At 33.5% G+C, this 288,358-nt stretch overlaps 2 protein-coding genes across 2 annotated transcripts; one reads left to right on the top strand and one right to left on the bottom strand.

Moving 5' to 3' along the window:
* Positions 1-79,918: 79,918 nt before the first annotated feature.
* On the bottom strand, positions 79,919-148,053 carry LOC129230444 (phosphatidylinositol transfer protein alpha isoform-like). The gene is made up of 11 exons (XM_054864845.1): positions 148,003-148,053; positions 130,977-131,007; positions 124,306-124,469; positions 123,553-123,644; positions 112,713-112,720; positions 103,605-103,682; positions 98,341-98,421; positions 95,780-95,857; positions 95,452-95,547; positions 86,553-86,675; positions 79,919-80,012 (listed from the first exon to the last, which is right to left on the bottom strand). Exons 1-11 carry the CDS (start codon positions 148,017-148,019, stop codon positions 79,968-79,970), a joined length of 813 nt encoding a protein of 270 aa, XP_054720820.1. The 5' UTR covers positions 148,020-148,053; the 3' UTR covers positions 79,919-79,967.
* A 994-nt stretch (positions 148,054-149,047) lies between these two features.
* LOC129234655 (anaphase-promoting complex subunit 5-like) lies at positions 149,048-221,096 on the top strand. The gene is made up of 19 exons (XM_054868695.1): positions 149,048-149,134; positions 154,503-154,763; positions 160,751-160,833; positions 177,358-177,476; positions 181,919-182,090; positions 186,335-186,398; positions 188,935-189,036; positions 193,661-193,854; positions 196,685-196,766; positions 198,191-198,274; positions 198,512-198,579; positions 198,665-198,778; positions 199,798-199,930; positions 202,815-203,011; positions 206,328-206,438; positions 208,546-208,693; positions 212,429-212,603; positions 213,443-213,537; positions 220,949-221,096. Exons 1-19 carry the CDS (start codon positions 149,093-149,095, stop codon positions 221,033-221,035), a joined length of 2,331 nt encoding a protein of 776 aa, XP_054724670.1. The 5' UTR covers positions 149,048-149,092; the 3' UTR covers positions 221,036-221,096.
* Positions 221,097-288,358: the final 67,262 nt, after the last annotated feature.

Here is a 288,358-nt window from a genome sequence, read left to right on the forward strand (position 1 = left end):
ATCGTTTCCAAGATAGCAAACTTCATGGCAACATGTCACGTTAACATTCCATCACATTGTCAAGGTCACGGTGATCTACAATGGTGTTGGGTGGAGGTATGATAAAAATTTTTCACGGTAGTGAGAAATGAACCACATTTGCCTAATAGTCACAGTTAAGAAGCAGAAATAATAAGATACGAGAGCGGAAGAGCCAATCGTGAAAAATACAGGAAATAAAACCTTATGTTCGACTCCGAATTGCTGAGGTAAAAACATAATGAGATTGTTACGTAAGACCTTGAGGTAACTCGGAATGAGAAATGTTCATTTTTGAAATCTATCATAAAAGTATCAGCTTCTTACATCTAGAGTAGAGTCATGTTGTTTTGAAGTTGCTGTCCCTACTTTTTAGAAAATAAATTTACTCTAACAGTTGTATTTTAATTTGAAAAGTAATTTTATCTTGACGTTACGAAAGCTTTTAACTCGCAATACAATAAAAAGATTAAGTGTGGAGGGGGGTAGCTTTTGTTAAATTTCTCATGCAAACCCAACTCGCTCTATACAAACTTTTGACCAATGAGATATCTCCCTTGTCCGCTCAAAATTAAAATGTTTTACCTCACTGGCTAATTTAATAAATCACCCTAAATTGGGGTACTCAAGCTGCAGAACTGTGTAAGTGGACATGCAGAATCTAGAGTAAACATATAAGAGGTAACAAAATATTGAAAAATCTCCGTTCTTTTACCCGTCTCTTTTCAAAAAATGATTTTATATGTAGTAAGAATGATTTTGTAGTAAGGTTTGACTGTATACGTGTTGCTCGAGATTTTTATTAAATTTAGTACGTAAAAGTAATAGAGATTCGAATCGTGATGAGTCTTCTATTTCTCTTTTGCCTTCAATTGAAAATCAATTTAAAAAAAAAAATCATCCTATTTTCTAAGTTGTGCAGTTCATCAAGTTTTACTGTAATACATGATAACACTTACGCATGTAGCTCTGGCAAAGAAAATGTAATTAATGAAACACTCCAGATTGATTGCTGAAAAAATATTTCGTTTTACTGTACCATGGATTCCCAAATTAGGTGCTACGAGACCCATAGGTGTAAAGAGATTGCGAGAGATGTTGCAAAGTCTGCACAGTATCAATAAATATTCATAAAAGAGATAGACTGGGGCTCCGTGAGAAAATTATGAGTCTTAAAAGGATGCTGCAAATAGAAAAAGTTTGAGAACCCTGTATTATACAAAACTCATTTGATTTCTGCAAACGATTTTTTGAAGGAGGGGGGGGGGGGAACGCTTTTTACGTTTTCTGAGCTCTTCTGCAATTTAAAAAAAAAAACCACCAGTTAAAGTTTATACGCATTTGCTTATATTTCAACTGTTTAAAGTCAGATCTCGTCTATTTTTCTAAACACGCCACAAACAGTGTTCAACACTTTGTTCGATGACCTCTTCTGTTCACTATCACTTGCGGTATTTCAGGGTTTCTCTTCCACTTAACTGCTCTGTCCCAAGGATAAGGCCGAAGCACCAAACCTGATTATTGACCTGAGGTGATGTTTCTTTCCCGGTGTTTATGTTTACTAAAATGATTCGTCTGTTTGCGCTATCTGCGGAAGGGATTGTTTGTATACATGCAGAGAATAATTGCTACAGATAAAAGAAATTAAGTTTCAATACATGTGCAATATTGTGATAAAACCAGATTTATATTTACAAACACACAAAATTACACATGCAACATGCAGTATATGTGTGCATTATTTTAATGCTAATCTGCATCTATCATGTAATTTATTAATGATATAATTGTTTTTTTTTTAAACGAAATTGATTTTGTGAAAATGTGATTTCAAACCTATTTCATGTGAAAAAATAAGATCTACAACACTAGGGCAATCAGAATTTACTTTCTGGGAGGAGGGAGTTGGTTCTAACAGTACTTAAATGTATATCTTAATATATAAAAATCTTTTGTGCGGACATTTGTCACCATAAGGCTTTTAAACGGCTGGACCGATTTTGATCATATTTTTTGTGTGTAATTAAGTTGTGGCAAGAATGGTTTCGAAGCGCGATGGATCGAATCGGAAATGGTTTCGTTAATTAATTAATTAGTTTAAACATTGGATGGTTATATCTCCCAAATGATTAATATTTATGTTAACCTATTGTTGAGCGAGAACTGAAATAAATATTTAACCCGTTGCCAAAGAACAATAAGAAAGCTAGCTCTGCTTTTTGTAATGAAATTTCTTACTGTGATATGTCAATTGAGAATAGATAAAACGTAGAGAGAGAGTGAAACCTCCATTTCTTCATAGCAACGATTTTAGGTCCAGTGATATATTTTCAAATAAAGTACTGGAAGGTTCACGCAAAACGTGTGTTCTGTCGTCGCAGTTGAACCCTAGACCGGATCGGTGCTTTAAGTTTTCCTAACCAAATGATCAGAAAGTACCGCACCTAGCAACATTTGTTTCTCGGCTGAAATCCATCTGAGTTTTGGCACCAATATCAAGAATACTTTAAAGATTATCTAGCTAATCAGTACATTACTAAAGGAAAAGATGTTGGAATTTAAAGGAGAAACAAATTTTATTTTCTTCCAGATAAATTACAACAGGGTAGTTCGGTACACAAAAGATCAGTGCAGTGGAAGATCTTTATCTTTGGTGGAAAGAACAAATTAGACAATATATGAAGTTTTAAAAGTTTTCCTTCAAAAGATCAGACTGCAGATCGGTGGGAGTTGGCTTCGCTTACTGATTGACTGGATTACAGTAACGTGGTGGCTTGGCAACTTTGACTATAAACAATAGAATTGCGTGATCATTTGTTTACATTTTAAAGTTACTGTAATGTAATTTATTGTATTTTTTGTTTATTTGGCGAAATATTTCAAATTGCTAAGAATTGCTTTTCGTTTTTAAAGAGCCTTTATTCATTTTAGTTGAAGAATGTGTTTATTTTACATCGGAAGGAAGGAAGGGGGGATGAGTAATTTTCACCTTATTCGGAGAACTGTTTTTACCTTTATCATTTTTTAAACGATATCCTTTTGATTGTTTTATTCTTTTTCATACGGGGGATGTTGCAGCGGGAATTCCCGTTTGTTGTAGATGGGTAGTTAGTTTTTTACACTTAATATCTGAGGACGCTTTTTATCCTTTAAGTAAGGCTGAAGGAACAAACCATCAAGTACGAGAGGAAAAATAGTTAACAAAACAACTGCTCAGTGGGAATTACAGAATTAGATGAATCAAGTTGTAATAAATGTACGCATTCTGACACCAAGCAGCTTAAAACATTTTCTTTTTACTTATTTTTTTCAACCAAATGGCTCAAACACGTAATAGTTTATTGAAATTTTTAACTTTTCAATTTACAAAAATTGAACAGAACAACGTCTGTCGGGTCCTCTAGTAAAGTATATCGCATTAAGTTTGACAGTACAAGTTAAAACCAAGGGTTCTGGGTGCACTCAAGCCCTCCCCTTCGCTGAGCCAATTGGGGTTCAGAATCAGAAATATTTTTCCACTGCAAAATTAATTATTTAAAAGGGTTATTAGATAATTTAGGTGCTTAAAAGGGATGTTTTACGTCAAAAATTGCTGGTAGGTTTGTGAAAGACCATTTTTTTGTATTCGCAATTTGTCTGATGAGATAGTTTTCGAAACGTATGAGTCCCCTACCCTTAACATGTCGGGGGGGGGGGAGTCTCTCTCTCTCTCCCTCTCTCTCTTTAGGAAAGAGCCCACTTAGCGACATTGGACAAAAAACGAAGCAATGCAATGAGACTTCTGCAAAATTGAAGCTCTTGAAACACAAAAGATCCATTTTTGTAAATTTTGAGCAAAGTTCACATTTTTTTCTAAAACATAATATCATCGTTTGTTGCAAGGACAAGCTAGCCCCCAGTCTAAGTTGCTGCTCCGGTTCAAAGGCATACAAAACATGAGAGGGAAATATAATTCATGAAATTTAAGTATTCAAATTTCGAAACTTCTTCCAGATTCTTCAAAATCATAAAAAAGGAAGTTGACTTAATTTTGCTGCAAACCCTTCAATTCACTTAGGACTATGCACATGCACAGTTAACTATAAGAAGCTTGAGTCTGTAAATTTTTTTAACTATATTGCCGATATTGTAAAGAAAACCGGTTTAATATTTCACACTAAATTATGCTTACACTCTTAGTAAGTAAAGTTTTAAATGTTTGCATAGTGTTTTCAATTCAATTGTTCAAATTTATAAATCGCTTTTCAGAAAGCGAAAATTTTCACCCTTTTATCTGATTTTCTCCAAGTAAGCCCATTTGTTAATCTTTATCATAGCGTAGGCATTGTTGAAAAGATGCTGTTTTGGCAGAGAATAATTAATAAAACGATGATAATCTAGCGCAAAATTTGCAAATGATTGCAAGCATGAATTTTGTCAAAAATCCATTTAAAAGAATGCAAACCAAAAATTGTCAATGAAAATTTGTGGCATTTAGTTTTTTCTCATTTCCTATTTTGTAGGAACCTGCTCAATTGTTTTTAAAAAGTCTATTGAAAGATAAAATCTTTTTGCAAAGCGGATATGACTGTATGTCAACAAAATAGCAAAAATAAAATAAAAGGGAAATAATAATATGTAAATTATTAAAACACTCTTTCCTTTGAAAAGCCGTTAACATAAAAAAATGTAATATATAAACATTTATCAAGATTTTTACAAACTAATCATAATTTATTTATTAATTATTTCTGAACCAAAATTTTTTTCTTAAAACCTTTTTTCTTACGCTACACGAATGCACCGCAACGAATATATTTCAGCCAAAACATAAATCTCTAGAGAAAAGTTTGAGTGGAAATTCATTGATAAATTTGAAATAAATCTAAAGATTTTCATTTTCTGTAAAACTTCAATTGTTCTGTAACGTATATATAGTATGTAGCAGTTATATATTTTGAACAAAGTAGTTTACATAATTAGCTAGTCAATAAATCAGAGTTGTAAATCATCTATTTACTAAATATAGTCAATTAATTAACCAATTTAAGTTTAATAATCCATATATTATTCATTATCAATCAATTTATCTCAAATTAGTAATTACCAAACCAAAGCTAAAATGGAATGTGAGAAAAAGTTTTTTTCTTAATTCCAAACTTCATGTGGGATAAATTTCACACAAAATATAAAACTCACCTCCAATAATGTTGGGATTATGCTCCCAAAAGTGACAAACACGACTGGGTCTGTAGAAAAACTCATCTCTGGTATTCGCTAGGATCAAATAAAAACCATCTGGACCTGGATTTGGATTGATGTACAGAAATAACATGCACATCTTGCTTTCGAACCGGAAACGCTCTCTGGATAAATAAATAAATATAAAAAATCAAACAGTTCGATGGGTCACGAAAAAAAATCTCTCAACTCTCCTCCTCAGTCGGATTCTCCTGCAGCAAACGATCGCTTGTTAATTGCTCGAAGTCTGATATACTTTTGCTTTCACTTCAAATTTTACCAGAAGGTCGACTGGTCGGAAGGGAGGGCGCAACAAAAAAAAAGGGCAGGGAGTACTCAACCGGTTGGAAGATGAACGAGAAGCGGTAACGAATACTAACGAGGGAAATCGGAATGGAGGGATATCAGTGAGTTGAGAGAAAGGAAACCCGGATGACCCAGATATTAAACTTTCTATTAATGAAATGGCAGAAAGCTAAACTGATTTGCCTTCCATCTTTGGTTCATATTTTTATTCTTGAAACTTGTTTTACTTCCGATAAAACATCGCAGGGTGAATTACACAAATAGGAAACTACACTTTAGTTTTTTCCGAGGTGTTCGAGGAGAACTCGACAAACTAATGTTTTTTCACGATTTTAGGGGAATCTGAACACTTGATTTAAATGTTATCGAGCTATCATTTCTAAATTTGAAAAGTATTCGAATAAAAATTTTTCAACAAGGGTGGAACATTCTACTTTTTCCTGTGCTGCATCACCTTCCACGTCTATTAGTACCATATTTTTCCCTAAAAGTTTCTGCTACTATTTGTACCGGTTGTGTCCGCATTTTTAATTTTATCACTTACACCTACTTTTTTCAATGTTTTTTTATGATCCCAGGAGCGGCTCCGCAAGAGCTTTTGAAATAAATTCGGGGACCGGAGATTTTGTTTCCCTTTTTCTTTTCTTTTTACCTTTCTTGTATTTCTTTTTTATTTTTTCAAAAAGATTCGTCTTCCATTTACGGATCATTCAAACATGCGATATTTTTTATTTTTTACTTATTTTATTTATTTATTTTTTTTAATGGAACGGTGAGGTTTTTTGCTCTATTTTTTTTGGTAAAAAAGAAAAGCTTCAACTTGAGGAACGTTAAACAATGGGGTCGTTTTCAAAATTTTAAAAGAAATTTTTTATGCAAGAGCATGTTTATAATCATAGGATTTGACCATTTTTTAAATAATGTGTTTAAATTTAATATTAAAAAAAATACTTTAACCGGTGCGCTTTCATTGTTTACGCTTCTGCCGATGAGATCACAAATGATGAAATGCCATATACTGTTGCCATTCACAGAGCAAAATATTTAATTCGCATCTTTACTCACGTGTATTGGCAACGATATGGTTGAAAGCAAGCGTAGAGCGCAATATTTAATTCGCTTCTTGAATATCATAACGTGGAAGCGTGGTAGAAAGATGAGCCAAAGGGGGCCATATCGTCTAAAGATTTTGCATTGAATAAGAATGAAATATTGCTTTCGAAACTTTACCTTAATCGTACGCTTTTCTCAATGTATCTCAATCGTGTACATTTTTTGTCCGATAGTCTTGGAGTGTCTGTAAAATACTAAATTGCTTTTGTGGCTCATATTTGGTAAATTGATTGTGAAATTCTTCGATTAATTGTGCTCCTCTTTCAGTTGTATCATTCACAACTTTCAGCATTTTAACGATGTTTCTTTCCCTTTAAATAGCTTCCTTCATTTTGCAATGAATCAGGATTAAATAGGAAAACATCTTTTGGTGTTTGTAACTTATCAAACAGTTTTATTGACTTGTAATTGATTCTATAAAGAGGAAGATCTTTACTAAGAAAGTATTCCAAATCATCTACTGTTATTTGAAATTTTTTATACAGTCATCAGACATGCCTTCCTATTCAACAAGCATTTTTTGAAGTAGTAGTTTCCTATCAAGGAAAAGAAGTAGTATTTTCCTTCAAAGTTAATTCTTTCATCCAATACAGACAAAGCTACTAGTTCATCCCCTAAGTATCATAAGTGATTTATGAATTTTTCAATCACTGCTTTTGCTGCATGTTTGTCATCATTTTGCACGCTGCAGGTTTTTTAGACACTACACTTTACATTAATTTAAAAGGCCTAGAATGGGTTGCTGCGAAAAACTATATCTTCATACAACATTTAACTGTAAAACAGCATTTACGGGCAATCTCTTCATGTAAGGTCAATTTAAATTGTTTCCTAAATATATAAATATTCAAACAATAAATTCCTTTTGCCACCCATCTGGCTCACAGATAAGCTCCAGGTTGCCGAAAACATATCCCTGTAGGAGGATGGACTTCACCAAGAAATATTATTACACGTTATGAGAATTCTCTGTAATATTTATTAATTCTGCTTTCTATGAAAAATAATATGTCATCAAATTCTTCTTTTAGAATTTAAGTGGTATGTGTAATTTTTGAATTTTGAAGCGCTTAAATAATGGAATATCGAGTCTAGAACTAAGAAAGGCAAGAACTTCTTTAAAGACACTCTGCAGTACGATTTCAAGTGCATGATGATAGCAATAAAAAAGCAATATATCACCGTTCAGCTTTTGCTCTAAAACATTACATGCACAATTTATACGGCCCGGTATTGTAAGCCGCTGTATAAAACAATACATCTTAAACAGTTAGCAATAAAGAGGAATCATCTAAGATATCATATACAACTGAAAATATCTCAGAAATTCTGAGTAGCTGTTTAACATTGGAACCTGATGCTATCACGATAAGCCTATCGGCGTTTTTTTTTTTCAGTTACATCTGGATGTATAGCTTTGAATCCCAGGGAATAACTAAAAAATCTAAATTCAAATTCATAAAATCTGATTTTACCTCCCGAAGATTTTCTCTTACTCTCTTAAGGGATGTACGATTGATCATAAGGTTATTTGGATTTAAATTTACTGCATCTACATAGGCTGTTAATAAATGAGCAGCATCTTTGTCCCTAATATGGCATTTGTCTAACATTGATGAAATGCGAGCAGATCTCAATAGTTGTCAAGCTTTTTTGCGTTGTGGTAGACCAGATATAAAAAAAGGTTCAACAGGTTAGGATAGATACACATTTCGGTTTCTAAATCTTGTGAATTGCAAGAGGAATTTGATGATCATAAAGGAATATGTACTGAAATAGAAAACAGTTTAAAGTATAGATTTTTACATTATTCCGATCTGGAATTGTTTTAAATTTATGTTTTAGATATGGAAAATAGAGTTTATTTTTATGGTAGGGTAATCGAGGATTTTTCAAAATTTAAATATTAAGAATGCATAAACATTTAAGTATATATCTAAAGAACAGCAAATTAAGATATAATTGTGATTACTTATATTTATAGCATGGAAACCTAGTGACCTTATTTGATACACCTAATACACAGAAAATGTTCTATATCAACACCCCCAAAGCCTGGAGGAGCCAATTTGTTGTTGTCAAAAATCATTCATTAATGGCCTAGGCCATTCATTAATGACCTTTAGAATCCCTGGTGTCCATCTTGGTGGAAAGAAATGTTCCCCTGCCGCTTGGTCTGAAACGAGCGCGAATAGCGGTATGCCTGTCTCAAGGCCATTGGTGTACATGTACCCTATGTAATATGTAAAATTTAACAGAATGAGAGTGAGAGAGTGGTTGGTCTGGAAGTAGCAACATCTATTGAGGTTCAAAATTACTTTAAATATGAAACCTAGGAATATTTTTACATAAAAATGAGAAAATCCTCAATTTTTTCTTCAAAACTCTAAAAAGGGGGCCCTAGGGGCACGTGTTAATATTCATGGATTGACTTAAAATTTAGCATGGATCATTTATTTGTATAATGGAACAAATTGAGGGGGCGTCGTGTAAAATATCTACAACTTCAAAAATAAGGACCACCCTAATATATATATATATATATATATATATATATATATATATATATATATATATATATATATATATATATATATATATATATATATATATATATATATATATATATATATATATATATATATATATATATATAAATGTTCGGATATATATCAAAGTATCGGATATTTCAAAATATATGATGATCTTTTCGATCCCTGATTAGGGGCCTCCACTCCTTTGTTGCCCCGGGGCCTCCACACTTCCAAATCCGGCCCTGCCCGTAATAGAATACTAACATGTCATTTGGTTCGCGTGTATATTTTACTCAAGTGGGCCGAAAAAACTCTTTTTTTTTTAATTTCGAAGTTGTTATAGCGCGGAAACATTACGAATTATCAAGACAAACAAAGGAAAAAAAAAGAATTATGGAAATCGATTGACATCTTCCGTTCGCGCATTGGGCTTAAAGTTTGACAAAATAAGAAAAAACATCATTTTTGAGATTTTTTTAATAATTTTTTTATTAAATGTTTTCTTAATGTAATAGTTTGTAACTTCTTTTAACAGAGCTTCAAAACATTGTGTTTAAATTTGGTTTCGATCAACTAATATCTTTGTGTCACGCATGGGCCCCAAAATTTTCCAAAATAATGAAAAACTTACATTTTTATGGGTTTTCGGTATTTGATGAATAATCAGTATCTAAATGTAGTAGACGAAGTATTTTTTCAGTCGAACAGAAAATGAGATAGAAAAAAAAACCTGTCAGGTTCAGTCAATGTTTTCTGGTAACGCCTTAGAAACTCTCCTGCGCAGACGTCCAGACAACGTTATTTGCCTGGCTGGGAAGCGCTTCCATCCGCGCCATCCTAGAGATCCTAAATACGGAGAGATTGGACAACTTCGGAATGGCGGTCATCTTAAGTCCAAAGATACTCACTCCCTGCAGATCATAATGCATCTTCTGCCCCAAATATCACTGTACATTGTATCGAAAAAACTAGAAGCTACTTATGATATTATGAAATGCAATGTGCAGATCACAAATATCTATTTGTTTTCATCTTTATGAACAAATTTTTGAGGAAAAAAAATCTCTGTACGCGCTATGACGATACGAAACAATTGCCGCTGGATTGCCAGACTTTGAACTCACTCCGTTTTATAAAAATGCGAGGAGAAAAAAAAGTAAGTCTGTACTTAAAAGATTTAATGTCCTTTATACCGTGGGAAAGCTAGAAGTTCACACAGCGCAGCATTTCGAGCTGACGACACTTGGACTAAACATGGCGGATAGCGGCGCGCCGTTGTCCAATCTCTCCGTACATAGGATCTCTATCCCGCCTTCCTAGAACTACGTTAGCTGTCTCCCAACATTGTTTTTTCACTCTGCATCTGTCAGTAGTGATCTCAGTAAAGTATTATTTAGTTCGATCTAGCAGCTGTTTTCATTTGACAACTCTTGTAGTTTTTTGTCATGATATATGCCTGTGCAATGGGCAGTTTGTCATCTCCATTTCAATGAGTTGCCTTTTCGCCACAAGTTTAAGCTCTTTGATGGCAAGACAAACGGAGCCCAGTACCTCTTAAGGGCCAGTTGGTCTTGGTGAAATGTTTGTTGGCTGTCTGGAACATTACTTTCAAGCAATTCCCAATGCACACTCATACTATTGAACGCTGCGTAAAACTCGTCACGGTAGTCTCAGGAAAAGTTTGTGGAACTGAATCTCGTGACGGATTTATAAAAACCACCCTGCCGTCCAGATCATGCTTAACTTCACCAGCAAATAGGTCTTCAAAGTCAGGGATTGAGTCACTGTCGATGCGTGATTCGATGTCGTCGTCGTCGTCACTGATTTGTACCAAAACTGAGGAAGAAGATAATTTAACAGTACATCCAGCTGACCATTTCTGAGTATTCCTGCACATAGAAGTTGACTTTTGCGTGAAAGTTCTAACTGTTTTCCCTCTTGGATCTATCTGCCTTGACTTCAGAATTCTTCGAACCCCGAACATTTATGTATTTATTGTCGTCTTGAGTCATGGCTAAAAGTTTTCTGGGTGAGCGAAAAGACCATTCCGTTCGATCGCAGGGTCGACAACATAAATCAAAGATTTTAGCAAGTACCTGATACATTGTATTTCTTGGTAAACAAGTTTTGGGCCGTCTTAAAGTGATTTGATAGAAAACCGCATTGGCGTGAATGTTTTCAATATAAAGTATACTAATTCTTGAAGTTCAGATGCGAGGCTTTCTTCACTTATATACACAATCTGAGAGTTCTATTTGCCTTTGTCAATCACCTCGAATGTGAGAAACGCCGAGGATTTCATACAGACAAATCTTCTTTACAGGTTCCTGATTCAATTGCCTTTGAAATATCAAATTAATGATGTTGATCTTTGCTGAACGCGTTTTGGTCCATCTCTGGGACCAGACAATCAATACTCTGAAAGTTAACTACCGGAAGATTCTGGCAGTCAACTAACATTTCCCCAATTGATCCTTTAGAGGTATTTATTTATTTATTTGAACCCCACCAATCACCACCGTACCAACCCCGGTGAGGGTTTAATCCGATGTGGTGACTGGGGGGAACAGAACAGATCACGAGCGACACTCGCTGGAACAATTTTGATAATTACAAAAACCAATAACAATAATAAGATAACAAACAATAAAAAGAACTAAATAAAAAGAACTAATATACAAATGAAGAAGCTAAATAAGACTGGGATGGCTGGTAAATACAATGTAAACGGCAGTTTTGAAAGTTTTTAGGCTGGATATTTAAAGTCATCTGCTTGAGATATGAGAAACGACATTATTTTATGGATATTCTTGGGTGTAACTGGATGAGATAGAATGCGTGAAATATTTTTGGAGAAAGAAAAGTTGGAATTGTAAGTGCAATGGAAAGAGCTGGTTAGAGGACAGTTGAATATGTAATGTTCAAGAGTTCCAGGTTGACTGCATACACATAATGGTGAGCTAATTAACTTAAATCTGTGTAGATACGATGGAAATGGTCCATGTGCGCTGAGAAATTGTACTTCTACTGGATGTTTGCAGCGTTGTTTTAGTTTTACTTTTGGCAGGAAATCATGAACTCTCCGACCAGTTTCTGCAGGTCCCAGATTTCCTGCCAATTTTGAAGAAGTTCAGACCAGAGGGGATATTTGAGGAAAGATTTTGGCAGAGGAATTTTATAGACGAATGGATGTGTAAGACTCATTGCTGCGGTTTTAGCTAAAAAGTCGGCATGTTCATTGCCGAAGTGACCCATATGAGCTCTAATCCAGTTTAGTTTTATATTTGGGCTTTCTCTGCAGAGAGTTTGAATGTCTCTGACCAACTTTGAGGTATGCATCGGGTCCATTATCGCTTTGAGAGAAGACATACTATCTGAGAATATTGTAGTGCTCGAGATAATATTTTTTGATGCGATATAGTGTAAAGCGTGAAAAATGGAGAAAAGTTCAGCTTGAAAAACTGAATTATTTACAGTTAGTTTGGCTGACCAATCGTAGACAACCTGATTATTGGAGATGTGGGTGAATGCTGATGCTGTTCCATCACATATTTTCGAACAGTCCGTGAAAATTCCTGTATGAAGTATTGAAATATTAGGTTCTTCTAGACTAATATACGAAATTGCACACTGTAATTTTGGATGTTCTGTCCATTTTTGGCTGGCTTCTTCAAAGTTATTAGAAGAGAAAGTATTATTTGGTGATATTTGCATTGTGGTTTTCCTGATAAATATATTTCCCAAAGCTAATTTTCGATGAACTGTAAGAGCAATTGGTGGAATACACGCAAGAACATGCAGAGTGGTATGAGCTGATGTGTTATATGCTCCTAAGACAACAAGGAGGAAATGACGTTGAATAGTTCCTAATTTCTTCAGATCTTTCTGCTTCAAAAATTGACCCCATACTGCGACTCCATAAAGAATTGAAGGTTCTATTACTGTTTGGTATAGCAATCTGCGTAGTTGGATATTTGCTCCCCAAGATTTTCCAGCGATGCATTGTAGCTTACTCAGAAAAAGAATTGATTTTTTATGGATTTTTTCCAAGTGTGCTGAGCAGCTGAGCTTTTTTATCCAGCCTGACTCCAAGATCCAGCCTGACCCTTTAGAGGTACTAGACCCCATTGTCTTGCCATCCAAGAGCTGAAACATGTGGTGGAATGGCAACTCATTGAAATGGAAGAGACAAACTGCTCATTGTACATTCATATATCATGACAAAAAACTACAAGAGTTACAGAACTAAATCAGCTGGATCGAACTAAATAATAGTTTACTGAGATCACTACTGACAGATGCAGACTGAAAAAACAATGTTGGGAGACAGCTAACGTGGTTCTATGAAGGTGGGGATGGCGTGGAGGAAGCGCCTCCAGGTCATCCGAATAACGTTGTCTGGATTGCTGTCCGACGTCTGCGCAGGAGAGTTTCTAAGGCTTTGCGTTACCGGAAAACATAGACTGAATCTGACAGTTTTTTTTTCTATCTCATTTTCTGTTCGACTGAAAAAAAATACCTCGTCTATTATATTTAAATACTGATTATTCATCAAATACCTAAAACCCATAAAAATGTAAATTTTTCATTGTTTTGTAAAATTTTGGGGCCCATGCGCGACAGAAAGGTATTAGCTCGAAACCAAATTTAAACACAATGTTTTGGTACTCTGTTTAAAGAAGTTACAAACTATTACATTAAAAACACATCTAATTAAAAAATTTAAAAAAAAATGTCAAAAATGATGTTTTTTTCATATTTTGTCAAACTTTAGGCTCCATGCGCGAACGGAAGATGTCAATCGATTTCCATAATTCTTTTTTTCCTTTGTTTGTCTTTATAATTCGCAACTTTTCCGCGGTATTACAACTACAAAACAAAGAATGGGTTTTTTCGACCCACCCTAATATTTACGGTTAACGTCTACTATGTTTTTTTTTAAAGATCTCTCTATATTTTTGGCCGATTTGAAAACTTAGCATGTAGCTTAACAGAAACCAGCAAAAGCTTTAGAAATACTTTTAAAGAGTGAGGAAATTTTCCTTTGTTGCTTAAAACGCAAAGTAAGACATTTTTCCAAAACTAAGCACTATAGAAAAAAAAGTTGTAGATCAATATTCTAATAATTTACTGAATGTAATTCCATAAAAACTAAGAAAATAAAAACAGACAAATTTTTCTTAACAGTTAAAATATTTTAAATTCTTTAATCCCAAAGGAAAAGGATTGATTGCCAAAATAAGCACGTTTTTAAAAATATTAAAAAAAAAAAAAAGTAACGAAACAATCAAAGAGAGCAATAGACGTAACCATGGTAACATACAAATTTAATTTCCGTATCGAAAATAATTTCCATTTATCTATAATTTTTGATTTTATTCTGGAGCTTAATAGGGAAGTTTTCGATTTTTCAATTTTATTTTTATATGATAGAGTAACATGCATGAACATCATAGGTGAAAAAATTTTTGCGATACGATCAGTAGTTTTTTTTTTTAATTAATTTTTAAAGTTCAAGCGCTTGTGACGTCAAATGGCATAAGAAGTGACGTCATGCGCTCTTCCGATACGGGAGAAGCCGAAGGTCACGCATTCGACTTCGAAGACGAAACGTAAAAGGCTTATCTCCTCGCATTTCTGGAACATTAAACCTCTCATCCCTCTCGGAAATATTCGAATATCATCATTGATGTTACTTGAGGAAGATTATTTAGATTGTGCTTTAACGAATCCGGTCTCCATAGTGTGTTTAAAAGGATTATTGAATTTCTAAAAAATAAAAATATCAGCGCGCTCAAAATGTCCGCAGCGAAAACAAGAGATCTTCGGCGGAAGGCTGCCCATTAGCGCCCTGTGACGTAGGCTCGTGACGTTTCAGAAGAGCGCACTTTTGCGCGTGGATTTTTAAAAATTCATTAAAAATCAATCACGGTGTTTTAAAATTCGGCGATGATGAATTTATTAGTTTTGAGGGTCAGTTAACAATATCCAATAGCCAAAATATGAACATTTAATAGGTTGCAACTTCCCTATTATTGCTTGCCTTCGAGGAGTTCAACCGGTAGCGACCGGTCAACTGATCACGTGACAGCTAATGACGTCAGTCAATGCTAAAGCATTTGAACTGACGTCATTATTCGTCATGTGATTAACCAACCTGTAAGCTACCGGTCCCTCATCGAACACAACCATATAGAATCGTTTCGCTTGCTAATTATAAGCCTTGGATGTTGGTTTTCACAAAACGATTCCTACAGCTCTCCTAATGCTCGTAGAAACTTCAAACAAACTTCATCTTAAGCAGAAAGTTCCAAGCTTTCGAATGATCTAAAACTTTCGAAGTGCGTTCGTGCGAGTAAATTTATGGCGCTCTTGAATATGACGAAGGGGGAGGGGGGACAAAAATGTAGAGATCTTTTATGGGCAGCCTTTTACTATCCAAAAAGAGTGAAACAGGAAAAATACAGAATATATGAGAGACCAAATATGGCAGCAGATTGAACTACGTCATTATCCACCGAATGCATCACTCCGTAACGAAACCGAGCGAAATCTTCGACATGTGATCTCAATTTTGAAACGCGATGTTTTCGGATAAGCGAAAATGACTTAAGAAAGACAACTAATTGCAACATTTTTCGCATCTTTACACATGCAACTTCCACCTGACAGCCTGAAAATACCGCTGACATAATTCTAAGGAACTAAAAGCAGGCCCCCAGTTGAGTTAGGTTGTGAATTACGAAGCGTATTTCCGCATCCGAAGTGAAGCGGTGTGGAAAGAACCCCATTAGAGAGTGAAAGTGCTATGTATAGCACAGTAAGTTGTTTTTCCATGGAAAAAAGATTTGTTTCAATCAAACATTCAAGCTCACACTAGTAACCTATAGCCTTTTGAATAATAAAATAACTTTTTTAGGTACATGCAAGTTTTAGCAACTTCAAGTTACTGATGAGTATTATATTGCTCTAAAGTTATTTATTTTTATTTACAAAGATTAGTCTGCCCTGAAAAAAATTTATCTGAATTACATTGCCACTTCGCTGTTCAAATTGTTATTATTATTATTATTATCATTTCACTTTTTAGATGAATAGTATTTTTTTCCTTTTTAGCTTTGGGCCATTCCATGAACGTTAAAACTTTCTCGAAAATATTTCTTTTTTGTTTTAAATTTATTTTATAAAGTATTTCACTCATTCTAATTTATTGAGTAATATAACTTTGTATGATTTAAATATAAAATATGGTCTTTTTTACCGTAACAGACGCAAAAAAATTGTCATTCCGTCACCAACACAGGAAGTTTATCTTTTTTAATTCAATGCGAGGAACTTTTTTAAAACCAAGGGTGCCCATATAGGGGGGCTAAAGCTGCCCCCCTGAAATTAGTTCTTCCCTGCTTTTAGTACTTTTTTCTTTTAAACATTTCTTCTCCAGCAATTAATGAATAACTAATAATTTAATGAATAACTTATTAAAAAACACTTATAATGAATAACTTTATTAAAAATGTCAAATTTCAATAACTATAATCTGTACTGAAATCGGTTTCTATAGGGAAAATATCCTGCTAAACCATGGGGAAAAAATCTGAGCCCCCCCCCCCTCTCCTTAAAATTTTGTATATGGGTGCCCTTGTTTAAAATTAAGTTTCTTATGGGTCATTTTTCAAAAAGTGTAATTTTTCTGTCACAAGCCTTTTACAATAAAAACTTTAAGGAATTTATTCATTTAACAATGCTTTTTAGTTTCATCAAAAATCTATCTGTTTAAACCTGCCAACAATTTTTTATGATTTTTTTTAGTATATTTTTGGTTCATAACATGAATCCTCACTTCCGTGGCATGTCACACACCTTGCGTGACTCTTTATGTTGCTTAATAACTTGTTCAATTAAAAGTATGTACTTCTTTATTTATTATTCCTTTCGCAAGTGTTTCAAACACTAATTGTAGTATATTTAATTTTTTAATATTGTGTTTTAGTTCGTTTGAGTAGGATGAGGAATCATGTCACACAACAAATTCTTACCTCCGTTACCTAAACACAAAATGCCATTCCTCATTAACACGTGGCAGTAATGACATCAAAATTTATTTTCCGTAACACAATGGAGTCCCCTTGTTATTTTACCTTAAAGAAGTTGTGAGATTTTTGTCGAAAAACAAGACCATAGAATTTTTTTTAAAAACTAAGTGAGGTTTTTGCGACTTCTCACTTCCGTGAACTTGAATTTCAGGGATGTAAATTAATGTAAAAAAAGAAGTGAACATGTTTTCATATGGAATACACCGCCAGCTCAGTCATTTCCAGCCGAGGACTGCAGTTTCGTGCTTATTAGCACTCATCAGCCCGGCAGAGCTTTATTATTAGCAAAGATTATTCCTTTCACAAGTGTCTCAAATACTAACTGTAGTATATTTAATTTTATAGTACATTGTGTTTTAGTTCGTTTTAGTAGGATGAGGAATCATGTCACACAACAAATTCTCACCTCCGTTATCTAAACACAAAATACCATTCCTCATTAACACGTGGCAGTAATGACTTCAAAATTTATTTTCCATGATACAAGGGACCCCCTTGTTTATTTTTGGCCTTAAAGAAGTTGTGAGATTTTTGTCGAAAAACAAGACCATAGATTTTGTTTTAAAAACTAAGTGAGGTTATTGCGACTTCTTACTTCCAGGAACTTGAATTTCAGGGATGTAAATTAATGAAAAAAAAGAAGTGAACATGTTTTCATATGCTTAATATGTGCAGATTGTAGTAACGAAGAAAAAAGAAAATATTTCCTTGAAAAAATTTATCCATTAGGAGTATATTAATAAAAAATCTCTCACCTCCGTGGCATGTCACACACCTTGTGTGACTGTTTGTGTTGCTTAATAATTTGTTTAATTAATACCAATGGAAACTTCGATAAGAATTCTGCTAAAGAAAAAAAACCCATTAAAACGATATTTTTCGACCCAGATTTGAATCCAAGCCCTTCCTCTTATTAGCACGCTGCTTTATCCGACCGAGCCAGTGTGTCCCTCTGGCTGTGAAGTAATGTGCAATAAAAACAGGAAAAAAAAACTGCTTCTCTGACAAAAAAAAAAAAAAAAAAGCAATATTTAGCCCGTGGATTCATTTTTCGTCATTACCAGACACGATAAGCTTTAAAATAAGGAGTAAATCATGGAATTTGATAAAAGAATAAATAAGATTTCATGTAGCGACAAAGAAACAGGCCATAGGAATCATATACGGTAGAACCTCTCGATAAGGGACACTAAGGGGACCAGAAAAATTGACCCTTAAATAGAGGTGTCTCTTCTTTGGAGGTATATGAAATGATGCATACAGTATATTAACTCAGTATAATTTCGTAAAAGCCAAATGCTATTAACATTCAATATAAAATGCTAAAAATGATTAATGTATACTGAACACAAATCAAAATTATTAAAATTTCAAAATTCATTCTTTTAATAATTAAACTTTAATCAAAAATTTGACAATGGTAATCTTTTGTAGCATGCATGAATTATTTTCAAGTAATTCCTTACATGGACTTGTTTGATTTCAGGCAATTTAAAATTCAGTACAATTTGAATTCCAATCAGTGTTCACATTTGAAGTTTTATTTACACAAAATATTCATAGGTCGTTGACTATCCTGGCTGTTAGCCTACTTGAATAAGTTGCTGAGAGGAAAAACTCTCATGTAAATTTTAGCAAAAATTTTACAATACGTCATATTAGTACACGTAAATTTCAAAATATCATTAGATGAACTTGAGATACTTAAACTCCTGTATATTCAATACTTTGTATACATTTACACATTAATTTTTGTAAGTTTTTTCTGTAACTGTCCCTTAAATAGAGTGTCCCTTATTCAGAAGCAAATACAAGGAGGTCCCAATTCAAAGGGACTGGGACCAGAAAAAATGTCCTTTTAATAGAGGTATCCCCTATTCGGAAGTGTCCCTTAAAGGAGGTTCTACTGTATAAGATATTCAACGATATTATCCGGGGATGTTTGGGGGCTTTTTCCAGAAATGTTATCAGAATCTAAGCCACAAATGCGAAATTTTAGACAGTCCTTGGTGATATTACACTGTTATAACCAGGGGTTCCAGACGAGTGAAAATATTCCCTCTAAGGTGAAAGCATAGTGCCTGAAGGAGCAATGCAGGCCAGAAAATAGAGCAGAGGAGCCAAAACAGCATGCAATCGCAGAAAGACTCATTGCGCATGCGCTTTTTGCCTTAGACATACATTCAAACCACCTCAATATGGCGGACAAATAATGATTGCGTTTGTGTGTCTCTCACATTGAATGAAGTACACTATTGGATTAAAACACAACTTTTCTAGGATTAATTATCCGAAATTACAAGTAAGTACAGCTTTTGATCACTTTGTAGCTTTTGGGGCTTTCAAACATAGTTAAGTGTTTAAAAGTGCATTTATTGCTTTTCAGTAACCGTTAGTCTTCTAGTTCCCGTTTACCGTTACTATCGTGAAATTTCCATCATTCAAAACGCTACTAAAAATATCTGTCATTACTTTCTTGAATACTCGATAAGCAGCTTTTATTAATCACCAAAAGAACCTTAATAAAAATGTTTCTTGTGCTTCGTAATTATAACAGAAAGCTAGCGAGAGAAAAAAATCTCTCTCAGTCTAGCTCTTTTTTTTTTTTTTTTTGCTTTCTCATTCAAGTGTTAGAATCATTTCCTGTTAGTGGTTGATGCTCGATAGCGTTAGAAATTCCTTTTGGTTTTTTATTTAACTGGTTGAAAAACTTTATGTGCATTTTATTTTGTTCCTCTTGATTAACGTTTATGAAACGATTTTGTTCTTCCGTAATTGTAATATCCCTGAATATTTTTGGCTCATCATGTAAATAATCCATAAGTACAGCTATGCTTCATTTTCGGAATACGTCATGTTTTAGTAAATGTATAATTTCTCACATGTTTTAAATAATTACTCGTTTTTAAGGGGTCTCAGGACTTTTCGTGTGTTGACGAGCATGCGAAAAAGGCTATGTTTTCAAAAATTTTTATCTTATTAAGGAAACATTTTTGAAAGCTGATTTTTTTATCACTGCAAATACTCATATGAATGTATAATTTAGTACCCTTAGATTTAATTTTTATTCAAAATAATTAATACAACGATGCAAATTTTATATGACTTTTTTCGAAATCGAGAAAAGTGAATATTTTGCTCTGCGCATGATTCTGAAATAAAAAATGGGCCTATTTTTATCAAAAGGGTTTCAAACTACAGATGATTGTCACAGTAATATGCTATTCTACTTTTTTTTTAGATAATAAAGCAGTAAATATTTTTTAATGATAGAAATGTAAAAAATACAATAAAAATCAGAATTTTGATATAAAAACTCCCCTTATTATTTTTTTTTACCATTGATTTTACTTAAATTGTAGAATAAGTCTTAGAATAAGTCCCACAACATATGTACACAAAATTTCAGAGCAATAGAACTATAATTTTTTTTACTATGATGCGCGGCGTCAGAAATTTTACGTTTTTAGAAAAACGCGTTTAAAGTTAAAATTCAATTTCAAAATAAAACTATCGTTTAGATAATAAAGTTACACACCCTAAAATTCTCCAGCAGCATAAACTTCGCCTTCTTCTTGCAGAAACCTTTCTTTTTCAATGGCATTTTTAAGTTTTTTGGCTTTACGAGCCTCATGTGATGAACCTAGAGAACGTTTCTTTGACACGACGACTCGAACTTTGTCTGCATCGAGGCAGAATGAATGCAAACTTTTGGCTATTTTTAAATTGAGTTCTTTGTAAACATGCAGAAGACCTTGCTTCCCATCGTTGAATGTAATAATAGCTAAATTTGTTGCAATATTAACTGCTGTGACGCTAGATCCGGTCACTTTGGGGCAGTACTTCCACACAACAGAATTAAAAGACTCATTCGAGTTCTGCGTTCTTCCACCTAAACACCTTTGTAAAAGTTTTACATGTGACAAGTCTTTGAAAATTGGTTTAATGGCCTTCATCACAGCATCTGGTAAGGGGTGTTTATGTTTGTACTGCTTTACTTTATTGTTTGCAACTGCAGCATTGTATTTGCACCAGCTACTCGGTCCTTGAGGGCAAAACCAATGCATGGGTTCTTTGTCGGTGCTCCCAGTGTGACACCAGACAGCCCAAATCGCAGAACGCATGTCGTTCACATTGGTTGCGTTGGCTCTTATGGCATTCCCATAAAATAAAGTTAGACTTTTTATTTTTTCTATTGTTAGGCGCCCTTTTCCGCCAATAGATTTTCCATCGGAAAGCTTTTTCTTACCCAAGGAGGCTTTTAGTTTTAACAGTCGAGTTCCCATTCTTTTCTGAATATGTCCCACACATTCAATTTTTTTTATCTCAAAATCTTGACCATACGGGTAATTTTTACATACAGCGGTGTACGTTTTAGCATCCCCGTCTCCAATATAGTCTTGATACCGCACACCTCGCGTATCCTCGGATCGCCTGAAAATTTTAATCATGCCGCTTACTTCCATCTGCCCTGCAGACCCTGTGTGATTCTTTTTACAGACAGTTTTATGCTTAGAGAGCCACGCATTGTACATTGGTCCAAACTTTTGACCCTTATATGATGAGCACCCTTTGCAGAAAGACGACATAACTTCAGTATCGATTATTTTGCCTGAGCTACCACCGATAAGAGAGCACACTCCTACCTGCGAAGAATGGCCTCGAGTCTTCCATGTGCCATCCCCACTTACTGTGATATCGGGCTCATTGCTGTTCAGTTCGACTTCTTCAGCTGCAGCTTTTTTCATAGACGCTTCTGCGACCTTTTGCGTAGCATGTTGTAGCTGTGCGTTTATGGCATCATAGGTTTTCTGTGTAACTGGGGATGGCAAACACATGATGGCGCAAAATGTTTGAAGAGATGACAGCCCTTGACCGATGCACCTCATAGCCAGAACAGAGCGCCTATTTATTTCAGGAATACTATTTTTTTCCTTAATCAGCTGTGATGTCTTGAAGAAAAGTTCAGTTTTGCAATTGGTGCAAGCCAAACACAATGTGGAAGACAAACCACAAGTAGACACCTCAGAAAATTTTAAATTACCATAGCACTCAGAACATCTCACATTTTTTTCCAAAACTGTGAATAATAGAGATAAATCGACAATTCTATAACCTTCAAATTCACTCGATATGGAATCTTCAAAGGCATCAGCATCAGCGAAGCTTGATGAAATTTTTTTTTCTGATGCACTTGAAGTACTTGGAATACTAGGATTGGAGATTACTTTTTCTAATTTACCCGAAGTTTTATTCTTTTTCACGAATCTGTTCCCATGAAATTTCTTTTTTCTTGGTCTTTGTCCGGAAGATCGTTTTTTATTCTCAGGATTCATATTACAAATGCTAATAGCAAAGCGTAAAGCGTAAAAATTGGGATTGCAAAAAGCTAAACCAATAACAATTTCGCCGCCGATTCGAAGCTTGTTCAAACCATAACAACAAAAGTTTAGATGTTTCTATCCTGTACGATCAAGAAAAATAATAGCAATGGCTTTGTATGTAGCATATGCAAGAGAAACGATGAGAAATAAAACACTTGACATATTCAAGTGGGCGTGACGTCGCCGATTTAAAGGTCCCAAATGTAAACAATACCTTCTATTTTGTTTGATTACTTCCGAAGTATTTGGATGATCATTAAAAGTTTGGTACCAAACTGTTCAGAAAAATAGGGACAACAACATATATTTTTTTCAAAAAATTGAATTTTTTAAGGTTAAAAAGTCCTGAGACCCCTTAAATTATAACGTATTTGTGACAGATCTTTGATACCAAGTGGAGGGGTAGATATTTATTGTTTCATTAATTTTTAACATTACTTTTTGTTAAAAAAAATCATCAGAACCCTGAATTTTTTCACATGTTTTTTAACGGCCCCAGAGTTATTATTCATATTATTTATTTTATGAATTTTTAAGAAAACGATAAAGATTTCACCGGTCCGCAAAGTTTTTCCATTTGCTTTTACCGCTCCCGTGGGTCAAAAGAGGTTGAGAAACACTGAGTTAGAGCACGATCAGATGAATTAAAGCTATGAGCACTTCTTAACTATGTTGAAAGCTCTGAAATATGATCAAATGCTGTAATTACATGTTTTAATCATTCCCAATACCGAGTTCAATGTGAAAATGTCCAAAACGTAGAATATCATAAATCAAAACAAAACTTAAAAAAAGAAAAAAAAAAAAAAACAACTGTATTCAAAAACGCACACAATACGGGGGAGGGGGGAGGAGGATCTATAGTAAGGGTGCCATTTCTCTCTCCGAAGGTTCCTTTTTTTCACTCCGGCTGTCTAGTTTTTAAAAGGTGCCTGTTTTTCACCCTATTTAGAGGTGCGATTTCGGCTCCGTATTGGGTGCCGCTGGTGAACAAGCGTTTCTCCCCTGAAAGGTGCCGAATGCATCCTGTAGTTTTAACAGTGTAGAGGTAGGGAAGGTTCAGGGACCTTCCGAATTTACTATCAAAGTCCTAAAAATGGAATTTTAGACGATGTTTAAGGATGGGGCAGGGCTGTTTTGCGAATGTATGGGCAGGAGCGCACTCCTAGATGCTTCTTGAAATCGAAGTCCTTACCTAATTCTAGACCATCTTTGATGGCGATAAGAGAAGATGTGGGGTTCGGAAACTTTTTTTAAGTCTGAGTTTCAAAATTGCGCTTCTACACTGTCAAAAATGAAACGTTCAATTTTAACGATTCGGCAATCCTCGAGCACTATTTCGTTATTGTCTACGATCCTTTCGTCACCGAATCACGTAATATTTGACGAAACCAGAAATCTCAAATTTTTCACGAAATAATTTCGTCCCGATTTCGTCACATTGCAGTGCATTCTGGGAGTTTTCGTTTCAGTCGTATACTTGCTCGTTAAAATATTTTACGGCAGTTATTCTAAAGGATTCATAAAGGTTAGTATTTATTAAAATTTGTATGTGCAATGTGCCTTCTTTTATGTATTGTTACATTTTTGTTTAGTGTTGTGTTTATTGTTGGATTTAAAACACATTAAAATTGGAAACGACCTGTTCGATTTGGTTTGGAATTCTGTATACACTAACTTTGAGTCACCTCCACGTTAGGCTTAACTAGCGTTATTTTTTATTTGCAAATGAAAATGTGTGTTTGTTGACATTTGTTTCCGAAAACGTACTTCCTTTATTTCCCCCCGTTAGACAATTGACAAAGATGATCAAAGCATTTTTACGAATTTAAACTTACATAAAAAATTCCACCGTCGCTACAGCAAAGCAGATAATAAATACAGCGCCTTGATAAATAGCATAGAACTTTGAAACTTTTCATTTCAACGTTGGATATGTTTCATGGTTATGTGTTTTCATTCTTCTTCATGAATTTTACTAATATAATTCTGGTGAACGAAGTGTTTTTGTTTAATAACTTTTGTTAATGACCTTCAAAATTTTTTTCCTCTGCAATTTTTATTTTCTTAAACAAATATTCCGCCCCCTCCCCACCCCTTCTCTAAGTATTGGTATTTTTTTCTTCTTCTACTCTACATGTAATATTTTATTCAATACAATAATAATTTATACAGTAGCTCTCTCACAAAAGTGTACGTAACACTCATCATTTTCAATGAAATATTGCTCTACCCATTAGGTAAGATTAATATTTTGAAATGGGTAAACAATAGATCTTTTATAGTTAGTTCTTAACAAAACTACATGAAATATTTTAATAGCAAAATGAAATATGATTTTGAAGAAATTAATAATCAGAAAGTATTAAGAACTTTATCTCACAAAAGTGTTCATAAAAATATTTTTTAATAATTGCTTAGCAACCTTTTAAAACAAGCCCACAAAAATCGAGGAAAAAAAGCGCTTAATGCAATTAAAAATAAATGCAAACTTGCTATCAGCTTACGGTTCGGAAATGATACCCCCCCCCCCCTTTTTTTTTGTTAGGCTCGTTGACCGGACTTATTAAAGTCGCACCCCATGTTGTTTATGTAATGTCATCCACTTCTGCAGGTGTCTCTTGTTTATGTTGTATCAATACTTCACTATTTGTTGAGTCTGTTTCTTTTTTTCTTTTGAATGGTTTTACTTGCAAAATAAAACATGAAATAAAGTAAGTATTAATTTAAAACAAAGCATTTTAAGTTACAAAGAAAACATTAATTTCTATAAAGAACTATATCTTTGTGCTTTGCAGCTAAATATTTTCAATATTTTTTCAATTTATCCCAAATTTAAAATAAGTTATTGAAGGTAACCTTGATTTTTAAAAAAAAGTTAAGTTAGCAGCATTTTGGAAATAATAACAATTATAAAGCGTTCTTTGTTGTTTATTTTCGCATTTAGTACGCTAAATTCTATGTTAATTTGTGTTACCTGATTTGTGATAATTATGAATTTTTCCATTATACATAGTTTCTACAGCTGAAATAAATACAGCATTAATTATATTGCCATATTTGCTGCCTCAAGGAATTATCAGCAAAATAAAGGGAATTCTCTTCAGAAGCATTTCATAGATGAACTACTAGTAAGTCCAAATTTAAGTTAGAGTAATGGCTTTTGCTGCAGACAAAGTAAAATGTCTATGTAAAATTTCAATTGAAAAAATGAAAGGAAAATAAAAAGTATATGATAAAAACTAGTAAACTTTTCTCGATACGCTAGTCACTATTTTCATTACATACCTTTGAATCTCTTACTTGCAATTCTGTCTTGGCGTTGGCCATGGTTGCATTAATGCTTATGGAGCTATCTTAGTAAATCAGTAAAGTTCTAATCAATTATGTTATATAAAGGTACCTAATTTCCCTTCAAGTTCCAGACAGGTAAATATGAAGTATGTACCAAAGTACTTCAAAGTATAAAGTATGTACTGCATGCAATAATACACTTCCTGTATTAAACATAAATTTTGCCAAACAAGCATTCTACATAGAAGCGAAATTAATAAGACAAATAATCGATTGAAAAAAGAAAAAGGTAAGCTTTTTTTCAAGATTATCTAATTTCATTTTCTGTAAATACTTTTCGAACAAAGATATACAAACTTAAAGCTGTACATTTTATTGCACTATTTCTTTAAAATTTATGTTATTAGTTTTAAAAAAAATCTTTTTTTTTTTCTTTTTTTTCTGGAATTTTTTTATACGATGCATTGAAGTTGTAAATCCCCAGCAATTTTCTCTTGAGCAAATATTGATGTAACTCTGCATAAAAGTAACCTATGTCTTATTCTTCCAGAACCCAATGTCTGCTGAGGAAGTAGCACTTCTATATTTCCAATAGGACTGGACGATGTAGGAATTTTTACATCGTGATGCATCGCCAAACTTACATCGCGAGTAGTTGAAGCAGTTTGAATTATTCTTCCCGCTATAGGTGGCAAACCCCCGATTAGGGGAGTTTTCCTTGCAAAAATCGAAGCTTTTGTCAGAATTGTCCCAAATTTGGCACGAAAACTACCCTATGGGAATTCACAAATATCAAAGGACAAAATGTACCAAACTTGGAATAGATCCGATAAAAACCCACGCGGGGGATTCCCCATGCATAGCGGGACTAAAATGGGGGAACTCTCGAGCATCAAAGGAATTCTGTGCCAAATTGTTAAAAGATCTTCTAAAAACTGGTTTTTTTTTTAAAAAAATAGACCCCAATAGCTGGACAAAAACTAACCAATGAGAATTTTTGAGCATCAAAGAAGTTCTGTGCCAAATTCAGAAAAGATCCCACAAAAACTTGCTTTTTATAAGGAGAACCCCAATGGGGTTGCCCCCCCCCCCCATAGAGGAAGGAAAACTAATCTGCTTGAATTCCCGAGCATCGAACGACCTCTGTGCCAAATTTAGAAGAAATCCGACAGAAATTCGTTTTTATAAGAACAACCCCAATGAGGGGTTGCCCCCCCCCCCCCTCCCATAGAAGAACGAAAATTATCCTGCTTGAATTCCCGAGCATTAAAAGACCTCTGTGTAAAATTTGGAAAAGATTCGACAAAAACGTGGTTTTTATAAGAAGCACCCCCAATGGGGTTCCCTCCCCCCCCCCACAATAGAGGGACGATAACTACTTTTTGAATTCCCGAGCATCAAACGACCTCTGTGCCAAATTTGGAAAAATTAGACAAAAACTTGGCTTTTGTGTGCATAAGGAGATCCCCCTATGAGGGTTGTTCCCCCCCCCCCCCCATAGCGGGAAGGAAACTGCTCAATGAGTATTCCTGAGCAACAAGAATGAACCTCTGTGCCAAATATGGAAAAGATCCGGCAAAAAATAGATTTTTTGCAGGAAAATCCCCCTTATGGGGTTTTAGTTACACTGTTAAAAAAAACCTGAAAGTTCAGGTAGTTTTCTGACTGATTTTAACAGAATATTTCCGTAATGCTTCAAAACCTATTTTTTCCTTCCAAAAACAGAAATATCACGAAAGGAAGTAACGAAAACAGAATTTTTCCATTTCTAGGGTTGCCGCTGTGCTGTACTTTGTTAGTATCCTGATTAGCCTTCAAGTTATGATAAACATCGCTTTTTGATAGTGCTTATTAAATCGCACTGTTACATTTTTTAATTAAAAGCTTATTTAGAATAACAACTCAGGTGTCGAAGACAAAATTGATAGCTTGCTATTTCATGCCTGGAAAGTAATATACTCGTATGTCGAAATTGTTTTTACGCCTTTGGACTTTGTAAGTTTGGAAAAATGTTTGCGCCATTTTCAGACAGGCAGCTGTGTTTTGATCGCCCTGGTGATTTGATGTGAGTTTTACTGAGTCAGTATTAGAATATTATTGCGGTGTATTATTTTGCTCAATACTTCGAACAATTCTGTTCGTTAGTCATATTGTGTGTTCTAGCGGTGAGAATAGTTTTAGAATCTCGTGTTATCCATTTAAAATAAAGGCTATTGGATTACTTGTGTACAGACGCAATGGAGACACTTAAACTTAGCACCGCTGGTCACATGTAAGTATTATTGAATATCTTTGAACATGTTAATATACAAATGTATTTTTCTTGTTAATATGCATTTGATAGAATTCCGATGGTAGCTGATTTAGAATTTATAGAACTATTATAAAGTTACTGTTTTTGCTCTAACGCGGAAATCACCGGGGGGGGGGGGGGGGGTATACATCATCTGAGCAAAAAATTCTTCACGTGTATGTCAATGATTCTGTTTTTAAACACAGTAAATTGGTATGCGGTACCCTCCATCAGGTATATTACTCCAAGATAAAGTCAACCGGTTTTTAATGGTATTTTATTTGACTCATTCTGCAAAAAAAATATTCTATTTTTCATGTATGCTTTTCCATGCCATGCCAGAATATGTACGAGGAGATGTGGAAGAAAATATCGAGCAGTATCAGCATCAAAAATTGGTGTTATATTCAAATCCACTAATTTCCTTGCTGGTACTTTTCGATTATTTTTATTCATCTGAAGGTGCAAATTAGATGCTTGAAAGGTAAGTTATCAAGCAAAAATTTCACTTAAAATATATTTAAGTAATAAATACAAATTAAAAAAATAAGTTTTTGAATGGTTAACTATTTTTATAATATATATTATTTTAAACATAGGATAGAAAAACGAGAGTGAAATTTCAGTAAAATATGTAAAAATGAGAAACGAAAAAATAGCGCAACGAAAAATCAAGAACCGAAAGTTCTGTAAAGATACAGAAAATTTAAAAACGGAAAAATAGATGAACGAAAAATTTAAAAACGGAAAAATAGATCAACGGAAAGAAGAGAAATGGAATTTTCGTTAAATCACGGAAAATTTATAAATGGAAGAACAGAACTAAACGGAGAAATGAGAAATGGAACTTCTGTTAATTCACGGAAAATAATTTAACGGAAACGTAATATTTACGGCAACTTTGCTGCCGGTACTTTATCCGTTATTTTCAGGAAATTTTTTTAACAGTGTAGATACCATGGGGAGTATATGGGACCGGACTAACATGCGGGTTTCCGTTTTTTTTTTTTTTTTTTTTTTTTTGCTTGGATAAAAAAAAAAAGCTTGGATGTAAGCAAACTTGTGGCGCACACTGATCTATCGGTTTAGAGGTTTTTATTTTAAACCGGTGTAATGATGTAGGGTGTACTGTACATCGGTATTTAACGATGCATCGATGCATTGTAAAGCCCTAATTCCCAGATATCATTTCACATTGTTCTTTAACTTGAATTTGCAATAATTATTTTTATATTTTAAAGAAATTGTCTGCTTGTATTTTTACATTAATAAAAAAAATTTTAACATCTTTTATGTGTCTCTTTTTTCAACAAATACTTGCCTTTTGCTTTAGGCGAGGGCGGGGGGAGTGCAGGCCAGTCATTTCGATTTTTTTTTTCCAATTGTGGAAAAAGGTGTACACTCTTCAAAATTTTTATAGAGAACCAACTAAAAACACGGCCTTTCGGACGTGAAGAATAAAAGTTCAAAAATCAAAGGGGGGGGGGAATGTCAACCCCCATAACTGACCCCCCTCCCCCCCCCCCCCGTAAATGACGGGCCTGTGAGTGTGACTATGCGCATCAAAGTGGGAACTTATTGTGGTAAGATTCTGAAGTAAAGATTTGACTAAATCTTATAAGATACAGTCGAACCTCGTTAAAACGAACTTTAATGGATCATTAAAATTGATTACTCTTAACAGAATTCGTCTTATCCGAAAAACAAAAAACAATGGGACAGAGAATACAAAAAAGTCCGTTTTAGAAGTAATTCTTTTTAAGCGTGTTCGAATTAACGAGGTTCGTCAGTATCGTCAAAAAAAAAAGAAAGAAAGAAAACTAATCAGCTCAAAAAAGAAAAAAGAAAAATAAAAGAAATAAACTCAAAAAATTACGAAATTAACATGCCCAAATATGACGAAATTAATTTGACGAAACTAATTCTCTGAAAACTACGAAAATGATTGTCGATTTGACGAATCTAGAATGAAGAAATATTTCGTTACATTTGACGAAATTCGCATCTTCAAACCAGAGACGAAAACAGTTTCCTCAATTTGACGAAATGTTCGCTCGGAGCATATCCCTGGAAGCGATTTCGTCAAAAACGAAGAAAATTTCGTCGAATATGAAAGTCCATTTCTGAGAGTGTAGGCTAGGTTTGATAACGCAAGTTGAAGAGATAACGTTCGGAACCTCTCTCTAATCTTTTTTATTTGATTAAATTATTGATAAAAATGTTCTGAGAAACTCTACATCAGTTTTTCTTTTCCAAAATTAATTGACTGCTTTGTGTTTCCATAATGAAATTTTCAATTTCCCGCCGAAAATATTTTTATGTTTGAAATACAGCGTGATTCATATTGAATGGGCCAAAAAGAATAGCGCAGTGTGACTGCCGTAATGGATTTATTCAGCCGAAACAAATTTATTCTGCAAGTGCAATTATACAAGTTTTATTTGGCTACAGGGAAAGATCATCGAATGACGAACTCGCCGTTAGAGGTGCTGTTAAGCAAAATGTCGTCCATGCTGGAGGAAGCTGTTCCTGATTTCATTTTGCAGCAAGATGGTGCTCCCCCACATTGGAATAACAACACTGTTAAAACTACAGGTTGCGTTTGGCACCTTTCAGGGGTGAAACGCTTGTTCACCAGCGACACCCAATACGGAGCCAGAATGGCACCCCTTACTAGGGCGAAAAATGGGCATCTTTTAAAAGACAGGCAGCGCGGGGGAAAAGAAGGAACCTTCGGATAGGAAAATGGCACCCTCACTGATTTCTACAGTGGATCCTCTTCCCCCTTCCCCCTATTGTGTGTGTTTTTGAATATTATTGTGTTCTATTTATTGTTTGGGTTTATGATAGACAAAGTCTTGGTACTTTTTTCACATTGAATTCATTTTGGATTAAAACTTGTCATTTAAGGCATTTGATCACATTTCAGACTTTCCAACATAATATAGAAGTGTTCATGACTTCAATTCCTCTATCTGAGTTCTAACTTTCATAAAAACCCTTGGATTGCTCAGTAGTTTTAAATGATATTGACATTTACTATAGCATGATACTAAAAAATAAGTGTGTAGGCATTTATGGATAATTTACAAGCACGGCCAAAAATATTGTTATATTACAATCACGGAAAAATCAAATCGTTTCATAAAATGCAGGCGTTCAAAATATTTTAATCAAGAGTAACATATTGACACTGCATTCGGTTTTTGAAATAACACCAACGAAATATTTTCACGTAATGAGTCATGGCATGAAACACACAGAGAGATTTCTTTTCAAAGCTATTTTTTTTCTTTGCTACGTCTACGCAGATATTTTATTGAGAAGATAAAGACATTTAGTGTATCTGCTGTAGCAGTTAGTTACATCATGGTATTTTCATCCCGGTTACTTATTAATTATTTCGTATTGCTAACAATAAACAATTTTGGGGGAAATCAACAACGAACACTATATATTAGTACACGTGATAAAAAAAGCCATACATCACTATGTTAAAACGGTTAACTGTAAACAATAAGCAGTACTCAGTTTACTTTGTTGAAACACAACTCTGAAAACACTAAAAGCCTGTTGGAAAGCCTTAAATGTTATACCATGATTAAATGCCTGTACTTACGCAAGGTTTTGAAGGTTTGTTCCAGAAATGTGGAATTTTAATCCAGTATAATTGTCTATTCAATGTGAAAATTTAATGTACCAACAACTACGTTGCAGCATCGTAGTCCGCCATTAAAGTGGCTGAATTGAACTTATGCCGGAGTGCACAGCGCATGTGCGAGCGAGGCACCTTTGCGGAGGAAAAGAGTCGCTATTGGCTACTGCGTGAGCTGATGGCCCTTCATTACCTTCTTTCATCCACTGAGGTGCTAAAAGATATCGGAACAATATTTCCTAGCCTCTGTGGCAACCTGTGGCTCCGTCTTTGCACCCTACGGCAGAAAATCGCACCCAGCTGGCACCTCTGGGTATAACAATGAACATACGTGAGTTCTTGAACGAAAGTCTACCCCATCGATGGATTGGCCGTGCTGGGCCACAGGATTTGACATGTCTTCATTGACCGCCGAGATCACCAGATCTAACTCCCTGTGACTTTTTCTCTGGGGTTTCGTTAAAGACAAAGTGTTTGTGCCTCCACTTCCTCAGAACAATCAAACAATTTATTCAATTTAAACTTGAATAAATGTAATTTTGAGCTAAATTTGAATTTTCTAAATATATTGATTACAAAACCTTCACAATCATGTTTTCTTTTTATCTCATTCATCATAAATCACCCTGTACAAGCGTTTGCGGCTCTCGTCAAAAAAATTTCAACATTTAGAACTGATATGGTTCTTTTCAGCGATACCTTTTTACTTTTTTTTTTTGTTTTAAATGTCATGTCTCCTGAACATCGCCGTAAAATTCTTGTTTTATTTCACTTTTTATACTTAAACACTTAGAACTACTGGTGTGGCTCGTCATGACATTTTTAAAATCTCGCTTACTCTGTTTCAACTTTTTCTCCATTTAAAACGTATTTTGGCGGCACATATATTTTTCTCCACTTAACTGCGATTTCCACAATGTTTTTATAAAAAGGCAAAAGAAGAAGAAAAAAAAAAGGTAGAATGTAATTATGTCAGCGGCCCCTATGAAGTTATGTTTATTCACAAATTCATTTTTTATTTGACTGAAGCTTGATTAAAAAAAATGTTCGAAGCATTCGTTTCAGCTGCCCTCAGTGAGGTAAATCGTAATGCAGAACCTTGGATGTTCCTCAATAATATTCAAAGATTGCATTTGCTTTCAAAATTTCACCGAAAAAAAACCCTCTTTTTGGAACTTTTATCCTATTTGTTCACTTATCATTTCTATTCCATTTTCTTAGAGATCGCAAAGGTTTCCTTTTTTATTATTTTTTATTTTTAAATCACGAAATTGGTAGCTCGATTTCTGAAAAACTGGGGGGAGGAGGAGCAACACCTTTCTGGGGGAAAGCCCTAATGCCCCCTCCCCCTTAAAATGTTTGGTCATGCTAAGCCTCTGCTATCAAGTAGACACCCGAGTATCAGGACCAGAAGGGGCACCTCGATGGGTGGCCCCTGAGACTTAACCAAAAATTTTCTTATTTGTAGCATTTTAAAACTGGCGTTTCGGCAAATTTTAAAATACTAGTGCAAACATGGCAAGCATTTTCGGAAAAGCACGAGCTCCAATGTCAGAAAATGTCCAAATTAAAAAATAATAATAATAATAAAGGCGTTATTAACTAGTATGTTGTGGCCATCACGAAACTTTCTTCTATATTTTTCTTTTTTTTTTTTTTTTTGATCCCTCCCCATGCTTGACGAGGAAGCAATATTACCAACAAAAACAAAATTAGTGAATAAAATATGACAACGTATATAAAGTACAAATTCAGAATGAGAAAAGGTTAAAAAACCAGCAAACAGCTGTTTCGGCACTCTAAAATACAAGTGCCATCATCAGTGCAATTAAAAAACGAAGACAGGTTCAACCCGACTAAAACACAGTCGAGGCGAACAATGGAATGAGAGACGAGTTGTAAAAGATATGCGAGCAGTACCGGAAACGATGACGTCAAGGTTACGTCAGAACTACAGAGGACAGTTGCAATCAGGAGAAAACGTCACGGACAAAAAATAAATCAAATAACAGACTTCCAAACATTAGGAAAAGGGGGAGTGCTAGACAAATCATTGACGATTAAATTAGCATTTTTCCATATGTAATATGACTCCCAAAAATCTAAATCATGAATGGACGAAAACTCGTGAATAACTTTGGCGGAAGAAAAAATAAAATTATGACCGCAAGACCAACAATGTTGAGCAATAGAGGAGCGTTTGAGATCCTGTTTTTTGACGTAATTTTCGTGTTCTTTTATCCGGAATTTGAGGGATCGTCGAGTCTGCCCAATGTAGGCCAATTTGCACTAGCAGGAAACACTATAAATGCCCCATTTGTCAAGGTTCTGAACAGGGTGTTTAAGCTGTGAAAATTTTAATTTATTAACAGGAGAAAAAGTGACGGAAAATGAAACTTTTTAAAGATTTTGGCAATTTGTAGACCCTTTTTTCCTAAAATCAGTCTACAAATTGCCAAAATCTTAAAAAAGTTTCATTTTTCCGTCACTTTTTCTCCTGTTAATAAATTAAAATTTTCACAGCTTAACACCCTGTTCAGAACCTTGACAAATGGGGCATTTATAGTGTTTCCTGCCAGTGCAAATTGGCCTACATTGGGCAGACTCGACGATCCCTCAAATTCCGGATAAAAGAACACGAAAATTACGTCAAAAAACAGGATCTCAAACGCTCCTCTATTGCTCAACATTGTTGGTCTTGCGGTCATAATTTTATTTTTTCTTCCGCCAAAGTTATTCACGAGTGTTCGTCCTTTCATGATTTAGATTTTTGGGAGTCATATTACATATGGAAAAATGCTAATTCAATCGTCAATGATTTGTCTAGCACTCCCCCTTTTCCTAATGTTTGGAAATCTGTTATTTGATTTATTTTTTGTCCGTGACGTTTTCTCCTGATTGCAACTGTCCTCTGTAGTTCTGACGTAACCTTGACGTCATCGTTTCCGGTACTGCTCGCATATCTTTTACAACTCGTCTCTCATTCCATTGTTCGCCTCGACTGTGTTTTAGTCGGGTTGAACCTGTCTTCGTTTTTTAATTGCACTGATGATGGCACTTGTATTTTAGAGTGCCGAAACAGCTGTTTGCTGGTTTTTTAACCTTTTCTCATTCTGAATTTGTACTTTATATACGTTGTCATATTTTATTCACTATGCAGTACAAAGTTTTCGACTACTTTTTATGTAAAAACAAAATTACACATGCAAAAACCTGACGACCATCCCAATGTCTGAATTATTGCAAAAACAAAGCAAAGAGCGAAAATTGAAAGTTATTTTAAAAGCCTTGCGTGAATTAATTACAAATATTTTATTTGTTAACAAACATAAGATGGCAACGGTTAAAAATTTTAAATCATTGAGATAATATTTCCAATCATTTCCACCCAATTAAAATCACGAGAAATACGCAGACGACAATCTATTACGATTTATCTTTCTTATTGTTGCATTAATAAAGCTATTTTTATTCGAAAAAAAAATCAACACCTCTTGGAGCGATTGGCGTCAAAATTGAACCAAAGCCTGTTTACATATGATTCACATATATTCCAAATTTCAACCAGAACGTAGCATTACTTCTTGAGATAGGGCACTCACAATGGGAAAAAAGAACGGGTGATTTCGCTACCCCCTTTTTAGCTGTTGACACCAAAATAAAATCAGCTCTTATACCCACTAAGGGCTACTTGCCGATATTTTTTTCTTTTATTCCGTTCATTATTTCTTGAGATACAGCAGTCACAATTGACGACAAAAAAAGTTCTATAGCTCAACCCCCGTTTGAGTTATTGACACCAAAATTGAATCAGCACCTGTTCCTGTTAATGGCAACATATGGACCAAATTTTGTTTGATTCCGCCAGTTACTTCCTCAGGAATAGCAAGCACGCGTAACTCAAAAAACGGCCCATTGCTCCACCCCCCTTGGAGGAATTCGCGCCAAAAACCAATGGGCACAAGTTCACATAGGGGCGCATATGTGTACCAAATTTCGTTCGATTTCACGCGGTAGTTTTTGCTGTAGAGCGGTCACAAAAAACAGGTCACACAGAGACGTGACACACACACACACACAGACAGACAGACATTTTCCAAAAATAGTCGAAATGAACTCAGCACACCTCAAACCGTTTGAATCCGTCAAAATTCGAAATTCGAAAATTTGCACGAATCCAATACTTTTTTCTATATATTATATATTCGAAACTCCAACGAACTATAGGGGGCACTGCAGTCACTGTCTAATGGCCGACTTAAAAACTAAAACAAACGCATGTGGTAACGAAGAAAATGCTAAAAGTGTTGTGATTTTTGTTCGTGTGTATGATATTTTTCGCTTAATTCTTTTTAAATTAATTTTCAAAGTCTTGTGGATATTCTGGCCCACGTAGAAAGAAATGAGAATTCAAGAAGCATTACTAAACGTCAAAGATTAATGCAAACTACGTAGTTCGTAGTTCTAAGCAGCTATTTCCACGATGTTGAATTCGATATTTATCAATTCTTGATAAAACTAAATCATAATTGTATCCTGACAAGAACAACAATTAATGCTAGAAAATTCATTATGACATTACAAATTATTATCGAAAGAAGATGATACTTCTTTGCCTTGCTTGGCTAGCGCTTATTGTTTTGCATTTGTTGCTGAGTTATATCTCTCGAATTCCCGAATCGGTTAATTAAAAATTTTTCTGTTTCGATTTTTCTAATTTCTGAGTTAAGATTTAATTATGTCAAGTTATGCAAATCATCTACAGAATTCTTACGGATATATGGTGGTAATTTTCTTTTCAGTCGATTGACCATTATTTCTTTTAACTTATCGAATTCTGTAATCTTACTACCATTTTATTCCACTCATGATAAAAATTAAAAATGGTTTAACTAAAAACGCGAAATCTCGCCAAGGCTACTTTGCTCGCACAATACTAAAGCTATAACCCTAATCAAATTTGGCAAAACCTTTCAGCTGAGAATAAAAGGAATAAAGTAAATTCTTTCTCGGTTAAACATTTTTCATTTTGTTCTACGATAATATATTCAAGAAAATATTTTGCATACCGTCCATTCCAACTAAATTCTGCTGTAAAAGATGGTTAGTTAAATTAATTTAAGATTAAAAAAAAAAAACTCATATTCTTACAAATTCATACAAAACAATAAATTTTTTTACCTTGTATAACGTTATCCAAGTTTGTTAATCCAGTTTTCGCTTTCACCATTTTCAATCAACTCATATTTTAGAAGGAAATAAGCAAAACTAACATTATTTTGAGACGCTTGAGAATACTACTAAGGGACGAATTAATTTCTGTAGCTGAAAGCAAACTAAGACTCATCGATTGCGTTAATAAATACTCAGAACAAACTGCCTGTGTTTACGTCAACAGACACGTGGAACGCAACGTGGCAATGTTTTAGTTTCATCGGCAGTTTTGTAAATCACCGCAAGGTAGCGTATTCGAGCGCTGGAGTTCCGAATAGAAGAAAGAAAAATTAAAATTTAGTTAAGTTAAAATCTTGAATGGTAAATTTCTTCTGCGTATACTAAAATTGATGCCGGCTCTTAATTAAAAAAAAAAAATCTCAACATAATAGACTTTTTTTGTGTGTGGGGGGCGAAACCGGATAAACTCCGCGGAAATCAACGACAATTTTTTTAAATTAGTTTAACCCCATCTCTCTTAAGTGCATGGTATTCGCAACTCCAGCGCTCGAATACGCTACCTTGCGGTGATTTATAAAACTGCCGGGAAAACTAAAACATTGCCACGTTGCGTTCCACGTATGTCTGCTGACGTAAACACAGGCAGTTTGTTCTGAGTATTTATTAACGCAATCGATGTGTCTTAATTTGCTTTCAGCTACGGAAATTAATTCGTCCCTTAGCAGTATTCTCGAGCTTCTCAAAATAATGTTAGTTTTCATTATTTCCTTCTAAAATATGAGTTGATTGAAAATGGTGAAAGCGAAAATTCTGGATTAACAAACTTGGATAACGTTATACAAGGTAAAAATTTTTATTGTTTTGTGTGAATTTTTAAGAATATGGGTTTTTTTTTTAATCTTAAATTAATTAAACTAACCATATTTTACTGCAGCATTTAGTTGGAATGGACAGTATGCAAAACATTTTCTTGAATATATTATCGTAGAACAAAATGAAAAATGTTTAACCGAGAAAGAATTTACTTTATTCCTTTTATTCTCAGCTGAAAGGTTTCGCCAAATTTGTTTAGGGTTATAGTTTTGGTATTGTGCGAGCAAAGTAGCCTTGGCGAGATTTCGCGTTTTTAATTAAACCATTTTTAATTTTTATCATGAGTGGAATAAAATGGTAGTAAGATTACAGAATTCGATAAGTAAAAAGAAATAATGGTCAATCAACTGAAAAAAAAACTACCACCATATATCCGTAAGAATTTTGTAGATGATTTGCATAACATGACATAATTAAATCGTAACTCAGAAATTAGAAACATCGAAACAGAAAATTTTTAAATTAACCGATTCGGGAATTCGAGAGAAATAACTCAGCTACAAATGCAAAACAATAAGCGCTAGCCAAGCAAAGCAAAGAAGTATCATCTTCTTTTGGTAATAATTTGTAATGTCACATTAAATTTTCTAGCATTAATTGTTATTCGTCAGACCACAATTATTATTTAGTTTTGTCAAGAATTGATAAATATCGAACTCAACATCGTGAAAATGGCTGCTTAGAACTACGAACTACGTAGTTTGCATTAATGTTTGACGTTTAGTAATGCTTCTTGAATTCTAATCTCTTTCTACGTCGGCCAAAATATCCTCAGGACTTAAAATATTGATTTAAAAAGAATAAAACGAAAAAATCATACATACGAACAAAAATCACAACACTTTTAGCATTTTCTTCGTTACCACATGCGTTTGTTTTATTTTTTTCGTCCGCCGTTAGACAGTGACTGCAGTGCCCCCTATAGTTCGTTGGAGTTGCAAATAGAATATGACAGACTTGAACCAAGTCGCACTGTTTATTTCTAGAATATCATGTATCATGTGCCTCACTATTCTCAGAAAGCCAGGCTATTATTGTAGATCACATACGAAACAAGAAATGATAAAATTATGAAGCGAAAGGTATTGGTATAGTAAAAGTTTGAGCAAGTTTTACACAATAATTGGAAACTGAGTGTTGGTTTGAACAAAATACGAGAATTATTTTATGAAGAAATCACACAGGAACAGCAATTCTATGCTGGTATCCTGCAGAGATTTGAACTGCTTAGAAAACAGGGAGGAATGAAGAATCGTGTGAGGAGCATTTAGTTTCCGTTTACCACAAAATGGAAAAACATGATTTTCATCAGCTTTCCTCTTCGTCAGTCGATTTTTTTTTTTTTTTTTTGAAGGCAAGCAAGATTTGGTAATTGACAATTAAAGCATTCAATTACGCTCGATCGAATTAGGTTCTATTTTTTTCCCTTGTTCCGAAATAAGTGTAGGTAAGTAATCTAATATACACAATCGGGAAAGAAGCTTAAGTTTCACAATAACAAAACTTAATTTGTAACCTTTGGGTCGCATGCGACCCGCTGAATCCTCCAAATGTGGTCTGAGATAATTAAAAAAAAAAGAGTCACACTTTTTTTTTTGTCAAATGCACACAAAAGTATATTTTACATCAAAATTTAATCTTCTAAAAGAATAGGAAGAATAAAAAAATTGTTTCCATTTACTTTAGAGTACAGTATTTATAGGATAAAGCAGCCCCCTTCAACGTCAGCCTCGGTCTAAATAACGCTTCCAAAAAAAAAAAAAAAGTTAGGGTGACGGCACCAGTAACAAACAAGGGTCCAGTAACAGACAGTCATAAGTTTGGATTTAAATAATAAGAATTTTAGGCGGGTTAAACTGATGTTGCTGTGGCCAATGAATACGGTGCAGTCATCTAGTGTTATCAGAGTGAATTGCATGAGTCAGTAGGTATTTACACGGCAGTAGTGGAAGGTTATATGAATAGCTACCTCGAGGTTAGCTGGTGTTTCATGCTGCAGCTAGCCGTTTACGCTAAGAAGGTGAGTGATTTCAACCATCATTTTACATTGTAAAATGTCGATATGATTGCATACTGGAGGTGTTTTTTAAAGCTTGAACTATGCTCTATTCAGTTTTCACGTTAAATTACAGTAACCCCTCGTTATATCGCGTTTTTCGGGGGACAAAGAAAAAGAGCGATATATCCGAAAGCGCGATATAAAGGTGGTCATTAAAAATAGTTAAAAGTTCAGTACACAAGTAAATTAGCATTCGTTCTTTCTGACAAGAATTTCTAATAGTTTCGATGTAGAGTTCACGAATGTACTATCACACCTATTAAAATTTAAACAAGATTGAAATTTAAGTAAATTTTCACCGTCAGAAAGTTAAAAACATCAAATGGCGAAGGAAGACGATCTTTCTGAGCTGCCACGAGACAAGAGGGTCGCATTCTAATACCCTCTTATTCCCAATAGACTTTCTAATCCGTTTGACTTGCTGTAGAAAGGATGGAAAAAGTAAAAGTAACCACATTGTTTACAGAAAACTCTTTTGCCCGCCCAGATTGTTCTTCCTTTCTTAATGTTTCTTTATGCTTTAATGTTTCGGGAGACAGAAGAAAAGAGCGATATATCCGAATGAGCGATATAACGAGGCGCGATATAACGAGGGGCTACTGTACTTCTAATGTAAGTTTTATCTATGTCTGTTACTCATCCCCAGAAAACTCGTTTTCTAGTAACAGACACCTATGTCTGTTACTGGTCCTTGAAGCCTTCTTCATTTTTTTCCTATTTTTTGCTCTAGAAGAGGTTATTCATTGATTTGATTGTGCCTACAGGTTCAGTATTGAAAATCGAACAACGTGACTAGTCTCAGACAGGGTGTCTGTTACTGGTCCCAAAAGGGTGTCTGTTACTCATGCCATATTTATCTGGAACCTCAGAATAGTGAATACACCTCTTTTTTCAATTCAGGATGCCCCCCCCCCTCTCTACCATTACAGTTACCATTACCCTCATCTGTTACAGTGAAGAACAGATGCAAACAGCCTTATTGGATGTAAATATTAATGGTATGAGTGTTGTCGCTTCAGCAAGGAAAAATACAGTCCCACGAGTTACACTTTGAACAATGTGAAAGGTTTTTATCTTAGTACTAGCTGCGTCACCCGGCTTTGCCCGGTCTATTTTGAAAACAATTGTGTCAAGTGACGTATATTCAACAATCAGGCATAAATAAAAGGAAAAAAAATCATCATGGAAAATTTCAACTCCAAACAATGACGACCGATATTAAAATACTTTTAAGAAATTAAAATAAAATGAGAAAGATGGATTTAAAAAGCGTAACTATGGGAACACAAAATAAAATAAGTTTCAGAATTGAAAATGAGAAAGATAGAAACAATGGATTCAAAAAGCGTTACCGTGGAAACGCAAAATAAAATGGTTAAAAACTTGAATAGAGAACAGATTTTTGAACTTCATTTAATTCGCTTGTAACTTTTTTTCTAATGAAGATAGAAAATTAAACTTCCGACCATAGGTCGAGTTAGATCTGGAGTAAAAAAGGTAGCTCTTTTCAATGGTGTCAAAACGAAAACTGTAGGACAATTCATTCACTTTTTATTGATAAATTTAATGAAGAAAGTAGTGCCTAAATTTCAGTTAAGCCTAAACAAATTCGAGCTAAAAACGTAAATAACTCCCGCCGCAATTAAGTTAGAGCGTTGGAACAAATTGCGTAGAACGCGGAAAATTCTTCCCTTTCCAACGATATATAATATTACTAATTGCAAGTAATTTTTAACCCCCATATTCGGGAATTTATGGGAAAATTGGGCCTAAATTGGAATAAAAAAAGAACTATTCATCGAATTTTTTTTCGAACTGGTCTGCAAACCTTCTCAGGACTTAAAGGAACAAATTGCGAAAATTTCAGCGAAATCGGTCGGGTAGTTCTCGAGTTTTGCGAGTTCAAACAAACAGACGCTTTTTGGACACTTCATTTTATACTATGTAGAGATAAGTAGGATGGGTCCAGACCCAGTGCTTTCAAAGGACGAGGAGAAAATATTCGTACTCTGAATATAGTAGGGGGGCATACTACATTCCGTGGGAAATTTCGTGAGGAAATTGTGAGACCAACTTTAATATATTCCTTATGGTCTGTGTAACTATGCCTCACCGGGTGGCATTTAAGCATACGGTACTCGAGTTTGGACATGTGAATAACACGCGCTCTTCATTGGTCGAATCGTCTGTCAATCAATTGCCTTTCGCTCCACCGCCGCTGAAACGCGCGCCATGTTGTTCTGAGATGGCCGATACGGATTCGCTCTCGTTCTCCATGAAAATAAAAAGCGAACATCTATCTACCAGCTAAGTTTCACAATATTATTGTAGAAAATGATGAACATTTCTTAATAACAAGCAACGTCACGTCCACGGTGGACATATACTTGAGTCCAATAATTTGGAAAGAAAACAAATACTAAGTGGAACAGGAGAAATTCATGCCCATCTGGTCAAAAATTCGTTTGCTGGTAAGTTTTTTTTTTTTCCCCTTCTTCCTTTTTTAAAAATACTTAATATAACTTTCAATACCTTATTTTTTTTTTCAAAGATTTTTTTAAACATGTTATGAACTTTTAAATCAAATTGTGCAGCTACGTTTTCTATAGATTTGTAGTGTTAATAAATGATTGAAAAACAATTATTTATGACTAATTTATACATATATATATATATATATATATATATATATATATATATATATATATATATATATATATATATATATATATATATATATATATATATTTATATTTATATTTCAAAGTAAATTTTGATTAATTAAACTGTTAAACTACAGAGTGATGTATTCCAGAATGTATTAGTTCAAAACTTGCCATTGGTGTTAAAATATTTTAAATTATTGTTGAATCAATCAATTGCAAAATGTTTTAATTGGCAAAGGGGAAACACAGCTAAACATCAAAATTATGTATAAAATTTCTTATAAAATGCAATTAAAACAGAAAAAGGAGTTATTTTTTATGTTTTAGCCATTGTGGCTATTTTTTGCTTATGCTTGACTGAAAAAAATATGTTCATATGAAAATAATTACCATGATAATAATAATAGCTGTAGCTTTTTGTTTTAAATCCTTCTTAAGAGAGATTAATTTTCGTTAGGATGGTTACAAGTTATGTGTGGTTGCGTGCCTTTTTTTCTTCAAAGCTTAACTAAACCAGAATTTACTTTAAAAAACGTGTTCATTTGTGTCAAATCACATGATTTCAGAAAAGACATACCCAAGGGCGGCTACTAACTACCTTTTTTTTTTTGGGGGGGGGGGGTAGTAGATGATGATGCTGACAAATTTTTAGAGTTTTGACCACAAAATTTTTTTGAAACTGCTTAGGTGTCAGTAAAAAGCACCAAATCAGCTAGCAATAAGGCACCAAATAACTTTACGAATGAATTTTATGAACAATTAAATAAAAAAGTTTCAACCTTTACAACTTAATATAATTCATGAATTGAATCAATTATTGTAATTGTTTACACTTTATTCATAAAATATTTCAACACAAGGGATGGATAGTATTGTGGTCAATTGGTGGGGGGGGGGGCATGTCCTATGGCACTTCCTGCCTCCTGTTGCCGCCTCCTCGGATACAAAACGCGGATACACACAAGCCCCTACTAGCACACAATGATGATACAATTCTAGCTTTAAATCAGCGTTAAAGTATGTGACAGCATGGAACAGAAATTAAGAATACTATAAAGGATATGTCTAGCAAACTATTCCACATAACTTTTCTCAGCTATTTTGCAGGCCTTTAAATCGTCGTCTTTTTAATGTCTCTTTTAAGTTTGCTTCTAGTTATAGCATCACTCGAGTTTCAGTTGGTATAACGATTCGTAGTAACGTTGGAAAACAATTATAATAAGATTATTTTCTAGCAAATTTCACCTTAGCAATGATTAAACAATAAGATAAAAATGAATATTCTTAATTATCCAATCCATGCGTAAAACAAAACGCCACTTATGCATAAAATTCATTAAAGAAAAAGGTAATGAAGAAGCATACTCGAATCGCAAGCAACAGAAATCCACAATGTAAACAACAAAATAGGTGCCACTCAAACATAACCTTCTTTTTAAAATCAGAACAAAATTGCGGCCACTATGCTTTTGAGAAACATAAAAAGATAGCAAAACAATTTATTTCTCAAAAACGAAAAATAAACAACAGAAACACGATGTTTACATTCGGACTTAACGTTCTCGCATCACTTCCAGCGAAAGGCGATTCGTCTAATGAAGAGCGCGTGTTCTTCACATGTCTAAATTCGAGTACCGTATGCTTAAATGCATCCCGCCCAGCTATGCGAGCCTGTACACGTTTTGGCATCAAATCATAGAGGTGCTCAATGTCACGATTGGGAATAGCATCACATATGGTTTCAATCTGAAGCCAAAGTTCATTCGTACCAACTGCCGGACGAGACACATGGACGAGTCTCTTACCAACGTAATCTGAGACATGCTTGACGGGTGTCATATACGGAGAACGTGCAGACCAAGGAAGGAGCGTAACCTGTCGAGCACCGAATAACACTTGTACGTTACTTGCGAGATGTGGACGTGCATTGTCCTCTTAAACACAGCACCAGAAATGCTCTAAAGAAAGGGTAGTTCCTCTGGCGTCACAGTTTCCCTGAAGTAGTGCTCGCTATTGAGGTTACCCGTAATTCGGACTAGATGGGACTGCCCTTGATATTCAATAGTGCTCTAGACCATGACGCCTGGCGTTATGCCGGTATGACGTCAGATTTCTCACTCTAGGAGGGGACGTTCGCATGTGTAACGTCTGACGCGTACACGTTCATCATTAAAGTGCAGATTAAATCTGGGCTCATCCGAGAAGACGACCTGTTGCCAGTTCGCACGCCATTGGATGTGTTGATGGGCCCATTGAAGCCGGAAGTGACAATGGTTGAGGGTAAAGGAAGTCCTTTGACCGGAAATCCTTACATGTAGTGGGGGGCGGGGGCTGGCTCAGCAGAAGTCGACGAATTGTGGATGCAGCAAGTGTGACACCTACAGCCATACTCCAACGTTGTTCTAACGTACGGGAGGACGCTAAACGATCCATCACAGTTAGGTGGGGATGTGTTCATAATCTCGGTTGCGTGAGCTGACGCGAGTCCTTCGGCTAATTTCATCGTCCTCCGTCCATCTTTTACAAATACGCATATCACAGTTGAAGCATTACGCCACGTGCTGGCACTTATTTCTCTATACGTAAGTTCACCCTCACGCGTGCAAATCATGCGGCGCCATTCGAACTCCGTTACTCGTTCGTATGACGCTCTGCGTTTTGGACAGAAAATATTGAGTACTAGAGAAACATCTACCATCGGCAGATAATCATACAATTATTCCAAAAAACCTTTACAGCCCTTTATATGCAGTCTACGCCGCAGTTAAGAGGGCGAAACTCGGTCCAAGCATGCGCGACGGCTCTGTAATTCTAATCATTTGCATATCTTATCCTGCTCCACATTTCCTGTGAATTTCAGTTCATTTGCATAATTTCTTCTTGGTGTTGCAATTTTCACAAACATGAGTGTATATTAAATGCCCTGCTACACACACACACACACAAAGCCCCAATGCGTTCAAATCTAAAGCCCTGAATCGTAAGCTACGATTCAGGGCTTTATTAAAAACCAATTGCAAGAAATTTTACTTCTTGATACTCAATAAATTAACGGCAACAAAAAACCTTATTCAACTTTTCTTTAAGCTAAAATTAATCTCTCGCAAAAAAATGGAGGAAGAAATTTCTTTTTGAAATGAGTTAATTTTTACTTCAAACGCTTTTAACTTTTTTTGTAGTCATCTTTTGATGTCCTCACTCTAGTCCTTGCGGATATTTTTTAAATGATTATTTTTTATGGGCTTTCTAACGATACAAAAACCGAAAAAAATCGGACCATTTCTTGGCGTAGACGTATGTTCAAGTGGACGTAAAATTGAGTTTTTAATTAGTACCTGCGTTAATTAGCATCCTACGTGGATGAGGCTGGAATATTCGTAACCCCCGTAAAATTTAGAATTTTTAATACCTGGTTCGACCTTGAACTCGAGCCCGTTCTTGAGAATTTTGCATATGAGTGCGGAACGTTCCCCATCCCGTTTCACTTAAAATTGAAATTTCTGAAAATCCTTTTCTTAGCACGCGCTTACGTTATAAGATTAACCTATGTTCCAATTTTCAGCTTTCTAGCCTCAGTAGTTTTGGCTGTGCGTTAGGGTGGGTCATCGTCCTATGGTAAAAAAAAAAAAAAAAAAAAAAAAAAAAAAAAAAAAAAAAAAAAAAAAAAAATCCGATTTATATCGGGCAGGGCAAGAAAAAGGTGCCAAATGACGTTTTAAGGTTATTTATAAAATTTCATTCAATTAGGAGTTCATTTTTGCCTCCGGATTGAGTTTGAAAAACCCGTATTAAGGGAAAAAGTCTATTTTCATAAAAAAAAAAAACTGAAAAAGAAAATTACAAATATATATATATATATATATATATATAATAACTTAAGGTTGTACAAGTATTAAACATTTATTTACAAGAACGTTTATGATAATCATTAATTTTCAAAATTAAAAATGTTCATCTTAAAATAGCTTGAAAGTCCTTACTATTTAGTTTTGGCATAAGTTTCTGGGACTCCAGTTGGTTCTTTTTTAAAGCTTCTCTTTTTACACAATGTAATTGAAACTTACGTCAATTTTAACTGCCCTTCCGCAGAGTTGCCTATTCCCATGGGGTGATGGCACCCTCCCCCTCCCCGCCACATGCTGGAAAGTACCCCCCCCCTAGAGCAAGAGCTCCCTCCCCCCCCCCCCAAATAAATCTGTAAAATCAACCCTCTTAAAATTTTTAATGCCGTAGTCTGCGCCATGAACCCCCTGGTGGGCACCACTGCCTTTTTCATGTACGATTTTAATGGATGATTACGCATTTTAGAAAAAGAAAATTATTTTACGTCAGAGAGGGGAGGAAGGATTCCTTTTAATCAATTAATGTTTTTTTTTCCTTTGATCGGATCGCTAATCGATCGTAGTTCGTATCACTCGCTAATCAGCTGGTTTACGATAGCGGTGTCACATACATGGCGAGTTTGGCGATACTCAATAGATTTGCGGAACCATATTTACTTTTAAAAGCTGCTGTGAATGTAATTTCATGCCTCTTTTTGTATTTTGACGAAATATTTTTAAGTGAAAAAAAATTAAAAAATTATATTAATTTGAACTTTTGGCATCTTGAATTCAAATTATGTTTTTCGCAATCACGAGCGTGTGTATGCGCATGTGTGTGGGTGCGTGTGCGTGTGAGTGTATGTATGCATGTGTGTGAGTGAGTGTTGTGTACGCGCGTGTGCGTGTAGGCGATCATGTGGGTGTGTAGGCGTTCGTGTGTGTGTATGTAGGCATGTGTGTTTGTGTCTGTGTGCGGGCATGAGTGTGTGTATGTGTAGGTGTGTGCGTGTGTAGATGTGTGTATGTATGCGTGTGTGTGTAGGATATGGACGCAACCTGGACACTGTTTTCGCAAGAGGAGCCGCATCGTGAGGCGGCCAGTAGACGGTGATGCTGCAGAGGGTGCTGGCGGGAAAATAAAATCAGCGTAACGTCAAAAACAGTCAAGTGAGAACAATAAGCAATCGTGATTGCTCAAAAAACTGCTTCACTCGCAAAAGGATTGGGTTCCGGTAGCGTGGTCGCTTGGCAAGTTAGGCGATACAGTTATTGGATGATTATTTTAAGTTTTAAGGCAACTGTATGCGAAATTTAACGTTTTGGCGAATTGCTTTGAAATCCAAAGAAACGTTTAATTTGATTTTAACCGAATGAAATATGCTACTTTTTAATTTTCTTTTTTCTGACGATGATTTTCGAATGTCCCGCACGGGGATTTTTTTTTTAGTTAGACGGATGGGATAGCTAATAAGTCGGAGTTCGCTTCGCTTGCTAACAGCTGGGTTACAGCAGCGTGGTCGAGACAATAGAGTTGCGGAATTATTTTAAATTTGTAAGAAGCTATTTGAACGTGTCGTACCGCCTGGAGGAAGCAGACGGAGAAAGCCTTGGCCTGCACCAGGCTGTTGTGCTGATGAAGAAGAAGAAGCTATTTGATTTCTTTCTTATGCATTTGGCGAAATATTTTAAATTGCAGAAAGGAAAAAAAAACTGCTTTACTCGCTAAAAGACAGGGTTATAGTAGCGCGGTTGCTTGGCACGTTAAGTGATGAACTATACAGTTGGAGGATTATTTTATGTTTTAAAGCAACAGTAAATCTAATTTAATGTTTTGCCAACTAGTTTTTTATTCCGAAAAAATTTAATAGGGTTTTTTTTTTTTGAAAAAGTGTGTACGCAGTTTAGTTAAAGAAAAATGATCCTTTCTCATCAGTGGGAGGAGGGATGGATTTTTTTTTTATTCAACGGACTTCCTTTAAATTCTTAGCACGGGCATAGCCATGCGGGTACTGCTAGTTTTATATATGGGGCATTCCAAGGTATTTTTGACATTTATGTAGAGTCCGTAACGTGACCTTTTTTGCTATAACTTTTTAATTTACTGTTTGATTATCATATTATTTTATTTTGATCTTTTCCTACCAACACACCAGCTCAAATTAAAATAATTTGCAAATCAAACGGTAAATTAAAAAGTTATGGCAAAAAAAGGTCACGTTACGGACTCTACATAATGTCCAAAATACCGTGGAATGCCCCATATACAGATTATGCTCTCCAATAACTGCAATAAAAATAAATACTGCAGGGATTGTTTAATTCTTTAATAATAATTTCGTTTTTGAAATAAAATTGAAATTAGTAATAATAATTTTGGAGCAAAAAAATTCAATTTAACTTTCTTAATAAGAATCACGTTTAATCAGGCCCGGATCTATAAATTCTCTCCAGAGGCCAGAGACGAATTATTTGTAACTTTAATAAGTCTTAGTGCTAGTTCTTTTCAATATTTTTCTCAATTTCTTGGGCCGTTGGACCTCCCCTTAAGGACGTGCACCCCCCCCCCCCCACATTCAGATGCAACTTTTTTAGATTAAAAAAAAATTATTTCCCAATGACATACGACCATTAAGCATTGTAATAAGGTAAAACTAGTGACAGAGAACCACCTAGTGACCGTAACTCAATTTTCCTAAAAAGTGCAGATACGACTTTTGTGCTTAGCACGGTAGTAATACGAACAAATTCGTGGATTTTCGGCATTTCATATTAATCAAGTTGAACTGCGTAGTGAAAAGCATTTTTACTTTCTTCTATATCTAATATATAGAAGAAAGTATTGGATTCGTGCAAATTTTCGAATTTCGAATTTTGACGGATTCGAACGTTTTGAGGTGTGCTGAGTCCATTTCGACTATTTTTGGAAAATGTCTGTCTGTCTGTGTGTGTGTATGTGTGTGTGTCACGTCCGTGTGTGACCAGTTTTTTGTGGCTGCTCTACAGCAAAAACTACCGCATGAAATCGAACGAAATTTGGTACACATATGTGCCGCTATGTGAACTTGTGCCCATTGGTTTTTGGCGCGAATCTCTCCAAGGGGGGTGGAGCAATGGGACGTTTTTTGAGTTACGCGTGCTTGCTATTCCTCAGGAAGTAACTGGCGGAATCAAACAAAATTTGGTCCAATATGTTGCCATTAACAGGAACAGGTGCTAATTCAATTTTGGTGTCAATAACTCAAACGGGGGTTGAGCTATAGAACGTTTTTTGTCGTGAATTATGACTGCTGTATCTCAAGAAATAATGAACGGAATGAAAGAAAAATTTATCGGCAAGTAGCCCTTAGTGGGTATAAGAGCTGATTTTATTTTGGTGTCAACAGCTAAAAAGGGGGGTAGCGCAATCACCCGTTCTTTTTTTCCATTGTGAGTGCCCTATCTCAAGAAGTAATGCTACGTTCTGGTTGAAATTTGGAATATATGTGAATCCATATGTAAACAGGCTTTATTTCAATTTGGACGCCAATCGCTCCAAGAGGTGTTGATTTTTTTTTTTTTTTTTTGCGAATAAAAATAGCTTTATTAATGCAACAATAAGAAAGATAAATCGTAATAGATTGTCGTCTGCGTATTTCTCGTGATTTTAATTGTATGGAAATGATCGGAAATATTATCTCAATGATTTAAAATTTTTAACTGTTGCCATTTTATGTTTGTTGATAAATAAAATATTTGTAATTAATTTAAGCAAGGCTTTTAAAATAACTTTCATTTTTCGCTCTTTGCTTTGCTTTTGCAATAATTCAGACATTGGGATGGTCGTCAAGTTTTTTCATGTGAAATTTTGTTTTTGTTGGGAATATTTCTTCCTCATCAAGCATGGGGAGGGATCAGAAAAAAAAAGAAAAATATAGAAGAAAGTTTCGTGATGGCCACAAGATACTAGTTTGGAATAGTTTCAAAAAAAATTCAGAGGGGGTTTGAACCCTGAAAAACCACCCCTTGAATACGGCTCTGTTACAAATATAAGAAATGAAAAAACACAAATTGGCAAAACAAATTGCCGACACATGTTTTGGAGTTGCAAGGAATCCCCTTTTCGATGCAGAAAGATGTGAAATTATGGATTTCAAGTCATCTGGCCGAAAAGTTTTTTGTCAAATAAATATGTCTTTACATTCATACATTCATACTCGTTGAAATTTATCACCTCAGAGAGATTACTCCACAGTAATCAAGCAGACATTTTGTAATTGATTTTGAGCTTTCTTAGCTGTAGGCTGGATAGAGCTAAATGCTATTACTTGCAGCAGTAGGCTTTAGTTATTTGCAAACCAATTTGTAGTTAGCATGATAATAACGGTAAAAATAGTCTCAACCTATGTACTTGTGTGAGATGTTGCAATAATAAAAGTTTGATAATCTTGTAGAAAAAGCAGAAAAATAATTTATACGTCAGTCACAATTTGAGAAAGTATTTTCACATAGGGTAATGGCACCTGTAGAAAATGGACTGCAAATAATTTATGTACTAGTGATATTATATTAGTAATCGTGTAAGGCCTTGGCCGTGTTTAACCTTTTATCTCTGCATTTGGAAACAGACGATTTTTCCTTATAAAATTGATGGAACAAAGATTTTAGTTCAGTTTTAGCAAGTTCATTATGTACGTCGTAAATATAGATGGTTTTTACCTGCAAATGTTTTATTAATGTGTATTAAAGTGCGGTATAACTTTGATATACACCCCCAAAAATTACGCGCCAAATCTGGCATTCCCTACGGACTTTTTAGGGTTGCTGTTCCTTATTTTGGTGTTGCCAATTTAGGTTTTTCAGCTTTAAGGTTTTTACTGTTGCCAAATTTAGTATTTTCATGTATTTTGTACCATTTTTTGAGTTTTTTTTAAAAGTTTTGTGGCAACAATTTTTGTGGCAACAAAGTTTTGTGTCAACAAAAACAAAAAAAGTCGCCAAATTTCCGATTTGGGGGGGGTATATCAAAGTAGTTCCTAAAGTGCTGCGTTTAAATTGCACATGAGTTCTTGATTGAGTTTCAGGAATATCGATCCCGAGTAAGAGTTTTTTTGGAACTACTTTGATATACCCCCCCAAAATCAGAAATTTGGCGACTTTTTTTCTCGCCAAGCAAAATACCTGTTTTATGGCTCAAAATTCCCTGAAACTTTTCAACAACACTACATTTAGTAGGCATACTGAAAGCTGAAAAATAAAAATAATTAATAGAAAAAAATATATAATTGGAAAATACAACCAGATTTGCAACAAAATACAGTAAATCAGAAATCTGCTTGATCACTTCACAAAGAAATGGCGTTAAAACACATATGAAATCTAAAAATTGTTGCCACAAAACTTTAAAAAAAAAAAAAAAACTCAAAAAATAGTACAAAATACAAGAAAATACTAAATTTGGCAACAGCAAAAACCTAAAAGCTGAATAAACCTAAATTGGCAACACCAAAATAAGAAACAGCAACCCTAAATGGTCCATAGGGAGTGCCAGATTTGGCGCGTAATTTTTTTTTTTTGGGGGGGGGGGGGGGGGTATATCAAAGTTATACCGTTTTTTTGATCGGTTCCCAACATCTGGCGTCCGCGACAGGACCATCTATATTGCGATACGAGTGAGTTATATAATTATTGAGCTTGTTAATATTTTGTAATGGAGAAAGTAAAAGCTTCTCGAAAACAATATAGGAGACTGTTTATGATTGCCAGCAATGACTTTTACTTTTATAAAACTAAAGCGGAGTTATCTTCCGAAGATAAAATTTCGAAATTAAAAGCTATAGAAGATAAAGCGAAGCTAATGTTGGCGAGTGAATATGAATTTAGGGAACTTTTATTTGCTTCCCAAGAGACAGAGAAAATTATTGAAGAAGAAATCGATGCATCAGAAGGCTGTATTGATAAGTGGAGGATTTTGGAAAATGAGTTAGGTGAGCACATTCTGAGTTGTCTACTGATATCGGAGCTGCAAGTACTGTACATAATAATTTTTTGCACTACCCGAAAATTAATTTACCCACTTCTGATGGAAATATCAAGAACTGGTTGTGCTTCTGTGGACAATTCCAAAAAATTGACAAGGACGCTAACCTTGATAATCATGACAAATATGCATATTTAGCTCAAGCCATGGTGAAAGGTTCAGCCGCTGATGAACTGATTAAAAGTTTCCCTCCTGGCGGCGAAAACTATGAAAAGGCGGTAAAACAGCTACAATTACGTTACGGAAAAAAGGAGCTTCTCATCGAAGTTTATGTGCGGGATCTGCTATCTATTGTGTTATTAAAAAATAAGTCACAAAATATTTCACTCCGACAACTGTACGATCAGTTAGAAACCAAACTGAGAGTTCTAGAGACTTTAGGAGTTACGAAAGATAAATATGCTGCAATGCTTTACCCTCTAGTGGAATCAGCTCTTCCGGATGAGACTTTAAAAGCATGGGAGCGCTTTAGAACTGCACATCGACGAGTGAAAGGGGATTCATCGGAAGAAAATATGACTAAAATAACTTCCACAAATGACCTAGATTGCCTTCTTGAGTTTCTGCAAGATGAAGTGGAAGGAGAAGAAAGAATTTTGATTGCCACCAGAGGTTTTGAGTCGTGTAAAAAGACAAATCATTTTAATAACCGCAAAGAAAGTAATGAAAAGAAATTTCAACCCAGAATGTCATCAGCAACAGAACTTTTGACATCGAATATAAATAAGAAATTATGCATATTTTGTACTGAGGAACATAAATCTTGGAACTGCAAGAAGGCTGCTAATTTGACTTTGCAAGAAAGACAAGGTGCTGTTGAAAATAAACGTTGTTGTTTTCTATGTTTGAGAGATGGACATGGAGTGAAAACGTGCCATTCAAAATTGAAATGCCAACTGTGTGGAAAAAAACACCATTTATTTTTATGCCGAACTTTTTCACAGGAGCATAATTCTTCGACTCTTAAAAATAATGAAATGAAAGAACCAGTGATACAGCACGATGAGGCTCTGGCCAACTTGTCCAAATCTTCCAATGTTTTTTTGCAGACCTTGACCGTGTTGGTAAGAGGAGAAAATATTAGGCGTACAGCTCGTGCAGTTATCGACTCTGGATCTCAAAGAACATATATCCTCAATACAACCGCTGAAGAAATGAAATACAGTTCCAAACGTAGGGAATATCTACAACATGCATTGTTCGGTGGATCTAATACATCAACCTGCGGACATGATATGTTCACGATATACTTGTCCAGCTGGACGGAAGAGTACAGTTGTCATTTTGAAGGGCTTGGACAAGCAGTGATTTGCAACACAATATTAGCTAGCAAGCGAGGGCCACATTTAAAAGAACTTAGAGACCATGGCATTCAGCTGGCAGAAGATAGGGAAGGTCCGATTGAAATTCTCATTGGCGCAGATATTGCGGGAAAGTTGATCACGGGGAACCACCTTCAACTAAAGAGTGGACTTACTGCAATCGAAACAAAATTGGGTTGGATAGTCATTGGTCGTTCAAATAATGAGAGTGCAAGTTTTTTAATTTCTTCAATGCTGACAACTAGTTCTTGCATTTCCGATTTGTGGACTCTTGACTCACTGGGCATCACTGATCCCGCAGAAAAGAAGACAGCGATTGAATTACAGGAGGCAGCTAAGCAACATTTCTTAGACACAGTTAAGATTGAGAATGATAGATTTTTAGTTAGTTTACCTTGGATTGAGGGTCATCTACCACTTCCTGATAATTTTGAGCTCTCTGAGAAAAGACTGCAGAAAATTGTGAGGAGTCTTAAATCCGAGGGACTGTTTGAGTCATACGAAAACGTGCTGAAAGAATGGTTAGCAGAAAATGTTATAGAAGAAGTACCAGAAGATGAAATTCAACGCTCAGCACATTATTTGCCTCATCGACCGGTTTTCAAGGAGAATAGCACACCAAAATACGTCCCGTTTTTGATGCTTCGGCAATACAAAAAGGTGCTCCAAGCCTCAAAGACTGTTTAGAGAGTGGAATTAATCTAATTGAATTGATTCCAAACATTTTGTTTCGCTTTCGCTTGGAGAAAATCGGAGTTATATCGGACATTCGCAAGGCTTTTTTACAAATTTGTCTTTTCGATTCTGATAAAGATTTTTTGCGGTTTTTGTGGATTGGAGAAAACGGCCAACTAAAACGCTTTCGTCATTGTCGCTTAGTATTCGGTGTATCGAGCAGTCCTTTTTTACTTGGAATTGTGATTATGCATCATTTGCAAAGTGTTTTGAACCGTGGAGATGAGAAATATCCAGAGAATATGATTGAATTACTGATGAAAAGTTTTTATGTGGATAACTGCGTGACAAGTGTGTCAAGTGAACAAGAATTAAAGCTTTTCATTGAAGTTGCAACTAAGGCGATGGCTGAAAGAAAATTCGACCTAAGAGGCTGGGAATACACAAATTCTACTAAAGAAATCACTCCCAGTACAAATGTATTGGGAATGCAGTGGGATAAAGATGCAGATACGTTAGGTATCAACATGAATAGTTTGAAAGAACTTTGTGTAGAAAAAGTTACGAAGAAAGTTATACTTTCTGCTGCTCATCGGATTTTCGATCCCATTGGTGCTACCTGCCCTGTAGCATTGTTCCCAAAACTGTTATTGCAGAAAACTTGGGAAATGAAGTTGAATTGGGAAGAGGAAGTTGACCCCGGAACTAAAGCAGAATTTTTGAAGTGGATTAGAAATATTTTTTATTTGGAAAAAGCTCAAATTCCCCGATATTTGAAAATTGGTGATGACAGCGAAAAGTACTCTCTACATTTTTTTTGCGATGCAAACATGTATGCCTATGCAGCAGTAGCGTTTTTTCGTGTCGAAACGAGTGAATGTGTCAAGGTACAGTTGTTAAGCGCTAAATCAAGAGTATCCCCATCTGGAAAGAAAAAAAACACTATCGCTAGACTAGAATTGTTAGCAGCCACAATTGCTTCTCGCCTTGCTTCTACAATTATGTGTGAGATTCCACATGAAGAAGTTTACTTTTGGACGGACTCTACTACTGTACTTTCTTGGATCAAAAGACAAGAGGCGTGGGGAACCTTTGTTCAGAATCGTGTCTCCGAAATTAGAACTCTGACTTCCAAGGAGAATTGGCGACATGTACCCGGAGCTTTAAACCCGGCTGATCTTCCGAGCAGAGGTTGCTCTGCTAAGAAAATGATACAATCAAGATGGTGGGAGGGACCTGATTGGCTGTATTTATGTGCTGAGAAATGGCCTTCCGCAGAGTTTGTTGCGAATGAGGATGAAATCCTTAAGGAAAAGAAGAAAACTGTTGTGTCATCCACAATTACCTGTTTGACAGCTCAGAACAACTATGTAAATGCTGGCTGGTACTATCATTACTTTTCAAAGTACGAAAAAATTATACGTATGATAGGCTGCATATTGAGATTTGTGGGAAATTGCAGAAAAACAAAAGAACTAAGAAAACAAGGAAGTCTTGATGCAGAGGAATTTTCTGAAGCTGAGAAGAGAGTAATAAAGATTATTCAAAGAGAAACATTCTTAGACGAGAAGGATGAAAAGCTGAAAACACTAAAGGTGTATAAAGATGAAGATGATATCATTAGATTAAACACAAAAATCATCTATCGAGAAGACAGTCATACCTTTACAAGACCTATGATTCTCCCTTCGCAGCATCAGGTGGTGAAACTTTTAATATTTTCTTTTCATAAAAGGTATGGACATGTGGGAACGCAAATGTTACTTAATCTTCTGAGAGAACATTTCTGGATATTAAATGGAAGAAAGACTGTGAGATCAATCGTTTCAAAATGTGCTACGTGCAAGAGGCATTCTGAGAAAAGTTTAGATGCAGATGTAGCTCCCATAACCAAAGACCGTATACGAGATTCTGCCGTGTTTGAAGTAGTTGGGATAGACCTGGCCGGCCCATTATATTTGAAAGATGGAAAAAAGGTTTGGGTTTGTCTTTTTACCTGTGCGGTATATAGAGCCGTGCATTTTGAACTTGTGTCCGATATTTCGACTGATACCTTTTTGTTGGCTCTGCGTCGATTTGTGGCTAGAAGAGGGAGATGCACAGTAATCTATTGTGACAACGGCACCAATTTTGTCGGTGCATATAATTTGTTCAAAACCCTGGACTGGAATAGAATCATCGAGGACGGATCTGTTAATCGAATTCAGTGGAAATTCAATCCTCCAACCGCCTCCTGGTGGGGAGGTTGGTGGGAGCGTTTAGTTCGAGTTATGAAAAATGTATTGAAGAGAATGATAGGTCGTGCTTGCTTGACGTATGAAGAAATGAGCACGGTTCTTTGCGACTGTGAGTCCACTATCAATTCAAGACCACTGACATACGTTTCGGAACAGGAGTCAGAGTTTGTTCCTCTGTCTCCATCACTATTCCTTCAAGATATAAAGGAAACTGGAATGCCAGATTGTGATGCTGCAGATCACAAACGCCTTAATAAAAGAATAAAATATCGACTTGCACTTCAGAAAGGTCTTAGGAAAAGATTCAGATCTGAATATTTAGGATCTTTAATTCAAAGACCTAAACAACAGAAACGGTCAGCAATATCTGTTGGAGATGTCGTTCTCATTGGCAGTGACAATCAAAAACGCATCAATTGGCCCCTGGGAAGGGTGATAGGAATTATTCCTGGAAAAGAAGGAATTACGAGACTCGTGAAACTTAAAACAGCCTGTGGAGAAATATTGAGGCCGATTCAACGGTTGTATCCACTTGAGATCACGAATGGAATAGCTGAGGATAATCAAGCTAAAGTGCAAAAAAGGCCAGTATTTTGTTCTGAAGTATCCCAAGGACGAACGGTGAGCCCTGTCGAGTCCATTCCACGCACTGTGAAAACTCGGTACGGAAGAGACATCAAAAAACCAGAAAGACTTGATTTATAACATGAGTGTTGAGTTGAGAAGTCTCCTAACTCAAGGTGGGAGGATGTAGAAAATGGACTGCAAATAATTTATGTACTAGTGATATTATATTAGTAATCGTGTAAGGCCTTGGCCGTGTTTAACCTTTTATCTCTGCATTTGGAAACAGACGATTTTTCCTTATAAAATTGATGGAACAAAGATTTTAGTTCAGTTTTAGCAAGTTCATTATGTATGTCGTAAATATAGATGGTTTTTACCTGCAAATGTTTTATTAATGTGTATTAAAGTACTGCGTTTAAATTGCACATGAGTTCTTGGTTGAGTTTCAGGAATATCGATCCCGAGTAAGAGTTTTTTTGATCGGTTCCCAACAGCACCAGTAACAGACATGCTTAAGACATCGCTCTCAGGTTAACTCAATTTTCTGACCCTTTAAATGTATTTAGACTTTTAAAACTATTTTTCTGCCATGCAACAACATCTCATCTAACGTTTGGCTGCTGCGTTTGGGTTGGACCCTCTGAATTAGTCAATTCTATTTTTATTCGCTGAATTTTGAAGAGAGCTCCGAACCCTAGTAACAGACACCGAAAAATCTGATGATACCCAGTAACAGACAGGCTAAAAGGATGATGAGTAACAGACAGGATGAATAATAGACAAAATTCCATTTTTCTCTTAAAAATTTGCAAACGTTCTTTATTTCTGATACAAAAGTCTTTAAATTCAAATGAACACTAATTAAGTACCTATACGGAACTAGAAAATTTTCTTCATAAAAAAAAAGAATTTTTGGCATTTTAAATTTTAAGTTATGTTTTTCGCAATCACGAGCGTGTGTTTGTGTAGGCGTGTGTGTGTGTGTGTGTGAGTGTCTGTATGTAGGCGTGTGTGTGTGGATGTAGGCATGTGTGTATGTGAATATATATGCGACAGTGTGTAGGCATTTATGTGTGTAGGCATGCTTTTGTGTATGTATGCATGTCTGTGTATGTGTAGGATATGGACGCAACCTGAAGACTGTTCGCTAGAGGAGCAGCATCGGGAGGGGCCGGCGACGGTGTTGCTGCAGAGGAAGGCGGGGGGGGGGGGTAAAATCGTAGGAACGTCATTCAAAGGTCAAATGAAAACAATAAGCAATTCGTTCAATTCAGCTCAACTGAATTCAGCCTTTGCATTTTTAGCCATGGCTGAAATACATTGCCCAAAAATTCAAGCTACGTCTTGCTTGTCATCCACCCTGAATCCGAATTTTCTAATCCCCAACCCTGGGGCATACTGAACTTAATCACTGTCACTTTTCATTGCAAGCACTCGGGATCCCTTTGGGTTGAGAAAAAATGCAGTTTTTTTGCAATTAAAAATTCAATTTGTATTTTCTAAAGTGCCAAGGTGATTGTTATCTTTTAAATAGTCGTAAACGGTATTGCACCAGTTCCCTAGGCTTTCTGTGGTTACTTTTGAACGGGACAATGTGAGGTTTTCACTAATCCTATGAGCGACTGAAGGGTTCCATTAAGGAAAACCATTGTATAAATCATTTCCCAGGTCTTCAATCAGTAAAAGAATTATTTATCCCCAATTCCAATAAGAGCAGCTGCACATAGTCTAAAAATTTTCTATTGATATCTGAAACCCTGCTTTAGATGATGAGGCTATTAGTCCAGTTGCATGCTTAGGGTAAAAGACCCTCCGTGGGAAATTTCGTAAGGAAATTGTGAGACCAAGTCTAATGCATTCCTTATGGCCTATATAACTATGCCTCACCGGGTGTTTTGCTTGAATTTGCGTCAGACGGCCTGTGTGACGTCATTAATCCAAGATGGCGGCTGCACTAGATATTGATGAAAATTTTCGGTTTTGACTCATTTTTAAGGCATATTATGAAATGTTTTCAACTTTTATTATATACTAGCAAAAATACCCGGCGTTGCCTGGGTCTGTAATAGTTATGAGAAACAATCGTTACTTGCCCTTGTTTTCTGTTTTACGCGAAAGAATTTAAAACAAACCTTTTTGACGTGATTAAAAATCGAGCTTCTTCCTTACTCATAAAACTAAAATAGCAGTAAGTATAAAGAACAAAATAGTATTCATTTAGAAACGAAAGCACGACGTTTAAGCGTATACAAATTTGAAGAATTTCCGAAATATGAAATTAAACTTTACATGTTTAAAAAGATTTATCTGTTAGTACTTTTTTTACATCTAAAACCTTCTCTGTATGGCTATTGATGTACGAACTGTTTTAAAAAATGTAGCCGCCCGTGTTCCCCTTACACTTGCTTTAGTTTTTTTGGGAAATTTCATTTATTGTGGGCACTTGGTGCGGTTTAAAATGTTACCAAATTTGCGAGAATCATTTTGGGACACCTTCGATAATACTCCCCCCTCTTACTAATTTTTATTATACAAATATTGTCGCCAGATGCAGAGTACTTTTGGTCAAAATAAAATGGCGCTACACGGTTTCAACCGAAATGTTTCCAAAATAAGTAGGAAAATTTGGCGATTGTTTGAAATTGTGCAAAAATAAAAATTTATGGAAGTTATTTTGCTCTTTATGGATTTGCCTTATTTAGTTGCTGGATTATTTTACACAGTAAAAAAAGTTTTTAAAAAAGATTCTTCGATTGGCGATATTTTGTTTAATGGTGTAAGCTGAGAAACATTATTACCTAGCCTTTGGCTTCAAAAACAGCGACAGTTGGAAAAACTACCAAATGCATCAGCTACTGAAGCTTTCTGCAAAAATTTTCGCGATATTTCTGCTGATTGATCGGATAGTGAATAAGTGTCCAATCGGCATAAATAATAATAAAAAAACCATTAATTACATTTAAGTTCCATTTAAATGGAAAATGATCAGCCAAATCTATTAATTTTTAGCCAATCTTGTGGAAAAACGTTACTTTAAGATTTGACTTGAGAAAAGCCTCAAAAAGTCAGACGAAACAAAAAAATATTCAACAATACAACAATTCTATAGCTATGGACTGGGAGTTGAGATGATACACTAAATAATGAATTGGATTGATGAAAGCCTTCGAACAGGGAACAAAAAAGCTCATTACTCGTTTTTTATACCACTTAGAAACTTCGAACAGATGCTATCTTCAGCAGAAAAATTAGCGCTTTCGATAGACACATAATGTTAATATGTGCCCGTTTTTTTCTACCCCCATATTGGGGCATTTGTGCGAAAATTTGGACAAATTAGAATAAAAAAGGAACTATCAATCGGATTTTTTTCGAACTAGTCTATAAACCTTCCCAATACCAAACTGAACAAACGGTGAAAGTTTCAACCAAATCTGCCGGGTAGTTTCTGAGATCTTAGGGAACAAATTTACCAAACTCCATTTATATATATATAGATTTAATATTTTAATACTATTATATTTCAAATTTAAAAACAAATTGTCTGTATAAAATAAATTATTTATTTTGTCATTATTGATTTTCGATACAGATTTTATGAACTTTTTTAGTAAACAATAGCAGTTAAAAATATTTTAGAAAGCTTTTACGATAAAAATCAAATTTATTATTCCAAAAAACCTGTGAAATTATTTGCATACACGTGTTTTTGGGGTTATAAGAAGCATTTTTTTTTCTTTTATGTAGAAGAACTTTACAACTTCCGTTACGTAATATCGGAAGCAATGACAATTTTATTATTTACATTTTTTGTGCTCTAAGTAATGAATAAATTATTTAAACTCTGATTTTAATTCAAAAATATAGATTTAAAAGTAAACAAACAAGTCTTAAAGTGTCATCAATATCGCTTTATTGGCTGTGCTTTTCACATAAGTCCTCATCACCTCCACACATACTAAGTTCAGTGCATGCAATTTTTAAGATTTGCATTTACATGAAACAATGCATTTGCCCTTTACGCAGCTGCATCAAACTAATTTCAAGATGGATTCAGGTGCACAAGGAAGTACACATAACTGAAGCATAGAAGTAGTCTTTCTTTTCCCATCCGAAGTCTAACGGTGATGGTAAATTCTGGTGCTGCTGGTCAGCAAGACGCCACTCCAATACCTGATAATGCGCTCTTACACTGTAAAAAAATTCTGAAACGTTACTGGTTATTTCCGTGGAACGTTTCGGGATTCCAGAGGTTTCCACCTATTACCCAGTAAAATCAAGTATCTTCGCAATAAAGTTTCCTGACTTGCTAAAAGATGCCCGAATGCAGACTTCTCACTGGCGTGAAAGATATTTTTTGCTGCAAGTTTAAAGATTGACTGAGCGTGTTTATTAATTGTACCGGCTTTAGCTTGATTACGGTTCGTCCAGACTGACTAAGCTCCCAATGGAAGCAAATGTGTCACTGGATAGCTGCAGCTTCACGCCGCGAGAAATGCTGCTAAGGAGTATTCTTGGTTCTTGCTTGCAATTTTCGTGTAGCTTTGGCCATGGTTGCTCTAATGCTTTGGAGCTTTCTTAGAAAATCAGGAAGGTTCTAATCAAACACATTAAATCTATTTAATTTGTCTGGAAGGTTCACGACTGGCTTTAAAAACAGAGGAGTTTTCCCAATATTTAAGAAAAGGTTACTGACTTTTATCGGAAAACTTTCCTGGTTTTTTTGTAAGCTATGTTACTGGTTGAAATTGGGCACATCAGCTGCCTATTATTTTCCAGGAACGATTCTGAATCGTTTTTACAGTGTAAAATATATGGGGACAAAGATGCTCTTGTAGGAGGCAAAATTTCATTTTGAGCCTACTGCTGGGAAAAGATGAACCAACGAAGTTCTCCAATATCTGAAATCTTAGTCACCGGCATATACAAGGAGCAAATAAATCCTTCAATAGCAACTTTATTATTTGCATAAATTCTTCGGTTGACTCAGAATATCAAGAGTATTTTTGTCTGCCGTCTTATAAATTTTTCAAAAAGATGGTTTCCCTTCTTAGTAAGTGAACCTGTTGTATCACATCCTGATAGAGCATGGAGTCCTGATATTCCTTTGAGTTTTTTCTGGTCCTAATGCTGTCATAATGCCTTTAATATCTCTCTTTGTGTTTTCTTATCTTTTAATGCTTCCCCATATGCTGACATTTGAGCTTACTTATCTTTGCAAATTTATAGGACGTTATTTCAGTCAGGGACTGAGGTAATGTCGAAAGGGAACGGGATGTTGAAGGTATGGTAAGAAAATTTGTCTATCCGAGTCTTTTTTCTGTTGATAAAGTACCATTACAATGCCATGCAAAGTACCCTTCCCATAAGATGTGTCTTCAAGAAAATCAATGTTATCTGCAGCATAAAATAAAAATCTTGCCTTTTTCAAATCAGGAAGAATATACATCCCGTCACTATCATCCATGCGCCTTATTAACCCATTTGCTATCTATGTTTCCAAACATAGAACTTGAGCATAATCAATGGAAACACCTAGTTTATGTAAAAAATCAATTATATATTTGCTTTGGGTAACAGAGTACATACTCGGACGTGTGGATGAACAGTTTCTTCCGAAGCTTGGTACGGAGACAGTATTTTATACATGAATATGCGTGACAGTCTTTTAGCTTTATTCAGCACGATATTGTCCTGCACCTCAGAAACAGAATTAAGTTCGAATTTTCCGTTGCAGCACCATTTAAAAAACTGATCAACTTCGATTGGAACGGCATCAACTATCTGATTCTGTTAAAAAGATCCTGTAAATGTCCATTTCTGATCAGATGAAACTGCTTCGCGTAAAATGTTTGCAGCTTCAAAGATAGTTCTCATGTTTTTTCCAATGTCTATATAAAATAATCTTCTGCATTAGATAGGGTAATATCTGCAGTTTCCTTTAAAGATACGCGTTGCGACACATTTACAATTTTTAGATTACTAAATATAGCGTCATCTATTTCTTCTTGAACGAGATTTTAAATGTAAGAAAACCACAAATGGTTTTCTTACACCGCCTTTTCCAAGGCAGAAAACCCACTTATTTTTGTCACCAACGACAATTTTGGATCTCGTTGTGTGTAGCCTACAACATTGTCTTGATAAATGGAAGTAGGACAATATAGTTTATTCTTATCCATTTCGTGAAATCTCTTACTTCTGTCCATGCTTGCTTTATGAGTGCACTTCTCTTAGCATCCTGCATGCCATGATGCGGTTTTCATTTTTCAATTCTTCTACATCGTTAATTGTTAAGTAAGTAATGTATATACTCTTTGTTATTCCATTCTACTCTCTTCTTGATACATTCTAACACTTTATCATAACCAATGGGTTTAACTAATGATCACTTCTTCTTAATCTGACAAAAAATACATAGTTTATATTTAATTTGTAGCTTTGCTTTTTTCGAAGATGGAGGCAAAAAAACTTGTAAATGAGTTTCTGGGAGAGAAGACATCGTGAATAAAATAGCAGTGATAAGTTAAGGAAAAAATAACCGTACTTGAAGATTTGAAGACTATTCACCAACGAACCGAGAAACAATACTTTCTCTATGCAGAAGAAGTTTTCTCTTTTACTCTCCCTACAAATTCCTTAAGAGCACCCCCAATGTACGATATTCATATCCGGTCAAAGAGTTTAGGGGGTCAGGGGGTATGCAGGTTATTAGAATTCTGTCAAACGATTATAACAATTAAACAAACTAATGTTTAGTGATCTTAGCCTGAAAATTAAAAGTATTTTTAACTGTGAAAGTTCACCGAGGTACTTTTAAAATAGCTAATTCTGAGAGCCAAAGTAAAAAAAGAAGATTTATCAGAATTTTTTTTAAATGAGTTAATAAACAAAAAAATTAAATATTTTGTTTTTAATTTATAATAAGAAGATGAATAGAATATTAATCTAGTAAATTCACCAGAAAATTATCACAAAATACCCAAAAATTAACTCATAATTGCAAAAACTCATTAAAGCCGCCATCTTGGATTGATGACGTCATACAGGCCGTCTGACACAAATTCAAGCAAAACACCCGGTGGCATAGCTACATTCGATATTAATTTACGCCAGTTGTTTTGATCGTTTATTTGAAGCACTATGAGTATATGTGCAATAAATTTTATTCCTTTTCAATGAGTCCTTCATGTTGCAATTTTCACAAACATGAGTGTATATTCCCTGTTGAAGGGCTTATACGTAACGGGCTTATTTATAACGGGCTTATACGAAGGGAGTTTTCGTTTTCGCAAGTCGATGTTTTCATGTACGATTTTAATGGATGCGTAGACTTTAAAAAATCTGACTCTTACTGGTTTTGTTAACGTTATTTTAAAAGGTGAATGACATGTTTTGTTTTAATGGTGATATCGAGGAATATTTCTCTTATGACTTTCTATGAAAACTGTTACCTTTATTATTTATATCGGAGACACGTTTTTTTTCGTTATGGGTACTTTAAGGCACATTATTAATCTTAGCGATTGGTTTTGTTTGGCTTATTGTTAGCATGTTTGATTAAACCTACGTGCAAACTACTTATTTTGCGAAACCATTCATTATTTTGTCACTGTACTTTTTTTTTGAACAAAAACCAAACTTGAAACAAAACTAATAAAATGAACAATAATTTTCCAAATAATTAAATCAAGCCATTTAAAGTAAAGATGTCTGCCAAATGAAAAACCCCAGTAATTCACCAAATAGATTTTAAACGATCCATTAACATGTAAAATTTGCTAAATGAATATATCGAGTCATAAATAATAGCGAACGTTCCATTAAAACAGAAATTAGAAAAGACGGAGCAAACATTACGACGATGTAAACATATCTTTAAATTTTATTACATTTTACGGGGTACGGGATGCAGGATTTCCGTTTCGTCCTAGATGTACTATGTTTTTTAATTACGTTGTTTTTCTGTTGGGTAATTTTCGTTTAAACATTTTCGGTAAAAATTTTTGGATCGCTAATCAGTTGAAAGTTTGCTTCGCTCGCTTATTGGGTGGGTTACTTTAACGTGGTAGCTTGGCGAGTTTGCCGATAAACAATTGAGTTGCGGGGTTATTTTACAATTTAAAAGCTACTGTTAATGTAATTTTGATGTATTTTTCGTTTATTTGGCAAAATATTTAAATTGGAAATAATTGTTTTTTGGTATTTAAAGGGTGTTTACGCATTTTAGTAAAAGAAATTGAGAATTTTTTCATCAGAGGGGAGAGGGAGGATTCCTTTTGTTAAAGGAACTTTTTTTTTCTTTGATCGGATTGCTAATCGATCGGAGTTCGCATCACTCGCTGAGCAGCTGGGTAGAGCAGCGGAGTCACTTGGCGAGTTTGGCGATAAACACTAGATTTGCGAAATTTTCCGCTTTTGAAAGCTACTGTTAATGCAATTTTTGTTTATTTGGCACAATATTCATAATTGGAAAAAAAAAATTAACTTGAACTCTGAAATTTTGAATTCAAATTATATTTTTCGCAATCACGAGTTGCGACAGGGCCCTACTCATTGGGGGCTATTGTTTCTAGAAACAGCTCCTGTCCCCCAAGCCTCCTGGGCGGTTACGTGTGTATAGTTGTGTGTGTGTGCAGGCGTGTTTGTATGTGTAGGCGCGCGTGCGTGCATGTGTAGGGTTGTTGTGTGTGTAGACCACTGTGTATGCACGCAGGCGTGTGTGTATGTGTGTAAAGGCTTGTGTGTATGAGCGTGTGTGTGTAGGACACGGACGCCATCGACCAGAAGAAACGGATTCCAGGAGGCAGTGCTCGGAGACGCGCCTGCAGAGGCCGGTGGTGCTGGTGTCCCTGGTCCAAGCTGCAAAAGGAACCACAACATCAAGGACGGTGAAATGAAATCAATAAGCAATCGTGATTGCTCAAAAAAAAAAAAAAAAAAAAACATCCGCTTCACTCGCAAAAAGGCTGTGTTTCGGTAGTATGGTCAGTTGGCAAGCTAGGCGATAACAATAGTTGGAGGATTATTTTAAGTGTTAAAGCAACTGTAAATGTAATTCAATGTTTTGGCCAATTGTTTTTTAATTACAAAGAAACTTTTAATTTGTTTTTAACCGAATAAATTATACGATTTTTTTACGACGATTTTCCCCGGGGATTTTTTTTCTTTTTTCGTTAGACAGATGGGATAGCTAAACAATTGGAGTTCGCTCCGCTCGCTAAGAGCTGGGTTACGGTAGCGTGGTCGCTTGGCGACAAACAATAGAGTTGCGGAATTATTTTACATTTGAAAGATATTATTTGATGTCTTTTTTAGGTTATTTGTTGAAACATTTCAAATTGCAGATAAAAAACCGCTTCATTCGCTTAAGAACAGGGTTAAGGTAGCGTGGTTGCTTGTCGCGTTAAGCGATGAACTACACAGTTGGACGATTATTTTGGGTTTTAAAGCTACGTACTGTAAATATTTTTAAATGTTTTGGCGAATAGTTTTAAATTCCAAAGAGACTTTAAAAGTTTTTTTTTTTTTTTTGAAAAATAATTATTCTACTTCAGGGGGGAGGGTGTGTGGAATTTTTTCATTCAATGGACTTCCTTTAAATTCTTAGCACGGGCGTCACTGTGAGTACTGCTAGTATATATATAATTTGATGTTGGTAAATGCGTAGGTGTGTGTGTTCCCTAAGATCTCAGAAACTACTCGGCAGATTTGGCTGAAACTTTTACCGTTTGTACTTTTTAGTACTGGGAAGGTTTATAGACCAGTTCGAAAAAAATCAGATTGATAGTTCCTTTTTTATTCTAATTAAATCCCAATTTTTGCATAAATGTCCCAATAAGGGGATGAAAAAATACTTAACCGTGTTAACGTTACGTCATCGAAAGCACTAATTTTTCTGCTGAAGATGGCATCTGTTACACAGTTCTAGGTTGTATAAAATAACGAGTTATAAGCATTTTAGTTCCATGTTCGAAGGCTTTCATCAACTCAACTCCCAGTTGATATTTAGAATTGTTGAATATTTTTGCGTTTCGTCTGACTCCCCCCCCCCCCGAGGCATTTTTCAAGTTAAATCTCAAAGAAACGTTTTTCCACAAGATTGGCAAATTGATTTGGCTGATTATATTCCAGTAGAAATCTCGTCAAAATTTTTGCAGAAAGATTTCAGTAGCTGATGTATTTGGCAGTTTTTTTTAACTGTCGCTGTTTTTGAAGCCAAAGACTTCGTAATAATGTATCTCAGCTTTCACCATGTGAACAAAATATCGCCGTTAAAGGAATCGAAAACTTTTTTTAATATGTAAAATAATCCATCAACTAAATTAAGTAAATCCATAAACACACAGCACAAAACTTCCATTAATTTTTCTTTTTGCACAACTTCAAGCAATCGTCAAATTTTACTACTTATTTTGGAAACATTTCGGTTGAAACTGTTTCGTGCCATTTTATGGTGACCAAAAGTGTCTAAGCATCTGGCGACAATATCTCTTCGACGAAAATTAGTAACATACCGTTTTACAAAGTAAGGAGAGAGAGCATTATCCAAGGTATCCCAAACCTTGGATAATGTTCCCCCTCCGATTCCCGCAAATTTGGCAACGTTTTAAATCGTACCAAGAACCCACAATAATTGAAATTTGCCGGGGCGATTGAAACGGGCGACTACATGTTTTTAAAACAGTTCGTACTTCAATAGACATGCAGAGTAGGTTTTAGACTCCATGTTAAAAAAAAAAAAAAAAAAGTATTAATAGATAAATCTTTTTAAACATGTTAAGTTCAATTTCCTATTTCGGAAATTCTTCAAATTTGTATATGCTTAAATGTCGTGCTTTCTTTTCTAAATGAATACTATTTTGCTCTTTATACTTATTGCTATTTTAGTTTTATGAGTAAGGAAGAAGCTCGATTTTTAATCACGTGAAAAAGGTATGTTCTAAATTCCTTCACTTAAAACAAGTTCAAGTATCCATTGTTTCTCATAATTATTACTGAACCAAACAACGCCGGGTATTTTTGCTAGTTTCTTATAAAACAACACAACGCTTTCCTTCAGGTTTTGAATACCTGACGTTAACAATACTATCAAAATTCTTTAAAATAGAAAGTGCGAAATTCGATGCTTAACTTATTTTGTGTCACAAAAACAAGAATTTGAGAAATATTACTTTCAATGCGCTTATATACGAGTATACGCATCTATTCTTTTGAGTTATTAAAAAGACATCCAATATTTAACAGGGGTGAAGCTATGTAACGTACACATCGGATTTTTTTCTCTCTCCATTTTAATAGATAGGGGCTGGTGGGGCAAAGTGGTCATGGTGATAAAATACAGGCTTAGGTAAATAATAAATACAGGAATTTCTTTTTAAACTTCAGATTTTTTTGTCGTTATTTTACATTACATTAATAAAGAACACTATGCACTGAATTTTCGGAAGAAAAAATTATTAAAATAGCCGAATGGCATTTCCTTTTTCATGTGCGATAATGACCTGGGGTGGGGGTAAAGTGGTCAGAGTTCAAAAAAATTGATCTTAAACCACCATAAATAACCGTAATTTTTTTAATGCTCAACACACCTAGTTCTTTCGAAGAAATTAACTTCATTTAAATACATTTTTGATCATCAACTGTGTTCAAAAGTTGGTTCATCAAGAATTTTAATCATATTTCACTCCTGGATTTCATCAATATCATTAGGAAAGGAGTGATAATTTGTAATGTTTTATTTCTTCAGAAATTTTTTAAAGATACCGTCTGAATAATGTCTAAACTACCTAAATTACATAAGAAAATATTACACTCAGAGTTCTGAAAAAATAGTACTTAATGGGGGGAAAATGATCAAGCTTTATCTATTTATTGAATGTATGCGAAATATTTCATTTTCTAAGTTTCTACTTTTTACTGATATTTAACAGATGATTTTTTGAAGAGGGAAAGGGGGGTGGCGGCATAAATTATTCTACTAGAATAAATAGAAAGCTGTAGTTGCAGAAAAACTGCTATGATTTTCTCCCCTAAATATTATAGGATTAATCTTGCTTTAATTCAATTGATATGTTATATCAATTTTAAACTCAGTTGCATATAGCTCAGTTTACCTTAAAAACAGTAAATGGTTAGTAAACTAATTATTTAACTGATATCTGCCTTATAAGTGAAGATTTAATGATTTTAGATGAATGTTAAGCTAAACCTATGACCACTTTACCCCATCTTACTTAAGTTGCTCGAAAATAAAAATTAAAAAAAATCCAGCTTGGCTGTTTATGCTGAGGTGTTCTAGATACATCCAAGAAGCTGCCTGCAAAACCAATCTGCTAAAAATTTTAGTAAACAAAATTCTACTAAGAAGTTAAAAGAGGTGTTCAGGTTTTAAAATGTTTCATGTGCACACAAAACAATTTTTTTTCACGAAATAAAATACTGTCAGTTTCAAAATTTTGGATTCAGAATGTAGTTCCTAATTGTTAAAATCTAAAATTAAAAAAATTACCCCCATTCTTTCATTTATTTCGAATATATAGCTCTTTATTTGATTTATGACCATTTTAACCCATTGACCACTTCCCCCACCAGACCATATGTCATCTTTTACATTTGCTTATGTTAAGGCCCTTAATGCAGCACCCCCTCATTTAGATAATCTATTGTAATACAAACCAATAAAATATACAACTGAAATTAAATTTGACCAATCATCAAGATTTCTGAAACACACCCTGAAACAAAAGCCTGGTTACGGCCCCGATACAAGGGCGCCCATATGGGAAGGGGGTGCACAAGCCCCCCCCCCCTTTGAAATTAGAACTTCCTTGCTTTTAGTATTTTTTCTTTGCAAAAATGTAAAAATACTTCTCTGGTAATTAATGAATAAGTTATTAAAAATGTCGAATTTTAATAACTCTAATATCCTACTAAACCATGGGGAAAATATCTGAGCCCCCCTTAAAATTTTACATATGGGCGCCCTTGCCCTGATATGTAATATGATTTTTCAAAAGAAAACACATGAAACATAAGTTAAATCTGTTATATTTTGCCAATGTTTATCTTAGAACAATTTACTATTAACAAAAAACAATTGTCAACACTTGTAGTTCTTCAAAAAGGTTTAGTTTATAATGACTGACAATGATTGACAGCATGAAGTCAGTTTTATGTAATTAAAGAAACATTGTGGGGGGGGGGGGGCAAACAATAAATTTCAATTTTCAATGTTACTAAATAGGATTTTTTCTGCAAGATAATGATCACTATTTCATTACGTAACAAAAATGCAATAATTATTTCAAAGACTTATTTATTAAAAAGTATGATGTTTGAAAATTAAGGAAGCAAAAGCAAAACACCATTAATATATATTTCATCTATTAAAAATAGTTTCAACAATGATCAATTTACATTTCTTTGGAATATTACGATTTCAGGTTAACTGGATGATTGAACACTGAAATCTTCTACTTGTTGGGTAATACATGAAATAAAGACAAATTAAATTAGAAATTTCAACTGTATAACAGAATCATGAATTATAAGTTAATTTTTCACAAACATTATCAAATAAATTTTATTTTAATCTTTTGTATTGCCTAACTTTCCACAGCATTAACACATAAATTGTGCTAAAAGCTTCAGATGCACACAACGTTTGGAATTCAGTTGGTAAAAATAAACTCCAGATAAAGTGATAAAAGCAGAAACTTAAATATTAATTGCAATCATCATATTACAACTATCTGGAATTAGCGTTACTGTTTCAGTTTTATTTTGTTAAGATAAATGAAATGAAAGGAAAAGTTTATTTGTGCTACATTGTTAGCATTCAAAGTTTTTATTCTTTAAAAATAGAAGTATGAGAACATTATTCATTACACGGTACAGTAGGAAGATTTTAAAGAAACTAGAAGAAAATTCAAATGCTTGTTTAGGGTACGAAAATTGCTTTTTCTGGGGTAAAAAAAAAAGAACAGGTCCTCATTGGAGTCAATACCAATAATTAACTATGGGATCCTCTCCCTTTTTGTCATAGAAAATTAAAATTATACTACCTTTCAATTACATCACTACTTAGTTACTTAACATTTGTTACGCAATAAAAAAAAATGTTGTAAACAACACATTACCTCCATGTATGGGCATCATTCTTATTTAAAAAAAAAAAAAAAAACCACTTAAGTTGAATGCAGAAAACTTGCGATTATAAATGTGGTACGAAACTCTCAATTTAGCCGAGATGGATTAACTGATGCCTTAGAGAAAAAAAATCATAACACAAAAATGACTAGAAATGCAAATTAATTTTTCACCAAAAAAAAAAAACAAAATCATAAATAAATAAAAAAGACGAGTAGAGAACCAATTGCAACCAAAAAGGGAGATTCACAACTAGCTGTTATACAGGTCCTACTCATGAAATTTTAACCAATTATCACTTACCGCTTTTGCCACCAAAATACCTGCATGCACAGATATAGATGTCATGACAATAGATGATATATCGCCCATACCTATTTACATACTATGAATGAACCTCACGAAAAACTTTGTAAAATTGATTCAGGGGTAATTAAAGATGAAGTGTATATTCAAATTTTAAGGGGAATTTTTTTGAGAATACAGTACTTTCTTTAATGATTTTTTTTTAATGTTTTATTTTCAACTAAAAACAGTAAATGCAAAACTATGAGAAATGATTTTTCATAGTTTTACAAACTATCACAACTTTTTTCCCATTAACTTTTATTGTCTAGGCAAAACATGAAAAAACACATTTCTTAGATTTATTACTTTCAATGAAATTAAATTTCTCCTAAAGACCCCGAAAACAAATACAAAACTTAAAAATTGAAAAGTCCAAAATTTATGCTTGTGCTACTTCTGAGGCTTTTAAAGTATTGTGAAAAATATATACCATAACCTTGGATACAAAAACCAAAATGAAGAATACATTAATAAAATTTTATTGCACTCATGATTTAATAATCAGCAACATCAAAGTGGTAAAATAGTTTCATAAAATTCACAAATTAAAGATAAAATCAAATTTGTCTAATACAGAATTCTGCCAAGTTGATATTTAATTTTCTTAAACGAAACCGCAAGTTTTCTGACAAGCCATTACTGGCAAATAGGCAATGTCAAAACAGAACATAAATAAGTTCATATTAATTATGAACACAGGACCTGCAAAACCTTTTTTTTTTGGATTATAGCTTATAAAAAATCACAAGTAAAGTTAATTCATTATGGACTAGATATATTAAGGCTAGTTTAGGACTAGATTTTCTACTAAATTCTCATAAACTTTTATTCTTTAGCCATAACTGATAAACATATTTAAAAAAAACAGACCATACATTTTAAGTTAAAAATGTTTATAACTTTTAAAACATTTTTTAAAATTAAAAACAACTTTTACAAATAAAATTTTGAATGCATATAACCAAAACATCTACACAGAAATTCGTTTCTTACTAATTTTTGTAAAAAATATAGAAAATTGTTGAATGAAATTTTTCTCTTACGATAAAAATAGAACTAATTCCTATTCCTTAATAACTATTTAGTCTAATTACGATGGAAATTACCTCTAATTATTGTGTAGTGAATGTTGTAATTTATAACATTTACCTAAAAGTTGCAATTTCTATATGTTTCGTTTTTGGGCTTAAACCTTATTTACAATAATTATGACCACTAAAAACTTTCTAAACAGAATGACTTTTTAAGCACCGGATCATACACAGAATCATAATAGAAATTAAAACACATTTTACTCATCGATTTTTCAAATGCAAGCGAGCCTCTCATACAACTGAGCAGTTACGAAAAACATAACAAATAGTAGATCATGTCAAAACTTCACCGAGAAAAATATCTAGGTACAATAGCTAAAAAACCAGGCAAGAATAACATTGGCAATGAAACTGCAATTGAAAGATTGTACACCAATAATATTTGTACTCTTAAATAAAATATATCACATTAGTTTTTTTAAAAAAAGGAGAATTCGAAGCAATACGTTTTAATCATTTGAAAAAAATCACATTTAATTGAAAATTGAACTTAATTTTTATATTGATCTTTCAATTCAATTGCAAAAAACCTTTGACTTTCCAAATATAAATATATTGCTTTTCAATGCATTTTTCATGGTTCTACAGAATTTTTGGGCATCGACTGTGAAATCATAAAAAAATACTTTTATTAAATTGAAAAGCCACAGGAGAAGACATACCATCTGAAATATTCAGAAAAAGCTGGCAAGTATGCACAAAAACCCATTTGCCTTTCACTCGTCTATTCTCAAATTAACAATGTATGAAAAAAATAATTTACACAACTATATTTGAGACTTAAATTTAACATTTTGGTTCAAATTCATTTGTAAAAAAAAAATTTAAAATGTAACTGGAAAAGTTTTATGAATAATATTTCTGCACAGATATTATATCACAGGTATTTAAGCAAAAGTCATTGACCATAACACACTCACACATTTGCAATTGATTAGTATTACTAAGAAATAGTGATTTCATGATATATTATGCTTATTTAAATAAAAGTGCTATAGGAGTTATAGTAACCCTTACAATGTTGAACAGTAACATCTGTAATGTAAGTTTCATTAGGCTTTAAAAGTTGAAATGAACTGTGTCACAAAAAATAAGCTTTGCACTCAGTGACTTTTGCTTAGAAGCAGACATTTTTCTTTCTTTTGATCGAAGATGTTTATAACAAAACTATTTTTAATCACAAAAGTTTAATTATGAAAGAAATATTGATGAACAACAACATGGTTTCTAACATTAGCACTAATTAAAATTTTAAAAAATGTATTAAAACCATGCAAAGAATTTAATGACAGTGAGAACATTCTTCTGAGTTTTCTTTTAAACAAATTATACCTTTAACAATCTGCAGTATAATTTTACAGTAATACTTCTGAATGATTGCAGCACAGGTAAGAAATAAATAAATAAATAAATGATTTAAGATTAAACTTGTCAACATAAATTATTGAATAGTATATATATTTGCAACACAATGATAAGTTATTAAAATTTGAATTAAAAATACAAATTGAAAACAAAACTATTTCTTTGTACTGAAACACAGAATTAATAAATAGCTTCAATAGTGAGAGATATAGTAAACTGTCATAATATCACAATCAGATCTGACCTATTATTTGGTGCTCTAGAAATGAGATGCATGCACTAATTCCTCAACTATTCACATTTATTACAGCAATATACAAATGAGTACCACATGTTCAATGAAATAACCAGGCACCATAAATCAATGAAATTGCCTCAAAACACCTGCATTCATAAAGAACACTTGAAACAATATTCATATATCTTTGGTGTATATTTTATCCTTTAAATATTTTAAGAGAGTTCCCATACATCATTTGAATTCTGTAAATATTAATAAGGGTGTAGAATTAAAAAATGACTGTAGATCGACTAATCATGAATCTATTATGTACTTATGCCAAGTTTTAAGGTCATAAAAGATAAATTTTTGTATTATGTTTATTAATTGCGTGATGAAATAATGTGTGAGTGCAAGTTTATTGTAAAAGTATACTTGCAAAATATTGGAGAGGAAAATGCCACAAAACATTTCATTGCAACACTATTAAAATCTTCAAGTTTTAGGGGGCTGTAAATTGTAGATTTATACTATAGACATATTATGAAAAACACAAGTATCTTAGCTCAGTAATAAGTTTGAAAATCAAGAAAACTATGGAACGTTTTATTAAAAAAGCTGTTATGTAGTATTAAACCTCAAGATTTGTCTTTTCAGTTTTTGCTAATAGGAAGTATATATCTTTCTGTGTGTGCTACAACCTGATATAGTTATATCAGGATTCTTCATAGTGAACTGCACTCTTGTAACTAAGAAATATTTTACTTATGAATCTATTATTTTTTTGGTAGAATTGGAAGGGTGAATACTTGCACCTAACATAGCTCTTAATGATAGCAAAAATTCAATGAAATATCAACAAAAACAGAGCTGCTGATCCAATGATGATTGTCTAAACTCTCTAACAAAATATATTTGATTTTTGAAAATGATTCATAAAAGTCATTTTTTAAAATTTAAATTAAAACAAATTGTTAGCACAGCTTATGTCACTGATAAAAAGTTGAAGAAATTGTCAACTTCCTAGGGGTAGTGGTAGATTTGTAGTGACATGAAAGCTGAGATAGGCACAGTAGGCCTTGACCCACATGGGCTGTTGTGTTACTGACTTTCAGCTTTTTAGTGGCGGATTTACCATATCACACATGTCAGTCACGAGGAGCTCCCTACATAGGAGTCACAAAAATGAGGATAAATGTTTTACATAGTTCTGTGACAGATAAAGGGACCTCCAAAGCCAACTGTGATGAGCTCCCAAACTTGTAAATCCACCACTGCCAGGGGGGACTTTTACAGTTAGCTGCCATGTATTTATGTATGAAACAAGCAAAGCCTGAAAATACCCATCCGGCAATCTGATGTAACATTAAAAATCATGACTGTAGTGCACTTTGACTGCCTGTTAACTGCATCTGTTCAAGTGAAGGCCCTAAGTTAATTTGGCAAATTGCAGATGTCGTTACCCCTCAAAAACCCTCTCTTACCTTTTTCAACTGCCTATTCCACCCATTTTGAGATATGCAAAACTTGTGTCAGTGATGCTTCTTTTCTTACCCAAATATTTATAATTTTCTTCTATTTTATGTACGTATTTTTCCTGCATTATGGAAAATCGAATTGTTGTATCCAACTGTGTGGAAATTTTATATTTTTTGCTCCAAGATGAATCCTATTAGGGGTCCATTTTGGTTCTTTTTTGAGTTCCAAAAAGGATCATGCACAAAATTTGGAGTAGCAAAAGTAGACCTTAAATAAAATTCCTAGTCGCAAAATAGAGTGTAGACACTCATTTGTAGAAGAATGCTACTAACAAAATTTTTTTTTAAATAAAAGAGAGGAATTTTTAATTTCCATATTCTACTTTTTGGTTGAATCTATTAAAAAAATCTGGCTCTTTAGTTTTAGCTGTCTAATTAATTATTAATTTTAATCGTTAAATGAAACACAGAAACGGATGAACTGCTTTCAACTGCATAACTTTTAAAAATTTAAGAAAATGCATCAACTGTAAAAATAAGATTCGACTTTGCTGACCTAAAATATCTAAAAAATGGTCGTCAAAAAAATAGTGGTGCAAAAACTAACTTCAAAAGAATTTTATTTGATGATATGCTAAAATGACTTAGCAATGAATCTATAAAAATATATTTAAATTGCGTAAGAAATAGAATCACTAGAAGCACAAAAATCACAGGATTAGTTATAAGGAAGAATTTGGTAATCACACAATGCATTCAACATGAGAGCATGGGAACTCAGTTAACTATATGCAAACACTTATAAAATGACTAGACTAAATTTAAATATTAAATTAGTTTTTCTAGCATATATGAAAGAACAGAGTAGTATATAATTATTTACATAAAATAAATTATCTATTTACATCCATTTTATATATATTTCTATTTCACAGTAATAAGATAACAACAGTGTTAGATCATTTGAGCATAAAGAAGAAATTGCAAAAGGCTACATTCCAAACTATCCTATGCACATTTTTAGAATCGAAAATTTCAAATTTGATTTCATAAATTACATTCATACAAATGAAAGCAAACAGGATGAAAGATATTTTGAACAAATATCACAAGACTCTGAATCACATACTGGTACAAAATGTCTGGAATGTAGCATCTCATATGATATAAAATATAATATAAACATAAAACAATATATACATTTAAATTAAAACAGTAACAAAAAGAAGTGAGAACAAATCATCTGAAAATTAGCTTGAAAAACGTTATATTGCGTCAATAATATAAAAGTCAGCCTCTTTTTCAAATTGATTACTACTCTTGATCTTTGGAGAACTTCAAAGGTACCATATTTACCCAGTTTCATTTATTTTTTCCTTTTAAGATGAGTCAAATTAGGCAGTGTCTGCAGCAGTCATTTTCTTTTTTCTAAGTAAAGTCATGCAAATAAATAGCTACAAAATTAAGCAAAATCAACATAATTTTAGCTAAGTAAATATTAATAAATTAATAAGCAAATAAAATAATTCACAAAAAGGATGAAAAAATTATCATTGCATTATAACTTTTACAGCAAAACTAAAACAAAATAGGAAAACCGCAAAAACAATGTATAACTTTACGAACTGATTTCAAAATATAATAAAAAATCATAATGAAATATAATGCGGAAAGTCTTTTTTTCTTAATGAAGCTAATTTCATTTTGGTGTCTAATGTGTTTCAAGCAGTCTGACTGTTCCCAGTCATAAATTTTCTTCAGTTAATATTTCTCAGCACCTAAAATATTTCATGTTATCTGCATTGGACGTTAAGTAGAAATGCTAGATTTATCTGATTGTCTGTTATGCTTGAAAATTAAAAATCAACATAACAGCAAAACAAATTTGTTCCAAAATTGAAGTCATTAAGCACCAGCATTTAGATCAGATGAAAAACATAAAGTTACAAAAAAAAAAAAAAAAAAAAAAAAAAGCAATATAATCTCTCTTTAACTAAAAAAAAAAAAAAAAGACTAGAAACTCATCTTTTCCAAAACTTGTTCACCACTTTTTGCTGTCAATCATAATTTTCACGACGCTGATATACAGATGCTTTTAGAAACATTTGCAATAAATATTTTACATATTCATACTAACCAAATACTATCGATATATGTACAGAAAATTTTACCCAAATTTTAGGATTATAAAATAATAAAGGGTAAATATGGTAACCACAAAATAACTTACAAATAAACAATTCAGCATGAATCTAACATCTTGGCAGTCAGCGAGCTGAAACAAAATGTCTCTCATCAAAACACAATGCTAACATTCAATTAAAATAAAAAGCATTTTAAGGGTTACGTTGATCAATACTAAAAATTGACATTTATGGTTATTCATTTTACAGAGCCGGCTGCAAAATCTAAATTAATTTACATACAACTTTACATGAATAACAAATAATACAGATATTCTATATTTTGCATCTGAATTGCTAAGTAATTATTCTCTCTTGAAAATGAAATATAGAGCTTAATTTCAAGAGAATATTAAAATGAGTTGGGGGAAAAAGTTTTTTGATTTTAAAAGCAACAAACATAAAAGACTCTAAAAATGGAATATGCATCCTTCTGAAGAGAAATCCAAAATAGCCCATAAATAACAAAGAAAAATTTTGATACCACAATACCCCAGGAGTGAAACTAACCTAGGTTCCAGAATCATTGAACAGTGCTTTTTGCACACAGAGCTAGGGCAGAACAGGTCAATGGTCAAAAGGGATGTCGTTCCCCTCCCAATCCTTCTAAAACTGGAGATTTTGTTCACCCTGGCCCAATCTACCCTAAGAATTCTGGTGCATCCCCGGAAGAGTTTCATCCCAGATCCTTAAATAGAAGGGTCATTTAACAGTAAATTTATCCAGTAAATTTGTTTCAAAAATATGTAAATTTTTTGAAATTAACAATTTCTTATAGATACATTATGTGGTAGAAAAAGCACGAAATTTTGAAACAGCTATTTAAATGGTAAAACTGAAAGAATTAATGTTGAAAAAACATTTTCATTTTGGTTAACTAATTGCAGTCAAAGTTAAAAATCATCAAGTTAATTAGTTTGATAACTAAATTAATTCTTTAATCAAAAATGTCCACTCATTTATTTGAATGAAATTGAAAATAAGTTTGGTTTCCTCTGCAAACTTTTATGTTTTCAGAATGCAAGAAGTTCTTTTTTAATTTTCTGAGTAAAATTTTGTTAAGTCAATTCCTGATGATAAAAAGTCAATTTTCTCTCTAAAATGCATAAAATTAGAGCACACTTGGTTAAAATTTCTATGAAAAGATTCTTTGGTACCACAATCATGCACGAACTAAATTCTCTACCTCAAAAGATTCTCAACCTTTATTATTCAAGCCTTTGAGTCTTAGAACATATACTCAGCAATCAGACATGAGTTAAAAAAAAAAAAAAAAAAAAAAAAAAATCAAAATTTTCTTTGAGTTCTTTTAGTAATTGGCATGTACAGAGGTCAGTTATAATTTCAAGCTAGAAATAACTTCTATTTTAGAAACAGCTAGTAAAATACTTTATCTAAAGTAATAATTCTTGCTTTTTCGAAAATTTTCACTTTAATGCTATTAATTTATGTCTCTCTATGAAGGGAATAACAAAAAGGTCGAGAACCCAATCTTCTACATACAGTTACAACATACAAAGTCAGCCAAGGTGACGAATGGCGAAAGGCCCTGTATATGCTCTAACACATGTATAATTGACTAGACATTTCCACCCTTTTTGCTAAAGATGAATCTTCAGGTGCTGTAATTTTCTGGTATTATAATTCACTAAATATAATCTAATACAATCCAACCAATTAAGGATAAATGAAATGATCTGATTACTTCGGTTTCTTGTATTTTGGACAGTGAAATGGCTGAAACATAATTTACATAGGTGAATTGGAATAGATAGATATGCTTGATTAATGCTATCCATGGAAGTCATTCCTCACCTTGAGTACCTCGGACATTGCCCTTGTTACGTTGCTGAAAAATATTTGAAAATGCGTTAGAAACAAATAAATAAGGGAATAGAAATTAGACATTAGAAATTACATTAGAAACAGGATGAAACTACTAACTAAATCTTAAATAATGAGCCAATATTTTTTGGTTTTGGCAATTACATTAGAATGGTTAGAAATGTCAATAATATCTGAAGATTTTTCCTTGATATCAGATTTAAAAAATTGAGTACTTCTAGAATACAAGTTTTGGATGAAAGAAAGAAAAATAAAAAATTAATTAACATGCTTAAAAACTCTTCTAAGGAGTTTTAAGGCTAGAAAATCAGAACTGGAACATTCAGAGTGGTCCGGAACTGGGCGCCTCCCCCCCCCCATTTTCAACATTACATTGGTTAGGGTTAAGAGTCATAAGAATTGATACAACACCATCTATGTGTTGTATCAATGTGTATGTATCACACAGCCAAATTCTGTGCCCTGTTCTCGCAGATGTTTTGCGGTAAAACATCTCCAAATCCTTGAAGCTTCACAAAATATCTGAGAGAACATTGGTCAGATTTCAGCTGAGTTACAAAATGGATTGCGTTCTATCAATGTTATAAGAATTGACAGAATGCTATCCATGTCATATAATAGCCAATTCTGTGCAATGTTCTCACAGAGGTTTTGGGGCAAAACATCTCCGAATCCTGGAAACTTCGCAAAACATCAGCAAGAACATGGTTCAGAATTCAACTGAGTTACAATATGGATTGCATTCTATCCATGTTTGACTTTAAGGTAACTGAGTATAACAGACAAAAAAAATTCAACAATAACTAACATAATAATGAAAATAAAGCAGGGGTATGCCCACTTCCAGACTAGTCAATACAATATTTCTTGCATATAGTTTTATTTTTTAATGGAAAGCATGGAAAAATATGCAAGTTCACAATAATTATATATTTGATATAAAAATTTTAAGAATGATTTTCTGTTTTATTATAAACAACACAGCATTTCCGCAAAAAAAAAAAAAAAAAAAAAAAAACTTTTGATGTAGTGTGAAGGAAAAAACAGATTTCAATGGAAAATGCAAGGAATGTTGCTTTACACAATTAAAAGTGTTAGTTTTAACTCCATAACTTTTAATTTTAAATCGCAACTTTCTTTTTTTCTGAAGAGATTTCAATCAGGACTTTATGACTCAAGAAAGGGGTGGGTAGATTCTTTTGAACAATCAAATTTCTAGAATTTTAGCATACAATACAGTATGAGCATGTAAAGAAGCATATTTAAGCAGGTCTTAATTAAAAGGTCAATATTGATGCTCCTACATACAAAAAAATTTCTCAATATAAATTGACGTCTTGGCTCCTGTACATTCGTCCAATAATCCACAGATTGGAGTGTTGAGGTCAAACATCATAAATATTGGAAAGAAGCATAGCTAAAATACCAATTTAGACAAACCACATCGACTCTGACTTTGACACATTATAACTCTTTCAATACTATCATCTCCCAAAGTTACTATGAAGAGTTGAAGTAATAATACAAATTTTAACATTGAACTCTTAAGTTTTACATTTAGAGATGTACTTTAACAAAAATCAGTAAATCCATTAAAAATATAAAAATGACAGGTGCAAAGCATTTTGTTCAGTCATCAGAATGATTTGTCATACAGTTGTTCTAAATAATATTAACATAAAAAAGTTTTTGACGCATTTTAGAAATAATACAAAATACAAAAGTGATGACCAGCAACAGGCTCTGGACCCAGCTAGACTGGTCCTAGTCAATTTACAATCCCCAGTGAAGATTAATGGTCCTCTTAAAATTGTCTACTCCTTTGCTCATTACCACCTCTTCCGGTAAGCTGTTCCAAGGTTCCACTACCCTGCTAAAATAATAATTTTTCCTAATATCCATGTTAGTCTGAGATTTAAATAGCTTAAAACAATGACCCCTTGTCCTGTTTTCAGTGCTAAACTTTAGCCCCGTAACATCTTTCATTTTAATAAATTTAAACAGCTGAATCATGTCCCCTTGGTCTCTTCTTTGCTCAAGACTGTACATTTTTAGCATTCTAAGCCTGGAATCAATCTAAGTGGGAAAGTCCACTTATTAGCCTTGTAGCCCGCCTTTGAACCCTTTCCAATACATTAATGTCTTTCTTAAGATAAGGAAACCAAAACTGAACAGCATACTCCAAATGGGGTCTTACCAAACTTCTATATAAGGGCAGAAGAACTTCTTTAGATTTATTTGAAACAGATCTATTGATAAACCCAAGCATCTTATTGGCTTTGTTGCTAGCAATGCTGCACTGTTGGCTAAACTTTAAATCCTGACTTATTAAGACCCCCAGATCAGTAACTTTGTCTGCCTGACTAATGACTGAACCTTGCAAATAATAACTTGTACACTTATTTCCATGCCCTAAATGTAGCACTTGACATTTCCCAACATTTACAGCCATACCCCATTTATCAGCCCACTCGGTAATATGATCTAGATCCTCTTGCAGCTGATTTGCTTGTTTTTCATTTTCTACAGTCCCCATAACTTTGACATCATCAGCAAAACAATTCATGTTCCCAGAAATATTTTTGTGAATATCGTTCATAAAGACAATGAACAAAACAGGCCCTAACACTGATCCTTGAGGAACCCCGCTTAAGACCTCACTCCAATTAGAATAATTTCCCCTTACAACTACTCTTTGTTTCCTTCCTGTCAGCCAGTTTTTTACCCAAATGAAAGTTTTCCCTCCTATTCCTATATCAGCTAATTTGCTAAGTAGAGCAACATGCGGTACCTTATCGAAAGCTTTTTGAAAATCAATGTAAACAACATCTACAGGCTTCTTATTGTCCAAAGCCATGGTAACTTTGTCATAGAAATGTAATAAATTAGTTGCACAAGATTTACCTTTCCTGAAACCATACTGAAAACTAGTCAATAGATTATTAGTCTCTAGAAAATTTACTCTTAATTTTCATCAATGTTTCAAAAATTTTGCAAACCACCGAAGTTAGACTCACAGGTCTATAATTTCCCGCACTCCCTTTAGACTCTTTCTTGAAGAGCGGTGTAATGTTAGCCAGCTTCCAGTCCTCTGGCATTGTCCCCGAATTATAAGAAGCATTGAAAATGTTTGCGATTTCATCTGCTAATTCCTCTGCACATTCAACTAAAATTTTCGGATAAATATTATCTGGCCCCGGAGCCTTAGTCTCTCTAATTTTTTTCAAATGAAGTAAAACGTCATCCCTGGAAAATACAAAGTCCTCAAGCTGTACTATAGCTTGTTGCTTGTTGGTGTCAATTGTTGAGATACAGTTATCGTTAAAAACAAACGAAAAAAAGGTATTAAGAACATTAGCAATATCACTATCGTCCTGAATTAAAATTCCGTGCTCATCAACCAGTGGTCCAATATGACTATTTCGAACTTTCCCCGAATTAGCGTATGCAAAAAACCTCTTGGGATTCCTGTTTATGTTATCTGCCAGTCTTTGCTCCAACTCTCTTTTCTGAATCCGTACCAAATACTTAAATTTACGCCTTGCCTTGCAATATTGGAGCCTATCTGCACTGTGACCTGTTTCTCTAAACCTATGAAAAGCAGCTTGCTTGTAATTTAGAGCGTCTTTAGTTTCCCTGGAGAACCACGTTGGCCAAATTTTAGTGTTGACACCCTTTCTCCTAAAAGGAACATGATCCCTAACCGTATTCGCTAGATTTTCCTTAAACTCTGCCCACTGAAGATTCACATCGCTATTGTCCAACCCAGGAGAAAAAACTGCTTTCAAACTCTGCCGAAGTGCCACAAAGTCAGTATTTCTGAAATTAGGCACAAACCTAAAATTCTCTACTTTGTGCATATCAAATTTAATCCCAAACCTAATACTGTTGTGGTCACTATCTCCAATGTGTTCCCCTACACATAACCCCTGAACAGAGCCTTCCATGTCGCAGAAAACTAGATCCAAAATCGCGTCCTGTCGAGTACCCTGAGTTACAATTTGATCTAAGAAACAGTCACCAATTACTTTCAAAAATTCCTCTTCTCTGCTATTACTATGGTAAAAATTATTCCAATCAATTCCTGGAAAATTAAAATCTGCCATCATGATGACTGACCCCTTGCTAGAAATGTCAGTAATAATACTAAACATCTGTTCGTCTTGACACTGGCTTAAGTGGGGTGGCCTATAAATATTTTCTAAACGTAGTTTTTTGCCCTTATTACTAATCAACTACAGCCAAATCATATCAATCTCATTGGGTTTATCATTAATTACCAATTCATTGCAAATTAAAGTGTCTCTGACATAAAATAAAACCCCACCACCTTTTTTACCTACTCTATCTTGTCTAAACAAATTATACCCAGCAATAGATAATAAATCATCATCACTTTCGGTAGCCCATGTCTCGGTAACTCTAATAATATCCAACCTCTCATCTATTACTATGCTTTTCAATTCTTCCATCTTGTTCCTAATACTACAAGCATTTGTATAAAAAACCTTAAGTAAGCCCATCTTACTTTTATTTAATGCTGCACGATTGTTTGAATCCCAACTGTCAAAATCTTTTCTCTTATTAGACACCCTATTTCCGTTTCTACTAAAATCCCAATAGTTAGTACCCTTTCGAATTCTGCTCCTTAAACCATGCCCCCCATTCCAACTTAGTTTTTTGATTCTGAAGCCTTTAAAACCAAACCACTAACCATTTTGACCCCTGTAGAGCTCAGATGCAGGCCATCCCTAGCAATCCAATCTCGTTTACATTTACTCCACACATCAATAAACCTGATACTACGCTTAACGCAAATTTCCTTGAGTACCAGGTTCATACACCTAGCCCGTTGGTTTAACCAACTCCTATGCACTCCATACCTGGGAAGCAAACCAACCACTTGGACATTTGCCGAACAGTTGGTTGCTTTGTTCAACAGGGAATCCCATTCCTTTGTAAACTCATCGTTGTTACTATGGCCTACATCGTTAGTTCTCACCCACAAAGGAACTACATCCTCTTTATTAAATACCCCCTTCTTTTCAGCAACCCTATTTACATCTCTCACCCGAGCACCTAGCAAACAACATCTAACCACCTTACGTCTAACTCTGCCTATTGAGTTTCCCACCTCATGCACCATTGAATCTCCCAAAATTATACCCTTTGTTTCCCAGTCAGTCGCCTCAGCAATAACTTTCCCCTTTACCTCTGGAATATTCCCACTATCTAACACACAGCTAATGCCCACATCCTTTTTACTAACTACCTCCTTTAATTCTGGAATATTCCCACTATCTAACACACAGCTAATGCCAACCTCCTTTTTGCTAACTTCCCCCCTTTCCCTCTGGAGTGTTTACCCCATCTACATGCCTACAGCCTAATGCTAACTCACCCTCCAAAGTAAGCATCCTAACTCTGATTTCTGAGAGTTCAACACAATTTGTGCAAATGAAATCCTTCTCAGACTCATCCTTCCCCTTAAACAAGCAGAACATCTGACATAGGTCACAAGAAATCCACTTGTCCCCTTTACCACTTTTAACCTCCTTCATTATGCATATAACTCCCATTCTAGCTCAAAATGGTACACTTAAAAAATCAATACAAAAATACAAAATTGGAGAAATAATGCTAATTATTAGAATTAGAAAGCATTGGAAGTAAAAGATACAAATATTACTAAATCCTAAGACAAGCAATAAATTAAAATAAACAAATTACACCCTAAACAGAGCACTGAGGCTTAACAACAAGAAATCAGCACAATTTAGGCTTAGCTACACAGAATAGAAAAAACACCTTAAGAAAGCAAGGAAATCAAAAATAAGACTTAAAAGCACAAGAATACTTAATTATATGATAAAATACAATAAAAATACTGAAACTAAAGTAGTAAAATAAACAATTACAGTAAAAAATCACTTATCTCAGGAGCAGCAAAAACACTCCCCAGCAACTCTAGCGCCCTCTAGCGGCGAATTACCAATAATGTCAAAAAAGAAAAGAAAAATGAACCACTGCAATAAAGCAGGAAAAAAACAAAACAAAACAAATCATACATTTTTGAATTTCTGGAAGCAGTGACAAGCTAATTGAAATTCATTAATTTTATAAGAAGAGGAAGAAAACTTTTTTTAATATTCAATACTTTAAAGAACTCTGTTCAATACCTTTTAAGTGAAAAAACATGACACAAATCAAGCATCAGTTACTTTTTAAAGTTAAAAAAGAAAAAAAAATCATTATTAAACTTTGAACAGATACAGATAAAATTCGCAGCATGATAGTCTAAAGTTCCAAAACGGAAAATAAATAATTGATTTTAGCATAAAAAAAAAGGAAAATTCTTAGAATTCATTCTGTTTCCACTTTTTAGATGGTAAACAGGAAAGCAGGTTGATTTCCTTCAACTTTTCTTCAGGGTGAAAGAACATTTATTCCCATTTCAAAAAAAAAAAAAAAAAAAGCTACAAGTGAATTTTATCCAATTTGTATAAATTATAATCCAAAATCACACATTAAAATATCATCTTACTTCATCCAATTCTCTTTTGGTTTTGTCTTCAATTTCTCTAATATCTTTCATTGTCATACCATGCCATCGATCTAACCAACAGAACACTTGTCGGTGAAAATTAAGGAAGATTCTCCTCTCCGTCTGTAGGAAAAATGAAAATATATTGAAAAATTTCCTCCCAGTATTTTCTATTTAACAAGTTTCATTGCAGGTACAAAGAAAATCTCTTTATGAGAGGGGAAAATATATAATTATATAAGATAATGTGTGAAACAGGAAAGTTTCCCTTTTGTATCAAATAAAAGCACTTTTGAACATGCCCAATACTTAGGACGAGGACTGTCAGGAGGGGATAATTGCCTTCTTGATTTCAATAAATCAAAGTATTTACATACACTGAAGAGCCAAAACTTTATGATCATTTGCTAAATAATGTGTTGCACCTCCTTGGCCTTTCTAGAAAAAATTATTTTTTTGCTGTACATTTATATTTGAAATTATGTATTTGCATAAATTCTTCTTGCAGTCAAAATGATAGGTGTCGCTGTATTCCATGAAATTAAATTCAGAACTATGCAAACTATTGCGTGCAACAAAAGCAATAGTACAGTCAATGAACACATAGTAGCGTGCATGGAATGTGCGATAATTTTTGACTTCAGAATATTGTTAGGGGTAGTTAGTAAGTCAACATAAGTCCCCACCCCTAGGGGGTGAGCTAAAGGTGGGAGGGAGGGGGGAAGACATTTTTTGGTTTCTCGAGAGAATGTCGGAAACAGTTTAAAAATGCATTTAAAATAAAAAATCAAGCTAAATAAACTTCCTACGAAACTGTTTCACAACATGTGTCAAATTTTCAATAATTTTCCGCGGGTATATGTTTTCACAAATTTCAAACTGACTCGAAAGGATCGTGCACTTCCTCTTTGCTCAATGAATTCAACAATCCTGATGGACAATAAAGAAGTATTTGTGGATTACTGCAACACAAATGATGTTAAAGGGGGGGGGGGGGGGATCATGAAATTGTGACAAGGGGGAAGGAAAGAATAAGAAGTTAAGCATCAAGCGTTTTTTAATATAAATATGTTTATAAAAAATAGCTTGTAACCATGGGCGCCAATATGTAAAATTGTAAGGGAGGGGGGCTTAGATATTTTAACCATGGTTTAGCAGAATATTTTCTCCATGGAAGCAGATTTCGGGACAGATTAGAGTCATAAAATTCAACATTTGTAATAACTTATTCATTAATGGCTGGAGAAGAAATGATTTTACATTTTTGCAAAGAAAAAAGTAATAAAAGCAGGGAATCTCTAATTTCTAGGGGGGGGGGCTCAGGTCCCCCTTGCCCCCCTATATGGGCGCCCTTGCTTGTAACACGAATTTTGTGACAAAGGGGGGAGGTGGTAGAAATGCTGAAAAAAGTATGTGTATTATTTGTGGACAGCCCTTTACCAAGGAATCAGATGAAGATTAGAAAAATTACGTATATGCAGTAAGAATTGGTGGACTGAAGACGTACAGAAAGTCAGTACTGTACATACTGTTTAAGAAAATTGATAATGACATTGATTTAATTTAATTTGAATTTTTTGTTACTGAGGATACCTAGTCTACAAAACTTAGGCAAAAAGAGACGACTGTATAAACCATATGGACATCAATGTCAGTTAGAAAATTGAAACGACAGTCAAACAAGAAGGTTTCTGTCCAACTTTTATAATAAGTCAGAAATCCGCTAATGATGAAGCTTATGAAAAACGAGACAAATAAGCTATGAGCTTTAGGTGATGTTGATATTGCGAAGAGAGCTATCATCAGATGGCAAAATTCTACGGTAGCTATCATTTGAGAGGAAGTCCGCCTGGTTGGTCTCTTGATAGCCAAATCCCTAACTGATCAACACATTCTGCTGTCAAAATGTACCAGAAATCTAAAATCATACAACATATATCTGAGGTACACATCAACAGTTCTTCTTCCCCTGAATCCATTGAGGCTGCTAGGGTCATATACACTCTCATGGGATGGTGCTCTAGCCATAGAAAAGTCCCTCAACAAATTCCGTTACAGATCATTTATCAAAGTAGCAGCAAACATCAAGAATGATCTCTAACTCTGCCGTACCTCTAAGTACACTTAAAAGTGGGAAGAGGGAGCGAAATTTTGCGGATTTCGATTATGTCTCGGAAACAGCAGGAAAAATGTGTTCTCGAATAAAAGGGAAAGTTAACGAAATTTATTGTGAAATTGTTTTTATACATATATCTCAAAATTCCAGTAGTTTTTCAGGTATGCATTCTTGAAAACCAATACTTTTCTAGAAAAAAAAAAGAATTATCTTGTTCTTAGTGTCTCAGAGTGTCTGTTTCAAGTTAAACTAATCTGTCACAAGCTTGCATTGCAAGGGCAGTTGCAACAACGGTATCAAAATATTTATCCAGGACGAAGGGGATGACGATGACATCAATACATTACCAATTGGGCAATTCTATGGTGTCGGACGTAAAAAATGAAGAAAAATTTCTCAGTTTTAATTCCATTTACCAAATATAAACTATTCCAAAATGATCAAATTTATTTACAAGATGCTTACTACATCCCACTGAATAAAATATCATGTTAGTTTTTCAAAATAGATCCCTAAAGTATAAATTAAAAATTTTTAAAGAGTTGGTGTCGGACGTAAACACACAAATAGTAAAATTGATGGTTCACTTAAAAGTTATTAAAAGTCTGTGAATTGGCTTACAATTTAATTTTAAAAACAGCATAATTCTAAAGTACACTTATGACTGAAGCATATTTCACAGTTTTCAATTCATATTATAAGGAATAAAATTATTTAAAAAATATTTTTAGCTTGGTGTCGGGCGTAAATTTTCGGTGTCGGACGTAAATTGTTCATATTGGACGTAAACTATTGCTCTTAAATGTAAATACATAACAATGTTAGTTTCGAATTCTGATCTGGTTGTTACCAAAGCTGACAAGGGTGGCCAAATTGTTGTTCTTGACAAATCATCTTATGTTGATAAAACTAATGATTTGATTTCTTCGGGGCCATATGCTGAAATTTCTAAAGATCCTAGTGATAAAGAGTTAAAAACTATTGCATCTGCTGTCAAGTCTGTTAAGTCTATTCCTTCAAATGTTAAACGCTCTGTTGTTCCATCTATTGCTAATTGTGCTAGATTTTATGCTTTACCTAAGGTGCATAAAGCTGGTATTCCTTTCAGGCCGATTGTTTCCAATATTGGTACGGCTTCGTACAAACTTGCAAAATATTTAGTCTCTGTGTTTTCTCCCCTTAGGAGTCACAATTTATTTACTATTAAAAATTCTGTTGAGTTTGTTAAAAAAATTCATAGTTTCGTTCCAAATAATTCTTTTATGGCTTCTTTTGATGTTAACTCTTTATTTACGAACGTTCCCGTCGAGGGTTCATTGTTATGCCTTCGTAGAAGACTTTCTGAATTTCATTTCACCAATACGGAAATTGAGGATTTAATTTTCCTTACCCGTACTTGTCTTAAGCAATGTTCTTTTGTTTTTAATGGGAATTTTTATATTATGTTAGATGGTCTGGCTATGGGTAACCCACTTAGCCCCATTCTTAGTGATATTTACATGCATTATTTTGAGGTTAAGCTGTTCCAAAAACTGCAGTTCCAATTTTATGTTCGGTATGTTGATGATTGTTTTGTTCTAATGAACCAGAATCAGTTTGAGAGTGATGAGGTTTTATCTATTTTAAACTCCATTGATCCTCATATTCAGTTTTCTTGTGAGAAAGAACGGAATAATTGCATTTCATTTCTTGATGTACTTGTTTCTCGTACTGAAATTGGTTTTGAAACTACTGTTTATCGCAAACCTTTTGCTGTCTCTTTACCTCCTCATAGACTATCGTCTCATCCTCCAAATCAAAAATATTCTGCTTTCAATTCTTTTGTTTATCGCGCAATTAATATTTGTTCTTCGTCGGAACTTCTTAAAGTGGAACTTAATTATCTTAAAGCTGTGGCAATTGATAGAGACTCTCCGCCAACTTTGATTGATTCCATTTATAAAAAACTTTCAAATAAATCCCAAACTAATGTTCTTAACTGAACCTTCATCAGAAAGAATTTGGTTGTTTTGCCATTCTTTCCATCTGTAAGCTATCAGGTTGCTAAGATTCTAAAACGTTTCCAATTCCAGGTGGTGTTCTCTCCTATTAATAAACTTTCATTCTCTTCTCTTAAAGATCCTATTCACCCTCTTAATTGTTGTGGAATTTATAGAATTAATTGTAGTTGTAAACTTGCCTATATTGGACAGACTCGGCGTGCTTTAAAAATTCGCTTGAAAGAGCATCAAAATTATGTGAAAAAACAACAATTAAATAAGTCTAGTATTGCTCAACATTGTTGGGATTCGAATCACTCTTTTGATTTTAACTCTTATCAGATTATCCAAAAATGCCCCAATTCATCAGATCTTGACTTTTGGGAATCCTTTCATATTTTGAGGAACAGTTCTGACTTAGTTAACGATCTTAGTTCAGTTCCATATTTTTCTAACATTTGGCTCCCATATCTTTAATACTCCCCTTTTTTCCCACTCATTTTTATCTATCTTCCTTTGTTTATTTTTACCTTTTTGTCTTGATTGACACGGTCTGGTCTTTGGGGGACCGGGCCCGTCCCTATGCCGGTCCCAAGCCCGGGTAAATGGGGAGGGTTTTACGATGGTGTATCATCCATGTATGTAAAACGACCACTCTTTACTTGCGTGTGAGCAGATTTGTATCTGCTCAATGGCTATCGAGTGGAACAGTGAGTAGGCAATGGGCACCACCGGAGTCAGAGGTCCGTACATGGGTCCACGGTGTCTAGAGTCGTAAGTGGTTTAGATCTCGTTCCCTTATGGGTAAGGGGGCCCCGGCCGAAAGGTCCGTTCTCTGGAAGCCCCAGATGGCATAGCAGAGCGGGGTTCCCTGTTCCGTAAACCCCCCCCCCCCCAATTTTCTTCTATTTATCTTTATTTTTCCTTTTTTCGAATATTTTTTGTTTCTGTTTATTTTATTTCTTGTGTTTTCCATTCTGCTTTTCCTTTTTTGCGGTTCACAGTTACTGACAATTTCTTTTCTTTTTGTTTAAGCTTCGGCTTAATCCTTGTCCAATTGAATTCTTTCTTTCTGGGTTCGTACCTAAGAGAAAGCTCCTGGCCTTTGCTTGCATTCCTATTGGTTCCTGATCGGTTTATAACTTTGTCATTGGTGTTTGGCTAATCCGCTGTTTTTATCTTTTAAGCTGCATGCTTATCTGCTCTTGGCTTTTGTCGGATGTCTTTTCATCCATAAGCTCATTATTTTTTGCATTGAAAAAGGCGTTCCCTGTAACGCCGAAACACGTGTCTGCTGTAATTTACAAATTTGTGCTTCTACTTACGTTGTTTGTTCTGACTTTTCTATTCAGCACAAAGGTATTTATTTATCTTAAGTGTTTCCCAGTTAGCATTTATTTTTTTATGATCATTAAACATTCATGTACAGTTTAACTTAAAGTGCATACTGCAATCAGAATTTTAGAGTAAAATATTATTAAAAACTGTTTTGGAGGAGGAGCCCCACTTACCCCGTAAAATTTCGCTATAAGACGTCCCCACACTATGGGGTAAGTGGTTCCCCCCCCTAACAGTGAGGATTTGAAAATCAAAAGCAACTTTGATGAAATATTTGTATTAGTGAAATACAAGACAACTATGATGACTTAGAAGGAATTGATAGTTCAGCTACAAAAGCTGGTGATTAGTTATTTGTGAAACTTACCTGAAAGAAAACCATCAAGATTTATATAGGTTGAATGTTGATAATGGTTCTTCCTTAGCCAACTTTACATAGACGCAGTCATTTAGTGTTTCTAATTTCTTTTTCCACCTATATTTTCAGCAAATTCGCTAAAATTGATCCTAATCAACTATATTAGGTTCATTTAACACACCTTTTCTCAAAAGGGGTCCTAGTTGCCCCTATCAACCCTAAATGTATATACAATAAATTTACTAAGTTGTTTTTTATGCATAAAGTTTTCACTTTAACTTTGAAATTAAAGGCAAAAAATAGAGAAACACAGTTGAAAACATATGTTGTTTAAAGGAATGTAACAGTATCGGACGTAAATGGTGTCGGACGTAAAATTTTTTTACGTCCAACACCTAGATTTTAGTAAAAAATATTCACTTGTTACAAAATGAAAATAGGTTACATCAAAGAGATTGAAATTCTTACTTTGTACCCAAAAATACATGCATGTAGCTTTAAAATTATTGGCTCAGCATAATTAACTGCGCATTTTGGTGTCGGATGTAAAACACTTAATGTACCCCAGAGGAATTCTTTTACAAATCAAAATGAATTTTATTTTGACACATTTTTGCAGCATCGCCAGCAACACATTGTATCTTTAAATGGTTATTCATCTCAATTCATAATATTAGTCTGTATTTTTTGGAAAAAACAGAATTTCTTCGAGAGTCACCAAATATGGTTTGAAAATACTCAAGATGTTGACCTTAGTTTAACCTCCTGTAACTTATTTATACCTGAAGTGATCAAATTTTAGACAGGCATTTCAAATTATACAACTCTTTACCTTTAAAATGACACCTCATTTGTTTAGAAATTTTAATTTTGAAAATTTGATCATCTGGTTGACCTTATCATGGAATTGCCCAATTTCTTAGAACAACTTTTCCACTGCTGGTGACATGATCCCGCCTCAGAATAAAACCAAGATGTCATCTTTAAGATGATATTTTCATTTTTTAATTACTGTCAGTCCATATTCAGTATAAACACTTTCAAAACATGATTAGTAATAATGTAATAAAAACTAAAATTACTAAAAGGTGCTGCCGGTCAGCTACATTTACCTTATTTCTATTATTAAAATTTTCATTATCATGCCATAGTGTCACATATTCATTTCAATAAGAATAACACAATTGAGTTCATTCTAGAACTTCATAGTTTTTGACTGCGTGTCAGCTGGGTGTCGCGGTGATTGGGCATAGGCTTCGTATTTCTCTGGTATCAGGTTTGAATCTGCACTTCAAGTAGTCAGCCAGTGGATTTTCAAGACACGGAAAACTGTCAGGGTCCTTGTCACATGATTACTGCACAAGATCCCTTGAGTGCTTGCTTGGTACAGACACTCTGAGACAATAAGAATGAGATAACTCTTTTTCCTCCCCGAAAAGTTTTGGTTTTCAAGAACACATACCTAAAAAACCACTGGAAATGTGACATACATGTATGAAAACAATTTCACAATAAATTTAGTTAACTTGATCACTTTTGTTTGGAAACATTTTTCCTACTGTTTCCGAGATATAATAGAAAACTACAAAATTTGGCTCATCCTTGACACCTTTAACTCCCCCCCCTAGGGTCGGGAACTTTCAGTATGTTTACTTATTAATTACTTCTAAGAAATTTCTTACTGAGGAAATGATGGCTTTCTGCACTTCCTCAATTCACTTTTGTTAAACAATGCCATGGGTATGGAGCTAATTCAAACTGCATATATGTAGTTCTGCAAATCTCCATCAGATTTCATGGTAAGGGGCTGATCATATATGATGTTACACTTTTTTTCCAACATTTTTGACCCCCTTCCCCTTTGTCACAAAGTTTTTTTGCAAGCTACGTTTCATAAACATATTCGTATTAAAAAATGCTTGATGTCACACTTCTCACTCTTTCCTTCCCTCTTGTCACAAAGTCACACTTTCACCCCCCCCCCCCTTTAACATCATTTGTGTTGAAGTAATCTACAAATACTTCTTTATTGTCCATCAGGATTGTTGAATTCATTGAGCAAAGAGGAAGTGCACGATCCTTTCGATTCAGTTTAAAATTTGCGAATGGCAAGTGTTCCATTTTTTGCCATGAAAGTGAATGTTTGAAATTATGTAGCTTTTGATTGGTTGAATAAAATATAACAAAATAGCACATCAAGTTGAAGGAAATTTAAAGCTCTTCAACACTCATTGACAATTTTCATGAATACTGATCCTGGGAGGCACAAGGAGTAAATGTTCGACAAAAAGAGAGAATTTTCCGAAAATCATCGATTTTTCATAACATATACCCGGAAAATTATTGAGAATTTGACAAATATATGTTGAAACAGTTTCGTAGGAGTTAATTTAGCTTGATGTTTTACTTTAAACGCATTTCTTTCACCGTTTCCGACATTCGCTCGAAAAACCAAAAAATTTCTTACCCCCCCTCCCTCCCACCTTTAGCTCACCCCCTAGGGGTGAGGACTTATTATGTTGACTTACTGACTACCCCTAAGAATATTCTGAAGTCATAAATTATCGCTTCTTTATGCACACTACACCCATGTTTTGAGTATTCATTGAATGGACTATAAGGAAAAAGTGTTGGACGGTGGATGAACTGGCAGGAATGTTAGTTGCAGCTACGAAGGTAATAGCAATGCATTTTGTGTTTTTGTATATAGTATACTCAATAAAAACTTTGTTTTTAAGAAATGATGAACTCAACAGCGTATACTAAGGGTTTAGTGATTGGGGTGTATGTACGCTGTAAATGCAGTTAGAGGAAAAAACTTCTACAGCCTTCAAAATAGCAGCAGCTAGCATTTCTGAAGTGTTTTCTTTCTATTTTAAAATAGACTATTACTTATCATTGTAACTTGAGTTTCATAAACAATCGGCAAGTAGCGTTTATTAGCAATCCAGAAAAGAGGAAATTGAGATATCGAGGATAGAGATAGTCCTGAGAATGCCGGATGATTGGTTTTCCACTGTATAAGAATACGCTAACAGTGCATATTGTATCTAAGTGCTACCAGGGCAGCACTTAGAATTGGTTAACTTGAAATATTAGCAGTCTCACCTTCTGAATAAATGATTCCACTCTGTTCTGTAGCCCAAACCATTTAAATTCTACTGTCACTAACTTATAGGCACACATTATAGGATTACATGTTTTCTGAAAAGAAATACTGATTAAAAATATAAAAATTACAAATGTTCAAAACAAATGATCAATAACCAGTTTAACATTTTAAATTTAAAAACACAAATTTTTTGAACACTTGAATTAAGATAAAAATCCAGTTTTGGATGCAATTGTTCCCTCTCATTTTCGTTATCTTTATTTTTAATTTTTCAGACATGCATTGACAAACTATATCAAAAACAAGAAGTTAAAAGAGTTCTACCTGCCAACTTCCTACTAAAGGACCTCTCCCTGTTTTTTCAGATTTGAACTTAGTTGGATCTTCAGATTCTTTGTAATCCTGGTAAAAGGAAAAAAAAGTCAGGCATACATTAAAAACAATGGCTCACAATTAATACATTATCAAAAAGAGACTAAAGTAGTGTTTAACATATTTATCAACTAAGCTGAACATTTTACACAAATAGACAAATACAACTGTGACTACCAGCAAGACTCTGAGCTCAGCTAGGCTGGCCCTAGTTAGTTTATTTGTCCCCAATGAAGATCAATAGCCTTCTTAAAGCTGTCTACCCCCTTGCTCATTTTGAGATTATGCACATAGAGAAAGATTTATGATACATGATGAAAGAAGGTAATCCAACTTTCTTATAGATGCTCTAAGGCTCTTGAGGCTATGAGATAAAAAAAAAAAAGAAAAAAAAAAGAAGAAGATTAGCAACAAGGTGGCTCCTGGTTCCCGGATAAAATTTTATCAATACCTTTCAAATTAATATCAATGGTAATTTGGATGTACCAACCAAAACACATGAGAGCTACAATGGAAAACCAATACTGATTGCATATATTGACTGACGCACCTGACTTAGGCATCTATCTGGTTCTCCCATGTTTTGCTCACTCTCTTCAGACAAGGTAGCTATGTGGCACATAGTAAAAGAAGTATGCTGGATTCTTCTTACTTGCTATTCGATTTTTTCGCTAAAAAATCAAGGTAATGGACAAAGAACATGGTTTCTGGATCAAATTTCCTCGGCAGAGTTTTGCAGCAATTTTTAATTTTGAAAGACTTTAAAACATCAATTTCCAGACAAAGTTCAAATCTTAACTAATTTTATCCCAAGAAAGTTCTTTATTATTATGTTTCTCTAATATGCTGTCAAATATTCTGAAAGTTAAGTAAAATTTGATGGAAAACTCTGCGTTATATGAGTCAAAAACCTTCAAAAATTTTGCATATTTGAAAGAAATGATTACATCTACGTGGGTATAAGAGATACTTTCACAAAAATACAAAAAAAAAAAAAAAAAAAAAAAAAAAAAAAAAAAAAAAAGATAGGTTTTTAACTTTTTTTTGAAATTTATAGCTTATTCCCAACTATTTACAATGAAAAATGATCAAAACTTTTTTTTATTTCCTCAATTTGTTGCTGGTCCCCAAAATGAATAGTAGATTTAATTTTATTGGAAAATGACAGCTGGAGTATACTTTTTATGTGGAAAAAATTACAGAGTAATTGGTCTTTTATTTCTTGAAAAATCTGTAAAAATGGTAATTTTTGAAAGTGTCCCTATACTTTTGGTCATATAGTGTACTTCTCAAAGTACCAACTAAATACTTGTCCATGTGATAGTATCAATACCATTTTATCCAAACTTTTTCACAATGCTTATTATGCTAAAATAAGTTTGTAAAAAAGTATCAAAAGAATCCATTCCTCAGATTGAAAAAAGTAAATTCAAATGAGCTCAGGTTTCAGTACTTAACAGAAAATCTGCATAGAGGAACAAAATTTCATTTAAAATTTTTTCCAAAATAAGTTTTTTTTAATGACAATCAATGTTATTTTCATTTTCTACAGTTTTTTCAGGATATACAACTGTTACTCATGGACCAATGCAAGTTGCATGTCTAACAAGTGCATAATTCACTGGACATTTTTTTGAATTAAATGTTTTATCATTGTTACGATGTTTTACTGAGCATCCCTGTTGGCATGTGAAATCATCCTTGTCTACCATTACCTTCATTTTAATATTTACTTTTATTAGTAAAAGCAGAAAATCCTAAATATACTTTACTTTTATCGTCATACAAATTATGACGATTAAACTTCAGTACTCTTATTATTAACTTCAGTAACTCACTGAAGTTAAATTTGCATAAAGTCTCTGTTGTCTCAATTCCTCCCTTCTCTGGTTTCAAAATTTTGAAAATACCACAGCTTGCCCCTCAACAGATGGTGTGATGACATTTGTTGCAAGTGCTGTATTACAAAAACAAAATTCTGATTTTTTAAAAATAATGTGAGTAAAAACAAGCATTAAAATAAGAAGTATTTAAATAAGGACTTCAAGCACTTAGAAAGTTTAAATATGGAAGGGAGGGCTTGTAAGTACTTGTAAGGATGCATAAGGACCCTGGATAAACATCAAAGCAATGTAATTAGACTCAATCTGCTTAAAAATGACAGCTGTGTTTTCCAATTTTCAGTATTTATTAAGAAATTATTCTTCTGCTTCTTTTACAGCCATTATTAAAATTTGTTTCATTTTTTATCTTTCATGAACGTTTTGTGTTACAGCTCTTAATAAATGTGGTTTGTATATTTTGATGGTTGCAGCCAGAAAAGCAAAGTTCAATGAATTAAGTACTAAATCTGAGATACTCTTCATTCAAACTTCTGGAAAAAAAGTCCCAAGCTTGCTGATAGTGTTCAGCTTCTGAATGCTTTCAGAAGAGGTAATAGTTACACATTCAAATATTTTTAAATAGAAGAGATAATGATAGTTTTCTGTTAAAGGTAACAATTATCAACTTACTCTACTTTCTACTGAATCGTTGGCAATGTCGATAAAAACTACTTCACGATGTTTAAGTTTTTCAGGAGGCAATTCATGGGCCTATTAAGAGAAAGAAAATTTTATCTATAACAAACAATTGTAAACAAATACCAATAAATAATATTAAAAAAAAAACATCAGCAAATTCTAATTGCTGGAGCATAAAAGGAGTGTGCAACAAAGTTTCCAAAAGTATTCTAGTTTTGAAAATTTAAATAATGTATTATAGCTGTAATGTAATATATAAGATATTTACATTAGTTGAAAACTTTCTGGAAAGCCAATTATACTTCTATTTCAAAACAAGATTACTATCAAAATGTAACTTGTGATTTCCTCAGATGGAAAAAATGTCAGAATGCTTCTTGAGAATAGGGTACTTCAATTAAATTAAAATGATATTTTTACAAAAGAATGTTGTACAGAAAAAGTGTTTGTTTTTTGTTTTTTTTGCATTCAAACTCAAAGTATTTTTCAGTATACATTGTTTTCCTTACTAATAATGATAATAAAAAAACTCTTTAACGTTTAGTTTAGGGGAGACTGGGGCTAGTAGAGACATTTTCAACATTTTTGATATTATCATAAGATTTGAACTGAAATAAAATATTTAGTGTATCATTATCATTAGAATAAAATTTGAGTTATTCATTTTTAAACCAATTACAGGGCTCCCAACACATTTTAGCTTCAGAAAAGCGTAAAAGCGGACCATTTTCAATCAAAAAGGGGACTAAAGAGGACCAGTTAGGATCAAAAAAAGGACCTTGGGAGGATCACTCATAATTAATCCCAGGGAAGCACCAAAAGGCAAATTAGTTGCCAGGTGGGCTAAATTCGTGAAGATAATTCGTTAATTAACTATAATAATGAAATACAATTCTTTTATCGCCTGTGAAACTGATCTTTTTATCCATTGAATAATATTATTTACACAAATATTTGGATGGGGGGAGGGGGGCACTTAGTTCAGCACTTAAGGCAGCCTCTTTAGAACTAAATAGGCATAGTGATACATTTTGACTTGAATCAGGGATGCTGGTAGTCTCACTGAAAGATAGATGAAGCTGAGCTTCATCTTTCTGAGCTTCATCTTTATTTAGTTAAAAATTATTTTTATGTTTTCCTGCCTTGTAATGCTTCTGAATAGCGTTATCATACACCAAACAAAAAATGTTACACTCTTGTTGTTTTCCCCAGTCTCTAATTTTGTTCCCATCTTCATCAGTTTCATCTAACTATTTGCTGAGAAATTTGCACTTCCTTGTGACTCACACTGAAACCTAAAAAATATTGTTTTGATTTTCAACAAAGCTACAACTGAGTTTATAATAAAATTATTTTACATTTGAATTTTAAATTTAATATCTTAACACAGGGTTTCATACCCTTTAGGGAGAAAAAAATTTAAGCACTTTTCAAGAGTAAAAAAATATTTTTCAAGGTACTACCTTAAATTCGCATTATAAATATTACATGCAGATTTCATTTAATGCTAACATATAAATAACAGAAAGTAATATAAAAATCATAGGAAAACAAACTGCTTTTTCTACAAGAGACACTTTGATAAAAGATTTACTGCATTGAAAGTTTTCCTAAAAATGTTTGAAATGCTTAATCACAAAGAGAAGCAGATCACATGAGGCTTAGTTTTGCAATTTTCATATTCAAAGTATATTTTTAAGAATCATAAAACTTAGAAAAAAAAAAAAAAAAAAGAACTCCATGATTGCAAGGTCATGAGTGCTTTGAATTTTTATGGGGAGGGGGACTAATTCCCCTCTTTAGCAGGCATCATGACAATGAAATGATGTACATAAATTCAACTTTATAAAATTTTATAATTCAACTTTGTTCTAAATACAAACATTAAGTTAAAATGTTATGCACTCAATTGTTTACATTTAATACCCCCCCCCCCCCGTAAAAAAACAGTAATAACCGAAAATAAGCTAATAATTAAAATTAAGTTTGCAAAACTAGAAATTCGAATTAAAAAAAATATTATTTTTTTAGTTATTTAAATAAAAATTAAAAGAAGTTAATCTAATGTAGCATGTCAAAACTTTAAATTGCCAAAAATATAAAAATATTTATTAGATACAAAACGATTGAAAGCTCAGATAAGCAAATTTTCACGAACCAAGTTCAATTTTGGCATATTTGCCATAAATAAATAAATTTATTTATTTTCTACTAAATTAAACATAAAACATGCTAATCTAAGGTAGCATTTGGGAAAACTGCATTCAATTGAGAAAAATATTTTAATATTTTCATGATGCAAAAAAGATTCAAATTTCAAACACTAAAACTCATTTTCTGCGAAGTACGAGTAAGTTCAATGTTGCCATGGTTTCCAAAATAATTACTTCGTTAATTATTGAAATTAAATGAAAAATAAGCTAAAGTAGTACATGTCAAAATAACTTCCTATTGTCATAAACATCAAAAATATTTACAAGATGCAAAAGGATTGAAATTTCAAATGCGAGAAGCAGTTTTCCCCGAAGTCCAAAAAAGTTCAATGTTGACATGGTTTCCAAACTAATTCCTTCGTTAATTATTGAAATTAAGCGAAAAATAAGCTAATCTAAAGTAGTATATGTCAAAATAACTTCTTACTGTCAAAAACATCAAAATATTTACAAGATGCAAAAGGATTGAAATTTCAAACGTGAGTAGCAGTTTTCGGCGAAGTCCGAGTAAGTTCAATGCTGTTATGGTTTCCAAACTAATTCTTTCGTTAATTATTGAAATTAAACGAAAAATAAGCTAATCTAAGTTAGCACATGTCAAAATAACTTCCGATTGTAAAAAAACATCAAAATATTTACAAGATGCAAAAGGGTTGAAACCTCAAACACGAAACCAATTTTTTGCGATACTGCATATCGAACCTATGTTCAGAAAATTGCACTGATGAAATATTTTTAAAAGAATTAAAGAAATCTGAAGTATGCTTTAGATTGCCTGCAATGATTTTCGAAAGAATTCAAGTAATAAAGAAACTTTTCATACATTTTCAAGGCTTTCAAGCACTTAGAAAATACTCTTTTTTTCAGGAACTTTTCAAGGTTTTTCAAGAACGTAAAATTTACAAACATATGCGACTGTAAAAGAAATGGCGCATGCGCCACAACATTACTTCAGAATTCATTCGCAAAAGGGGTGGTTCATAGCAGCATTACTATTACAGTCAACGCGCGACAACGCTAAGTCCCAAGGGACCGCCTAAAATGTTTTGAGTTATGGGAAGTTTCCACAACAGTCTCAAGAGCTCGGGATCCAATGAAAACTTTGAGATAAAGGAATATTCGAGTTATCGAGATCCGAGAGTTCATTCTTTATTGCAAAAGCGAGGCTGAAATTCCGAGAAATATCCGCAGCACCCTGCTCGCGATTCAATATCATAACTCCTCCCCCAAACCTCTTTTTTATGGATTTCCATGATGCAGTGGTTGAAGGAGGAGTAATGATGTCAATCTGAAGCGAAATAATACGGGAAAGTCAGGTTAAGGCGCTGCGGTCACGTGTTTGGGTGTACAGTATCTTTTAACGTAATGGAAAACTTTTAAAATCTGATTTTTAAGTAAAAACAATATGAAAGCGCACTAATCGGACAAAAATGTTAAAAAGTGGTAAAAAGCGGACTTAACCCTAAAAAACGAACTTTGGCGGGAAAAGCGGATCATTTGGGAGCCCTGCAATTATTAACGCCATTAACGTTCCTTGTTGCATAAAACAAATTTTTCGCAACTTGAACTATGTCACAACTTGACCCATAGTGGAGCCAGTAGTGACATGTTTAAGGGCCATTGCAACGTATAAATAACACTTGCAAATACGTTGTTACAAATACAAATTATGCAAGAAAGGCAATTAAATGGGGTTTTTTAAATTAAAAATGAGAAATTTATTCATTTATAACATTTTTAACACAATAAAAACAGTAAAGTAAGAATCAACAATGTATAATTGCAAAATTATAGATTACTGCAACAGGGGCGCCCATATTGGGGAGCAAGTGGGGTCGCGAGTCCCCCCCCCTTACAAATTAGAACTTCCTTGCTTTTAGTACTTTTTTCTTAGCAAAAATGTAAAGACATTTCTTCTCCAGCCATTAATGAATAAGTTATTAAAAACGACAAATTTTAGTAACTCTAATCTGTCCTGAAAATGGTTTCCATGGGGAAAATATCCTGCGAAACTATGGGGAAAATATCTGAGCTCCCCCTCCGTCTTATAATTTTGCATATGGGCGCCCATGTACTGCAGACACGCATTTTGGGGGTTGCCATTTTTTATGCAAAATAAGTGAGCGTATGGATGAAAAGAGTGTTTTCAGATCCTATATTTACCTCAAATAAAAACAACCAAACATATTTAAGACTTCAATTTCAAAAAATTTTAGGGCAAGAGCCTCCGAATTTTTTTTTCGAGTCACACAAAGCATAACAAGCTTAGAATTCAGCTCAGAAACTTTTTTTTGAAAGAAACCTTCAACCTCTTCTCCTAAATTATCCAGAAGATAGCTTAAATTTACGGTTTTAATACTTCTTTCAGTTTCTGAATTTTTTCTTCAAAGAGCACCTGCCCCTATCTCAACATTATCAAAGACAATTTTTTTCTGGAAACAACCTTCAAATATTCTCCTCTTCTTTAAGTCATTGAAAAATTGCTTAGAGCTAAAGATAGCTGAAGAGTTCTAATCCAACTTCAGAATATTTTCGAGGATGACCTCCGAATCCCTACCTCTAATGTTCACGAAAGATCATAATTGCGCCTTTAAGACTTTAGTTTGGATGCTTTCTACAATGAGCCCATTCTCCCTTTACCTTGCTACGAAAAGCCTGAAAGTAAAGACCTCAGTTTCTAAAATTTTTCCTGGATAATGCCTTAGAGTCCTTTCTCAATAAATTCTTGCAAAGATAGCCTGAAACAGAGTTTCTAATAGTTCAGCTTTTTTCCATAAAAAGGGGTTCTTTGTGACCTTGAAACTAATGCATGAGTATTTCTTACAATTTTTTTTATATGCTGCTTTCTTTTTTCTCTGTCTCTTCCTTCCCCGAGCTCAGAACTATAATTACGAAAAAAAGCATAGCTAATTTATTTCATTCATTATTTAACCATTGAAAAAGTAGTACTCCAACTTTATTCCACATGAAATAGGCACCTATGCAAGTAGAGAAAATATGAGATTGATACTACATTTTGCTCCCAAGAAAAACCAAACTTACGTTGAACTGATCTCCAGCATCTGGACAGTGCATTGTTTCGATACTAATAAAAAAGTTATTTTTCATGTAGTCTGGATTCTAAAATTAAAAAAAAAGGAAAAAAAATCAATAATAAGTATTGAAAATATAGTAAACAACTAATTCTAAAATTTAAAAATGAATCATAGAAAATACAGCATTGATATCAATTTATTTGTTTAATAGATTCAAAAGTAAATGAGTTAACATAGTAAAAGAAACAAAAAATCTGCTCCTAAACAAACATAGTTACAGCAGCAAAAAATAATGACAATTTCACAAGTGATTAATCTTTAAATAATAATATCATATCTACAATTTCAAATTCCCACAACCTAGAGGTCATGAAGTCTAGTATTGATTTTAATGTAGTTTTTTAAAATTTTTATTTTTAAAGCTAATTAATATAAATATAGTTGTATACATTTTATTTTGGCAAATTTAAACAACCTTTTTTATGTGTTTTTTTTTTTTTTTGCCAAATAAGAATTTTAACCTGACAAGACGTCAAAAGACATTAAAATACAATTTTTAAAAGAGTTGAGAGAGTCCTGCGGGATTGACTCCACACAATAATACGAAATCCCATACAATTGAAATTGGTCCAGGATTGTAACCCCTATGCGTTATCTAAAGACATAATATATTAATTTTACTAGCTTTTACCAGCGGCTTCACTCACATTGATGTAGTTTTTTTTCCATCGATTCAAGTTAATGGTAAACACAGGCAGAGGTCAAATTGTTACCAAAAAGTGGTTTTTTCCCCAGTTTTGCCGACAATTCGGATTGCCTCCCTTCTTTAATCTATTAAAAGGTATGATTAAAACTGAAAATCGGGGGGGGGGGGGGGGATGAAATGTCGGGGAAACTGGGAAAACTCCCTAATTGAGATTTAAAAGTTACCGAATTTGAGGTAATCGTTTTGGGATACCTTGGATAAGGTTCCCCCAACCTACTTTGTAAAACTGTGTTACTAATTTTCATTGAAGAGATAGTGTTGCCAAATACTGAGATACTTCTGGTGACCATAAAATGCTTCCCGAAATGTTTCCAAAATAAATAGTAAAATTTAGAAATTGTGTGCAAATTTCTGCTGTTTATGGATTTGCTTAATTTAGTTGGCGGATTATTTTACATGTTAACAAATGATTTAAAGAAAGAAATATTAAAGAAATGGCAATACTTTGGTTACATGCTGAAAACCGAGAAATAGTATTACGTAGTCTATAGCTTCAAAAACAGCGACAATTGAAAAAAAATGCCAAATGCCTTAGGTATTGAAATGATTCAGCAAAAAAGTTTAGCGAGATTCCTGCTGGTCGATCAACTACCCAGTGAACTCAAATAATAAAAAAACCCCTCATAATTGCATCAAAGTTGCGTTAAACTGGAAAATAATCAGCAAAATTCATGTATTATTTGCCAATCTTGTACAAAAATCTTACTTTAAGATTTGACTTGAGAAAAGCCTTGAACAGTCAGATGAAAAGCAAAAATAGTCAACAATATTGTCTGACCACAAATTGTATGGAAAGACAAACATCCGTTTTACAGCCGTAAATGGACGAATCTATTATCTTTTACCGATGTCAGCTTTTGCAGAAGCAGAGTCTCATTCAAATGAGCAGAATACGAGCATCAAATTTTTACTTTTCCCCCTTATTCACATAGATTCGTCTTATCTGGGCGTTTGAAAATTCCATGCAATCCGTGGTTGGACAGTACAACAATTGTCGCTATCGATGGGGAGTTGAGATGATACACTAAATACTGTATTGGGTTGGGGAAAGCCTTCGAACAGGGAACTAAAAAGCTCATGACTTGTTTTTTATTCTACTTAGAAATTTTGAACAGGTGCCATCTTTAGGAGAAAAATCAGCGCTTTCGATGGACACATAATGTTAATATTTGCAAGTATTTTTTCATCCCCATATAAGATAATTTATACAAAAATTGTGTTTTATTGCCTCCCCATGGGGGTTTTGCCCCCCCATAGCGGGATGAAAACCACCCTATGTGTTATTCTGATGCATAAGCTATATTTTTGTAAAGTTTCATCAAAATCCATTCAGTAGTTTTTGCGTGAAAGAGTAACAAACATCCATCCATACATCCATACAGTCAAACTTTCGCATATATAATAGCAGTAAGATTATTTTTCCCATAGTTAGGATTTTTTTTTTTTTTGCAATAACAAGTTGCTTATCAAAATAGCTATTTTTTTGACCAACCCAATTAAGCACATAAAGCTCCTTAATTTCCACTAGGAAGTAGTATACATCAAAAATTAGAGAGCAAAATATGCTCCCCTTCATTGAAATAACATGCATATATTTCATTGATTTAGATCATGAGAATACATTTGCATTTGAAGATAGGTTACATCATGACAAAAAAAGGAGTGATAAATCATTCTAGTAACTTTTGAATGACTATTATTCATAATGGCTAGAAATATTAAATATTGCTTGACCTTGTTTACTAAACTGGTGTTAAAAGCAGTTGCTGGAAATAGCTGCTAATTACTATTTTTTTTATTGCACTACTCACTACATAGCATTTTTTTTTTTTAAATATGGCATTAACTACAAACTATGAGAAAAGTAGCAAATGCTTCTCTACTTGTAATCCGCTACTTCCGATCACTGAATTTAAGTCGAAATTTTTGAGATACCGTATTTCTGGGAGTAAGCGCTGCATCAAAATATATTCTCTAAGAAATTTTTTTTATGTATGCACCGCAACCCGGTACAAGCGCTGCACCTGTCATAAGTGCCAATTCCAACATTAAACTTAAAAGCACAATTAGTAGTAAAGAAATTTGGAATGAAATGCAAATGAAAGAAATATTTTTAATTAACGCAACTATATATACTTTACTGTAAATATAATTTTTCTTGCCTTAGGAGGAGACATTGGTTGGTTATCCAAAGTGAGGGACGCGGACCTTTCTCCTCACTGCCTCATCCATGTCAAACTCACTGGCCCAAGTAGCACAAAAATATTGTTTGACGTAGAAACGACATAGGTCGACGTTTGAATATCGAACAAAAACGGATAAGGTTCTTGAACCATTAGAATTATGTTGAAGCATATTTTTTTGCCATCCTGATTTAAAAAATCATTTTTACTGCTTATTTGGACTTTTGAAATCAATTAATCATCATTAAAAGCGTTTATATAGTAATATTAAGAAACAATATCATATACTGTATTTGTAATCTGGACAATTCAATCAGATTGAACATCATAACTCAGTTCAATAGGCGCCATAGGCAGCTCTGTGATACTGGTAGACGATAAATTTAATAGCAACATAAAATTGAACAAAAAAGAACAAAAATTTGAAAAAACAAAAATTTCAAAAAATCCCGAAATACCCTGGGGCCTCATCAGAGAGTTACTCTCCAAGGGTGGGGAAAAAAAACCATGAGATGTCTCGTGAGTGCTGCTGGCAAAATTGCCTAAAAACGCATCACCAGTACCACAACATCTCACAAAACAAGCAATAGGGGTTACTGAAAGTCCAGAATATAAGCAAGAAGTAATTAAATTGAACATTTAGAAACCAAATAGTGCAAGCGTTACAGAAAGTTAATTAGAACGATTTCATAACTAATTTAAACTACAAGAGAAAAAATCACAATTGAACAAAATAGCAAAAGAAAGAAAATGTAACAAACAAATCCATGGAACAAACAAAATGACCCACTACTTCTCTTTCCATAAGCTTGCAACTGAAATTTTCTCATAAGATGCTCTGGATATTGGTTCTCAGTTAAAGGTAGCAGTTAAATTTTGAATCTTTGTCTTCAGATTTGTTTTATTATTGCAGATTTTTGTATATCTAGTAATTTGTGAGATGATTATATTTTTGAACACTTTTTTACTAACACAACTGCGAAAATGAATTAAAGAATATACTTTAAAATCAAAATCGTTACATTTATCATACAAAGCTACACTGGGATCTTTTTTTATTTAGTTGAATGTTGAGATCTAGGAAATGAACTGATTTTTCCTTATTTGTCTGTTTTAGCAGTAGTTCATTTGGGTAAATTTCTTTATATAAATTGTGAAAATCATTGATGTTAAAAATGTTGATGTCATCTATATATCTAAAAGCTGTTGTTTATTAAAAAAATAGATTCGTAATAATGCAAAAAGATATTGGCAAAAGCACTAGAAAAAGATGTACCCATTGGGATCCCGTTGATCTGTCTGCAGAAAACTATGTTTATCCAAGAGTTTATCTAGATTGATGTATTTTTCATATTTGTCAAAAATCCTAACTGAAACGTCGATTATGAGATTGTGGGGAATGTTAGTGAAAAGATTTTCAAAATTAAGCGTATTAATACTATGAATATTGTATATACCACTGTTTAAGAAATCCAGAACTTTTTGGTTGTTCAAAATTATGAAACTTTTTTCGCGTGCAATTTTGGCTAAGATATTTTTAAGATTTTTGAAAAAAAAAGGAACCAGCTTGATTATTGTAGGAGTATATTCCACTAGTAACGAATCAGAAATTTTATAGAACTTTTATGAAACTTAACAGTTATAAAAAGGAAAGGAAAATCGAAATTGAGATGTCACGTATTTAGAATTTTGTCGAAGGCATGTATTCTTTTCTTTAAACGGGATTCAACTTCTGTGACTTTTATGTATGTATTAATATTTGTATATTCCTTCTGTAGCATGTTTATAAAAAAAATTGCACATGAAGCAAAATTGTCAGCCGCTTTATCAACAGTAGTTATATTAAAACTTGTTTATAAATACAATTGGTCCACTGAAGGCTTTATAGAATGGAAGAAAAATATTTTGGATGAATTCGGCTATTGTTATAATCTTCCGGAGGTTCAGAATAACAACATAATTGATAAAAAAAACTTTTGTTACTAGTGGAACATACTCCTACAATAATCAAGCTGGTTACATTTTTTCGAAAAACTTAAAAATATCTTAGCCAAAATTGCAGAAGAAAAAAGTTTCATAATTTTGAACAACCAGAAAGTTTTGGATTTCTTAAACAGTGGTATATACAAATTCAAAGTATTAATACTTTTGATTTTGAAAATCTTTTCACTAACATTTCCCACAATCTCATAATCGACGTTTCAGTTAGGATTTTTGACAAATATGAAAAATACATCAATCAACATAAACACTAAACAACAGTATAGAAGCTTTTAGGTACATAAATGACATCATTTTTAACAACAATGATTTTCTCAATTTATATAAAGAAATTTACCCAAATGAACTACTGCTAAAACAGACAAATAAGGAAGAGTCGGTTAATTTCCTAGATCTCAACATTTAACTAAAAAAAATCCATGTGTAGCTTTGTATGATAAATGTAATGATTTTGATTTTAACTCCTTAAGACCGAGGCCGCCCGAAAACGGCTTTGTAGCTTAGATCCGAGACCGCCCGAATACGGCCCATTTAAACGAATGCAGGGGTAGTGGGCAGAAAGAGACCCCTACTGAGAGACCACCCCAAGGAAGTTCCTTTCTTCTCACCGGTAGTCATTTAGCAAGTGACAGCGACAATTGCATGAATGGAGAGCTGCTAACGACTTGAGGTCACATGGTATCCTCAAAAAATGAGAAAAGCCGAATTCGATTGTGTTTTATTTATCCTGCACTTTTAATTCTCACCTTTTTATGGCAGTTTTTATGGCCTTTTTATGGCAGTATTTTGGGTTTTATAAATTTATGTATGAATTATCATTAGTAAAAATAATACAAAACAATGTTGATAAAGCACACAATTTGCAAATAATTGCATATACATGCTTTGGGGTTAAAAAGAAGTTCGAAACACGTGTATGCAACTACTATTTGCAAAATTTTGCCATCGGTTAATTTTTTTTCCATTATTTTTATTTTCAGCCTCGAAGTACTTATTTCCTTCCAGTTTTAGAATCTCAAAAGCAACGATTAGCAAATCAGAGCTAAAAAGACATCTAAACAGATCTGTTAAGAGCTTGAATGAGCCCTTGAAAATAAACTGTGCCCCCCCCCCCCCACACACAACTGTTACCTAAACAGTAGCGCAACAAAAAACGAGATACGAGGTCATAATTATATTAAGAGATAATAACTACATGTACGCACACACATAATATGTATATTATGTAAGCATGGTCCGACTAACTCCAAGGTTCAGGTCGCTCTTGTGACTAAAAAAAATGCCTTGGCAACTCTTCTCCCAGAATGGGAGAGAAAACAAGAATTATGTTACCATATTATAAAATATTTAATTTAGTAAAGGGTCACTTTTCCTTTTGAGTTCAAAAGTGTGAGTAAAGTCATACTTACTAGTAATATATTAAAAATTTGCACTTCTAAAAATGTAATCACGAAACAGCATTTTCTAATTTTCTTCTGAACAACATGTCACTCACCCTCAAAGCAATATATTTTATGCATAGATATCTATCTTTATATATATTAAAATAATGAAATAAGAAGTTCTGTGTTTGTCTGCCTCGCAACAATCGTTAGAAATCTCTAACAATGGAAAGTTCAGGAAGAGTTCAGTTAAGGATGAGATTTAATAATAAAAAAAAAAAAATGTTGTGTGTCATGCTATGTATAGTGCGGCTGTAATAAGTTGAGCTACGACGTTGGCAATGTTTACTTTTTCTTGAAGAAATTAGAAAAATATAGAGATGTAGTTAGATAGATAGATAGATGGCTACAAACATAAGTAGATTTAAACACATGTACAGAGATATAGATTTTTATTATTATTATTATTATTTAAGATATTCAAAACTCTTCATGTGCCGCAAAGTATCACATGTCGCTTTGGAAATGATTCTTAGGAACCATCAAATTTACTTTAGCAGTCAGCGAAGGCAACATTCTTGGAGAAGAAAGAGAATGGCATAAAAAACGAATTGTGCAAAAAGGCGAATCATCTACGCGTTGATGGCGGCTAATATATGTGTATAACATGTATTAAGATTTACAATCAATATGCGAAAGTTAAGGGATTTGGGAATTAATCCGGCAAACCTTCTCTCGCCATGCCCCTGTTATATATTTTTTCTGATTTTCTGTAATTCTAAAATATGTCTCTTAAAAATCTAAAAAATGTTTATATTTCTGAAAAAAGAATGTTTTATAATTTTATTATAGCCTTTTTCAATAACTTTATAAAAAAGGAAAAAATGTATTAAAAAGAACTATATGTTTTATAATTTATTATTCTGCAGAAGATGCAGAAGAATAAAAGTTATTGGCTGTGCTCAAACTTTTTTAATCAATCGAAATCGGGGGAAATGTTTCCAAAAACTAAAGCTGCTAGAAAGGTTAGGTATTTTGCGCTGTAGGCTGAACATGATATCAAAAAAAAAAAAAAAAAAAAGAATGAACTGATTAGCAATATGGTTAGGAACTGATGGAAAGTCAGGCTGTGAGACCACCTCAAAGATCCTTTCTTCCGACCGAAGTATTTTCAACTGATGGGACAAGTGACAGTGATGTACAATTCCCAATGGCAATACAACTACAAGGATTGATAGCTAATAACTTGTGAAGATGCCCGCTTTTCAGGAGGTAGGGGAAATGAAGAAACATTGATATTCATTCTTTTTCATTCACGTGATTTGTTCTATTTTTTCCCTTTGAAATTCTTCATTCCGAAGTTGCTTTTAACTTTTGAATATTTCGTTTGTAATTCAGATGTTTTATTCCTAATTTTAAAACATCTCATGTGTCTATAGATCGCAGACAGCTGAATCAACATAAGCGATAAACACTAGACTAGGGAAATATCGAAAAAGGCTGCACGCCTGAAGCGCGACAGCGATTAAGGTGACAGCTTACCACGCCTCCTGTAATTAGTGCACACAAGAACTGGCGAGATGTTGCCGATGGGGGTCTCAGAGTGGACGATTCCATTTCCAAATTAGCCTTTTCGAAAAACAAAGAACTTAACTGTAGTAAAAAATTCCCTCCTTCCCGGTCTTAAAGAGTTAAAGTATATTCTTTAATTAATTTTCACAGTTGTGTTAGTAAAAAAAGTGTTCAAAAATATAATTATCTCACAAATTACTAGATATAAAAAAAACTGCAATAATAAAACAAATCTGAAGACAGCAATACAAAATTTAACTGCTACCTTAACTTAGAACCAATATCCGGAGCATCTTACGGAAAATTTCATTTGTAAGCTTATGGAAGAGAAGCAGTAGGTCCTTTTGTTTGTTCCATGGATTTGTTTGTTACAGGTTATTTTGCTATTGTGTTCAATAGTGATTTTTTCTCTTGCAGTTCAAACTAGTTATGAAATGTTCTAATTAACTTTCTGTAACGCTTGTATTTTTGGTTTCCAAATGTTCAATTTATTTACTTCTTGTCATGCTTATATTCTGGACTTTCGGTAACCTCTATTGCTTGTTTTGTGAGATGTCGGGGTAATAGTCATGCTTTTTTTAGGCAATTTCGCCAGCAGCACTCACAAATCATCTCATGGTTTTTTCCCTACCCTTGGGGAGTAACCCCCTGATGAAACCCCAGGGTATTTTGGGATTTTTACAAATTTTTGTTCTTTTTAGTTCAATTTTATATTGCTATTAAATACATGGTAATATTGTTATTTTTTGAAATCAGAAGTAAAATAGAGATCCTTGCCAACATCGAAAAACTTTGTTTTATGCCAGAAAAAAATATTGAAACACAGACGTACTTTGATATGACTGACATACTTTTCTACGTTAATCGTTATGCTGTGCTTCCTTCCGGCAGCAGGACGATGTGTTGTCATCTATTGGCAACATTTTCAACGTTTTTAAAAAACTTGGATTTTTTTTACTTGAAAAAAAAAAGACTACCCACCACACCCTTTTATATGTGCTGCACCGGCTATTTTTCTTGCTATTTTCTTGTATGCACCACAGCGCTTAATCCCAAAAATGTGGTAATTAAATTTTGAGAAAATAATTTGGAGAGAAAAATTTGATTGCAGCTGACAGTAATATCAGAACAGATCATAAACAATATTTTCAATAATTAGCAACTTAATTTCCTACCCACAATAAAAAGCATACAACATTTGAAATACTTACTGTTATGACTGGCAAGGTAAAATACACATGAAAAAGAAAAGAAATAAATTAGTATAACAATTTTTACAACGTTTGGTATTCACTAAAGTTATAGATCACTGAACAATAAATGATACAGGTAGTTTTGTAGTATCCTTGTAAATTAAAAATATGGAATTTTATATGGCTGATAAAAAGAATGGAAAATAAAAACAAGTTTAGGTTTTTAAATGAAAAGTGTAGCAATGTATAATTAACATACACCAACAGATCAGCCCCAAAGCCAAAGGATAAACTAAAGCTTTTTAAAGCACCCTATTTGTTAAAATCTTGTTTAAATAATAAAAAATGTTTAAATAATAAATAATAAAAGTCAATTAAGAAGGCATTTCAGTCTAGAGGCTCGATTTCAAAGCGATTTTTCAGGAGTAATAATAAAAAATAAATAAATTAAAATAGGAAAGGAAAAAAAAAACAGTAACCATTTTTGCTATCAATTTTTTATCAGTTCTTCATTGATGCTTGATAAGTATAAAAATGCATAAGGGAAAAAAATTCAAAATTGAAATCAGTAGAGGCTGACAAAGTGGGGACTTAGAAAAGAAAAGGTGTCTACTAGTTGACAAGATTGATCTGAGACATAAAATCTAGGAAAAGTCTTTTGAAACAAGGATGTAGAATTATTTGGACGTAGCCGATTTGGGAAAAAAATCGCAAAAAAAAAAGTCTTTTCGGAAAAAAAGGCTTATTTTTCGACTCTTTTTTTCAACTTTGGTAATTTTTTAAACATAGTAAAAAAGCAAAAATGCAGAAACCCCTACATAGAGACAATTTTGATAGTATTAAGAAAGGCTGTACCAAATTTCAAATAAATCTGTGCATTAGAACTTGAGATATCTTGTCAACCATATCGCAAAAAAGTAGTTTCAAGAAAAACACGTTTAAAGTTTGCAGTCTCATTTAGGGCAGTCTGAGTGACTTAATGGTCTGCTATACTATACTTGAAGTTTTTCAAATCAGCATCCCTGCCTTATACATTGTTCCTTCCTATACCTCAAAAGTTACATTTTTGGGAGATCTTTAGCCATAAGCACAGTTCTGCCTTCTTTTGAAAATTCGGAAGATCCTACTTCGGAGGGTTGCTCTCGTTTGCTGGCTTTTTCTTGTCTATCTGCATGCAAATTACTTTTTCTTTGACTTTTTTTTATCCCTTTTATAATTAAAGCTTGAATTTAATACTGAAAAAATACACAGTACACAGGTAACGCATATCCACATGGCTTGATGGTTGTTTGCCAGGTATATATTGAGAAAAAAAAAATGAATGTATCTTAACAAAATTAACTATAACTCCGAAAATATACCGAATTTCCGTAAATCCTCTTAGAGGCTTATTCTTAAAGGCCTAAACTTTGAAAATATGAAAAGAAAAAAAATCGCCTTTTTTTTTTGGAATTTCTAAACTAGATGCCCCTTTAACTAATACTAGCAAACATAATCAGGTACTTTATATTAAATGGGTTAAAATTGAAAACTTGTCACAATATTTTATGTCACTGTTTGTCATTGTAGGCTGAACGGCTTGACTTGATTTTTCTCTAAAACGGGAAGGGGGGAGGGGGTCTCATCATTCTTTACCTCTACATATTTATGTTTTAAAATACTATGGTTGACAGTATGGCTTTAAGCCAAGGCTTTGGGGGGGGGGGGGGGAAGGGACCTAAACCCTAAGCACCATAATTTCACCCTTGTTAGGACTCAAATATTTATCATTGGTAATCAGTAGTGGAATATTTACAAATTCACTAACTGTGTCTATGCAATGGATCTCTTTTATACATCTCACTTTTTATATATCAAGATTTTTCCTGCATCAGGGCTGATCCTAGGGTGTCGGCCGCCCGTGTGCAAAGAACTAATGTGCTGCCCCTCAAGAGTAATTTGCATATTTTGAATAATCTTAGACGTCCATATAAATATTTCTTCAAATTTCTATATCAAATTCTAAAAGAAGAAGAAAAAAAAAAAAAAAACAAGAATGATGAACTCATAAAAATGAAGAAAAGTTTTATAGTAAGAAACTTAGGTATAATTTATATCTTTGAAGAAAGTAATAGATACCAAAATTTACTAATCGTAAAAACGCATTTTATAATGTCTTCGGTGACAGCAGAGAAAGGATAGAGGAGGGGGGATTGCTCCCAGAAGATTATCGAAATTGGCGTACAAAAAATAGTTTAAGTAACCTTTGGTTGTGTTTGGTTGCAAGGAGAGAAAAGAGTCAGGTATATTCAAGGTGCATGGAGGAATTTTCGAAATTGACGTCAATATCGCAATTTTAGGAACTTTTTCGAGACTTCAGGGGAAAAGTAATGTTGGAGTTCTCTCCTAAAATTCTTTCAAAATTGAAATCAATTCGAAGCTATTTTTTGTGACCGCAGCTTGGGAAAGATTGGCGCTCTTACAGAAATTTCCGAAACAGAAGTTTTAAACAAGCAGTTTTGGGTTATCTTTGTTGACGTTGCTAGAGGGAGGGAGATTCTATCATCTCCTATCAAAAGTTTTCGAAATTGAAGTTTAAAACACAAATTTAGGCTGTTTTTGGTGACGGTAGGGGATCTGGCGGCTTTCCTCCGCTAATTTCTCGGCACCATTGTTTCAGAAACCCATTTTTGGCTATATTTGAAAACAATAGGGAAAACGTGAAAATATTCCGAACCGAAATATTTTTCGGAACTAAAATCCATTTTAGGCTATTTTTGAGAAGGAAGGGTTTTGGAGCTCCCAAATGGATATTTCTAAAAGCGCAATTTTATGCTATCTTTGGTGACGTTAACAAAACTGAGAAGCTTCGGCGGATCTTTCGGATATTTTTCGATATTAATATCTGAAAAACACAACTATAGACTTTTGCCCATCTCACTTCGACGATTGATGGGAATATGCCCTAGCGCGGTGAAAAGTACATAAGCCAGGCAGTTCTCCAGAGTTTTTTAGAAAATCATATTTTACGCAGTGTTTGATAACGATGGGACAAAGAGCGTGCAGGGGGCTCAGTATTCCCTCACAAACTGTTTTTTGAAACTGAAGTCAATTTCAAACTGAGGGTGTGGGATTAGGGGGCTCTCTAAAGACGCTAATTGAGACTATCTTTGGTAGTAATGTTTGGGAATGGATTTTGGCGCTCTCCATTGCAAAAATTTCGAAAAAGAAACACGAAAAATGTCATTAAGCAAATTTTGATGACATTAAGAAGGACTGTCCCCTGAAAACACATTTTGGATTTTAAAGCCAACATTTTCATGCTATGTTTGATTAAGTTAAGGTGGAAGGGGTGAATCAAAGATTTAATTGGGTCCTTAAAATCGGTGGTTCAAACAGCAAAATTTTCCGAAATTAAAGTCCTAAAAACGCAATTTTAAGCCTTCTTTAGTTTTGTAAAAAACTTAATTTGAATTAGTCTCGTCAAGGAGGTCACGGCATCCTTTTGGATCTTCGTTTTGGAGGTACGTTTAAATTTACTACCCGAGGCAAGAGCCCTGATCTGAAACCGGGCAGTTCATTCGTGATTTTAATTCGAAAAAAAAAAAATGCTGTAAAGGGGGAAAATTAGAAAATTTTAGTTTGTTATTCATATATGTTTGACTCTCAGGGGAGTCGCAATTTTCCACTGTCTCTCCGCGCATCTGAGATTGTTGAAAACAGAATTTGTTGTTTTAAATGCTTGCGACAGTATCTAATCAGTATAGCTTTTGTTAAATATAATATATAAAATATGTCTTCATTGTTTAGGTCTATAAAAGCTTGGGGGGGGGGGACGGTAAACATTAGTAGCCTCATGGGCCCTGAGTGCTCCCTTTAGAAGGCACCCTTTCATGCTTCAGGAGGGGGCCATTTCCCTTATTCCCCTCCCCTGTATCCATGCCTAATTACCGGTTCTGTCACAAATTTTGCAACTAAATGAAGCATGTGTGTAAAGAGTAGATATTAATGGACAATGAACCAAAACAATGTTCCCTAACAATCTATTTATCTTAAACTATGTTATGCTGTCGGGAAATCAGCACTTACTTTGATAATTGAACATTTAAAATTCAGCATATTTATTTGACTTATTATAAGTTATCTTGTGAGCAATTCTTGAGGAATTTTGCTTGATTCAAAGAACTATATGATGCGGCCTGCGGCCGCCTTTGTGTGGTGCACACCCTGCACACCTGCTAGGATCGGCCCTGTCCTGCATTTTGCTACTTCAATACATGGATGTTCAATTGTATTAATTTTCAGAACATCTATTTAACTAAATCAAGTGCCAGTAAAGAGTTAGCAATAAATTGAAACATAATTAAAAAATATAAATTAATATTATGGCTGATTGAGGGAAAAAAAACCCTCGCAAACTCTCCAACAAATGGATGAATGAATTTAAAAAAAAAATATCGGGTGTACAAATAAGTTTTAAAGGATTTTCAAGAGATGTCTCCCTAGCATTAACCCTTCAAGCGGCCATGATGTAAAATTCCTTCACCCAGCGATGTATCGAAGAGCGGCCGTGTCGAAAAATTTCGCCATGAATATTCTTCCATAGAATTTTACGCAGCAGCCGTTCTCGAAGCAGAATATTCAAGGCCAAATTTTTCGACACGCCCGCTCTTCAAAACATCGCTGGGTGAAGGAATTTTACGTCACGGCCGCTTGAAGGGTTAAATCGAAATGGTCGATGCTGCAACTAACTTCATTTTATAACCTCATAGTTAGGCTTTCATTTTCTGTATGTGACATTTTGATAAGGTGGGAACAATTTAGGTTTTGTGTGCCCTGAATATGTCAACTTTTGGGCAAACAAAACACAATTTGCGAGAAAGCTTTTTTTCTGCTTCATTTGAAGAAACTTATAGCTGAAGGCTATTGAATGCCACAACAGGTTTACAGGGAACTGAATTGGAAGTGCCGAATCAGAGGCTATATTGGTCGAAGACTTGTGCCAAATGCAAGAAAAACTAGCAAAACCATGGGAATGATCCAAAAGGTAGGATATTGGGTTCTATATGAACTGAAGATAAGGGACGTTGAATGCCGTTGTTTCACTAGTGAGCAGCTGCTTCCATGGCATAAAATAAAAGGTTTTTGCATCGCATTGTTACTGGTGATGAAAAATGCGTCCATTACGATACCCTCAAGCACAAAAAATCATATGGGATATCCGGCCACACGCCAAAGTCGAATATTTATAATGGCAAGATCATGCTCTGTATTTGGTATGAAAAATTGAGCGTAGTGTACTATGAGATGCTACTACCAGGTGAAATCTTCACAGGACAGATTTACAGAACTCAATTGATGCGGTTCAGATGAGCACTATGAGAAAAACAGCCAAAGGTAATTTTGCAACATGCAGGGATAGAAGTGACATTTGCCAACAAAAATGTAGGAAAATATAGGAATTTTCTGAAAAAAATATAGGAATTCGATGGAAAATATAGGAATTTTCTGCAAACAATATAGGAATTTTTCGAAATAATATAGGAATATTTTGGAAAAAAAAGGATATACAGGAATTTCGATAACAAAGCTCGCCAGTATGACATTTTTTTTCAAAATGCAATACTACTATTCGATTAAAAACATTTAATTACACTACCTGACATAAGTGCAATACATACGCATAAATAAAGTCTAAAAATACACACAAAATCAATTTTACAAACAGTAAAAGAGCGTAAAACTGTAATTTGTACTAAACATATTAAGGCATACTTCTTTAAAAATAAAAAAAAATAGACGAAACTTTTTGTAGATGAACACAAATCTTTCTTAAAATAGTTGTGTCACTAATCTAATTTTTAATGAAAGATTTTGCATGATCCGATACTGCGATGGGCAAGCTGTGCAGTAGAATGAAATTCGTGAAGTTCTGTTCTAATTTATGTTATCACTTGACAATGCAGTAAAAGCCAAACTCAAAGTTTTATAAGTTGTTGAAACATGTGCCATGCTGAAATCAAAGTCTCATGTCACAGTAATATCAGGGGTCAATCCAGGTTTCATTTTTAAGTCCCCGTTATGCGAAAAAGCAAAATATTTTTTGTGCATTTTCTTTATTTTTGTGAAAAAGAAATTATTGGGAATTTCCTTTTCTTTTCTAGAAAAAAGTGTTCAGGTAAAAATTTAAATGTATGCAAATTAAAAATTTAAATGTATATTGTTTTTTTTTTCAGAAAAATCTCTGATATGATACTTTTTGACCATTTTTTCCCCCTGAAAATCCTGACTTTTCAGTATCAAATTCGATCATAGTTGAAATCCACGATTTCCCATGACTTTGAAGGACACCCAGTAAAATATATATTTGATTTAGAAATATTTGGTCATTAAAGCAAAATAATCCAGACCTAAAAAACTTGGTGGCCACCACTGTCCCAAAGTTTTAAAGTACAAAAAGTGAGGGGGGGGGGTTAGTTTTTACTACTTTCATAAAAAAAATTAATAAATAGAACCTTGCACTTGTTTACAAAAACATGCATTTTGGAAAATTTAAGTTAAAATAGGTTTTTAAATTACTTCAAAATAAATAAATGAGAAGTCGTTAGGAAACTGCATTTTAGTAATCAAAACCGTTTCTTTAAGTTCATACCAAAGCCTCCAAATCAATGAGGATCGAATGCAATTGTGCAGATAAAATTTCACTTTTCTAGAAACTAATGCAGGGCTCCCAACACATTTTAGTTTTAGAAAAGGGTAAAAGAGGACCAATTTCAATCAAAAAGAGGACTAAAGAGGACCAGTTAGGATTAAAAAGAGGATCTTGAGAGGACCATTCATTTAAACACAAGGAAGCATCAAAAGGCAAATTAGCTGCCTGCCGCTAAATTCCTGAAAATAATTTGTTAATTAACCATAATACTTATTTTTAATGATACAATTCCTTTATCACCTTCTGCACAACTGATCTTTTTATCCATTGAATAATATTATTTACACAAACATTTGGATGGGAGGGGGGGGGGAGGCACTTAGCGCAGCACTTAAGGCAGCCTCCATAGAACTAAATGGGCGTAATGATACATTTTGAATTGAACCAGGGATGCTGGTAGTCTCACTGAAGGATAGATGAAGCTGTGCTTCATCTTTCGATAGTTTAAAATTATTTTTGTGTTTTTCTGTATTGTAATGCTTCTAATATAATAGCATTTATATCCCTTCTCCACCGATATGAATCCATCACACACCAAACAGATCTACTGTATTGAAAGTTTCCCTAAAAATGTCTGAAATTCTCAATCACAAAGAGAAGCAGATCACATGAGGCATAGTTTTGCAATTTTCATATTCAAAGTATATTTTCAAGAATCATAAAGCTTACATTAAAAAAAAAAATCCATGATTGCAGGGCCATGAGTGCTTTGAACTTTTATGGGGGGGGGGGAAACAAATTCCCCCCTTTAGCAGGCATCATGCCGCCTGCCTTGTCTAGTGGTCAGAGAAGTCTGACTGCGATAGGAAGGTCCGGGTTTGAATCCCGGCTCGGGCATGGACGTACTTTCTCTCTCCTGTCCTTGTCCCCTATAAACGGGTCCTTATGGCATGTGTGTACTGTAGAAGTCGGACTTCACACCAAATTACTCTACAGTTGGAAAAGTGAAGCAGTGCACCTCAAATTGCCAGCCTACTTGGCACACGACAACAGCAGCAGGCATCATGACAATGAAATGATGTACAAATTCAACTTCATATAATTACCTAATTCAACTTTGTTTCATATACAGAGGCTACTTTAAAATGTTATGTGCTCAATTGTTTAAATTTAATACCCCTCCCCCTCCCACACAAAAAAACAGTAATAACCGGAAATAAGCTAATGATAATCAAAATTATGTTTGGAAAACTAAATAAGCTTGAATTAAACAACACAAAAAATATTAATTTTTTAGTTATTTAAGTAAAAATTTAATCGAGTTAATCTGACGTAGCATGTCAAAATAACTTCTAATTGCCATAAATATAAAAATATTTATAAGATGCAAAACGATTGAAAGCTCAGAGAAGCAAATTTTCACGAACCAAGTTCAATGTTGGCATGCTTCCCATAAAATAAATTTATTTATTTTCTACTAAATTAAACCTAAAACATGCTAATCTAAGTTGGAATATGGGAAAATAACATTCGATTGGGCAAAATATTTTAATATTTACATGATTCAAAAAGATTGAAATTTCAAACATTAAAAGCAATTTTCCGCGAAGTCCGAGTAAGTTCAATGTTACCATGGTTTCCAAAATAATTCCTACGTTAATTATTGAAATTAAATGAAAAATAAGCTAATCTAAAGTAGTATATGTCAAAATAACTTCCAATTGTCAAAAACATCTAAATATTTACAAGATGCAAAAGGATTGAAATTATTTTCCGCGAAGTCCGAATAAGCTCAATGTTGTTATTGTTTTCAAAATATTTCCTTCGTTAATTATTGAAATTAAACGAAAAATAAGCTAAACTAAGGTAGCATATGTCAAAATAACTTCCAATTGTGGAAAACATCAAAATATTTACAAGATGCAAAAGGATTGAAATTTCCAACGCGAGAAGCATTTTTCCGCGAAATCCGATTAAGTTCAATGTTGCCATGGCTTCCAAAATAATTCCTTCGTTAATTATTGAAATTAAACGAAAAATAAGCTAATCTATAGTAGCATATGTCAAAATAACTTCCAATTGTCAAAAACATCAAAATGTTTACAAGGTGCAAAAGGATTGAAACTATTTTCCGCGAGTTCCGAATAAGCTCAATGTTGTTATGGTTTTCAAAATATTTCCTTCGTTAATTATTGAAATTAAACGAAAAATAAGCTAAACTAAGGTAGCATATGTCAAAATAACTTCCAATTGTGGAAAACATCAAAATATTTACAAGATGCAAAAGGATTGAAATTTCCAACGCGAGAAGCATTTTTCCGCGAAATCCGAGTAAGTTCAATGTTGCCATGGCTTCCAAAATAATTCCTTCATTAATTATTGAAATTAAACGAAAAATAAGCTAATCTATAAAAACATATGTCAAAATAACTTCCAATTGTCAAAACATCAAAATGTTCACAAGATGCAAAAGAATTGAAATTTCAAACGCGAGATGCAATTTTCCGCGAAGTCCGAATAAGCTCAATGTTATTGTTATGGTTTCCAAAATATTTCCTTGGTTAACTATTGAAATTAAACGAAAAATAAGCCAATCTATAGAAACATACGTCAAAATAACTTCAAATTGCCAAAAACATCAAAATGTTCACAAGATGCAAAAGGATTGAAATTTCAAACGCGAGATGCAATTTTCTGCGAAGTCCGAATAAGCTCAATGTTATTGTTATGGTTTCCAAAATATTTCCTTCGTTAATTATTAAAATCAAACGAAAAATAAGCTAAACTAAAGTAGCATATACTAAAATAACTTCTAATTGTGGAGAACATCAACATATTTACAAGATGCAAAAGGATTGAAATTTTAAAAGCGAGAAGCATTTTTCCGCGACCGAGCCGAGTAAGTTCAATGTTGCCATGGTTTCCAAAATAATTCCTTCATTAATTATTGAAATTAAACGAAAAATAAGCTAAGCTAAGGTAAGCACATGTCAAAATCACTTTGGATTGTAAAAAGAATCAAAATATTAACAAGATGCAAAAGGATTGAAACCTCAAACACGAAAGCAATTTTTCGCGATAAATCATATCGAATATATATGTTCAGAAAATTGCACTAATGAAATATTTTTTAAAAGAATTACAAGCACAATCCAAACAATAAATAAATTCAAGCAATAAAGAAACTTTTTATACTTTTTCAAGGTTTTCAAACACTAGAAAATGTGTGTGTGTGAAGTTCCCCCCCCCCCCCCCCAAGAACTTTTCAAGGTTTTTTCATGGGCGTACGAACTTTGTTTAACACGCGCTGCGGCGGCGTGCTTGGGAGAACAGTAACTTTTAACGAAATGAAAAACTTTTAAAATCTGATATTTAAGTAAAAACAATATAAAAGCGAACTAATCAGACCATAATGTTAAAAGTCTAAAGCGGACTTTACCATAAAACACGGACTTTGGCGGGAAAAGCGAACCATTTGGGAGCCCTGCACAGTAGGAAAGATAAAATGGCGGCTGCACGTGGATCGCGGAAAAGGCGGTAGCCAAAAGTCGAGGTGAAAAGTTAAAAAAAAAAAAAAAAAGGAATCGGAAACTGAAAATATAGGAATTATAGGAATTATAGGAACTTTTTCAGAAATATAGGAAAATATAGGAATATAGGAACACTGCGATGCCTGAACATGATAACATTCTTCTAATTGTTGCGCAGCCAGTCAAAACATACCTTGATATGTTGAAGTGGAAAGTCCTACCCCACCCGCTGTATAGCCCAGACATTGCCCCTTCAGACTACTATTTGTTTTTGTCAGTGACGCATGCTCTTGAGGATCAGCACTTCCACTCTTTTGAAGAAGTCCAAAATTGGATTGATACGGGGATCGCATCAAAAGACGCATCGTGTTTTCGAGCTGGCATCTGAAAATTGCCAGAAAGATGGGAAAAGGTAGTGACCAACGATGAACGATACTTTGAAAAGTGAATATGAAACCATTTTTTCCCAATAAAGCATCAAACTTGAAAAAAAAAAAAAAAAATCCTTTAAAACTCATTTGTACACCAGATAACAATTAAAAATCAAGCACTTTTAAGAGCTCTATAACAAGTCACTATAATAAAAGTTTTAAACACTATAAAAAACCCCCTATTAACTCTGAAAAAGAACAAGCACTCCTAAGTTTTTCTCACCTAGTTCAACTATTATAAGATGCAGGTTCTAAATTGAAAATACCTGTTTTACAGTATGGATAAGCATTCCAAGCTTCTTCATGAATTTCCAAAGAGCCTTTTGGAGCTAGAAGTCGAATAAAAGCTGGAACTTTGCTAAAAGAGAGTTTGTAATTTTTAATAAATTTTTCTGAATGAAATTTAATAAATACATAATAAACTTCAATGTACAAAAGCAATATTTTTCTTTTTGGCAATTCTATAGAAAATAAAATGTATTAAGCAAAAATTTCACTCAATTTTAAATGCTATTTAAAAAATAAATACCATGGTTTTAAGCTTTGAATAGAAAAAAAAGTCTTTGTTTAAAAAAACCTACAAAAGTATTTTTAAATTATTACAGAATACAGAAAGGACTAAGCATGCACCTGATTGTGATTCAAGAAACACTGCTCAAGGACTATATTCAACTTTCAAGTACCTTCCAGGGCTGGTTGGGGAAAAAACTTCTATGGACTTTGGTTTATCATCAACAATATATCTGTACGTCAGAGTCAGAGGAACGTAAGTCACATTATGTAATTTTACAGTAGAGAAGAAAACCTTTTTCCTGGTGCAGGTAAAGGATGGGACATGTGCTCTTTTAAACTTGGTAAAAATTTGAAAAGGATTTTATATATAAGAATTTCGTTTACATCGCTCGACAATAGGCTTCCACATCCACATACAATGCACTAATAAACAGAAAATCAATTTTTGGACTTACATCACTCTGGCTTTGAGGTACAGATATTAGCTAATAATTACATATATTTACCTTGCTAAATGATAAATCTTGTAAGTATATTGGCCTTTGTTAAATTTTCCTCCAAGAAGAGGAACATTCTCGAAAGGTTCATTTTTGAGGACTTCAATACCTTCTCCACCTCCAGTTTCATTTTTGCTAGCTTCTGCAACAGAATATAGCTGCCCAACCTGATACTGCAAAGAAAGAAATTATGTATGAGATAAAAACCATACAATTAGAGTTTCCTTTATAATAAATTTGTGGACACTCATTGAAAAATCCAATCAGAAATCTTCTCTCATTAAAATGTTCATAATACCCCTCTGAAGACAGTAGTGCGCTCTTCAAGAACAAGAACCTTGGAAATTGAGGTCCACTAACTAAAATTACACCCCCGCCCCAAAAAAAAACTCAATTCAAAATCCGCCTATGGGTGGCTAGTACATTTACAGTATTTTTCAAACTTCATATTTTCATCAGACATTATCTTATACAGGGCCCGATTAAGATATTGAGAGGCCCTAGGCAAAATACTCTTTTGGGGCCCCCTGTATTCAAACTATATAACTTTAGCCATTGATTGAAACAATTTTAGCATAGACTAAAGTAATTTTAGCCATTTGGGGGCCCCAAACTATCGGGGGCCCTAGGCCATGGCCTAGTTGGCCTATTCAGTAATCAGGCCCTGATCTTATACCTGCCATTCATGAAATTGAGTCTCATTAAGCAGACTGGCGGTCCCAATATGGGATGTAGGATGCAAAAGGTGGCAAAGATGACAATTAATGGTATTTTAATAAATCTGATTTTTTGATATGTTAAAGTAGTAGAACACATTGGAGATAGTGACCACAACAGTATTAGGCTTGGAATTAAATTTGATATGAACAAAGTAGAGAATTTTAGGTTTGTGCCCAATTTAAGAAATACTGACTTTGGGGCACTTCGGCAGAGTTTGAAAGCAGTTTTTTCTTCTGGATTGGACAATAGCAATGTGAATCTTCAATGGGCAGAGTTTAAGGAAAATCTAGCGAATACGGTTAGGGATCAAGTTCCTTTTAGGAGAAAGGGTGTCAACACTAAAATTTGGCCAATGTGGTTCTCCAGGGAAACTAAAGACACTAAATTACAAGCAAGCTGCTTTTCATAGGTTTAGAGAAACAGGTCACAGTGCAGATAGGCTCTAATGTTGTAAAGCAAGGGGTAAATTTAAGTATTTGGTACGGATTCAGAAAAGAGAGTTGGAGCAAAGACTGGCAGATAACATAAACAGGAATCCCAAGAGGTTTTTTGCATACGCTAATTCGGGGAAAGTTTGAAATAGGCATATTGGGCCACTGGTTGATGAGCACGGAACTTTAATTCAGGACGATAGTGATATTGCTAATGTTCTTAATAACTTTTTTTTCGAGTGTTTTTAACGATAACTGTATCTCAACAGTTGACACCAACAAGACGCGAGCTAGGGTCTGGTGGGGGAAAGTGGTCAATGGGGTAAAGTGGTCATTCGTCAAATGAATGGCTATAGCTTGGAAATAAATGTTCGAATGAGTGTGAAAATTTTGTTTTAGAGTAGGGCAGTTAAAAACTACATTTTGAATACAACTGGCAAAATTTTATTTGGTAAAAAAAAATATTTTGTGTGAATATGATAAGTTTTAAAATCTAAACACCTCTTTTAACTTCCTTGGGAAATTTTGTTTGTTAGAATTATGAACAGATTGACTGCATAGGAAGCTTCCTACATGTCTCAAGAACTCATTCTCATTAGCGGTTAGCTGAATCTCTTTTAGATAATTTTTTACAACGATTTAAGTAAGATGGGGTAAAGTGGTCATAATATTAGGCTTAACAAATATTGTTATTCTAATGTCACTTAATCGTTAAGTATAAGGCAGATATACATTAAATATTAATTTCACTTAATATGTATTGTTTTTACAGTAAACGGGGTTAAATATACGAGTATATGCATATGCATACGCATATACTCATGTAGGCCCATATATAGACGTATTCACGTAAACGCACCAATAAATACGTATATGGGTATCTGCCAGTATTTTTAATCTATACAGATATACATTCGACTATACACGTATATACTCACTTATATTCGTATATATATATATAAATACTTATATACTCAGGTAGACACGAATATACGCGTACGTACTCGAGTAGACACTTACATACAAGCATATGATATACAAGTAAACAGGGTGAGTTTAAACTTTTGAACAAATTATTAAAATGTGTTAGAGGAGAGGATAAGAAGCAAGAATCATAAGGAACATATGGTCACAAACACAATGCTGACGCACTACATGCATGCAAAGCCAGAAACTGATGGATGCAAAATAGATCACAAATTTATATTACACACAGAAAATTTTACACAACATTTTAGGTCTCAAGAAAGTTTTAATGCGATTGATGAAATTTACAGCCTGCAGCTATAATACATGTGCGTCGCAATCACAAAGCACTCTCTGTTGCAATAACGAGACTTTTGAAAAAGTTCCATCTGTCACTGCGCCTTTGTTGCGACTACAGGCCGTAACTTTTAACAACTGCTCTAAATATTTCTTAAAAACTAAAATGTTGGGTAAAATCATCTTTGTGTAACAAAATTGCGATTTGTTTGCATTCATCAGTTTCTGGCTTTGTGTGCATGTAGCGCGTCAGCTAAAGTAAGTTCCTTATAATTCTTTGCTTCTTATTCTCCCCCTCACACTCCTCAGATTTTTACCCAAGAGCTTGGATCTGTAGGCATACATGTATATAAGCTTAAAAACTCATGTATACATACATGTACTGATGTATGCACGTAAATATACGTCTATACAGGTATATAATGGTGTTTGCACATATACATACGTATATACTCGTGCTTCACAATATATATATATATATATATGAGTAGACACGTACAAACACGCACTGGATGTATCCACGAATTAACTCATGTATACTCGTACATGTGTGCATGTACACTTATATATGCGTTTATGCATCTACTGTACAAGTATAAACTTAGGTATGCAGGTATGTACTTGAGATACAAGTGCATACACGCATATGATGTTCATTTACATGCGTATATACTTGTACGTACACGTGACACGTATATACTTGTGTAGACACGTATTCACTCCTGTAGGTAATCACGTATACATGCTTATATACTAGTGTATACACGTATATACTTGAGTAGGCCGGTGCATGCATGTATCTGATGCATACATGTATCTACTCATATATGAACATGTTTATTAATGTTTACACGACACGTATATACTCGTGTATACAAACATATGCTTGTGCATATACTTGTAATTATAAAAATAACAGAAATATACAAATATTAGGGTTGTTTATAATGGTTTTGCATCTATTTTTAACTATGACCACTTTACCCCATGCTATGACCACTTTCCCCCACCCCAGTGTACTGTGTTCTTTAATAATGCAATGTAAAATAAAAGCAAAAAAAGTTTAAATTAAAGAATTTATTGTATCTATTATTCACATAAGTTGAAAACCTACGATTTTATGACCACTTTACCCCACCAGACCATATAGTACAGCTTGAGGACTTTGTATTTTCCAGGGATGACGTTTTACTTCATTTGAAAAAAATTAAAGAGACTAAGGCTCCGGGGTCAGATAATATTTATCCAAAAATTTTAGTTGAATGTGCAGAGGAATTAACAGATGTAATCGCAAACATTTTCAATGCTTCTTATAATTCGGGGACAGTGCCAGAGGACTGGAAGCTGGCTAACATTACACCGCTCATCAAGAAAGGGTCTAAAGGGAGTGCGGGAAATTATAGACCTGTGAGTCTAACTTCGGTGGTTTGCAAAATTTTTGAAACATTGATGAAAATTAAGATAGTAAATTTTCTAGAGACTAATAATGTATTGACTAGTTTTCAGTACGGTTTCAGGAAAGGTAAATCTTGTGCAACTAATTTATTACATTTCTATGACAAAATTACCATGGCTTAGGACAATAAGAAGCCTGTAGATGTTGTTTACATTGATTTTCAAAAAGCTTTCGATAAGGTACCGCATGTTGCTCTACTTAGCAAATTAGCTGACATAGGAATAGGAGGGAAAACTTTCATTTGGGTAAAAAACTGGCTGACCGGAAGGAAACAAAGAGTAGTTGTAAGGGGGAATTATCCTAATTGGAGTGAGGTCTTAAGCGGGGTTCCCCAAGGATCAGTGTTAGGTCCTGTTTTGTTCATTGTCTTTATGAACGATATTCACAAAAATATTTCTGGGAACATGAATTGTTTTGCTGATGATGTCAAAGTTATGGGGGCTGTAGAAAATGAAAAACAAGCAAATCAGCTGCAAGAGGATCTAGATCATATTACCGAGTGGGCTGATAAATGGGGTATGGCTGTAAATGTTGGGAAATGTCAAGTGCTACATTTAGGGCATGGAAATAAGCGTACAAGTTATTATTTGCAAGGTTCAGTCATTAGTCATGCAGACAAAGTTACTGATCTGGGGGTCTTAATAAGTCAGGATTTAAAGTTTAGCCAACAATGCAGCATTGCTAGTTACAAGGCCAATAAGATGCTTGGGTTTATCAATAGATCTATTTCAAACAAATCTGAAGAAGTTCTGTCCTTATATAGAAGTTTGGTAAGACCTCATTTGGAGTATGCTGTTCAGTTTTGGTCTCCTTATCTTCAGAAAGATATTAATGCATTGGAAAGAGTTTAGAGGCAGGCTACAAGGCTAATAAATGAACTTTCTCATTTAGACTATGATTCTAGGCTTAGAATGCTAAAAATGTACAGTCTTAGGCAAAGAAGAGACTGAGGGGACATGATTCAGTTGTTTAACTTCATTAAAATGAAGGATGTTATGGGGCTAAAGTTTAGCACTGAAAACAGGACGGGGTCATTGTTTTAAGCTATTTAAATCTCAGACTAACATGGATATTTGGAAAAAGTATTATTTTAGCAGGGTAGTGGAACCTTGGAACAGCTTATTTTAAGAGGTGGTAATGAGCAAGGGAGTAGATAGTTTTAAGAGGGCCATTGATCTTCACTGGGGATTGTAAATTGACTAGGACCAGTCTAGCTGGGCCCAGAACCTGTTGCTGGTTGTCACTTTTGTATTTGTATTTGTATTTGTAATTGGTGTCGTACCAATGTCAAAATTTATGTTGGTCTTCCACCAACTCCGCTCTGAGGCATTCTTCTCTTTTGTTTACTTGTCAGTACTTGCAATACGAATGGAACGAAGCTACTCTTTTGGTTGAAAACTAACAAAGACGGTGGGTGCAAGTTGCATTACATGCTTCTTTGAGGAACAGGCGGAACTGAATACTGTCGCAGGATATCAGGAGATGCATGCCTCATTTTCCATACACAGCAACCAGCTCCATCTCTACAGCTTCTACTAAAGCTTTAGGACTCACTTCAGGAAGGAAAGGTATGGTGGCCAGGTCAACTTTTTTCCAGTTTGTTTGAAAAACGCTGCACAGTTTTGTTTTTATTAGCCAGACATGGGAAGATATGGTATCACATTCACTAACTGCGTGAAGAAAAAGTATGAATCTAAGAGGTATTCCATTTTTCCTCTGTTGAAAAAAAAATTATAATAAAGCTGAATACAAATTAACTGGACTTTGGCACTTTTCTGAAAATAAATTTTTTGAATGTTTGAGACAAATACATCAAAAAAAATAAAAAAAATCTACATCCTCTTTGTTATCGATCACAATCTGTTGAGATGTACTTTTTCGATGGTGGTTCGGATAGTGTTTCAATCAGTTTCTCTAATTGTTTTTTTCTTCAATGCTTTCAAGTCCCAACCTAGGGAGCAACTCGTCATTGAGGTGTCGTTTATTACAGGATTTGGAAAAGCGTTTCTTAAGGAGCACTCTGATGTTGAGAAGTCCAAAAAATCATATTGCACTAGCGCGCAGTCGTTCTGATGTATCCGGAGACAGTAAAAATATCCCAGATTCATTCCAGTTCTCCAATAAAGTTAAACATGAACATAATTCATTAAACTAACTGAAAAAGTACACAGCTGAATTGTTTAATATGTTACAGCTATGAATTAGTTCTTTCAAGCCCTCCTTTAGTTTCTTTAGAACCTATTCATCATAAAAGTATGCTCACAAACTAGGCAAAAATTTATTGATTCGTAAAACCGTGAAGTTTCTTTTAGTGTACATAAAAATCCTTTGATAACTTTCCATTTTTTCCATCACACGTAAATAAAGGCGAGCATTTTTTTTGTGCAGAAATCAAGAACTGCCAAGTGAAAAAATGGAAGCATTTTGGTAAATGTTTCTAGGTGCATCCCTATTTTCCATACTGAACTTTACTATTTGTACTAATCATGAGTAGGAGGCTAAAACATCCTTATAAAGTGTCGAGTCCGTAACAGCCAAATACTGTGAAATGTCCCATATACAGTTGACTCTCTTTTTAACGACTTTCAAGGACAACAAAAAACGTCCTTAAGTAAAATGCGTCCTTAAATGGAATGCTTTTAAAACTGCAGTGGAGCATCCGGGACTGTGAAAAGTTGTCTTCAAATAGAGAAAATTGTTAAATAGAGGGTCATTAAACAGGGGGGCCAACTCTATTAAGATAATGTGGAAAATATAAAAGAAATTATGCATATAAAAGAAAGAAAATTTGATGCAAAAAGGAAACTTACCTCTTCTACAGTAATAGGTAGCACAACTCGGCTAAAAAGAGAATAACAAGAGAATTAACTTTTACAAAGCGTTGGAGAAATGTTAAATATTTTAAATGCTTGCATAAGATTTATATGACATGTTGAATTTGAAAAATAAATAACAATACAAATATTCATCATTATAACATCAAAAAATTTAAAATTTAGAAATACAAAAACTAATAAGGTAAACAAATACCATTGTGCTAAAAAGTGAAGAAAGAAATAACGTCTGAAAGCACAAATTGCAGATTATTGCAGACAGGTGTTTTGGCGTTATTGGGAATGCCTTTTTCAATGAAAAGAAATGAGCTTATGGCTGAAAAGACATCCGACAAAAGTTTTTGTCGGATGTCTTTTCATCCATAAGCTCATTTCTTTTGCATTGAAAAAGGCGTTCCTTGTAATGCTGAAACACGTGTCTGCAGTAATCTGGTCTTTTTGAGGTTATTTCTTACTTCACAAAAACTAATGCTAAATTAAAAAAATAAAAACAAACAGAACACAAAAATATCATAGCTAAAAAAAGTGGTGACTAACTTTTTTCACCCAAGAGCTGCCCATCTCATACTAAAATCAGTGGTTGGAGAAACCATATTTTTTTTGTAGCGAATTACAACTACTTTATCACAAAAGTAGATAACTACAACTACTTTTTTTAAATGAAGCAACTACAAACTACTTTTGAAAAGTAGTCGCTACTTTGCTACTTTTTAAAAATAAGTAAATGAAAAGTACACACATACACATCGTTTGAGGATTGAACGAAAAAATTCAAAAAGTGGATTAGATTAATAAATTAGCTCATTTGAACATGGAATATTACTAAGCATTATTTATTCCTCTTTAACTTTACTGAATCAATTTGTCATACCAAACATTTTTTACAATTTTTACGAATATTTGCTGCAAGAAATTAAAAGTTGAAAGTTGGATTAAAAACTTGAAATAACTCAACTTCAAATTTTTAGTCCTGTCTTGACAGTAAATATTTAATTCAAGAAGTACAACTTGGCTACTTGAAAATGTAAATAGATGCAAGAGTAATTTGATTTAAATTTTACATAGGCAAACATATACATAAAATTGATTTTGATGATGAAAAACATGTTTTAAACAAAAGGGAAAAACTTTAATTTCCATTATAAAAGTTGATTTTATAGGAACTTATATTTTGTAGAAGCTAATTACAAATACAAAAGTGACGACCAGCAACAGGCTCTGGGCCCAGTTAGGCTGGTCCTAGTCTCCAGTGAAGATCAATGGCTCTCTTAAAACTATCTACTCCCTTACTCATTACCACCTCTTAAAATAAGCTGTTCCAAGGTTCCACTACCCTGCTAAAATAATAATTTTTCCAAATATCCATGTTAGTCTGAGATTTAAATAGCTTAAAAAAATGACCCCGTCCTGTTTACAGTGCTAAACTTTAGCCCCATAAAATCCTTCATTTTAATGAAGTTAAACAACTGAATCATGTCCCCTCAGTCTCTTCTTTGCCTAAGACTGTACATTTTTAGCATTCTAAGCCTAGAATCATAGTCTAAATGAGAAAGTCCATTTATTAGCCTTGTAGCCTGCCTTTAAACTCTTTCCAATACATTAATATCTTTCTGAAGATAAGGAGACCAAAACTGAACAGCATACTCCAAATGAGGTCATACCAAACTTCTGTATAAGGACAGAACTTCTTTAGATTTGTTTGAAATAGATCTATTGATGAACCCAAGCATCTTATTGGCTTTGTTACTAGCTCTGCTGCATTGTTGACTAAACTTTAAATCCTGACTTATTAAGACGCCCAGATCAGTAATTTTTTCTGCCTGACTAATGACAGAACCTTGCAAATAATAACTTGTACACTTATTTCCCATAGGCGGATTTAGGACTGAGTTCTTAAGGGGGGGGGGGGGCAGGATTTTTTTTTTGGAGCAACATTTTTAATTGCCCTCCTCCCTCCCATGTTTTTGTCTGCTTTCTGTGATGCATAAGGCCATTCTTTACTTTTTTATGTGTCGTTTTCATTACTGTGTGTAATCATGCTGTCCTTTTTAAATTGACCTTAAAAGAGAGCGGGCTGTATTAAGAGAGTAACACAGTGCTCCCTTTTAAGTGGGATATAGAATATCTCCAGTTTTAGGGGGCCCGGGGGTTACTCCCGCGGAGGAAATTATCTACAATGGATATGAAATTCTGCATTTTGAAGTCTTATAAGGGTTAACTGGAAATAATAGGCAAATAATTTTTTAAAAAGTTTTACACTTTAAAAGTGCTTTGTGATGCAAGTTAATACTTTAAAAGAAATGGTGCACAGATTTAGAGAATAGGTATCAAGAGAGTAACATACTACCCATTTGAACATTTCTTAATTTATACACTTGATAAGAAATAAAATTGAAGCACTTTGCTTAGGAGTTTCAAAGACTAGTCTAATTATTTTCAAGGTTTGGTTGGTTAGATTAAGTTTTTGGTACAAGAGCCCTTGTAGGCTATATTGTGCCAATTCTTTTCAGGGATTTTAGAACCTATCAATAATTTGTACTTTCCAGTCTCTGAAATTGAGTAGTAGATTATACACTTGTACAGTATTGTTCAAACTTTGTAAGAAACGGCTATTTTAAGTTTAAAAGAAAAAGAAAACTTTAATTTCCTATTCAGAAAAGAAAAATCATGAATTTTTTTTTGTTATAAGATTTTGGAAGATAAGTTGTTACTATATAAACTCCTCCTAAAACTGGGGGGCATTGTCTCCTTTGCCTCCCCCCCTATAAATCCACCCATGCTCTTCTGAACTATTCAAAAACGAAAAATAATGATTTTTTTTTAATTTTTGGAAGATGTGTTGTTACTACATAAAGTCCTCCCAAAACTGGGGGGGGGGGGACATTGCCCCCCCTGACCCCCCATAAATCCGCCCATGTTATTTCCATGCCCTAAATGTAGCACTTGACATTTCCCAACATTAACAGCCCACTCCATAATATACAAATACAAATACAAAAGTGACGACCAGCAACAGGCTCTGGGCCCAGCTAGACTGGTCCTAGTCAATTTACAATCCCCAGTGAAGATCAATGGCCCTCTTAAAACTGTCTACTCCTTTGCTCATTACCACCTCTTCCGGTAAGCTGTTCCAAGGTTCCACTACCCTGCTAAAATAATAATTTTTCCTAATATCCATGTTAGCCTGAGATTTAAATAGCTTAAAACAATGACCCCTTGTACTGTTTTCAGTGCTAAACTTTAGCCCCGTAACATCTTTCGTTTTAATAAATTTAAACAGCTGAATCATGTCCCCTCGGTCTCTTCTTTGCTCAAGACTGTACATTTTTAGCCTTCTAAGCCTGGAATCATAATCTAAGTGGGAAAGTCCACTTATTAGCCTTGTAGCCCGCCTTTGAACCCTTTCCAATACATTAATGTCTTTCTTAAGATAAGGAGACCAAAACTGAACAGCATACTCCAAATGGGGTCTTACCAAACTTCTATATAAGGGCAGAAGAACTTCTTTAGATTTATTTAAAATAGATCTATTGATAAACCCAAGCATCTTATTGGCTTTGTTGCTAGCAATGCTGCACAGTTGGCTAAACTTTAAATCCTGACTTATTAAGACCCCCAGATCAGTAACTTTGTCTGCCTGACTAATGACTGAACCTTGCAAATAATAACTTGTACACTTATTTTCATGTCCTAAATGTAGCACTTGACATTTCCCAACATTAACTGCCATACCCCATTTATCAGCCCACTCCGTAATATGATCTAGATCCTCTTGCAGCTGATTTGCTTGTTCTTCATTTTCTACAGTCCCCATAACTTTGACATCATCAGCAAAACAATTCATGTTCCCAGAAATATTTTTGTGAATATCGTTCATAAAGACAATGAACAAAACAGGCTCTAACACTGATCCTTGAGGAACCCCGCTTAAGACCTCACTTCAATTAGAATAATTTCCCCTTACAACTACTCTTTGTTTCCTTCTGGTCAGCCAATTTTTTACCCAAATGAAAGTTTTCCCTCCTATTCCTATGTCAGCTAATTTGCTAAGTAGAGCAACATGCGGTACCTTATCGAAAGCTTTTTGAAAATCAATGTAAACAACATCTACAGGCTTCTTATTGTCCAAAGCCATGGTAACTTTGTCATAGAAATGTAATAAATTAGTTGCACAAGATTTACCTTTCCTGAAACCGTACTGAAAACTAGTCAATATATTATTAGTCTCTAGAAAATTTCAGGGTTCATACTCTATTCGGATGAAAAAATTCCATGACTTTTCCAAGACTTTTTCATGACTTCATAAAAAAATTTCATGACCTTGTTACATGAAGAGACTAGTACTATTTAATTTCAAACTGGAAATTTTTTGGAAATGAGTATTAGCGAAACTTCTACATGAATGCTTCTACCTCATCGAAGCACTTACTTGTGATTTAAAAATATCAGTGTACACCTAAAAACTAAACTATTCTTATTTGTCTTCATCATATAACTTTTAGTAAAGTTAATAAAACTACAGTGAATGAAATATAACGGTGCTTAAATGTCTAATAATCTTTGTAAACAGGTAAAATGATAATGAATGGGACAAAGGTTGAATGAGTTATTAAACTAAGTTTCAAGAAATTTGCTTCAAAGGTAGCATCAGCAGTGCATTTAAGCATACACATAACTTGACAGTACTTTCGTTCATTAAAGAAAAGCCATTCTTTAGTAAATTCATGTTTCTAAACCAGATATTTATATTAAAAAAAAAAAAACATTCAGTAGCGAATAAATCTTCTGATTCAAAGTACTTGTTTACTTATTTGCACATTTTCAAATGCATATAAATTAGTAGGCTCGGAAATTCCTGAACATAGGATTTGATTACTGACATTGAACGCAGCAATAGGTTGCATGGATTAGTTCTGCAGGCCGTATGTTGGGCAGTACTGTTTTGGAGGATTAGAATTCTCCTATTCCTGTGTTTTATCACCTACCAAAGATCTTCATTTTCTAAAACTATCAACAAGTTGAGAAAAACTCTGATAAATTTAGTAATAAAGTTTTTACGAGTGATGGAAACAAACTTGGATGCAATTGAATTGCATTTTTTAAGTGGGCGTGGCAAAATCAAGAATGTGCAAGTTCGCTACTTCAGAATATAAAAGTCTTGAAAATAATGGCTAATGCAAAATGAGTGATGTCCAAGCAGTAAAATCACATTGCAAAAAAAGACGAGCGGCTGCTATAGAAGTGGATATAATGAGATTTCAAAATTCAGAATTGTTTTTGGGATCGATCAATTTTCCAGTTTTAATATGTAAGACTGTTAAATCACTCAATATTTCTGATGCTCTTTTAGCAACTGTCACTTTCTCTTTGGCCAGGACATTTTTTCATGACTTTAAATAATTTTCCATGACTTTGAACGAAAATTTCATTTTTCCATGACTTTTCCAGGTCTGAAATTCGTTAAATTTTTTTCCATGACTTTCCAGGATTTCCATGACCCGTACGAACCCTGAAATTTACTATCTTAATTTTCATCAATGTTTCAAAAATTTTGCAAACCACCGAAGTTAGACTCACAGGTCTATAATTTCCCGCACTCCCTTTAGACCCTTTCTTGAAGAGCGGTGTAATGTTAGCCAGCTTCCAGTTCTCTGGCACTGTCCCCGAATTATAAGAAGCATTGAAAATGTTTGCGATTACATCTGCTAATTCCTCTGCACATTCAACTAAAATTTTCGGATAAATATTATCTGACCCCGGAGCGTTAGTCTCTAATTTTTTTCAAATGAAGTAAAACGTCATCCCTGGAAAATACAAAGTCCTCAAGCTGTACTATAGCTTGTTGCTTGTTGGTGTCAATTGTTGAGATACAGTTATCGTTAAAAACACTCGAAAAAAAGTTATTAAGAACATTAGCAATATCACTATCGTCCTGAACTAAAATTCCGTGCTCATCAACCAGTGGCCCAATATGACTATTTCGAACTTTCCCCGAATTAGCGTATGCAAAAAACCTCTTGGGATTCCTGTTTATGTTATCTGCCAGTCTTTGCTCCAACTCTCTTTTCTGAATCCGTACCAAATACTTAAATTTACGCCTTGCCTTACAATATTGGAGCCTATCTGCACTGTGAACTGTTTCTCTAAACCTATGAAAAGCAGCTTGCTTGTAATTTAGAGTGTCTTTAGTTTCCGTTGAGAACCACATTGGCCAAATTTTAGTGTTGACAACCTTTTTCCTAAAAGGAACATGATCCCTAACCATATTCGCTAGATTTTCCTTAAACTCTGCCCACTGAAGATTCACTTCGCTATTGTCCAATCCAGAAGAAAAAACTGCTTTCAAACTCTGCCGCAGTGCCACAAAGTCAGTATTTCTGAAATTGGGCACAAACCTAAAATTCTCTACTTTGTGCATATCAAATTTAATCCCAAACCTAATACTGTTGTGGTCACTATCTCCAATGTGTTCCCCTACACATAACCCCTGAACAGAGCCTTCCATGTCGCAGAAAACTAGATCTAAAATTGGGTCCTGTCGAGTACCCTGAGTTACAATTTGATCTAAGAAGCAGTCACCAATTACTTTCAAAAATTCCTCTTCTCTGCTATTACTATGGTAAAAATTATTCCAATCAATTTCTGGAAAATTAAAATCTCCCATTATGATCACTGACCCCTTGCTAGAAATGTCACTAATAATACTAAATAACTGTTCATCTTGACCCTGGCTTAAGTTGGGTGGCCTATAAATATTCCCAAAACATAGTTTTTTGCCCTTATTACTAATCAACTCCAGCCAAATCATATCAATCTCATTAGGTTTATCATTAATTACCAATTCATTGCAAATTAAAGTGTCTCTGACATAAAATAAAACCCCACCACCTCTTTTACCTACTCTATCTTGTCTAAACAAATTATACCCAGCAATAGATAATAAATCATCATCACTTTCGGTAGCCCATGTCTCGGTAACTCTAATAATATTCAACCTCTCATCTATTACTATGCTTTTCAATTCTTCCATCTTGTTCCTAATACTATGAGCATTTGTATAAAAAACCTTAAGTAAGCCCATCTTACTTTTATTCAATGCTGCACGATTGTTTGAATCCCAAGTGTTAAAATCTTTTCTCTTATTAGCCACCCTATTTCCGTTTCTACTAAAATCCCGATAGTTAGTACCCTTTCGAATACTGCTCCTTAAACCATGCCCCCCATTCCAACTTAGTTTTTTGATTCTGAAACCTCTAAAACCAAACCACTAACCATTTTGACCCCTGTAGAGCTCAGATGTAGGCCATCCCTAGCAATCCAATCTCGTTTACATCTACTCCACACATCAATAAACCTGATACTACGCTTAACGCAAATTTCCTTGAGTACCAGGTTCATACACCTAGCCCGTTGGTTTAACCAACTCCTATGCACTCCATACCTGGGAAGCAAACCAACCACTTGGACATTTGCCGAACAGTTGGTTGCTTTGTCCAACAGGGAATCCCATTCCTTTGTAAACTCATCGTTACTATGGCCTACATCGTTAGTTCCCACCCACAAAGTAACTACATCCTCTTTATTAAATATCCCCTTCTTTTCAGCAACCCTATTTACATCTCGCACCTGAGCCCCTGGCAAACAACATCTAGCCACCTTACGTCTAACTCTGCCTATTGAGTTTCCCACCTCACGCACCATTGAATCTCCCAAAATTATACCCTTTGTTTCTCAGTCAGTCGCCTCAGCAATAACTTTCCCCTTTACCTCTGGGATTTTCCCACTATCTAACACACAGCTAATGCCAACCTCCTTTTTGCTAACTTCCCCCTTTCCCTCTGGAGTGTTTACCCCATCTACACGCCTACAGCCTAATGATAACTCACCCTCCAAAGTAAGCATCCTAACTCTGATTTCTGAGAGTTCAACACAGTTTGTGCAAATGAAATCCTTCTCAGACTCATCCTTCCCCTTAAACAAGCAGAACATCTGGCATAGGTCACAAGAAATCCACTTGTCCCCTTTACCACTTTTAACCTCCTTCATTCCAAATTTGCGTTAAGCGTACTATCAGGTTTATTGATGTGTGGAGTAAATGTAAACGCGATTGGATTGCTAGGAATGGCCTGCATCTGAGCTCTACGGGGGTCAAAATGGTTAGTGGTTTGGTTTTAGAGGATTCAGAATCAAAAAACTAAGTTGGAATGGGGGGCATGCTTTAAGGAGTAGAATTCGAATGGGTACTAACTATCGGGATTTTAGTAGAAACGGAAATATGGTGGCTAGTAAAAGAAAAGGTTTTAACAGTTGGGATTCAAATAATCACGCGGCATTAAATAAAGGTAAGATGGGCTTACTTAAGGTTTTTTATACAAATGCTCGTAGTATTAGGAACAAGATGGAAGAATTGAAAAGCATAACAATAGACGAGAGGTTGGATATTATTGGAGTTACCGAGACATGGACTACCGAAAGTGATGATGATTTATTATCTATTGCTGGGTACAATTTGTTTAGACAAGATAGAGTAGGTAAAAGAGGTGGTGGGGTTTTATTTTATGTCAGAGACACTTTGACTTGCAATGAATTGGTAATTAATGATAAACCTAATGAGATTGATATGATTTGGCTGGAGTTGATGAACAATAAGGGCAATAAACTACGTTTAGGGAACATTTATAGGCCATAGGCCACCCAACTTAAGCCAGGGTCAAGATGAACAGTTGTTTAGTATTATTAGTGACATTTCAAGCAAGGGGTCAGTCATTATAATGGGAGATTTTAATTTTCCAGGAATTGATTGGAATAATTTTTACCATAGTAATAGCAGAGAAGAAGAATTTTTGAAAATAATTGTCTGTTTTTTAGATCAAATTGTAACTCAGGGTAGTCAACAGGACGTGATTTTGGATCTAGTTTTCTGTGATATGGAAGGTTCTGTTCAGGGGTTATGTGTAGGGGAACACATTGGAGACAGTGACCACAACAGTATTAGGTTTGGGATTAAATTTGACATGTACAAAGTAGAGAATTTTAGGTTTGTGCCCAATTTCAGAAATACTGATTTTGTGGCACTTAGGCAGAGTTTGAAAGCAATTTTTTCTTCGGGATTGGACAATAGCGATGTGAATCTTCAGTGGGCAGAAGGAAAAGCTAGCGAATACGGTTGGGGATCATGTATCTTTTAGGAGAAAGGGTGTCAACACTAAAATTTGGCCAATGTGGTTCTCCAGGGAAACTAAAGACGCTCTAAATTACAAGCAAGCTGCTTTTCATAGGTTTAGAGAAACTGGTCACAGTGCAGATAGGCTCCAATATTGTAAGGCAAGGCGTAAATTTAAGTATCTGGTACGGATTCAGAAAAGAGAGTTGGAGCAAAGACTGGCAGATAACATAAACAGGAATCCTAAGAGGTTTTTTGCATATGCTAATTCGGGGAAAGTTCGAAATAGTCATATTGGGCCACTGGTTGATAAGCACGGAATTTTAATTCAGGACGATAGTGATATTGCTAATGTTCTTAATAACTTCTTTTCGAGTGTTTTTAACGATGACTGTATCTCAACAGTTGACACTAACAAGACACAAGCTATAGTACAGCTTGAGGACTTGGTATTTTCCAGGGATGACGTTTTAACTTCATTTGAAAAAAATTAAAGAGACTAAGGCTCCGGGACCTGATAATATTTATCCAAAAATTTTAGTTGAATGTGCGGAGGAATTAGCAGATGTAATCGTAAATATTTTCAATGCTTCTTATAACTCGGGGACAGTGCCAGAGGACTGGAAGCTAGCTAACATTACACCGCTCTTCAAGAAAGGGTCTGAAGGGGGTGCGGGAAATTATAGACCTGTGAGTCTAACTTCGGTGGTTTGCAAAATTTTTGAAACATTGATAAAAATTAAGATAGTAAATTTTCTAGAGACTAATAATCTATTGACCAGTTTTCAGTACGGTTTCAGGAAAGGTAAATCTTGTGCAACTAATTTATTACATTTCTATGACAAAGTTACCATAGCTTTGGACAATAAGAAGCCTGTAGATGTTGTTTACATTGATTTTCAAAAAGCTTTTGATAAGGTACCGCATGTTGCTCTACTTAGCAAATTAGCTGATATTGGAATAGGAGGGAAAACTTTCATTTGGGTAAAAAGCTGGCTGACCGGAAGGAAACAAAGGGTAGTTGTAAGGGGAAATTATTCTAATTGGAGTGAGGTTTTAAGTGGGGTTCCTCAAGGATCAGTGTTAGAGCCTGTTTTGTTCATTGTTTTTATGAACGATATTCACAAAAATATTTCTGGGAACATGAATTGTTTTGCTGATGATGTCAAAGTTATGGGGACTGTGGAAAATGAAGAACAAGCAAAACAGCTGCAAGAGGACCTAGATCATATTACGGAGTGGGCTGATAAATGGGGTATGGCTGTTAATGTTGGGAAATGTCAAGTGCTACATTTAGGGCATGGAAATAAGCGTACAAGTTATTATTTGCAAGGTTCAGTCATTAGTCATGCAGACAAAGTTACTGATCTGGGGGTCTTAATAAGTCAGGATTTAAAGTTTAGCCAACAATGCAGCATTGCTAGTTACAAGGCCAATAAGATGCTTGGGTTTATCAATAGATCTATTTCAAACAAATCTGAAGAAGTTCTTCTGCCTTTATATAGAAGTTTGGTAAGACCTCATTTGGAGTATGCTGTTCAGTTTTGGTCTCCTTATCTTAAGAAAGACATTAATGCATTGGAAAGGGTTCAAAGGCGAGCTACAAGGCTAATAAATGAACTTTCTCATTTAGACTACGATTCCAGGCTTAGAAGGCTAAAAATGTATAGTCTTGAGCAAGGAACAGACCGAGGGGACATGATTCAGTTGTTTAAATTTATTAAAATGAAAGATGTTACGGGGCTGAAGTTTAGCACTGAAAACAGGACAAGGGGTCATTGTTTTAAGCTATTTAAATCTCAGGCTAACATGGATGTTAGGAAAAATTATTATTTTAGCAGGGTAGTGGAACCTTGGAACAGTTTACCGGAAGAGGTGGTAATGAGCAAGGGAGTAGATAGTTTTAAGAGAGCCATTGATCTTCACTGGGGATTGTAAATTGACTAGGACCAGTCTAGCTGGGCCCAGAGCCTGTTGTTGGTCGTCACTTTTGTATTTGTATTTGTATTATGCATATAACTCCCATTCTAGCTCAAAATGGTACACTTAAAAAGTCAATACAAAAATGGAGAAATAATGCTAATTATTAGAATTAGAAAGCATTGGAAGTAAAAGATACAAATATTACTAAATCTTAAGACAAGCAGTAACTTAAACAAGTTACACCCTAAACAGAGCAGTCAGGCTTAACAAGAAATCAGCACAATTTAGGCTTAGCTACACAGAATAGAAAAACACTTTAAGAAAGCAAGTAAATCAAAAATAAGACTTAAAAGCACAAGAATACTTAATTATATGATAAAATACAATAAAAATACTGAAACTAAAGTAGTAAAATAAACAATTTCAGTAAAAAATCACTTATTTCAGGAGCAGCAAAAGCACTCCCCAGCAACTCTAGCGCCCTCTAGCGGCGAAAAAAGACATCTAGATCCTCTTGCAGCTGATTTACTTGTTCTTCATTTTCTACAATCCCTACAACTTTGACATCATCAGCAAAACAATTCATGTTTCCAGAAATATTTTTATGAATATTGTTCATAAAAACAATGAACAAAACAGGCCCTAACACTGATCCCTGAGGAACCCTGCTTAAAACCTCACTCTATTTAGAATAATTTCCCCTTATAATTGTCCTTTATTTCTTTCCGGTCAGCCAGTTTTTTGCTCAAATGAAAATTTTCCCTCCTATTCCTGTATCAGCTAATTTGCTAAGTAGAGCAAAATGCGGTACCTTATCAAAAGCTTTTTCAAAATCAATGTAAACAACATGTACAGGCTTCTTATTGTCTAAAGCCATAGTAACTTTGTCATAGAAATGTAATAAATTAGTTGCACAAGATTTACCTTTCCTGAAACTGTACTGAAAACTAGTCAATAGATTATTAGTCTCTAAAAAATTAACTTTCTTGATTTTTATCAATGTTTCAAAAATTTTTCAAACCACCGAAGTTAGATTCACAGGCCTGTAATTTCCCGCACTCCCTTTAGATCCTTTCTTGAAGAGCCGTGTAATGTTAGACAGCTTCCAATTCTCTGGCACTGTTCCCGAGTTATAAGAAGCATTGAAAATATTTACAATTACATCTGCTAATTCCTCTGCACATTCAACTAAAATTTTTGGATAAATGTTATCTGGTCCCGGAGCCTTAGTCTCTTTAATTTTTTTTTCAAATGAAGTAAAACGTCATCCCTGGAAAATACAAAGTCCTCAAGCTGTACTATAGCTTTTGTGTAGCTGGTGTCTTGTTGTGCAATTAATTGATTTTGAGCTTCAAGTTATGTCTGGACATGGACACCATTTACTTTCTTACACCACTAACAGGGGTGATTGTGACACCATAAAAAAATACCTGAACTTTTTTTCCCAAGAAGAAAAAGTGTTTTGATGGGCATATATATATACACATTATGTGTATGTACACATTATTTATATGCTTTACTATTTGCTGGGGCTAAAACTCGAAGTTTTAATTGGACTTTATACGTCCATGTGCATGGAGGGAAGTAAATTCTTTTAATTTTTTAAAATTTTTCAAAGAATGTTTAATTTTCCTTCACTGTATCTGAAGCCTTAAAAATTAATTATTCATTTACTAAAAGTGCATAAAGATTTCAGAATTAAATAAGTTTGGGGCAAAAGGGGCAGCATGTATTATGATCACTGTGCAATAGGGCTGGGCGATATCCGAATTTTAATACTACGATATATCGCTCTCCAAATATCGATATTTTCGATATATATAGGTCGTTAAATTCATTTTATGGGGGAGGGGGGACTGCAAAACCTATTACATAAGCATCTGCAACAGAGAAAAGCCATAGGCTATCTTGGTGAATAAATATTTTAGCAATTTATTCTAATATAGCTACAGCAAGGATTTTCGTGCGTTTGTGTCGGGGGGGGGGGGGGGGGGGGGATCATGAGGCAGATTATACCACAGAAACTTTTGGAGAAATGAATTTAGAAGAATTTAAGTCTTTTAATTAGTGAGTGGCAATTTTTGAGGAAAAAGGGTCTTGGTAAAATTGAGGGGTGCCATCGCAGTTGGGGGGGATGGGCACTCCTAGTTACATCATCTGCATATTAAGATATGCAACAGAAAAACGCTATTAGACATCTTGAAAAGAAAATATTAAGGGGGAAAATATCAAGTAACCCTCCTTCCTCTTCTTATCTAGCCTTTATACCATCTCCAAAACCGGCTGTTCTTCAACAATTACCATAGAGATTGTAAAATATGACGGTAGCTTAAGCATTATACCAAACAAAACGTCTTCAATTTGGACTTTCGGATTTTCATTAAACATCAACCTAAATTTTACAAAAGTGGGGTTTTCTGAAAATATAGGAGAGCCGGTATTTTCGAAGAGGAAGATACCGAAAATCAAGATGAAAAAACCGGAAATCCGGTAAAATACCGAAACACAATCACTCCTGCACTAATAAAAATGAAATAAAAACATTACTCAATTTTACCGAATAACAACAAAAACTTACAATACGTAATAATTGACTTTCATTATGTTAACATGTCAAAACTCAATCAGTAGAAAAGAAAAAAATAAAGAAATAGGAAAAATATCCCAAATGGTGCTAGTATTAAAAATCAAATATATTAATAAATATCTGAAATATAACTAAGAATGTTTTCTTTACTTCTATGTGGCATTTAAAACTGCATTGGACTCATGTTGAAACCTGATTCGAAAAAGCGAAATAGTTATATAGCGGGTTTCTCGAAGAACGAATTTTGGAGCTAACGCGAATTCCTTACATGCAACATGAAAATTTTTGGAAGTGAATCGCAGAGCTTAAGTATTGCCTTATTTATTGGGTACTAAATGTTAGTACTGTGAATTGACCTTTTCTTTAACGGCACTGAAATCAGAAGTTCCTTACACCATACTAGTGGAAACATCGTTTTGTTAACGTACAAATCACGTCCAAGATCGTCCCTCGTGCTATATCTTTTTCATTATAAAAATGACATTGATGAAATATAATTTCACCATGAGGCCTGCCGGTGTTTCTTGTTCATTTGAATTTAATAAGGTTTTAGTTCCAAAAAAAGAAGAATGTTTGCACATTTTGAAGAGAAAAGGGGAATTATATTCCTTACTCATCTTTTCCACATCCTATCTGTTGCTGGGTATCATCAGAATTTTTGGTATGTGTTACTGGGGGGGGGGGGGGGGGGAGGTCAAACTTTTTTTCGAAATTGAGTAAATAAAAATAGAAATAACTAAATTCAGAGGATACAGGTGCAGCCAAAAGTTATATGAGATGTAGTTGCATAAGAGAAAAATAGTTTTAAAAGTCTAAATAAATTTAAAAACTCGAAAAATTGAGCTAATCTGAGAGCGATGTCTTAAGCATGTCTGTTACTGCTGCCGTTACCTTAAATAACAAGATATGAAACATGTGAGTCACAAAAATTTATAATATGTTTCTGTAACCATGGTTTTTACATTTTTGGTGCTAGATGTAGGCAGGAGCTGAATTTGACATATATTGGCATTCCTTATCCCTACTCCTTCCCATTTGTGGTTTGTAGCCACTCTTTTCCAAATTTTCAAGAGCTAGAAAATGAAATTTTTTTTCATTTTCAAAAAACGCTGCACTAAATTGGCAATTATCGCTTATTCTTTTCTTTCTATGTATGCTCTATTCGAGGCAAATATTGAGGAAATGTGAACATTTTGATTTGTTTTTGAAAAATTTGAAAAAGATTTTAGATTACATACTAACAATAGGGAAATGTTGGAATTCAAGTTTTTTCATGCTTATTTTCATCAAAAAGCAAGCTTGTAAAATAAAACTTTAGTTCAATCAGTACTAACAAAATTGCAACCAAAAATGTGCAAATATTGCCCTTTACCTAATCACAATAATATTTACTTTTTTGTAACACTTGTGATCCATTTTAGTCACACTCTAGATGTTATTATGTACACAGGACTCATGAATATCATATGATCTGTAGTCTGAAGGATTTGATAGCAAGGGCATATGGGGGGATAGCAAGGGCATAAGGGAGGGCTGAAGACCCCCCTTTGAAATTAGAATTTCTTTGTTTTTAGTACTTTTTTCTTTACAAAAATGTAAAAACATTTATTCTCCAGCAATTAATGAATAAGTTATTAAAAATGTCAAATTTTAATAACTCTAATCTGTACTGAAATTGGTTTCTATTTGGAAAATACCCTGCTAAACCATGGGGAAAGTATCTGAGCCCCCCTTAAATTTTGCATATGGGCGCCCTTGTTTTTATAGTGCGAATTCCCTCCCATCCCAATTAGTAGAGATTAAAAAGGTTAAACTGAGCATTGAGCAATTAGAAAAGTGACCAGTGACAAGGCACAGCTAGATTGGTCTTAAAAATTGTATCAATCCTTATTGAAGAGTAAAACTTCTCTTAAAAAGATTCCCTGCTTTGTAAATAACAGCTGCCATTCATTATTCTAAATGCCAACAACTCGATTACAGCCAAAGCAGTAAACTTCCAAATTTCAAGATTAATCTGGGATTTTTAAAGCTTCAAACAATGATCTCGAGATATCACTTCAGAAATTTAGGAATTCAACAACTTCCATTTCAATTAATTTAAATACTGTACTTACTTGAGCATAAGTGTAATTCATGTTTTTAATGAAAAATCTCAAAAAGATTAAGAAGGTTTTTTGATTTTTTTTCAAAATTTATGTTTTGAAGAAAAAGCATGAAAGAAAAAAATATATTATTTAATTTATAGAGGTCTGTAAAGATGATAAAAATTTAAATATTTTCTTTCTACTCAATGTTGTACAAATGAAGGAAGAGGGTGGGATGGGGACTATATTGCAGGCTGATTTTCTATAGTTTTTCTTTCTCTTTTACATCAGTTTGAAATAACATGAAACTCGGTTAAGAATATATAAAGCTTTATTACATTATTCAATGAATTTTTACTGCGTACAAAAACCATTTATAGCAGGCAAATTTTTAATATTGAATAAGGATAAAAAAGGGAAAATTTGCGATTTTATCTCAAATAATTATACTACTTTTAATTTACTTTTTGATAAATTAAAAATAAATTCAAATTTTTGTTTTAAAAACCTTTAAGGGGCTACAATAAAGTTTCTAACTGAATTTAACTGAAAAATATAACACATGATCAAGACCTATATATTCTAACAAATTATATTTTTCAAATTGTATGTCAATGGCTTTTTTTTCCTTAATAGAATTGATCTTGATTATGTGTATGTTGGCACTAATAATCTACATCTCATAATTTAATTATCAATGCAAGATCATAACGAACCGCTTGTGTAATCAAATATTTTCGATGGAAAGGATTAATTCATTACTTTTAAATCGTACATGCAAAATAAGTTTCCTTTAGAGGATAATTTGGTTCCTAATATTTAGTAATTTTGAGTGATTTTAAATAGGATAAAGTGGTTCTATGATACCTGCATCTTTCAAATAATAAATTTACTTCTCTCTCTCGACATCATGGACTCTAAATCGTATCTTATCTTAAAAAATCAAATTATGCGATTTCAGTTTTAACTCCAAATTTTATGTTGATCTAAATGATTCCCGCAACAGCAAATGGCTATGTCCAATGATTTGAAAAGAAGTAAATAAATAATATTTTTCATGCGCTCCGCACAAAAAGGTAAATAAATTTATTTTGTAATATGTAAGAAAAAGTAGTAGCGGAAACTTTTATTAAATCAACAAATTTTCAATAAAATTCATAACGTATCAGAGTCTTAAGCTGTGTACGTTATGTACTTAGAAATTTAAAATAACTAAATAATATATACATTAAAAAAAAAACCTACAATTCTTTAATGATCATTTTTCAATTCCAAACCACCGAGTACTCTTTTCACATGGGGCGGAGAAGTGACGTCAATGCTACTGCAGAGCCAGATTTAAAGAGCAAAGAGTTAAATGAAAACGAAAGAAAGCTACAAATTGCCACACTTTTAAGGAAATATTCCTACAGGTTTCTGTCATTTGTTGTGCTCCATTTCACGCATAAGAACTTCCTACTTCGTGATCAATCATTTATGATGATCAACGGACTGAAAAATATATTTAGAAAATCTATAATTTTCAACTAAATATTTTTTCTGCTGGACTTCTATGTTTATTTAAACTCATTGAAACATTTCGTCATTGAAGTATATTTTTTTCTTCTAAATGCAAAAGCTCTTATTTTTGAAATCAACCACAAATGTATTTACAGAATCCACCATTTATTCTTTCTGCTTTTTGTGATTCAAATTTTGAAAATTAATAGATATATTTCAATAATAACATATCACAAAATGCCCTAGATGAAAACTTTATTAAACGAAAGCCAGCCGTTCCTGATTGAAGTATGAAAACTATGTTTTTATATAAGAGGAATCTAATTAATTTCATTGATTTCTTCATACTTTCCGTGATGCGTGCCCAAATCTGATGATAATTCAGAGGAGCACATTAATTTTGGGGACATAGCAAAAATTACTAAATAACTTCATTACTGAGGAAAAAAAAATCTGAATTACAAAATGTAAATATGTATTCACACACATATTTACATTTTGTACTCAAATCTTCTAGCAAGTTTGGGGACAAAAATCCAAATTTTAAATTTGGAGGTTATTTTGTTTTCAAGAGCTGTTGCGGTGTTTTTAAGCAAAAAATTTTATATATTTAAACTTGAGGGTTATTGCTAAATTTTGAGAGACTCCAGATCACTTAAGATATTATTGCAAATTAAGAATGTGAATACTTTTGCTTCCAAAAACGAACAAGAACAAGGGACTCCACCAATAAGGAGAGGAGTTCGGAGTTAAACCAGGACTGTAGCTGTTGTGCGGCAATTGTTTACAAGTTTACAGTTAACAGTTGTGCGAGGATGTCAAGTTGTACCGGTGAATGAACTGTTTAATTTTTATACAAGCGATAAAAGGAAATAAGGTATAAAATGTAAATTGCATAAGGATTTTAAAATAACGTATTTCTATGTAGTGTCATATTTTTCATGTAAATATATGTGACGTATAGTTGAACTCGGTTAATGGGGCATTTCACAGTATTTGTGACAGGCGTGTTCGTAACAAAACTTGTTAAAAGGTTAAAATTTTTAGATATATTGAAAAAGCACATTCCAAAGGACATTAATGTCATATTTTTTTCTTTCTTTACTTCATACTATCCATGTAATCGCAACTAAAACATCAAAAATACAACTTATATTGTTACGGACTCTACATTGAATTTTTCTTCAATAATGACTTGAACTGAATTTGAAGCCAAAACTGGTGCCTGGGACAAATAAAGTAAAGGATTATCTTTAATACTTATAATAATTTTAATCAAAAAGTGCATTCGTTAAAAAATTACAAGTTGTGAAAATGGTGATTGTAGAGTCCGTAACAATAATTAGAAGAAAAGTTTTGTTAAAATTTTTATTTATGCATTTTACATCACTAAACTGAATATTTTCTAATTTCACCTATGTTCCGTTTTCCCGTTCAATTTTGAACAGTTCAAATCCTTTAACATTAATGCCTACGGCACAACTAAAAGTCAAAACTAAAAGTCAATATAGATCCCAAACTTAAAAGCAGATCAATTTCAAACAAATTTTATAGCTCTTGATGAGCAACTCCCGACTCATACTCCTAGAATTTCAGTACAGCTGACTCTTAAATCCAAAACTTTGGTAAAAATTTTTGACACAGAGGGGAAATGGACCGATTCCAACTGTTGGAAATTTAAGGTTTTCGGTTCGGACTCCGACTCCTTTATCCCAAAATAAGTCTGACTCTGTAACATTGGCAGAGCTGCAGACTTTAAGGGAAAATGAACAATTCCAAGTCTTTGTATTAAGGACTCCCGAATCTGAGACTCTTTTATCTCAAAATGAGATATTGACTCTGACCCAGACTCTGCAGCCATGGTTTTTAGTTTGAAGTAGTTATTGTCGGTATGATTTTTTTTTCAAGCTAAAGTTTTAATTTATGTAATGAGTGTTTAGAGGAAAAATTCTAAATCCTTTATAGGGGTGCCAACAATTGAGCCAAACTGCACCAAAAGTCCGCAAAATAGATTTTTCTGTGCCTAAATCGGACAAACTTGCGCCAAAAGTGTGATTTTCCATGTAATGTTGTAGTTCCTTCAATATATTTAGGAATTTTTTCAGATTATCATCAAGCTTATGCATTTGGAACTTGTTTTTACGATTTTTTTGACTTGTCCCGATTTTTTGCGCATTTCAAAATCCGATTGCATCCGCTTTTGAAAAACTCGATCGTTTTAATTTATTATATGATTCTGTTCCTTTGACTTGAAAAATTTTGTATTGACCATTATTTTCAACCATTCTTATCGTTTGTTTTTAGAAGAAAAGGAATTATAAGTTCGTCTTTTATTGCCACGCCCACTCAAAAATGGCAATCCAGTTGCATCCAAATTGATTTAAGCGAATGCTATCTGTAAAAAATAATATAGTTCACCAGTTTTTTAGCTTGGGTTTCTTAAGCTTTTAGGACAGAAAATTGATCTCTATAATTTTGGGTGGAGACACTTAAGATAGCGAAAATCAGGGAATTCCAATGCTCTGGTTTTGAAAGGGATTAAAGATTTTTTAATGGAAAAAAATACATTAGGTGCTTTGTGTAAAAAATGCTATTTGCTGGTTTATTTTTTTTACGCATCTATTTCTTCAGATTAGCGAGGCGTGTTTCATTTCTAGAAATCAGGTTAAAACGTTAATAAGTTCTGTTTAAAATAATTTGTTATTTTAGCTAATTTTGAGAATATTTTTTGATCAGATACTAGAAAGTTAATATTGGTATATGGGAAAGTAGGCTCGTTTAGTTCTGGACAGAACTTCTTGTTTAATTAGACAAATTCTGTGAAACTAGAATCAAGTTGAGGGAGAGGGCTGGTTGGACGACATGGCACGTTGGACCAGTCAGCAATTATTTTAATACTATTGATATTTTTTATTTCAGTTCATAAGCAACAAATAGCACCTATAGTTTTACAAATCCTATTATAAAATCACATGATACAGCTAGGGCCCAATTTAAACTTAAGGTTTTCTCAGGCTTGGGGCCTCTTTTGTTGTCTTTTATGTTAGTATCAAAACATGCAAAATTAAAGAAAAAAACCTTTTTTCCCTTCTGCTATGCGAATGGGTCCTCTGATGCATAAAACCATGTTTTTTCCTTTTTTTTCATGCTGCCCATTCTCTTGTGTATGAATTGACTCGGGGGAGGGAGGGGTTATCAAGAGTGATTCAAAGACCCCCATTCAATTGCGATATATAAATTAACATCAGTTTTAAGGGGTTTGGGGATTTAAATTGATAAAAAATTTACACTCTGAGGCCTTATAAAGGATAAGTGAAACAAAGATAGTACGAAAAAAATATGCAAACAAACAATTTTTTAAAGTTATTCACTCTTTTGCAAATTAAGGTAAAATAAAGACTAAAATATGTTTTATTTTAACAAATCATTGACTAATTGACATAAAGAAAGGAAAAAATAACGCATCATCTTTTGCTGACATTGGCTTTTGGTATATACAGTCAAACCGCATTATTGCGACACCCGGATTTCACGACAATCTGGATGTCACGTCACTTTTTCAAAGTCCCAAACTTATGCCACCTAATTTGAATGTTAACAGTCTCCGGATTTTACGACACTTTTTTTGGTGCAACTCCGGTTACGATGATACTTCAAGCTGCGCTTCGAGCTGATCAAATATTTCTTTGCAACTGAAAAATTTTCAGTAAAATATTAAAACACATGGAAATGTTTGTTGTAGGAACTTTGGACTCAGACAAGAGATTTTACCTGGCATGACACCTCAAGAATGACGAGGGGCAAGTAGATAAGTTCTGAAAGGTACAGGTTTCAGATTTTGATAAGATGAGGGACAATTAGTGATGTGGATCGGATAAATATCCAGCGAGTAGGTAAATATTTTTTGGGTATTTACCCAAAGCCTGGGTAAATACCCAAAAACTGAGTATTTTACAAAAATTGCAAAAAAGTGAATGGTTTTTTTTTTTTAAATCTAAATGTGAAATAATTGGTAAAACTGATAGATACATATATGTATTACACAGTTTATAATATTTTTTTATTAAAAGACTTGATGAAATCATGAAAGAAACATATGGTGAACCAAAGAATCTTTCTTTTCAATGTCATAATTGGAGAAGTATAAGCAATTCATTATGAACTTCAGGATTTCAAAATCACAATCTAGGTTAGTCATATCCAAAATGACAAAAAAGGAAGCATGAAGGATGTTTGGAAGAATAAACTGAGAAGTTATTAAGACTATCGTGTTATTTATTTTATTGATATTTAAGTGATAACATGGAAAATATAGAAACAGTTTTCACATTAATAAGCAAAAAAAAGCAAAATATTCTTTTCTGTTGCCTTGCTCATTTACATTTGCTCCCCTGTAGGGTGGGAAGGTAAATATTTTTTTGGGTATTTTTCTGAAGGGGGGGGGGGGGTAAATCCCCTAATAATTGCGCATTTTGCAAAAAAATTTTAGGTGGTATTAAAAGGTGACTATTTTCTTTTTTAAACATAAATCCTAAAATAAAAGATTAAAAATTTTAAATGTTTATGTACATTATGTGTGTGTGTGTATATATGTGTGTGTGTGATACAGAATACACCTGAACAATTGAACTAAGTTTGGAGGAAATTTCTGCATAAGATATAGGTAAATAAATAGTAATAATAAATTGAGCAATATTTCGTTACATTTTGATGTCATGCAGGGACATATTACTGTGTTATAAAAGACTAGGACCTTAAAAAATTAATGTTTGCTTTTTTTGTAACCAGTTAATCTTTTTACTTTTTGTAGAATGGCTTTTTATATCTGAAATTTGGCTATCGACATTGATCAGGCATATCCAACACATTTAATGTGAATATCATATTAGATTGCTAAGCTGTTTCACAGAATAATTCTTTAAATATGTGATCAAAATACAATTTTTGGGCAAAAATTTATTGTTTTGTATATTGTTGGTTGTATACAGAAAAGTATTTTTGTTGAATATAAATTTTTGAAATAAATACCCGGGTATTTACCCATTTTGCGTATTTACCCGGGTATATACCCTGGGTATTTACCCCTAAAAATAAATACCCTGGTATTTTACATCACTAGGGACAATAGAAAGGAATTCAAAGCAGGTGGATTACTGGACAAGGGAAACAGCAGAAGAGAAAGACCATAGCTACCTGAAGTTGTAGGTGGTCACTACAAGTTTTTCCCATGAGAGAAAAAGAGATAAGAGCTCCTCATAAGATTGAAAAGGGACACACAACTCTAAAGTGGATAAAAGAATTGCAAAGGGTTTTTTCACTTTCCTGTCAAAATCTAATCAAATTGCCAACAACAGCGAAGAGTCTTGAATTGGTTTCTTTCTTGCTGATAATTTCGTGGAAAGGAGGAGTGTTAAAAATGTTATTCAAATGTAACACTCTTTGGAAGTCTTGTAGAATGGGGGGGGGGGAGTGAAGTTTTTTTTCTTAAATAATTTTTGTTATATCTACCAATAATTCAAATTTACATTAGTTTAATCTAATTAAAAACATAAAATGCTATTAGTTTCTGCATTAAATCTAATTTTGTTGTTGATTAATGTTTAATTACAAATTTTTAAACTATTCCGGTTATGACGTTGCTCCGGCTATGACGACACTTTGTTGACAGTCCCAAATGTGTTGTCGTAACGAGGTTCGACTGTAGTTAGTTTTTTATCATCTCCCCAACCAATCAACAAAATGCAACACTGGATTAAATGTAAAATTATAAATAGTAAAATATACGTAACATTCTTTAATAGAAATAGTGTAGAGGTTTGGAAAAAAGTAATGAGAGAGTAATATTCTAGCCACTCAAACAATTCGTAGTTTATACACATGATAATAAATGCAATTAAAGCACTTGATACATTCATAAACTTCCATCTTTTTGTGTTGTAAAACAGATTTCTTGTAATCCTAAAGCATATGTCTGTAGTATTTTTGTTAATTTGTGCTTTTTGCATTGACTGATTTTTATTTCACTTTTTTTAAAGAAAGGTTTTAATTAACTGTTTTATGGTTTCTATGATGCTTTAAATTTCACCTCAGGGAATTACTCATAAATAATGTTTTTTTTTTAGAGAGAGGGGGAGAGGAATAAACATATGAATGAAACCAAACTGACATTCATTAACTTTTATGAATAAAATAGTTCAAACAGTACCAATGGTTATATTGTGATCTCATATGTGTTTTACTTGCAGGAAGCAGATCATTTCAAGTTGCTGCCATTTTTGCGAATAAAAATGGTTCCTCCTGATCTTCCATCTTCTAATTCTAGTGCCAAATCATCTCGCGATTATGTGACACCTCATAAAATTTCTCTCTTAGTTCTTATTAAAGAATTTTGTGTTGTTAGACATCGTTCACTACATAAAAGGGCCATCCCAAGAGATGAAAATTTATGGGAACACACAAATCTACATAATCGACATTTTGCTTCAACAATGTTGAAATTAATTCAGGTAAGTATTCTACTTTTATATGTATTTTTTTTTTGTTTAATATAACTGCCTTACGCAAATAGGGTTTTAGAGAGTGCCTTCAATAATTTTACAAAAGGAGTTGTTTGTGAAATCAGGAATCAATCCAAGATTTTACTTTTAGGTCAGCATTTTGTGGGGAAAAAAAAGAAATTTATGTGAGTTTTCCTCTTTTTGTGAAAAAAAAAAAAAACTATTTTTGGATGTTTCTTTTATATATTTTTTGTGGAAAAAACCTGTTATATTGTATACTGCATGTTTAGCTATCAAAAACAGGGGTCGATCCAGCGCCAAATTGGGACCCGCTTTGCGGCCCCTTCAGAAATTTCCGCATGGCAAAAGCGACCCCATTCACAAAATTCCGCGTCGCAAAAGCGGCCCCATTCACAAAATTCCCCATCGCAAAAGTGGCCCCATTCACAAAATTCCGTGTCGTAAAAGCAGCCCCTTCACAAAAATTTATAAAAAAGCAGCCTTTTTACAATATTTTTAAACTGCAAATGTGTACCCATCTACGCGGAAGCCTGCCTCTCTTCCACCTTCCCCCATCTTATATGTTAAAAATAATGAGCAGGTGATAAAGAATTGATTCGATGATTTTCTGCTGTTCCACGAGTGCGAAATGAAGACTGACTCATTTCACGCCACAGCAAATTTATCACCTATATTTTGTTTGCTTCAATGACCAAATACTTCTGAATTAAATATTCCTTTGAATCATTGTAACTTCAATTGTGTCTTAGTTGCACATATCCTTCATTTATTTATCCATATTATTTTGTCAAATTATGCACTTTTAATTCTCAAAATTAACTGCAAATTGAAACCTTGCCAGTTGCAGATCTTCTAGTTTTTTTCCTCTTTCTTTTTTTTTTAATTTTTTTAATATTCTCCTGTTTTTTCAATTTGTTTCTATTTCCTTCAGTTTATTTTAAAAAAGTTTAAGGTTCATAGTTGGGGGGGGGGGGGTATCTTACGGAACTGACGAGCAAAATTTCTGAAAATTATTCCCAAACTGAAGTTAAAAAGAATACTCAAAAATCTTATATTTTCCTTTTTTTAATCAATTGCATAGAAATTCGCACTGAATACTGGCGCATGCTGATGCAAATCGTATTGTATGGCAATTAATTAAATCCTGTTAGAGTATAAGTGACTACACGGGAAACGCCGAACAACCGATTGGCGAAATTCCCTGTAGTCTGTAGTTGATACTGTCCGTTCTCGAAAGCTCACTTGACACGATCGCATTTGATGAAAAAAAAAAGTGTGATTAGGCCAGTGGTACCCACTTTTTCTCATATTCTTTAGTTTAAAACAGCGTTTCTCGATCTTTTTTTGACACTCAGACCGGTAAAACTTCGTCAAAAAATTTCATGGACCGGTAGAAATTTTTACTTTTTTTTCACTAAAACTAATCTGTTTTTTTTTTTTTTTTTTTTTTTTTTAAACGAATGCCAGAAAGAAAAACCTTCTACTTAAAATAAACTTACAAAAGTTAATTGTAAGATTGTTTTTAATAACTTACACACTTTGAATGTAAAAATAACCGCAGCTAATTTGTGTAAATTTTTATAAGCCAAAAAATCTTGGAGAGAAACCACTAAACGTATGCAAAGTAATGGATATATTAATGCATATAATATCGTATAAAATTAGGAATAAAAATAAAATAAGGAAATTTTATTTTATTGGAAACAGGTATAATTCTTCGAGGATCGGTCAAATTTTCTCGCGGACCGGTGCCAGCGGAGAATTGCTGGTTTAAAATGCATTATTCATTTGTTCTTTCCTGCTATTTTTCTTGTAGACTACGTGTAGAAGCAAAAGATAACTTCCAAAGTCACGCTAGTTTGAGCGTACAGCATACAGTAAACCAAAAGAATAACGGTATCATTATTATTTATTTTTTTGCAGTTTAATTCTTAGATTCCTTCTTTTATTTATAAAATACAATGCCAGCTGAAAAATATCGTCAGTCATTCTATTTAATCTTGATGTGTTCTTAAAATAAATATGAAACTTCGAGATGAGCAATTTCGCAATTTTTTAACATGTGTCCGCTAATGGTAAGCAACGGGAACAACGCGCAAAAGAAGTTTTATTGAGTGGGATTTTATAAAAAGTTGCGGGAATCGCGTAATCTGCAGACGATAAATTAAAAAAAAACTGCAGACGATAAATTAAAAAAATGTGGTAACTGTATATTATTTCAGTTCGTTTTCTTTCTTGGTATTAATTTTTCTTTTGTAACAGATCGTTTGCGATCCAGGAGCGCAGACGATATTTTTCGTAATAAGCTTGTTCGCGCCTTCACGTGTGTAAGTGGACATAATTGAGGCACATCAAAGAATAAGTTATTCTATTCAATTATAATTTGTGTTTCGCAAAATATTTTGTTATGTTTTTAGCGGATAATGGAGCGCTGGAGATAGCAGCCGCAATAATATCAGTTTGGAGAGATCGCTTGTTCGTTGAAAATTATTCTTCAAGAAAATAAAATATGAAACGAGGACGTCCTGCAACGGGAGGTACCTCCCGAAATTCTGCGCATTATGTCAAAAAATTTCGCTCTTCGAACGTTGGATCCCAAAATATTGTGAATTTCTTCAAGTCGGCAATTAACAACCCCGATAATATCGCTACCACCACTTCATCATGCAGTAACAGTAACGCAAATGTTCCTGTTTTGGAGGACTCGGAAAATGCGGTAAACGATAGTGAAGCAAATGTTCCCATTTCGGAGTACTCGGAAAATGCGGTAAAGGATAGTAACGCAAATGTTCCCGTTTTGGAGGACTCGGGAAATGCGGTAAAAGATAGTACATCAAATGACAGTGAGGCAGTTCGCGAAAGTATAATGATTTTTGAGGCAGAAAATACTGGAAGTGAATCTGGAACAACTTCAACTGATGATGATATTGAGATTGAGCTATCAAATAATGATTCAAGCATTCTATTTGAGAGTACAAATGGAAATAAGAAGCATGCAATAAATGAAAAGTACATTGCAAATTATGAAAAGGTGTATAGCTGGCTTTACTATAGTTATTCAGCTAAGGGTTTTTTGTGCAAAATATGTTCATCTTTCATGAATGTTAGTGATTCGAACAAACCTTGAGTAAATATTGGAGTTGATATCAAGAAAAGCCGTCACCCTATAGAGTTTTAAAAAAAACATGAGTGCAGCAAAAATCACAGAGAGGCTGTCAATATTCAAAACTCTAGTGCAAAAGAAGGAATTCTCAAAAACATCTGAAAGTGCAGAGATTGGAAATGAAGCAAAAAAAAAAAAAAAAAAAAAAAAAAACCAGAAAATTGATTGGTAAGTTTATTCAAATTTTGCACTTTATAATCAAGATGAGCCATTTCTGAGAATTTTGAATCTCTAGTTAGATTTTTTTGGGGGAAATTTAGATGACAATGAAATTAAAAAAAAAAAAAAAACATTTGCTAACTTGTGGTAAGAATGCCACGTATTTATCCCACATTTCAGTTCAAAACTTTTATCTTTGAAAATACCAAAATTCCTAAATTTTACTTTGATTACGCAATATATATTTAGTATTAATTTGTGTTGAGTTTCAGAATTAAATTCTAAAATAACTTTACTTAAAATAAAATTCTTTTATATGCTGTTTTTATATTTTTATTTCTTTTGAAGACCTTGATTTCCTTACATCCGCCATGGTAAACGAATTTTTCGCATTTTTGATGTTTACTGTACCTTGTTAAGATGCAAACAAATAAAATTTCTTTATATATTTATGAATATAATTAAATTGCAAAGTTTTAAACGAAATACCTACTATGTAATAACGTCAAATGTCAAAAAATTAAACGCTGAATGCTGGTGCAGTATTATTTTGGGTTTTAATTACTTTTAAGTTTTTCAAACACATACATGGCATCTTTAATGAGTATTTCACTTCTGTGTTAAGAAATATGTGATATCTTTGAGTCTGTTCATATTGTATTTATTAAGAGTTATCATAACATTCAGCAGCATGTTCAATTTTCATTGCTCAAAAAGTATTTGAGAGGAGCAAACAGGAAACCTGTTGTGAGACTTTCACCTTAAGAAAGTGTGCCTTGCATATGTATATTTGTAAAAAACAATAAATGTAATGTATGTGTCAAATTACAAATAAAATGTTAAGGGTCTTACTTCCCCCCTCCCCCCAGCGTATTTTCTCGTGACAGCTTTCAGGTATTCTTCAAGAACTTGCAATCAACCCTGAAACCTGTCTAGGGCTTTTCTATAACGATACGACAGTTAAAAATGCTTTTATATAATCTTTTCCAAGAAAAAAATCACAAGAAGGTCTTTTTTACAAAAAATAAAGAAAATTCACAAAAATATTTTGCTTTTTCACAAAATGGGGACCCAAAAAAATAAAACCTGGATCGACCCCTGATAAATCTAATGTGGAATCCCTTTGGGGTGCAAGCCTTCACTGAGAATAACTTGGAAGCTACAGCTTTTTTTCAAATAATGTTTTGCTTTTAGGTGCATTGGTTGAGCTTAAAAGTGATAAAAGAACTGTTTTTACAAATGCCAGTTTTGCAGAAGGTCTAATTTTAAGCTATATTTAATTTTTTATTACGGCATTGAATTTTGTGAGGAGGGTCGCAAAGAGGACCCAATTTGCGTCTGATCGATCCCTGGCTATTAGGTTTACAATGTTTGGAATGCTTTTGATCTTCATTGGGTATTGATAAATTGACAGAGCCTAGCTTTTGTAGGCTTTATGCGTATCCTCACAAGTACTTACAAGTGTTCCCTTTTATATTGAGTGCTTGAAAGTGCTTACAAGTCCGAATTTTAGTGCCCAATTTAAAAAAAAGTCCTTTTTGCTCTGCCATTAAAAAAAATTATGACTACCTGTAGGGGCAAACTATGGTATTTTAGCTAATTTTCTTCTTTTAGCAATCTTCAAAGCTGAAGATCTATCAGCAACTTAAACTTTTTGGCTCTTTGAGTTTTTCAATGAGAGCTGCAGTGTTTTTCTTTCCCTCTCTAATGCAGATTTAGTGACAGACCATGGGGACGTTTTTCCCCTCTGCATAACTGTCAACTCTTGAAATTTATAGGTAGAAGGAGAGTTTGGAGGAAAAATCAAACCAGAGTAGTTTGTTCTACAATTTTTGCTTTGGTTACACAAGAGTATGGTACTAGACTTTTAGTTTGCACATTATCTTTTCGCATCACATTTTTTAAACAATCAGTGTTTTGTATTCAATTTTTCTTGAGTAATTTTGCGGATTATTGTTTTCTTGATTTGTTAACTTCATTAAAGAAAACTTGCTTTCATGTACTGCAATTTTATGCAAGAATGATATTCATTGTGATGATACAGGATTTATAAAGTGAAGTACAGTAAATTAAAATATATAAAGCCGCAAGTGAGGATGCAAGAGTTTTATATTTTATTAGTGTAGTGAGAAATTTTTCATGGGGTCACCAGTAGAGGTCATTAATTCTATTTAGAGGTCCTTATTTTTTTTTTGGGGGGGGGGGGGGGGTTAGTCCTTATGAGTCCTTGATTTTGTTTTAAATAAGTGTTTACCAACCCTGTTTTGGCATAGAGCTTATATCCTGGTACAGGTTCAGAGGGCAGTCTGGGGTCATGACCCATTTCTAAGTAACCTCAAAGGTAGCCTAAAGCTGTGGTTTGACATTGTATACATGCTAGGACGCATGATTCACACAATATTAATCCAAGCCTGCATCCTATTTCTGACAAAAAATGACACTTATGACAACCCTTCCAGAAATGACCCCTTTTAAAATCAGAAGCTTAATTACCACTTGGTCATTGGTCATTACTTTCATATTTTAATAAATATTTTTATAATTCTCCTAAAAGTTAAAAAGATTTTTTTTCTCTTTTTCTTTCTTTTCACATGAACACTTTTATAAGAAACTTTGAGCATCAGAATTTCTTCATTTTTTGTTTGCTTTGCAGAATCCTGATATGGACCTCAAACAACTGAATAACATTCTTCATCCTATTTTACATCCAAAGACCTATGAAGTGTTTATATCAAGGTAAGTATCAAGAATTTTTGCTGTTATTCTTGACATAGTTTTTGCTTACACAGTTAAATTCCATTACAGCCAACTTCAAGGGACTGCACATTTTGTTTGCTGTAACAGAAATTTTGTTGTAATGGAATTCAAACAATTTAAAGCCAATTAAAACTAGACTGAACATTTATTTTATTAAAATGAATATTTCATTGTATTGGTATTTGCTGTAACGAGGTTTAACTATACAGTGAATTCCGGTTAACAGGACCACATTGAGACTAGGCCATTTTGGTCCTAATAACCGGCTGGTCTGATTAAGCAAATAGGACCTGTGAAGTTTTCCCAAACATGCTATACACAAAACATTTAAATGCCCTTATGATTATTGTGAGCCCCATATGTATAGTGAGCATACAAGAAAGAAAAATTGCTGATTGCGAAATTTTTCCATTAAAGAATAAATTAAAATAAAACAAATAATATGTTTACACTCTTTCAACAACATGTTCAGACCGGTACGGTTTTAGTTATTCCTTCTAGTCAGTATCGATTCAATTCAATACCCAGAAGTAACTAAAAATGTGGGAGTGAAAATATAAGTGATTAAAAAGTACTGATAGGTCATTAAAAATTCTAACGAAATGTAAATTACTTATTTAAACAGTTTTTGTTTTGAAAACATTTACATATTTTAGAACGTGTTAACTGGACTGAAGAAATTTGAAACGTAATTGAAATTATGATTTCTACTGTAACAGTGCCGCTGTGCAATGAGAGTTACCTTGACCCTTTTTCCTGCAAACATTTCTGAATTTAATTGAAAGTTACAAGGAAAAATTATTAATTTTTATTGCGCTAACTATTAAGTTAGTTGACTTATTTAAAACTCGCTTTAAGCAGGCAATTTTTATTTTTTCTCCAATTTGTTCCATTCCTTGGTCCAATTAAACGGATTTTTGGTCCCAATAAGTGAATAATATCAGGCTTGTGTAGTGGGATTTGTTTTAGTTCTTTAATATTTGGTCCGAATAAGCAGCTAGTCCGATTAACCGGTGGTCTAATTAAGTGATTTCACTGTAGTTCTTTCTTAAATGCACCTTTTTCAAAAGAAAATAAGAACCAGTGCTGAAATTAAAATACAGTAAACTCCCGATTGTCTGCAAGCGGCTTATCTGCAGTCTTTCACACTTCAAAAAAAAAAAAAAGAAAAGAAAGAAACTTGCCAATAATTTACCGGATGCAGATATCGGAATGCAGAAATTATCGGAATTCCTTAAAGGCCAATAAGAATTGTCCTCTTTGAACTAACTGAAAAGCCGCAGATTCGACACAGAAAGTGAATAGATTTTCCTGAAAAACGGAATGGACGCATCCACTCGGCGGTCGTTCAGAAGGGTTAGGTGACCGTTGCTAGGGGCTGCTTTTAACATTAAGTCTTTGGGCTAAAAAATCCGTGCCCCAAAAAAGTGGCCGTTTAGAGGGGTAGCCGCGAAAGACACGTGGCCGCTCAGAGAGGTTTCACTGTACCCCTAATAGACGGTGGAGTTAGTGCAAAAACATTTCACTTCTGGATACCAGTATAAAATTTTGTACAGCACTTATGTTCATATAAGAGAGCAAAAAAACGCCAGGAGGCAATTGATTGGAGGTCAAAACCCCCTGTGGTGACGTCATCAAAATGGCCGCCATGGATCTGTTAGTGCGTTGGTTTAACTGCTTAGAACTACATAATAGGTCATAATTTTGTAAAATTCAAATACATTATCTGAAAGCCGTTTAAAAAGGCTCTTTAACAGTGCTTAGTTTTATTTTCTACTAGCGGTACCCGCACGGCTTTGCTCGCAGGAAAAAAATTAAAAGGTCCTTTGATTCGGTTGTATATTTACACACAATGGATGATGAATTTTTCGCCAATTTGCTTTGTTAATTGCTCGGCCATTTTACGGTTCCTTCCTTCCTCAGTTGTACAACAGCACTGGGTGGGCCCTGGCCTTCTCAACAATTTTTATGTCACGGTTCCATGTTATGATAATTTGGTAATCTACTCGTCCACGTTATAATAATTTGCTCGGTAAAATGTTCTTAAAATTAAAAAAGAAAAAGAACAAAATCGATTTTTCGAAAAATCGCTTCAAGGTGCACACCCCCATGCTACAAACTAATTCTATGCAAAATTTTGTAAAAATAGGCCGAACGGTTATGTGCGTCACAGAGAGACATCCAGACAGATATCCCAACAGATATTCAGACTTTGTGCTTTATTTTTAGTAAAGAAGACAAATAGTTTAATAATTATTACAATATCAACGTGAAAATTGATAGGAAAGCAATGACTTTCTGTATTCTCCGATATTGGAATAAAATTTTTATTGTTATGCCTGCATCATAAAAGAACCCTTCCAGTTTCATTAAATTTAAATTTGTACTTCATGTTTTAACACCTTTTGTCAGTATTTTACCTGTACACTGAATGAAAGAGAGGTTAAAATGCAGAAATAATCAAAGTCATCATCCCAAATGGATCGAGGATTAATGCTAGCGCATAATAAAACAATTTTGTTAAAAATACTTACAATTTAAACATATAAGAGAAATAGATGATAATGACACGTTTTAATACAAAGAAAAAGTACCTGTTGTAACGAAAACTCTAATAAGTTTTGTTAAGGAACGTTTTACGTATTGCACTGACTGACCCTCACAACTACAAAGAAGTGTACAATTCAGACCTGATCTGATGCATCGACAGCGTGTACTCATCTCTTTGCACTTGCATCATATAAGTTCCTGTAATTTCTCCATCATTATTTTGGGGTGTGCATACCAATCAAGTTCAAACTCTTCATCGATTTTTTTCCCATCCCCACTGACATGGATTCAAGAGCTGAAAATTTTGCTGAAGACATTTTGTCCATAGTAAATACTGCAATATCGCTTTCTGAAGGTGATGCAGAAGAACGTTGCTAGATGGTGGAATATATTCAAATGGTCTGTTTTGCTGCATGAAGAAAATTCTCCTATCCTCATTTACGTTTCCCACTAAGCTTGATAAATGATACGTCAGGACGACGAAGCGCTGAATAAGTAGGAAATGCTCATCGTCTTCATTGATCCTCTTGAGTACTTTAGTATAGTACAAAAGAAACTTTGTCAACATTTCTAAACGCCATCCACATTTTCCATGCAGTACCTAGTTTTACCAATACTGGCAAAATTAGACTCTGAAAAACTATAAAGAACTTTCCAATATATCTTTCCAATGATGGAAATCTATGCTCATCGTCTTCATTGATGCTCTCGGGTACTTTAGTATAGTATAAAAGAAAAGTTGTCAACATTTCTGAATGCCCTCCACATTTTCTCGTCTACATGATCTCGTTTACATGAGTCGAACCTTTGGCAACTCATGCAAAGCCATGGGAAAAAGGCAGAAGATCTGGAACACCTTGTGGAACTATACGGTGCGAAACGTGGATGGGAAGATACCGCAGATATTTTCCACTTCTATACTCCACCCATAGCTCTTCAGTTTCGGAACTTGGAATATAGCAATCACTACATCATCACTATCAACAGTTTTCACGGTGATTTTTACATAACCCGAGTATTCTATTGCATGCTGCTCATAAACTCGCATCGGCTTCTTCTTGGGATAAGAGAGACATGGTTTCAAAATTGTTCTTCACTAAAGCAATTAGTGCCTTTGTAGGTGCATAAACCTGCTTCCCATTTGGTAGATCCACCTTCATGAGATTTTCTGCCAAAAACTCGAAAAGCTCTTTTTTATTTTTGTCTTTCCCAAGAAATTTAGTAAATACTTTGGTATCAACACATTGGATTTGATACTTATTTTTGGTTCAGATCCTCTAGATTGTCTCGTCTTGCTTTTCAAACTTCCTTTTGAATACCGGTCAAAAACTAAATCTACCCTATGAACACTTTTTAGTCTCATTAATATGTACGGCTTCACAATCTGATCGCAATATTGTTGGACAATTCGAGTAGACTGAGGAACAAGCATGTTATTCAGTGCAGCCCCATCAATGAACAATTTGGTTCCAGAATAGCCGTCAAAACCAGTCCAGTAGATTGGACGATACAAGATACTACGTCGGACTTTTTTTCTTGGTTTCCTAAATTTGCTAAGGTTGGATATAGAATGTGGACACGAGCTGTTTTAATGGGAAAAATTCTTTTACATCCATTTGAATTGCTTGGCAGGCAACATATAGCTTAGCAAAAAGAGTGCCGCCCCTCCTCAAATCAACAATGTTTTGCTTGTCTTTGGACTAAACAGAAATATTTTTCTGCTCATCAAGAGGAGATTGTTTCTTTTAATATCATCATGTATGGATAATTTTCCTAACACTAAGTGATCTTCTACAAATGTATTGAATTGACTTGCGCTAAATGGCGCTTTCTTCCGAGCGAATAATTTTGTTGCTATTTACTGTTGTTAAATTTTCATCTTCGAAAGGATTCCCGTGTTCTTCAAATGTTTCAACTAGGCTGGAAACATGAGTTTCATACCGAATACAAAAGCTTCTAGTATCTTCATGTATCTAGTATCTAGCTTTTCAGTAGTGACGTCAGACTTCAGGCTCTGATTTTCTTCAAAGTTCCCAATCATGTGCACAACTTCTGGTCCAGCAGCTCCGGTATTGCAGTATTGTATTAATGACGCATCATGACTTACACATGATAGATTAGTTGGTAATATTTAAATGAATTTGTTTTTTGCTCCTGAAAATTGTTGTGTGCCATCCTGGAAAATTTCCTCTCAGTTTTGGAGTCAGATATATTTTTCCTATGAAACTCCTGGAATATAGCTGGATGCAACTCTGGTAACTGCTTCAAATTGAACAGAAATACTGAAGGCCATCGGACATAATTTGTATAATCAAGAGCAAACATCCATGGACATATGGTTGTCAAGAGTGACAGTAAAACCTGAGAAATTTCTTTGACGAATAGTACGCACCAGATTTAAAAGTATACATTCTAGCTCCATGGTGATCGTCCAGTTTTGAACTGAGGCGATTCTTCTGATCTTCGCTTAACCCAGTCTGTAAATGTTTTGTCTATATCTCTTTTCGATTTTGATACGCTTTCTCTAACAGAACTTGGGGAGTGGTTACTGGTTACTGCAAAATCGTGAGCGTACCGACTCTTCACATGTGAAACTTTTAGTGTTCCTTCTGCTCCTCCCGATGTTGTAACATGAGCTTCTACTAGGAGTTCAGTTCATTCACTTCCTCCAAGCCTAGTGTTGCAGATGAAACCGCCATTTCTATGTGGAGACTACCTGACATGACCAACATTTTATTATCGCCATACTCATTCGGCATAGCCACTGAACAGATTTTAGCATAGCTTAAATGGGACTTAGATCACAAACACTCAATTCATTAAATATTTTACTTTTTCAAAAGTACATTGAAGAAATGATTGCAAGCTGCATGGCCTGATTATAGCACAGGCCAACTAGGCCTGGGCCTGGGGGCCCATCTTCCTCTGGGGCCTCAAATTTCCCAAATAATTATGCATAATAATTAAAAAAAATAATAATAACTTAATAATTGCAAAAAACTTCCTTAAAGGATAATTTTTATTCATTCTGCTTTTAGCGAATTCACCATGTCACAACTATGAAGGAATTCATAAATGCACATGGTTAATGATTTACGTAATTCTGGGGTAGACAAAGAGACCCCAAAAATGAATTCCCATGGGGGCCAAACCTGTAACCACCATTGAGAAGGAATGCTAATAGAGGGAGCCATAGCAAATGTCTCAGCGAAATAAGATTGGGACCAAATGTTTCCCAGGTCAGGTGACTTGTTGGGCTGGGAAGTTGTCGCGTTTTGGCACGCAATTGCTCTTTTGGCATTAAATATTTTTCAGACGACGCGACGGCGCTTATTATGAAGTCGGGGCTACAAATCAGAGCATCTCTGGCTCCAACTCCTTTACCGCATAATAATAAACAAATAAACAAATAACGAATACAAATACAGACCTATCATTCAAACTCCCTCTCCCCACTTCTTTCCGGATTTTAAAATATAATGTAATTGCTTTTTTCATGCATTTTGATGTTTATTCCCAGAAATGATGGGCATGTACAAATAGTTTAAAGTGTTCTGTTATTGACTGAAAATTTATGGATTCATATGTATTGTAATCAATGTTTTGAAATGATTTCATACGCAGACATACTAGTATTTAAATTGAAGCATAAAAATAGCAAATCTTTATTCTTGCGCATCTGCTGTTCACAGGAGCTTAGTGAGAAGATACTCGCCAACAAAGCAAATGTACACAAAATGCTTAAGAGCCCTTAAAATAATTACTAGTTAAGTAAAAAGTGTTTTTATAGAACTAAAATGTTATTTGCACTCAAGATATACAATGTTTTATAACTTTTATAGGTAAAATAAGTACAAAAATTTAAAAATTATAGGCAACTGTGGAATATGTTAGGGTTTGACCGATGGCATTTTTTGACCGATGGGCCGATGCCGATTGTTGGCCGATTGTTTTTCTCCAAATGGCCGATGGCCGATCGCCGATGCCGTTGGACGATGGCAAAAAAAAAAAAAAAAAAAAAAAATCAGAAATAAATTGCTCAGGGATTTAAATTATCATTTATTCATTACACCTTACTTCCTTTCTATGAATAGGGAATTGTAATTTAAAAAAAAAAAAACAGATTTCGACCTAAATTTCTGCTTTACGATCATCCAATTTAAACTTCACAAGTTTTTTTGGTACATTTGTAAATGTATATGTACCTAAGAACATATAGATGACCGAAATATCCATTTTGAACACCTCCTCAGTTAATTATCGCAAGTTCTCTTATGATGTCTTCCTGCACGTAAACTTGCGTCTGTCAAAAACGTTATGAAATAGTAAGTTGAAAATTCATACGTACGTAGTATGATCTAAAAGTTCGAGGACAAGCTGTATAAAACCTTACCCTGAATAGTTCACATTACCGAAGCACATCTATCTACAAAACAGTCACCTTGAACGACTGTGCACTTCTGCCAATGTTCATATAGCTTTTAGAAGCACTCCTGGCAGCCATTTTTCGCAACCTCCTGTAAGGATTCTTGCGCTGCTGCTTTAAGTTCATTGTGGGGAAGAAGGCAACACGTTGAGGATGCACGGTTCGATTGGTCAAATAACACAATGTTTGTCGGACTTAGCTCCGTGTGACTTTTACCTGTTTCCAGCAAAAAAACATTTGCATGGATGCCGCTTTCTTCCGTCAGGAGAAAATAAAGCTGCATCACAGAATGTCCCTGAACTTTTAGATCGTACTACGTACAATCTGTATAGGGTGTATTTATGCTTCTCCTTTTTTGACTGCTGTATGATGAAAGAGAAAGAAATCAACATCAAAAAAAGAAAGAAAGATAACCAATTGATTTTTTTTTAAATTGAACACATAACTAAGATTTCCTTAATGATGTAATAATGTATGGATTTAGGTACACTAAGTTAAAAAAATTAAATTATGTTGTTTAATCATTCAAAAAAAATAAATAAAAATTAAAAATTAAATGAAATAGAAATAAAAATATGAAATCGTCAACAAATTACGCAATTAAAGTGGAAAGATTGCACGTAGACATTTTTTAGTCATCATATTAAACAAAAAGGGTAACAGATAAATTATAATATTTAATCATAATAGGAATATTTTTATACTTATTTGAAATTTATGAATAGAAAAGTTTGCATTTTTCATAAAAGCTATAACAGTGACATAACTTTTTTGCTGAAAAAAGAAATAGCCATGGAAAAAACAAGGTTCTTAATACGCAGCTACAATAAACAAACTCGATATTTATACTAAGTTAATAATTACTGAATACATATACTACTTGGTCTGATGTTTGCACACATAATATGGAACAATTTGGTTGTTTAATCTTTTATGAAGCCCTATAAAAAGGTTCTAATTAAATTTTTCAGTTTAACAATAATTTTCTGAAACCTTGAAACTTTTCGATATTATATTATTAAAAATATGATGAAAACAAAAATAATTTATTTATTGATTTTATAAAAATACATAAAAATAGTTACTTAGAATAGAAAAAAATTGATCGCTTTAAATGATGCAAAAAAGATAGCGCATTACGAAATATAGGTGAAACAAGTATGAGAAATACAACGCAAAATGGCATTTCTTGAGCAAAATAAATAATCGCTAAATATTTAAAAAATGCTTGAAACGACAAGGGAGGGGGGAGTCACCCTCTGATTTTGGAGTAATTTGTACATTAAACGTTGGCCCCACACACAATTTCGGCCACATTTTTTTAGTACAGAACCGCTACCACCAACTCGTCGGAAGGGTTTCTAAACCTACTACAACACTTCCGAAGAAAAAATTCAGAACTCTCTTTGATTTCCGAATTATGTCACTATTCAAAACGTCTTTAATCAATTTCTTACATTAATGTTCTAATTTTTTGCTAAACAATAGATAAAGTTTGAAAAAAATAATCTAATTTTATGAATGGCGTTAGTTTTAAACAACTCAGAGGTACAACTAGAGTTTAATTTCAGAAATAGAAGGAAGGGGAGGGGGGTGCGCAAGTGTTCTCGGAAATACAAAATATAGTCGTAAAAAATTGAATTCAAAATAATCATAAACATTGAGCAGAAAAACCCTTTTAAAGCACCCGAGTTTGTTTTGACGTGCAGTGGCGGATTTAAAATATAGCAAATGTTGCAATTGCGCGAGAGACCCCATAACCATAGGGGCTCCGTAGGAGTTACAAAAATGCTTATGATAAATGTTTTACAACTTCCGTGATAGAGAAAAAGGGCCCCAAAACGTATTTCGACGGGCCCCAAACTTGTAACTCCGCCGAAGCGATGCAGAAAAGACTGCATTGCTGTGATTCACATTTCAAATATCAAAAAATTAAAAATTACCTTCGGTTCAAAGGGAATCTAACAAAATATCACAAAAATGGTTTCGCCATCTCACATTTGTTTCCAAATTTGTCTCCAATCCAGCAATATATCACCAAATGATCGCCTAGTCTGAGACACTATATTAGTTTTGCATTGAAATAAGTAATTAATAGCCACAAAAAATGAGTAAATAGGCTTTTAGAACACCCAATCGAAAACAAAAAGGGAAGTGTACAACTGGATTGTACGCACGCGAAATTTTAACCTTCTACAGCTTACCATTTTTGAGTTATGACTTCTTATGAGAGATACATACGTATATCCAGCCGCAAAAGAACAACACAATAATTAATTTGTTAGGTACCTGAATGCAGTATTAAAAATTCTTTCAGGGGTGATTAAAACAGAAATTCATTCTGAAATTTAAGTAAACAATTTTATATGAAAACAATAATACTCTTTACTTTGTATTAAAAGTAAAACAGCAAAGGTCCTTTTTTTCCCCAAAACATCGGCTAATTTCATCGGCTTTTCGATGTTTTTAAGGCCGATGGGCCGATGTTTCATGCAAGTTAGCATCGGCCGCCGATGTCGATGCCGATGGCTAAATTGTCGAACCATCGGCACCGATGCATCGGTCGAGTCCTAGAATATGTACTCGTTGAATGCATATAAATGCTATTTTTTCTTTATTTAGAAATAAAAAACATTCGTACATGCTAGGGAAAAGTTACTGGACCTCCTGGTGTGGCTTTTTTCTCACAGTTTACAATGCTAGAATACTGCACTATTACTATAAATCTAACTAGTCGACCCGTGCGGAACTCCGCACTGTACTTCGAATCGTTTCATAAGGCATTTCGCTCTCTAAAAATTTCAAAGAAAGAATATTATGAAGAAAAACCGAAAAAAGTAAACGGAAAAAAGTAAGCGCACAAGAGAAGGCATGTAATTTGAAGACATCAGTAACAACATCGTTAATACAACGTTGTGATAATTTGATCATCGCTCCCCTTTTGGTTGTACGTATTTTCAATGCAAATATAAATATCATTAAAAGTGTGGCTGAGTGACACGTGAAAAATCAGTAATTTTGCATGTGAAAAAACAGGTTGTGGCAAATACAGTCCTGTCCATGTGAGCATCTGACGGAAAAAAAAGAAACATTAAAGAGATATTTAGTGACACGGATTTGAACTGGTGCCATTCTGATTAACAGTACGACGCTATAACAAACCTAACAACTGTGTCTTCCTTTTCAAATGCTATTCATTGAAGGAATGCGTATCGTAATAAAAAACAGCAAAAAAGTTTTTGCCGAAAAAGAAAATAAGATCATTCGTCTATGTTTTGTCATTAGCCAGCATGATACGATTCAAAATTATTCGTAAAACATGGAATTTGATTAAAGAATGAGGAAAATCTCACGTAGCGATTGAAACAAACATTCTAGAGAAGTAATAAATTCTGTTGAAAAAATAAGTGTTTTTAGTTTTGAATATTCAACAATTTCCCATAGCAGGCTTCTTTAACCTGTATGGCTTAAAAGCCCGCACTTGTTTTTCTTTTAATCGAACGCTTAAAATTCAAAACCAAAACCAGTTGAACTGAGTCCGTTTTTTAAGTGTAATTTTTCGACAAAAAATTTTTTTTTTCTGCCGAAAGCAGAGAAGTAGAAAATGATTTCTTACTAATGAAGTTGATAATAATTTTAATGTTTTATATCGTATTGGAGTAAATAATTATAGATTTACTGGTTGAAACTCGTAGTTTTAATTTGGCGTAGTATTTTTTCATTTGTACAAAAGTTCGAACACTGCTATTAGAAAAATCTACATTTCAGCATACAATGCATGTTTTTCTGCACAAAAAGGATTCCCTTGAGGTATATCTAATACTTTTTTTTAATGCTTACATTATGCTCAGTGGTCTGGACGGAATCAAAGTTAAAAAAAAAGGGAAGAATACCCTTCGATTAGCAGTCAACTTATCTGAATGATAACTGTAGCCTGCATAAAGGAGTCGAAACACCAAATAGCATTCCCACTGCATTTATTTTATTACATGTGTTATCTGTTGTATGTTGAGTACATGTAATGCGTAATATTACTGTAAATTTGCTATTATGTCGGACAGCCTGAACATGCCCGAAGTTCAGACAGTTTATAGCCGAACGCTCTACGGAAAAAAAACCCCACAGGTAATTTTAAATTTTTTTCTTGCCGAGAAGTGTTTCTATTTTTAAAAATTTTTACAATTTGTTATCGCAGGCTGTTTGAACCGTTATGACTTAGATGGCAGCACGTGTTCATCATTTAACAGAACGGTTAAAATACAAAATAATTTGAACTAAGTTCTTTTTTAAGCGTAGCTTTTCAAATGTAGTAAAAATGTGATACGCTATTTGTTTTTTTGCAAAAAGAAGAAAAATATATATATTACCCTTTAAATTGAGGTAGTATTTTTTTTATTTGTACAAAGAGTCAAAAACTCATTAGAAGAATCTATATTTCAACATACAATTTATTATATTTTACTGAACAAAAAACAATTCCAATGTAGTCCGAAATCTTAAACCTGATACTTATATTTTCGTTTACATTATGCTTTAATTTTCTTCCGGAGCCAAAGCTTAAAAAAAATCAATATAGCTCCGTGCTGCATCAAGTTTTCATAACAGCTAGGAGCATTTCTACCTCATGTATTCCTTCATATTTGTTATTCACTGTTCATGTAATGCGCGATATTTTTCTAATTTTTTGATGCAGATTGTCCGGACGTGGGCCCGAACACGCATTCTCCTGGTTACCAGTCGAACGCTCTGCCGATCAAGCTATTCAGCTCTGTCGGTAACAGTGCAAGTTAAAGTTATAAATTTAACCGAAAACCTCATTCTGGTTCTTTAAAACAGGTTTTTTTGCCCGAAAAAAACAATTTTTAGTGGGTCTATTTTTCGTCAATAGCCTGCACGATAAGCTTTAAAATAAGGTGTAAATCAAAGAAATCGATCAAGAATTGAGGAAAATCTCGCGTAGAAACCAAAAACAGGCTACAGAAATAATATATAAGGATTTTTCTCTTCTACAGTTAATGGTTGTTATCATGCATGGCTTCAGCTAGTGAAAACTTCTTCAGCGGTTAGGATCAACTCGAAATTGCTCTCCAGGTCACATGGTACTACTGTTGCCGTATTGGGATAGTAGGGTTGCACTCTCTCCATCTATTCCTTCTCAATGGTAACCACCGTATCTCGCTATAGAGTCTTCAGGGTGCCACCAAATTATTGTGGGCCTACGGCCTCACTCTTAGTTAGTCGGGCCCTTGCAAGCTGTGTTAGTATTTTGAGGTCACACGGAACAAATGAATGAGAAATATTTATTCTAAAAAATATTACGAGTTTTTAATATGTTTTACTTATTGAAAAGGACGTAAAGAAATGAATATAAGCTATGTATATGATAATTTTAAATGCTAAATGGAATGAACAATCGAAGTTATCGATTTCAAACCGTAATATAATTATATGACTCACCTTTATTTGATATTATTTGCTTTAACCAGTGAAATATTCAGTTATTGAAAATTATATCTGAATAATAAATATATCACTATGGAATTATTGCTGATAATAACAGAACTGGAAATAAACGAGCTAGGCGGACTGCAATCCAAAGTTACAGCTTGTTGTGGGAAAAAATTGAGTAGTCGTTCTGATTCTTACCGCTAGACGGCAGAGAATTATTATGTGACAATACATGCGTATTTAATCCGGTTAGGAATTTTTATTTAAAAGTTTCAGTGCGGGTTAGATGTGGAGGAACTGTTGGAACAGTTCAATATGAATGACCCTGTCCCCCACTTTCCCGCCCCATGTAGTTACGTTATTGCAGTGAAATTTTTAAAAATATTTACTAGGGGGGGGGGGAACAAATGCATATTTTTATACTTTATATTAGAGCTTTTATTTAGTGTACCTATTTTTTACAGAAGAATGATTTCTAATGGCGTTTTGAGCAGTTAAACGAAACTTTTCACCTTTTCACGACGGCCATTTTGATAACGGAAATTTTAATAACTTTAAAACTACTTGTCTTAGGAGGAAAAATCAATCTCTGCTAAATAGCTCTTTTAAAGCTCTTTCAGATGATACACGTTAATATTGCAATATAAAGATCTGTAATGTAATTCTAAGCAGTTAAACGTACGTACTTACCTTTCCAGGCGGTCATTTTGATGACGTTAATTGTAATAACTCTTACACTATTTGTGATTGAAAAAAAAGTCAATCAGTATTAAATAGCTCTTTAAAGCGCATTTAAATGTTATACTTTAATATCACAGTATTAAGATCCATAATGGAGTACTAAGCAGTTAAACAAATGTACTTTTCTTAATAAGGCAGCCATTTTGATGACATCATCACAGGGGGTTCATGACCTCTGATCAAATGCCTCCCGGTGGATTTTTGTTCCTATATATGTACATAAGCACTGTGCAAAGTTTCAGACTGGTATCCGGAAGTGAAATGTTTTGGGTATTTTTGTCACAAACTCCACGGACTATAAGCATTTCAACTGTTATTGAAGAAATGCTGTAAGAGATGAATGGGAAATTATTACTGTAATAGCTTAAACTCTCTTAACAGTATAGGGACGAGGTGAAATACTTTGCTTCTCACGTGTAACCAGACTTAGGTAAAGTGAAAAGCTTTATGCGAATACAAATCTTAACTGAAAAATTTTCTGCAAATAATTATTTTGCCTAACTCACCCTTGAGTAAAGAATTGAATTTATTCAAATATGAAAGAGACAAAAAAAAACTACTTTAAATCATTTAATTTTTTTTACAATAACATATAGTTTTCTTATTTTTCTCCAACTGAAGAAAACTGCCAAAATTATTATTTTTTTCGCACATGTGCTTTAAAAGGCTTTTGGAGAAAGGCTTTAACAGAAATAAACTGGGATTTTTAAAAAAATTCCCTTTAAAATAAATTAAATAACATTAGCAGTTTGAAAAAACTTTCTGCAGAGGCAAAAATTTTCTGTAAATGCTGGTCGCTCATTCGTCTATGCAAGATTGCGTGTAACCACAATTGATCTTTCTTTAAACTTCAAGAGATTACAATCTTCAGTGAGACTTCTGTTCTCTATCACGATCAACCAGTTATAAGGGCAGTCGATTAAGTGCTTTAAATGTATTTGAAATATACTTCTTTCCCATACAGATAGTTTTATGTTGCTTGTTCAAGGTTGGGTTCACTCAAAACTGTATTTCTTCTTGCTGCTGCCAGGGGGACTAAAAACATTATTTAGCAGCAAATTTTGAGTTAAATTTCTGGAATAGAAAATTTTAAGTCATTTAGCTTTAAAATTTTTAGACTACTTTTCTAAACCTGGAAATACATTTCCTTTGTGTTTGAGCTGTGGATAAGGAGAACAAAATATGCAATAAGCTTCTGTGAAATATAAACAAAAGATTTGTCTATGTTTACTACAAACAAGACTTTTTTTTAAATTTCAAGGCCTGTAAATAATTTTTAAAAAATTAACACGGATAGTGACCAAAATGTGCAAGCCTACTTCTTTCTTTATGATGCAGTTTTATTGATGGTTTTTAAATAGTTCGTTCCATAAGTTCATGTCCACCTACAGTAGACCCTCGTTTTACTCGGGTTTATTTTACGCGGCTTCGATTATACACTATTTAAGATTTGACACCTTTATTTTATTTTACGCAGATGAGTTTCGGTCTTAGGCGAATGCGGCAATGCAAACAGATAAAATTTTCCCCTCGTTCAAAATCCAAACTCCAAAAGATTGCAGATTACGTGTGATCAACTGCATTTTGGCGTGCTAATAATCAAGCTTAGGCCACTGGAGACATTTTATGTGATTGGTTCTAGAGCTCTTTCCAAAAGTAAAGTTATTAAACTCATGCAGTTCAAAACTCACAGGAAGAACTCTTAGGAGTGACAAAGGAGGACAAAACCAACGAGGATACCAACGTCGGTGAGGCACAACCAAAAACATTCACATTGAAAATTTTGAGCCATTCTTAGACAATAGAAAGTGAAAAGCATTCTTGCATTTTTTGATGTCTTGGGGAAAGCAAAACCTACAAAGGCAGCGCAACGCTTTTCTTTCGAAGCATCACGTAAAAGGTTGTCCCACAAGATGTGCAAAAGATAATGATAGATTTGAGACAAGAGAGCGGTGTGAATGCAATTTTTACTCTCATTTAGATACAATTCATTCATTTGATTATCCAAAAGATATGTTGTATTGAAAAGCACACGGGCAATGCCGAGTAGTAAGCTAGTCATATATGAAAAGAAAGGCATTGATTTTGAATATTGGAGGCAGTGCTACTGAGGATGTGGGTTTTAGTGCAGAATTTTTAGTGCAAGTTGATGGCAAGCAGACATCAATGCTTCAGAGGTATTTTAGCAATAATTAGTTTGATTTCTCATTTTTGTCTGAAATATTTTTTTGTTTTGATTATCTAATGTTTTACCTGTATTTTGAATGCTTGTACGCAAACTTTTAGGCCACATACATAGACAGACTTTTGTTTTAATGGAAAAGAAATATTTTTCTTCAAAATTCGTAGTTATTGTTTATTAACATGATAAAAATTTTGCTGGAATGTATTCAGAGAATATTAATGATAGTGAATCAAAAGTTTCAGTGCATTCAACTGCAGCAATAGGTTTTTTATGAATTTTTCAATAAAATTAGGCTTAACTACAAAAATCGCCTGTGCCCGTCCGCATGGATTCCTTCGGAGCGGCAGGCCTGGGAAAGCGCTTTTTCCTCTTTCTGCTGGTCCTGAACATGTTAAGTGAAAAGGGTTGAACTGCAATCGAGAAAGTGTCCTGAATCTCAAGTACTTTTTTGGAAGTTTTTGTGTCACAAAAAATTCAGATCCTCCAACTTTGAACATTGTTGTCTGTGCAGAATTGCTCAACTTGAAGCTAGCATAAATCGTACTTATTTCTATGGAACTCAAAAAACCTTCTAAAACTTCTATTTAGGGTGATTGTTCGATGCACATCCGCCATGCTGAAATTTTTGCTAGCAGTCAAAGTTTCAAAATCCAGATTTTTTTCTTTCTTTCTTTTTTTTTTGTTGCAAAATTGATCATTTTTTGTCACATTTTGGGAATCTCAATTTTTAGAAAAAACGACCATTGTTGAAACCCTGATACCTACATACATACAAGTACACAAGCTTTATGCTGATTAAGAAATTACATAATGTTTTATCTTGTAAAAAGTTCTATTAAGAATAAAGAGACACGATTTTGGAAGAAACATAGTTTAGATATTTGAAGAAACACATTTTGGAATCAATACTAACAATAGGGAAATGTTGGAATTAGACGCTTTTTTCATGCTTTTATTTAAGGGGAAACCAAATGAGCAAGTTTGTACAGTACAGCTAACATACAATAGATGACAAAAATGTAAAAAGGTGCAAAATGAAAAATTGTGGGTAGGTATTTGGCAGTTACTGCCAATACCTACCCACGGCAATATACGTCTATGTTTTTAGAAATGGAGTGAATTCTACTGAAGTTGATTTCTATTGATATTCCAGATTACAGAAGCTAAGTAAAAATGGTGTAGCTGCAATTATGGATTACATAGCCACACTTGACTCACTATTGGTAGAACCTGCTCCTGTTCTTCCTATTGTGCAGAAAAGCAGCGTTTTGGGTATGTGTTTTTAAACCTCGGTTTCTACTAATACATAGTAAATGCTCTTGTATGTAGCTCCTATCACATAACCGAAGAGCCCATATATAACCAGTATTTTCCCAATATTTCTAATCCCTCAAAAAGAAACCACAGACAGTTTTCTAATCTCATTACATACTTAGCCCTGAGTTTTCTCTTTTTTTGAATATTTACTATTTTTATAAAAGGAAGAAAAAAGAAGCAAAGAGTCGGGAAAAGTGAAATCCAGTAAAGCAACCTCGTGCAAGACATGCAGAATATCTTACCTGGTCTAGAGGCTTTTTGAGTTCTAGGAGATACTGTCTCTTTTTGTTCCTTGTTGAAAATCGTATGAATCTCTTGAATTTAGCAAAGAAACTGTTAACCATGAACTTTTTTTTGGCTATTGCTTTTTTTTTTATTTGCCATTTTTGATGTGGCAAAAGAGATGTTGAATTTCTAAAGGTGGATCAAGTTGCTAGAAATCATATTTATTGCAAGAATTAGTTAACAATGAATTGGGGATATACTCACTAAAATATGCTTAACAGCAACAACAAAAACCAAAACCACACAACATCACAAATTTGGACTGTAAGAGCAAAATTTCTGTAGCAACTGTTTGGGAGTAGGCTCCCTTGGCTAATGCTGATTTGTTATAATCATCGTTCTGGCACCAACATCCCGCCAGGTCTTGAAATATCATTTCAAAGCATAATCAATACAAATTTTCAGAAATTAAATGCAAACTTAAATTACATTACATACCTATATTTTTTATATGACATAACATTTTAATTATACATTAGGCAAAACAGCAAATTTTGAAATAGATCTTTCAACCATATTCTCAGTAGATAGTTTTGTTTCAACAACATGAATTTTTTTAAGCATTACCCAGGGTTGTTTGATTTAAAACATGGTTTAAACCAATTGTTTGTTTTTTTTAAAAACCATGCGGTTTTTTGAAATATTGTTTTTTTTTTTTTTCAAAAAAAAAAAAAAAAAAAAAAGCCAAAAAAAATCTATTTCACAGGTTTACATTGATTTCCCCATACATATTGAAAAATGTAAAATTTCATTTATGCTAAATTCCTAGCTAAGTTGCAGAGATAAATACTAAAACTGCAAAGTTGCTTCTTCAAAATGTATTACAAGTTTTAATCGAAAAAAAAAAAAAAATAATATAATTTTTATTTCATATATATGCCATAAAGCAGATTTCAGTCAACTTCCATCATTATGCTTAATTTGCTTGATTAGTTAAGATTTACTAAGGATTGAATCTTTTATTGTAAATGCAATCCATTATATTGCTCACTCCTGTTGCAGGGGTGTGACATTTTTGCCCATTTATTTGCACTTTCCTGGAATTTTAACTTTGACTTGTAAAGTAATCAGCAGTCTAACTTAATTGTTTGCACCTAAAAATTAAGATTTGTTCTGCAGGTGAACACAAATAATATTTTTTGAATCAAATTTTTAAAAAAAGTTTATACTTCATATTATGATACATAATAGTTCCTTATATTATAATGTAGGAAGATTAAAAGACAAATTTTTAAATTCCAAGAAAAAATGCAAATGTATGTGTATAAATCTTCACATATAAACTACACTCTCCTTCGGTGTTTTTTTTTTTTGGATTCTGTGTGCTCAAAAGATTTTGATTGGCTATACACCTATGCTGCTTTATGACTATTGGGTGCTGATAATTCTTAGTTTTTTCCCCCCTTTTGTTCATTGGAATTGGGATTTTGGTATTTGATTTGCCTTAGCTAACCTGTGCAGTTTGTTTACAAAAGTTACGTACTCATATTGTTTTAAAAAGAATGTCTAATTCTGGTAGAAAAAAAGACCTAATTTGGCATTCATTTGATGAAATCAAAAATGAAGCCAGAAAAGGATTAAGAGCTAAGTGTAAAAACTGGTCGTGAGATGGAAGGGCAAGTTAAAAATATAACTTTTACCTTTATTCGATAATTATTCATATTATGTTGGTTTTATAAAGTTTTTTCTTGGATCTTCATTTTATATTTTATCTTAACCCGCATCACAACCACTTCTTGAAGTATTTCGTATCATAAAGGATCTATATATACCAGGGCTGGCAAGTTTCTGCCGGGGCGGTTAAAACCACTGGTAGAAACCGGTTAAAACCGGCATGGCTAAAACCACTTTCTGCCACATTTTCGGCAGAAACTGGCAAAAACTCTCAAAATGACAAAAAAAAAAAAAAAAGCTATTGACAGACAGTAGAAAATGCATGGAAAAAATAATTAATTGTTAACCAAAGCACAGCTTAATTTATAATATTATCACAATTCAGAATCAAATGTTACATTGTTTGGACCCTGCAGTTGCTTCTTGGAAAAGGTGGTTCCAAAAATTTAAATAGTTTCTCAATTTAATATGCACGAATGAGAAACTTTTGAATATTCTTGCAACAGAAAAGCTAGCAGGCAATGCATCAAGGAACAAGCAATATTCATGAAACTTTCAAATAGTTTATTTTTTTAAACTGGTCCATCATGTAGTAACTAGGGTAGTGGTAAAAGTTTGACTGGAAAAATGAGTTTCGAGAAGTGGGGCCAGTTTGTTTTGCAAAGCTGTGATATTAGGTACAAAATCTAGATTAATATTGGGAAGTAAAATTTGACTTTCTTCTTGAAGAACATGATAATTTCAATCACAAGCAACTTAGATGAAGCTTATTTGCGAGCAAATTACAAACAGTAATGCCAGTTTAATTCTGTATGTCACTCCTCTATCCTAAGAACCCATATGATTTTCGTCCTTTGTTAGATTAATCCAAATATTACAAGCATCAGCAATTGAAAAGTTCCCTTTCTGAACTAAATCAAGGGCACTAGCATAACATTTTATTTTTTACAATGATGAAATGAAGTTTAATTTTTTAGTTTAAACAAATATCATTACTTTAGTTTTTTAAGACGATTTTAAGTTTTTGCCAGTTTCTGCCGGTTTTAACCGGTTATAACCAGTTTCTGCCACTGGCCCAGCAAAAACTAGTTTCTGCCGGCAGAAAGCCAACCCTGATATATACATGCATACTAATATGTTAATCAAGTCAAACATTTCAATCAATATTTCCCCGCAAAAAGGTATTTTAATTATTTAATTTAGTTACAAGATTTTGTTCTTATCTCTTTAATTAATCAAGAAATTAGGTATAATGTGACTATTGAATAACTGTTAATTACATGGAACCTTAATTACCTTCCAAAAATTGTTTTTCTGTCAAATAGTATTTAAACCAAAAAAAACCCGGTTTAAACCAAAAAAAAACCTGGTTTAAACAAAAAAAAATCCAGTTTTTTTGAAGAAAAAACGTTTTTTTTACCAACCCTGGCATTACCTACATTTATTATCCCCCCAACTATCCAATGTGCTATTGGAAGATTGTCTTCCTTTATTAGGACAACACTGTTGGGTTCCACATTTTGTTTCTCAAACTGCCATTTTGAACAATCTTGCAAACTTTTTAGATAATCTTGTTTCCAAAATTTCCATATATTGTGAACAATTTTTATATATATTTTTTAATTTATGGAGTCTATTATTTTCAACAGAGCATAGATATGGTTCAACAATGGCATTAACTGCTTTTTCTATGAGAAAAAGACCTGGTGTAAGAACATCAAAATTTTCAGCTTCTGCTGAAAGTGGAACAAGTGACCTTGAATTTAGAATTCCCTCTATTTGAGCATTTATAGTAAGAAATTCTTCAAGAGTTAAAGCTGATTTACCTATAGTATGTTTCAAGTGATGTTTAAGCTATTCAACTCCAGTCTCCTGAATTCCTCTGAAATTAGAAGATTTGGGAATGATTAATTTCCAATCTACCCCTTCAACAGAAATATAATAATTAGCTATTTCTCTTTCTGGGTGTATAAAAAAACTATAACATTTTCAACTCCTTTGAGACACCTTTAAAATTTGGGTATTCTCTGAAATGATTTTCGCACTTTTGCCATGATGTAAAAAACTGTTTTAAAGTAGCAATAAATGCTTCTGAAGATAAATCTGCTACAATCTCTAAATGTATAGAACAAGTTACAAAACAAACAAAAACAGCTATATAAATTTTTTAGGGTTCCTTTATGCTCATTTTTAGATTTTACAAAAAAAGGACCGACCTCGTTAGTCTATTCCAGTGTAATAAAAGGGGAATTCTTCTGTTACTTGTTCTTTGAGAAGTTGCCCATAACCGTCCATTAAGAAGTGCCCTTTTCATTGAGTTAAATTGCCCTTTTATCTGGTAGCACCCTGCCTCTGTTTTGGCCAAAGAGAAACATTACTACATGTCCGACTTACTATAATGAAATAAAAATCATCTACATTTTCCTGTTTTTTATTCTTCATTGCATGGTGAACTATTGTAAATTGTTGACTGCAAAAATTTGATTTATGTTTTACAGGATTGTTTATTCGACACATGCTGCTTGCTTTTGATAAGTTGTCCTTCAGTCTAGTGACAAAGCTCTGTACTAAAGTCCGTATTTATTATGATACTGCCTTTGGACAGTGTCTTGAAGAATGTAGTGATATTAGTATTGGAGACTCTCCTCTAGATGAAAAATTGGACGAGAGGTATTGAAGCACTTCTTAGAGATTTTTCATCAGTTTTTATCTGTTTATTTATGTTTTTAAAATTTTGATTATTTAAGTCAAGAAGGGGATATTAGGGATGACCCCTAATATTCCCTTCTTGACTTAAAGGGGGTTGTTGACCAGTAGACCCGCATTTTACGTGGGTTTATTTTACACAATTTAAGATTTGACATGTTTAGTTCATTTTACTCGGATGAGTTTCGGCTTTACGTAGATGCTGCAATGCAAACAGATAAAATCTTCCCGTATTTCAAAATCCAAACTCCTAAAGATTTCAGATTACATGCAATAAACTGCATTTTGGCATGCTAATAATTGAGCTTGAGCCACTGGAGACATTTCATGCGATTGGTTCCGGATCTCTTTCCAGAAATAAAGTTATTAAACTCACACGTTTTAGAACTCACTGGAAGAAGAGCTTTTAGGAGTGACAAAAGAGAACCAAAACAATGAGGATACCAACATTGATGACACAGAACGTTGACATCAAAAATTTTGAGCCATTCATTGACATGATCTTTCTGATTTGTTAGTGAAGGAAAATTCTGTCATGATCATGGATGCGTTATTGCTCTGAAAAGAACTACAGAGAAAAATTCTTGACTACCAAAACACTATCATAGCCTACTCCTTTTCATAAACACTAAATTAATTTGTGTTTTCTTTATACATATTGTGCATGGAAATCGATGTAAGTACACTAGGGTGGTTCAAAAATACATGTAAAAAAAAAAAAAAGGTTTCTCCTAGACACTGAGAACTATCTAGGAGAAACATTAAACTTATTATACAATTAGTCATAATGAAGATTTTTTTTTGTGTATGGAACCTAAATTTTAACACTAATATTAAGTCTTAATTTAAGTGGCATTTCTGAGGAACGTAACCCCTGCATAAAACGAGGGTTCACTGTATTCTTTTAATATAAGATATATGCATTCTTAAGAGTCTTGCTCTTAATTGCTCAATGTATTTCTATTCTCAAGGCAAACCTAACCTGGCAGAGTCGTAATGCTGTGATTAGGATCCACATAGCTTTCAAAGTGCTGCCAGGTTAGCTTTGCACTAACTGTAATTAAATGGTGTTCAAAATTAGCTACACTTTTTAATTTTGTGTAAATTGATTAGTCAAAAAGTTGGATGATTTTGAAATTCCTCCAATGTTTTTGCTTCAAAATTTGTATAAAATAATTTTTCCTGAATGTTAGTCGTAATGCTGTATCTGTTTCTGAAAGCATTAAAAAAAAAGCTTAAAACTGAGTGAAGGAAGGGAAGCAATAGTTCATAAAAAATTCTTAACTTTCAGCAATTAAAAAAAAATAAGTTTGTGATAAAAGTATACCTCAAAACTCAAATTTTGAATTGGTAGCCAATGGCTACCAGATCCTCATAAAATGGTAGCCAAATCTCAAAAAATGATAGACAAATTTTATTTTAATTTATTTTATTCCGTTTATTTATTTAGTATGTGTGTATACGTCATTGGCGTAGCAAAGAACGTTTCTTATAAAATAATAATTAAAAATAAATAAGTAAATAAAAAATATTAAAAAAAATAAAAAACGTGCTAAAAACAAAAAAGGAAAAGAGGGTTGAGGAAAAATTTTGGAGGGGGGGAATTGAACTTGGGGGGAATGGGCACCCCTGCCCAGATATTATTTAACACATCTCTTGCAAATTATAATCTGCATTAATTTATCTTTAAGCAAAATACATCCCGATAAAAAAATAAATAAATAAAAAAGATTATTATTATTCTTAATTTTTTTCAGCTTTCAAAACTTCTAGAAACATCATAGCTTTCAACCAAAACACGAGTTAGTTCCTTGATAAAGAAAACAACAAAATACCAAAAACTTGAACAGAATGTAAAACCTAAACCATTTGCGATTCTACAAAAATATTTTTTTGTTTTTACAAATGCATGCAGAATTTTATAAAAATCGAAGCTTGATTGTCAAAAAATGAATGAATAAAAGAAAGGTAAATATAAAAAAAAAACGAAAAAAAAAAAAAAATGAAATAAAAGATCCAGCAGAAGAAAAAAAGGGTTTCAGCCGTATTCTTTCCACCTTCTCTAGACGCAAGGGTGCCATTTTTTAAAATTATTTATGTGTTTTATAAATACGATTGTACTTCTCTTTATTTATTTTGGAACACACATTTTCCTCTTCTAACTGGTGAAAATGGACAATCTACAACGCGGCGCCATTTTGAAAATTTTCGCGAAACTTAAAAATAACAACTTTTTTAAGGAGAAATAAAATAAATAAACGGATATGTCCTCTCCTCCAGTAGGTTTTATATTTTAAAAAGAAAAAAAAAGGAAAAACAAACAATATGATTAAAACAAAAAATCAAAAATCTTGCAAATTTTTTTTTTTTTTTAGCGATATCGTTTTTACCTTGTCTCGGTGCATTTTGACTCAAAGGCGCCATTTTTTTTTATTCATATGTAAACCAAATGTACAAGATTAATTCTTTTCAATTCTTTTCATTTTGTAAAGGATATTTTCGTCTTTACTGGTAAAAATGAACAATAGCAACGCGACGCCATTTTGAAAACGCGTAGTTTAAAAATACCGCAAAACGAAGAAATAGCCATTTGTTAAGGAGAAATAAAGTTGAAAAATGAATTTAAGATCAAAAAAGCATAATTTACTAAATTGGTGTATGAAATTTGTCTATTTTTACGATCACGTGTAAAGAAAGCCGAGTTTTCGAAATAAAAGTTTTGTAACGAATTTGCCGTCGTGATTGCGATTTTTGTTTTCTATTCAGAACAAGAACACATAGCACTATTAGCCACAATTGGACAATACTCCACCCCCCCTCCCTCCTTCATCCCCGGCGATCCGATAGCCGAACTTTTAGTGGACATAAGAATTTGGGGAAAGGTCATACAGGTCAGGGAAGGTTGCATTGGCGAATGGTAGCCATATTGGCGACTGAAGTGAAAATAATGGTCGCCAAAATTTGAAAATTGGTCGCATTTGGCGACTGGCGACCGCGAGTTTTGAGCTTTAGATAAAAGCTTGCGAAATTTTAAAATTGCATTTATTTTTTTTGGTGTGTATGTGCTTCCATTTCCTTTAAAAAAAAAATTGAAAATTTATTTGTGCAGTTAGTACTGTTATAAATGTTTATATTTTTATTCAGTAATTATTTTATTCACTACTGTTCAGCTCTAACAAGTTAAGCTATGGCCTTAAACAAGCCCATTTCTTTCAAGGGAGAGCAATCAGTAAGAAGAGGCATTGTTAATGCCATTGCAACGTAGGTTGGGCTACCATTGCAACCATTTTATTGGCGAGAAAATCCTGTACCACTTGCTAATAGTTAGGTATAGTAATGTTCGCTAAATGGGCAATACACTGCCAACTAAATAAACAAGTTCTTAAGCTATTTTTTGTCACCCCCATTTCAAGTAATGGAGTCGTAGAATCGGTCTGGAAGCAGAGCTTAACTTGCTAAAGGTGGACAGTAGTGTAATGCAGATGGTATTTTATGTATAAAAACATTCACATACATTGTTCTTGAGAATGACGCTTTTTTTTTTTGCTCCTTATTATTATTGTGATTGTTATATTATCATGATTTTTCTTTTTTTTTTTTTTTGGTTCTGATTATTAGTCTTATCATTTGCTATATATTGCTACATTTTACTCCTTTGCTGACTTATGTTTTAAAAATAATATTGTATTTATGTTTTCCAATTATTCATTCAAGTGATAAAGCTATTCATGTAATGCTTGAAACTAGTATTATTAAACTTGTTACTTCAAAGGATGCTTAAATGTTAAATGAATGCTCTAGTTAAGTATCTCTGCTGTGAAATTTCCATTTATTCTTTGTATGAAAAAATTAAAAACCACCTTAAAAATTATGTTTACAAAGAAAAAAAGTCTTGATAGCTGAAAACTTGATTACGTAATAATTTGTGTTTGATATATTTTATTATTCTATTATGAAATGTAATGTTTAATATTAATGGAAGCATAATTTATTTTTTACAACACTAGGTAGCCATGTAATTATATAGATATAGGTTTTATGGGAGATTTTTAGCTCTGAGAACTTTTTTTTTATAGACAATTATAAGGGAACCTGTATGCAGCATTTATGTGCCATTTATTGAAAACTTTTGCGCAGCTAAAAATATAAACATACTGTTTTTTCATTTGTTGTTTTCTAAATATATGACATTTCTTTTCCCTCCTCAGTTCTTGTGACGAATTTCAAGTTCTTGCATCACAAAAGCAAGCTGAGTTTTTCATAGCACAACAGGTTACTTCTCTATGTTTTTTTAACTTGTAAAACAATACATGGTTTTAACTTTTTCCGATAATTAGTGTGCTTGTCAGTTTGTTTTATATCCATTACTGCAAATATTTGTTATTAAAAAAGTAAAACATTTATGCATGAATTAAGAGATATTTACATCATTTAATGTGTAGAAAAACTGCTTTCTAATGAAAATGATCAAAAAAACAAACAACTTACCTTGAATACAGGCTGCTTTGGCCCTGGGGTTCTTCTTTGGCCCAAACTGGGAAAAATACAATGTTCTGTCCTAATCTTCAGGAAGCAGATCTTAAATTTCCGTTTGTGAGTAGTATCAACAGGGGTGCTCCCCCCTAAGAGCAAGAGTGCACCCCACTAAATATTGTGAAGACCCCTCCCCAAAACCAAGAGCCCCCCAAAAAGTGAAAAATACCTCTCAAAACACCCCCTAAAAATTCCAGTGGCTCAGTCTGCACCATGCTCCATTCTAAGTGGGCATCCCTGGTATCAAGCACATAGTTCTGCATACCAGACAATTTGATAACTCTCCACAGGGAGCATTATTGGTGGTTTTGTTCACTTTGTGATAACACATGTCTTTATAACCTCTAACAACTTTTATCTGTGGAAATAATTCTATATCTGCTAAGAGTTTGTTAATTACCTATTTATGAACATTATTTGATAATTTAGGCAGTATTAAAGTTGTAATTTTCATTTCTGTTAAGGTTTTTATGTAAAAAAATGACAATAACAAATCTTCCAACCTCAAAATTACGACCTATTTTTGCCCATCATAAATACTTGGAAAAAGTCCTTCAGAAGAATTTGGAAAAGAAAATAAAAGTTAAAAGTAAAACTCTGAGCAGGAAAAGTAGTAGAAAAAACTGGGAGCTCTCATTAACAAAGAAAGAGAGTGATTACAACCTCAATTCATCAAGCCAGAGCGACATGGTTTTTACTTCGAAAATTAAGAGAAACTGAAAGTTAGCAGTGGTTCCAAAGAAGTCAACACAGTTTCATCTGCTTAAAAATTAAAAAAACATTGTTGGAAAGTTTTGGGGATGAAGAAGAATGTAGAAGGAATGGACTCGGGTTTCCAGGGATAGCTGTTAATGTGAAAGAAGGAGTTGTGTTGTTAAGTACATAGATCTCATGAGAAAGGTATGGAAGTGGTATTTTTCTTTCAAATAGATTTTAATATAAACACAAGTCTTTCTTTGGTTCTAGTTTTACATACACTGATTTTAAATAGGGAAAACCACCTTAGGCCAAAGTAACTCAAATGCAAAGTTAACCATTGGCCCAAATAAAAACAATTAAAAAGTGTGATAACACTTTGAAAAAAAAAAAAAAAGATTACTTTCGAAAAATTAAATTAGGAGTATTCTAGATGCATAAAACCGGTTACTATAGCTTAGAAATAGGAATAGCAGCTAAATTATTGGGAAAAGATGAAAATAGTTCCAAAATGTGGGCCTATGTAGACCATTAAATGTTTTAAAATTTAGATGTGTAAATGCTAAATTTTAATGAACATTTGTGAAAACTTGGTAAATATTTAGCAGTGGTACGTATGCAATGTGCTTATCAAATATTAGTTAGAGCAATGATATTTCATTAATCAGCATAGTCTTTTGTTAACATTAAAAAAAGAAAAAAAAAAAAGATTTACCTGCCTTGCCATTGTGCTTTTAACAAATAAATAATTGATAAGTTTTATTCGATAAATGTATAGTTCTTTCGTATGCTACTTCAGGTAAGTAGTTTATGTACAAGAATACAAGACATGACTTATATTTCCATAATACCTTTCTGTATTTCATGACATCTTGACATTAAAAATGACTTCAAAGGAATTTCATAGTTTTTTAGAGCATTACAATTGTAATTTCCAAGTGGAATTACTAATTCTTAAGAGTAAATTAAAATGATAAAGAAATGTAAGAGAAACAGAGCAACTAGATTTTAATTGATGCACGTAAAGCAGTATTATTTTGTTGTGAATAAACTTGTAGTTGGTCCCAGTTCAAATTTATCTTTAGTGACTCGTCTACCGTTAGAAAAGTTAAATTCTCTGACCAAAATAATTAAGTTGAAGGAATTCAAAACTTTCATTTTTTTTTCACGGCTGGTATTCAAAGAACTACCACTGTAATTCAAAGTTTTCTACCATTAACTTCAGTACAAATGCACTGGTGTTAATGATGTAAATAAATGTACTGTAGACCTTCAGTTTTTGGAAGGATTAGGAAGAAAACCTCACTAGTAACAGACATTAAACAGGGACCTTTCAAATAACCATCATTAGCATGTATTTTTTTTGAACTGAACTTCACTCACTTTTTATCATGGCATTCTTTTCATTTTACATTTTTTTTTCCGCTATTTTAGAATTTTAAATACGTGAAATTTTTTCTCAACTTTTTATTTGACAAGATTGCATACAAAGATTTTTAAGCATTCTTTAAATGTGAATACTATTTCATTTTGTTTACAAATGATTTCAATAACAGAGATGTGCTCTTTCTTTTGACAGGCTGCATTATTGCAAATGAATGAAGGTTCAGCTCTTTCACCGTTTGAATTGCAAGAAAAAATTAAAGAATTGCTCAAAGGAAATCCTGAATTATATGAAGCAGTAAGTAAAACAACAATTTGCCATATACTTATTGACGTCTTTTTTTCTTTTTACTGCAGTACTACCTAGAACTATATCTCATTTTTTGATGCCATTCAAACATTCAAGTATAAGTTTTTACAAGATGCTAATTTCTTAACTTATGTTAGCAGTGATCCAACTACTTTACTGTGAAATTCTAAATGCTGTTTTTTTTTTTATAGAAAGGCAGGAATTTTATCACTACCTCATGGAAAATTAAATTTTTTCTTGAGACTAGTTATTCTCAGGAAAGTGTTGCCATCATGAAGTGTTGTTCCTGCAAGTTATCAGTAATGAAACAAACTGGGGAAATCATTTAAACTAACTAAGAAAATCAGATTGCAATTTTACCAAAAAAGCTTTTGGTTTGTCTATCGATATTTTCTACTACTATCAAAAGTTAAACTGGAATGTTTTGAATAAAAAAATCAACCAAAAGAGGGCAAAATGACAAAATATTACCTACACTTTTTCTAACTGAAAATTTGAGCTGTGAGGTGCACCAAATTTCCGACAAGACTCTTTGTGGGACAAATTCTTTTCTGTAAGTGTGATAGGTTCATCCAGAGTATATGCATACCCATAATCACATTCATGCTTAAATACCTTTCTATTTAGAATGACTAATTACACTACCTAACTTCAAAAACGTATCCCACTCAAAAATAGCTATTTACAAAGTGTTTTGTCTTGCTAAACCCAAAAATCACCAGCAGAAGTTTAGATAATCTTTTGTTTTCAAGATACAGAGCCATCTGGGGTAGAGAAAATTGGTTCCTGCTGGAAAAAGTTTTTTAAAAATAAAATTGCAGGGTTTGTACACTCCGGGAAAACCTGGAATTGTCAGGGAAAGTGACATATTTAAAAATGTCAGGGAAATTTCCAATTTTGCCCCCCCCCCCCCAGAATTTTTTTTCCAAATTTTTCCTAGGGAATTTTGTACCATGAGATCTAAATGACTAGGACCAGTCTAGCTGGACCCAGAACCTGTTGCTGGTCATCACTTTTGTATTTGTATTAATCTTCGTTTTTATTGATATTTCCCCCCCCAAAAAAAAATGTGAAAGTTTTGAGGCAAAATGACGCTGACTATAAAAATAAAAAAGGGCAACCCAAAAAAACTTCCACGGACGCCATTTTTGCCCCTCAATTGTTCCTAAGAAAAAAAATTCCTAGTATGAACAGGAATTATGCACAAACTCAACAGGGGAAAATATAATTTTCTGCTTCTGAAGCACAAGCCTGCGAATGGTAGGGTTGATCGGGAAAATTGAGTTTTTTTTTTAATCGAAAAATCTTTTTAGCTACGCTTGAAACGTAGTTGCCATTATTTTTGGTCATACATGAGATGAAGTAGACACGATGCTTAAATGCCTAAGTTTCCAATAACAAAGCAGAATTGGATGTTTTCTTTTTCTGCAAACTAATGAAAATACTGTGAAATGTGCTTCAAACCTTTTTTTTTTTTTAAATTTTTTATTATTATTTTTCAAATATGTAATTTTCTTGAAAAATAAAAAATTTTGTTCTTGAAACTAAATCTTATCTTTATTACCTTGGACTTTTCAACTAAATTGTAGTTCCATGAAGATTTATTATTTTTAAATTTTTTTCATGCTACTAATTCAAAAAATTATTTCTTAATTTTTGTCGCAGATGCTATATTTGGTCATTCCCAAGATGGCAAGTACACAAGATTTTAAGTGCCTAAGTTTCCAAAAACGGCATTGGATGTTTATTGCAATGCAAACTATTGATAACAATGCAAGATATGCCTTTTTTTTCCGGATATTTTGTATTTATTTTCTGGAAAAATGAGAAATTTTATCTGCAGAACATTTTTTTTATTCTAATTGATTTTTATGCTTATGTGGTAAAACTGACTATTTTCTTTTAATTGCAGTTTTTTAAGAATTATTAATTATTTATAACTACTTTTATGCTACAAATCCAAAAATCTACTTATTATCTTAAATTTTTTACTTAGTCGCCATATTTGGTTGTTTGCAAGATGGAAGTAGACATAAAATTACAAAAACATAATTGGATGTTTATCTCAATGTAAACTATTGAAAGTAAATGTGCAATTAATTATGGATTTTTAAAAATTAATTATTTTCTAGAAAAGAATTTTTTTTAATTTTAATGTAAGCATCATACGCAAAAGAAAAAAAGCTGATGGTAATTGGCATCGACCTATGATCGACGGGTGTTGATTTTTGTCATTATGCATTACATGGTATGCCCATCGATGCAACAAGTCAATCATATTTATACTGAAAAATGGCTTTGTACTTTGCTCAATATTTTTTGTGTTACATACTAATAAGAAAATAAAAAGAAGAATTGTAAACCAAAAGCGGATAAAGATTGCAGCACGATTACAACAAAACGCTAATATGCATGACATGTGGCGTCAAAGAAACACTAAAATAAGTTGAAAGTACTTTGTTTTCAACAATTAGTAAACAAATAAAAACAATTTTGAACAAAATGTTTAAAAAAAAAACTTAAATTGTAAAAGAAATTTTTTTTAAAAATCCAAGATTTTTTGAGCAATCACATTGCTTATTGTTCCCATTTGACTGTTTTGAATTCCTATGATTCAACCCCCCCCCTGCCTCCCTTTGCAGCACCACCATCGACCGGCCTTTCCCGATGCTGCTCTTCTATCAAGCAAAGTCTCCAGGTTGCATCGATATCCAACATACACACGCATACATACACAACTACACACACATACACACCTACACATGCACACATCTACGCACCTACACATGCACACATCTACGCACCTACACAAGCACAGATATACACACACATACACAAGCACATACACACACACACATGCCGGTAGTTCTCAAAAGGTGAGAACAAAAACGTTACTTTTTAGCCATTTTTAAAATTTTGAAATTTGACATTAATTTTGCTTTTATTGCATAGTATGTACACCTAGAACATCATACACAAACATAAAAAGACAGCAGGTATTTACAAAAATTAATAAATAGCATATTTAATGATCGGTTTGTAGGTAACAGATTTTGGACAAACAGTTGCCCAGTAGGTAACAGATTTTGGACAAACAGTTGCCCAGTAGGTAACAGATTTTGGACATCATCATAATGAAAGTTTCTGTTTTTGAACTTTTCTAATGAAAATTTTAAGTATTTTTAAATTCTGCAATGAAAAATAGAGGATTTATGAAGTATATGAATGACTTTATATACTGGTCTTTAAATAATGAAATTTCGTTGTGGTTTCGTGGAACCCAAAAAAAAACATCCATTTTGCCAGACAGGTGATAAAGTCGCCAAAACCGACGCTGTTGGTGAAAACCGGAATTCCTCGCTTGTAATCCTTTGCTTATCGTACACTGTGAGTTGTAGCCAATGGGGGTTTGCTTGGCGTTTTTTGCTGCCTTTGTTTACTCTTCGTTACGATCGAAACTTGTGTTTCTACTGTTATTTAAGTAATGTTCAATACATAACGTATTAATTGTGCATTATAATAGCCTTTTTTATTAAGGTTACAAGACAGAAGATCATTTATAGTATTGAATAAATGGACAGAATTATCGCCGCCTGGATCATAACGCAATTTGGACATCTTACATCTATGTTTAAGAAAATTTGCTTCAAAGATACTTCACAAAAACATATGAAAACACTTTAAAATAATAAAAAATTGATTTTGAGGATCGAAAAATATCTTTAAAACATGTAAATCATGTATTTAGTTCTCAAATAATAGCATTGTCTAGATCGCAATATAATATGTTTTCACTTTTGTAATTTGTGGAAAATATTATCAAAAAATTATTCAGTTTGAGCCCCCTTAATTTATTTTAAACGTATGGAAATAATTAAAGAATTTTTTTTTGATGGTTCATTTGCTCAGTTAACGTTTTGAAAGTCCAAAAATGTGCCTTTTAGCAGAGAAAATATTTTTTTAAGGGTATTTGAAGAGCATTTTTTCCATAATTTATGTCAATTCTTGTCTCCATACAGTATTATAATTTAGCTCAAAAAATTTTTAGTTTAAAGTTTTTGGTGTTAAAGCTTATAAGTTGATGTCTGTGTTTGCTCCCACCTTTTGAGACCTGCACACAGACACAAACATACACGCCTACATACACACATTCGTGATTGCGAAAAATATAATTTGAATTCCAGGTGTCAAAATTCAAAATAATTTTTAATTTTTTCAAATCTACAAGTGGAATAGTTTCAGTTCTCAGGCATTGCTACTTTAAACAATTTTGATTATTTTGGAAAAATTGTTACTTAAACTTGATTTTGAATGATGCAAGTAACCTGGAATTTTCTAAGAAAATCCCCTGAAAAACCTGGAAAAGTCTGGGAATTTTTTTTTACCGCAACTGTATGAACCTTGTAAAAGTTAATATTCTAGCACTGTACAATGTACATGCAGCAGAAGCATGCTCATTTAGAATAGTTCACATTAAATTAAACTAATTTGATTTTGATGACAGCAATCACTATTTTAGAACAAAATGTTTAATTTTAATCTTCAAAGAAATGTTTTTAGTTTTATAAAGTCTGTACTAACTTTTATTTTAATAAGTATTATTAAATTTCAGTGCTACCTCAGCTATATGAATTTTTTACGAGTGAAGGAATATTGTGGTGCTCGTGATAATTTGTTTCATCATTTTGATCGGAAGACAACTGTCCCCCAAGAATGCAAATCCACCTCAGCATCTGAAGATTTAAGTCGCAGTTCCAGATATGCAGCTTTGAATTTGGCAATTTTACATTCATTATTTGGGCACAAGTAAGTTAAACTAAACTTTGAAACCCTTCTGTATTGTCTATTTAAAAATTTCTCTCTTTTAAACCGACTTCAAAAAGGAGGCGGTTATCAGTTCGTACAGTATGTATGTTTTTTTTTTGTCCACTCACAGCGTCTCACCTAGTGAACCGATTTTGATGATTTTTTTAATGGATAGGGGATGGCTCAACTTAGGTCCCATTACTTTGCTTGATCATATTTGTTCTTTAGAAAAAAAGTTATGGGCAAAAAACAACAAATTTCATGCAATTTCCCAATTAAATGATTAAATATAAAACCCTTTGTTATGAAAGTTTGGTGCCATACGACAGTAACATTAATAGTAATTGTAATGATAATTTTGAATGAAGGCTTCTCTGAAGCAAGCATCAAGTTTCTTCAGGGGGATATTTCGATAATCGGGAATCTGGCGCTGTCGTCTCATTTTTGTCATAAATAATTTGATTTTGGTAACCCTGCTGATTTATAGTAAGCCTATGTGAATTATCGAAATCTTCCCTTCTTCAGTGCTATTGCTCCATAGTGAGGGTAAACCTAACCTGGAAGCAAGTTGATGCACTGATTAGGATCTGCTTAGCCTTTTCAATGCTACCATTTGATTTGCTTCAACTACACAGTAGTATTTTTATCGTTATCATCTACGCCAATAACAGATGATCAGGGATAAGTAAGAAAATACAGGATTGCATAACAAGCAACTTGTATGCTGTGAAATGGAAACTAGTTAGGGAAAACGTAATACTTAAATGGTTATAATTAAATTAACTACATATGAATTCCAGAGAGGAACAAAGATAAGTTTTTAGTGCCAATCGCCTAAAGTTTAATGCGTGTTTATAGTTTTTTTTTTAGTATGGAGCATTTTTATGAAAAAAACTAGCTGTACCCGACGCACGTTGCTACGCCAACAAAAAATACATCATTATACTGATTTTCATGACAATCGGTTGAACGGGGCAGAATTTGCTACTCTGCAGTGCCACCTGGTGGCGAGTGGCTTCAATGAGCATATTCTGCACCTTCTCCGTGGAAAAATACATATATATAGCAATTTTCATAATAATCGGTCCAGGTATCAAGTGAAGCCGTGACTATACTCAAATTTTGTACTCACGCAGTTTGCAAGATCAATCAACCGCTAAAAATATCAAATAGAAAAAGTTTTAAATCCCCCCGTTGCATGAAAAGCCATAAAACAATAAAGAAAGAATTTTTTTGTTCAAACTCAAGAAAAATGGCAACAGCTAACTTCTTATCAATGAGATCTTTCACGCGAATTAATTTCTGCAGGCAATAATTTTATTCCTATTTATCCAATGGATTGTGACTTAAATTTGAATAAAAAAGGTATATATCGATCGGATTTTTTTCGAACTGGTCTATAAACATTCCCAGTACCAAAAATAACAAACGGTGAAAGTTTCAGCCAAATCTGCCGTGTAGTTTTTGAGTTCATGGATGACATACAGACAAACATTCATTTTTATATATATAGATAAGGCGAAGTTTCGTGATGGTAACTTCTTACTATTTCTGAAATACCTACATTTACACTAAAAAAAATGAAAAAAAAAAAAAAAAAATTGAAAAAAAAAAAAATAAATAAAATAAAACAGACTTCAAAATTGCTCTAAAAAGTGAAAAATAATTTTATTCTTTAAACACCATCGATAATGCTTTTAAACATAATTTTTGAAGTTGGCGCAAAAACGATAGATAAAATCATTCACAGCCATAACTCAACTATAACTATAAATTTAACCAGGTCCAGTTTCTTCACCATCACATACATTATGCATTGATGACAGCATATTTGAATAATGATATAAATCTTTCATTCGTAACTTTGGATGCTTTTCAGAAAAAAATATGAACGAAGCATGGTTACACTGGATTTTACGTTTCGTTTTTGCACCAACTTCAAAAATTATGTTTAATAGCATTATCGATGGTATTTAAAGAATAAACTTATTTTTCACTTTTTAGAGCAATTTTGAAGTCGGTTCTATTGTTTTTTCAAAATTTTTTTTAAATTTTTAAATACATCCTCAAAGTCTGGCCACAGTTTCATAGATTTCTAGACATTTTTAGTTGTTTCCAATACACAGTTGTCACTTCTGAAAAATTGAATACGTCAAAAATTTAGCAAGACATCAAAGATCTAAAGAGCTGTATTTTAAAGATTTTTGTAAACATGATGAATCATAAAGTGATTGTTCACCAATAGTCTTTTTATCACGTATTTCGCTGAACAATTTTAAGCAAATGCTGCCAATTGGCGTATGGTCCAATGCCTATCTGTGAGTAGTTGAAATTTGGCTCATTAGGTGACCAATATCTTTTTAACTTTTTTAAATATTCAACTGGAATTGTTTTTACAAGTTGCGAAATTTATTCGGCTGCAAAATGTTCGTTGATATTTGAATTGCTATTTTTTGCACACGTGCAGTGAAATTAATAGCTTTAAATGTTCATATTTCATATAATTTTGATATTTTCATTTCGAGTTTTAATATCATTATTCTCTTGCATGATGTCAAGTTTTCTGAAAGTTTGGCAAGTTTGACAGAAAATTCCTTGGGTTATGAGCCAAACTCATGATAGTAAAATTGATATTTTTGAAAGAAAGAATTAGAAATGCTTTTATCTTTGAACATAACATAAGTGATACTTTCATGAAAATCTATAGAATTATCATACATAGGAAGCAAACTAATTTCTAAAATTTACAGTTTATTTCCGTTATCTTTTATTGTCTTGAATCCCTTATATAATGTGAAATTTAGTTACATGAAGTTTATATTATGTGTAGGGAAGAAGCTCTTGCTGCTTTAAATGAAGCTATCATGGTAGCTCAGGAAGCAAATGATAATATTTGCCTTCAATATTCATTGGTAATGTATATTTTGTGTTATTTTATTTAGTTTTATGAAAGAGAAATTAAATTTTAAATCTGCTAGAATGTGAGAGATTAATTTCCTTACTCAACTTTTCTGACAGTTTTTAATTTGGGTTTTATTGTACTTAAGGAGACGTCTGCAAAGTTAAGGTACCTTTTTCGACTGCAGAATTAGCCATTTTACTGCTCTGTTCTCTACAGTATCCAGTAAAGAGATTCAGTGCAAAACAATTACCTTTTTGCAGATTGAAAGACTTTGCAGCAGTTTTCAATATTCTACTACATCAAATAACAGAGAACTTAGAGTTAACCCCACCAATATGTGGAAAAATGTCTAAAAAAATAAATATAAGAAATGGAAAATCATGACATAATTGTAATGGTTTTTATTGTTATGTGCATTCATTTAGCTTTTTTACTGTGCATTTATTATATTTTCTCTCTAATTGGTGGATTGCCAGGTGGAGAGACAAAGCTTTTTAATTGTTGCCAAAAACAAATGAATAATAGTAATTTTAAAACTATTTTTCTTAAGAAAGTTAACAAATTAATTTCAAGACTTTTTAAGCAGATGCTGCCAATTGGCGTATGGTCCAATGCCTATCTGTGAGTAGTTGAAATTTGGCTCATTAGGTGACCAATATCTTTTTAACTTTTTTAAATATTCAACTGGAATTGTTTTTACAAGTTGCGAAATTTATTCGGCTGCAAAATGTTCGTTGATATTTGAATTGCTATTTTTTGCACACGTGCAAAAAATAGCACGTGTTCAAGCATAGAACTGTCAATGTTGAACTTTTGTAACTTTACAGGATTTTTAATAGTTGCCAAAAAATTAAAATGAATAATAGTAACTACAACTTTAATTGATAATAAAGCGGGAAAATTAATTTAAAACCCATAGAGTAAAGAAACTTGAGAGAGGACGCGTCTGCGGTAAAAAGGAGATGAAAAGGAAGCCGTAATTATGGTATTCTTCGGTGCAAACTTGGGTGGAATTATGATAATATGGTCGCTCTGCAAGATCGGTTATTACCAATCTGGCGGATTGATTTACATTTTCATTCATGTTTTAATGTAATTTCAAAAATGTGCTCCATAAACTTGCAAGAATATCTAAATTTAAATTTACTACCAATTAATTTTCAGTAATACAGTGTTTTGAGCTTCAATTTCTTAGTATGGCGTGTTCTCTCTATCTTACTTTATGTTGAAAACTGAACTTATGCAAGTATGTAATTGTGGATAAAGGATCTTTGAAACATTACGGACTATGAAAAAAATTCAGCTTTTCCACACTTTCCTAAGTTTATGCCATCAACAAAAGCATTTTTATTGGCTTGATATTTGCATACACTTGTTTATGTACAAAAGTATGAAAATTAGTTTAATAATGTACACTGATTTCTTTATGTTTAGGCTTGGCTATATCGATTGAACTCTGACAACAAAGAAACTTTAATTGAAGGATCTGTGGCAAAATCTACTGAACTTGGACTTTGGGTAATTATTTTTTATACTATTATTAGTAACAATAAAAATTACACGATACATAAAACAGTTTTTCTCTGATTTGAGTTTTGAATTGCAAATCTCATTATAAACTAGCTGATAAATGTTTGTGATTACTATCTTACATCATCTTAAATTATCTAATGGGTTAGTATTTTCTTAATTTGAAAGATTGAAATAGTTGCCTTAAAATTTATTGTTTTTTATTTTATTTATTTTTTTTTACAGTGCTTGTCATCACTTGGAATTCAAGCATTAACAAAATTAAAATCCTTCACAACAGTCCTGCCATCTAGGTAAGTGATACTGAGGGAATAATATTGTTTATGTATGCTATATGTGTATTTCATTTGTGTTTTATAATATTTCCATTAATTTCAGTGTTTTTGAGCTGCTGACAAAAAGTGATGTCCATAACTGTCAGCATTCTATGACAGATTTAATAGGTCCTGCTTATACATTGAGAGCTGGTCTCTGGGCATATTATGGTCATAGGTATAAATATTTATTAAAAAATAAATAATTATATGTTCAAATAAACTCTAAAGTTTTGCACACACTTAATATGAGCGCACTAATGAAAAAAGTTCAAATAGATAGCAATTAAAAGAGCATATTGAAATAATTTTTGACACAAAAATTATTTGCCCTTGTACCTCGGGTGTCCAGATATAAGTCTGCTAAGATTTTAACTGGCCAAATTCAAAGACTTGGTGAGAAATTAAATGTACCACATAATATCACCCTCTACATGTGGCAGGACATTCATCTGCATAGCGTAAGAAAGATGTCTTCCATTACTCACCAAAACTTGCTAAATTTGGCGACGTTTGTTTAGTCGACTTTAGGGCCTCACATTTCCATAACGAAGAAACCACAGCAAATAATTTATGCATCCAAAAACAGTTTTTGCTATGCTCTTTGGTTTACTACTTGTTTAATATTTTTCATTATTGCACTATTGTATTGTTTCCTGATCACTGTTGGTAATGCACCAGAAAAGACTGTAAATGTCTATGTTATTTAAAAGGCATTTTTCAGGTTTTTTTGTTTCAGTGAGGAAGTATTTGTTTACAATATATCATTAGCATAAGTTGAACATATTGTTCAGTTTCGACTTTATTTCTTAAGAAACTTAAGTTTTGAAAGCATTTATAGAATAAAAATTAAATAATTTGGTGCATGAAAATTTGTTAACTACAAATTGTATTCTGTGTAATTGAATTGTTGTCTGAAGTAACTTTAAAGTAACATCAAAGGAATAGAATTTTAATGTAAAAATCTAATATCTTTACCTGTGCTTTATGATGCATATCAATGTTTTAACTGTTGGTATGAAACTAACTGAACTTAATTATTCAAATTTAATTTTTTATTTGAAGGAAAATACTTTTTAGGAAAAACATGTTGAAGGTTAGACCAATGTTTGTGTTTGTAGTCTGAGAAATAAACTTGCCTTTATAGATTTTCTTTGATTACTTTGCTGAAATTCAATTTGTGATTTATTTTTATAGTATGATGATGAATTTATCTAGTGAGATGTTGTTATATTTGAACACATCTGATCCTATTCGTGGAGGAACATATTACATTGGGGAAGGCACATGCTTAGCATTAAGAAATATGGCTTTGTACTATGCATCAGAGGTAATAATTTACAATTTGCCTTTCATTTCAGAAAGAAATATTTTAAATACCTTCAACGCTTTTCAAACTATTTCTAAAGCTCTGTTTTTCACTTCAGTTTTTCAAAATATTTCTCAAATTAATTTTTTTCAAATTAGTGTCTACTTGTTCAGAACTTCATTCGCTAGTTGACTTAAAAGCAGTACAAAAAAAAAAAAAAAAAAAAAAAAAAAAAAAAACAATTTGAAAGCCATTCTATAGTAATACTTAGGATAAGACTTTGTAGGTACAGGAATTATCTCTTGAATGTTATATGAATCTTTGCTTTTAATCATCCCTTTATATTCTGTTTTGAATATACAGTGGAGCACCGTTTACACGTTTCACTTTTATACGTTTTTATCATTTATATGTTTTTTAAATTGGTCCCTGCAGCGTCAAATACACATTAACGTATATCTATTATACGTTTTTTTCCTTTATACGTTTTTTTCATACAGTCCCTTCAAAAACGTACAAACCGTGCTTCACTGTATCATGCTTTTTTGTTGTACCCTGACAAGCACGTCATATTGAGAATTCCAAAATATTTCTTTAATAAAGTGTTTATTACAGTGCAATACGTTTAACACAAAACTGAGGGGACCAAAATATTTTTTCGTGTTAAAAGATTTCTTATAAAAAAACAATACTTACGAATATTTTCAATGACATTAAATTTTATTTCTAATTCCATTCAAACAACTAGTAGGTGACATCAATTGGAACAAAATGCAAGTAAAACGTTATTGTGTATTGGGGAACATGTTATCTTTTTTTTAATTGTCTTTTTCAGCGCCATTTTCTCCACAATCTGCTCGATATCATCCATTGCTTTAGTCATCTCTCCATTTGAATGCACATCTAAATAACTGAGCATACTTTTTATCATTTTCTGCATTTCTGAAGAAGAAGGAACAGGAACTGGATCGTTTGCTCTGTCAGATTTGTCGTCGGAATCAAGATTAGTTGAATCATTTGGATTTTGCACAATTTCTAAAATTTCTCTGTCTGTCAAAACAGGTGCTGTACACACATCATTATCCACTGCAACATATTCATTAAATGATAGCGCTGGGCAACCAAGCAATGTTGAGACTTTCCCAAAAAGATCAACACATGTTGACTCCGTCACAATCTCAGATGATGCTTGAGATACTGAAGAATGTGCTGGTTGGGAGAACCCCGCATGGTGAAAACAATTTTCTATTGTCGTTGGCTTCACTTAATTCCATGCTGAGCGCAACATATGCAATGCATTCAATAAATTAATGGAAAAATCTTCCTTTGCTTCGATTGCGACTAAATATTTTCGAAGCAGTTGCTTTCGATAATTGAATTTCAGGTTCTGTATGATACCTTGATCACATGGTTGTAAAACACTTGTGGTTTTTGGTGGCAAAAATCTAAGCTTAATAGTTTTTAATTCGGTATTATCAGAGTGTGCTGGACAGTTATTGACGCTAAGTGCAACTTTTCGCGTTTCTTGTAAAAATCGTTTATCCAACTTCATAATCCAGTCATTGAATAAGGTGGCCACCATCCGCGCTTTTTTATTGATATTGTATTCAACTGGCAAAGTCCTTACATTCTTAAAACACTGGGGTATCAAACTCTTCCCTATTACAAATAACGGTAATTTTTCAGAACCATCTGAATTACAGCCAACCAACACCGTGATTCTATCTTTAGAAATTTTCCCTTCAGAACATGACTGTCCTTTAAATGCTAAAGTTTTGATGGGTAAGCATCTGTAAAATAACCCAGTTTCGTCGGCGTTGAAGATTAGATATCTTTCGGGTCGTAGTCTTGAATTATGGAGGGTAACGTGGATTGCAACCATTTGTCGGTCATAGTGGGTAAAACATTGTTTGCTTCCCTGCAAACGTTTTTCAGAACAATGCCGTTCCTTTTTTTAAAGCGCTCCAACCAGCCTGGATTTGCCGAGAACTCAATTTGCATTTCTTTCGCTATTTCATCAGCCTTTTCCAACAACAGAGGACCTGATATCAGAGCATTCTGTGATTTAGCTTGCTTGAACCAAATCAGCAATGCTTTTTCCAAATCTTCGTGTTTTGCAGTCTTCATCCGTTTCCTCTCCGACTCAAACGTACTGCTCTCAAACATTGCCAAAATTTGATCCCTGTTTTTTATTATTGTTGATAGAATAGAATTGGCTATCCCAAACTCTTTGCAAATTTCTGTTTTACTCCTGCGTTTTTCATCCACTGCACTAATTAAATCCATCTTCATTTTTTAAGAAATAGCCATTTGCTTCCGTTTCTCAGCCATTGTGCCCGTAAAACACGAAAACAGAGTTCAAACAAGAACCACAGAGTTTAGATCTTTGCCAAAAATAATGTGAAATTCAAGTTTTAACAACCAACCTAACAGAGAAAAGAACAGTGCTAAATGCGTGTTAAAATGCTTGGGAATTTCTTATCCCTGAACTCTTGACATTTCTTTCTGTGTAGAAGATAAGGATTCTATTCATTAGAGAGGGAGTGGAAGATCCCTGTTGAAAGGGGACAAAAGCATGGTCAAAAAAGGGGCTGTGAATGAAGAGGAACCAGTTCCCGGAAGTTCCACGAAATTGTTTCATGAAAAAACTCTTCAGTGACTTGTAGCAAACTAGCCACTGAACATCGAAAATGTAAAAAAAAATTCGTGTTAAGCGAATTTTGTTTTGTGTTAAAAGGAAAGAAATGTATTAAATTGCTAGTACACTGTCCGGGCCGCGATATCATTTCGTGTTAACCGATTTTTCATGTTAAGTGTTTTCATGTTAAAAGTATTTCACTGTATTATCTTTTGCTCTACTTCTTTACGTTACAGAACATGTTCTAAAAATATGAACTAATTTCAGGGCCATTATGCGGAATCTTCATCTGTCTTAGCACTTGCTCGAGAATTATTTCCTTATCACTCAGAACACAGTCATATTTGGCAACTAGCTGATTTATTGATAAAATTCGAAAAATTTCTCTATCAAGGAAAATGGGTCAAGGCGCTCCAAACTCAAAAGGGTATATCAGTGTTTGATGTGGATGAAGGATCTTTGAGGTGAGCATTTTATTCATATTCAGATTGAATGAGTGCTTTAAAACAATTCTATGGTTATTCAGTACATTAACTCTGAATACCATATATAGTATATTTTTTGTATGTTTTGGGACACATTTTTTGAAATTTGGTACAGAGGCTGTCTGCTATAACATTTTAAATTAGTTTATTTGCTAGTAAAAAATCTGTTAGAATTTTTTTCAAATTTAATAAGCTTATGAGCACATAAATTATCTGATAGCAGAAGAACCACTAAATTGTTTCCCAAGCACTGTTCAGAAAAAAAGTTTTTTTTTTTTTTTTTTTTTTTTTTCTGATTTATCCAGACGTGGCTCCTTTGAGTAATTTCAAATAATTGATTTTTTTGGTTTGCAATGATTTTAGTCAATGGTTAATATTTTATAGTGAGATTTTAATTCGAAAAACTACTGTAAGCCAGTTTCATAGATAGATAAACAATTTTGAGTTAAGTAAGAATGTTTTAATTTAAAATCAATACGAATGAATAGATGCAATATTTGAAACATTTTATGCTACAGAATTGATAATACTACTTGATATGTGTATATTGGCAATAGAACTTGAATAATTGACTGAAAAATAATGATCCATTGTTCAATGTTGTACTCATTATCATCAGACAATAGCAATGCAGTGAAACACTGAGAACTTATGACTGATCAAGTTACTTAAGCAATTGAAATGAAGTCACATGTCTTTAAGCTGTATTTAATTTTTAAAAATTGAAGTTTATCAGAAAAATAATCATTTTTTTTTTTAATCTTTAAATTACAATAATTTGCTTGTTAAATAATGGCAAAAGTTGCAAGTACCTTTTTTTATTTCAGCTTTTGGAATTGTTAATTTTTTGCATGGACATCATTCACATCAAAAGTTATAATGGGGTCGTTTGTAAAATTTCAAAAGTATTTTTTTCTGAAAGAGCATGCTTAAAAACATAGGATTTGACCATTTTTTATATAATTTATTTGTTTAATATTAAAAAAAAATATTTTAATCAGTGCGCTTTCATTGTTTACAAATCTTGCTGATGACATCACAAATGATGAAATGCCGTTTAGTGTTGCCATGCACAGAGCAAAACATTTAATTTGCATCTTTACTCACGTGTATTGGCAATGATATGGTTGATAGCAAGCGTAGAGCGCAATATTTGATTCGCTCGTTGATTATCATAACGTGGAACGTGGTAGAAAAATGCGCCACAATGCATTGTTTGAGACGTTATCAAGACCACGCTTTGTTTGAAAAATCGGACATTTAAAAAAAATAATTAAAAAATAACTGTTGGGAAAATAAAAATATTTTCTGGGTTTATGTTTTTGTTTTTTTTGCTCATTCTATCAGTTTCAGTAACTACAAATAGTACTTTTGACTGAAGGAAACAATCCCATTGTGTATGGCTGAGGGGGAGGGGGGGGTGATAAGATATGGTACTACTGATCAGTACAAGATATGAATAATAGAACCCTTCCCTGCCCTCGGACTATTCTTATTTTTGTTTCTATATCATGACCAATTTGTTTAAGTCTTAACTGTATTATTTGTTAGTTAGTATGCATCTAGAGAAAGTAAAACAAGAAGTTCTGTCTAGAACTAGACGAGCCAACTTTCCCGTATACCCATACTACTTTCTAGTACCTGATCAATATTCTCAAAAATAGCTCTAAAATCGCAAATTTTTTCTAACATATTTTAAAAATATTTTAAGCTGATTTCTAGGAATAAAATGTTCCTCATTCATCTAAAAAAATTAAATGCGTTAAAAAAAATAGCAGCACTTTTTCCATTAAAAAAATCTTTAACAGCTTTCAAAACAAAAAAATAATAATTAAAATTAATAAGCTCATTAAAATAAATACATCATATCAAAAAAAAAAAAACATTTCTTTTTCCCCGTTGCCAAAAACAATTTTTTAAATGAATTAATGCACTTACCAAAATAAATAAAAACAACAAAATGTCAACTTAAAGAAATAATTTTCATTGTCAAAAAAAAAAAAAAAAATCGTCTGCGCATATCTTTATGTAGAAACATAAATGACTTTGAGTTTATTCACCGAAAACTGAATACCTAAATTAAAATTTCAGCGTAAAAATAAAAACAAATCAGATCAACAATAATTATTTCACAGTCAAAACCATAGCTGCGGAGTCGGAGTCAATCTCATTTTGGGGTAAAGGAGTCGGAGTCGAATATCTAAGAATCCGAGTCAGTCATTTGTCCTCCATGTATAAATTTTTGCCAAAGCTACGAAGTCAAAGTCTAAGTCGGGGAGTCGGAGTCCGATTAATTGTCGGGCATAGGAGTCGGAGTTGGAGTCAAGTGCCCCTAAATTCTCGAAGTCGAAGTCTGTAGTTTGGCATCAAGAGCTATTTCCAACAAAATTTGTTTGAAAAAAATCCGCCTTCAAGTACGGAACCTACATTGACTTTCAGTTTCCCCGTAGGCGCTAATGTCAAGGGATTTGAACTGTTCAAAATTGAACGGAAAATTGTTCAAATCAAAAAGATATTTCATATACAAGTTTTTCATCAAAAGCTTTTTCCTACAAAGTTTGTTTGAAGCAAATTCGCCTCACAGTTCGGAATTGCCTTGAATTTCCCCATAGGCGCTAATGTTAAGTTTTTTTGAACTGTTCAAAATTGAACAAAAAATAGTTAAAATCAAAAAGTGAAATATGTGAATGAGGTGTCCTCGCCGAGATCTTTCGAACAAAAAAAAGTTTGTTCGAATCGGACTATTCATTCAAAAGTTATTAGGGGGGGGGGGGACAGACAGACCGACAGACAGTTTTCCCCCATCTCAATACCCTACTTTCCAATTTTTAATTTTTCCATATTTATTTAATTATTTTATTTATTTTTGACTTTTTTTTGTTTTTTGCGATATTTTTAAGATGCATTAAGCCTTTTTTCATACTTTTTTTCTTCTTTTTCTGACTTTTACTGGGAAAGTAGGCTAAAAAGTAAGAAAAGTAAAGAAAAGTAAGATTCTTCTAGCTGACTAGTTAAGTGTTTGTTGTGTCTTTTGTAAAGTAAATTAAAAATAATAATGAAAGAAATAATAAAAACAAAACATAATAAGAAGTTTGATGTATGTGTATATATATTCAATGTTGATAAATGTGTGATAATATATTTATTATTAGCCTGTTTTCTTTTGAGCTTTCTACTCATAAATAGAACAAATTCTTTTTTTCCTTCAATTAAAGTAGCACTTAAAGTATTGTATCAAAGTCTTGTATGAAAATGCTGATCTATTTGCTTCTTCCTTTTTTTTTTTTTTTTTCAGAAAAGCTCAACTGTTTTTGTATCAAGGAAATCATTCTGAAGCTAATGATATTTTGAAGAAATTGTTAGAAAAATGCGAGAATTCTGACGTGTCTCCTCATTTTCATGTGAGGTAAGTTCACTTAATGCAATAAATTTCATGGTATAATCTGAAAATCATTGTAATGAAATTTTTATTCTTCCAGGTTGATCTGTGAAATATTACTTTCATTAACCATTTCATTTAATGTTTTCTTTCATCATTTAAATCTATTCTTGAATACCAGATGTATTTAGAAGTTAATGACTATTTCAGAAGAAAATTAAAAAAGGTTTTCAGCAGAAGAAAAAGTTTGTTTTAAAAAATAATCGTGGCAGAACCTATATCCCGTGGAATACCTCATTAGGAACCACTGTTGTAGACTATCTTAAGATTTGAATGCTTTTTTGCACGCTTCTTTCAACAGCATTGTATCTGAAAAAACGTGATTTTTCAGGAGAGTGGTTTTAAAGTAAGACAACATCTATTAAAGATGTATAGGGTGTTTCTGAACTTGTGGGCAAAACTTTAAGGGGTGATGGTACACATAAAGACAAATAATATAAAGCAAAAAATAAAGGTCCCAAATGTCTTCCAAAGGAGATACAGGGTTCGTACAGGTCATGGAAATCCTGGAAAGTCATGGAAAAAAATAAGCCAATTTCAGACCTGGAAAAGTCATGGAAAATTGAAATTTTCATTGAAAGTCATGGAAATTAATTTCAAGTCATGGAAAAATGTCCTGAACAAAGAGAAAGTAACAGTAACTGAGGGAGCATTAGAAATCTTGAGTGATTTAACAGTATAGCTCATAAAAGCTATTAAAAGTGGAAAATTGAACGATCCCAAAATCAAATCTGAATTTTGAAATCTCATTGCATCCACTTCTGTAGCAGCCGCTTGCCTTTTTATGCAATGTGATTTTACTGCTTGGACATCACTTATTTTGAATTTGCTGTTATTTTCAGCATTTCTTATGTTTCATATTCTGTAGTAGCAAAATTTACGTTCTTAGTTTTGCCCCGCCCACTCAAAAAAAAAAAAAAAGCAATTCAATTGCATCCGAGTTCAATTCCATCACTCATAGGAACTTTATTATTAAATTTATCAGAGTTTATCTTAATTTGTTGAAGGTTTGAGAAAATAAAGATATTTAGTCAGGCGATAGAATACAGAAAAAGAGGAATTATAATTCTCTAAAACAGTAGTGTCCAACATACCGGCTGCAAAACTAATCCATGCCACCCACTGCTATGTTCAATGTCATTAATCAAACATGTTCTGGAATTTCTGAACCTAATAATTTATATGCATTTGAAAATGTGCAAAGAAGTAAACAAAACAAGTATACTTTTGAAACAAAAGATTGATTCATAGCTGAATGGTTTTTTCAATAAAGATGTAGTTTAGAAACATAAAAAACAAAACTATGTGGCTTTACTTTAAAGAACCAAAATACTGTCATGTGGATGATTAAATGCACTGTTGACTCTAAAAGGCAACTTTAGAAGCAAATTTATTGAAACTTAGTGATGACTCATTCAACCTTTGCCCCATTCAATATCATTCTGCCTGTTTATAAAAAAAAATCAGACATTTAAGCATCACCATATTTGTTCCACTGCATTTTAACTTTACTTAAATTTATGATGAAGACAAATAAGAATAGTTTAGTTTTTTAAGTGTACACTTACATTTTTTTCATTATGAGTAAGTGCTTCAATGAGACTGTGGCATTCCATGTAAACGTTTTGATAATGCTCATTTCCAAAAATTAGCAAGTTTGAGATTAAATAGTGCTATTCTCTTTGTGTAATGAGGTCATGAAAATTTTCATTGAAGTCATGAAAAAGTCTTGGAAAAGTCATGGAATTTTTTCATCCAAATAGAGTATGAACCCTGGAGATAGGTGGCATTACAGTTTAGGGTCAAAAATTTCAAATGATCATTAAAAAAAAAAAATGGATAAACTGATCGATTTGTATGCAGTTTTTGCTAAAATACACTATTCATTTATGGCATTATAAAAATAAGCATAACTCTAAATCGCTAATTTTTGAGGCATGACGTTCTTGAAAGGAGTGAGCAATTTCTATTGTTGATATTGTTTTAACATTGTAACATTTATTGTCTCCCATGTGTTATTGAATTATGATATATTAATTGGTTTATTCATTAAAAAAACCTTGTTTCATTCTAGAGTTCTTTTATTGCGTTCTGAGCTTTTGTGTGATGCTTCTAGCTACGTTGTTGCATTGCCAACACTGATGACTTGTTTGTCGAAGTGTGACTTACATCATTTGTTACATCTTGGAGCTCTTACAAAGTTACAAGTTGCAGTAGTGCAAGTAAGTAGTTGTGTCATATTTGTAAACTCTTAGGGGTCATTCATTAATTACATAAGAATGATTTTGGCCCTATCCCAATGTAAGGGTTCGTAAGATTTTTCAACCCCCCCCCCCTTATTCTTACACAAGATTTCATTTGTTTTTTCAAAGTAATAAAATGTTGTTGGAAAAGGATCAGCTACACAAAACTCCCAGTTTGATGTGAATCAAAAACTTTTTCAACAGATAAGTTATATTTTATTGCTGTCGCTGATGTCATGATTGGCCTGGCAATCTAAGTACTTTAAGTACTGTTATGCGAAGGGCAATTAAATATGCCGCATGTGACAAGAACAAATATCTCAATATAGTTCTTTTTCTAATGTACATTACATCACTGGAATCGTTATTAACTCCTTGCCAGTGTCACCCGACTCCAGCTCGGGCAACAATGTAGTGCATTTTTTGTGATGCTCGAACTGAGTTTGGGCAGGAGAAAAATTCATGTTTCTTTTTTGTGAATCCCGAGCAGACTTATTTTTGGCTTGAGAATACTTAGTTCACTATTTTCCTAATAGATGGCATTAGTTGTACTAGTTTTTTGCCGATCTTAAGAGCTTATGGGAGGAGCAAAAGGCGGAAGTGTCGACTGCTGAGACAATCAAAAACATGCTTGGACAGTTTCGCTTTCTTGTTTAGTTTTTGATCTTTTTTTTTTTTTGCTTTCTTGTTTAGTTTTTGTTCGTTTTTAGTGAGTTTATTTCCAAATAATTTTCTTTTTTTGCAATGTCCGATGCAGAAACCGATGAGGAATAGTTTCGACTCCTTAGGGTTGGATACTGATATTTCTAGTGATGAAGATTACATTGAAAGTGATAATGATGGTGGTATTTGGTCATGTAGAGATTCGAATCCATTATCTTTGGACAATCTTCCTCCTGCCCCTCCAAGATTTCCATTTCAGCAAACACAAGTAGGTGCAACAATCGGATATGTCAAATTTCACGCAAGAAACTGAATGTTTTGATCTGTTTTTTGTTAGCGATTTGTTGCACATAATTTGCCATAGAAACTAACAGATATGCATTCACAGCCAAACAATAAAATCAAAAATTAGAGTTAAAAGGGTGGATTCCTACGAATGAAAGTGAAATTAAGATTTTTCTTTCCTTGCATATATTACAAGGTATCATAAAGAAACCAGCTGTAGAGATGTTTTGGTCAAAAAAGGAATGCGTTGAAACTCCGTTCTTTCGAAATATTATGAAATATGATAGGTTTCAAATAATAAAAAGATACCTGCATTTTGTGAACAATGAAGACATTAATCTACAGACACATCCTAATCCAAAACTTTATAAAATTTGGCCAATTTTTCAGTATATAAATGAGAAATTTTCTTCTTTATACATTCCAAATCCCAATATGGCTGTAGATGAAAGTCTGTTGCTGTATGAGTGTAGATTGGGGTGGATCTAGTATATGCCTATGGGATAAAGACATTTATGCTATGCAAGAGTAGGACAGGATATATTTTTTCCAGTATTATTTGCACTGGAAAAGGCCTGAAAATTCAGACTTTGCACGTCATGGAATGTCTGGCTTATGTCACATATGGAACCGCTGCTAGGAAAAGGATATTGTCTGATCACGGACAACTACTATACTTCTCCACAGTTGGTCGATGTTCTAGTGCAACAGTATTCCACTGATACTTAGGGCACAGTCCGTGCAATATGAAAAAAGATGTCAAATGATTTCAAAAGAAAAAAATACCCAGAAAGGTGACATTCTTGCTTTTCAACATGAAAAACTACTGCTATAAAATGCACAGTAAAAAGGATGTTTACATGATTTCTTCAGTCCATACAGCAGAGATGATTATGAAAATAAAAAAAAGAAAAGAAATTGAAACTGAAAGTTGTTCCTGATTATAAAAACACAATGGGAGGTGTTGATAAAATTGACCAACATCTTACAGACTATCCTGTTGCAAGAAAACAAGGCAAAAAATATTAAAAGATATTTTTTCATCTCCTAGACCAAGCATTATTTTATTCCTTAATTTTGTATAGTTCTGCAGGTGGTGCAAAAAATAATATGAACTACAGAATAGCAATTGTTGAACAAATTGTCCAACAAAATAAGTTGAAAGTTCAGCTCCCAGGACCTGGGTGTCCTAGTCTGAATTCCCTGTGCCTCGCAGGTCGACACTTCCCAAAACACCTTCCAACCATTGGGGAAAAAATCTGCTCCAACCAGACAGTGTTTTACATGCTGTCGTAAAACCAATGAAAAAGAAAAAAAAAAAGATAAGACGTGAGACACGAGTTTATTGCAAAGAGTGACATAGGCTTGTGCGCAGTACCGTGTTTTGGGACATACCATACTGTAAAAGATTTGTAAAATTTACGTATTAACATCATATTATTGTTCGTATATTATATTGCACTAGTTATATTTTATATTGAGCTTCAAAGTGTTGTTTCATTTGCTGTATTCGAGTAAGATGTGTGTGTAATCCATTTTTTTATGTGCATGTAAAAAATATAACAATATTATTGCATTTATTTTTTAAAATTTGTAACAAAAAACCATTTTCAAACTTTTATAATGATATAAGGAACAAAATTAAACAATCAAAAATTCCCCTGTTTTTGAACATATTTCTGAAATTTTTGTCACTGTTAAGGGGTTAAATTCACTATTATTGAATTTACTAAAAAATTGGAATTTCGACTGAATGTTTTTCGACATTTTTTTCGTTGTATGTGATGCAATACTAATTAAAAATAAAACATGCCATACATGGTGCAATTATGTTATTACATTTTATGCTATTCACTCCTTGTAAAACAACTAAAAAACATTTCATCCTAATACATCTTTTACCTTCCAGACACAAATGAAATATAAGGCCTACCAAACCACTTGATGCTCTATTTCTGATATAAAATGTAGACTTCGGAAATATTACGTAAGAATGGATTTGGACCCCCCCCCCCAAAGTAAGAGTATGTAAAGTTTTTTACAACCCCCTCCCCCTCACAACAATTACATAATTAATGAATGGCCCCTTATTGATATTAATTTGTGCAGTTCATCTCACGATCGTTGGCATTAGTCTTCAGACTAATTTACCTAAAAAGTGGTTGAAAATGGAGAAATCAGGGTTGCTAAAATTTAGCATTATCAAAGCAATATTTCTTCGTTATGCATAAAAACATGTTTACAATTTTGCAAGTAGGGTGTGTATAATCTAATTGATTTTTGTATTTAGCCAAGTGCCAACAACAGTGGGGCAGCCAATACCAATTAGTGATCTAAGACTTTTATGAATGCTGGACAGAGCTTTTAGTGGTCATTTCAAAACAAACATAAATGAGTCGAATTTGTAAATGTTGTCTTTTTTTTCTCTTTTTCATTTCTTTCTTTCTTTTCTTTAAAAAAAAAATAATATAAATAGTTTGATGCATTCAACTAAGATAACAGTTCATTATTTTTTAATTGAAAAAATGTTCAATTGAATTCTTGTCTTTTAGTACTAAACATTAGGAACCAAAGCTGAACTGTTCTTAAATTTGTTTAAATGCATCTTTGGAATTTCAACTTTGCTGTTTTTTTATGTGATAATAATTATCTTTCAATATTATCCGGCTCGCATTTCTGTATATTTAAGATTTGTATTTTTCTTGCAAGTATTTTTTGATTTCTAAGTATGGGTATGTAATTGCTTTTTTTTTTTTTTTTTTTTAGCTGGAATTGGGTCTTCCAGAACAAGCTCTGAACCTACTGGATGAAGTTTTTGTGACCTTGTTGACTCATGGTAGTGCCTATGATAAAGGTCTCTGTTGCTATCTTCATGGGAGATGTGTGGCGTTTGCCGCTATGCAAGGAAAGGAAAACAAAGATGACGATGCTTTTAAAAAAAGTAATATAATGTAAAAACAGTTACAGTATTATGTACAGAGTGGTTCAGAAGTGGGCATACTTCTCCCCTTTTATTTTCAACATTATATGAGTTTTGGTTGAATGTTTGTTAGCATTTACCTTGTTGAAGTCTTAAGACAGTGGCATACATAGCACGGGTGACACCCCGGGTGATAATTTGTGGTGTCACCCCCCCCCCCACACACACAAAAACACGAAAAAAAAAGTTGTAATATTCTACGTAAATATGAAATTCATACAATTTTCATAAATAATTACATTTGCGTTATAACAAAATTTCAAGTGATCTGATGTACAAAAGAGAAATCAAAATTATGAACAGTTTTTATATAACTTGACCTATAGACATAAATGTGCAGGCTGTTAAGAGGTCAAAAAAATAAGGGGGTGAATGAAATTCATTTAATTAATTCAAAGGTATCTCAAAAACAAGGAAAGATAATAGGGTTTCGTTTTTCGGTATGAAAGGTTATTTAGGGGGAGGGTGTTATGACTCCCCCCATCTGGATTCACTCTTGTTTGGTTGTAAGTAGCAATAGGTTGTACTTTATCTGCCTGTTTCTAAGCTGTGTAATATTCTAGCATAAAAGAATTATTGAAATAAAAAATATTTCAAAACAGTTAGATTGATTGAACATCAAGTTTTATCAAGATTTCTTCTTCAAGTTTGATTATGTCTCTCCACGAAATATTATAATGAAGAGTGCCCCTTTGCTGAATTAGCTACTGTAGAATTACAGAATTTCTTGGAAAGAAAAGAAAAACTAGGCTCAGTTTTTTGTAAATATATTTTTTTAACAATTGAAATGTCTTTTTTAGGGATATTATTTGCCATATCAATGAATAAGAAAGCATTGGAGTATTTGAAGAAAGTGAAAGCCAGTGAAAAAATGAAACTTGCCCTGTATTGGCAGGTATAGTAATTTGTCTTTGGTGGACTTTTTTCCTTCCTTAGTATTTTGCTTTGTTTCCTTAAAAAAATTTGTTTGGGAAGAAAAAGAAAAAACATTCACGAAGCAGCATAAAAGCAGCTACAACTGATATAATATTCTGCTCTTTTCTTTAGTCATTAAATTAAATATTTAGTGTGTTTATCTGTTTCATTTTCATTCTTTTAACAAATGTAAAACTTTGTACGACAAACATATTCCAATGCAAAAGTTTCCCCTAAGAATAATCCTCATGAATTCTGAGGGATTACTGTGTCGAAATTAATATTATTCATTTTATTAAAACAATGATGGTTTGCAAACTGCTAATGAATATTTGTTTATCATTGTAATTTCGAAATTAAAAGTTAATTATGCACAAAAATAATGAAGTGCAATTTTGATGAAAAATGCAACTAAATTTTGAAAATTAATATAATTTAGTTTTAGCTTAATTTTTGCATTATAATTTTTTATTTGAAAAAAAACTGTAAAAACAAAATGGAAAACAATTTTTTAATGCAAAATAACTAAATATAAGTACAATGTTTTTATAAAAGCGTCATGTCTTGTCTTCTCATTTTCTTTCTGGTCAATCCATACAGCTTCGACAGATGAGTGCGCTCGACCATTTTTAATTTTTTTGAAATTCATATCCCAAAAAGATGCATATGAATGACGTTTAAAACTACTTTTATTTTTTCTCTAATCTTAACCCTTGATTTTTTTAGAGGTCATCAAAATTCATTTTCGTAGTCAAAAATGGTACTTTTAGACCTTTGCATTTTGGCCCAAATCTGATTGAATAACAATCATGGCAGCAAATTTTACATTTTGATGTTAAAGTACATAAGATAATAGTCTCACACACTGAGTTATGTAGCTGTAACTTAATAATTAAAATAATGGCAGCAAGCCAAATTTCAAGGTCAAATGTAAAATTTTTACTCATTTCAAAGGATTATAACTCGTTTAGGTATTAAAACACAAACTGAAATATAGCAAAAACAAATCACTGGAATCACACTAATGAGAAAATCTAACTGTAATTGTGTGTTTGTTTACCCTTTATAAATTACAACCCCTCAAGGATCAGAAAATTGACAAAAATGACATTTTTAGATCCCTGTAAACCAAATGTGGATGGAATTAAAAAAAATTTTTTTTAGCCAATTGAATATTCCATTTTAGTACTATGCATGTTATATATATTGTTTTGTGTATTTGGTTTGTAAAAAAAAATACAGCTGTTTGAAATTGTGTTATTTATCCAGTTAAGTCATTTTGAAAGGGAGCACTAATTCATTGAATTAGTTATTGAAGCATGTTTTTTATCTATAAATGGGCTCCAAAGTATTGCAAGACTATTTTAATTATTATATTCTAATGAAGAACAACAAAATCTTCACTTGAAATATTCACTTGATCTTTCACTTGAAAATAATATTTAAATCTTTTTCTGAGTTAACGCATTTAAGAAAATGAAAATTACTGACCATTTTTTAGCTTTAATTATACAAAACAATGAAACATTTTTTATGTCAGAGTATCATAAATAATTGGAAATATTTTGTAAAATTGCAAATAACATTTTGTGTATTATTAAATAGAAAGTGATGTTGCATCATCTCTAGTTTTGGATTATTAACGTGATCACTGGTGACAGGACAAACTTTGCATATACAGTAGAATACCTTTATAACACCGACCTATATAACGCAATCTTACTACTATTATATATGCGAAAGTTTGTCTGTATGGATGTATGGATGTTTGTTACTCTTTCACGCAAAAACTACTGAACGGATTTTGATAAAACTTTACAATAATATAGCTTATGCATCAGAATAACTCATAGGGTAGTTTTCGTCGCGTTATGGGGGGGCAGAACCCCCTTAGGAGGGCAATAAAACACAATTTTTTTTATAAATTCTCTAATATTGGGATGAAAAAATACTTGCACATATTTACATTATATGTCCATCGAAAGCTCTGATTTTTCTGCTGAAGATGGCACTAGTTCGAAATTTCGAAGTAGAATAAAAAACGAGTTATGAGCTTTTTAGTTCCATGTTCGAAGGCTTTCCTCAACTCAATACAGTATTTAGTGTATCATCTCAACTCCCTGTCGATAGCGACAATTGTATTGTTGACTATCTTTGCTTTTTGTGGCGTTTCAAGGCTTTTCTCAAGTCAAATCTTGAAGTAAGATTTTTGCACAAGATTGGCAAATAATACATGATTTGGCTGATCATTTTCCACTTAAACGGAACTTTAATGTAATTAATGGTTTTTATTATTATTTAAGCTGATTGAACACTTACTCATTATACAATCAACCAGAAGATTGCCAAAATTTTTGCAGAAAGATTTCCTTAGCTGATGCATTTGGCAGTTTTTTCAACGTCGCTGTTTTTGAAGCCGAAGACTACGTCATAATGTTTCTGAGCTTTCACCATGTAAACAAAATATCGCCAATCAAAGAATTTTCAAAAGACTTTTTTTACTGTGTTAAATAATCCAGCAACTAAATTAGGCAAATCCATAAACAGCACAAAAACTTCCATTAATTTTCCTTTTTGCACAATTACAAACAATCACCAGATTTTACTTCTTATTTTGAAAATATTTCGGATGAAACTGTTTAGCGCCATTTTGTGGTGACCAAAAGTATCTCAGTATCTGGCGACGATATCTCTGTAACGAAAATTAATATATCGTTTTACAAAGTAAGGAAAGAAGGGGGGAGCATCATTGAAGGTTCCCCAAAACGACTCTTGCAAATTCGGTAAAATCGCACCAAGAGCCCACAATGATTGAAATTTCCCAAAATTACGAAAGCAAGTATAAGGGGATTACGAGCGCAGCTACTTTTTTTTAATCACTTCGTACTTCATTAGCCATACAGAGAAGGTTTTAGACTCCATGTTGAAAAAAAAAAATATCAACAGATTAATCTTTTTAAACATGAGAAGATTAATTTCATGTTTTGGAAATTTATATATGCTTAAAATATAGTGCTTTCGTTTCTAAATCAAAACTATTTTGTTCTTTACACTTATTGCTATTTAAGTTTTATGGGTAAGGAAGAAACTCGATTTTTAATCACGTCAAAAAGATGTGTTTTAAATTCTTTCACTTAAAACAGAAAACAAAAGCAAGTAACAATTTTTTCTCATAAAAGTAAATAATAGGTTTTGAAGTTTAAAAAATAACTCATCTTGCTTTGCAAACACAAAAATTGTTAGGCAAATTAAATTTTAAAACAGTTTTTCATCTTTCCATCATAATTCAATGCTTTTAAATGAAAATTATTATTCACAGTCAAAAGAAAATACCAAATGGTTCTTGAAAATTCAGCTGTTGTGCAAACCATGCAGCTACCAGAAGTGCAAGATAATTCACTTTTTTTTATTGTGAACATATTTATTTGTGAATGACTAATTCTATAATTAGTGCTTTACTACTCATTGCAGATAAAACCCATTCTGAAGTGCTAATATATAGATATATTCTGAATATTAGTTTTAAAATTTGGGAAATGACCTATATAATGCCAAAACCTGTATAACGCAAAAGCTCTGGTCCCAAGGTGTGTGTTATAATGGTCTTCTACTGTATCACATCATCTTAATCCTACGATATTATTGGGCGCCTGGAATTGGTTAACATGATAGGAACTGAACATTAGTTGTATCATTACTGTGGTAAACCATTAGTGGTCATTGTTGATGACAGTACCTGTTTAAAATAAATAGTATAATATGTTTAATACCAGAATAGATCTTCTGTTGTAAGCAAATGGAACTGACTTTGCAAGTATATAATACTTTTATTGCGCAGTATTGTATTTTTTTAATTGAGAAAATGTTTTTAATACATTTTGTGATTTAGAAACTTTGAGTAATGCATTTATTGCATAATTTTATCATGGAATGCTCTATAGGATTTTTTAATATTGAACCTTGTCATAAAAAGATTTACAGTTCTACATCTACAATTAAAGAGATCAATCAATTACCTGAGCAGATACAGCATCTTTTAAAATTAAGAGTGAATAAAGACTCATCTCTTTTGATTTAAGTGCTGTGATCCATTTTTAATGCAGTCGCTAAAACGTTGCAAACAATCACCATTGATTTCTTAGAAAAGTAAACAGCAAGTACTCCTTGTACCAAGGAAGTCACTATGTGCTAATTGTCATAAAAATGTCTCTAAGTTGTCTGAATGTGAAGATGAAATTTTGCCAGAATATGTTCCGAAAGAAGAAATCATAGCTTCAGTAAATACTGCTTGTGATTCTCTGGGTGTTTCACCAGTTAAAATTAAGTAAATTACGTGAGAATAGAAGGTCTTTAGCTGTTAAAAAAGTCACAAATTTTATAAAGTATCGAGGAAAAACTTAAGAAATAATTCAATGTATCAAAAAAAAAAAATTTGACGACAGCAGTTAAAAAATTTAGGGGAGGATTATTTATCACTTGTAGAAAGTTTGAAACAAAAAGTTAAAGAATCTAACAGTTATTCTGAAAAGATTAATGTTATAACTTTAATGTCCAAATCATGGCCTGAATCAAAGATATGTGAAACTCTTCAAGTGGGCGACTGTGTAGTTGGAAAGGCAAAAAAAATTGAAAAAGAATTTGGTGAATTACTTTGTGCCAAACACAAAAACAATCGCAATAGAATTTCAAATGACATAAAGGAAAAAGTTATAAATTCTATGAAGATGTTGAGTATAGCAGAATATATCCAGGTAAGAAAGACTTTAAATTAATCAGGAATGATTCAGGAGCAAAAGAGCAGAAACTAAATCTTAATGGGTTGTTCAACGCATTCAAACTAAAACACCCAGAAGTTAAAATGGGTCGTTCAAAATGTTGTGAATTGCGCCCACAATGGTGTATTTCAGCAGGTGGCTCAGGAACTCATACTGTGTGTGTATGTTCTATACATCAAAATGTGAAGTTAATGATGAGTGGATCATTTTTAAATAATCTGTCTTACAGAAATTTGTTGGAGAGGATGACATGTAACATAAATAACGAAGAATGTATGTTTGGTACTTGCTTGAACTGTCGTGGTTCAGAAGCAGTGAAGCTGTTTTTAGAAGAAAATAGCGATAACCTGGAATGGGAAATTAGATATAAGCTGTGGATGATTTCTGATAACAAATGCACTTTAATCACTGTTGAGCAAACTTATCATGATATTTTCAATAAGTTACCGCCCTATATCCAGGTCTAAGGCAGAAATACATGAAATACACCATTCGTATGCCAGGCTGTTGAGTGCTAATAAGCACGAAACTGCAGTCCTCGGCTGTAGTGACTGAGCTGACGATGTATTTCATGTAAACTTATCATGAGTTTATTGATAATTTAGTAAAAAAATTGTTAGTTTAAAAAAAAAACCATTTTTTTTATCACTGTTTCACAAGCATATTTTTTAAAAAACAAGAAATAAACTCTTCACCCAATAAATGTTTAATACTTGGAGATTTTTCTGAAAATTTCACTTTTGTCGTGCAAAATGAAATACAGAGTTATCATTGGGTAAATTCACAAGCTGACTTACACCCTTTTGTAATTTATTACAAAGATAGAAAAAAATGAGTTACAAACCAATAGCTTTTGCATAATAAGTGACTATTTGCGCCACACTACAGTTGCAGTTTTTGCTTTTCAAAAAGAACTACTACAAATTGTAAAATCTCACATTCCTAACTAGGAGAAAGTTTATTATTTCACAGATGGAGCTAGCGCACATTACAAAAATAGAAAGAACTTTGTAAATTTATGTCATCACGAAGCAGATTTCAACTTGAAAGCTGAATGGCATTTCTATGCAACCTCACTCAGTAAAGGATCATGTGAGGGGATCGGAGGAGCCGTTAAAAGAATTGTTAAAGGCCAGCTTGCAAAGACCTACTGGAAGTTATATTTTAACTCCTTTGGAAATGTATAACTTTTGCACTTCAGGTATTACAGGCATCAAATTTATCTACGTAAGCGCTCAGAATGTTGATTTAGCTGAAAAAAATGCTCCAAGAAAGGTTTGACTCAGCAAATAGAATTCCCAATGGAAGAGCTAATCATTGCTTTGTTCCAACGAGTTTTAATACACTCAAAGTAAAATTATTGTCCAGTAGCAATACACATGAAGAGGTATGTATAATTTTAAAAAATCATCTGCAGAAAAAGGTCAAAAAATGACTGTATAACCCATGTGTTATCAAATTCAAATTTTATTTTCTATATTTGCAATATGATTTTTAGTTTTTGTATTATATGGAGTATAATATACATAATTTAAGAATCGTGTAATGCTGTTTTCATATTTTTTCTTTATGTTTTAGTGTTGAGTTATTTGGACAAATAACACAATTTTGAACAGTTTAAAACTTTAGAAAGAATTTCCGATTGTTTATGATACTCTGACATAAAAAAAAAGTTTCATTGTTTTTGTGTAATTAAAACTAAAAAATGGTCATTAATTTTCATTTTTTAAAATACTTTTACTCAAAAAATGATTTAAATATTTTTTTAAGTGATTTTTTTTTGTTTTTTTTGTTTTTTAGAATATAATTAAAATAGTCTTGCAATACTTTAGAGCCCATTTATAGATAAAAAACATGCCACAATAACTAATTCAATGATTTAGTGCTCCTTTCAAAATGAGTTAACTGGATAAATAACACAATTTCGAACAGCTTATCTTTTTTTACAAACCAAACACACAAAACAATATTTATAACATGCATAGTACTAGAATGGAATATTCGATTGGCTGAAAAATTTTATTTTTAATTCCATCTCCTTTTGGTTTACAGGGATCTAAAAATGTCATTTTTGTCAATTTTCTGATCTTTGAGGGGTTGTAATTTTAGGGTAAACAAACACTCAATTACAGCTATATTTTCTCATTAGTGTGACTCTAGTGATTAGTTTTTGCCATATTTCAGTTTGTGTTTTTATTTTCTAAGCGAGTTATGACCCTTTGAAATTAGTAAAAATTTTACATTTGACCTTGAACTTTGGCTTGCTGCCATTATTTTAATTATTAAGTTACAGATACATAACTCAGTGTGTGAGACTATTATCTTATGTACTTTAACATCAAAATGTAAAATTTGCTGACATGATTGTTATTCAATTAGATTTGAGCCAAAATGCAAAGGACTAAAAGTCCCATTTTTGACTACGAAAATGACTTTTGATGACTTCTGAAAAATCGAGGGTTAAGGTTAGAGAAAAAATGAAAGTGGTTTTAAACATCATTCATGTGCATCTTTTTGGGATATGAGTTTCAAAAAAAATTAAAAATGGTCGAGCGCACTCATCCGTCGAAGCTGTATGGATTGACCCTTTCCTGAGTATTTGAAATTTATTTGCAGGCACAAATGTATAACTTTTTAGGCATGAACTCTGAAAGGAATAATGCAGCATATAGATTCAGAAATCTGGAAGATGAACTAACATAATTGTGCCCTGATAAATTGTAAAACTTGTTCATCTTGTAAATATTGTTCAATAAATTTATTTTTTTTCAGCATTTTAGAGTGTTTTTGGTCTGCATAAAAAGTGAAGTGATTTTTTAATCCCATTTTTTTATGTGAAATGACTGAATGTTGAGTTGTATTTCTGGCCTGATTGCACATGCACATGTATGTATGGATGCCTGAAATGTCCATTTTGATGATTCCCGAATTAATTAGCACAAGTTTTCTCATGATTTATGTATGTATCTCACATAACTCAAAAACGATATGCCGTAGAAAGTTAAAATTTGGTATGTAGACTGCTAGTGGGGTCTAGTTGTGCACCTGCCATGGGCGGATTTATGGGGGGGCGAAGGGGGGCAATGCCCCCCCCCCCAGTCTTGGGAGGACTTTATACATAGTAACAATACACCTTCCAAAATCTTAAAAGAAACAATTATGATTTTTTTTCTTTTTTGAATAGTTCAGAAGCGAAAATGAAGAGAATAGCGACTGTCCATTTCTAAATGGGGGGGGGGGGAAACCATACAATGTATTAAAAGTAGTAAAGTGGTCACTGGGATGCTGAAATGTGTTAAAAACAACTACTTTGAACTGAAAACCATTAGGGCAAGTAAGGGTCATTCTCCAGAAAAGGTAACTTTTTAATTCAAATATTTTTCAATTTCGAAGCCTTTTGTTTTCTTTTTTTTTTAATTCTTACATGAAAGTGTTACCTACTAGAAGTAACGACAAACAATGGCCAAGCAAGGTTCCAATAATTTTACTCATAAATAAAGAAAATTAAAAATTCTTTGTTCACGGAAAAAAAAAAAAACTTTTAATGTTTAAAAATCGTGGCTAATTTAGTATCAAAGTAGTAATTTTGTTAACTGTGAAAACAATTAGCTATTTTAATGATTAGTGGGACTCTAATGTTAAGCTCTCTTAATTAAAGTACAGCTTAATTAGTAGATGTCCTTTTAGTTTAAATGTGTTAAAAAATAGTATTTAGTAAATTTGAGAATATACCGGCAATTTAAAATTTTGGTAGAATACCTAAGATTGATGTATTTCCCCGCCATCATTTATTTTCACCTCAGAAATAATGACATTGATAAGGTCTGTCACAGAGGTGAGGAATTTTACATTATTATAGGCCTAATACGGATACATTTTTCAAGGAAATATTTTTTTTCTTCGTTGCTACAATCTGCACATGTAAAGCATATGAAAACATGTTCACTTATTTTTTTTACATTAATTTGCATCCCTGAAATTCAAGTTCACGGAGGTGAGAAGTCACAGTAACCACACTTAGTTTTTAAAGCAAAATCTATCCTCTTGTTTTTCGACAAAAATCTCACAACTTCTACTATGGCTGAAAATAAACAAGAGGGCTCCCTTGCATCATGGAAAATAAAATTTGATCTCCTTACTGCCACGTGTTAACGAGGAATTTCACTTTGTGCTTCAGTAACGGAGGTGAGAATTTATAGTGTGACACAACTCCTTATCCTACTAAAACGAACCAAAACACAATATTAGAAACTAAATATATTTAAACAATTGGTATTTAAGTCACTTGTGAAAGGAATAATAAATAAATAAATAAGTATATACTTTTAATTAAACAAGTTATAATGCAACTTAAACAGTCACACAAAGTGTGTAACATGCCACGGAGGTGAGAATTCACATGTTGTGAACCAAGAAAATGTACTAAAATAAAAATTATTATTAAAAAAATGTTGGCAGGTTTAAATAGATAGATTTTTGATGAAATTAAAAAGCATTGTTAGATGAATTGTTCCTTTAAATTTTTACTGTGAAAGGCGTGCGACTCAAAAGTTACACTTTTTAAAGACTAAACCATAAGTGAAAATATCGACTGAACGAGTTATGTATTCAGCTGCAATCTTGAAATAATCAACGACTATTTCAACAAATTAGAATCTGAAATAAAGATTTAAAAAAAAAGAAAAGAAAATTACTTGAAAAAATACATTTCATTTTAAAGTGTTTGAAAACTTTGGAATAGTGTGGATACAAACCATAAATTTAAACATTTATCACAAATGGGAGGGGGTAGAGAGATAAATGCCGCAGTATGTTAAATTTTGTTCCTTGCCTCATCCTGAATCAAAAATGCAAAAATCATGGTTCTCACGTTTCATATCTTACTGTTTATTTCATCCTGAATGCAGTGCAGTATTTTGGAAATTCTAATGTACTGCTTGCATTTATCTTACTTCTAATGCATCTTGTTAATATGTTCAGCACGAGAAAAAAAAAAGAAAACACTCGTTTTCTGCACTGCTTGTAATTGAAGAAAAACGTTGTTGAAATGAAAACTCAATATATATTTTTTCTTTTAAACTTAAAGTAATTGTATCTTACAAAGTTAGAACAATACTGTAAAACTGTAAAATCTAGTACTAAATTTCAGAGACTGGAAAGGGCAAATGAAGCCCAGAATAGTTTTAATTGTTCTCAAGTCCTTGAAACTGATTAGACGAATTTTTGAAATTCCTAAGCAATGAGTGCTTCAAATTCATTTATTATCAAGTGTATAAATTATGAATTGTTCAAATGAGCAGCATGTTACTCTCTTGTTACCTATTTTCCAAATCTGTACACCATTTCTTTTAAAGCACTTTTTACTATTGATCATTTTGTATTTAATTCATTGTTGTATTTATGGGTGGATTGAAGACGTGATCAAAAACTAATTGAATTGAACCGACAGCCGTTGTAAGCAAATAACAATGCAAAACCTTCTATTCTCCCTCGCTTTTTCTCTCTGAGGACTGCTGTCACTCATTCTCCAACACGAAAACAATTTTTACTTTGTATCATCGTAATTCACAAAAGAGGTATTTTGCTATTTTTTTCTGAGATTTTTGAGGTTCCAATTACCCCTTATAAGGCTTAAAAATGCAGAACTTCATATCTATTTTACAAAAATTCCTCTGGGAGGGAAACCCTTTGACCCTTTAAAATTGGGGATATTCTATACACTACTTAAAAAGGACACTATTTCCCATCATATACCAAATGTATAATGCGTAATGGGGGGGGGGGCTTTAAAATATGGCCTTTTTTGCCACCGACAGAAAAGCTGTCTGGACTACAAAAAAAAAAAAAAACTCAAAACCTGAAATAGCTTAGGGTCACATGAAGTCTAAATCCAGCCTTGATTACAACTAATATTGCTCAAAAAAAAAAAAAAAAAAAAAAATCCTGCCCCCCCCCAGGAACTCAGTCCTAAATCCGCCTATGTGCACCTCCCCTTTTGGTTGCATTTGGATGCTTCAAAAGGGGTTTTATACACCTTTTGGGGGAAAATCTGTAAATTTCAGTGCAAACTCAATTGATGTTATAATTTGTGGAACAATTTGGTGGTATTGGTGATGTATAGAGAGTTATCCATTAAATCATGGTAAAATTGTCAATATTGGGACACATGATCTCTAAAACGCTTTTTTTTTGCATCTATTTGCGACAAACTAGTTAATATTAGAAATGTTTTTAGATTCCTTAATGTGAGTGACACGTCCGAATCAGGTAAAGTTATGGTATTGGTGTTTTTCTGAAAGTGTTGATTAAAATTCATAAAATTGGTGTAAAAGGAAGTCATGTGATGCACACATCAGCTCATTTACTTTAGATATTTCCATCTTAAGAGTTTTTGCAATTTTCACCCCTGGGCAAAGTGAAACGGTAAAATATTTTGTTCTGTTTGTGCATCACCTCTGGAAATATTTTAATTCATCATTAAAAATGTTGTTGATTCCCGTCAAAAAAAAAAAAAAAAAGAAAAAAGAAAGTGGCTTTGGGGATCAAGGTACATGATAATACAAAATGGTTTACAAATTTGATACTGTTATTAAAAAATGTGTGGTATATTAAAAATAGTTTTTGTGTTTATAAACTAATGCTCTTGAAATACACTGCCAGCTCAGTTATTTCTAGCCGAGAACTGCAGTTTCGTGCTTATAAGCACTCATCAGCCCGGCATAGGAAAGTGACTGAGCCGGAGATGGAAAACCTCTTAAGGAAGCCAAGACCGCCAAACAAACTGGTAGCTAATATAAAATTAGCGCTGACGAGATCTGGTCTGTAAAAAAACTCAAAATGTGCAAAAAAAAAAAAAAAAAAAAAAAAGAAAAGTGTTTTTACAAATAACTATTTTATTTCCTAATTATAGTAGAATGAAAATTCAAAAATATTGTAAAGAAAAAAAAACTTTCTATTGCTGTATCACATGACTTTCTTACGATGCATTTGTTTTTTGGAGTTCTTCACAGTGACGGGGTAATATTGTGAAGAATGGTTTATTACCCCTATAAACAGTATTTTCAGAAAAATCATGAAACACGTCAACTTTAGTTTGTTTAGTTTTTTCAAACTTTCAGTCATTATTTGAATTTTTGTAATTTAAATTTAATGTATTAGAATATATAATACCCTCAAATATCCCAATTATCCAATATTTTGGGGGAAATTTCACCTGTTAAAAGTGTTCCCGATTAAAAAAAAAATTCAGTATTTTCAAGTGTTCTATCGATGTGCAAAGTATTATTCTAATCGGTGATTGACACTTGGGTTGGATTACTTGTAAGTGAAATCATCATTTAATTATAATTTTTTTGTCTTTTCACCAAATTAATCCTCCAAATTTGAAGAATTAGACAATCTGAGATTCAATTTTTTTGCATGTGGGTAGACATTAGCGCTGATATGCAAGTTATTTTATTTCGTTTGATTTTTTCTTTGTAACCCTCGTTTACAAATGTAGTCAAAATGAATTCCACCTTGTTACATTTCCAGCACTGCATATTCGAATCCCACTTCTCCTAACATTATCGAGGATTTATTTAAAATTGCGTTTTTGGAATTTCAGCTTCTTGACATTTCCGTAATGCAGTCTTTGAACCTCATACCTTTCCCTGACATTGTTAAAGATGACTTGAAAATGCGTTTTTAACATTTATGTTTTCAAACATTTCTTTGAAAATTCCTCCCAAACTCACCTCTTACTAATCACCAAAGATGGCTTAAAATGTTATTTTGGAAATTCTATTTTAAAAATCCTGAGGGAGAGTTCCGAATGCGATTCCTTTCCATCAGAAATGAAAAACAATTGCTTATTTTAGAACTACAATTCCGAAATTTTTTCCAGATGGGAGCCCCTCAACCTCATTTTCCTAGCATTGTCAAACATGGTATTAAATTGCATTTAAAAATTTCTATTTCGAATAATTTCTGAATAGATTCGGGTCAACCCATGTCAAGTGATCCAAAGTTTTTTCCCTCACCTTTTTGTACTTCTTTGAAATTTGGCTCATCAATTGTACCCTTTGAGGTAATCAAAAGTCCAAATTTTTAGATTTTTATCTCTATTATTTTTTTATTTATGACACTTTGATTTTTCGAAAAACCCTCTTTTTTTACTTTCTTCTATATCTAATATATAGAAGAAAGTATTGGATTCGTGCAAATTTTCGAATTTCGACGGATTCAAACATTTTCAGGTGTGCTGAGTCCGTTTCGACTATTTTTGGAAAATGTCTGTCTGTCTGTGTGTGTGTGTGTCACATCTGTGTGTGACCAGTTTTTTGTGGCCGCTCTACAGCAAAAACTACCGCATGAAATCGAACGTAATTTGGTAAACATATGTGCCCCTATGTGAACTTTTGCCCATTGGTTTTTGGCGCGAATTCCTCCAAGGGGAGTGAGCAGTGGGACGTTTTTTGAGTTACGCGTGCTTGCTATTCCTCAGGAAGTAACTGGCGGAATTAAACAAAATTTGGTCCATATGTTGCCATTAACAGGAACAGGTGCTGATTCAATTTTGGTGTCAATAACTCAAACGGGGGTTGAGCTATAGAGCGTTTTTTGTCGTCAATTGTGACTGCTGTATCTCAAGAAATAATGAACGGAATGAAAGAAAAATTTATCGGCAAGTAGCCCTTAGTGGGTATAAGAGCTGATTTTATTTTGGTGTCAAAAGCTGAAAAGGGGGTGGCTTTTTTTTCATTGTGAGTGCCATATCTCAAGAAGTAATGCTACGTTCTGGATGAAATTTGGAATAAATGTGAATCTATTTATAAATAAGCGTTGTTTCAATTTTGGCGCCAATCGCTCCATGGGGGGCTGATTTTTTTTTTGTGTAAATAAAAATAGCTTTATAAATGCAACACTAAGAAAGATAAATTGTAGTATTGTCGTCTGCTTATTTCACGTGATTTTAATTTTTTGGAAATAATCGGAAATGTTATTGCAATGATTTAAAATTAATAACTGTTGCCATTTTATGTTTGTTAACAAATAAAACATCTAATTAATTCAAGCAAAGCTTTCAAAATAACTTTCAAGTCGTTCTTTGCTTTGCCTTTGCGGGAATTCAGGAATTCGGACGGTCGTCCAGTTTTTTGAGCAATCACGATTGCTTATTGTTCTCATTTGACCGTTTTTGGTGTCCGTGCCTTTTTCAACTTGGACCAGAAGCCTATGCAGCACCACCGCTCACCGTCCTCTGCTGGCGGCGCAAAGTGGTGCCAGAGTGGAAAAAAATTCGATTTTCGAAAGCGCTTATTTCGATTATTTGGTATATGATTCTTACACTATATAAGATACAGGATATAGGAACGGCATGATTTTGCCGCTGTATCGAGGGTATTCCCATTAATTTAGGCTCAAAGTCAGAATTATGTAAGTTTGACCCATTGAGCTTAACACTAAAAGAGGAGAGCGAACTAATCGGTCCGTTTTTTGCTCAAGCGAGTATGGAAAAGAATCGCACTTTTAACATTTAAACTCAAGTTTTATCATGTAAAGCCTTTTGCCGTGCATTTTTCAAATCCTTAATATGTTCAAATCGTTGTGGCAAAAGAAGCGGTCTTTTGCCATTAAACAAGATGTTTTATAATACAATTGGTTTTGCCAAACTCGCTCGAAATTCAGACCGTGAGCCTCAGTGTAGAAGAATGGGAAGTTCTCTCTCCTCTTAGTGTTTATAGCTTAATGGTTTGACCAAATTCCACCCTACTCAAGATGGGTGATAAAAAAATGTAAAAGAGTTAGAAAAAAATAATCAATTTTTTCCCCTGTTCTACGATGGTCAATTAAACCTCTCATCAGTCAAACAGTGCAAAAAAATATTACAGCGCTTTACAACGTCATAAGTTACGAATTTTAAATTAGCTTTGAGAACAGCTAAGATAACAAAAAAAGCTCCGGCTTCCTCCGCGATGGGGAAGGTTATTTATCAAACTAGGGGTGCTTAAGTAAACATTAGAACACAAATCACCTGCCTTTATCTGCCTATCCGAGCATAACACAGAAAAGAAAGGAAAGGGTTAGAGTACGTATTTGTTTGTTGCACTATTTTGTTAATAGAATTGGCTCAGTACAAAACATTTCCCCTCGTCAAAACCTTTTTTATTTGAGTTCAGTCTAGTTGCTAACGTTGTTTAGTCATGCGCTGTATCAAAATTAAATACCTTGATTTGTGTGAGTGCTTGTGGAGTGGTACAAATTTCGACGTATTCCTTCGACAAAATCACCCTGTACTTGACGAAGGAAGCATTTCTTTAATGCTGACAGCTCTTAGCAAAAGTTTCTTGCCTCATTTTAATAAAAAAAAAAGATAAAGTAAATCGAGACCGGGAGAGATTCAAAAAATTGTTCAGCGAGTGGATGGAAAATGAATACGTTTTCAACATACCGGAGCAGGAATCTACAGGATGTGTTGGGAGACCAAGTAAAGACTTTGATGATTCTGGTGAACGAAGCAAAAAGAATAAAATACGTAAACGTCAAGCATCGTACCAACAAAGCTTGATTAACGCAACTGCGACACATGAAAAGCACGATAAACCCAAAGCTTTGTCAGCCGATCAAGCATTAGCAATATTTCTCCAGGCCAATCTGACAAAATATCAGTACGAGGTGATTCGACAAACAGTAAAAGACCTTGGATGCCATGTTTTTCCAACCCTAACAACACAAGGATATCCTTAGGGACTCCTGCGGATATCATTTTGAGGATGATCTGACATCCGCTGGCAGTCCGATAATGCTCCTACACCTGTCGTAACTTTGTCAAAAAGTACACTCCTGCTGTCATCCACAAGACATCCTGCATCTGACACTTGTTGGATAGTAATAGGACAATTTTAGGATGCACGGAACACCTCTTTTTCCGAAAACTATCCTTAAGGATGTCTTTTGGACAATTTTAATCCAGAAATAATCCCAGCGGTATCTTATAATACAGTTTCTGGATGACTATTGATCCAAAAACTCTCCTACTGATACCTTATAATACAGCTTCTGGATAATCCAGAAAGTTTCCTATACGAATCTTATATAGTTTCTGGATAATCATTTTCATCCTAGTCCAGAAACGATCCTATTGGTATCTTATTATACAGTTTCTGGATGACTGTTGATCCAGAAACTGTCCCACTGATAACTTGATGTCAATCAACATATTTAACAACAAGTAATTACAATGTTAGCAAATATTTTTAAACAGCACATAATTAAGATATTAGTAAGTACAGTGAATGTCAAAATAATTTACTTACTTTTTTTCATGCCCAACTGAAGTAGTAGATAGTGAAACCTGTGTAAGCTGACCACTTGCGGTGCACTACTTTAGTGATCAACTTAAGCAGGTGTCAGCTTATAGAGGTTGCATTATATGATAAGATCTAATTCTGTGCCTGAAAATAGCGGTCAACTTAGACAGGTGGTCAACTTACAAGGGTGGTCAACTTTACAGGTTTTACTGTATCAGCAAAGTTTCAACATTGAAGAGAATTTAATTACAATTTCTCATCAAAGTCGTAGCTCAACTAGTATTGTTCTTTGCTTTCTCTTCTTCATGGTTTCTTCAAAACGATGAAGAAACATAGTGTTTATCCTATTTTCTTTACTTAACAATTCATCAGTAAAAAAAAACACTCGCCCAAACAAATGTTAAGAAATATCCGTCCGCAAGAAAGTACAAATTCATAACAAATCTAAAAAAGGTTCCAAACTGAAAAATAGTAGTTTATTCTCCATTAAACAATAAAACCAAAGCAAATAAGTAACTTTTAACTAACTTTCAGACATCTTGGATTTCAACGGATCGCGATCACCACGTGCAGTCAAAAATGCGGAGATCGGAAATGGCGTTGCAATAACTAATACATGCATGCGCGAAAACTCGCTCGTTCCAGGAGCACTCCGGAGAAAGAGTGTTATGGGAGTATTCCTGCCACTGTTACCCGTTGGACTCCTAAAGGAGTCAGTTGTAGGATGGTCCTATCATTGGAGCTTTGGGATTAATTTCGGTCATCCAGAGGAAGGCTGTGGTTGTCTGGGAAGTTATAAAAAATTAATCATCTCAAAGAAGCAATGCTACCCTGATAATATGTTAATTAGTGAAACATCTGCAGCTGTCCCTTTGCAGAATTTGCTTGACCATACAGCTAAACGAATTCTGGAAAAAAAAACCCTAGAAGAACTAGAAAAATTAAATGAACATGAATTAATATTGACAACGAAATGGGGATTCGACGGTGCCTCAGGTCAAAGTGAATTTACCCAAAAATATTCGATCAGCAATAACGAAATAAGTGACTCGAATTTATTCATGACGTCCATAGTTCCTCTGAAGCTCACAATGCCAATTGATGTTGATCAAAATGGATCGATTTGGGAAAACGGCCGACCTTCTTCAACAAGACATTGCAGGCCCTTGAGATACAGCTTCCAGAAAGAGACACTTGATTTGGCACGAGATGAAAAAAAAAGGGTTGAAGAAGAAATAGAGAAGTTGGAAATTACCTAAGTTGTGATCGGCATTAATGTCATCCGCATTCGACACACGTTGGTGATGACAATGTTGGACGGCAAGGTAGCTCAAGCCATCACAAATACAAAGTCTGCAAGTGCCTGCTACATATGCAATGCTTTACCGTCGGAAATGAACGACTTAGCAAAAATCCAACAGAAACCTCTTAATGTGAATGCTCTCGAATTCGGTATCTCTCCATTACACGCCAGAATCAAGTGTATGGAATACATCCTTCACATTGCATATAACAAAAAATTCGAAAAATAGAGGACTACAAAAGACACAAGAGACATGCACGAAAACGAAAAGAAACGTATTCAACAAGAGTTTCTTGAGAAAGTCGGCATCAAAGTGGACTTTGTTAAGCAGGGTTGCGGATCTTCAAATAATGGCAACACAGTCAGACGTTTTTTCAATGATTGCAAGGTCACAAGTGCAATAACGGGAGTCGACGAAATTCTAATCCACCGGATCGCTACCATTCTGGAAGTCATAAACAGCAATGCAATGATTGACCCAGAGAAATTCCGACTATTCTCAAAAGAAACAGCAGAGCTGGCCATTGAGAAGTATTCATGGTACTACATGCCATCCACAGTACATAAGATTTTGTTACACGGTGCTGAAATAGTGCAGAAGTCAATTCTCCCAGTCGGAATATTGTCGGAAGAGGCACAAGAAAGTAGGAATAAAGATTACAAGGCATTCAGGATCACCAACTCGCGAAAAATGTCTCGCATATCCACCAACGAAGACGTGTTCCACAAGCTACTGGAGACTTCGGATCCTTTTATTACAAACATGAGACCCGAACCAAAGAAAAAGCATCTGGAAATCAGTGAGGCAGCCAAGGAACTGTTAATCTAATTTCCTTGAATTTGAATTGGTATGTATTCTTTCAATTTAAACAACTATTGACTAAGAATCTCAAACTTTATTATTTTTAAAACTCTCCGGGTCTTTAAGCTTCCTTGAAGGAATCATTTTAAGCAATATTTAATTTAAATATATGCTCAAAATATTTGTTGCAACTTGTTTTTATAAGTACAATCTGTTTCGGAAATTAAAAAAAAAAAAATTATATTTCCAATAGTCTTTCATTTCCTAATTAGTTATTTAATTAACTTCAAAATGTCAATAAAAACAGTTGAACTTTATGTATTTTTTTGTTCTTTTTTGAACGAGACCGTCCCCAGCTTTCTATGTTAACCCGTTCTCGAGATATTGAATTTTTTCCACTTTTTGGCCATTCGGCCCCACTGTGCGGCGCGGCGCGGCGCGGCTGCTCCGATTTTGAGCTACCCGCTTCTCCTGGTCGGAGGCGTCCATGTCCCACACACACGCACGTTCACACACACACACACGACTTCACACACATACCCTCACACATGCCTATGTGCATACACACAGGTCTACACACACACAACTATGCACATGTAACCGCCCAGGAGGAGAGGCAGGCTTGGGGGAGGGGGAGCCGTTTCAAGAAGAAATAACTCCAATGAGTAGGGTCCTGTCTCAGTTCGTGATTGCAAAAAACATAATTTGAATTCAAAATTTCAGAATTCAAATTAATTTTCTTTATTATTATTATTATTATTTTTTTTTGTTTTTTGTTGTTGCTGGGAATATTGCATTCTCTTCAAGTATAGGGATTGATCAGAATTCACAAGAAAGATATAGAAGAAAGTTTCGTGATGGCCACAACATACTAGTTCATGGATGCTTGAACATAAAATGGACGATAACTCAGCACCAAACATAGATAAAAAGGTTTGGTAAAAAGCATTTTAAAGTACATTTGTTACTGTTTAATGGGATATGCAACATGACTAATTTCAGCAAAATTTTAATTTTTAAAAAATGAAATTCAAATTTTAAATTCAAATTTTTTAGAAAAGGTATGATGAATTAAAAAAAAAAATCTCAAAAATGTGTGTGTATTTTATGTTTATTTGTGCAAAGTTTCAAATTGGGATCTAAATAGGATCATATTTTTATGAATTTTTAAATAAAATTTGACTTATGAAATAATGACATTTTTCAGATTCTAACTAGTTAAATATGAGGTTCTCTTACTGGCGATGGTCTAGTAAGTAGCAATTGATCATGACTATGCTTGAAATGAGCTGACATGAATTTGTAGATTGGCACCCGCCCCCCCCCCTCTCCGCCACACAACCACTTTTTATCTTTTTTTTTTTCAAAACTATTCAAAAAAAAAAAAAAAAAGCTGACACGTAATAGTTATAATCATAATAAACTGGGACGCCCGCTGCTAAACATCAGTAGTGGCTAAGGCTTATAAATGCGGGGGGGGGGGGGGGGTCATAAAACTAAAAGTCAGAAAAACTTTAACAGACAAATAGAACCACTCATTTAAATCTTTTTTTTTTTTCTTTCGGAAAGTGGGACGCGTGGACGGATTTACGGGAGTGCCAGGGGGTGCGCCGCACCCCCAACAATTTTGGTTGGATTTTCAAAGAAAATTTAAATGAAATATATTTTATCAGGAGATAATATATATTTCTCCTCAAGAATTTAGTAAAAACAACTTATATTTTTCTACAGCTAAATGCAATTTACTTGAAAGCAAACTTAAAAATACTATAATAGGCAACTTATTGTTTGAACCGGGCACCACACATGCCAGTGCGAGAGAAATTGTGCTACACGAATTAAAAGGAAGTATTTTTCCATTTAAAAAAGAAAGATGATAAATAATTACATAAATCAAATAAAAACATTCCTTTAATTATTTTTCAGCGCTGTATTATATAATAACTTTGTACTCTGTAATTCGGTATCTCATCAAAAACAACCCTGCTTTTCAAAGTGAAGTGGTTGCTTGGTGAGCAAAAAGCTTCCCGCCAAACAGGCTAAACAATTTAAAGGATCTATACAGATTTCTGAAGAGTTGAAGGTGGGAGAAGGTTCTAACGGAAGTAGATATGATGAAAGACGAGAACAGGGAGGATGATAATTTGGCAGATACTTGGCGGGAAAACTAGATATCATAACTTTTTAAGGCTGAGGGTTTTGGATTTTAGGATGAAGGCCCTTCTTTTTTGTGCGGAAGGTTTTCTTGGCGGGGAAATTTTTACAACAGGGTTGTTTTTGATGAGATATCACATCTTTTTGCATTGATATTATTACTTTGTCTGTATTTTTAGAATTGAGAATTTCAAGTCAGAAAATGTTCAGTTGAAACAACACTGTTTGGTGTTTTTAAGGAACAGTAATGGCAAGCCTAATTTTGCTTCAAGTTATTTCCTGACCAAGGAAAGTTTATTGTTCCAAGTTTATTGAGATTCTTCCAAGTTTATTGAGATTCTATGTTCGTTTTGCGAGAATTGGGCTGTTTGATTTTTATTGCAACCCTTGTATCCTCTCTGTTGCATAGAAAACTTCTTGGATAATAAAATACTAGATTTTAAATTATATTGTTTTCGAGTATTTTACAACTTCACAACAAATTCTATTAGTTTCTTTATTTGACTGATTATTCAACATTTTCATGAAGGTTTTTATAAATGTTTTACAACTTGCAGGCTATTTTAATCTAGCTTTTCACTTTTGATTTTGTGACTTTTTTTCTTAAATCGTATTTACGTTTTAAGAAAAAACATCGTATTTACATTTTAAATTTTTTACTTTTTATGGGATAATTTTAATTGTGTGTTTGGAGATTTATCTTTCTTTTGATGGAGGTCTTTGTCTTGTTTAATACCTAGTTTTGTTTAAAAGTTCATTAAAAAGACGAAATAACGCATGTTATTACCAAGCAAAAAAAAAAAAAAAAAAAGACATTAAATATTTTAAATTTGTAAGTGTCCGAAGAGCTTATACAGCTGTACTCGACGTCAAATGGCGGATATCCCAAATTTGCCACAGCAACTGCTGCACGCAGACTGAGCTCTTTAAAAGTCTTGATTAAATTAATTGCAAAAATTTTGTCTGTTAACAAATTATTGCAAAACACGGATATCCACACACGTATTTCATACATTTCAATTCATAATATGTTATGTTTGTGAAAAATGCATTAATTTAGAAAATAAGCAAACCCAAAAAAGGCCTATTTTTCGGTTTAAATTATAAAGTAAGATGCATCATATTCATATATGTCTAGTTTCATATAATATGTCACGCAAATATTCTAATGGTTTAACCACAGTTTCGCACCGACATTTAAAAATCCCCCCCCCCGCTACATATATTAAAACTTAAAAACAGGGTGAAGGAAATTTAGTATCAGCAAAACTGGGGGGGGGGGGGGGGTCAGCATTCTTATCTCATTCATTAATTTGTTTCTCCGCTTAAATGTAAACAAACAACATGGAATCTTAAAACAGAAAGCCCAAAGAGCCAAGTCCCGGCGCGTGCGCAGTTGCTGTGGCAAATTTGAGATATCCGCGATTTAAAGTCTAGTTGCAACTGTTGGATCTGTTTCAGTCTTGATTGAATGTCATTTCCTACGACAACTTTGAACAGCTGTTAGATCTGTTCTAACCTTGCAATTGCAGGCAGAGATTAACAAAGCCTATGATCTGAGAGTAAGTGCATAAGAATTTAATGGAAATTAGTGATTTTCAAACTTTAATTACTCCAGCTCATGATGTCTCTGGGGGTTGAATTTTCGTATATGTACTCAATGACTCCCCAAAAATATGTATCCCAAAAATCATTACCATAGCCCCCCCGGGGGGCTGTGACAGAACCCCGGGAAGGTACAATTTGGGGGGTAAGAACGAGGGGGGAGGGGGTCAAATGGCACAAAAGACACATCAGTAGGGCACAAGGATTTTGTGTGCGAAATTTCAGCTTGATTCGTCTTTTCTTCTGGGCTGTAGCCCTACTGTCAAAGAAAGCGAAAACTTTTTTGAACAGCGATTTTCTAACTTGAATTCCTCCTCCCCCTGACTGTCCCGGGAATTCTATTTTGGTTTATGTCGTCAGGGGCCACTAGAGATTGAGTATACCAAAAATCAACTCCGGGGGTCTTTATGGGGCTGAGATGCAGAGGCGTGAAAAACCTAGAAAACCACAACTTGTTCTGTCGTGCAAACTGTTCCTTGGTCGCTTTTTTCTTTCATCTTTCTAGGCGGTGGATTTGCTTTTGTTGGCTGCTGACGTTTGGTTCTCTTGGCGGCTGGGACGCTCCCGCGTCCCGTGATGTATTGGTATAACATTGCAATTTTCTTTTTCTTTGAAACAACCATGGCTAATAAAGTCAAAAAATATGGCTATTGTGATATACTTCCTCAAAAACAATATAAAGTCCTTACACATCATTCCAGTAAACAGTACAATAAAATCAACTGAAAACCAACATTTCCACTGCAAAATTTCAAAATTTTCTGAAGGGGGCGGGGCAGTGCTATCACTGAGTTCCGCTACTAAAATTAGTTGCTTTTGTTGCCTTTAATATGAGTAATAGTCTCCAAAATAGTAACCAGATACAGAAAATAATTTCTAAAATTGCCTCCTATTTAAAAATAGAAAAAAGCATTTACATCATTTTAATGCCAAGAAGTGGGACAGACCTAAGTGGGGTAAATTTTCTCCAAACAACCTTTAAAAAGGAAAACTTTAAAAAATATTTTCCAAATTTTAGCCCAACCCAAATAAACACTAGAGAAACCAGCACTGACAGATTCTAGTATATTTTTCTCACTGTCTGACTGTTAATTAAAGTCAACATTAAAATACTGACTGTATAAAAAGAGCTCGAAGCGTCACATTCATATTTTCGATCGAAAGAAAATTAGCTCTCGTTTAAAAAAAAAGAATGTATAGTACGAATAAAAGAAATTAAAAACGAAAAAACAGTTTAAAAAAAATAGTTGCGAAACAGAAATCGCAATTGCAAAAACTAATCCTTTACAAAAATCGCATTCACAAAAACGATACCGTTACGAAAATTGCGATCTTTTACGATCGCGACGAAACTTTACGAAACTTTTTTTTATACAAAAATATAAACTTTGCATTTTTTCTGGTTGTGAATGTTTTATTACATTTCATTTTCTCACTTTTTAAAACAATTGTTTTCAAAAATTAAACGCGGTAAAACTTTTCTTTTTTTTTTTCGTGGTAACTGGGGGTAAACTTAAGAGCAATTTTTTAATTTTTTTTTACAATTTTTTTCTTTTAGGAGGAAAAAAAAACAAGCTTTTTTTATGAATTTTAGTTACACTTACTAAAATAGTCGCTGTGTTTTACGATTGATTGCAAAATACTCGCTTTTGTCATCAAAATAGTCGCCTTTGTCGTCAAAATAGCAGATTTAGTAGCCATTTGCAGTGCTGTATCCCCCCCCCCTATCCCCTGTATTGCAATGGCGTAGCTACAGTTTCTGTCGCCCGGGACGGTTCCTCTATTTGCCACCTTTTCATTGAGACGTATCTAATACATTAAAGCATTGAAAATTATCGCTCAAAATAGATAACTTCATTTAAGGTAGAAAGGGAAATTAATTTAATCCGTATTCTTCCTACAAAAATGAAGGGGGCGGGATCAGGCGCCTATCTCGGAGAAATATTCTGAATTTGCATCAAAAATTACAGTTAAAAGTAACTTTTGGGGGAATAGGGTTCTCTACCGAATTTTTATCAAAATTGAAGTCAATTTAAGCCTTTGGGGACGATAGAGAGTCAACTTTTATTCCGTAACAAAGTTACAATAATTTGTTTTCCCAGCATTAATTCAGCACTGGCAAAGAAACAACTTTTACAGAAATATATTTGATATTTATATACAGAAACAGATGCTATATTTCAGAAATATATTTGATATTACATATTTGAATATTTTCCGAAATTTAAGTTTTAAAAATACAATTTAAGTGTTGAATTAAAATTTAAGGACTTACATTTAAAGACATTAAGTGAATGAGGAAGGTTCAAGGGCTCACGACGGAAATATTTCAACTTTGAACACTGAAATGATCGTTCAGTCATACCAAAACCTTACATTTCAAAGGTTTTTTTTTTTTTTTTTTGTTTTTCTCCTTTGCCTTCAGCATTAGATTTAAAGTATGATTCCCTTATTTGATTTTTTTTCACACCAAAAGCGCTGAATCGCTGCCCCGGGCGGACCACCCGCTCCGCCTCTCCCTAAACTACCCCACTGCTATATTGTTGCACCCCCAGAATTCGCAGCCTAAATCCGCCTGTGGTGGGACGGTAGGGGGGAGGGGGGGGGGGCAATTTGGAATGAAGCATAACAACATGGAAGGTTATGCTCAAACTAGCAAAATTTTTTTGATCTATAACTGCTTTTAATATATGTATAAATAGATCTCGCTGCATTGCTCTCCTTTGCAACTGAAATTAAAAAGAAAACTAGCATTAAAGGAAAAAAAAAACAGCTGCACTCCAAGTGTTGTAGAAAGACAGTTTTATGCGGACAGACGTATGATCTGATACTTGGATTTATTTTTAGTTTAGTGTGAAAAGAATGGAACAACACTGAAACAACACCCTATTTTGCTATGATCTGAGGCAAACTATTTCTTTCCTCCCTCCAAAATTGAAAGTTCTTGCATAGGTAGGAGATGAAATGAATCATAACTTTCCTTATCAGATAGTGAATTAATCAAGTACACTTTGCGAAGTTCGGATTGAAAAAGAAACACTTGGTCTGGAAAAAAAAAAAGCATCAGGTGAGGCGTGATACAAGTATAGTGTTAATCGTATGTGTGGTGGGGGAGGGGGAGGGTAATGTACTTCGTCTTGCTTTAAAGAAGAACATTTACCAGCTTTTAATATGTTTTCTATTCATTTTGTTTTATTTTATTCATTTAGTTATTTTTTACATTTGGAAAATAGTTTTGGAAAAAAAAGTGATGGTGCGGGGGGGGGGGGGGGCGCTTTTTCTTACTTTGAAGAAGATCATTTACCATCTTTCAATAAGTTTACAATTCATTTTGGTTATTTATTTATTTATTTTTTACATTTTGAAAAGTTTTGAAAAAAAAAAAAAAAAAAGATTAAAAGTGGTGGGGGGGGGGGGGAGCTTACCAATCTACAAATTCATGTCAGCTCATTTCAAGCATAGACATGATCAATTACTACTTACTAGACCATCCCCAGTAAGAGAACCCCATATTAAACTAGTTAGAATCTGAAAAATGTCATTATTTTATAAGTCAAATTTAATTTAAAAATTCATAAAAATATGATCCCATTGAGATCCCAGCTTGAAACGTTTCACAAATAAATATAAAATACAAACAAATTTTTGAGATTAAAAAAAAAATCATTATACCTTTTCAGAGAAATTTGAATTTAAAATTTAAATTTCATTTTTTAAAAATTAGAATTTTTCTGAAATTAGTCAAGTTGCATATCTTATTAAACAGCAACTAATGTACTTCAAAATGCTTTTTACCAAATATTTCTATCTATATTTGGTGCTGCGTTATCGTCCATTTTATGTTCAAGCATCCATGAAAAAAAATAGCGTTTTTCGAAAAGCAAAATGGTCTACAACAGCCTGGCCTCTGAACCTTCCCTCCCTTTAATATCACCGAAGATCGTATAAAATTGAGTTTTTGGAGCTACAATTTTGATAATTTTCGTAGTTAGATCCCCATACTCGTGTATTTTTGGGAATACTACTTTACATCTCTATTGTCATATTGCTAATTCTCTTTCTCTGCATATTATATGCAGAGAAATCGTCCTTCATGTTCCCACGCAAGAACTTCATTCCGTAGATGGAGAGACTGTTGCAAATTTTGACGTTTACGCATTTCGAAATCCGGTTACATCCGCTTCCTTAACACAGTGGCGGATTTACTAATGGGGCAACCGCCCCTCCATGGTCCATAACCGTCATTTTCTAAAACGAATAATATAGAATTGAAGGAATTACTAGCTATCCCTAACTACGTTCAATCAAGCACATTCCACAAATTTGCTTTAAATTAAGTTAAGACAGTTGTGTAGTCGAGGATGGACAACGCTACCCACTTTTTCATTTGAATCTAAGCTCGACTCTCCCCCCTATTTTAATAATTTTATATTTTATATATGTCTTCCAACCTTTTTCTTCCATGGAATACACTATACTGGTATGATAGTACATTTTTCTATGATTTAGAACAGTGGCAACTCTGGGGGTGATAACTTCCAAAGGGGAGATTTAACACTTCAAGGAGGCGATAAGTTCGTGAGGGGCGATTAGTATCTAAAATACAGGATAAAGGGGGGGGGACACTGATTCCCAGCCCCCCCCCCCACATGACGGGTTTGAGTGGAAGAATTGGCTTTTACGGTTTCCAACCGTCACCCCCTTGAATAGACTGTAAATCCACCCCTGCCGTAACACTCGCTCATTTTTGTCTAATATGACATATCCTACTACCTAAACATCAATAACATCTTGTAAAAAACTATTTTTAACCCTTCTTAAATTTTATTGTTTGCTAAAGACTTGTACGCTCATTGTTATACCACGCACATTCCCCGGGCGAGCGTTTTCATGCGATCGCGCAAAAACCATATAGTTGAGTACCTTAGTAACTCTATAGCAAATACCCCTCACCTCCCTTCCGCTGCGATCTTCCCATACGTGTTTTTCTGACGCTCGTGTTCTTTCTTGGTTGGAAAGAAAAAGTGATTTGTGTGTGTGTGTGTGCGTGTGTGTGTGTTTGTGGTGTGGATTAAATTGAATTGGAAGGTTGATTTTTGACGCATTTTGAAATCCAATTGCATCTGCTTCTGCAACACTCTTTCATTTTTGTCTATTATGCCATTCTGCCGCTCAGATATAAATATTTTTGTGCAGACTGTTATTTTCAACCTTTCTTATACTTAAATTTTTGCGGAAGACTGCCACGCTCATTCAAAACTGTTATTCAGTTACTCCGAGTTAATTTAAGCCAACACAATATGTTAAATTAAGTGTTGATACTTGTCAGGCTTACCAAAGTTATGGCTCATGAAGATTTTAACAAAATTAAATTAATTTTAATTATACTTTGCTATTTTATCATGACAAAGATGTAAATATCGGAAATTAAAGATGCTCATGCTCAAAGATTAAAATAGTGTTTAGTGATGTTTTACTAATTTAAAAATAATTATTTTTATACTAGTACTTAAAATTATTATTAAAGCTTAAAAAGAATTTTAGATAAGCGGTTTTATTTATTTTTATTCATTTTTGTTCAAAATAACAAACTGCTTCGCAAAATTTTAATTGCTCCTCAAAATCACCACTGGTGCTCCTCAAATTGTTCCTCCAAAGTTGGCAACCCTGCATATATGCAGTCTGTCAAAAAAGTGTGGGACACACTGCATGTTTACAGATGTTTACTTTAATATGCAAATAAAACAAGACGACGGGAAGGGGAAAAAAGGGCACCATCTTGAAAGCAAAAGTACATTTTTTTAAAATTCTTGTCTGCTTTTAAATACATTTTAGCAAATACCAGCCTTGCTCGTTGATTTTCTTTGTTGATAGGGCTTTCTTTGAGGTACTCTGCCATGTTACTTATGTTTTCTTACAACATTTCTGAGTTTCAGGATTTAACGATTTTCCAAACCTACTTTTACATTGATAATTCAATTCTACTGTTCTTGTTTTGGATTAATGTAAACTTATCCTATAACTTTGACAACCCCTCTTTTTTTTAAGCGAACAGAATATATTCTGTTAAAAAAGAGGGTTTGTCAAAGTCATCCAAATCATTTTTTAATTTTGTGACGGCTCTGGGACATGAACAAGATGTGTAAATTTATTACCCATTCATAATAGTTTTGAGTGATCTGTCATGCAAATCAAGACCTACCTTATTATATCAATGCCTAGCTACGGCCCTGCATGGAGCTTAAGAAATGTTTGCTTTTGAAATTAAATGGTTAAATTAGTTTCCCTACAGAAGACTGAGTGCCTTTCTGACGTTACCTCCTTCTCTCTCATAGCATTTGCAAACCTCATGCTAATGAATTATAATACAATTTGTTGAAAAGAAAAAAAAAATGAAGGTTTACCCGCAGATTTGTTGACCGGCAAATATTTTTGAATTTGAACTGCTTTCCAACAAATGTTTTGAAAAAAAGTTGTTACGAATGATTCTGCTCCAAATTTTCTTTCTCCACGACGCACATAGGAGTATTCGTATCAAAAAACCGGACAAAATTAGTTGATGCAATTTTTTGTCATATAATGCACTGAAACTTGCTACTCGATCAAAATAAGGTGTTTATTTAAAGGAAAAAAGATATTTTTCCTTTTTTTCTCTTCTATACACTTATTGGAATTAAACGGTTGCTCATCTAGTATTTATTACTGCGTTCTTGCATCTAGCGATCATCATATTTACTCCTTCTATGGAAAACGATTTCGTTCTTTAGAGCTACCTGGGTCTTCTACCACTTCTTTTGTAGGGGTTAGAATTTTCTAAGTGTATGTTTAGTCTGCATCTGTTACAATCCACTCGTGAAAAATATACTCGGTGATGCTGCTCGGGCTTACTGTGAGTTACAGCTGCCTTCTCTGAAAACGGAGCAATTGGTTGGATTGCTTGACAGGTAAACTTTAGCGACTGGCATCAAAAATTTATGTATACTTTTAGGCATACGGTGATAACCTAAGTCGTACAGGTCGACAAAATCTAACATAGGATGGAATAATACTTTGTAATTTTGTTTCCTTCACCATCAATATTACAACTAGTAGTGTGAGCTCTGTTTAATATTTGCATCGTTTTCGGTAATGTTTTAAAATTTTTGTTTATATTGTGTATTCTGGTACCCACCATAGTCCTATTTTCTTTTATATCAGTACCATAGTTTACTTCTTTCCCTCTGAAGATGTTTCTCCTCCCTGTACTATTATATTTATACAGTCGTAACCCATCGTGGTCAAGCTGTGCGTGAAGTTGAATTTCAGAGACGATATCTGTTACTCGTACTGGGTCCTCATCCGGGTAACATTCCTTCTAAACACTCTTTGCAAATGAACATCTAAGGCTAATTGCTTTTATTATCATTTTAATTTCTTCCCACTGCCTTCTAGGGAAATCTCTGTCTGCAAAGATCGCGAGAGCTTCTTGAGGTGTCTGTTTCATAATAACAGTTAGATTATTATACAGGACATAATAGATTTTTCGAAGTTTAGTTGATCCGGTTGGTAAAGAATCTAGTTATTTTCTTATTTTGGATTTATCACTGTTTTTATAGTGCACTGGCTTATACCAACTACACTTGTCATCTCTTCAACGGTACCTGATTTTGTATTTCTTTAGTTTTACCATTTAGTTCTTAAAAGGACTTTGATGGTTTCTGTTAATTGCGCAGATTTTGTCTACCAGTAATGAAATATCTTAGCCCAAGAAACGATCATCAATACAGCATTCAGATGCCTCTTTACAAATTGAACTCGGTGTAAAAATATTTCAAAATACGACTCAATATGTGATCTGCCTATTTCCCTAATTCCTCAAGCTTTCCTTACGACAATGTAAATTTTTTATCCAGTATCATGTCTTTGAACTCTTTCATGATATCGTATAATCCTATTCTGAAAAAAGACTTGACAGTTTCAGTAGAATTTATAAAGAAGTAAGAAAAATATATGAACTTGAAATAGTTAAGCCTTTTTTACTCACCAACTTTAAATTCCTAAAAAACAAAATGGCGGAAATAGGCAGAAGATGTTTTTACAGAATATCATAGCAGACAGTCTATATTTTATTCCCATAACAAAAGTACAGCCCAACTCGGCCAGGAAAATAAACAAAAACTTTAATTTCTAAAACTTTTAGTGAAAAATAAACACAAATTTTGACTTAATTTCACAGAGTAAAAAAATGACAAATGTTAAAATAATTCAACGAAGCTAAATTTTAAATGGAGCCACATACCTCCCTCTTCGATATTCAAAAGTTTGTTTTAGTAAATTTCATCGCATTCAAATACAGTAACAATAAAACGGATACTTAACATGAAAAGCGTCGAAAGCAAAAGCGAGAGGTTCCAACAATATCTAAGTTCCGACTAGCGTACAGGTAAACTTCAGCGACTGGCATCAAAAATTTTTGCAATAGAAAATGCAACAGGAGATTTTTTTACTGCAGTCCTATGATAGAACAGTTATCTGACTTGAAGTAAAGTATGTTTAAAGCAATTTTCGTCAAACTTTTGGATTTTGGTTTTTGTCCGGTTTTATTGGCCAAATACTCCTATGTACGACGTTGTTAATTGCTCACGATCAAGAGCGAAAATAAAAATCCAACCGCATCGTCTCTGAAGGTCAGTAGAGTGGGAGATTGAGAAGGATGTGTTCATCGCCCCAGATTTCACTCACACTATTTCCCGCGGGAATTGCAGGTCGCTAACTTTTCTTCCAGGTCAGTCGGTCTTCGCATCTTCCACCATCAGTGAGTGCTGTCAAGGCCAGACTGGTGAATGATTGTAAACGAAAAGCACGTCGCAGCGTCTATATATAGGTAAGTGAAACTGTTATCTGCATAAATCATCGTTTTGTTCTTTCGATAACAACATAACAGTGGTGAAGAAAATACATACATTGCTAATGACATATTTTTTCTTCTAATGGGGCGACGTTAGAGTTTTACCTTTTCGTAGACCCAGTGTGTTCTCGATATAGCATCCATTCTTGCATATAGCACCAGTGCTCAAATTCTACCAAAGAAGTGCAGGAGCCCGAAAGTCCCCACAACTCCCCGTAAGCTCCTATGCAAATTAAGAGCTGTAAAAAATGAAACATATCAATTTTGTTTTGAGATTTTTTCCCTTAAGTGAGCGCTGTGGTAGTTTCTCCCCCCCCCCTTTTTTTCTCTTTTTGGTGCTGAATGACAGAAATATTGAGGTAGGAGTAGGAGGGTACACTAATTAGCAAATACATACATGCACGTTATACACAGTTCGGGATTTCCAAATTTTCCGGGATAACGAGTTGGGGTAAAAGGGTCGGGAAGGAAGTAAGGGGCTTCCTGAAGTGAAATTGTTTAAATTTATGACAAAAACTTCTATGGTCATCAGGGTGGTTCAAAAATACATGTAAAAAAAAGTTTCTCCTAGATAACGGGATATCTCTCAATATTTTTAGACTTGTGGATGGTAATATACTAGAAGAATTTTAGCTTCTTATTTCAACTGAAAGAGGGTGCTCAACCCCCTCCCGAAAATGTCATAAGAATGGGGAGGGCGCGTTAAAAATATTTTAAACTGAAAAAATAATACTGCATATTATAATATATACTAGTAATATGCATATACATTGCATTAAAATAATTATTTACAAAAAAAAAAAAAAAAACTACTGAGGAAATTAAATGTTTCAAAATTTGTGGCATTTTCTGTGCTATAGCTAATGTTAAATTAAGGGGTTTTAAAATTTGAGTAAGAAGCTAAAACTTACTGCAAATACTATTAGTAAGTGTAAAAAGAAAAAAAAAGTGGGTGCCCTGGACTCTAGCTGAAGAAAAGCTTTTTTGAACCACCCTAATGGTCATTTTAGCCTATTTTTGTAAGGTTAGGAGAACAAAGGAGTTAGGGATCCCTATAAGAGGGCAATTTATTATTTTTTATTTATTTTCTAAAGTATATTGATTTTTTTATTTTTTAGTTTTCGGCAACGAGGAAAAAACATATTTCGATGCTCTTTATTTTCACCCAGAAGAGCTGCAAATAATTTTTTTGTGATTAATGCATATAATTTGATGAGTTTTTCTATTTTTAACTTTTTTTTTTTGAAAACAACTGAAGAAATTTTTTACGGGAAAAAATACAATAGCTGCTTTGCTTAAAAGATGCTATTTATTTAATCGTTAATTTTTTTTAACTATCTGTTTCATCAGATGAGAGAGGCATATTTTGTTTTCAGAAATCTGCTTAAAATGTTAAAAGGTATGTTTGACATACTATGCAGTCTTAGCTAATTTAGAGAACATTGATCAGATGCTAGAAAGTAGATGTTGCTATACGAGAAAGTTGGTTCGTTTAACTTTGGAGGGAACTTCTTGTTGGTAGTAAATTTGTACCTTCAAAAGACAGGGGAAACATTTGACTTTAAAAACACATAGAGAAAAAAAAAGAATATATATATATAAAATTGAAAGTCTCACTAATAGGTAGCACAATGGCAAGTGTATTAAACAAAAACAACAAGAAACACAAAAGAATAATAACAATGTAAATTGAAAAACTGTAAATATGAGACGTTGAACAATATGAACTATAGAATGGGCAGTAACTGCTACGTTATCAAAGAGCTGGAGCAGTTGGCATAATATATTAATTTGCAGGTTTCTATAGAGGTCGGTAACGTACATGTCATAGTGTATTTGTATTTTTTTTTTCAAATTAGCAAGAATTTACTTGCTTAATTAAACTGTGACAAGTTTTTATAAAAATTGACAAGTTTTTTTTTTAAATGCTGACCTGTACTATCCAACAACCCAGCTCTGACCTGCAAAAAAAGACAAAGCAGATAACTTACCCATTATGATAGAAGAACAAAAAACATAGTAAAAAGACAAACAATATATCAATATATTAAGAACAAAAAGAACAAAAAATATATTAAGAAATATATATATATATATATATATATATATATATATATATATATATATATATATATATATATATATATATATATATATATATATATATATATATATATATGACTATAAAATATATTTTTCGGGAAATGCATTAAAGAATAAATGAATGAATGATGAAGTAAGTGAATTAATAAATGAAGGAATGCAAACGAATTAGGCATCTAATAAATACGTAAGTGATTTAATAAATAAATATATAAATAAGAAAGCTAAATGAACTATTTCACTTTGCCTCGAGTGCCCTTGCCGGTTTGTATTAAACATTTAAAATCGAAATATGCCTAATATTAGCTAAATAAGTGACTGCACTGGACATCAGTAGATCTCAATCAATATTTTAAATGCTAATAATAAAGACTTCATCATTTAATAGCAAGAAAAATTATTTTTGATAAATCACAAAGCGTAACATATAGGTATCAAAAGGTTAAAAATGACTTACATAATTATATACCTTGATATTAGAAAAGTTTATTGGTTGATTTTTCTCATGCTTTCAAAGAAAGTTCCTTGCGGATGCTTCAACGGATCACGAACCCAGTCATATTGTTCTATTTCAGTCAACTACAAGTAGTGCTTAAACTTTGTTCTAAATCATTGTGAAATGTTCTGCCACCACATTCAATAGCTTTTCTTTCATAATGTGTGTAGCTGGTCCGTTTGAACATGTCCAGTGAGTCACGATCTAATTCCTCTCTCAACAGCTGAATTTCTGATATTAACACATTTAGCGTGTCTATACGCATAAACTATCTCACCGCGTCCTTAAATTCTTTTATTCAGTTCGTTAAGATTCTCAAAAATATCAGCCAAGTATGATTGTTTTTCTAGACAAAACTTTTCTTGTAGCAAACTGCTATGCTTCGTACTGTCGTGAATCATCGGACATTTGTACAACTCACAAATTCTTGGCTAGACCTTGCTTCTCAAAAGCCAGTGAACCACCGTTTGAAGAAACAGAGAGTGGTTATCTGTCCTCACCTTTTCAGAAAGTACTAGTATGCAAATGTAAGAATTCATACCCGTACATGTGTGCATGTACACTTATATATGCGTGCATACTTCTACTGTACACGTATCTACTCAAGTATAGACGTATGTACTCGAGATACAAGTCCATACACGCATATGATGTTTGTTTACACGCGTATATCCCCGTACGTACACGTAACACGTATATACTCGTGTAGACACGAATACACTCCTGTAGGTAATCAGTAATCACGTATACATGCTTGTATACCAGTGTATATACGTATATACTTGAGTAGACACATGCATGCATGTATCTGATGCATACATGTATCTACTCATACATAAACGAGTTTACTAATGTTTACACGGCACGTGTATACTCGTGTACACACACATATACTTGTGCATATACTTGTAACTATAAAAATAACCGAAACATACAAATATTAGGGTTCTTTATAATGGTTTTGCATCTATTTTTAACTATGACCACTTTACCCCATGCTATGACCACTTTCCTCCACCCCAAGGGGTAAAGTGGTCATAAATACAAAGGGAAAAGAAAGTGTTATAAAACTACTTAAATCAATATTTATTTTCCTAAAACTCAATGTACTGTGTTCTTTAATAATGCAATGTAAAATAAAAACAAAAAAAGTTTAAATGTTTAAAGAATTTATTGTATTTAGTTCTCACATAAGTTGAAAACCTACGATTTTATGACCACTTTACCCCACCAGACCCTAATGACTCTTGCGAATGCCGTCGTCATTAGCAAGAGTAGTGCACCTTTTATGTCTGTTGATTCATCAACATGAAATAAAATTTTTCCAGCAAATAGTAGAATCTAAATCAATGTTTTATTAATGTCACCCGTCACGTCGTTAATTCGTCGCTTGAGAACGTCATCTAGAATTGATTCTCTGACCATCACCTTATTTATTGCATCGGAACCTGTCTTCCCCTCTTACTATTTCTTTAAACGCTGGTAAACTAAATTTTTCAACGTAAGGATGCAGTTTTCAATGCAAGATGGCAATTAATTAATCCAACAACATTATACCTGATCTCTTGCGCAAGTAAAATGCATCACTGTTCTGCCTTTTTCGACAACTTCGAAAATACAGAGGCACACTAAGGACCTTGTTGCAGCACACCAGTGTGCTGAGGCACTCCGGTTGAGAAGCAATGATCTATTTCATAGAGGAGGAGGAGAAACCCTTCACTGGTGCGCAGTAGGTCGCAAATGAAAAAATCGTGCAAAAAGCATCATTCGAGTTTGCAACCGAAATTTATGAATCTTAATATGCTGTGTTGTTTATGCTATAATTTTTTTTAAAATTTTATTTTAAAAACATTAAAATTTGAGAGGGTGTAAGTCAAGTAAAAACACATGCTTATTTTACTTGAACTCATATGCTACGAAAACTGTTCGTAAGTTACTACGTAAGTTAGTACGTTTAAGCGCATACAAACTGCTAAAAGAATGCAGTTTTTGTGCTAAAATACTGATGCTTGAAATGTAATAAGGCACAGTTCTTAAAATACTCCAAAAATGGATTTCGCATCGTTTTCACGAAAGTTACGTTTTCTGTTCAGATAAAAAGTTTATATTTTAATTTGACATAATTACTTCAACACATGAAAATATTTTATGTGTTAATTTTTCCCCAAATATATAGAATGAATAATGTGACAAAATCTCAATTGGTGTCACTTGATGTAAGATTAAATTTAACTACACAATTTCTCGTTTTAATAAGCTAAATTTTGAGTTCCATTTACAGTATGTTTAAGAGCAGCGTTTTTCACCTTTTTTAGCTATGATGGAACTTTACAAATATCGTTTAAGTTCCACTGAACTCCAATGTGCAGACCTTAACGATTCTTCAAAGCATTTTTTTAGAGTTCATACACTTAAACTGAATAATTATGATTTTGCGCAAAAAAATGCTTTTTTTTTTCTTTAAGAAGCAGCTTTAAGGCAGTATATTATGATGTAAAAAAGAAAAAAAAATAATAATTTGAATTTTGACATCTTGAATTCAAATTATGGATTCCGGGGAATCTTAGTTGAGAGCATCAAGTTTGGTTTAATGAGGGATTCTTTAAGGTGGTCTTAGTTTGAAATGGGTGTATGATTGTAAATTTTCACAATATCCTGCATGTGCATATACGCTTTATATTTTACTTCTCACACGTTTGTTTCATTTTCAGTATCTCTGCAATGTATGGACTCAAATTTTGTTCATTTCTTACCTTATTCATTGTCAGTCAAGTTTTGCCATCATGCCGTAGTCATGAATCCCTGGGCTTACCTGCTAAACCACCAAGTCATCAAGCAGGTAATAGACGGTTGGACACGAACCACGCATTATTGCCATCGTCTTCTCGTCAATCTGCAATCAACGCTGCTCTCACTGGGCTTTTCTCACCACCGTTTGTGATTTTTGTTGGCTTGACAGCATTAGGACACACTTTCGAGAAATTCTTCAAGGACGTTTTGCATGACGCTTCCCGTGGAGGAATTAGAAGGAGGAAGAAGAAAAAGCCACCTCAAGGAACCCCTGCACCAATTCCTACTTTCGCTCCTCTACCGGCATTTAACTAATTTATACATAAAGAAATGACTCGTTGAAAGACTTGTCTACACACATTTCGTGGACGAAAGAGAAGGAATTTAATGTACATGTGACTTGAATAACTCATTTTTCAGTTAAATCATTCTGTTAATCATTTTCATCCACTATATTTTCTTATCTCACTCCAATTTCAGCAGTGATATTGCACTCAATGGCGAAAATCTGAGGAAATACTCCTTATGTGCTGTATAGATTTAAAGGATTATTAAATCGTTCATTTAGTGAAAAGACGAAATTTCTAATTTTGAGAAAACATTTATATTGTCACATTAAAACTTTCAATCGTGATAACAGCACTTTTTACTGAAAGAAATGCACCTAAATATGCATACATTTCAGTTAAAAATATTATATCCTTTATCAAGAACTTTTGAAGTGAGGGTAAAAATGCTTTTCGAAAGCTTATCGCTTGACTAGTTTTTGAAATGAAAGATTTAATTGTAAAACCCATTTGAAATGAATTATTTACCAGGCTCAAAGTTATACGGTAAACCACGTGAGAATTGAGTTGCGAAATAAAAACTAGTATGTTGTGGCCATCACGAAACTTTCTTCTATATCTTTCTTATAATTCTGATCCCTCCCCATGCCTAACGAGGAAGCAATATTCCCAACGAAAACAAAATTACATATGCCAAAACTTGATGACCATCCCAATTCCTGATTTATCTCAAAAGTAAAGCAAAGAATGAAAATTGAAAATTATTTTTAAAGCCTTGCTGAAAATAATTACAAACATTTATCTGTTAACAGACACAAGATGGCAACAGTTAAAAATTTTAAATCATTGAGATAATATTTCGTGTCCTCCAAGTGAAACGATACCTCTGGGGGTGCTAGTACTAGGTAGCTATTAGCTCCTGGGCTAGTTCAAAATTCTCACTAACTGTTCGATCCGGTGATGGTGCTGCCATCTATCGGTATATAAAATAATAGAGGCAAGGCACATAGTATGCAGTCCTCGACATAAATACAGTTGAAGTCAGTTGTGACTCTTGAATAGAATAGAATAGAATAATATTTCGGATCATTTCCATGCAATTAAAAGCACGAGCTGAACGCAGACGACAGTCTGTTACGATTTATCTTTCTTATTGTTGCAATTAAAAAGCTATTTTTATTCACACAAATAAAAAAAAAATCAGCCCCCCCTGGAGCGATTGGCGCCAAGATTAAACCAACGCCTGTTTACATATGGATTCATATTTATTCCAAATTTCATCCAGAACGTAGCATTACTTCTTGAGATATGGCACTCACAATGGAAAAAAAAGAACGTTCGATTGCGCCACCCCCTTTTTAGCTGTTGACACCAAAATAGAATCATTTCTTATACCCTCTAAGGGCTGCTTGTCGATAAATTTTTGTTTGATTACGTTCATTATTTATTCAGATACAGCAGTCACAATTGACGGCAAAAAACGTTCTATAGCTCAACCCCCGTTTGAGCTATTGACACCAAAATTGAATCAGGATCTGTACCTGTTAGGGACAACATATGGACTAAATTTTGTCTGATTCCGCTAGTTACTTCCTGGGGAATAGCAATCGAGCAAAACTCAAAAAACGTCCCATTGCTCCACCCCCCTTGGAGGAATTCGCGCCAAAAACCATTGGGCACAAGTTCACACAGGGGCACATATGTGTACCAAATTTCGTTCGATTTCATGCGGTAGTTTTTGCTGTAGAGCGGCCACAAAAAACTGGTCACACACAGACGTGACACACATACACACATACACACACACATACACACAGACAGACATTTTCCAAAAATAGTCGAAATGGACTCAGCACACCTCAAAACGTTCGAATCCGTCAAAATTCGAAATTCGAAAATTTGCACGAATCCAATACTTTCTTCTATATATTAGATATAGAAGAAAGTAATAAACAAATTAATTGAAGTACAGTGCAACTATGAATCAGAAAAGCATAACATTTTTAAATGTTGAAAATTTTTGTCTCAAAATAAGCATAATAAACAGACAATTTGGATAATTTCTGAAACTGAATAGAATATTACGATGTAGGATGATAGTCCGGTCAATTTAGACAATGGAAATAACAAAAATTCCGGGAAAGCTAAATTTTTGTAGAGATCTTGGGTTTAGCATTACAAATAAAGTGCCAAAAGTCCCCGTCGATCCCACGTGCGCTAAAAAAGTTATTCCTGGTCAAAGGTCAAAATTTTAGGTTTTTTGGATTTTTCTCAAAAACGGTAAGTTTTGTCGAAAAGTACCTCAGACCAAAGTTGTAGATCTCAAAATTCTCTATAGACATGGTCCTTCTGATTTTTATCTCCAAGACCAAACCATTTCCCAGATATTGCGTACTCTCAAAAGACAGTCAGTCACTTACAGAATCCCCTCTACTCGCATGGCTTTGAATAACATCTGGCTATTCTAGTCCGTGTGGCGTCGTTCACATACCCAGGGGTGCCCAACCCACTAAGGACATGGGCGCCCCCCTCAATATCGTGGAGCCCCCCCCTCAAAAGCAAGATCCCCCCTCCAAAAACTGAGAAAAATACCCCTCAAAACAATCCCAATAAAAATTTCGATGGCGCAGTCTGGGCCATGACCCCTTCTAGATGGGCTGACGTACATGCATGTTTTAGAGTTAAACGTGCAATGCGAGTGAATAAACGTATTTATTACAAGCGTCTACTTTGTTTATGCTGATCAATATTTAAGAAAAATGTCACAATTTTGCTTTATTTGCAACAAATTTTTGACTGAAGGTGAAACTGTTGTGCTGGGCAGTCGTGAATTCTAACTTTAATCGATGCAAGTGTCGGGAGAAGTTATAAGAATGCTGATTATTTAAGAAGTCAAAAGTCCGTTACAATTCGCGTGGATTACAGAAAATCATATACCCAGAAAAGTTCAATCTCTGCAGCAACGTGAGGATTTAATTCCAAGGCCAAATACTTCAAAAGTAAGTCCTCCTCGTACTGTAGCGCAATTAAGTGAATTTGAATCCAGCTTTTGTTTTCAAAAACAATGCTTATTTTGTGTCTGTGAAGCGGATGAGGAGGCTGGCTGAGAAGAAGAAAGCGCAGAATTATCGCAGAAATATTCATAAAGCAGCGACTAAATCATACTCAACATTAAAACGTGCAAGGGCAGCTCTTGGTACACCTCCAAACGATCTTTAGCTAATTTTAAAAGGGATTCTTTGAATGCAAGTGTAGAAAATTTAAAAAATTTTCTGCGATAATTCTGCGTTTTGTTCTTCTCAGCCTCTTCATCCGCTTCCTCGCCACAAAATAAGCAGTGTCTTTTACAACAAAAGCTGGATTCATATTCACTTAATACCGCTCTAGTACGAGGTTTACTTACTTTTGAAGTACTGGATATGTTGATTAGGGTGGATTGAAAAAAATCAAAATCTGATAAATGCTAAGTAATAACCCGGAAAAGTTGCCTTTTGTAGAGATATTTGGTTATGCAAAAGGATTTCGACCGCAAAAAATATCTTGAGGTGTCACTCCGCCTTGAAGTTGATCATAAATGCATAAAAACTGGAAAAAGTTACAATAATTTCATCAAGTATCAAAATTTGATAAATTTGATGTTATCGCTCTTAAGAGCAGGCTTTTTGTTTAGATTGCACATTGCATAAGATCATTTTAATAATAAACTGTATTTTAAAGTTCCACACATACGTTGAATCTTGAATTTGACCAATATAGTGCTAGAATTGATTAACACAGTGTTGCTCCGTACCTAGAGAAAAAACATGAGAAGTTATGATTTGTAAAAGTTTGCTTTCATATTAATTAATTCTTACATAGATACGGAAAAAAAAAAGAGCAATAAAAGCATTTCTTATCTAGTAAAAAAAATGTTAATTCTCCACTTAGCTCATAACTTTGGCTCAAAATGTCAAATTTACCTATGATAGAGAACAAAGGTTAAGTATAAAAATTTTAAAATATAAATGTGGCTTTCAACAGCCTACATAAGTCACCCTTTAAAATAAAAGACGTTGCTAAAGAAACTTTAATGGGTTTTGAGCCCTCAAACTGTAACCACATTGATTACAATAAAACATAAGTTTTGCGAGAGAATTGAACTATTTTGCTTCTCATTGTTTTCAGTCTTAATTGAAATTGTGGCTTAATATTTCTAGATTCTAATCTGAATCGAATAAATCCATCTCTTTTGGTTAGACAACAAACTGTACCTGAACTTCTTTCTCTTATTTTACCTATCGTCTCGCTGCTTTAGTATGACATGTGAGGTTTTAAAAGCCATACTGCTCAGTAGGTACGCCATCAAGCAATTTCTTTCAAAGTTTTATCGAAAGTCTCCTTTTTGAAAGAGGGAGCTGCCGAGTTTTACCAATTCTGCTTATCAATGAGCTCATAGTATTCTCTCAGCTTCAAAATTGAAATCTGGAATTATAAATGTTCTTTGCCCATCTTCGAACTGGTCGTCGTAATCCGTCTCGAAAAAAGTTCTCTGATGGTCATCCGCAATACCTAGTGTTATATTTTTTAGATTCTCAGAGTAACCAGTTTGCAGAACAAGAGCTGATGATCCAAACATAATACGATGACAAGTTTGAAGAATTCGATTGTACAGCGAAAATTTACAATTCCAGATTTCAACTTGAGTTCTTTGAAAAGCAGAAGTGGGAAAACTCGGATCATCTTCTTAAAAAAGGAATATCAGATAAAACTTTAAAAGAAATGGTGCTTGATTGTGTAACTATTGAGTTATATGATTTCCAATACCTCACGTTATACTAAAGCAGTGAGACGACGCGCAAAATTAGATGAAGAAGCGTCAACCACAGTTTGTTGTCTAACCAAGAGAGATGGATTTTAGAATCTAGAAATCTTAACTACAATGTATCACTAAGGCCAAACATTGTCAGGAGTCAAGATAATAATGCGACTCGCCAGCCAAACTATGTTTTATTGAATAAAATGTGGTTACAGTTTGAGAGCTCAAAAAACATTTAAAAGGGGGGGGGGTGTTTAGAGGGGTATTTTTCTCAGTTTTTGGAGAAGGCTTTTGTTTTTGAGGGGGGGGGGCTCCACGATATTGAGGGGTGCGCCCATGCCCTTAGTGGGTTGGGCACCACCGGGTACGTGAACGATGCCACACGGATTAGAATAGCCAGATGTTATTCAAGACCATGCGAGTAGAGGGGATTCTGTTGACTGGCTGTCTTTTGAGAGTACGCAATATCTGGGAAATGGTTTGGTCTTGGAGATAAAAATCATAAGGACCATTTTTATAGAGAATTTTGAGATCTACAAATTTGGTCTGAGGTACTTTTCGATAAAATTTACCGTTTTTGAGAAAAATTCAAAAAACCTAAAATTTTGACCTTTGACCCCGAATAACTTTTTTAGCGCACATGGGATCGATGGGGACTTTTGGCACCTTATTTGTAATAGTAAGCCCAAGATCCCTACAAAAATTTAGCTTTCCTGGAATTTTTGTTATTTGATCACTATTTTTATGTCTAAATTGACCGGGCTATGAGAGATTTCAACATTTTCAAATTAGCATTGAAGCGTAGCTTCCGAACAGTAACTTAAGAGTTATTGGTGCACAATGCCATAAACTGTTTTTAATAAATAAAATAGAAAACTGATGTATAGTAGGTCGGAGTATCATGCCCCACTTACGTAGAAACTTTTTAAAAAAGCTAACGAAAAAGAAAAGATTATACTCTTTTAATGTTGGTCTAAATGCTGTGTAAAATATATCATGGGCAAAATATACGAAGTAAATTTTTTATTGCAAAAGAACAAAATTGCAGCTTTTGGGACATATTACTTTGACGGGCAGGCAATTCGTTTCGTTCCATCAGATTAAATGCCCCACTTGAAGTAACATAAAAAAACTTGTAAGAATAAGAAAAAGTATTTAACATGAACTGATTCAACTTAATACAACTCATAATACGAGTGAAACGAAAAATCAAAAGTTCAATGTGTGCACCATATGTTGCTCGAATCACAACTAAATGGTACCTACTCAAGTTCATCCCATGTCCACAAACGGTACACACGTTGAACTCGGGTTATGAAAGGTATTACTTTATGTTGAATAAAATGATTAAACACCGCACATGACGTTTGTTTTTCTTACTATGACAATATACTGGTTACTTATACTTGCAGTTTTTTTTTCTTTTTTTTTTCTGCTTTTTGTCCTTTTCCTTGTTTTTTTCCGATGTCATAACAAATTCTTGAACCTGTGAAGTATTACGGCGCAAACCGCATATTCATACGACAAATTTTGCTTTTCTATGAATTTTTAAAATGCCTCAATAACTTTTCGGACGCCCAGTGCTTTTTGCATTGTTTAATTATATGCCTAGGAGTGAAAGGGCACTAAGTCCCAAAACCAGAAGTTTCCAGGAAATGTGTTTTAAGTTCTTTTACCTCAAAATTAGCACGTGAAACGTGCCAACAAGTGCTGGTTGCTATATTGTCTCTCATGTCTACTACTGGGTATTAGATTAAATGCTTTATGCCTCAGAGTAGAGAATAAAAAATTGAGTAATATAATGTTTAGATCTCGATTTTAGGAAAAGGACGTCAAGCCCTTTACTTCCTAGATACAAAATTGTGACAAAAATAATTAGCTATAAATTTATAAGCATGTTTTTTTTTTGCAACATTTACAACTCTGAAAATGCATTAGTTTAGAGTTAGAGTAGAGAGAGTTTATGATAAATACGAATACTATATTTATTTCTTAAACAAACAGTTATGAAGTGAAAATTAATTAATTTACCAAATGTCAAGCATTTTGAATGATAAAAATCGAAATTGGACGTTGGTCAGATCAAGTACTTGTACAGCCAACTGTACAAGTACTTGACCATCCTTGTAAGGTGACCACCTGTCTAAACTGACCGCTTCTTTCAGGTACACAATTAGTCCAATGTCATATTATATCAACCTCTATAAGTTGACTATCTGTCCAAGGTGAGCATAGAACCTTTGCACCGCAAGTGGTCAACTTATACACGTTTCATTGCATAAGAAACATATTTTTTTTTCCAGTTTTAAATCTATAAGTTTTATAAAATTTCCTTGAAAAAGTACACTTTACTTTGTAACTTTTCCCCATTAAACTGTTAATTATGCTTATCATATGGGTTTTGTGCTTTTACTATTTCCAACAATATATTCATTGCTATAGTATTTATAAATACCATGCCTACCTCCTGTTGAGTTAATAATGTCTGTACCTGAGAGCCCGAGAAACGTAAGTTACCTTATGATAATTTTATAGGAGAGAGAAAAAGTTTTTTCTGGCGTAAAGGATGAGACGCGAGCTCTTTTAAACCTGGTAAAAAATTGAAGAATTACGTTCACATGGCTCGATGCGGAATCGGCTTCTACATACAATCTTTACTGATATTATAAAGAGAGAGGGTGGATTTTTGTGTGTTTATATGTTTGAGGTAATCTCCGGAACCACTGCACATATTTGAAAAATTCTTTCACTATATAAAAGGTGCTTTCGTACTGAGTAACATAGGCTATAATTCGAAACAAATCCGATAAATAGTTCCTTTTTTTATTCAAATTTACGCCCGAATTTCACGTAAATTGCCTATTATTGGCTATTAAAGGGGTGAAAAATTACTTGCACATATTAATATTTTGCATCGTTGAAAAGGGTAGAATTTTCCGCGTTCTAAGCAATTTATTTCAATGTTCTGACTTCATTACAACGGGAGCAATTTGCGTTTTTATCTCGAACTTTTTTAGGCTTAGCTGAAATTTTGGCAATACTTTCTTTATTAAATCTATCAATAAAAAGTGAAGGAATTGTCCCACAGTTTTCTATTTAACACCGTTGTAAAAAGCGACATTTTTTACTCCAGAAATATCTCGACCTATGGTCGAAAAAATAACCTTCTATCTCCAAAGGAAAAAAAGTTACAAGCCATTAAAAATCAAGTTCGAATAAATCTAATCTCCGTTAAAATTACTGATGTTTTGTTTCGCATTGCCATGGTTACGTCTTTTAGCTTCGCTTCATTTTAATTCCTTAAAGGTCCACAAATTTGGCGCCACGGAATTATAAGCAATGGGGAAATGTTTTCGCCAATTCTGCATATTTTACGATCTACATTATGATAATTCCCCCAGGTAATGTAGAAATTGTAGGAAGAATTTGAAAACTAGGAGTCTTAGCAATTTTTCCAACTGTCGCCAAATTTGTGAACGTCAAAGACCAAGGGCTAATGTACTTCGGCCATGGTCTTGCAGATAGTGATAGAGGCAAACAATTATAACCCATAATTGACGATAGCGCCAACCCCCCAGTTATCGAAATATCTTCGAAATTACTAATGAAAAGAAACCAGTGCATCGTAAAAATAGGGGGGGGGGATGGAAGTTGTATTTGTACGCGCTTTTACATTTAATTCTAAAGAAGAACATTACTATGATTTAGCTTTCAAAATTTAATGATATCCAAACAAAATATCAATGTGAAAAGTAGCCAAGTTTGATCGAAATGAGGTTCTGAGTAGACGGTGTCACCGACAAGATTCTGATCTCAAAGGATAACAAGTTCCATAGCAGTTCCTCATGGAAATTGGACTGCCCCGTGTTCTTCAATTCATTTTGAAAACAATTTTTTACTTTTTTCGATCCCGGATTTAAACTTGGCAAGTTACTGTATAATTGGAGCAATAAAATGTTTTGGAAATTTTTTATTGACGACCAAAACTTGCCGCAAGTTTAAAATCCGGAATCAATGAAAATAAAAAAAAATTGTTTTCTGAATGAAGTGAAAAACATGGGATAATTCAACTTCTATGAGGAACAGCTATGGAACTTGGTACCCGTTCAGATCTGAACTATTTTATCGGTGACACCATCTGCCCAGGGCCTCATTTTGATCGAACTTGGCTCCTTTTCACATTTATGTTTTGTTGGGATTTTATTTTACAGCGATCCACAGCGTTCGGTAATGTCCACAGCCCTGCTATTTTAATTACAATAGAGAAAATAATGCCTTTTAGTTCAAAGAAATTCCGTGTGTAACAAAAAGACAGTTTTTTTTTTCTCTGCACTTCAGTGTTAAAATATGAAAAACAAGACTGAGAAAAAAAAATTATATTCCTTTTTCCTCAATGTTTGGGCTATTTTCTGCTCCGTGATGAAATGACACTTTTCTGAACCAAGTTTTTGGACTTCTTAGAACAAAATGATATTTTTGTGAAATTAGGTAACAATCCAATCTTTTAACTGACGAATACTTTCGTGATAAAGAAGTAACAATAAGAAACTTAATTTAAATAATTTTTCATGCACTAGGTTGACAAATTCAAGTTTATGCGTTTTGACGGAATGATTGCGGTGGAGTGACTTTTAAAATCCATTCATTACTATAAAAATGACCATATTTTTAATTAAGTTAAAAATTGTTGCCTTTAACTTATAGGACACTACTGTTGTATTTTACGTGTCCACAGTTAGTAATCATGGAAGGATTGAGGGCATTGTCTCGAGATTTTGAACTTTTTTTATTTATTCACACATAAGACATTATGAGAAAGATTTTCAGCTTAAAGAAAGGAAATACACCACTCAGAGCATCCGAGGTTATCGAACCCACGTTAACCGGCATTTGAAGCAAAGTTTCTTCCACAAAGCCACGAAGACACCCAGCGCATAATGAATGATGCATAATGAGTGATATAGTTTACAATTTTTCTTTGCCAAAGAAAAAACATTCTCTTCACTTGCAAAAGGACTGGGTTCCGGTAGCGTGGTCGCTTGGCGCAGTAGGCGCTGAGCAGTTCAGTCTAGGATTATTGCTTTAAAGCAACCGTAAATGTAATTCATTGTTTTGGAAGGAAAGATACTTTTGATTTGCTTTTATCCGAGTGAAATGTACGACATTTTCTTCTTTTTTTTCTGACGATGATTTTTAAATGTTCCACTGGATGTTTCTTTTTCTTTTTTTTTTCGTTAGACGGATGGATTATGACAGCGTGGTTGCTGGGCGAGTTTGGCAATAAACAATAGAGTTGCGGAACTATTTTTACATTTGAAAGATATTATTTGATGTATTTTTTTGTTTATTTGGTGAAATATTTTAAATTGCAGTAAAAACCGCTTCACTCGCTAGAGTTTTAAAGTAAATGTAAATCTAATTTAATGATTTGACGAAAAGTTTTAAATTCCAAAGAAACTTTATTGGATTTTTTCCCCCATTGAAAGGTGTGTACGCATTTTATACAAAGAAAAATGATCATTTTACATCAGAGGGGGAGGGGGCATCAATTTGTTTTTTTATTCAACGAACTTCCATTAAATTTTTAGCACGGGCATCGCTGTGCTGGTACTGCTAGTACATTAACGTAGGGAAAATCGCAATTTTTGAACTTACGTCAGTCCAGCTCTGAGGTACAGATTTCTAGCCACAATTTATTCTTACACACAATAAGAAAATTACTGTACCAATTATTCAAGTTGAGGTTCACGGAATTTATAAAATTATATTAATAACTGCCACACTTTTTAAGCACAAAGATGAACTAAATTTTATAGAAACTTCTCAAGAGTGACTACTCGCCGTCCCGAGAAAAATCGGTCGTTAAGAGAGGTGGTCTTTCGCAGAAGAGTCTACATTGAATTGGTATTAGGGAGTAATACTTAAAACATTCGGCTTGTGTTTTTGTTCATTAAATTTTGCTTGTAGGAACGGCTAAATATTTTAGAAATGAAACATACTGTAACTCCTTTTAAAGTAAGACGAAATTTATAAATCTTAATTTCCTTTTCTCCCTGATTTTTACATTTCTTCTTCAATTTCGATGTAAGAATATTGACATCATGCTCTTTGAATTGTACCTGATAAAGTTTATTTTTTAGAAAGTTTGCCCAAAATGGGCTGTCATTGTAGGGTTCATTTGCTGAAGAAGTCAAAACGCACCCTCTGTTGTTGACTCTGTATCTGTGTTTGAAAGGCTTTAAATACTGAGTTAATACAAAAGAATCATTCATTTTCAAAACCAGGTTTGTGCAAAACTGTTATACTTACAATATGATTGGTGTAAGAAAATACTCACATACTATTCAAGTTTTATATTCCCTCTACACATGTTTTATACGTGCTCCAAGGCTGACACACGTCCAGGAGGTAATTTAATACGTTTCATTCATATTGTAGAGTAGGGTGGAACGAAAAAAAAAAGCTTTTGATTTTCAATTTGCCGTAGTGCGGAAAAGTTGCCTTTTCATGCAAACAAGATGTGAAAAAAAATATGAAAAATATTGAAGCACGTCTTGAGGTGCCGCAAAGAGCATAAAGTTTTGCATAATTGCAATTTCTGCTGCATTTTAATTTTTTTTTTTTTAAATTTCAAATTTATCTTTATGCTTCAAATGCTGACGAAAAGCAATTTTCATGCTCAACAGGTCGCACAATAACTTTTTATTGTTGTTCGAATTATGTCTTGAGGTGCCGCAAGAGCAAAATAAGTTTCGTAAAAACGCACTTTTTGCCGAATGCACTGGCATCTGGGAGCTTGAGTCATTGCAGCAGCGGATGTTTAAATTAAATGGGGCGGGACTGGTCAGCAGTGATTTGTGTGAGTGGGGCCAAGCTCAGATCAGGTGTCAATTTCTTTGTCGAGTTGAGTTAGTGAGTAATGTAAAATTTCGTTAGTTGGTAAGATACTTCATTGTTGTGAGTTGCAATGGCTCAGTCTAAACAAGTGCAGACGAGACAAACGTCAGAATGTCCTATATTTGGAATCTTTAGCGATTTCAATGAAGTTTTACAACCTACTTACAAAGATGTAATGGAATGCTACTGTTTTATTAGACACGGTCTAAAAAGTGCGGCTGGAAAAGATCTTTCTGTAAGTGAAATGTATGACTTTTTAGTTTCCATGATAGATTACATTTGGTCAAGAGCTTCTTTGAGGCAACAGGAATAGAAGCCTAATGAATTCTTAGATGGTAAAACAAAAGAATCAAACGAATTTAAAGACAAAATAGTTCAACAGCTGGAAACCTGTTCTAATCTTCCTGTGGTTACTTCCTTACCTATTGAATATAACCTTCTTTTTGAGAACATACAGGACTTAAGTACCGATCACAAATATGTATTGGATATGTGTGTAACTATATCAAGTGGTACTCGCTCACGTGATTTATCTTCAAGGAACCTGGGAAAACTTCCCCACTCCAGATGACTTACATTTGCAAACCGTACATTTCGATTGCACGTGGCAACTAAAAATCCGACTGAAAATCTCAAGACTCTGACTCAGTACATTGTTAAAGTGTGGTAAAGTATAGTTTCCTGTATATGGGCGTGGCATTTCGCTAAAATTGTTTGAAACAAATGATAATACTGAAATATATTAATAGTAATCATTATTCATTCATACATTTTCAAGAAAGGACCCATTTCTTGTACGAATCAAGTGGGCAATGCATATGTTCCTGTGTGGTTTAACGTCAAGTTAAAACCTTCTGGTACTTACGGCTCTAAACATTTATTTGAACGTATCTTACATTCACGATACCTCTCTCATGATTTTAAGAACATTATAGACCGGGTTATATAAAGAAATGGGTATTTTGATGCAACAGAAAATCCCCATTTGGCTATGTTATGCAAGGAGCGTAGAAATGTAAGAGAACTTGGATTACGACGTGTGTTGAATGCAAGAACACAAAGTAGAGGCGGGGTTAAGAAGCTTAAAGTTCAACAAATAATTTTTGCTGCCAAAGATTACATCGATTTGATCTCATGGGGTGAAAATGAAATAACCGAACCCCCCTTGGTAAAATATTTGTCTAGTGAATCCCCCAAAGTGAAACTTGTAACCCCTAAGCGGCTCTTAAAAAGTATGGTTCAGTCGCAGGAGACGAAAAATTGACTCAAGAGTTAGTTGGATAAAAGAGTTATTTGGTACAAAAAAAAAAAAAAAAAAAAGACTTGAATGTGTCAAAGAAGTAGACACAAACATCATACAGGTTTAACCATTTATTTACAATCATTAAGAATACTTTAAATGGTAAAAATGGAATTGTTAATGTCTTTTATAGTATACTAGTGATACCTGCACGGCTTTGCCCGTTGTAAAAAAAAATTAAAAGGTCATTTGGTTTGCTTGTACATTTACAAATAATGTAAGAAGAATTTCTCGCCAATTGGCTTGCCCATGTTACGGTTTCACGTTATGACAACTTGGTAATTTACTCGCCATCTTATAATTTTGCTCGGGTAAATGTGATTAAAATTGGAATACAAAAAGAACAAAATCGAATTTTCGAAAAATCGCTTCGAGGTGCACACCCCCATGCTACAAACTAACTTTGTGATAAATTTCATGAAAGTCGGCCGAACGGTCTAGGCGCTATGCGCGTCACCGAGATCCAAGCAGAGATCTAGATCTCCAGACAGACTTTCAGCTTCATTATTAGTAAAGATTATGATTTTTTTTAAAACTGTATTTTGTAATTAGTATTTTTTTTCCTAATGTAATGCTTAAAAAATGCATTTACTGTCATATTTTGTGCCGTTATATACAGCAGGAAAGCATAAAAAGGAATTTCATTGTTAAATGGAAATTTCGGTTATTATCAAACTTTAAGCTCGTTGCGGCACCTAAAGATGTTGTAGTAAAGCTATGAAATTTCTTCTGCTTCTTTTTAAACTTAAATGACAACTTTTCCCCCCTACGGCAAACCAAAAAAATTGAAAAAAAAAATTTAAGGTCATTTTCGTTCCACCCTATTGTAGAGTGATCGTGTCTACGCCCCAGATCGTCGGAGTTAACATTAGATTTACTGCTTAATAATACCGTGTGATTTCTTCCACTGTGGCACATTAAAGCCATTGTTTATGTTAGTCAGCTACCGAAAGCGATATAAGAGCTGAACAAAAACGGATCAGTGATGCATTAATGAACATTGACGTGATCACGCAACAAAATGTGTGGAATGAACTGAACTACCGCCCGGACGTGTGTAAAAGGTCCAAGGGAGCACACATATAACATTTGTAGCGTGAGTATAAAACTGGAATAGTTTGTGGTTTCTTTTCATATATCAATCATATTTATAATAATTTTGGAAAAAAATGAGCTTTTAAAATGAATGATTCTTTTGTAGAAACCCTGTATATTTGTCTTTGATTCGGAACAAAACCCTGTCACTTTGGTTAATATAAAAAGAGAAAAAAAGGCAAGAAAATTTTTAGTAATAGATCAATCTGGTCACTAACAACGGGTTGTCTAGTCTTCCTTAGAGGACTTATAACATTACCTCAATGCGAGGAAAAACCGATGTTCAGAGAAATTGGTCGTTAGCAGAGGCGGTTGCTCAGTCGTCGAAGCCGCTCATGAAATTTCACAAAACTATCTTTTTTAAGTTTTATAAAATTTTATTACCAAAATGTTTGAGCTAGCTTAATTTTTTTTCGGTTAATAATATGATCATTGATTTATGCTTTTTATTTCATTCACTTTTAGTCTGTGCAGTAATGAAATTAGTATAAAAAGCAGAAAGCTTATTTTTTTAAGCCGGGTATTGTGTTTAGCACTTAGCGTACTAGTCTAACAACTGAAACTTAACTATAGTTATTTCTTATTTATAAAAGAACTCATTTTTAACTTTTTATTTCTTTACTCTGAAAGTGCTTTCCGTTTCGCGAATTGTTAATCATCACGAGCAAAATCCCATAAATAAAAGAATTAGTCATTAACAATTGTATGTACTTATTCAGTATACGTAAAATAATTGAAATAAACAGGTTCTGTGTTTGTTTGCCAAACATTATACAGCTAGTTTTTGCACCTTTTCATGAATGTATAAGGAATAAAACTATTTTCCTTCAAAAATATAATTACTTGTTCTCATTTTCCTGCACTGACAGAAAAACAATCATATTATTTGAGATCTAACATCAATATTTAATGTCATAAGTGGAAGTATTTCTCCTCAATCAATAAATTCTTCTTGAAAGGAAATTCCAAATGAATCAATATTAATGATTACTGCTTTCTAAAAAACAAAAGAAACCTTCATTCGTTCAATCTTTATTAAATCTTTTGATAACTAAACTAAGATTTAAGAATTTTGTGAAGAAGAAGAACCGGAACGTTAATTTTTACAGCAGATATCTTACAAAGAAGAAAAACTGCACATCTGCCTTAGAAATAACTTCCATTTCCGAAAGATATCGTTCAAAACCACCTGCGTACTCAATGAACATCCAGTTAGAAAATATAAACATGTCTTAGTTCTTGTTCGTGATTATTCGGTTCGATCTTCGGAGAAATGTAATCATTTCTTCTCTGGAATGAAACTCGAATATCTTAACCTATGAGAAGCTGAAATTATTAAACATTAAAGAAGTCCCATTCCCCGAAATAGCACGATAAATCAGTGAAAGTGGTAAGACTTTTTTCTTTCAGAGAATTTGTAAATAGTAATTGCGATTGAGAAATAGTCTTAATGTTGCTTTATAGCTGTTGGTAGCCTTTAAGAGAATGTCAGAGAATTAATGGCATTAAGTCCGTTTACTTTGTGTGTAGAAATTTATGAAAAAAGGCATAATAAGTAAAAGATTTTTTTTTTACCGTTTAAAAGGCTTTACAAAATACATGAATTGATAGTTAAAAGCTTGGTGGTCAATTCATTCTTAATGAACTGAATAGCAGTAACTGCAAGAAAAGCAGTTTTGGGTTTTAATTGATAACGGTATTTGAGGAGTTGATTTTCAAAACGGATTATATCCACTTTTTTGAAAAACCTATTTTTTTTCGTTTTTTAGAATCTCTAACATAAGCCCTATCAACCCATGAATTTCTTTCTTTTCGAAGTGTTTTATATCTACTGTTAAAAAATGCGTAAACATTGGTTTTAGCACCTAAACGGTGTATATCCATTCCCTTTATTTCTCGCCAGGTCTTTTACAGCAAAGTGGAACTTATCCCTTATTTGCCGGTATCCACTCATTCACTTTCATATCAAAAGGGCACATATCCAAATTTGAATTTGCCATTTCTAATTCAAAATTAGTTCACAAATAAAATAGCGGAGCGAGACACTTGCTGAGCATTTCCAATTAAGCATGATACTCGTCCGTATTAAGAAATCGCAGTCTCTTGCGCCTTGTGCAGGTCTGTTAGTTAGGCAAGCGCAACTTCAAATTGTGATCAATAAATTAATATTAAATAATTGTTATTACTATTGAATTGTGAATTATTATTGATTAAATTGTGAATAATTTCGATCAAAATTGGATCTATTAATACCTACAACGTTGTTATTTGAATCGGCTTGGGTGGTTTCATTGTTCATACTTAATTGGATCGAAGGTCTTTTTTTTTTTTTTTGAAATGCTCAATGAAAAGAATGAAGTAATAGGAAGGAATAAAGAAGAGTAAAAAAAAATATAGATTAAAATTTTTTGAATATTTTGTTTCAATTTTAAAGTTTATTTCTAAAGAAAATGCGAGTTTTTTTTTTTTGCAAAAAGGAATATATCCAAAACAAAATTGGCAATTTAAGTCTGATAAAATCGAGGAAAAATACTTCTTCAGTTTTTACGTGAAGGACCAATACGAACAGTTTAGAGCTGCTCTGGGATTGGAAGGATAAATGAGGTTTATTTTATGATCGGCTTCAGCACTTTGGCAAACAGAGGGCAAGCTGCTGTACACAGGAACGGTTGTACCTACGGACGTTGGTCGGGCAATTCCGGTTATTGTCGAGAGATCGGATGGGGCGTTCAACGTGTGTATCTCAGCCCTCTCCAGTAGGGAAAACTGCTGTACCCACGGACAAAATTTACTTCTCAATTTTTGCTGGTCTCTAGGAATAGATAATCGATCGGAAAAATTTTCTGGCATAATCTACAACTTATCATTGAATTTGGCAATTTTTGTCAGGTGAAAATCTCAAAGCTTTCAACTTCAAATTTTTTTTCTTAAAAACCATCTTTTTTGTCCATGGGTACAATACTCCGTTCAACCCGCGGACAGGTGCCTTTGTACCCATGGACATACAAAGAATAACATATATAAATAGGTCCGAGGAACTCAATTATACCCAATACATTTTCATAAGCCATTTTATATTGAAATACTTCAAACATCCATTGAAAATAACGTCAAATAAAATATCCAACAGAAATTAAACCTTGAAAATTAATCGAAGGTTTTTTCCCTTTTTTTAAATAAATTTTCCTTAATTTTTAACAACAGTGAACTCTTTAAAAAAGTTATTACTCTTAAGAGATTTAGTGATGTTATGAATTATTATGTTTTTAAACAAAAAATTAACTAGATTCATGATATTATGGCTCTTTATGTACCTACATAATACCCTCAATTTATATGCGAATTGAAATTTATAACCAAAATTAACCCATTACAAAAAAACTCAGTTTAGATTAAACCAAGAAAAATCTATAAAAGTCGACTTCAAATGAAAACAGGTGGGATAGACGGTCTATAGATCCTATAACAAGTGAGGGTTACTTCAACACTGTATCTTCAAGCCTTACTTCAAATCCATCATCATAGTTGAAAGAAAATTTCGGATGTTGATGACAAGGCACTATATTCTGAGGTACTTCACATTGTAAGAAGACTCACGTGTGACCCAAGGAGACTAAAAATTGCCGTCCGTGGGTACATATGGTTATGTGTCCTTGGGTACAAAGGTACGCTATTTTGGTTTTGCAAGCCAGTCACATCGACAGGACCACAGTTTTACAACATTAAAAATCAGAAACAAAACCTTCAAAATATAGGGAATCATGATACCAACAAAACAAAAATGAATAATACAATCCACGACGGACAAAATAAAATGAAATTGCTCATGTTTTTTTTTTACTTAGATCCTACAAAAACCGAAAAAATGTGATAGAATCTTAAATGTTCGTTTGATGGCGTTGAAACTTCCTGGGGTAGTGGAGAGGGCTGTGACACACACGTTGAACCCCAATTGGGATCTCTCTCGACGATAACCGGAATTTCCCGACCAACGTCCGTTGGTACAACCGTCCGTGGGTACAGCAGCTTCCAGTACCTCAGAAGGTTTCAACGTCATCAAACGAACATGTAAGATTCTATCACATTTTTTCTGTTTTTGTAAGATATAAGTAAAAAAAAAAACATGTACAATTTCTCTCTCTCTCTTTTTTTTTGTGCGTGTCGTGAATTGTATTTTTCATTTTTGTTGTTGGTATCATTTTTCCCTATGTTTTGAAGGTGTTGTTTCTGATTTTTAGCCTACTTTCCAGGTAAAAGTCAGAAAAAGAAGAAAAAATCATGAAAGAAGGCTTAATGCATCTTAAAAATATCGCAAAAAACGAAAAAAAAGTCAAAAATAAATAAAATAATTGAATAAATATCGAAAAATTAAAAATTAAAAAAGTAGGGTATTGAGATGGGGGAAAATGTCTGTCGGTCTTTCTGTATGCCCCAACCTCTAATAACTTTTGAATTAATAGTCCGATTCGAACAAACTTTTTTTTGTTCGAAAGATCTCGGCGAAGACACCTCATTCCTATTTCCTTTCACTTTTTGATTTGAACTATTTTTTGTTCAATTTTAAACAGTTCAAAAAAACTTAACATTAGCGCCTACGGGGAAATTCAAGGCAATTCCGAACTGTGAGGCGAATTTGCTTCAAACAAACTTTGTAGGAAAAAGCTTTTGATGAAAAACTTGTATATAAAATATCTTTTTGATGTGAACAATTTTCCGTTCAATTTTGAACAGTTCAAATCCTTTAACATTAGCCCCTACGGGGAAACTGAAAGTCAATGTAGATTCCGTACTCGAAGGCGGATTTACTTCAAACAAATTTTGTTGGAAATAGCTTTTGACGCCAAACTCCAAACTCCGACTCCGAGAATTTAGGGGCATCTGACTCCGACTCCGACTCCTGTGCCCGACAATTAATCGAACTCCGACTCCCCGACTTCGACTCTGACTTCGTAGCTTTGGCAAAAATTTATACACGGAGGACAAATGACTGACTCCGATTCTTGGGTATTCGACTCCGACTCCTTTATTCCAAAATAAGATTGACTCCGACTCCCTTGCTATGGTTTTAATTCTGAAATAATTTTTGCGATATGATTTGTTTTTATTTTCACGCTAAAATTTTAATTTAGGTATTCAGTTTTCGACCAATTCGCAACTCCAACGAACTATAGGGGGCACTGTAGCCGCTTTCCAATGGCGGACGAAAAAGGTAAAACAAACGCACGTGGCAACGAAAAAATGCTAATAAGCCTAGTAAATTTTGTTCGTATGCATGTTTTTTTCGCTTTATTCTTTTTAAATTAAGTTTCAAAGTCCTGTTGATATTCTGGCCCACGTAGAAAGAAATGAGAATTCAAGAAGCATTACTAAACGTCAGAAATTAATGCAAACTACGTAGTTCGTAGTTCTAAGCAGCCATTTCCACGATGTTGAATTCGATACTTATCAATTCTTGATAAAACTAAATAATAATTGTGGCCTGACAAGAATAACAATTAATGCTAGAAAATTTAATATGACATTACGAATTATTATCAAAAGAAAATGATACTTCTTGCCTTACTTGGCTAGCGCTTATTGTTTTGCATTTGTAGCTGAGTTATTTCTCACAAATTCCCGAATGGGTTAATTTAAAATTTTTCTTTTTCGATGTTTCTAATTTCTGAGTTATGATTTAATTATAACATGCTATGCAAATCATCAACAAAATTCTCACGGATATATGGTGGTAGTTCTTTTCAGTTGATCTACCATTATTTCTTTTTACTTATCGAATTCTGTAATCTTTCTACCATTTTATTCCACTCATGATAAAAATTAAAAATGGTGAAACCAACATGCGGAATCTCACCAAGGCTACTTTGCTCGCACAATACTTAAACTATAACCCTAAACAAATTTGGCGAAACCTTTCAGCTGAGAATAAAAGCAATAAAGTAAATTCTTTCTCGGTTAAACATTTTTCATTCCGTTCTACGATAATATATTCAGGAAAATATTTTGCATACTATTCTTCTTTTGAGCTTAAGATTAAAAAAAAAAAAAAAAAAACATATTCTTACAAATTCACACAAAACAATTAAAATTATCCTCTTCCAAAAAAAAAAAAAAAAAAATGCTTCGAATAGACTTGCAAATGCGACTGTTAATCCAGAGTTTTGTGTTCAGGATTCCACGCCATTTACGACAGTCAACTCATTTTTTAGAGGGAAATAATAAAGACCAACATTATTTTGAGTTATTTTGAGGAGCTCGAGAATACCATTAAGGGACAAAACACTTTCTATTGCTGAAAGCAATCCAAGACACATCGAATGCGTTAATAAATACTCATAACAAACTGCCTATGTTTACGTCAAAAGACACACGTGGAACGCAATGTTTTAGTTTTTTTCGGCAGTTATGAAAATCATCGCAAGGTAGCGTATTCGAGCGCTGGAGTTGCGAATAAACTCGAATTCATTTATGTTTCTGCCTAACGATATGCGCAGACGATTTTTTTTTTTTTTGACAATGAAATTTATTTATTTAAGTTGACATTTTATTGTTTTTATTTATTTTGGTAAGTGATTATTTAAAAAATTATTTTTGGCAACAGAGGAAAAAGAAACGTTTTTTTTGAGCAATCACCATTGTTTATTGCTTTCATTTGACTGTTTTTGGCGTGCTATCATTTTATTTTCCCACCGCCACCCTCCGCACCATCACCGTCGACCGGCTCCTCACGGTGCTGCTCCTGTAGCGAAAGCCATCTCCAGGTTGCACCCATATTATACATACATGCGCATACATACACAACTACACACACACAAACACATACACACGCATATATACAAACACACAAACAAACACATACTCACACACACACAACTACCCACACATTCATGCCTGCACATGCCCCACCCACACAAACACATATGCCTACACACACATACACATACCCCGCCTCCACACACACACATTTGAAAACAACTAAACACACATTTATGCCAGCACACAGACCCAAACACACATGCCTACATACACACACTCCTGATTGCGAAAAACATAATTTGAATTCAAGATGTCAAAATTCAAATTATTATTATTATTATTATTATTTTTTGATATGATGCATTTATTTTAACTAGTGTTCACCCAGTGGTCGAAATTCGACCATATTCATAAATGAGTATTTGAGAAAACTTGTTTGAATTTAACTATTTCCAACATTTTTATTTCTACTCTTACTCATGTTTACTTCATGTCTGGAAACATACAACTTTTATACGGACACACACTACGACAGTAAAAATTTACTTCAATTTTACTTTTTATCTGTTAATCTCTCAAAACAATTGGATGAAAGGGGATACGGTAATGGGGTCGTTTCCGAAATTTTCAAAGTATTTTTTACCGAAAGAGAATGCTTAAAAACAAAGGTTTTAACCATTTTTTAAATAATTTGAAAAAAAAAAATATTTTTTAACAACTATTTTAATGGGTGGGCAGATTGAAATTAATTTTTTGGCATCAAAAGCGATAAAATGCCACACATTGATGCCATTATCATAACCTGGAAACACGGTTGAGAGCAAACCGTAAATATTTATCGTGGCAATGGAGTCGCGCGCCAAAGTACATCACTTATAACGTCATAAAGACCACGCCTTATTTCCAAAATCGGGCATCCAAAAAAGTTAAAAAAAAATCCAGTTGTTGAGAAAATAAAAGTTTTTTCTGGACAACATTTTTTTTTCTTATTCTATATATTTCTGTGATTAAAAGTAGTACCTTTGATTGAAGGAAATAACCCCATTGAGAAATTGGTGTGGTCGACAAATTGCTGGCTTGAATAATTTTATTTTGGATATCATGTTGCTTTGTACTAACCCAATGCAAATAAATGTTTCCCTACGCTTTGTTTACGTATGCAAAGGAAAAACATTTTTCGCTCTGGAACAAAAAACAAAAAAATTGATGCCAATGAATAAAAATCACCAATTATCCACTTTTCGAAATCTTCCCGTATGAAATGAAGCATCAAAACTCAATTTATACGTAAAACTTCTATGTGAAGAATGTTACTTATAAAACGACTATGATTATTATTTAAGTTACTTCTTCGTCATTACAAATATAAATTTCCAAGTATCAAATGAACGAACTCTACTCGTGTCAAAATATTACTGTCCATTCAAAAACACTGGGCGTCGTAATAGTAGTACAATTTTTAAAAAAGGTCGACTTTGTGATTTGTTTATGGTTAAGGGCGGTGCGTAACTGATGTCACACTTTTCAACATTTTAGACCCTCCCCCCCCTTGTCACAATGTTTTGCACTTCACTATACCCCCTCTTCCCTTTGTCACATGTCACGCTGTTTTTCATAAACGTTCCTATAAAAAAAAGGCTTGTTGTCACGTTCTCCCCATTGTATGCTCCTCTTGTCATGTCTTTCATTTCCCTTGTCACAAACTGTTACTAATTCGTGAACCCCACCTTAAAGCGGAACTTTATTCGTGGACAGCCCCTATTTTGTGGCAACCGTATGCAAGTATACATTTCCCTACTCTTTGTTTTCGTATGCAAAGTAAAAACATTTCTCGAGCTGCAATTGGTGCCAAAAATTTGACGCCAATAGATGAAGAGCGCCCGCCAATTTAACGATTATTGAAATCTTACCGAATGAAGTGATCCTGCAAAACTCAGATTATAAGTAAAACTTCTGCATGAACAATGCTTCTTTTAATAAGTTTAATATTATTGAGTAAGTTGCCTTGACCTCTGCCGTTAGAATTATTAAATTCCAAACAGTCAAATGAACGAATCCTAATTGCTACATTAAAAATTGTCCTTTCAAAAACACTGGAAATCGCAATAATAGTGTAATTTTTTTAAAATTCGTGTTTGTGATTTGTTTACGGTGTAGGGGAAAACTGGCAAATGCACTTTTCAAAATTTTTGATCTCTTCCCCCTTTGTCGCAAAGTTCCACACTTCACCATAACCCCTCTTCCCTTTGCCACATAGCACACAGTTTTTCATAAAAGATCTTATCAAAAAGAAGGTTTGATGTCCCATTCTCCCCATTGTATGTTCCTCTTGTCATTTATTTCCTCCGCCTTATCAAGAACGGTTACAATTTTCTGAACCCCACCTTAAAGAGGGACTTCATTCGTAGTCAATTCCTTGCAAATAGACATTTCTGTACTCGTTTTTTACGAATGCAAAATAACAATATTTCTCGTCCCGGCATTGCTCCCAAAATGTATAAAGTTCGTCAATTTCACAATTATGGAAGTCGTTCTGAATGAAATGATGACGCAAAACTCCCTTAATACGTAAAACTTCTGAACAAGCAATATTTTTTTTAAAAGTAGACATGATCTTACCTACTTTATTTCCAACAGTCAAATGAACACTCTACTCACGGCAACATATAACTGACCATGCGAAAGCACTGGCGTCGTAATAATACTCCAATTTTATCAAAAGTTTCACCTTGAGATTTGTTTGTGGTGATAGCGAATGCAGGTATTATTGGGAGCTGGAACTGAAAGTCCTTCTTCACTCCGGAAAATGATTTATTTAAATATTAAAATCGCGAAAACATAATCAAAATGAAAATATTTTAAATGCCCGTAGTTACCCAAAAAGCCTCAATAATAAAAACAAATGAAAGTATTTCATTTCTTTACGCTCAAGCGAGAAATGGCAACACCACAATATTATCCAGCAATATCTTCACGCTAACTATGTCGCGTGAAAAAGCAAATAAAAATAAAGTTTCACCAACTTTTAATTGCTTCTAGCTCTTTTTCTAGCGCTTCTAGAGGATTGGCGTTTTTTGCGCGGTAAAACCGGGTAGAACGTGTTTCAAAGTATATTTTGCGAGCTTTCCAACCATACCAAACTCGAAGCTCTAAAATGCATTTTTCGTGTAGAAAAAGCGGTTTAAAAATGAATTAAAACTTAATGTTTCACTCTTCCAACAATGAATTTCAACAATGGAAAAGATGAAATTAAAATTTTTGTGTTTCGCCAACTAAAAAACGCTTATAACTTTTTTCTAGTGGATTTAGGTTATTGGACCTTGGGCGCCCTGACAATTTTTTCGTTAGGAGTATTTTTTAAAGACCTTTCCAACCATATCAAATTCCAAAAAAATTGGACCATCCGTTCGCGTAGAAAGAACCATTTAGTACGAAAATGAGTATTTTATTAATATCTCCGTTAATTAGCTTTCGATTTCAAAATTTTTTATTGATGACAAAAACTCGGCAATAGCTACCGAACAAAAAAAGAATGGAGGAAATCGGTTCACAAGATGAGAAGGAATCGGTACCGAAAGAAAACGGCTTGCCTATTAATATATAAAGATAAGCTTATTAAGTTTAATTATTATTTTTGCGTTTTGAAAACCGTTAAAGGTTTTTTTTAATGGAAAAAAGTGTATTAGCTGCTCTGTTTAAAAAGTGCTGCTATTTTATTTGCTCGTTTTTTTTTTTTTACGCATCTAATTTTTTTAGATGAGTGAGGAATATTTTATTCCTAAAAATCAGCTTAAAATATTTAAAAAATATGCTTGAAAAAATTTGCGATTTTAGCTATTTTCGAGAATATTGATGAGGTATTAGAAAGTAGTATGGGGTATACGGGAAAGTAGGCTCGTTTAGTTCTAGACGGAACTTCTTGTTAATATTGTGAAACTGTGATCTGGCTTGCAAAACTAACCGTTTTACTCAAGGACTCATTACCGCGTGTACCCACGGACGGCAATTTTTAGTGTCCTTGGGTCACACCTGAGTCCTCCTACAATGTGAAGTACCAGAAAATGGTGACTTGTCATCAATGTCCGAAATTTAATTTTAACTATGATGATGAATTTGAAATAGGGCTTGAAGATATAGTGTTGAAGCAACCTCCACCTGTTGTAATTTCTACAGACCGTCAATCCAAGCTGCTTGCATTTGAAATTGACTTTTCTGGGCTTTTGTCGGTTTAATCTTAATTGAGTTTTTTTTGCAATGGACTAATTTTGTCGAAGGTTTCAATTTTCATATAAATTTAAGCATTATATAGTACATAGGGAGCCATACTAGTCATGGAATATAACTAACTTTTTGTTGAAAAACATATTCAGCTCTCTTAAGAGTAATAATTCTTTTTAAAGAGTTCCCCGATGTTAAAAATTAAGGATGATTACAAAAAGGGGAAAAGAAACCTTAGGTATTCAGTTAATTTTTAAAGTTTGATTTCTTTCGGATTTTTTGTTTAATGTTATTTTCAACAGATGTTTGAAGTATTTTAATATAAAATGGCTTATGAAAATATATTGAGTATAACTGAGTTCTTCAGACCTATTTATTAATTATTTTTTAATATGTCCATGGGTTCAAAGGCCCCTGTCCGTGGGGTAAACGGGGTGTTTTATTTCTCCCGTGGATGTTTATCAACGACATTTAATTTGGAGTTTCACCATCATCGTTATTTTGAAATTTAAATGCTTCCCCTTACCCTGTACATATTTTGTCTAGAGTATATGCAAAACGTTTAGTTTTTAATTCTTCTTATATTTTTCTATTAAGATTGAATTTTAATGAAACTTACACTTTTGGGTGTATTTTACATAAATTTACCGCACTGATTAATTTTTTTGTATGGTTTTTCTTCTAAAATGATTTCTGATTGCATTTGGATGCAGGGTTGTTCCCATAGGGTACATTCCATATACGGCGTTTGCTCTCAAACATTTTTTGAGCATATAGCCTATACCCTCAAACTTCAAAAATTTTCATTTATAATTCAAATTCTATCAGCGCATTTTTAAATTTTTTTAGGGCAAAAATAATATATTTATGGTAACCACATTTTCTCTCAAATAACTTCTTTCTTTATATTTCTTAACACTTAATAAATCAACGCCTTTTGAACGCCTTATGATCGCATACACATATTGTTTATAATGGATTACTGAGAGTAAACCCTCAGAAAAATTGATGGGAACCAGTAGCGGATTTTAGGGGGGGGGGCAGGGGCCCAGGCCTCTCAAAAGGATAAATTAATTTAACAATTTCATTTGTTAATTTTAATTGACTTTTTCATAACATATTTTTTTGAACAGTGATTTAAAAAGAACACATATTACAAGCATATTTTGAATAAAAGCATTTTTGTTTGCAAAAGAAGTACGTCTGGAGGCAGTGCAAAATACATTCAATTCATTGGTTTCAAATTCAAGGGAACGAAATATTGCGATTCGTCCATTAATTCTTCTTTAATGGAATCGATAATTAACAGTTTTAAAAAAGTGTGTAGATGTGCTTAAAAGAGTCATTTCGATCCAAGAAGCTATTTACGAAGTAATAGATTTCTTTTTCAGCTTATAAAAAACGCAAAATGAAAGAAATCACATGGCAGTTTCTTTTCAAAACTATGATATTAATGTAAACGGAACGTAGCGGTAAAAATGACTTTTTGAACAAATCAGTAACTGCTTTGAAATTCGCAAAGAAATAGTATCTGAATTCTTCAATAAAACTTATGTGTTATTAAGCTATGATTTTCTTAATTACATACTATTTTATAATTAAAATATAAATGGATTTATAAAAACTCAAATGAGGTATGGGTTTATTTAATAACCTTGCCCTCCTGTGTTAATGATAATGCTCCTAATTAAAGACGTAAATTTTATAGCGTCTCTGTGATATTATATTGGGTTTAGTATTTAATTCGCTTGTAATGTTATTTTACGTCCACATTCAAAGCATATTAGTGCATAATATTTGTGTACCGAAAAGTAGATTTATTGGCCTTAAATGATCTTTAAAAAATAAATAAATAAATAAAAATAAAGTTAAGAAAACTTTGGTGTGAAACATATTATTGTATGTGGGGGGGGGGGGCGCTATTCAATTTCCGGGCCTCCTCCAAAAGTTATTTTTGTATCCACCCTTGATGGAAACATCCCTGTTTGGATGATGAAGCGAGTTGCATACTACCTGTTTGGTTACAAATGGAGTATTGTTGGCGTAGAACTTTTTAAACTTTTAAACGGATAGTGAATACTGCTTTTATCTACTTACATTCAACTCAGGGGCGCCACGAACTGAAATTGAGCAGAAATTCTCAATTGCTGAATGCAACTCCAAGTTTTTCCGAATGATGATTATTTTGCTCAATGAGACTTTTCTTTGATATTTGTTTAAATAGTTTTTACTCAAATGTTTGACTTTGTTTTGTTTTTAGATATATTTTAAAAATGAATTAAGCCTTCTTTCCTGCTTTTCTTGTTTTTTTTATTTTTATGGAAATGGAGCCAAAAAATAAACATGGACGAAAGTATTTTGAAGGTCTTACTTACCCTAAGAAAAAGTAGGTACTTCTCGAGTGAGTTTTTCTGAGAATAAAGAAGAGAAATTCACTGCTTTTGTGGACAAAATTTTGATTGGAAAATGTTGTTTTTCGCTTTGTGATAATTCATTTATATTTTAGTTCAAGTGTGCAAACTGCCAATGCTGTGCTTGCTGTCCATTCTCGTTAATGCAATGTCAACTTGCATCTTTAATTTCTATATAAAAATGAGGTTACCTGTATAAAGTTGATTCTAGTACTAATCTGAATATGTACATTTGATTTTGATCTGGAAAGATTGCTGTAAAATGTAAATGGTTTGAGAAATGTTAACTTTTCGCAGTTTGTTTTCAAAGTAAAAAATGCTTGGCGTTAAGATTTCTCATTGAAATATGTATCATCCATTGTAAAATAGATATGCATAAGAGTGTGCTAATTAAGAAATATTTCGTGAATATTGTACCCAATATAATATTTATAACTTATTTTGGCGAATAGTATTAGAATGTGAGTTGGTGCTTTTCACTGATAATGTAGTGACTTTTATTCCCTTTGAATTCAATTTTATAACCTGTTGTGTGTTTGAATTTTAATTATTAAATTATTCACTATGCTCCATCAAAACAAGTCTGATACATTTCAAAAAAAAAAAAATAATTTTTCCGAACAGTAAATAGTCTGTGAATGCTTTTCACTGATAATGTGATAACTTTTATTCCCTTTTAATTTAATCTTATTTCCTGTTCTGTGTTTCAATTTAAGTTAAAAAAAATGTCATTTGCTCTATCAAAACAGGTCTGATAGATATTTAATAAAATAATCTCTTGTGCAATAAAGTTTTTTCTTCATGTTTTTTGATTTTTTTTCTTAATTGGAAAAACTAATTTTGTAAAAGAACTTTATTCAAATTTGCAATTATTATAACTAAATCCAAGGTAATAAATAAAGAAGTGAAGATGGTAAAACAATGGAATTTATTTAAATTATAAGGAAGAGGGTCAAAAATTTACTCTTTATTCGTGTTATGATTAAAAAATATCAAGTTATTGCTTGAGATTTTAACTGAAAATTATTGTACTGTAATACCATTGCATGTGGCGATAAATTGACTTTAATTACTATTGATACAACACAATAGTTTTTCAAGCCAAAGGGTTTATAGCAATTACATTTGTTAATGCTGTTTTTAAACGAATCATAATGGATTATTAATAACGACCCTGGGCAAGTTTTAATCGCACAAAAATTTGCCGATTCCTTAAGTGTCGCTAAAAATAAGGACTAATATTTTTCTCCTTTGTCAATGTTTATCATCTGAAATTTAGCTGAATGCGCCATCTTTTTGGCTGTCGAGGTATTTCCATTGAGTTTATGAACGAGAAAAAACAGGCAGGAGCAAATACTTTTGTCAGTAAAGAAAAAAAATGAAAGTATGGAACATCTCTTTCTAGCCACTGAAGTACCTCAGAATTTTCTAAAATTGTTCCTTTGCATACTTTAAACTGATTTCAAAAGTATAGGTTACAATAGGATTCTTTATTTACAACTAATTGCTTTGAAGGAAGGATAACACATCAAACGCCATTTTAGCATGTTTTAGTGCCGTCATAGAAAAGGAGAAAAAAGGAAGATTTTTCCTGGGAAAGTTTAGACACGTTTCGGAAACGTACGGGAAATTTTACTTTAGCGGAAATTTCTTATGACTGATGTCGAAAAAAATACGATTTCATATCCTATCTTTGTCAACGTTATGGGAATAGGGATGATTTGGGGCTTTTCTCCTTAATTTTTTCAACCTTGAATACTGTCAAACGCAATTGCAGATTTTCTTTTGGTCACGTTGCGCTAGGAAAAGGATTCGATGACCTCCTTTGATTTTTTTTCAAAATTGAAGCTTTTAAGAAGCATCTTTAATAGGGTTTTTGGTGACTCTCCTCTGGAAAATTTTCTACATTGATGGTCAAGTCGGTACCGAATTCTTCCGAAATCTTTGCTGAGTTATAATCTAGAAAACGACGTTGTGAATATACTTTTCTACAACACAAGACGGTGCTCACCGCCATACCATTGTTACGACTGTACAAATAGCACTTATACTGCTATCCATCCCCACGGGAAGATGATAAACCTCACCCTGTATTAAATATAGAGGAAAGTAAAAATGGATTCGGAGACCGCTAATATTTCGAAATGGAAATCCTAAAAACTCAAATTAGTCAGTCTTAGATGACGTTTAGAAAGGGGTTAAGGTTCGGGAGCTGTTCTCAGAAAAATTATTTCAAAGCTATCTCTAGCAAACTACAGCTGGGGAGGGTGTTCCTAACGAATGTTTCTTGAAGTTGAAGTCCCCAAAACGCCATTTCTATCTGTGTTTGGCCAAATGTAAGGAGGAGTGCGGGTAAAATATTCCTCTCCAGAATTGTTTCAAAATTGAAGTTCTAAAAATGCCCTTTTAAGTTATATTTGATAACATTTGGAAGAAGCCTTAAGGGTCGGGTGCTCACTCTCGAAAGTTTAGTGAGACTAAATGCCTAAAAACACAATTCTAAGCTCCCTTTTATCTCGTCAAAGGCGTCACGACCACCCTCCTTTCAGATCTGCGCTTTGCCACCACAGTTGAATTTTGTCTCCCTCAGAAGTTGCCTCAGAGGGCAAGCGACCAGGCTCCCCCCCCCCTCTAGATGGTCTCACACTGGGCAGTTTATTTGTGACTTTAGTTGTCTCCCGAAACATTTCTTCTGAACCCCGAAACATGTCTTATGAAGGGGTGAAATTATGCAGTTAAGGGTACCAAAGACCTTTAAATAAAGAACATTTGATCCGATCAATGTGATTTATCATCACACTACTGTGACCCTCTCGTGTAGGGAAATGGGTTGCGAGTTTGGTACCGAGTTGCGAGTTGTTATGACCAACCTGGACATAACAACTAGCTAGAGATTAAAAGAGATTCATGCGAAGTAAATTCTTTTGTGAAATAAAGTTCTATGAAGACAAACACAGCGAAGTGTGGGTTAAATGTGCTGTGGGTACTATGATATTGCCGGGGCTGAAAGTATCAGATACGTTTTCTGAAATGGATATTTTCCATGCCTTTTGCAAATTGTTTTAACGTAACTTAAAATGTTCGAAACCGTTTTCCGGGACTTATTTGTAGAAGTACGTTCGTCCCCTATTTTTCTTGCTCTGTTTTAAAAGCTTTTTGTAAATCTTCGTTTTCGAAGTTAAATAAAACATTAATTACCGCTTTGCTTCCTCTAAGTAATTACTAAACTTGTTACGAAGCTGATGTATACAATTTTTAAAAATTGATGTAAATTTTAAGTCGTGTCCATATTGCTACTTTTTCGTCTCATGGTTTCTATCGTAAAATTTACATTAAAATTAGGGTAAGATCTTGCAATTGAACAATACGAGGTTTACTTAAAATACACCACCAGCACAGTTATTCGGAATAACTGAGCTGGTGGTGTATGTTAAGTATTTCTGCCTTAGCCCTGGCTTAGGGCGGTAACTTATAGGACTCGACCGATGCATCGGCCAGGCTGATGCATCGGCGCCGATGGTTCAACAATTTAGCCATCGGCATCAGCATCGGTGGCCGATGCTAACTTGCAGGAAACATCGGCCCATCGGCCTTAAAAAACATCAGAAAGCCGATGGAATTGGCCAATGTTTTTGAAAAATAAGGACCTTAGTTGTTTTACTTTTTAATACAAAGTAAAGGGAGTTATTGTTTTCATATAAAATTATTTACTTAAATTTCAGTATGAATTTCTATTTTAGTCACCCCTAAAAGAGTTTTTAATACTGCATTCAGGTACCAAACATGTTAAATATTGCGTTGTTTCTTGCGGCTGGATGTACGTATGTATCTCTCATAAGTCATAACTCAAAAATGGTAAGCTGTAGAAGGCTAAATTTTCGCATATGGGGTGTGCGTACGTTCCAGTTGTGCACTTCCCTTTTTGTTTTCGATCGGGTGTTTCAAAAAGCCTATTACTCATTTTTTGTGGCTATTAACTACTTATTTCAATGAAAAACTGATATAGTGTCTCAGACTGACGATCATTTGGTGATATATTGCCGAATTTGAGACAATGGAAACAAATATGAGATGGCGAAACCGGTTTTGTTTCACTCTGTTAGATTCCCGTTAAACCGGTGGTAATTTTTAATTTTTCGATATTTGTAACATTAATCACAGTAATGCAGTCTTTTCTGTATTGCTTCAACGGAGCTACAAGTTTGGGGCCCGTCGAAATACCTTTTTGGGGCCCTATTTCTCTATCACAGAAGTTCTAAAACAATTATCATGAGCATTTTTGTAACTTCTACGGTGACCCTATGGTTATGGGCTTCTCGCGCAATTGCAACATTTGCTAAATTTTAAATCCACCACTGCACGTCAAAACAAACTCGGGTGCAAGTTTTAAAAGGGTTTTTCTACTCAATGTTTATGATTGTTTTGAACTCTATTTTTATGACTATTTTTTGTATTTCCGAGAACACTTGCGTGCTCCTCCTCTCACTCCCTCAATTTCTGAAATTAAACTCTAGTTGTACTTCTTAGTTGTTTAAAACTAACACCATTCATAAAACTAGAGATTTTTTTTTTCAAGCTTTATCTATTGTTTAGGAAGAATTTAGAGCATTAATGTAAGAAATTGATTAAAGACGTTTTGAATAGTGACATAATTCGGAAATCAAAGGGACTTTTGAATTTTTTCTTCGGAAATGCTGAAGTAGATTCAGAAACTCTTCCGAGGCTTTGGTGGTAGCGGTTCTGTACTAATAAAATGATCTTTCCTATCCCTGACAATCTTATCAATTTATTTCTGTTAGATTTTTTTGAGCAATCGCGATTGCTTATTGTTCTCATTTGATTGTCCTTGACGTTAGGCTGATTTTATTTCCCCCTCCCCCGCCTCCCTCTGTCGTACTCCCGCCCATCGTCCTCCGCAGGCGCAGCTCCTCCGGTCCTGAGCAATGTCCCTCGAAATCCGCTTCTCCTGCTCGGTGGCGTCCATGTCCTACACACGCTCATATACACACATACACACACACGCGCGCGCGCCTATGTCCATACACAAGTCTATGCACACACAAGCTTACACATGCACAAGCAAATACACACACACACAGAGAGAGACATACACGCCTACGTGTGTGCACAGGTCTACGCACACACAAGCCTACACACACACACACACAACTATACACACGTAAACGCCCAGGAGAAGGGCAGGTTTGGGGGGAAAGGAGCAGTTTCTAGAAACAATAACTCCAATGAGTAGGGTCCTGTCGCAACTCGTGATTGCGAAAAACATAATTTGAATTAAAAATATTAGAACTCAAATTAATTTTTTTTAAACTTTTTTTTTGCCATCGGCCAACGGCATCCGCCATCGGCCATCGGCAATCGGCCATTTGGACGAAAACTATCGGCCATCGGCCATCGGCCATCTTTGAACACTCGGCCAACAATCGGCATCGGCCCATCGGCCAAAAAATGCCATCGGTCGAGCCCTAGTAACTTACTACAAAATACGAGGTTTGTTTGAAAAGTACCCGACATTTTTCTTTTGCGGGAAAACTTGATGGCTATGAACCAAGAGTGCTTGCATGAGCTGACGTTGAGTCTCTGTGCACGTGCGGGATTTTTTCCTCTTCGTCTTATAGAGTCAGTTGCTGGCAAACAGCGTTTAACTGAGGTAGTGTGTAGTGCTGCTAACGGTTATTATTATTATTTTTTTAGTTTGAAGGAAAATGACAGAACGGCTGGAGAAGCGCTACTGTATCAAATTTGCGAGAAACTGATCAGCAACCAAATGGAAACCATCGAAAGATACGCACGGCATCTGGTGTTAATTTTTCATCACATTTTCGCATTTAATTGAGAATTTCTTTTTCGAAAAACTTGTCTCCTGTGATTTAGCAGACTTTTTACTCTTCTGGTATGGCCCCTTGAGACTTCTGGCTTTTCCTATACATAAAAGGTGATTGAAAAGAACGAGATTTCAGACAAAGGAGGAAATTATACAGCTAAACTTCTTTCCGAAACAGGCGTTCTTCGAATGCGTCCAACAATCACAGCTCTTCTGAAAGAAGTATGTGGATTAGCAAGGAGACTACTTTGAGGGTTATTGGGGTTCCGAAGCTCCAGTTCTTTCCCGTTCGTTCTAAAATTTCCCGTACGTTTCCGAAACGTGTCTAAACTTTCCCAGGAAAAATCTTCCTTTTTTCTCCTTTTCTATGACGGCACTAAAACATGCTAAAATGGCGTTTGATGTGTTATCCTTCCTTCAAAGCAATTAGTTGTAAATAAAGAATTTCCCATTATAAAGTTTTTTTAGGTGTAAGAATTCACCTTATTTCTATTTTTCTGTTATTCTTTTTTTAATCTTAAAATTAAGACTTCATTTAAACATTTAAAGGGAGATAAGCAGGAGCGTTATATTTTTAAGTCTTGCTTTTCGCCTCAGAGGGAGGAGGGACGACGGTCTGGCACTGAAATAGTCCCTTTCTCAACAAAACCCCGTATCAACGCATGTACTCTCATTCCTGCTCCATAAAGGGTATCTTGAGAGCACTTTTATCAAGTGACATGGTCAACTGATCTTTATGTGGTGATCCCGTGTTTGAGGCTACACTTTGCTGTTTTTTGTCCTCAGATTTGAAGTTCTTTTAGTGAGAGCATTTCTTAGGTTGAAAATAAAAATGTAAGGTAAAAAGAAATGTGGCCCCAACATTCACATGAAGACAAGATACCTAGGAGAAAACGGGGCACATGTGAATTTTTTTTTTTTTTCATTTCTTAATTTATCAGAAAATATTTTCAATTTCTCACAGAAAAAGGATCTCCATGATTGAATAGTCTTTTCTTTGTGACATGGAATTATTTCAGCTTTTTAAAAAAAATATTTCGATATTTTACAGATTTTTAAAAAAATGTCTTCAATTGTTCACATGTGCCCTTATAGGGAGTAGATGTGAACGAGCTTGGGGCACATGTGAACACGTTTAAAAAATGCAGGACGAGCATCATATTTCAACGGAAAACTCGTTATAATAGAGCATATCGTCGCCTCAGAGCAACAGTAGGATATCTTAGTGCTACTTCTGGGATTAGGTGTCTTAGTGTTGTTCTGAAGCGACGATATATGTATATAATAATTACATTCAAGGGTTTGTAACCTATATTGTGTCAGTTTGAATTTTACAGTAACTCTCAATTAGAAAATATTTTTTCTCATCTGTATAACCCTGCTCACTGTCAAATTTTAAAGTTTCATAGCATGTGGATATCAATGGACTTACAAGAAAAAATTTTATGAGACTAAACAATAAAAAGAATATTTTATTATGTAAAGTATATTCTTGTTATATAATGTGTTTAAACTTCATACAGAACATGATGATGAATTTTAATATTTTTCTAAACTTTAGTTTTTGGTTAAAGGAAAAATTTTTGTCTTTATTTTTCTCCGAAATATTATATACCACTAAACTTTTAGCCAATCCTTAATAATTAACGAATTAAAAGAATGAAAAATAATAAAATAAATAATTAGTAATTATGTAATAATAATTAACAGTAAATTTACAAACTGATTGCAGCAAAATAGAAATTATAACTCTCTACATCTCTTTTAACACTAGTAATAACATTACACTAATATTTATATTTGCGGAGAGGATATGGGAGCTGTTCACATGTGCCCCTACATGTTGCGTTCAAAAGTGCCCCGGTATCTACCTTAGAACTTATTTTCAAAAATAAAGAATTTTTAATTTAATTACAAAATATTTAAACATTGGTATAAATTTACGTGAATGTTCATATAATGGCTTGCAATAATTAAATTTAGCTTATTAGTTAGTTTAAAATATATTTTTACACGAAGAAGACAGTGATAAAAGTGCATCAGCATCTGCTAAAACAAAGAAGCTGTCACCACAGGAACATAAACTGACTCCTTGCTCTTAAAGTTTGGTTAAAAAGTAAGGTTGGTACTGCTGTTACTGGAGAATTTTTAAAGATTTTTTGCTTGACGTTATCCTAGTAAAATATACAATGTTCATATGTGCGTCGTGCTCACATGTGACCCCCTTTTCCCCTACATATATACACTAACCTCACTCAAGAAATATGGTCACGATCACATGTTCACATGTACCCAAACGACCTGCGTGCGTACTGGCGTTATTCCAATGTAAGCTTAGTATCTCTGCTTTCTACATATCGCTGAAATTACATTAATTTTAATTAACTATACAGTCGAGCCCACTTAATGGAAAAGCTAATTTTCCACGAAAAATTATTCTAATAAGCGGGATATTCCATAAAATGGGATTAAAATAATAGACGTCTACGGTTTGATGCATTGAATATGTATTACATTAAGCAGGATATTCTTTTAACCGATATTCTAATAAGCAGGTTTGATTGTATGTATATATGAAGAAAAAAAAAGGTTCCAACTCCAACTGCTCTCTGCTATTGTATATCAACGCGTACTTCAAACTGCAGTTATGAGTCGTCAGCATCTTCCATTCCTTCTCCCTCCCAGTAATAAGAAGGGGGTACCGATATTTACATCTGCAGCCGATTTTACTTTTCCCTCTACGTATTATGATTTTGGATATCATATATAGTTGTGAAACTTTTGTCAACTAAAGAAAGTCATTTTTTTATAGCATTTTATTTTACTTTTTACTTTCTTAAGCAAAAATCAGACTATATGTTATATAACATACATTTCTATTACTTTTCGCTGTTTACTTTGTATTTAATCGACAAATTTAATTGACACATTCAACATTTAACATATTTTTTTCATACTCGACACTTAAACGAAACGTTGAAAAGTAGAGCTAAAAAAAGGAAATGTTTAATGGACAAATTATACCAAAATAAATATTTCAAAACATAAACAAAATTCTTATTTATTTATTCTCAGTTTAATGAACAAGATTATCGAACTTTATGTTTAAGAAAAAACTAAGAAAAAGAACAGGATGTGATGAATATTTCATTGGCCTAAAATCTTATGAAGCACGTCGATTATGTACTACGTTGATTACTATGCGTTTTTAAAACCACTTGCCTATTGAATTCTTAACCGATTACACGAAGTTCATCTATGAGTTCTTCGTGATGAAACTCTTCTTTGGATCAATGTTTGCAAAAATATTTATTTTATTCTAGTGGTTATGAGGGGAAATATTTTTTGAAAAGCAGACTGAAATTTAAAACAAAAACATATGAATAAAGGTTAAATATTAACTCACTTTCACCTCATATTAAAGCGTACTAAAAAGCACAAAAGATGGGATGTAAAATTTGGACTCTCGTAAGAAAATCACAAAAAATATTTTCAAATGTTTTAGTTTTTACTAATATTATAGCTGAAAGTCTGTATGTCCGGATCTCTGGATCTATGTCTGTTGCACGCATAGCGCCTAGACCATTCTGCCGATTTCCATGAAATTTGGCATAAAATTATTTCGTAGCATAGGGGTGAGCACCTTGAAGCGATTTTTCGAAAATTTGATTTTGTTCTTTTTTTATTCCAGTTTTAAGAAAATTTTACCGGACAAATTATCATTCCGTGGACGAGTAAATTATTATAACATGGACGAGCCAACTACCATAACATGTTCAAGCAAATTAACATAGCATATTGGCGAGAGATTCATCATCCGTTATTTGTAAATATATTGGCGAATCAATTGACCTTTTAATTTTCTACTACGGGCAAAGCCGTGCAAGTACCACTAGTAATAAATAAAAAAACATAAAAATGACAGATAAATGATTTATTGTAGATAAAATAATTCAGATCCGGCATCAAAAGATCCCGGATAATGGAATATCCCGTTCATTAAAATACCTTTTCTTTACAAATTAGTTTCAAGCGGGCTTAACTGTATAATTACAGATAAAACAGCATAAAAAAAATGATGCATAAGTGATAAAACTATTCGCAGTCGATGTCAAAAGAAATAGAGACATCAGCCTTTCGTCAATGGGATCAACAAGCAATCGTCTTGATTGCTCAATAAAAACTTTTATATTAGTTAGTATAAACATATTTTAAATTCAAATATTTTTCGTCACATATTATTTTGCATTCATATTTCTTTTTTTTTTTTTAAAGTGCTTTTGGACCAAGGCTAATCGACAAAATTGACATCGGGAGAGCATTGCTGGATCTTATAATAATAAACCAGCTGTTTTCGGATGCAGAAAAAGGATTTATTCCCACATTTGATGCCTAACAATCATACGTCTGTTAGAGATGAAAAAGCAACTTTAAGTAAAAAGAAAGAAATAGCGACTTCATCCGATGAGGAGCAGGAGAGTGATGAAACTTGCATCTTTGGTGATGACCTGAGTGGAAATTATGACGGAAAAAAAAAGACATTTGAGGCAGTGGGAAGCAAAGGGATTAAGTGGACATTTTCAAGTTTTGAGTAAAACGCGTTCAAAGATAACATCCAAGGTAGGCTTTCATCGAATTTTTTTTTCTAAATCATGCTGTATAGTAGCAACTACCAGGACTACTAGTAACATCTCTTGCTCCAAGACAGAGGACAGGTTCACCTACCATGCGTACTGGTTATCTCCAAATTTTTAATTTTGCCACTTACATCCTTTTGCTTCTCACCGCTTCATTCGAACTTATTGTATTGGATTTATTTCTGTATTGGGCACAAGAAGTCTGTTCAACTGTAGAAAAAATCTATGTTAATGTCGCATGTAACTATTGTAATTTAAACGGTTTGAAGAAGGAAACTGCTTAAAGCAATAAGTGAATGCTTGTCTTGCATTCTTAATTTGTCGTTTTCACTCTCCTTTCTTTCATCAAACAAGTGTTTT

Source organism: Uloborus diversus, chromosome 1 (assembly GCF_026930045.1).
Source record: "Uloborus diversus isolate 005 chromosome 1, Udiv.v.3.1, whole genome shotgun sequence".
Taxonomy (NCBI): domain Eukaryota; kingdom Metazoa; phylum Arthropoda; class Arachnida; order Araneae; family Uloboridae; genus Uloborus; species Uloborus diversus.

Bases quoted from the DNA above. Each gene is read 5' to 3' on its own strand.
- LOC129230444 (XM_054864845.1), bottom strand. The intron at 98,422-103,604 runs GTAAGTTTGGTT...TTCTCTTAATAG, and splicing joins ATGCTGGAGATCAGTTCAAC to GCCCATGAATTGCCTCCTGA. The intron at 80,013-86,552 runs GTAAGATGATAT...AATATTTTTCAG, and splicing joins CCAAAAGAGAATTGGATGAA to CAACGTAACAAGGGCAATGT.
- LOC129234655 (XM_054868695.1), top strand. From the start codon at position 149,093: ATGAACTGTTTAATTTTTATACAAGCGATAAAAGGAAATAAG. The intron at 198,275-198,511 runs GTAATTATTTTT...TTTTTTTTACAG, and splicing joins CTACTGAACTTGGACTTTGG to TGCTTGTCATCACTTGGAAT. The intron at 212,604-213,442 runs GTAATATAATGT...TGTCTTTTTTAG, and splicing joins TGACGATGCTTTTAAAAAAA to GGATATTATTTGCCATATCA.